This window comes from Neoarius graeffei, chromosome 7 (genome assembly GCF_027579695.1).
Source record: "Neoarius graeffei isolate fNeoGra1 chromosome 7, fNeoGra1.pri, whole genome shotgun sequence".
NCBI lineage: Eukaryota > Metazoa > Chordata > Actinopteri > Siluriformes > Ariidae > Neoarius > Neoarius graeffei.
The window spans coordinates 88,929,083-89,217,440 of NC_083575.1; the positions used below are offsets into that span (position 1 = coordinate 88,929,083).

Here is a 288,358-nt window from a genome sequence, read left to right on the forward strand (position 1 = left end):
TGTGTGTGTGTGTGTGTTGGGGGGGACTGTGAGGATGACATGTCAGATGCTGAAGGGTGGTGTGCGAGCAGAATCTGTGGCAGGGGGCAGAGGAGGGAGGAGGGGCAGAACAGGGAGGGAGTTGAGCCTCCTGACTGCCTGGTGAAAGAAACTGTCCTCCTGTGAATCACTGAAAACAGCTGGGTTTTGGTGTGCATTCAGTTGTCTGGGAAGTGTGCCAAGGACTGCATTGTAGGTGGCTGATAAATGATGTCTTAGACCCCCACCTCTGTTCAGTGATGGCCGTTCCAGGTTGACAAAAATGGCTTCTTTAACTCCTCACTCATACCAACGATCCTCTCTGGCTAAAATGTGTACATTGCCATCCTGAAATGAGTGTCCTTTGTTGTTAAGATGAAGGTAGACAGCAGAGTCCTGGCCTGAGGAACTGGCTCTCCTGTGTTGAGCCATATGCCTGTGAAGCGGTTGTTTGGTTTCCCCAATATACGAGTCCGTGCATTCCTCACTGGAATGAATTGCATACACTACATTGCCCTGTTTGTGTCTGGCTATTCTGTCCTTAGGGTGGACCAGTTTCTGCTTCAGGGTGTTACTGGGTCTGAAATGTACCGAAATGTTGTGCTTGTAGAAGATCCTCCTGAGTTTCTCAGATAGACCAGAAATGTAGGGAATGACAATGTTCTTGCATTTGTTCCTGTTATCCTCCTTGTCCGTTATGTTCCTTTTTCTGCTCTTGAAGAAAGACCAGTTGGGATACCCGCAGTTCTGAAGTGCTTTCTTGATGTGATTCTGCTCCTTCTCTTTTCCCTCTATCGTTGTAGGGATGTTCTGAGCCTTGTGTTGCAAGGTCCTAATGACCCCCAATTTGTGTTCCAGTGGGTGGTGAGAGTCGAAGAGTAGGTACTGGTCTGTGTGTGTGGGTTTCCGGTAGACCTCGATGCTAAGGCTTCTGTCTTGTCTAATGTGTACATCACAATCCAAGAAGGCTAGATTATTCCCACTGACATCCTCCCGAGTGAAATTGATGTTGATATCCACTGCATTGATGTGCTTAGAGAAGGCTTCCACTTCATGGGTTTTGATTTTAACCCAGGTGTCATCCACATATCTGAACCAGTGGCTGGGAGCAACTCCTGAAAAAGTGGTCAAAGCTTTATGTTCCACTTCTTCTATGTAAAGATTGGCCACAATAGGGGACACCGGTGAGCCCATGGCGCATCCATGCTTCTGTCTGTAGAAACTTTCATTAAACTGGAAATAAGTGGTAGTCAGGCAGAGGTCAAGCAAGGTGCAAATCTGGTCCGTGGTGAGGTTCGTTCTATCTAGTAAGGTGTTGTCTTGAAGGAGTCATTTTCCAACAGATTCGACTGCTTCTATGGTGGGAATGCAGGTGAAAAGAGAAGTGACATCGTAAGAAACCATGGTTTCATCTAAGTCTAGTTTGAGGTCTGCAACTTTAGTAGCAAAATCTTGGGAGTTTTTGATGTGATCACCCTAACGACTCTTGAGGCCATTCACATCCAGCCCCCAATGACCCAGACCAACAGGATGACTCAATGACACCTTAGGATTGCTTTTCATCCATGAGAGGATAAATACCTGATACTCCCTACTAGTCAGACAGAACTGAAGAAGCCTTTCGGATGAGAGGTGAAACGTCTTCTAGAATCTTCAAGCAAGTCCAGTTGCTCTCTTTTACCACCCACAGTTACTATGACCTGGATGACTGAGAATCTTCACAGACATGCTCCAGCTTACCTGCAACCGTGTAGAACAGGATAAAGCAGCTACAGATAAAGGATGGATGGATAGTCTTATGCCTATGAGCTTGTCCTCCTATAGTCCTGCTTTACTTCATAATATTTGAGACAGCTGTATTATATTCTAATGGCCATGGCCAAGCAAGGGAGCAGAATATTTTAGTGTAACTCTTACACATTTTGAGTTACTTAGAAGATACATAGTTTTTTGGGTTTTCCCTACCCTGATAGGGGAGCAATCCATCCAGTCAAAGACTTTGCATATTCTTTATTGACCAAATGGTTTTAGATGTCCAGCCAGCACACCCCAGACTCAGATAATGGGGTGAGAATAGTTGGATGATGACTGTTGATTGCTGTGTTGTTACACTATCCTATGTCTTTGTCCTCTGGTATATTTAAAGAAGGCATCCTGCAATTTGAGCTGAGTCACTTGAAGAGAAGACTGCTGTGAACAAACTGGGATTGCAAACAAGACATCAGCTCACTTCAGGTAAGTAATGGCCCTTTTCCACTACCCTTTTCAGCTCACTTCAGCTCGCTTCAGCTCACTTCAGCCCGACACGGCTCGCGTTTTGACTACCAAAAACCAGCACGACTCGGCTCGCTTCAGCCCTGCTTAGCCCCTAAAACTCGCACCGTTTTGGAGTGGGGCTGAAGCGAGCCAAACCGAGCTGAGTGGGGCTAGGGGCGTGAGCAGACACTCCCCTGTGCACTGATTGGTGAGGAGGAGTGTCCTCACATGCCCACACACGCCCCGCGAGCGCGCTGGGATCTGTAAACACCGTAAACCCGGAAGAAGGAGAATTACGAATTACGAGAATTTCTGAAGCCTTATGCACCTCGCCTCATCTATACGCTCTTGCCAGTATCTGTTGGCATTGTCGGTGACAACAAGCCACAGCACCAAGACCAGCAACACTAACGACTCCATGTCCTCCATGTTTATTGTTTACTATTCAGGTCGTGAGACTACCACTTAAAAGCTCACTGATGTCACTGTTTGCGTTGCTTAACGACATCACCTGACGTCCACCCACTTTCGCTAACTCCACCCAATGTGTCCACCCACTTCCAGCCAGCACGGTTCAGCGCGGTTGTAGTCGAAATGCAACTCCAACAGCCCCGCTCAGCTCGACTCAGCACGGCACGACTCAGCCCGACTCAGCTGCGTTTGTAGTGGAAAAGCGGCATATGCTTTCTTTCTTTCTTTCTTTCTTTCTTTCTTTCTTTCTTTCAATAAATATATACATTTAAAATTATTTCGATTACATTCATTGTCTTATATTAAATATAGTTAGTTTTTTTTTCTTTTTTATCAGACATCTAGTTTTTGGGTTTGTTTACCTGACATGTTTCGACGTACGACTGTCGTCTTCCTCAGAGTGTCACCGGATGTTATTGGTGAAGCATCTTTTATCAGCTGATGTTTCTGAAGGCGTGGCCTTCCTGTCTGGTTTGACAGGTCGGTCACGCCTTCTACTGTCTGTTCGTCCCCTGCAAGATGGCACTCCAGGTGTGGGAGAGCATGTATGCTCCCTCATCCCAGTTGATGGTCCTCGGGCTTCGCTTACGGATCTCCATGGCCTCCCTGATCCAGCGCTGATGTTTGTTATCTTCTGTGCGGATGACTCTGGCATTCCCCCAGTCCATAATATGATTTCCCCTTTTGCAGTGATCTGTTATAGCTGACTTATAATTTTCCTGTTGTGCCTTTTCTTTTATTGTTTGGGTTTGTCTTGTAGCTGTCTCCTTTTCGCACTCTTTCTTATGTTCATTTTTTCTTGTGTTGAAACTCCTTCCTGTCTCCCCAATGTAAGTTTTATTGCATAATTGACATGGAATCTCATATATGGTGTTGCATCTGTTGTCCGGATGTATTCTGTCTTTGGGATGAACCAGGATCTGACGGAGTGTTGTGTATGGTTTGACAGGTGTGTTAATGTTGTGTTTCCTCATTGCTCTTTGAATGCGTTCAGTTATTCCCCTAATGTATGGTAATATAACTACTCCCCTGTGTTCTTGTTTGTTGGTTTGTTTTTTCTCTTTCTTCTGTGTTTTGTTGTTCTTAACCTGTTCCACCCCTTTGGATATTGCCCATTGTGGATATTGACATGTATGGTGGCTTCCGTGGGTGTTCTGGTGAACAGAGATATGATGTCGTGTGATATGAAAACTTCGTCTTGCTGCAATTTTATGTTTTTTAGTTCTTCTGCCAGTTGTTTTGAGTTTTTGCAGTGTTGGTCTGTGAGTCCTAGTAATGGTTTAATTATTTTGGTGAGTGCTTTTCACATACAACTTATCAAAAGCACTCACCAAAATAATTAAACCATTACTAGGACTCACAGACCAACACTGCAAAAACTCAAAACAACTGGCAGAAGAACTAAAAAACATAAAAATGCAGCAAGACGAAGTTTTCATATCACACGACGTCATATCTCTGTTCACCAGAACACCCACGGAAGCCACCATACAGATAGTACAAGAAAAATTAAAAACAGACAGGACGCTCAAGAAACGCACAAACCTCACTGTACAAGACATCACTCAGCTCCTTCAATTCATCGCCACATCCACATACTTTCAGTTCAGGAATACAATTTACAGACAGAAGGAAGGTTTTGCCATGGGAGACCCACTATCAGCCATCATGTGCGGCTTTTTCATGGAAGACCTGGAGCAGAAAGCACTCACTACAGTACCAGCAGAATACAGGCCAACACTCTGGAAACGTTACGTGGATGACATACTAGAAAAAGTGAAGAGGGGACACACTCAACAACTCACCGACCATCTCAACACCATAGACAATACTGGCAATATAAAATTCACACATGAAGAAGAAACGGAGCAGTCAATAGCATTTTTGGACTTAAAAATACATCACACAGAAGATGGGGACATCAAAATAAAAGTACACAGAAAACCCACACACACCGACCAATATTTAAACTGGACTTCCGAACACCCCATAATGCACAAAATATCAGTAGTCAGAACATTACATGAATGCACAACAATAATTACAGATCCACAGGACAAAGAACAGGAGGAACAACATATACAACATGCACTGAAGGCATGTCAATATCCACAATGGGCAATATCCAAAGGGGTGGAACAGGTTAAGAACAACAAAACACAGAAGAAAGAGAAAAAACAAACCAACAAACAAGAACACAGGGGAGTAGTGACATTACCATACATTAGGGGAATAACTGAACGCATTCAAAGAGCAATGAGGAAATACAACATTAACACACCTGTCAAACCATACACAACACTCCGTCAGATCCTGGTTCATCCCAAAGACAGAATACATCCAGACAACAGATGCAACACCATATATGAGATTCCATGTCAATTATGCAATAAAACTTACATTGGGGAGACAGGAAGGAGTTTCAACACAAGAAAAAATGAACATAAGAAAGAGTGCGAAAAGGAGACAGCTACAAGACAAACCCGAACAATAAAAGAAAAGGCACAACAGGAAAATTATAAGTCAGCTATAACAGATCACTGCAAAAGGGGAAATCATATTATGGACTGGGGGAATGCCAGAGTCATCCGCACAGAAGATAACAAACATCAGCGCTGGATCAGGGAGGCCATGGAGATCCGTAAGCGAAGCCCGAGGACCATCAACTGGGATGAGGGAGCATACATGCTCTCCCACACCTGGAGTGCCATCTTGCAGGGGACGAATAGACAGTAGAAGGCGTGACCGACCTGTCAAACCAGACAGGAAGGCCACGCCTTCAGAAACATCAGCTGATAAAAGATGCGTCACCAATAACATCCGGTGACACTCTGAGGAAGACGACAGTCGTACGTCGAAACATGTCAGGTAAACAAACCCAAAAACTAGATGTCTGATAAAAAAGAAAAAAAAAAACTAACTATACATTTAAAAGTTATTTCATAAATAAATATGAAATTTATCTTCGCAATTGACAAAATGTTTCATGGTATAATAATTATATTGTGCCTGATTCTTTGTTATAAATGTATTTAATGTAGTTAATATAGATAAAATACTTGAAATATATTTTAAATGTGTCAAAGGCTTCATTTTAAAATGAGCATAGAATAAAATATTAAAGATTAACTGTACAATGGAGGTAGATGTGGGAATTAGATGGTACTGTTATACAACCCCGATTCCAAAAAAGTTGGGACAAAGTACAAATTGTAAATAAAAATGGAATGCAATAATTTACAAATCTCAAAAACTGATATTTTATTCACAGTAGAACATAGACAACGTATGAAATGTCGAAAGTCAGACATTTTGAAATTTCATGCCAAATATTGGCTCATTTGAAATTTCATGACAGCAACAAATCTCAAAAAAGTTGGGACGGGGCAATAAGAGGCTGGAAAAGTTAAAGGTACAAAAAAGGAACAGCTGGAGGACCAAATTGCAACTCATTAGGTCAACTGGCAATAGGTCATTAACATGACTGGGTATAAAAAGAGCATCTTGGAGTGGCAGCGGCTCTCAGAAGTAAAGATGGGAAGAGGATCACCAATCCCCCTAATTCTCAGGGATGAGAGTGGCTTGTGATGAAAAAATCTGAAAAATTAGCCGGGGGTCTGGGGGCCGCAGGCCCCCAGAGGGGTCCGGGGCGAAGCCCCGGTGGGGGCCCAGGGGGCGAGGCCCCCGTGAGCTCATGGATTTTAGAGATTTTTTACCCTAAAAACCATTTATTTTATCATCAATTTTTTACAAATGTTGTTGAAATACCATACCCTGTTTGCTTACAAAATTGACACTCATACAAAAGTAGAACTCTCTTTCAAGTACATGCATTACTTAAACTTTCATTTGATAAAGATCAACTACACCTATGTAAAGGAAACATTGACATAGGCCTTTTGTGATAAATTTTGCATATACATTCCTGGTGAGCACCAACATGATACTTCAAATTTGCTGCTCTAAATCCAAACTAAGGTAACACATTCACTGCTATATTAAATAATGGTTTATATGATTTATGAATACATTTTTCCTTTGGTTCTATAAAGTGTTTGTCTATTTACAATATATACAACTATTTACAGTTTCATGGTGCAGAAAATTTATTTCTTCTTTATTTTGAGCTTTTTAGCAAGAGCTAAAAGCTTGTTGGTCCTCTCCCTCTTTTTAGCCAACGATTCAGCAGTGAAAAAGTCGGCATCTGCGCCTTTAGTTTGTGTGGAGAGATATGATCTGCAATAACATGCATTGTTGGCTACAGACCGAAACATACTTTCAGAATGCACTGGCCAAGGCAGGACTAAACTCCATGTGCCTTCTAATAATAATTTTAAAAAAAAACAGAATAGTAATTTGTAAGCTAAAAAGCCTGTGTCTACACTTTTTTCTTTCGCCGAGTGGCAGCTGTGTTCAACTGGGGCGGGACATGACTGAATGGGTGTTTCTGATTTGTTAGCTGTCTTTAACTGGGGTGGGAGGGCGGGACATGATGGAATGGGTGTTTCTGATTTGTTAGCTGTCTTTAACTGGGGTGGGAGGGCGGGACATGACTGAATGGGTGTTTCTGATTCGTCAGCTGTCGTCCTTACACCGCATGGCATGCCCAAAGCATTTGCAACACAGAATTCCAAGTCCTCCGCTCCAAAATCGGCAGCTTCAAAACGATTGATTTTTTTTTTTTTTAACCGACAACCAAAAAAAAAATTAACCGGTTGACGTTGATTCGGTCAACCATTGGTCAAACGGTCATCGGTTAACATCCCTATACCCTACCCCCCTAAAATTTTCTCAACGGATTTGCAACAATATAAAAAAGGTCCATTTTGACTGAAAAAAAGCTGAATTCCGCCAAAAAGCAGAAAACTCTCATCCCTGAATTCTGCACCGACAAATAGTGGAGCAATATCAGAAAGGAGTTCGACAGTGTAAAATTGCAAAGAGTTTGAACATATCATCATCTTCAGTGCATAATATCATCAAAAGATTCAGAGAATCTGGAAGAATCTCTGTGCGTAAGGGTCAAGGCCGGAAAACCATACTGGGTGCCCGTGATCTTTGGGCCGTTAGACGGCACTGCATCACATACAGGCATGCTTCTGTATTGGAAATCACAAAATGGGCTCAGGAATATTTCCAGAAAACATCATCTGTGAACACAATTCACCGTGCCATTCGCCGTTGCCAGCTAAAACTCTATAGTTCAAAGAAGAAGCCGTATCTAAACATGATCCAGAAGCGCAGACGTCTTCTCTGGGCCAAGGCTCATTTAAAATGGACTGTGGCAAAGTGGAAAACTGTTCTGTGGTCAGACGAATCAAAATTTGAAGTTCTTTATGGAAATCAGGGACGCCGTGTCATTCGGACTAAAGAGGAGAAGGACGACCCAAGTTGTTATCAGCACTCAGTTCAGAAGCCTGCATCTCTGATGGTATGGGGTTGCATTAGTGCATGTTGCATGGGCAGCTTACACATCTGGAAAGACACCATCAATGCTGAAAGGTATATCCAGGTTCTAGAGCAACATATGCTCCCATCCAGACGACATCTCTTTCAGGGAAGACCTTGCATTTTCCAACATGACAATGCCAAACCACATACTGCATCAATTACAGCATCATGGCTGCGTAGAAGAAGGGTCTGGGTACTAAACTGGCCAGCCTGCATCTTTCACCCATAGAAAACATTTGGCGCATCATAAAACGGAAGATACGACAAAAAAGACCTAAGACAGTTGAGCAACTAGAATCCTACATTAGACAAGAATGGGTTAACATTCCTATCACTAAACTTGAGCAACTTGTCTCCTCAGTCCCCAGATGTTTACAGACTGTTGTAAAGAGAAAAGGGGATGTCTCACAGTGGTAAACATGGCCTTGTCCCAACTTTGAGATGTGTTGTTGTCATGAAATTTAAAATCACCTAATTTTTCTCTTTAAATGATACATTTTCTCAGTTTAAACATTTGATATGTCATCTATGTTCTATTCTGAATAAAATATGGAATTTTGAAACTTCCACATCATTGCATTCTGTTTTTATTTACAATTTGTACTTTGTCCCAACTTTTTTGGAATCGGGGTTGTAGGAAAAGTTATGATCCATTGCAAAAGGTAGTTTTATTCCTGCTGTTGTGTTCATAAAAACCATGCAACAATTTAATAACCAGGCATGAGCTTAACACTGTTGTCAATACTTGTTGTTTTAACCTAGTTGTAGATGAGAAAAGCTGAAAAAGTCTTCTCTACAGCATAACAAGTCATGTAAAGTCATGTGAGAAATTCATACAAAGCAAATACAAGGATTCACCATTAAGAAGATGAAACTTAGAGATGTGTGTGTGTGTGTGTGTGTGTGTGTGTGTGTGTGTGTGTGTGTGTGTGTGTGTGTGTGAGAGAACTGTATGTAGTGATGAAAGTGGTCTCTTCAAATTGTGTTTTACTTTATTGATTTATGATAAATTTTATTTTTGATTTCTGTTTTTGTGATGGATGAAACAAGCACATGATGTGTATTTCCCTGAAAAAAATCAGCTTATGGTTTATTGAGGAAACAGTGTATGATGGCTTTAAAGTAAGTAAAGAAAGATTTAATAAATAGCCTGATCTTACCTGTGATGAAGTGGGCGCTGCGAACCCGCGCATTTTTGATAGTGCTTTCATCCCAGTCTACACGTTTGATGGCTTGTAGTCATAGACGTCGGCGATTTTTTTGGAATGGGTGAGATCCTGCTGGAATTCTGAACATTTTAACCCCATCACTGCTACGATTCTGACACCTGAAAACACAACAACTAGGCATTTCTTCCAAATATTTCTTCTCGTCTCTACCGTCGCTGAGTCTTTTTTGGGTCCAGGCTGCACGCGCAATTTCCTCTTACGTATGAATTAGAGCCCTGCACTCCCGCGGGAGTCCCGCGGGACTCGCGGGACCCGCCGCAAAGCAGTGCGGCGCGGGACAAATTTTGAAAGCTCATTGCGGGCGCGGGCAGGACCGGGAGTGCACATATGCGGGCGCGGGCGGGAGCAGGAGTGCACATATGCGGGCAGGAGCAGTGATAAGCTGCAGTCCCGCTAACTAAAAACATGTTTAAAATAAAATTTATAAATTATTAATTTATGTCTATCATATATAATTTGTGCTGGATATTTTTTTTGGCATTAATAAAAACATTTTAAGATGCCTAAATTTGCAGAGAGAGTCAGATTGCCAGATTGAGTGAGGAATGGCATCTTAAATTTGCCATTGATCACCCTAACGGGCAATCCTTTGATCACTCTAATGACTCGCCGTTCACACCCAGCCTCCAGTGACCCACACTAACATGATGCCTTAATGACACCTTAGATGAGCTGGTCATCAGAATTCTGATTCTGATCCAGGAGAGGATAAATAACTCTTGTACGTTTCCGATTCCTTTCCTCTTCCGTGTTTGAGATCTCCGATCATGGCAGAAGAGCAGAGCTCCTTTACTGAAGCTCACAGTGCTTCAAAAGTAAGTGCTGCTTACTTTTATGCTGCTTAATTTTTTTATCGCGAGATTAATGCTCTGTGACATGATGTAGGTTTTTCATAAGCTTTTGAAACTGCCAGGAACTTGGAACAGAGACTTTGCTTAGAAAAACGATAGCAGCTAGACTGTAAAGAGTGCGATCCATCTCTCCTTTCACACTAATTATTCATAGGAGACGCACCATGGGAGAGTGCATACTTAAATGATTAGCCTACTTAAATAATTATTATTAGGTCTACATGCTGCCATTTCAACATTCCAAATTCAGAAACAAGGTAAATAATAACAAACGTGAACGTGAGCTGTAGATATTTATGCTCAAATCCACTCAAAGTAGGGGGCGGGGCACCATCACGCTGTGTCAAGACAAGAACTTTCCTGAGAAATAACGTGAACGTCTGCATCATGCGGGATTTGCGGGCGGGAGCGGGACAAAATATGGCAGGCGCAGGCGGGAGCGGGACTGAAAATCATAATTCTTTGTGGGCGCGTGCGGGAGCGGGACTGAAAATCATAATTCTTTGCGGGCGCGGGCGGGAGCGGGACTGCACAATGCGGGCGTGGGCGGGAGCGGGACTGAAAAATCCGACCCGCGCAGACCTCTAGTATGAATGACATTTACTGCGAAGGGGTCTATACGTAAGAGGAAATTGTGCACGCAGCCTGGACTCAAAAAAGACTCAGCAACGGTCAGACTGACTGTTGTCGGGTGTCAGAATCGTAGCAGTGATGGGGTTAAAATGTAGCAGGATCTCACCCATTCCAAAAAAAATCGCCGACATCTATGACTATAAGCCATCAAACGTGTAGACCGGGATGAAAGCACCATCAAAAATGCGCGGGTTTGCAGCGCCCACTTCATCACAGGTAAGATCAGGCTATTTATTAAATCTTTCTTTTTTATTCTTTCTAGTCTTCGTTTATTGATGTAGCAAAATACTTTGATAACGTTTGTCTGATTAGCTGGGTCATAGTTACACAATGTAATGAATATTGTTAGCGTGTTAACTTAGCTTTGCATGCAATTTTGTTTGTAGGAGAGGTCTCGCTTGACTCAAGCAGTCCAGATTTTGTGCCATCATTATTTGTGTATGCCGAAAATCACAATTTTAAAGCAAGGATGGAAAGGATGCTCTAACCTAGCTCCCGCCCCGTTCAGTTTCATTTCTGGTCTCTGCCTCTCGCTTTTTACGCAGCTCTGATTTCTCTTAGCTGCACTCTTTACACTATCATTCCTTTCATGCCATTACCTCCTGCAAATTGCTGTTTAGTGTTGGTATTTGCTGTTGTAGCTAAAGCCACATTGCCATCACATCACTGGCATAATTTGATTAAAACAAAATGAATATGAATGTCCCATTGTTAATCAAGTTGTAGTCTCGCTGTAACCAGAATGTTGATGGCAGGCTACTTTTGTAAATATATATATATTTTTTTTGAGTTTGACATTTTTTGTAAATACTATGACTTGTAGGCACGAAGTTTTTCGTGGGTGTACACTGAAGTCTTGTCAATAAGGTACGAGTATATATCTGGCCATTGTATACCAGGGAACTTACTAACATCGTCCGTCCACTCTTTAATTAAATACGGATCTGGTAGGCAATGTCCACTTGTTAGAGTTAACTTATTTATGTAGCATTCTCGATCTTGTAACGACAATTGTTTGGCATAATCTGACAGCTCATAATGCTGGTCTATGGGCAGCGCCATTGTTTCTGAGTCCAGGCTGCGTGCGCATCCTAGCAACGGTCGGTTTGTTTACAAACATGCGAAGGGGCCTATAGACCCTTTTCACGTGACGTCACGACAAATGCGGCCGCCATTTTGGACATGAACTGCCAGTAGTCTACCACAGCCAACAATGAGGAACGACGGCGAAGCATCGAAAGGAATATAGCCATCAAAGAAAGTTTTTACTTTCAGCAAGACTTCCATCATGCCATTATATTGTTGTGCACCTGGATGTAGTAACCATCAACACACAAGGCAAGATTTATCATTTTATCGGATCCTGACAGATGCTGACCGATGGAGAAGATGGATGGTCTCTAAAATATTGGCAAAATGATGTTTATTGACATAGCAATCGTGTGTAACGGGAAGCATTTGCATATCCGAAGTGTTGTGTTTACATCAAAGATAAAATAAACCGATATGACAACGACTGCTGCTGCCAGGTTGGGGACACAAACTAGTAGAAAGGAAGTTTGCCAACAGTGCCAACACACTTCCTTTGTGGTCGATTCTGCTTTAAGGTAAGATGCATTTAATTATTCGTCTGCTGTGGGTTTGGAATCGGTAGCCTGAGCGATTCGTTCATGTTTGTGGTGCCATTTGTTTGTTGACGCGTGTTGAAATGGAAGATTGGTTGTTGACATGATTTCCAGTGATGCTTTGGTGCTGCTGTGGATCAGATGTGTTGAGTAGCCTGACTGTTTTTTTTTTCTTGCGTGTGGTATCATTGTTGACGCGAGGTTGTTTTTTGAACATGCCAATGCGGACATGATTTCCCCTGATGAGTTATGACTTCAGACGCGATGCGTGTGTGGAGGTGTGGAGTCCGCGTGATATGTGCATAAGATAGGCTTCTCATGTGTTTGGAGATCCGCGCTCTGAGACAAGCGCAAGCACCCCCCACACACACACCAAGGCAAGAAAAGGGACCCCCCCGAAAATATCGGCATAGTTCGAACACTGGGTTGGAGAAAGTAATGGCAAATAGTGAGTGCACAAACCATAGAAGGTAAACTGTACACAGCGCCAGGGCAGTGTGATGGTATGTCTACTTTTAGATTGTGTTAGCTTATCAATGAACACACTCGTCACTCGACGAGTTTCACGTCTTTACGACGGATACTTAAATGTGTGTTAGGTATTATTGTTGCAGTCTAAGCAGTCATTGTAGCAGCTAGATGAGCGAGAACCGAAAGGGTCTGTGCCATAAACTGTTATTTCTTCATGTCCAAAATGGTGGTCGCGTTTACGAAGGTCACTTGAGTGAAAAGGGTCTATAGTCAAGAACTTATTGGAGAGGTAAGTGAGGATGAGTTCTAGACAAATAAAAAGTAAGATATGTTTGGCTATCAATCTCAGCTGACACATTGTTACCAAGTTCTCTAAAATGCATTGCTATGGGGCAAAACTTGTTAATGTTGTTGCTTTTGTCTACAGGTCTGCTACAGATTAAAATGTCATCATCTGATTCTATTCACACTCCAAAACATCTCAGAGGGAGTAATGCAGCAACAGGAAAGAAGAAATTTCACTGCTTAGTGTGTGGGAAGAGTTTTGCCTACCAGCATCATCTGAAAGAGCACCAGCGCATTCACACTGGAGAGAAACCTTATTATTGCTCACTGTGTGGGAATAGTTTTGCAAGACAGCGCCATCTCCAAAGACATCAGCTCATTCACACAGGAGAGAAGCTGTATCACTGCTTATACTGTGAGAAGAGTTTTAGTACCAATGGTAGTCTCAAAGTACATGAACGCACTCACACAGGAGAGAAGCCGTATCACTGCTTACACTGTGAGAAGAGTTTTGCACAACTGAGCCATCTCCAAGCACACCAGATCATTCACACAGGGGAAAAGCCATATTGCTGCTTCTACTGTGAAAAGTGTTTTACTACCAAAAGTAGTCTCAATATACATGAACGTACTCACACAGGAGAAAAGCCATATCACTGCTTACACTGTGAGAAGTGTTTTACCACGAGTTTTCGTCTCCGAGTACATGAACGCACTCACAGAGGAGAGAAGCTGTATTGTTGCTCACACTGTGAGAAGAGTTTTGCACAAGTGAGCAATCTCAAAACACACCAGATCATTCACACAGGGGAAAAGCCATATTGCTGCTTACACTGTGAGAAGAGTTTTGCCACCAATATTTATCTCAAAAGACATGAACGCACTCACACAGGAGAGAAGCCGTACAACTGCTTACTGTGTGGGAAGGGTTTTACTCAAAGCAATAATCTTAAAAGACATCAGATCATTCACACCAGAAAAAGCCCATCTCACTGCTTATAGTGCAGGTCAAGTTTAAATGTTGGATGTGATCTCAAAAATCATCAGTATGTTCACAAATGGCTTTCCTTTGCCTGATGAGCAATAGTCAAGTCAAGTCAAATTTATTTGTATAGCGCTTTTAACAATAAACATTCCGTGCGTTTACATGCACATAGAGAAAATCGAATTTCTGCCATAGCTCAACTGAAATCGAAGTTCTAAATGCCATGGAAACACCTTAGCTCGGCTGAAATCGAACCGAACTGGATTTCTCGTAATCGAGCTACGCGACCTAGATTATGCGATTGTAGCTGAGCTACTTAGTGCATGTAAACCCTATCGAGCTACGTAGTCGAGCTATTTACTTCAGCACTGCCCCTTCCGGAAGTGACGAGTGACGAGACCACAAGCGGGAAACACAACAGCCTCGGTCGGCATGACAACAGGTAGTAGCGAGCAGCAGAAGAGGTCAGGAGGAACAAGGAGAACGAACGAACACGGAACTGATAACTTTGTTTATACGCTTGAATAGTTCTTCTTCATGACGACAACTGGAAGTGTACCAACACGATGGGGCGTGTAGCGCCACCTGTGGCTCGGGTGCACAATGTACCTCACACAATAGCTCGATTTCCTTGTTTGCATGTAGGATTGGATTTCTCTGGCACCCCTGCTGGGACCCTTAGCTCGATTACTGACAGTAGCTCGATTTGGATGTGCATGTAAACACACTGATTGTCACAAAGCAGCTTTACAGAATTTGAACGACTTAAAATTTTATCCCTAATCTATCCCCAATGACCAAGCCTGTGGAGACTGTGGCAAGAAAAACTCCCTCAGACAACATGAGGAAGAAACCTCGAGAGGAACCAGAGTCAAAAGGGAACCCATCCTCATTTGAGCAACAACAGACAACATGACTATAACATTAACAGTCCTAACATAAAGTCAGCCTCGTTGATGCTATAAACCTCCCACTGATGGAAACCCGAGCGCAAAACCGTTCATGACAACCGCAGTCCCAAAGTCAGCAAGTCAACTGCAGTCCCCAGCCACAAAAGCACCACTGCAAGATTCCAGAGCGTCCTCCAGGCGCGACCCCCAACTGTCCACATGGGGCCGCCTTCCACAGGAGCGATGCGATGAGACTCCAACCAGACACAGGGCAATAGTCACACATAGCAGAGGCACAAGAAAACTGAATTACTCACTCTGATTTGATTCGCTACAGTTATTACACTCTTTATGTGGATATTTTTGAATAATGCATACAATTTCCTGTTTTAATAGATAAAATATGATGTAACAGTCATACTTTAAGTCATTCAACTTTGGTGATAAACCAACAACTTCTTCAAACATTAATTCCCTTAAAATGTACACCTCATTTAAACTGCCGACGAAGGGGACATGATGAGCCTGGTTTGCCCAGACTACTATTTGATACTTGTTTATAAAACCACTTGCAGCAAAATTGATGTGCATATATACAGTAGTTTCTCTTTTCTATGGTAAATAAACATGAACCAAATGATTATTTGCATCACATTGCTTTACTTTTAGAAATGCTGTAGTGCTTTAATTTAGAGCAAAAATCCTTTACACCATACATGTATACTATGCACTATGCTTGTATTAATTATCCTGTGTATTTAACAGATATGTGATGGTTATGGGTCATATACTGAGTCAAATTATTAAAATTGATTTCACTGGAGAATGTGCCTATCCTGATCCATTGCATCATGTCCTTTGTTGGCTTTCCAACTGAAAGTAAGGGTCTAATTTTTCATAATCACAAGAGATTGGCACGCGCTGAGATTTTCTGAGATTTTTTTTTCCAGATTATCTGAACATTGCTGAGCATTTTATCTTATATTTCTTCTTGATGCTGTTCTGTATTTTCACAAACAATGAATATATTCACAGATTTTTCCGTGTTTGACAGTGTGTACAGTAATTATCTCAAAGTTTGCTTATTTTTATTTCCACGAAACCTGACAGTATTCTGCCTGTATTATGGTAGCGTATTAAGTATTATGGAGAGGTCCGAGTGAATGACCTTGACGTCCATAACGTCACAGCAAGTAGTCTATCGGTCTCATTGCCATTTCCGTGATACTAAAACACAGAGCTAACTGCAACTCCAATCCTCCATTTTGAGCCAATTTATCGCCATGCCACATAGATGTGTTGCTGGCTGGTTAAGCAACAGAACAGAAGGTGGATTTATGTTGCATTCATGGCCCAAGAATGTTCAAACTGCAAAGATTTGGATGCATTTTGTGAGAAGTTCACGGGTACATTGGGCGCCTACGAAGTAGTCTGTCCTCTGCTCTGCACATTTTACTGAAGACTCGTACAAGACCTCTGATCTGTTGAGGGGCATTGGCTATAAGCCCGTATTGAAAGAGGGTGCAGTACCAACAATTAAAGAAAAATAAATCAAGAAAAGGAAATAATTCATTTTATTTTTTTTTTAAAGGAAAGTGAGTTCAGTTGCACCAGTTTTCCTGGAGTGAGCTAAGGGTTGTTGGTAAAATCCAGGATGGAACAAGACAAATTGCTTGGGCAGTGACCTCCCTGTGGTTGTTGCTAAAACCGATGACATCCCGTTCCATCCTGGGTTTTAGTAATTACCTGAGCCAAGCAGTAATGGCGGAGTACTCAGTAATGGAGAAAATGGAGAATGAGTGGAGCAGCCATCTTATTTCCACGCTGGATATTGCTGCCATCTCGCCCTTACACGGAAGAAGCGAATGAACGGAGAACTGAACGAACAACTGAAAGTCAGACTGTTTCAAAACAATCGGCCACAAGGTCGGCCTTCAAGAAGCGAGAACACAGACGGGTAAGCTCCGACTCTCATTTGGATATAAAACAACAAAAACACATTTACCTGCATTTAGATTAACACATGTAACTTGTATTGTGTGTTTAAGTTACCAGTATAAGATTATTTAATTTGCTCTTTTTTTGCTCCTCCTACTCAAGCGAGTAGGACGCTTCTTTGCTTTGCTCCTGTTTTCTTAATCTTTATTTCTATACCTTACTTTCTCATTGAATTTCCACTTTTTTTTCTCTCTCTCTTCTCTTTTCTTCATCTTTATAAGCTTTTAAATTTAATTTTAATTTCCACTTTTTTTTTTTTTTTTTAAAATGCCAGGAAGCAAAAAATCCTGCAGAAAATGCATGGAATTAGAACAGAGGATTTCTATTCTGGAATCAAAGATTAATGCTCTGCCAAAAACGGACGAATTAAAAGCGATATCTCAGGAAAGGAGTACAGAAACAGTGGCTGAGAATGCAGAGATTGCGCTCCGACAGACTGAGGACATTGCAGACCAAGTGGAAGAATTCATAACTCAAGCTGTACAAAATGTGAGTACTGAAAACTGGCAAATGATGGGTGCTAAGCCTAAAAACAAAAACAGAAGAGTAATTACTTCAACACCAGCTCGTTCTACAAATTACAATAGGATCTACAATCCTATGGAAAATCCACAGCCCATAAAGCTTCAGAACAAATTTGAATGCCTCAGGGATGTGGAAGAGGATTTGTCAAGTGGACAAACACATAGTAAAAAGAGATCGCACCAAGATCGAAGAGCTGTGAGAAGAGGCAAAAAGCAGCTCGTAACACCACCTGATCCCACAACCCTTGTTCTTGGTGATTCCACTGTAAGACAATTAAAAGGTTATGAGATGATTATTTGTTGTCTTCCAAATGCATCCATCTCTGACACCAAAGACAGCATTTTGAAACTCATGTCCGAGCATAAAACGATTAAGCGTATCGTTGTACATGTGGGAGCAAACGATGTTTTCAGAGAACAGCTGTTTGTCCAAGATGATTTCAGAAAACTTTTTTCTGAGCTCTACAAGACTGGAATTCAATCTTTTATCAGTGGCCCACTCCCAGCGAGAGGAAGTTTTGCTTTTTCTCGACTCTTCAGTCTTAACACCTGGCTTGGAAAAACTTGTTCTTCATTTGGTATGAATTTCATAGACAATTTTAATCTTTTTTGGAATCGCAAAGAATTCTACAAGCCAAATAGCACTGAACTCAGCTGGATTGGAGCCAAAGTCTTAGCAGACCACTACAAACTTGCAATCTTTTCTCAGCCAGCACCGAGGAAAACAGTTGATAAGATGTCGCAGACTGACATAGTTACAAAGCCTAAACAATCATCTTTGCAAGTCGTCATCAAGGACACACAAACATCTGACTTGCAGGCCTCCCAACATTCAAGGACAGACGACTCCACTTCTCCTCGGATGGATTTCCCAAATAGCATGAAAAAACTGTTTCCTATGGCTACGCTCTCTTTTTCTAGTCCAAATTTGTCGCGACAAGCAGTGTACCCAGTTCATCAAAATTGTGTTCGTCCAGGACTTTCAGCTGGCTACAAATCTTTTTCACCATCCAAAAGATACATGTCATCTCCAGTCCTTTCACCCTCAAACCAAATGGAACATTTGGAAAGTCTTGTTTGATGTACTCTGGGTCCCTGCAAATGGATGTAGAAAAAAGCAGGGATCCGATGTTGACACTATTCCTGTGTTGATAAGAAACAGAAAACATAGAGCACATTTAACCCTGGGGGTGAACCAATCTAATCTCCTTCCTGTTTTAAAACAGCATCAGAGTGCACAATCAAATATTACTGTAAAACTAGCCCTTCTGAATATTAGATCACTTTTAAACAAGTCATTTTTAATTAATGATCTTATTTGTAAACACAATCTTGATTTTTTGCTTCTAACTGAAACCTGGCTGGATCAAGCAAATAGTGCTACCACCCTTATCGAAGCAGCTCCCCCAAATTTTAATTTTTTGAATGTTACCCGACAAGGGAAAGGTGGAGGGATCGCAAATATTTTCAAAGTCTCTTTTCAATGTAAACAATCCTCACTTGGTGATTTTATGTCCTTTGAACACTTATGTGCACTTGTTACATGCTCTCCTAACATATTATTATTAACTATTTACAGGCCTCCGAGACATTCAGCCAAAGTCTTTCTTGAAGAGTTTGGTGAATTGTTATCAGTCATTTGCTTAGAGTTTGATTGTCTTATTATATCTGGGGATTTTAACTTACATGTAGATAATACTGATAACATTTATGCCAAAGAACTATTTGCAATTATTGATAACTTTAACCTAGTACAACATGTACAGGGACCGACCCACTCTCGTGGTCATACTCTTGACCTCGTCATCACAAAGGGTCTTACTGTTTCTTATACTGTTGTTGACCTGGCCTTATCTGACCATTTCTGTGTTTTCTTTGAAGTTTCTATGTCTCCTCACATTCAGAATAGCTCAACGACTATAGGCAGGAGAGTCATAAACGACAACACATGTGCTCTTTTTAAGCAAGCTCTCTCTCAGGCTACGTTTACACTAGACCGTATCTGTCTCGTTTTCTTCGCGGATGCACTGTCCGTTTACATTAACCCCCCTGAAAAAGCGGGGAAACGGGAATCCGCCAGCGTCCACGTATTCAATCTAGATCGTATCAGCTCCGGTGCTGTGTAAACATTGAGAATACGCGAATACGCTGTGCTGAGCTCTAGCTGGCGTCTCATTGGACAACGTCACTGTGACATCCACCTTCCTGATTCGCTGGCGTTGGTCATGTGACGCGACTGCTGAAAAACGGCGCAGACTTCCGCCTTGTATCACCTTTCATTAAAGAGTATAAAAGTATGAAAATACTGCAAATACTGATGCAAATACTGCCCATTGTGTAGTTATGATTGTCTTTAGGCTTGCCATCCTTCCACTTGCAAGTAATAAGTGATATGCGCTGGGATCTCACACACAGCGGCTCAGTCCCGAATCGTGGCTTGTTCACTTCACTCGCGCGCTCTGTGAGCTGCGCAGGGCCGGAGTGCGCACCCTCCAGAGGGCACTCGCTGTTCAGGGCGGAGTGATTTGGAGCGCAGGATGCCTGCGGAGCCGAGCGTATCCGCGTATTGGTGTTGCTGTGTGCACGGCTAACGGTTTTATGTAAACGCGAATCGTTTTAAGAACGTTAATCTGATGATCCGCTGATTCGACGTAATGTAAACGTAGCCTCAGAACTCAACCAAAATGTCAGACTCTGTAGATGATTTACTGGAATTTTTTAATTTAAATATGACCCAAATTATGGATGATATTGCTCCATTCAAAATCAAAAGAGTCAATGATAAGCAGAAAGCACCATGGAAGCAGTACCCGGCTGTTAAACTGCTAAAGAGAGAATGTAGAAAGACTGAAAGAAAATGGCGCAAATCTAAACTTCACATCCATTATCAAATCCATAAAGAGATGCTTTGTAATTATAATTATGAAATTCGTAAAGCAAGACAGTCTTTCTTCTCCAATATCATCAGCAGGAATATGAACAATGCCCGTGTGCTATTTTCAACAGTAGAGAAGCTAACTAATCCCCCACCACAATTAGCACCTGAACTTCTCTCAGTTAATAAATGCAATGAGTTTGCATCCTTCTTCAAAGGTAAAATTGATAAAATACGGCAGAATATTTCTCATAATATATCTCAGTTGCAAAAAATTGAAAAACTGCAATCACCAATGACACAGATAGATAACTTTAACACAATGTCAGAATTTTGTTTAATTGATTATGAGACTCTTGAAAAAACTGTACAAAATCTCAGTTCCTCAACATCTGAACTGGACATTCTGCCCACCAACTTTTTTAAGTCTGTTCTTCATCTTATAATTACAGATGTGCTTCAAATTATAAATACATCCTTGGAGACTGGTGTTGTTCCTGTGTCCCTAAAAAAAGCTGTTGTAAAGCCCCTTCTTAAAAAAATAATCTGGATCCTTCAGTGTTAAATAATTACAGGCCAATATCAAATCTACCATTTATCGGGAAAATCCTGGAAAAAATTGTCTTCCATCAATTAACTGCCTTCTTGATATCAAACAGCCGTTTTGATAATTTTCAGTCAGGATTTCGTGCCAATCATAGCACTGAAACAGCGCTGATTAAAGTTATAAATGACATACGTCTTAATACTGATGCAGGCAAAACATCGGTCCTGGTATTACTGGACCTCAGTGCAGCTTTTGATACTGTTGATCACAACATACTGCTATATCGACTTGAACACTGGGTTGGATTGACTGGTAAAGTTATCAATTGGTTAAAATCATACTTAAAAGATAGAAGCTTCTTTGTTACCCTGGGAAATTGTTCCTCAACGTCAATGCCCTTGACCTGTGGTGTCCCCCAGGGGTCGATTCTTGGACCATTACTTTTCAACCTTTATATGCTCCCACTTGGGCAAATTATCAATAAAAATTCAATTTTGTATCACTGCTATGCAGATGATACCCAAATTTATTTTGCTCTATCACCAAATGATTATGCCCCCCTTGAATGTCTCTACCAGTGTATCGATCAAATCAATAGCTGGATGTCACAAAATTTTCTTCAGCTGAACACAGATAAAACAGAAATAATTCTATTTGGAAAAAAAGATGAAAGACTCAGGATTACCACTATTCTTGACACAAAAGGGATTAAAACTAAAGAAATGGTTAAAAATCTTGGTGTTTTCATTGACAGCGAGCTAAACTTTGACAGTCACATGAAAGCAATCACTAAAACGGCATTTTATCACCTAAAAAACATTTCCAAACTAAGAGGACTTATGTCAAAACATGATCTGGAAAAACTAATACATGCCTTCATCTCTAGTAGGGTTGATTACTGCAATGGCCTTTTCACAGGCCTGCCAAAAAAGACCATTAAACGACTTCAGCTGGTTCAAAATGCAGCGGCGAGGGTTCTCACACGAACAAAAAGAACAGAGCACATTACTCCAATTCTAAGGTCCCTTCACTGGCTTCCAGTAAGCTACAGAATTGACTTTAAAGCATTGCTGCTGGTGTACAAATCTCTAAATGGTACAGGGCCCAATTACCTCTCTGATATGTTGCAGCGGCCTAACCCAATCAGATCTACCAGATCGCAACAGAAAAATTTACTATTAAAACCAGTTGTTAAAACAAAGTGTGGTGAAGCAGCTTTTAGCTACTATGCAGTGCAGCTATGGAACCAACTGCCAGAGGACATTAAAAATGCTCCTGCTGTTGGCAGCTTCAAATCTAGGTTAAAGACCAAGCTGTTTTCAGATGCTTTCTGTTAAATAATTAATATTTTACATTTTTTATAATCTTTTTCTCTGCATGTTTTAAATTTATTTTAACTTTATTCTATTTTATTCTGCTAGTTTTTTTTCTCTTTCTCTTTCTCCTTTTTCTTTTTGGCATTTTAATATTTTATTTCTACTATTGTTTAATTCTTATTATTTTCTTTTAATTCTTTTAATTAATTATTTTAGAATAAAGATAAAATTATTTTATGTAATTTTATTTCTCTATTGTTTACTGTTTTTGTTTTTACTTCTGTAAAGCACATTGAACTGCCATTGTGTATGAAATGTGCTATATAAATAAACTTGCCTTGCCTTGCCTTGCCTTCAGAATGTGATTGTCTCGGTTCATCTGATTATTTAATTAGCCTTTTACCTTTTATCAGTGAAAATGCATGCATGTACATGTATGCTGCATAAGTTATAACACCTATCGAGTCAACCCACAATCAATGAAATCAAATCAGTCTTAGTTGAGCAAGTCGGTAACGGTATTTCTTACTTTCACCATAAATTTTTATTTACATGACTTTGGTCTATAGCTGTCAAAGGCCTCGGCCTTAAAACCAGTTACCGCTGTGACATCACGCACTCAGGGCTGGCTGGCTCAGTGGGGCAGCTCCAATGAGCCAGCCAGCCCTGAGTGCGTGATGTCACAGATACTATCTACTATGGATGGAGATACTATCCACTCAGAAATTTATTTAAAAATAAAGGCCCTGGGTATCTGCTTTAATGAAGGCATTCTGAAGTTAGAGCTCAGCCATTTGGAGAGAAGACTGCTCTGAACAAATTGGATTGTTTTGTTTTTTTCAAAGCGCTCAGCTCACTTCAGCTTTGTAAGTTTTTTTTCTTCCTTCCTTTCTTTCTTTGAATAAATATATACATTTAAACTTTCTTTATAAAATAAAGACTACATTTATTTTCACAACTGACAAAATGTGTTAAAGTGGGGGCTAAACCACCGTACAACAGAGCTTTTTTAAAGAAAAGTTTGAACTTGAGGTTGTTGACTGGATATTTCATCTGATTTATGTAAACTAACTTAAAGTAAATGAAGAAACTTTGACGAACTAGCTGAATAAAATCAAGGGTTTGCATATTTAAATCAATGCTAGCTCAACAGAGCAGTTTCAAAGGACATTCTAAAAATGCAATTGTTGTTCTAAGAAACATATTATGGTTCACACCTGAAGATGGGGTTAATACACTGGGGGCTAAACCACCGTAAACCTTCAGCAACTAGTGTTGTGGCTAATAGTCAGGAAAAGTGTTTGTTGAAATAAGTGAAGATGAGTTCTAGGCATATAATAAGTAAGATGTGTTTGGCTATTAATCTCAGCTGACCCATGGTCACCAAGACACATTGTTACCAGTTATCTAAAATGCATTGCAATGGGGCAAAACTTTTTAAGACTGTTGCTTTTGTCTTCAGGTCTGCTGCAGATTAAAATGTCATCATCTGATTCTGTTCACGCTCCAAAACATTGCAGTGGGAGTAATGCTAGCACAGGCAAGAAGAAATATCACTGCTTAGCGTGTGGGAAGAGTTTCGCCCACCAGTATCATCTCAAAGAGCATCAGCGCATTCACACTGGAGGGAAACCATATTACTGATAACCAGTGATGCCACTAACGCGCTACTTATGCTGCGTTCATGTGCTATGGGAAGATGATATTTTCCAGTTGGGAAGTGGTATTTACCAGTGTGTTGTGTTCACATGCTTTTGTTGTTGTTGACAAATTAAAGATGGTGGACCAGATTCAGAATCAGGCCTGTTATTTGGCTAAAACAATTATAGATTGCCTTGTTCATCAGCTGCAGCAGGAATATGAGTTATCAAAAGTCAAAAGGTAAATAATGCTGAATATTTCCTGATCATGACAAGTAGAGATTTTCTTAACACATTGAATGCCACGCAGTTTTTGGAAATTTGGCTGTAGCCACAATGAGTGTAGCCAGTATCTAGATCATTGTTGGCATTCTTTGGACAGCCACAGAATATTTTGTATTAGGATATAATATACATATTATAATAATATAATACACATAACATGACTCGTTTAAAAGGTGAGAGTCAGCTTTCCGTAGGTGAAAACCACTTCTTTCTTGGTTCATAAGCTGTCTTGTACCGCTCGCCGCCATGTTGAAAAGGTTAAAGTTCATCTCATCTCGGCAACTCGTGTATCAAAATTTTCTACGAGTTGCCCAGTGGAAAATACCACAAGAGGAGGCGTTCATGTGTGCTTTCCATGTCGGCGTTTGGTATTTACCATAATTCCCATAGCACATGAACGCACCATTAGTAACGCGTTACTGTAGTCGGACTACTTTTTTTCAGTAACGAGTAGTCTAACACAGTGCTATTTCCAAACCAGTAGTCAGATTTAAGTTACTTATCTAATACACTGTGCGTTACTATTTTTGCGTTTCGGGGCGACGTAGATTATTTATTTATTTATTTTTTTTTTTTTATTTTTTTTTTTTGGTGACCTGGGTTATGTGACACGTTTCCTATGAGGTTACGTCATCTCCTCTCCGCGCATGAGACAGATGTAAACAATGGAGGGAGAGAGGTAAGCCTTTTGCACCTGGAAATACAGACATTATTTTGATTTTATTTCAGCTAAGGATGGCAACATAAAGGTTCGTTGTACACTCTGTGCTGGCGACAAAGTCTTGTCTGCCTTCAAGAATACAACATCAAACCTAAAGAAACATCTAGAGACACAGCATGGCACAACTACGTTAACAGAGCAGGTCCCGCCCGGTGCGAAGAAAACAAATGAAGGAGGTCCCACACCCTGCAAACAAAGAAAGTTGGACTTCGGTTCAAAACCAGTAAGTGGGGCAGAGTTAAGTAGATTGGTTGGGCAGTATGTGGTTGAAGAAATGCTGCCCGTGAACACCGTTGACTCGCCCTCGTTTCGTGCCATTATATCCAAGATCCCTACCAGTAACTAATAAAGTAACTTGTAATCTAACTTAGTTACTTTTGAAAGTCAGTAACTTAACTAAGTTTCTTTTTAAAGAAGTAGTCAGTAGTCAGATTACTGTTTCAAAGTAACTATGGCAACACTGCTGATAACTGTGTGGGAATAGTTTTGCAAGGCAGAGCCAACTCAAAACACATCAGGTCATTCACACAGGAGAGAAGCCATATCACTGCTTATACTGTGAGAAGCGTTTTAGTACCAATGGTAGTCTCAAACTACATGAACGCACTCACACAGGAGAGGAGCCGTCTCAGTGCTTATACTGTGAGAAGAGTTTTGCACAACAGAGCCATCACCAAACACACCAGACTATTCACACAGGGGAAAAGCCATATTTCTGCTTACACGATAAATAGTAGTCTCAAACTACATGAACGGACTCGCACAGGAGAGAAGCCTTATCAGTGCTTACATTGTGAGAAGTGCTTTACTCAGTTTTCATCTCAAAGTACATGAACACACTCACACGGGAGAAAAGCCATACTGCTGCTCACACTGTGAGAAGAGTTTTACGACAAATAGTGGTTTCAAACTACATGAACGCACTCACACAGGAGAGAAGACTTATCAGTGCTTACATTGTGAGCAGTGTTTTAGTAAGAGTTTTCATCTCAAAGTACATGAACGCAGTCACACAGGAGAGAAGCTATACAACTGCTCAGTGTGTGGGAAGAGTTTTACTAAAGCCTCGGTCACAACCGGCCGTACGTGCTCCTACGGCCGGTCTACGTGCAAAAAACGCAAGAAATACACGGAGGGCGCGCGTGAAATGCACGGAGGGCGCGCGTGTGACTTGCTGATTTTCAAGCCGTAGACTGGCTGCAGACCGGCCGCAGAGGTTCTTTGTCATGTCAAACAAACTCTACGGGCGCTTACGTTTTTTTCAGGTTGCAAGACAAATTTACGGCCAACGTGCGTCTTTCTCCACGAACAAAAAAACGCAGTGATTTGGGAAACGCCAAAAATCGCACGGCCAAAAAATCGTACGTCTGGTTGTGGCCTAGGCTTAAGAGCAGGTATCTTAAAAGACATCAGATCATTCACACAGGAAAAAGGCCATCTCACTGTTCAGAGTATCGGTCAAGTTTAAATGTTGGATGTGATCTCAAAAATCATCAGTATGTTCACAAATGGCTTTCCTTTGCCCAATGAGCAATAGCCACACATGGCAGAGGCACATGAATTAGTGACTGATTTGATTCGCTACAGAAGTTTCACTGTTTATATGGATATATTTCAATAGTACATGCAATTTTCTGTATTAAGAGATATGATGTAAAAAAATTGTTCTTTAAGTCATTCAACTTTGGCACTGAGCGAAAAATTTCTTCAAATGTTTATCCCCTCAAAAATGTACACCTCATTTAAGCTGGGGACAAAGGGGACATGATGAGCCTGGTTTTCCAAACACTGCTATTTGATGCTTATGTAATCGTTTGCAGAAAAAGTTGATGTGTATATATACACAGCTGTTTCTTTTTTCTATGATAAATAAACATGAACCAAATGATTGTCTGATTATTTTTTTTTCAAATTTAGATTATTTCCGTAACATTGCTTTACTTTTAGAAATACTGGAATGCTTTACTTTAGAGCAAGAATTCTTTATACTATTACACCATGCATGTATTCTATGCACTATGCTTGTATTAATTAATTATCCTAATTTAGTATTTCATAGATTTGTAATGCTGATGTCGAATTACTGAAATGTATTCGATCTGAGAATGTATCTGTGCTGATCCATAAAACAATGTCATTTTTTGGCTTTCTAACTTAAAGCAAGAGTCTATTTTTTTTGGTAATGACAAGACTATTTTACACAATTCCCACTCAATGCTCCCACACAATTACTACACAATTCCCACTTGTCATTTGGCATGAACCAAAAATTTGCTGAAGTGCTTTCTTTGAGAGTGGTGAGATACTGAAGCACTAGGAGAGGCAGGTTAGTTGCATTGGCAATTTTATTCAAGCTTTTCAGCTTTGTTTCACACATACATATGCATACACATGATTCTGCACCACAAAGAGTTTCCCTCCTCTCTGCTTCCAACCTCCTTATTAGCACTGAGCTGTCACTGCAAGCCACACACACACACACACCATTAACTAGACTCAGGTGTAATCATTTTGCCACTCACTTTCCAACAGCCTCACCCTCTATTCACAAACTAGTGCTCAACCCCACCCCTTCTGCCACATACCCTTACCACCCAACTCGACTCAGGCTAGGGAGCTGTCCAGACTGCAGCTACCCCCCAGGTGGGAGAGTTAATTCGTCACCATCATCTGCACCCACAGCCTGTGGACCACCTCAAAATTAAAGGGCTGCAGAGCTAGATACCAGCGGGTGGTCCGCACGTTGGCATCATTCATGCAGTGGATCCACTGGAGCGGGGCAAGGTCCGAACAGAGGGTGAAAGAGCACCCCAGCAGGTAATACTGGAGGGTTAGGACTGCCCACATAATAGCCACATACTCCTTCACTGTACTTTCTCTCTTGGACCAAGAGTTTGTGGCTAATGTACAGCACCGGGCGCTCTTCCCCTCTGTTATCTGGGACAAAACAGCCCCTAGCCCTTTGTCCAACATGTCATTCTGCAAAATAAAAGGGGAGAGAGAAGTCAGGGGAGTGTAATATTGGCCCATCACACAATGCAGCCTTTACCTGGGTGAAAGCCCCTTGGCATAACTCCAAGCAATCTGGGGACATCTGAATCATTAGACACAAACCTATGATAATAGTGAGCCAGTCCCAGGAACTGTCTCACCCCCAATTTGGTCTTAGGCCTCGGTCAGGTTGCAAATGCTGCGGTCTTGTCAACTTGGAGACATACCTGCCGATGACCCAAGTGGAAGCCTAGATACCTTACTTCCACCCACCCAAACACACACTTCTTTGGGTTACCTGTGAGTGCAGTGCACCTCAATGATTCCAGAAAAGCCCTAAGGTGTTTTGCATGCTGTGGTCAATCATGGCTATATATCATGATGTTGTTGAGGTAGGCTGTAGCATAGGCAGCATGTGGGCAAAGAATTTTGTTCATGAGATGCTGGAACTTAGTTGGGGCCCCAAATAACCTGAACAGAAAGGTGACAAACTGGTGTACCCCAAATGTGGTCGAAAAGGCCATTTTTTTCCACAGGATAAGAGTCAAAAGGATCTGCCGATATCCCTTTGTTAAATCCAGTATCAAATAAAAATGAGCTGCACCTAACCCATCAAGCAACTCGTCAATGTGAGGCATCAGGTACGCATTGAATTTAAACACCGCATTGACCTTTCTGTTATCCACACAGAACCAGGCTGACTCATCGGCCATGGGGACCAATACCACTGGGCTGCTCCAGTCACTGCAACTCTTCCCATTTTGAGCATGGCCTTGAGTTCATCCTGAACTCCAGTTTTCTTGTGGTCAAGTAAGCAGTATGGGCAGCTGCACACCACCAACCCTGGGGGTGTTTCAGTGTGGTGTTCTCTGATATGGCTGCGACCAGGAATAGGTGAGAACATGTCAGAAAACTCTGCTTGCAACTTGGCAACCAATGTGAGTTGAGATGGTGAGGGGTGGTCTCCACAGGGGATGGGTTGAGCGGCTACATTTGTTTTTACATCTGGCCCTAGCTCCTCCCTTTCCAGAACTGCTGTCGCCAATGCTATGGGAACCCCCTTGTTCTATAGTTTAAGCAGATTGAAGTGATATATCTGCAGTGCTCTGCCCCATCCATTTGCTTCACCTCATATTCAATGTCCCAAATTTACTGTGTGACCCCAAAGAGCCCTTGCCACTTTGCAAACAATTTAAAGCTTAATGTGTGTAATAACATGAGTACTTTATCACCCAGTTTGAACTCTTGCAGGTGCAAACCCCTGTTTTACAGCCTGGACTGATGTTCCTGCACCTGCTGCAAATTCTCTTGGGCTAGGTGACAGAGTGTGTGGAGTTTCGCACACAGGTTGAGAACATATTGAATTTTGTTTTTACTAGTAGGAGGTCTCTCCTTCCAATTTTCCTGTATGACGTTTAGGACATCACAAGGCTTATGCCCTTGCAACATTTCAAACAGGGAAAACCCCATAGAGGCTTGTTGAACCTCTCATACTGCGAATAATATGGGCTTGTGCCATTTATCCCAATTATGTGTCTTAACGCACAAATTTATGAATTAAGTTTTTGAACGTTTGGTTAACTTGCTCGACCAAGCTGTCTTTCTGTGGGTGATAAGCGCTTGTGTGGACTGATTTCACCCCAGCAACTTGTAGAGTTCGTGAAGGGTGCATGACATAAATGTAGTGCCCTGATCAGTTAAGATTTCTTTTACAATCCCGGCTTGTGAGATCATTTTAAATACTGCCTCTCCAATATTATGTCAAGAAATGTTAAGCAGCAGTACTGCTTCTGGGTATCGTATTGCATATTCCACAAGGACTAAAATAAAGCAATGCCCTTGTGCAGAGCAATCTAACAGCATGACAAGAGCCATCCAGATTCATCAAAGGAGGTCTTGATTAGGGGACAAGGGTGCAATGACACTTTTGGGGTGGTTGCTGGTTTCACCAATTGGCATTCTCAACATGCTGCACACCACCTGCGGACATACCCATGAATCCCTGGCCAGTAGGACTGGGCCGTGCAATGGGTCAGTGTTTTATCCTGCCCTAGGTGTTCTACCATAGGGTTATAATGAGCTGCATAGAATACAAGTTCCCTGTAGCTCTTTGGGATGAACAACTGTGTCACTTTTTTCTGATCTGAGTGTCCTGCATAACTCGATACAACCTATCCTTAATTACTGAAAAGTATGAGCAGGCAAGTTCAACACTGGGCTGAAGGTTTTGATCATAAATTGATCTCATTTTGTCAAAAACATGTAGCAGATTCTCATCCTGCACCTGATTGAGAGGGAAATCCTCTTGGGAATCCCCAAGAGAGCAAGGAGGAATGGGGCGCCCACCTCTCTCTGTGTCGTTATGATGTGGAGCTGACGTAGATGGCTCTGAGACAGCCTCTCCAGCCAATGTTATGCAAGGATCCTCCAGTGACATGTTACTGCAGGACCCACAAACCACTACTCTCTCCATTTAATACTTCAACCCCAGGCAATCTGTTCCCAGGATGAATGGGTGGGTGACACACGGACAAACCACTGCCTCCACATGATGATGTTTCCCCAGAAATTTGATTCAGACAGACACCAGCAGGTATTCATGAACATACCTGTGCCCATATAGAACCTTCACCAAACATGCTTTACTCAGTGCCTCACCTTGAAAGAAGCTTTAGTGAATGGAGGTCTGATTACAACCTGAATCCACCAACACATGGTAGGCACCTCATTGGATAGGCACCAGTACGCAGTAAGCTCCAGCTCGATTGGGAGCAGTCTCTGGTGCATTGGGGATCAAGACCACTGCCCCTACATTGCCAGCCCATCAGCCCTGGCCTCACCTCTGCACCAGTGGCTCAGAGATCATTCCACCCTCAGCCACCACCAGCAAGCATTCTGGAGCTGCTGGCCAAACATGAATGCCCAGCCAACCTCCTCCAGTGTCAGCTCATTGAAGGGCTGATGATGTTGCTCAGGGGTGTGGCCAATGCATTGCAGTATGGCTTGCTTCAAGGCCAAGTACTTCAGCCTGTTGTCTGGGGGTAGTTGTTGCATGGTGCACTGTGCTTTTCCAGTCAGGAGTGGCAATATGCATGCCATTCACTGCTTGACCAGCCACCCCCAGACTTCTTTGGGAGTCATGGGACACTGAAGCACTAGAACAGGCAGGTTAGTTGCTTGGGCAATTTTATTTGAGCTTTTCAGCTTTGTTTCACATACATACAGACACACACAATTCTGCCCCACAAAGAAGCATTCTTCCTCTCTGCTTCCTCCTTCAACAAAAGCCCTCAGCTGTCATTCCAAGACACATCTATGTACCATGAATTCAGCATAGGTGTGATCGTTTTGCTACTCAACTTCCTCAGTCTCACCCACCATTCACAAACTGGAGCTCAACCACACTCCCGCTGCCACATACCCCCACTGTCTGACTCAGGCCGGTGAGCTGTCCAGCCTGCAACTGATACCCCCCCTCCAGCAGGAGAAGTAATCCACCACCACCCTCTGCGTCCCCAGTCTGTGGACCACCTTGAACTTAAAGGGCTGCAGAGCTAGATACCGCATCCTTCATGCAGTGGAGCCCCTGGAGCAGGGCATGGTCCAAACAGAGGGTGAAAGAGAGCCCCAGCAAGTTGTACTGGAGGGTGAGGACCACTCACTTGATGCCCAGGCACTCCTTCTCAATGGTGCTGTACTTAGTCTCTCAGCACCGGGCACTCCTCCTGCTCCACCATCTGGGACAAAATGGCCCCCATCCTTCTGTCCAATGTATCAATTTGCAAAATAAAGGGCAGAGAGAAGTCAGGGAGTGTCATAACAGCCTCCCACACAGTGCAGCCTTTACCCTTATGAAAGCCCACTGACACAGCTCCATCCACTGGACCGGATCTGTTGCCCCCTTTTTAGTGAGATCAGTCAGCACGCTGGTAACATCTCAATAGTTAGGCACAAACTTATGATAATAGCCAGCCAGCCCCAGGAACTGTCTCACCCCCCTTTATAGTGGTGATAGCTCCCTTTATACTGGGCACACCTCAGCAGATGTGACCAATTAACTAATAATTCTTCCCTGCTGCCATCACAGTCTCTGCCCTGACTAAAGAACTATGATAGGACTGACTACAGGACTCTCTGCTTCCCTAGAAAGGCACTCTCATGGAGACCTTAAATAAAGCACAAAAAGACCTCCTGTAACCACTCCAGTCATGGAGTCAGACTCACATGCACACATGGAGACAATGTACAACCCCGATTCCAAAAAAGTTGGGACAAAGTACAAATTGTAAATAAAAACGGAATGCAATGATGTGGAAGTTTCAGAATTCCATATTTTATTCAGAATAGAACATAGATGACATATCAAATGTTTAAACTGAGAAAATGTATCATTTAAAGAGAAAAATTAGGTGATTTTAAATTTCATGACAACAACACATCTCAAAAAAGTTGGGACAAGGCCATGTTTACCACTGTGAGACATCCCCTTTTCTCTTTACAACAGTCTGTAAACGTCTGGGGACTGAGGAGACAAGTTGCTCAAGTTTAGGGATAGGAATGTTAACCCATTCTTGTCGAATGTAGGATTCTAGTTGCTGAACTGTCTTAGGTCTTTTTTGTCGTATCTTCCATTTTATGATGCGCCAAATCTTTTCTATGGGTGAAAGATCTGGACTGCAGGCTGGCCAGTTCAGTACCCGGACCCTTCTTCTATGCAGCCATGATGCTGTAATTGATGCAGTATGTGGTTTGGCATTGTCATGTTGGAAAATGCAAGGTCTTCCCTGAAAGAGACGTCGTCTGGATGGGAGCATATGTTGCTCTAGAACCTAGATATACCTTTCAGCATTGATGGTGTCTTTCCAGATGTGTAAGCTGCCCATTCCACACGCACTAATGCAACCCCATACCATCAGAGATGCAGGCTTCTGAACTGAGCGCTGATAACAACTTGGGTCGTCCTTCTCCTCTTTAGTCCGAATGACACGGCGTCCCTGATTTCCATAAAGAACTTCAAATTTTGATGCGTCTGACCACAGAACAGTTTTCCACTTTGCCACAGTCCATTTTAAATGAGCCTTGGCCCAGAGAAGACGTCTGCACTTCTGGATCATGTTTAGATACGGCTTCTTCTTTGAACTATAGAGTTTTAGCTGGCAACAGCGGATGGCACGGTGAATTGTGTTCACAGATAATGTTCTCTGGAAATATTCCTGAACCCATTTTGTGATTTCCAATACAGAAGCCTGCCTGTATGTGATGCAGTGCCGTCTAAGGGCCTGAAGATCACGGGCACCCAGTATGGTTTTCCGGCCTTGACCCTTATGCACAGAGATTCTTCCAGATTCTCTGAATCTTTTGATGATGATATGCACTGTAGATGATGATATGTTCAAACTCTTTGCAATTTTACACTGTCGAACTCCTTTCTGATATTGCTCCACTATTTGTCAGTGCAGAATTAGGGGGATTGGTGATCCTCTTCCCATCTTTACTTCTGAGAGCTGCTGCCACTCCAAGATGCTCTTTTTATACCCAGTCATGTTAATGACCTATTGCCAATTGACCTAATGAGTTGTAATTTGGTCCTCCAGCTGTTCCTTTTTTGTACCTTTAACTTTTCCAGCCTCTTATTGCCCCTGTCCCAACTTTTTTGAGATGTGTTGCTGTCATGAAATTTCAAATGAGCCAATATTTGGCATGAAATTTCAAAATGTCTCACTTTCGACATTTGATATGTTGCCTATGTTCTATTGTGAATAAAATATAAGTTTTTTTAGATTTATAAATTATTGCATTCCATTTTTATTTACAATTTGTACTTTGTCCCAACTTTTTTGGAATCGGGGTTATATCATATTTGGCATTTGGAGCCTTGGAGAATCTAAGAAATAGAAACACAATCGACAACATTCTGTACTATGGGTGTCTCAGCCAAAAGAGTAGAATCATACTACCATTGGAACAACAGCACACATCTCTTCATCCTGTATACCTGCATATACCCATCTCAGTTGTTGAAGAATTGCGGCTCTGTCACTTTAACCTGGGAGAACAAATGAAGATAATGAATGAAATGCAATGACTATTTGTTGTCTCAAGGTAGCCTTTCTCTCCATGTATGATTTTCACCACAAATTAACTGGCAGAAACACATTCTCATTTTTCCTCATATTTTGTCAAAACAAAGCAAGATAACCAGCTCACATCAGGTTTGCCAAATATAGTCACATTAATTTTACTCAAGTGTTCTCACATGATAGGATCGCAGCAAACTGTAATCATTAACCCACTGATAACTAGAACACATTAACATGTTATGTTACTCTTAGGTAATACTCTCATCACAGAATTGTAAGTTACCTTTGCTAAGGGCACTGACACAACCCCATACCATGACAGACCCTGGCTTTTGGACTTGTTACTGGTAATAGTCTGTCTGGTCCTTTTGGGGTTGTAGAATTTTTGCTTTCCAATTTACCCACTTGCAAATAAATATAGGCTACTTTTTTTGTATCTCAGGTTAGGAAATTTTCTTGTATCTTTTATATTTAGTATTATAAGTTTAACAATTAGTATTTAGGATTTTTACTGTGAGTTGGCCTAGTGGTTAGCGTGTCCGCCTCTCGATCGGGAAAGCACAAGTTCTACTCGCAGTCGGGTCATACCAAAGACCATCATAAAAATGGTACCTACTACCATTTGGCAAGGCATGCTGCAATATAGATGTGAGTGGGGAAGTCAAACTCTCACAGTTACCAGAGGACTAGCCCCCCACTGTAACCCTAGCTGTATAGGCAAGTGGCCAAGGGCTATCAAAATGGAGATTGGTGCCGCGCCCATACCCCTCAAAGAGCTGGTTAGTACTGGGGCAGGAGACTGCCTGGGAAGACCAGATTCTGGCATGAGAGGGACTTTGACTTGACTTGATTTAGGATTTTTAGTATTAGTAGAGTATGTATATTTAGTTTTTATATCAGGTGAAGAGCCATATTTGTGGAAACTGTGATATTATTATTATTATTATTATTATTATTATTATTATTATTATTATTATTATTATTATTATTAAAATAGTTAGCAGAAAGGAAAATAATAATCCATCCAGCCACCAATTATCTATATCTCTTATCCATCAGGGTCACAGCTGAACTGGAGCCAAGCCCAGCCAAGCCCTGCAATAAACTGGTTTAGCCCATCTCTCGCCCAATGTCAGCTGGGATTGGTTCCAGCTCACCTGTAACCCACAATAGTCAAGCAGTATAAAAATGAATAAATTAATTATCCTGCTAAAACATCTACTTCAGCCACTTCAAATATTTCTTCACTGATTTCTGCAGTCTTGCATCCCAAATGAGTCCTGTGATGACCTGGCGACTTGTCCAGGGTGTACCCCGCCTTTCGCCCGTAGTCAGCTGGGATGGGCTCCGGCTTGTCTGCGACCCTGTGGGACAGGATAAAGCGGCTAGAGATAATGAGATGAGAACATGCACAGCAAGACAGCAGCTTCTTGAGAACTGTTTTATTTTCAGATGGAGCCAAATTTAACCTGGATGGATCTGATGGTAGAAGGTTTATATGAAGAAAGCTTACTTGCTTAAGCCTGTAGTTTCAAAGAGGAACATAGGCCACTGACAAGCTTCCTCCACTTTGTCATGTTCTGTGTTTTTTTCTCTAACTGCTTCCAGGTATAGCCAGCTGTCTGGATCTCTGCTGTTGTGTTGCATCTCCAGCCACCTCCATGCTTGACAGTACTCTAGTGCAGTTTAGTTCAAATTCTTCTCTTGCCTTTCTCCATGTACAAGCCAGAATGGGAAAAACCAGGACTGCCTTTGTAATGCTGGGTAACATCTAGAAGGTATGTATGTAAAGGAACAGTAAAGTGATATTATAGTGCAATCACTGCACTATAATATCACTTTACTGTTATGTGCTAATGTATTTCCTGTTGTCCGTGAGTAATATTTAAGAATGTTTGCACTGTGTCCTGTGTGAGTAGTCATTAGATTATATTATGTTTTATTATGTTATATTTATGTTATTAGATTATATTATATTATGTTTGCATTGTAAACTGTCATGTGGTAGCTCTCATTGGGTTTTTGTATGACTCTGTTTTGTTTTTGTTTGTGTAAGTGTGCACTGTAGGATCACTATAAAGTGGCTATTCCTTCTACGGTTGGAGCACTATTCCTTGTATGCTGAGGCATATTTGATCAATAAAGCTGATTCTGATTCTTTGTACACTTTTCCAGGCCCGTTTCAAGCTATTTGGGGGCCCTAGGCAAAGGGGGATCTGGGGCCCATAATTATCCCCCCCTTGACGAAAGGCCTTATGGCCGCCTACCCACTGAAGACTTAATAAATAAACATCACACATATTGTAATCATTCTTATGATTTTTACTTAATAAATGAACTCTTTACATTATTATAAATAATTATCAAACCCAATTAAACACAAGAATAGACAAAATATACACACACACACACACACACACACACACACAAATATATATATATATACATTACGTTCACGTTCCAGTTCAGTCATGATGCATGGAATTCTTGCAGAGGTTACTAGAATCAGAGAAAATGGCAAGGGCTGTCCTTCCTTCCCATGGAAGCAAAAACAATACAGAGACACAAGTGAAGCAAACTTGCCATGTCGTAGCCATTAGCCGTGCTGATCGCAGCAGGGCTTCCTTGCAGAAAGTTCGGGTTTCTTAGCTGAATTACTGCATTAATATCCGACCAAGGTCACAAACGTAGCATATTTATGTAAAAAAGACCTTTCTTGTGAGCCATCCCCTGTCCTACTCCATTCATGCTCACGACACACTAGCTACTTCTGATGAAAGCCATGCAGCTCGCTGAAACTAACTCTGACTATGACATTTTGATAAACACAATAAGTTAATCTGGGAGAAGTTGACAGTCTTTCACCTATTTGTGTGGCACATATTAGAATTTTTAGCCAGTCCTTGCAAGTTTGTAAGCCTGTTGTGCATGACAACGTTTACATCACTGTTATAAACACTGTCTACAAGATAACTACCATTAACGTAAGCTAGCTACCAAATTTGCTTGTCGACCCGCTTGGTATTAATAAGTGTGTACATTCTCACTTACCAGTGTCTTGTTTTTTTTCTGTCTTCCTCTTCCCTTTTCTTCTTTCTCTTCTGGCTCCCTGAGGGGTAATTTCGCTTCATATTTGATTTTGTTTTGTTTTTTTGCCGCGGAGCTCTGCAACCACTTGACTGGACGGAGATGGGCATTGAGGGGTTGACAACAGACTGTCATTGCACTTTTCGGCCAAAGCATGTAGGGAGGCGCTGTTGTGCATTAGGGGGCCCCCCCTTGGAACTAGGGTATTTCAACAAGTGTCATTAGGCGCTGCGCTGCTGCGCTCAAAAAGTTGTCATTGCTATTGAATACATAACCAGTTGTTCGGCAGCGGGGGCCCTTCGAGGGCTGGGGCCCTAGGCAATTGCCAAGTCTGCCTACCTTGTTGCAACGGGTCAGCACTTTTCAGTTTGTGATGCCATAAATGAATACCAGCTTACCAACACTGCTGTCAGAAAAACAACCTCAGCCACCTCCATGCTTGACAGTACTCTAAGTGCAGTTTAGTTCAAATTCTTCTCCTGCCTTTCTCCATGTACAAGCCAGAATGGGAAAAAAACAGGACCGCCTTTGTAATGCTGGGTAACATCTAGAAGGTATGCAACATCTCAACCTCTGCAAAACTGCAGATCTTCAACTCAAACATGAAATCAGTCTTGTTGTATGAGTCAAAAACTTGGCGAACAACAAAAACACTCCTAAAGAAGATCCAAGCTTTTGTCAACAGATTCCTACAGTCATGGTGGCCAGAAAAGATTAGCAATGAAGAGTTACTTACAAAGACAAAAGAAACACCCATAGTAACCCAAATACAGCAAAGAAAATGGGGGTGGATTGGCCATACCCTACAGAAACCTAGGAACATCACAAGACAGGCATTACAGTGGAACCCCCAGGGGAAAAGAAAGAGAGGTCGCCCCCCCCCCCCCCCCCCCCAAATACCTGGAGATGCAGCACAACAGCAGAGATCCAGACAGCTGGCTACACCTGGAAGCAGTTGGAGAAAAAAAACACAGAACATGACAAAGTGGAAGAAGATTGTCAGTGGCCTATGTTCCTCTTTGGAACCACAGGCTTAAGCAAGTAAGCTTTCTCCATATAAACCTTCTACCATCAGATCCATCCAGGTTAAATTTGGCTCCATCTGAAAATAAAACAGTTCTCAAGAAGCTGCTGTCTTGCTGTGCATGTTCTTTTGCAAATTTCATCTTTGCTTTCCTATTTGTGTGGCTGATGAATGGTTTCCACCATGTTGCCCTCCCTCTGTACTCATGCCTGTTGATACTGCTTTAAGTAGTTTGTGCACTGTTTATCTGGTAATTCTCACTGATGTCTGAAGCATCCATGCAATGTTTTTTTGCCATTTTCCCCCTTAATTTTACTGAATTATGTCTATCTGTTTTCATTTACAAGTCCTTCATCTGTACAACACAACATCCAGTTGTGGAGAAAGGAGGATTTTTTTGTGATAGGGTGAATAGAGTGACATTCTTTCTGCAAACAGATAATGTAAGACAGTTTCTCAAAACTTACTCCCTCCTTCTTAATCATTTTGCAATAACTTTTAACCAACTGCTCCCAATATAATTCAAAGTGGATGTACATTATATGGCCAAAAGTTTGTGGACACGTCACCATCACATCCATATGTGCTTGTTGAATATTCCATTACAGATTTCGTCTCCCTTTCCTGTAAGCTACGAGTGGGTGATATAGCTGAAAAACTGATCAGGATAAAATGTTTCATTTCATTCAATATCAATAATTAATTATTGATAATTTTAATTACCTATTTTTAATAATTACCAGGGAAAAAAGGTTGAATTTAGCCAATTTATTTTGCATTTAAAAACTTTACTTTCATCAACAAATTTCCTCTGAAAAGTGTATCCCACACACAGACTGTACTTAGGCAGGTCACCCAGGAATATTAATGACTGACAAAGTATATTCAGTGGCCCATTTCAGGAAATAATTCTGAAGAACAAGAATGTTCTGGGGGCGGCACGGTGGTGTAGTGGTTAGCGCTGTCGCCTCACAGCAAGAAGGTCTGGGTTCGAGCCCCGTGGCCGGCGAGGGCCTTTCTGTGTGGAGTTTGCATGTTCTCCCCGTGTCCGTGTGGGTTTCCTCCGGGTGCTCCGGTTTCCCCCACAGTCCAAAGACATGCAGGTTAGGTTAACTGGTGACTCTAAATTGACCGTAGGTGTGAATGTGAGTGTGAATGGTTGTCTGTGTCTATGTGTCAGCCCTGTGATGACCTGGTGACTTGTCCAGGGTGTACCCCGCCTTTCGCCCGTAGTCAGCTGGGATAGGCTCCAGCTTGCCTGCAACCCTGTAGAAGGATAAAGCGGCTAGAGATAATGAGATGAGATGAGAAGAATGTTCTGTGAGTGATAAATACAACCCCAATTCCAAAAAAGTTGGTACATGGGGTAAACTGTAAATAAAAACAGAATGGCAGGAATGGCTAGGTACTGACATGCAAGTTGAGCCAACTGGTTCTGGTTTTCCTTCCAGCACAGAAGAGGATCAGACTCCTCAGTATGGCATGGTAGGCTTAGGTAACTTGGTACCTCGTCCAATGCTGATAACTGTGTACAACCCCAATTCCAAAAGACTTGGGAAGCTGTGTAAAATGTAAATAAAAAGAACATGTGATGATCTGCAAATTATAGAAACCCTATTTTTCATTAAAAATAGTACAAAGACAACTTATCAAATGTTGAAACTGAGAAATTTTCTTGTTTTTTGAAAAATATATGCTCATTTTGAATTTGATGTCAGCAACATGTTTCAGAAAAGTTGGGACACGGGAAACAAAAGACTGAAAAAGTTGTGTAATGCTAAAAAAAAATAATAATTTGGTTGATTGGCAACAGGTCAGTAACATGATTGGGTATAAAAAAGGGCAACCCAGAGAGACAAAGTCTCTCAGAAGTAACGATGGTAAGGGGTTCATCACTCTGTGAAAGACTGTGTGGGCAAACAATGTAACGATTTAAGAATAACGTTCCTCAATGTAAAATTGCAAAGAATTTGTGGATCACATCATCTATGGTACATAATATCATTAAAAGATTCAGAGACTCTGGAGAAATCTCTGTATGCAAGAGACAAGGCTGAAAACTGACACTGGATGCCATGTGAACTTCAGGCCTTAAAGCATATATGCAGATCCATGGCCTCACTTTCGTTTATAAATGCCTTGAGACCTCAAGAATGGCACAAGAATAGTTTTAAGCATTAACAATAAATCTAATATAGTAATTTTTACAATTAAAGTGATTCATATAGGTAGCGGTCTGAGTGAATGACCTTGACATCCGTAATGTCACAGCAGGAAGTCTATCGGTCTCATCGCCATTTCCACTATACTAAAACACAGAGCTGACTGCCAGTGGCGTAGCCAGGATTTTTTACATGGGGTGGCCAAAGGGGGGCCAAGTATATACAAGGGGTGGCCATGCTGTGACTAAATAAAAAGGGGGGGGGGGGGGGGGTCCTCCCCCGGGAAATTTTGAATTAGCTAGATTTGATTTCTTGTATTCTGATGTATCTGGTGGCATATCTGGTGCCTAACTCATGAACAAAACCCATGTGAACCAAGAGGTCAGAAATTAATCTCATCTCATTATCTCTAGCCGCTTTATCCTTCTACAGGGTCGCAGGCAAGCTGGAGCCTATCCCAGCTGACTATGGGCGAAAGGTGGGGTACACCCTGGACAAGTCGCCAGGTCATCACAGGGCTGACACATAGACACAGACAACCATTCACACTCACATTTACACCTACGGTCAATTTAGAGTCACCAGTTAACCTAACCTGCATGTCTTTGGACTGTGGGGGAAACCGGAGCACCCGGAGGAAACCCACGTGGACACGGGGAGAACATGCAAACTCCACACAGAAAGGCCCTCGCCGGCCCCGGGGCTCGAACCCAGGACCTTCTTGCTGTGAGGCGACAGTGCTAACCACTACACCACCGTGCCGCCGTCAGAAATTAATGTATTAATTTATTTATGTGGGCGGCGCGGTGGTGTCATGGTTAGCGCTGTCACCTCACAGCAAGAAGGTCCGGGTTCGAGCCCCGTGGCCGGCGAGGGCCTTTCTGTGTGGAGTTTGCATGTTCTCCCCGCGTTTGCGTGGGTTTCCTCCGGGTGCTCCGGTTTCCCCCACAGTCCAAAGACATGCAGGTTAGGTTAACTGGTGACTCTAAATTGAGCGTAGGTGTGAATGTGAGTGTGAATGGTTGTCTGTGTCTATGTGTCAGCCCTGTGATGACCTGGCGACTTGTCCAGGGTGTACCCCGCCTTTCACCCGTAGTCAGCTGGGATAGGCTCCGGCTTGCCTGCGACCCTGTAGAAGGATAAAGCGGCTAGAGATAATGAGATGAGATGAGATTTATTTATGTAACATAAAGCATCTGCAAAACAAAGAAACCATCCAACTTGTTTACTCTAGTTAAGCATCAGGATTTTAACGATCACTACTAAAATGCAAAAGTAAAAACTAAAAGATCACCTGTCCCAGGCACCTGGGAAGTAGTAAGGATATTAGTCAGGCTTGAATAAAGAGTGCTTTGCTCAGGAAAAGGAAAATACTTGTATACTTAACTCATACATACAACATATGTAAACACTTACAACATGTTGTGATATTGTCCATTGTAAGTACTGTACAAACTAAATGTGTTGAGTTACAAAATGTGTGTGTGTGTGTGTGTGTGTGAGTGAGTGTTACACTGATGTAACACATGGCATAGATGAGGTGTAGTGCATGAGTGGTGTGTGTGTGTGAGAGAGAGGGGGAAAGTATGTGCACTGCATGTAGATATAGACGAGCTGTAGTATACGAATTGTGTGTGTGTGTGTGTGTGTGTGTGTGTGTGTGTGTGTGTGTGTGTGTGTGAGAAGATATGTTACATGTAAATACAAAAATGAAGTGCATAAGTTGTGTGACAGAGAAAGTGTATGTATGTTCAGAGTGCATGAGTGTTGTGTGTGATATGCGAATATAGAAATGTAGTGCATGGGTGGTGTGTGGGTGTGTGTTCAGAGTGCATGAGTGGTGTGTGTGTTGAGAGTGCACGAGTGTTGTGTATACCAGTGAGTGTGTTACATGTAAATATAGAACTGTAGGGCATCATGCATGAGTGGTGTGTGTGTGTAAGAGAGGGTGTGTGTTGAGAGTGCATGAGTTGTATCTTATAGTGAGTGAGAGAAAGACATAGTGTGTGTTAAGAGAGTGAAGTACAGTGGTGCTTGAAAGTTTGTGAACCCTTTAGAATTTTCTATATTTCTGCATAAATATGACCTAAAACATCATCAGATTTTCACACAAGTCCTAAAAGTAGATAAAGAGAACCCAGTTAAACAAATGAGACAAAAATATTGTACTTGATCATTTATTTATTGAGGAAAATGATCCAATATTACATATCTGTGAGTGGCAAAAGTATGTGAACCTTTGCTTTCAGTATCTGGTGGGACCCCTTTGTGCAGCAATAACTGCAACTAAATGTTTCCGGTAACTGTTGATCAGTCCTGCACACCGGCTTGGAGGAATTTTAGCCCATTCCTCTGTACAGAACAGCTTCAACTCTGGGATGTTGGTGGGTTTCCTCACATGAACTGCTCACTTCAGGTCCTTCCACAACATTTCCATTGGATTAAGGTCAGGACTTTGACTTGGCCATTCCAAAACATTAACTTTATTCTTCTTTAACCATTCTTTGTTAGAACGACTTGTGTGCTTAGGGTTGTTGTCTTGCTGCACGACCCACCTTCTCTTGAGATTCAGTTCATGGACAGATGTCCTGATATTTTCTTTAGAATTCACTGGTATAATTCAGAATTCATTGTTCCATCAATGATGGCAAGCCATCCTGGCCCAGATGCAGCAAAACAGGCCCAAACCATGATACTACCACCACCATGTTTCACAGATGAGATAAGGTTCTTATGCTGGAATGCAGTGTTTTCTTTTCTCCAAACGTAACACTTCTCATTTAAACCAAAAAGTTATATTTTGGTCTCATCCATCCACAAAACATTTTTCCAATAGCCTTCTGGCTTGTCCACATGATCTTTAGCAAACTGCAGACGAGCAGCAATGTTGATTTTGGACAGCTGTGGCTTTCTTCTTGCAACCCTGCCATGCACACCATTGTTGTTCAGTGTTCTCCTGATGGTGGACTCATGAACATTAACATTAGACAATGTGAGAGAGGCCTTCAGTCGCTTAGAAGTTACCCTGGGGTCCTTTGTGACCTCGCCGACTATTACACACCTTGCTCTTGGAGTGATCTTTGTTGGTCGACCACTCCTGGGGAGGGTAACAATGGTCTTGAATTTCCTCCATTTGTAGACAATCTGTCTGACTGTGGATTGGTGGAGTCCAAACTCTTTAGAGATGGTTTTGTAACCTTTTCCAGCCTGATGAGCATCAACAACGCTTTTTCTGAGGTCCTCAGAAATCTCCTTTGTTCGTGCCATGATACACTTCCACAAATGTGTTGTGAAGATCAGACTTTGATAGATCCCTGTTCTTTAAATAAAACAGGGTGCCCACTCACTCCTGATTGTCATCCCACTGATTGAAAACACCTGACTCTAATTTCACCTTCAAATGAACTGCTAATCCTAGAGGTTCACATACTTTTGCCACTCACACATATGTAATATTGGATCATTTTCCTCAATAAATAAATGACCAAGTATAATATTTTGTCTCATTTGTTTAACTGGGTTCTCTTTATCTACTTTTAGGACTTGTGTGAAAATCTGATGATGTTTTAGATCATATTTATGCAGAAATATAGAAAATTCTAAAGGGTTCACAAACTTTCAAGCACCACTGTATGTGTTCATATATGAGTGAGAGAGAGAGAGAATTAAGACAGTGCATGAGTGTGACATTTAAATATAAAAGTTTAGTGCATGAGTTGTGTCTGTGTTGAGAGTGTATGAATGTTACATGTAAATATAGAAATGTAGTGCACAAATTGTGTGAGAGTGAGATAGACAGTGTGTTAAGAGAGTGCATAAGTGTGCATGAGTGAGTGTGTTACATGTAAATATAGAAATGTGGTGCATGAGTGGTGTGTGTGTAAGAGAGAGAGGGGTAGGAGGAGAGTGTGTGTTGAGAGAATGCATGAGTGTTGTGTATGTATGAGTGTGACAATTATTAATCAATGTGTACTCCCACCACACACAACATTTCCATATTTTCATGTAACAGACAAACATTAACTTTAAAAGTTGTATTCTGCAGTTAGAGTGAGCAAAGTGATTCACAGACAGCTAACTTGCCGACGTAATTTTCTCTTTTGAGTCGTACAATCGAAAACCACAGATGTTTTGCTTTCTATCTATCTATGTGTGCACACAGCACAAATCCCACTATAGCCGGATATCTATATGTTAGGGTTTTGCTGGGATTCAAACCCAGGTCGCTGGTGTGATAATCCAGCAAACCCCTACTAAGCCACCAGGGGAATGATTCAAGTGCAGAGGCGTGAGGCAGAAGTAGAAAGTAGCAAAAAACAGTTTATTTACAAAATACACACCATTAACAATCCAGGGCAAAAAAAAAAAAATCCAAAAGTTCAAAGACCAAATAAGAAAAAGGCAAAAATGTAAACGCTCAGAAGATACCAAAGGTTAAGTGAAAAATCCAACAAGAAAACAAAAGGCCAAAAGCAAGGGCACGGGACAGAGGTTCTAACAAAAAGCATTACAGCACAAAGACTCCATGACTAGGGACCAAACTGAAGAGGTATTTATACACAAACTAAAATAGGACACAGGTGACACTAATGAGGACTAGGCGGGGCACAAGACACATGGAAAACAACAAACATAAAACACAGACACAGTGGCGGCCTCTAGAGGCCAAAACAAACATGACAAGAAAAGCAATAACAGCGGCCTCTAGAGGCCAAGACAGTCCCCAGTCCTAACACTATAAAGATGCATATTTAACTATACGGTTGCATTTACATGTAAACGAAGGTTTCAGTCACTGAAAACGGATACTTTCGAAAACCCCGGGCAAAGTGGAGATTTCTGGAAACTCGGGAGATTTCTGGAAACTCTGAATTGTCTGAGGACAGAATTGTAACTGTATGTCTACAAAGTGAGAAAACTTAAAGAGAGTATAAGAGATGAATAACTTACATCCCAAATTAATCACACGTTCACGTAGTTCATAGGTTGTTGTGTTGTCGGACTAGAGCATGACTATCTGTTACCGCCTGCTGCTTGAACACACGAAATGTTTATGTGCTATGGTAATAGGCATCCCCGCAGAAACCAAATAGGCAGAACAAAAATCCAGCGGGCAGAACTAACATTTCGTGGGACATATCGGTTTTATAAATTTTATTGTCCGGCCCTGGGGTGGCCAGGGCGGGGCCAAGGCATGCCCTGGGGTGGCCATGCCCCCCCAGCCACCCCTTAGCGCCGCCCCTGCTGACTGCAACTCTGATCCTCCATTTTGAGCTAATTTATCGCCATGCCACGTAGATGTGTTGCTGGCCGGTGCAGCAACATGACAGAAGGTGGATTTATGTTGCATTCATGGCCCAAGAATGTTCAAACTGCAAAGATTTGGATGCATTTTGCGAGAAGTTCACGGGCATGTTGGGCGCCTACGAAGTGGTCTCTCCTCTGCTCTGCACATTTTACTGAAGACTTGTACGAGACCTGTGATCTGTTGAGGAGTGTTGGCTATAAGCCCGTATTGAAAGAGGGTGCAGTACCAACAATTAAAGAAAAGAAAACAAGAAAAGGAAAGTATTTATTTATTTATTTATTTTTAAAAGGAAAGTGAGTTCAGTTGCACCAGTTCTCCCCGAGTGAGCTGAGGGTTGTTGGTAAAACCCGGGATGGAATGGGACGGGACATATTGCTCAGGCAGTGACCTCCCCGCGGTTGTTGCTAAAACTGATGACATCCCATTCCGTCCTGGGTTTTAGTAATTGCCTGAGCCAAGCAGTAATGGTGGAGTACTCAGTAATGGAGAAAATGGAGAATGAGTGGAGCAGGTGTCTTATTTCTAAACTGGATATTGCTGCCATCTCGCCCTTACATGGAAGAAGCAAATGAACGGAGAACTGAACAAACAACTGAAAGTCAGATTGTTTCAAAACAATCAGCCATAAGATCGGCCTTCAAGAAGCAAGAACTCAGATGGGTACGCTCCGACTCTTATTTGGATACAAAACAACAAAAACGACACACGTTGTTTACCTGCATTTAGATTAATGCATGTAACTTGTATTGTGTGTTTAAGTTACCAGTATAAGATTATTTATTTTTCTTCAGAATGTGATTGTCTCAGTTCATCTGATTATTTAATTAGCCTTTTACATTTTATCAGTGAAAATGCATGTATGTACATACATTTCATCACAACACTTGGTAACGCCGTGGATTATTTTATGCCACTAAAAACAAAGAAGGTATATAGCAATGACAAACCATGGATCACTCAGAAGATAAAATGCTTGGTTAAAAAAAGACAAAAATACTTTATCCGAGAAGGTAAAGACTCGCCCATGTTTCATCTGTGGTGCAATAAGGTCCAGCGAGTTATCAAGGACTGTAAGAAGGCATTTTACAAGGCAAAGGTGAAGAACTTGAGGGATACAGCTATAGGGAAGTGGTGGAAAGAGGTTAAAAGCCTTTTGGGTGCGTCTTATCATGAGCGTAAGTGGTACAATCAGCTGGTTGACGATGCTGATGATTCTCTGGACTGTTTGTGCAACAAAATCAATAACTTCTTCGTAGGATTAACAGCTGACTTCCCGCCCCTGCAACTGTCGGATGTTGACAACGTCATTGCGGACGCCCCACCTGAGAGTCTTTTGGTTTCTGAGTTCGAGGCACAGGGGTGCTGATCCAATGTCAGGATTGGGGGGGACACAAAAGTGATTTTTTTTTTTGCCTGTATGCAACTCATACCATGCAGAGATGGAATGCAGAGTCAGAAATATATTTGTCAAACATTATTTGTTCCACCATTTCTATCTAAAATGTGAAAAATGTGAAGTCTGAAAATACATTTGTTTGTACAATTTTGAATAATTTAGGGGATTTTTATTGGGGGTGACAATTCATGTTTTTCAGAAATTGGGGGGGGCATGTCCCCCCTGTCCCCCCCGGGATCTGCACCCATGTCGAGGTGTATGTTGCGTTGCACAAGAGCCACGTAAAAAAGGCACCAGGTCCTGACGGTATTCCAAATATTGTTTTCAAAACATTTGTGTTTGAACTCGCCCCAATTATTTCAAACATCTACAATTCTTCTCTCAGGGATGGTTTTGTCCCACCTCTCCTGAAGTGCGCTGCTGTCTGCCCTATACCTAAGCAGAGACCACCTAAGGCAATCGAGAATGACATTAGACCTATATCTCTTACTTCACAATTAGCTAAAGTGGTGGAAAGTTTTACTTTAGTTCGACTCCTTCCTAAAATTTTCAATAATTTAGATAACCAACAATTCGCTGTTTCTGGTAGGTCAACTGAGCAAGCAATGGTTTACTTGTTGCACCTAACATTAGAAGCGCTTGATAAAGGTAACTCTAGCATTAGGTATTTTTTTTGCAGATTTTAAAAAGGGCTTTGACCTTATAAACCACCATATTCTACTTGAGAAGCTAGCAACCTTTGATATTCATTCCAGTTTATTACAGTGGGTAGCAGCCTTTTTGCAGGGCAGATCCCAATTTGTGCATATCGGTAACAGTGTATTTTCTACCAAATACCCTCACAGAGGAATTCCTCAAGGTACAAAATTGGGACCACTGCTTTTTGCGGTTATGGTCAATAGTCTAGTTTCTCAGTGGCCACTCCGCATAAAGTTTGTTGATGATTTATCTATCATTGAGGTAGTTCCAAGAAATTCTCCATCCCTGACTAACTTTATTGTAAGGGACATTCAAGATTTTGCTGAGCTTAACGACATGAAATTAAATCCTTCTAAGTGTAAGGAAATGGTTGTTGACTTTCTTCAATACAACAGCTGCATTTGGCGCCCGATTGCCATCGGCTGTACTACTGTGGAACGCGTTAAGTCATTTAAACTACATCTCTCATGACTTGACATGGGATGTCCATGTAGACTATGTATTGAAGAAAGCCAACAAGCAGCTTTATGTAATAAGGAATCTAAAACGTTCTGGCTTTCAGGTAACTGATATTGTTACCATATATTGCTCTCTCATAAGATCTGTATTAGAATATGCATCCGTCGTTTATTCCGCTCTTCCTAATTTTCTCTCCAAGGCACTAGAAGATGTCCAAAAACGTGCGTTGGCAATAATTCTACCGGGTGTACATTATAGCAATGCTTTATCACAAACCGGTCTATCTACACTTGTGGACCGTCACACTGAATCTTGCAAACGTTTTATGAAAAAGATACAACCCGGAAATCCCCTTTTTTCTCTGATACAAAGCAGAATTGTAGAATGTGATATAAGGTATAATCTAAGATCAGCTAGGACTGCTATACAGTCTGTATGCAATACTGAACGGCTGAAGAATTTTGTAAATGTCAAGTATTTAGATTATTGTTATGCTTAATTGTTTATTGTTATGATTAATTGCGCAATATCCTGTAATTCAGCCATCATGGCTGTGATTGGAGTTAATAAACGAATATGTTACAATATGTATGTTGCATAAGTTATAACAACTATCCTGTTTTAATGGGAGTCAACCCACAATCAATGAAGTCAAATCGGTCTTAGTTGAGCAAGTCGGTAACAGTATTTCTTACTTTCACCATAAATTTTTATTTACATGACTTTGGTCGGGCGGCACGGTGGTGTAGTGGTTAGCGCTGTCGCCTCACAGCAAGAAGGTCCTGGGTTCGAGCCCTGGGGCCGGCGAGGGCCTTTCTGTGCGGAGTTTGCATGTTCTCCCCGTGTCCGCGTGGGTTTCCTCCGGGTGCTCCGGTTTCCCCCACAGTCCAAAGACATGCAGGTTAGGTTAACTGGTGACTCTAAATTGACCGTAGGTATGAATGTGAGTGTGAATGGTTGTCTGTGTCTATGTGTCAGCCCTGTGATGACCTGGCGACTTGTCCAGGGTGTACCCCGCCTTTCGCCCGTAGTCAGCTGGGATAGGCTCCAGCTTGCCTGCGACCCTGTAGAAGGATAAAGCGGCTAGAGATAATGAGATGAGATGAGATGAGATGACTTTGGTCTATAGCTGTCAAAGGCCTCGGCCTTAAAACCGGTTACTGCTGTGACATCACGCACTCAGGGCTGGCTGGCTCAGCATGGTAGCTCGAATGCTAACTTTGTGGTCGATTTTAACTCTCAAAAATATATATTTTTTAATTCCCATTTATGCAGCATGTAAGAGTCAAGGATGGAGATTTTATCCACTGAGAAATTTATTTAAAAATAAAGGCTCTGCGTATCTGCTTTAAGGAGACACTGCATTAAAAGTAGACACATGTATGTAGTGGAAATCACTGTATGGGCTCAGGAACACTTCAAAAAAACATTGTCTATGAAAACACTTCATTACTGCATCCACAAATACAAGTTAAAACCAGATATAAACAATATCCAGAAACACCACAACCTTCTTTGGGCCCGAGCTCTTTTACAATGGACTGAGGCAAAGTGGAAAATTGTCCCACGGTCTGACAAATCAAAAGTAGAAATTATTTTTAGAAATCATGGACACCACATCCTCCAGGCTAAAGAGGAGAGGGACCAGCCAGCTCGTTATCAGTGCACAGTTCAAAAGTCAGCATCTCTGATGGTATGAGGGGCAATAGTGCACATGGCATGGGTAGCTTGTACATCTGGGAAGGCATCATTAATGCTGAATGATATCTACACATTTCAGAGAAATATGCTGCCATCCAGACAAAATCTTTTTCAAGGAAGGTCCTTCTTCTTTCAGCAAGGCAATGCCAAACCGTTTTCTGCACATATTAAAACTGCATGGCTCCATAGTAAAAGAGTCTGGGTGCTAAACTGGCCTGCCAAGCAGTCCAGACTCCTATTGAAAACATTTTTTGCATTATGAAGCACAAAATATGACAAAGGAGACCCCGAACTGTTGAGCAACTGAAATTGTATTTCAACCAAGAATGGGACAACATTTCTCTTTCAAAACTACAGCAATTGGTCTCCTCAGTTCCCAAACATTTACAGTGTTGTTAAAAGTAGAGGTGATGCAGCACAGTAGTAAACACGACCCAACTTTCTAGAAACGTGTTGCTGACATCAAATTCAAAAAGAGCATGTTTTTCAATAAATAAATAAATAAACATTCTCAGTTTCAAAATCTAATATGTTGTCTTTGTACTATTTTCAATGAAATATAGGGCTGTTTTTATTTACAGTTTACACAGCGTCCCAACTTTTTTGGAAGTGGGGTTGAGTGTAGTCAGCGCATATTAAAAAGACCTTAATCCCTGAAGGTGGAGTCAATTCCAATTTGAAATCATGTTTGTGCCAGCAGGTAATGTTGGGCCTTTCCGCCCTGTGGAAATCACTGTTCATTTTCCCATTCCTCGCTGTTTCTGTTATTATGTCACATATCGAAGGTGCAACTGAACAATACACCTGTTAAACATGTGGCTGTTTGCATGTCAATTGTAGCATGTACCATTACCAAGAGATATGATAGGCTGTTTATCAGTCAGGGACGGAGCACTTGGGGGTTGTTCATGCAACATTTTGTGGATTTGTTATATGCTTTTCTGGTGGTTTTCATTTAATATATTTAACTAATGAACGTTCTATCAAACAATTTTTTTACCGCTATTGATGAAGTGTCTATCGATGGTACATATTGCTATTTAGAGGCAGAAATTTCTAAATTCATATGTTTAAAATTTATATCCAGAGTTTATATATTTCTGTAAAGCTGCTTTGTGACAATGTCTACTGTTAAAATTGACTTGACTATCGTTTTATCGCCCAGGCCTATAATAACTTCCACTATTCTGGGAAGGCTTTTCACTAGATTTTGGAGTGTGGCTGTGGCGATTTGTGATCATCCAGCCAAAAGAGCATTGGTGAGGTCGGGCAGTGATGTTGGGCAAGGAGGCCTATGGTGCAGTTAATATTCCATTTCATTCCAAAGGTGTTCAGTGGGGTTGAGGTCAGGGCTCTGTGCAGGACACCTGAGTTCCTCCACCCCAACCTTGGCACAACATGTCTTCATGGAGCTCACTTTTTGCACAGGGGATTTGAGAAATGGTGCCATCCCGTGGCAACATGCTATGAGTTGCTCTCTCACTACTTCTCTGGTTTATCACATCTTTTTATGAGGTGCAAGTTGTTTTTCATGTATGACCATCAGACTCTGATGACCATAAGAAATAATATTCCAAAGACTGTCAACTGGAATTCAACAACAACTCCAGGACTGAATTGGAATTGATTTTGGAGTTCCAGGAAGTTGGAAATTCAATTTCATAAAATTCTGTATAATTCCCTTTTTTTCAATATACATTGTTTCTGAGAATTTATTTGAGATTACATGTAGTGTCATACATTTGAACCTTTCAATATTTATAGTACCTTATCTATGCCAAGTGGTGTATGAAAAATAGTTGAAATGTAAATTAAATAAAAATGAGAATGTTAAATTAACAGTTGATGAAAGATGGATGAGCAGTATATAACTGACACTGGTGCAATGATGAGAATTTGAACATACTGTTTGTTATTATACGATTACCAATTTGATTTGATAAATGCAACCACTAGATATATGATGTCTCTAGCCACAAAATGAGTCATGTTCACTCATGTATTTTATCCATATATAAAATCTCATCTAAATATCTTGCCAGTTATATTGAAAACACACTCCACAGGAGCAGATGAGGCAGGAATGACTAAGTACTGCCATGTGAGTTGAGCCAACTGGTTCCAGGTTCTGGTTTTCCTTCCAATACAGAAGAGGATCAGACTCTTCATTATGGCATGATAGGCTTAGGTAACATGGTACAGCCCTGTGATGACCTGGTGGCTTGTCCAGGGTGTACCCCACCTCTCTCCCATAGTCAGCTGGGATAGGGTCTAGCTTGCCTGTGACACTGTACAAGATGAGCAGTTATGGATAATGGATGGAGTTTTAACCCTTTGGTGACTGACCCCTTGAAAATGGTTCCTCCAGGAACCATGACGTTTCAGTTGTCAAGACAACGGAAAAACTAAAATACAAATACAAGAGCATTTTGTTTTGTGCACAAGAGCATTGTGACGTATCTTTCTGTTTTTGTATTTTAGTTTTTCCGTTGTCTTGACAACTGAAACGTCATCGTTCCTGGAGGAACCATTTTCAAGGGGTCAGTTAACCTTTGATATGTTGTCTTTGTATTATTTTCGATGAAATATATGGTTTCCATGATTTGCAAATGATTGCATTCTGTTTTTATGTATGTTTTACACAGCATCCCAATTCTTTTGGAATTGGGGTTTGTGGTAGTGGGGGCATGATTGACCGTTGGCTGTGGGTGGTGAGGAGTCAAGTAGAACCAGCAGATTACATGTGAGGCATTTCACCAGTATTTGATTACTGGCAATTTATTTCTGTGTGTCTCTTGTGTTTTTGCAGAGGGAAAGCAGCCAATATACCAGAGAGAGAGAGAGAGACCTAAGCAACCCAGCTCAATGTGTGTGTGTGTGTATGTGTGCCCATCTAGTTGAGTCACTTAAAAAGAGGAAGTAAACAGTGAATAAATGCACCTTGTTTTGTTGCAAGCCTGTCTCCCAATTCTTTATTTCCAATGAGCCTTGAGAGTGTTATACTGATGCCAAAACCCAAGAAAATTAAGGAGAAATGCTGTCATGGAGTCCATGCTAGTCATTGAGACCCTCCAGACCAGGGCTTTACATTAGCACCTGCCCACCCGCCAAATGCGGGTAAAATCCGGCTTTGGCAGGTAATGACTTTAGTCTCACTAGCCACTTTGGCGGGTGGTTTATTCTGTGGTATGACAATATATTTTAATTGTAGTTTTCTCTGAAGGCATCTGATATTATAAACGCATTGCAATGTAATATTACGCGCCTACAACTCCCATGAGCACCTGCATAAACATTCTGACAACATGTTAGAATTGTTTAGAACGTTCGTTAATGTCTCAGATAAAATCAGTGATACAGTAACCTGCGGTTAATGAACGAAGCAACAAAGTTGCTGATGACTGACAAGAGCACTATGTGGCGGCATATAGCTGGAGTTTCAAACCCTGCTGCTCAGGAAAAAGGTGCAGAAATGAGCTGGGCCGGAGGCAGCATTTTAAAATCACCGAGGTCCGTGATGCGCAAAGCGCGTGCCGAAAAATGTTCAACATATTTAAATGAGAGGGGTGAATTACACATCACACAAGAGATCTATTCCTGAAATTACTTTTAATGGTGTTTGAACTCAATATCATCAGTTTTGAAAAAAAAAATCATGTATGTGGCAAGAGTAAGAATAATTTAAGCTTGTTTAATGGTTTGATCTGGCCCAAGCAATGAGGACAAAAGATACCCTAACCATGTAGCCTATAGAGCCCTGTGATGACCTGGCGACTTGTCCAGGGTGTACCCTGCCTTTCGCCCGTAGTCAGCTGGGATAGGCTCCAGCTTGCCTGTGACCCTGTAGAACAGGATAAAGCGGCTAGAGATGATGAGATGAGATGAGATGAGATGAGATGAGATGAGATGAGATGAGATGAGATGTAGCCTATGGAACTAAGATACATTAACAATCTGGCATCCGTTACACCTACACAAAAATAAATTCTGGGAAAAAAAATCAGTATACACCATCATGTTTTAGGCAAAGTTATCCAAGGCAAACACAAGTTGAAATTTTCCACTCTATTGCTTTGGCTTATTGAATGATTTATTTTTAAAATCACAAACAAGGCAGGCTACAACTGCACTGCTTCGAAAATGTAAATTGAACAGCTTGATGAAAGTGCGCTGATGGTTACCATGGAAACCCCGTGTCTCCTGCACTGCGTTCCTCCGCCGAGTCGCGTGCTCATTTGCTTTTGTGCTCTTGGTCTCAGAGCCACGCGCACAAAACAGACACAGAAGACAGAATCAACATTTAACATCATTAACAATGCACTTTTTACAGAGACGTTTTAATGTTATTCTTTATTTTTTATCCAGTTGAATATTTAGCCTACAAATGTATTTTCAGCTCTTAAAAATGACCGAGGTCCAGACCTTGGTGGCCTCAGAGCTGGCTGTGGCCATGGAGATGAACAAGACACTAATAGGAAGATAAGACAGTTCAATGACAAATGGAAGTTAGGGCGAGATTGGCTAGTTCATAGCAAAACCGAAAATACCCTGTACTGCGAAGACTGTAGAAAGGCCGGCAAAGACAGGCACCAGTAATTTTAAACTCAAAACTATAAAGTACCACACATCGGTACTATAACATCAAAACCGGCGAAGACAGCTGGTTCACTACAGGACAGCATTGCTTTCAGTCCCTGGCTGTCATGAAGTTGGCTGAGCTGGAGAGGATGGAGCTGCTGTTTAGAAATGTTCACGCGATTGGAAAGAAGTTGATCTCATCCCAGCTATCAACTTATGGCATGCTGGAAGCCTCAGGTCACGAAGACCATTTTTCATGGACCATTCAGACTCATCTGATGATGAATGTAATGAGGACATTTAATGTCTCTCTCTACAAATGTTCACACACACACACACACACACACACACACTATTAATAGATAATACATAATATACATAATAATACTTGATAATACACATAATACTTGCATATCAAAACATCAAATGTTTTTCAATGATAAATGTTTTGAATTGGACTTTTAATATTAGAATCAGTTCAGTTGTACTGAATGTTATTTTTCATATTATACGATATTTCATATTGTAAGGGGCTTGAATTTGAGTTCAATAAACAGAATACTCTGTTTATATTTTTGTCTGAATTGGTCACGTTTTCATATAGGGAGCTACCTTAACAGCACTGAATACTTGAGTGCTACTGTAGAGATACATTATACGCTGCCATTCATAATTAAATCTAGATCTTCCGAACTTTAACATATCATGGTGAAGAAAAAACTGCGATTTCCTGGCAACAAAATTGTGGCTAGTGAAAAGGCTGAATGGCTAGTGACTCAGGAAAACTAGTAGCCACAGTGGCCAGTGAGCCAAAAAGTTAATGTAAAGCCCTGCTCCAGACCCTCATCAACATTCACCAAAGCCAACAACAGATTATCATTTCTCACTGTGTGCACAGCAGGAGCAGTGCTTCTGGGCTCTGCTTCAGGTCCAGGCAGAGGACTAGCAGGTGATCAGGAGCCTGATCCAGCCAGCAGGGTACTCCAGCAGCCATTCCCACAGTTGCTGCAGACAAACCACATGGTCTACTGCTAAAGATGGGGCTGCATGATGACCAATAGGCTTTTGTGTAGCTATTTGATTGTGTTGCTGAAGCGTGCTCATGGCAAGCATCACAGACTCCGTGATCCAACCAGACAGGCTGGTCACCTTCTCAGCTAAAAGAAATGTTTCTTTGTTGGGTAAGATGTGCAGCAGCTTGTGTGTTTACATCAGTAACAACTGGTGTATGAATGCAGTGATTGTCTCTATGCACTGTTTGACACTCATGGAGGTTTTAGCAGTTAGATGCAGACCTTTTTATATTGCCAGAGAGTTCATTACAGTTATTGTCATTGCTGCTTACATTGCACTAAGTGCTAATGCTAAAGGTAGCAGTGCCCTGAGTGAACTCTATGGGATAATCAGCAAGCATCACCCAGGTCAGTTCTACCCACATTTCATCAAAGTATTGACTTTGCTATATGAGGGGATACCATGCTCGATCTTGTATACACAAACATTCAGAACACATGCAAGGCTCCACCCCTCTCCCACCTTGGACAATCTGAAAATATCTCCATACTTCTCACCCCTGCCTACAGACCCATTCACAAATGAGTCAGAACAGCCATGAGAGAGGTGAGAACTTTGCCACAAGGTGTCATGTCTGTCCTACAAGACTGTTTTGACTATACTGACTGGAACATGGTCAGGGAAGTTGCTACCTATGACCATTCAGTGGACCAAGAGGAGTATACTGCCTCAGTGACTGGCTACATCAGCAAATGCATTGAGGATACCACTCTCTCCAAAACTGTTATCACCCATGCAAACCACAAACCTTGCTTCTCTGCAGAGCTATGAACCCTGGTGAAAATCAGGGATTCTGCCTTCAAGTCCAAGGACAGAGAGGCTTACACTACAGCTAGGGCCAAACTGTTACAGGCCATCAAAAAGGCAAAGTGTGCATATGCAGAGAAGATCAACAGTCAATTCATGAACTCAAAGGACACTTGGCACATGTGTCAGGGTATTCAAACCATCACAGACTACAAGCCAACACATCAGGCTCGCAGCAGTGAGCCCTCCCTGACAAATGTACCGAATGACTTCTCTGCATGTTTTGAGACACAGACCAAGGAACCAGCAAAGAAGGTGACCCCTCCTCCAATGACCAGGTACTCTGTCTTTCTGCTGCTGATGTCAGGAATACTCTTTGCAGAGTGAATCCACAAAAAGCAGTGGGCCCTAACAACATACCTGGCCAGGTGCTCAGGGAATGTGGTGATCAGCTTGCATACATCTTCACAGATATCTTCAACTGAGCCCAGCTGTGGTACCTGCATGCCTAAAAAACACCAAAATCATCCCAGTGCCAAAGAAGTCGACCATGCCCTGTCTCACTGACTACTGGCCTGTAGCATTCATGCCCATCATCATGAAGTGCTTCAAGAGGCAGGTATTGAGGCACATGAAAACACAACAGCCACAGAAATTAGACCCTTTACAGTGTGCTTACCACTGAAATCACACCACAGATTACACCATTTTAACTGCCCTCCACCTGACCCTCTTACACCTGGACAAAAAGGGCAGTTACATTAGAATGCTGTTGATTGACTTCAGCATTTAACATAATCATCTCATAGAAGCTGGTACAGAATTTGGACCTGCTGGACATGAACACTTCTCTCTGTAATTGGATCCTAGACTTCCTGACTGACAGAACCCAATTGTTCTCAATCGGTCACTACATCTCTAGGGTTCTCAGACAGGCATCCCCCCCAAGGCTGTGTGCTCAGTCCACTGCTGTTTACTCTGTGATACATGACTGTGCTGCCCAACACAGCACAAATTACATCATCAAGTTTGCAGACAACACAACAGTAGTGGGTCTCATCAGTAACAATGATGAGTCTGCATACAGAGTAGAGCTTAAACACCTGGTAGAATGGTGTCAGGGCAACAACCTGACAAAAATACAGAGAAATTATTTAATATTTTAGATATCACCAGACAAAGAAAGCATACCCCAATCAGTTTGACAGAATGGATAGTTTCAGTGGAACAGCTAGACTCGACCTCAAGGAAAATGCAATTCTGTTGACTGACTCACCATGATAATTCAGTGTACATATCAAAGACAAGCTCCAGAAAGGTGCAGCAACATTAAATCATGCCATTGTTTGCCACTGTGTATGGGATTCAGCATTACCATATGCGGTAAGTCATTTTTGTAACAACTGACCACAAACAACTGTTCACCATATGTGCAATACAGCTTCATGCTGCACCACCACAGCTTCAGCATATTGATAAAGACACAGGGGTAGAATGAACCTTGCATGTTGAAGATATTCTTAGTAGGCTGCCAAACCTTGAAAACCATGGTGACATTGAGCTGGATGAGGACATTGATGGAGTAGATGCAGAAATCTAAGACCCAAAGCACTTGCACTGTTCCAATAATCAACTTTTATTGGATGTAAACAGGACACTCTTTGGACAGAAACTGCAAAATTTACCAGACTCTCATCACTGAAGGAATTGATGCACCATGGATGGCCAGAAAAGATCAGAGATCTGCCAAAAATGTAAGCAGAGGTATAAAGCAAAAAAAAAAAAAAAAACAGAGGTTTGAATCATATTCAAAGGCAGACAAGTTCTCACCAAGTTACACCAATATACAAATTATAAAGAGCATCTGAGACCTAAAACACTTTGTAAAGCTTCGCAACTCATAGCCTCTGACCTAACTAACATACTTACACATACCAAAAAATAGACCCTTGATTTAATTTGGAAAGGAAAAAAAAAAGGACATGATGTAATTGATCAGGATATAACATACACTACCGTTCAAAAGTTTGGGGTCGCTTTGAAATTTCCTTATTTTTGAAAGAAAAGCACTGTTCTTTTCAATGAAGATCACTTTAAACTAATCAGAAATACACTCTATACATTGCTAATGTGGTAAATGATTATTCTAGCTGCAAATGTCTGGTTTTTGGTGCAATATCTCAATAGGTGTATAGAGGCCCATTTCCAGCAACTATCACTCCAGTGTTCTAATGGTACAATGTGTTTGCTCATTGCCTCAGAAGGCTAATGGATGATTAGAAAACCCTTGTACAATCATGTTAGCACAGCTGAAAACAGTTTAGTTCTTTAGAGAAGCTATAAAACTGACCTTCCTTTGAGCAGATTGAGTTTCTGGAGCATCACATTTGTGGGGTTGATTAAATGCTCAAAATGGCCAGAAAAATGTCTTGACTATATTTTCTATTCATTTTCCAACTTATGGTGGTAAATAAAAGTGTAACTTTTCATGGAAAACACAAAATTGTCTGGGTGACCCCAAACTTTTGAACGGTAGTGTAAATATGAAATACAATAATAGGATAATGAATACAAACATAGTGCATAGAAACCATAAAAAGGATTCTTGCTCTAATATAAAGCATTCCAGTATTTCTAAAAGTAAAGCAATATTATAGGAATTATATAATCAAAAGTTTAAAAAAAAAAATCATCATTTGGTTCATGTGTATTTCCCATAGAAAAGAGAAACTTCTGTCTGTGTGTGTATATATATATATATATATATATATATATATATATATATATATATATATATATATATAATCAACTTCGAACAAGTATCAAATAGTAGTGTGGGCAAACCAGGCTAATCAGGTCCCTTTTGTCCCCAACTTAAATGAGGTGTACATTCCAATGGCATAAACATTTGAAGAAGTTGTTGGTTCATCACCGACGTTGGATAACTGAAAATACACTTTTTACGTCATGTCTATTAATACAGGAAATTGTATGTATTATTCAAATATATCCACATAAACAGTGTAAGTACTGTAGCGAATCAAATCAGCGTCACAAATTCAGTTTTCTTGTGCCTCTGCCACGTGTGACCATTACTCATCAAGCAAAGGAAAGCCATTTGTGAACATACTGATGATTTTTGAGATCACAGCCAACATTTAAGCTTGACCTACACTATGAACAGTGAGATGGCCTTTTTCCTGTGTGAACGATCTGATGTCTTTTTAGATACCTGCTCTGAGTAAAACCCTTCCCACACAGTGAGCAGTTGTATGGCTTCTCTCCTGGGTGATTGCGTTCATGTCCTCTGAGATGAAAATTTTGAGTAAAACACCTCACAGTGTGAGCACTGATAAGGCTTCTCTCCTGTGTGAGTGCGTTCATGTAGTTTGAGACTATCATTGCTACCAAAACTCTGCTCACAGTATAAACAGTGATATGGCTTCTCTCCTGTGTGAGTGTGTTCATGTACTTTCCGATGACTACTGTTATGAAAACTCTTCTCACAGTATAAGCACTGATACGGCTTCTCTCCTGTGTAAGTGCGTTCATGTAGTTTGAGGCTACCCTTGGTACTACAACTCTGCTCACAGTATAAGCAGTGATTATGGCTTCTCTCCTGTGTGAGTGCGTTCATGTACTTTCTGATTAGTAATGTTATGAAAACTCTTCTTACAGTATAAGCAGTGATATGGCTTCTCACTTGTGTGAATGAGCTGATGTCTTTTGAGATGGCTCTGTTTTGCAAAGCTATACCCACACAGTGAGCAGTCATATGGTTTCTCTCCAGTGTCAGTATGCTGGTGCTCTTTGACAGTATACTGGTGGGCGAAACTCTTCCCACACACTAAGCAGTGAAATTTCTTCTTGCCTGTTGCAGGATTACTGCCAATGTGATGGTTTGAAGTGTGAACAGAATCAGATGATGGCATTTTAATCTGGAGCAGACTTGTAACCAAAAGCAACAGTATTAAAAGTTTTGCCCCATAGAAATGCATTTCAGAGAACTTGGTAACAATGGGTCGGCTGAGATTGACAGCCAAACATGTCTTATTTATTATACGTATGTCTCAAATTCATCTTCACTTACCTCTACAATCACATTTCCTGACTATCAGCCACAACACTAGTTGCCTAAGGTTTACGGTGGTTTAGACCCCTGGTGGTTTAGCCCCCAGTGTACAGTGGTGCTTGAAAGTTTGTGAACCCTTTAGAATTTTCTATATTTCTGCATAAATATGACCTAAAACTTCATCAGATTTTCACACAAGTCCTAAAAGTAGATAAAGAGAAACCAGTTAAACAAATGATACAAAAATATTATACTTGCCCATTTATTTATTGAGGAAAATGATCCAATATTACATATCTGTGAGTGGTAAAAGTATGTGAACCTCTAGGATTAGCAGTTAATTTGAAGGTGAGATTTGAGTCAGGTGTTTTCAATCAATGGGATGACAATCAGGTTTGAGTGGGCACCCTGTTTTATTTAAAGAACAGGGATCTATCAAAGTCTGATCTTCACAACGTGTTTGTGGAAGTGTATCATTGCATGAACAAAGGAGATTTCTGAGGACCTCAGAAAAAGCATTGTTGATGCTCATCAGGCTGGAAAAGGTTACAAAACCATCTCTAAAGAGTTTGGACTCCACCAATCCACAGTCAGACAGATTGTGTAGAAATGGAGGAAATTCAAGACCATTGTTACCCTCCCCAGGAGTGGTTGACCAACAAAGATCACTCCAAGAGCAAGGCGTGTAATAGTCGACGAGGTCACAAAGGACCCCAGGGTAACTTCTAAGCAACTGAAGGCCTCTCTCACATTGGCTAATGTTAATGTTCATGAGTCCACCATCAGGAGAACACTGAAAAACAATGGTGTGTATGGCAGGGTTGCAAGGAGAAAGCCACTGCTCTCTTAAAAGAACATTGCTGCTCATCTGCCGTTTGCTAAAGATCATGTGGAGAAGTCAGAAGGTTATTGGAAAAATGTTTTGTGGACAGATGAGACCAAAATAGAACTTTTTGGTTTAAATGAGAAGCGTTATGTTTGGAGAAAGTAAAACACTACATTCCAGGATAAGAACCTTATCCCATCTGTGAAACATGGTGGTGGTAGTATCATGGTTTGGGCCTGTTTGGCTGCATCTGGGCCAGGATGGTTTGCCATCATTGATGGAACAATGAATTCTGAATTATACCAGCGAATTCTAAAGGAAAATGTCAGGACATCTGTCCATGAACTGAATCTCAACAGCAGGTGGGTCATGCAGCAAGACAATGACCCTAAGCACACAAGTCTTTCTACCAAAGAATGGTTAAAGAAGAATAAAGTTAATGTTTAGGAATGGCCAAGTTAAAGTCCTGACCGTAATCCAATTGAAATGTTGTGGAAGGACCTGAAGCGAGCAGTTCATGTGAGGAAACCCACCAACATCCCAGAGTTGAAGCTGTTCTGTATGGAGGAATGGGCTAAAATTCCTCCAGGCCGGTGTGCAGGACTGATTAAAAGTTACCAGAAACATTTAGTTGCAGTTATTGCTGCACAAGGGGGTCACACCAGATACCGAAAGCAAAGGTTCACATACTTTTGCCACTCACAGAGATGTAATATTGGATCATTTTCCTCAATAAATAAATGACCAAGTATAATATTTTTGTCTCATTTGTTTAACTGGGTTCTCTTTATCTACTTTTAGGACTTGTGTAAAACTCTGATGATGTTTTAGGTTATATTTATGCAGAAATATAGAAAATTCTAAAGGGTTCACAAACTTTCAAGCACCACTGTATATAGCCCGCAGCCATATATTGATTGATGGTCTTTAATTACCAGCAATTATTCACGCCAAAAGGTACTAAAGATGAGAATTTGACATCACATCAAATTATTACCGGCAAACCATAATATGTTTCTGAGAATGACCATTGGGTTTTAAAAATGTCATTTGAAACTGCTCTGTTGAGCTAGCATAGATTTAAACATGCAAACCCTTGATTTAATTCAGCTACCTTGTTAGAGTTTCTTCAACTACTTTAAGTGAGATTACAGAAGTCAGATAAAATATCCAGTCAGAAGTTTCAAGTTTTCAAATAAGTTTTCAAAGCTCTGTTGTATGGTGGTTTAGCCCCACTTTATTTGCATATAAACATGGGGCTAAAACACTTGAAGATGGGGCTAATACACTAGGGCCTAAACCACCGGACACTGTTGCCTAATATCAAAACTGAATCATAATCAAGCACAATATAATTAACATACAACAAAACGCATTTTGTCAATTGTGAACACAAATATAGTATTATTTCATTAAAGAAAGTTTAAATGTATATATTTATTTAAAGACATAAAGGAATGAAGGAACAAAACTTACGAAGCTGAAGTGAGTTGAGCTCTTTGAAAAAAAATCCCAGTTTGTTCACAGCAGTCTTCTCTCCAAGTGACTGAGCTCTAACTTCAGAATGCCTTCTTTAAATACACCAGAGGACAAAGACACAGGATAGTGTAACAACAGGACAAATTACAGGCATTATCGAACTATTCTCACCCCATTATCCGAGTCGGGGTGCGGTAGGTGGATATCTAGAACCATCTCATCTCATCTCATTATCTCTAGCTGCTTTATCCTGTTCTACAGGGTCACAGGCAAGCTGGAGCCTATCCCAGCTGACTACGGGCGAGAGGCGGGGTACACCCTGGACAAGTCGCCAGGTCATCACAGGGCTATCTAGAACCATTTGATTAATAATCAATATGAAAAGTCATCCGTGATGGGTAGACTGCTCCCCGATTAGGATAGGGGAACACCACCACCACCCAAAAAAATAAATAAATAAATAAATAAAATAAAATCTAGCTTTCCAATAGGTAACTTAAAATGTTTAAGATATCCACTCAAACTTCTGCTCCCTTGTTTGGCCATGGCCATTAGAATATAATACAGCTGTCTCAAATATTATGAAATGTAGCAGGACTATTGAAGGACAAGTTCATAAGCAGCAGGCACAGCATATTTTAATGGCATAATACAGCCAAAATACTGTCAGGTTTAGTGGAAATAAAAAGGAGCAAACTTTGAGATAATTACTGTACACATATCCAAACAGGAAAATCTACTAATACATTCAATTTTTTTTTAAATACAGAACATCACCAAGAAGGAATGTAAGATAAATCTAAATAATTATAAGAAAACATGTGTATAAATCAATAAAAATAAAATTTTGATATATATGAATCAAAAATAATATTTGAAAATATTAAAGTATTGATGAAACCTGGGGGCGGCATGGTGGTGTAGTGGTTAGCACTGTCGCCTCACAGCAAGAAGGTCCTGGGTTTGAACCCAGTGGCCGACGAGGGCCTTTCTGTGTGGAGTTTGCATGTTCTCCCCGTGTCTGTGTAGGTTTCCTCTGGGTGCTCCAGTTTCCCCCACAGTCCAAAGACATGCAGGTTAGGTTGACTGGTGACTCTAAGGTGGGGTTTACATTAGACCGTATCAGCGGATCATCAGATTAACGTTTTTAAAACGATTAGCGTGCACACAGCAACGCCAATACACGATTCGCGTGCACACAGCAACGCCAATACACGGATACGCTCGGCTCCGCAGGCATCCTGCGCTCCAAATCACTCCGCCCTGAACAGCGAGTGCCCTCTGGAGGGTGCACACTCCGGCCCTGCGCAGCTCACAGAGCGCGCGAGTGAAGCGCACGAGCAGTGATTCGGGACTGAGCCGCTGTGTGTGTGATCCCAGTGCATATCGGGCATGCGCGTCACTCACCACTTGCAAGTGGAAGGATGGCAAGCCTAAAGACAATCATAACTACACAATGGGCAGTATTTGCATCAGTATTTGCAGTATTTTCATACTTTTATACTCTTTAATGAAAGGTGATACAAGGCGGAAGTCCGCGCCGTTTTTCAGCAATCGCGTCACATGACCAACGCCAGCGAATCAGGAAGGTGGATGTCACAGTGACGTTGTCCAATGACGATGCCAGCTAGAGCTCAGCACAGCGTATCCGCGTATTCTCAATGTTTACACAGCACCGGACCAGACATGATCTGGATTGAATACGTGGACCCTGGCGGATTCCCGTTTCCCGGCGTTTCCAGGCGTTTTAATGTAAACGGACAGTGCATCTGCGAAGAAAACGAGACAGATATGGTCTAATGTAAACTTGGCCTAAATTGACCATAGGTGTGAATGTGAGTGTGAATGGTTGTCTGTGTCTATGTGTCAGCCCTGTGATGACCTGGCAACTTGTCCAGGGTGTACCCCACCTTTCACCCGTAGTCAGCTGGGATAGGCTCCAGCTTGCCTGCGACCCTGTAGGACAGGATAAAGCGGCTAGAGATAATGGATGGATGGATGATTAAACCTGGAGTCTTAAATTTACCAGAGAGTTTCAAATTTCTTTGAAAGTTTTATTCTTTTTTAATTTGCCTTTTTTTAATAAACACTCTACATTTTTACGACCTCTCCGAAAACAACCTGGTGTGCTTAAATACCACTTTCCAGAAACGACCCGGTCAACAATGGACACACGCAGCACCAAATGGAAACAAGGCACAAATAGATTATGTCATCATAAACAGAAAATGGAAGAACAGTGCCAAAAACTGCAGAGCCTTCAACTCGTTTGCCAGTGTGGCATCCGACCACTGCATCGTCTCTGCCAAACTCCGCCTCAGCCTCCGGGCTACCAAGAAGAAATCCAGGAATACAGCACCCTATGACTGGTCTATCTTGAGGACCAACACCGATACCGGCAGGACTTTCACCATCCGTCTAAACAATAGATTTGCTGCTCTCCAGGCCTCCGACTCATCAACCTAGTCAACAATACCTATAAGAACTTTGAAACAGCATGCAGGGAAACAGCCGCTGAAACCATCCCCATAAAACCAAAAGTAAAGAAACGCAAGCCTTGGGAAAAAGAAGCGATCTGCCAAAGACGTGAAGACCTTCACAAAGCTATGCAACTCCAAAACTCTGACCCATCACCAGAAAACCTCAACCAGCTCGCAGAAGCCCGAGAAGCTCTGAAAAGTGCATACAAAGCAGACAAAATAGAATACCTGGAAAGTAAGATCAACCACATCAGTAAAGCAGTCAGCAACAAAAAAGCAGCCGAAGCCTGGAAGACTGTCAGTGAAATAAATGGCAGAAAAAGCACCAATAAAGGCAAGTTGACAGCATCCAGTCAAGAAGAGCGAATACTATTGTGGCGGCAGCACTTTCAGAACCTACTTGGTAAGCCACCTGAGATTTCCGATAAGACCATTACACCGATACTCACCAGAGAACTGCAGATAAAGAAGGGCCCCTTCTCGATGGAAGAACTCAGAAAGGCAGTTGGCTCTATCCAAAACGGGAAGGCTTGCGGACCTGATGAGATACCAGCTGAAGTGTGGAAGATAGAAGATTTCTATGAAATCCTTCTTGACATGTGCAATGGAGTTTACAATCAAGACCCTATTGACAGATGGTCTGATGGGTGCCTACTCCCCTTCCCCAAAAAGGGCAATCTTGGAGACGCCAAAAACTATCGTGGCATCACGTTAACAGCAATCGCAGCCAAGATCTATAATTTAATGCTGCTAAACAGAGTTAGACCGGAAGTCGATCCAATATTAAGAAGAACCAAAATGGCTTTAGAACCAATAGGTCAATATCTGGACAGATACTTACTGTCAGGCGCATTTTAGAGGGAGCAAATGCAAAGAACCTACCAGCAACCCTCCTATTCATCGACTTCGCCAAAGCCTTTGATTCCATCCACCGGGGAAAAATGAAGGAGATCTTGCTGGCTTATGGTCTACCAAACGAAACTGTGGATGCCATCATGATGCTCTACAATAACAGCCGATCAATGGTACGCTCCCCTGATGGCGATACTGACTTCTTTGATATCACCTCCGGGGTCTTGCAAGGAGACACCTTGGCACCATATCTCTTCATCATTTGCCTCGACTACGTGCTTAGAATAGCTCTGGATGAAAATATGGATCGCGGCTTTACCCTTTCAGAACGGAGAAGCAGATGCCATCCAGCTCGCAAGATCACCGACATCGACTACGCCGATGACCTAGCAGTCGTGGCTGACCGACTGGAGGACGCAATGTTTCTACTACATAGCATTGAGAAAGAAGCCAACGTAATAGGACTACATGTCAATCCAGAGAAAACTGAATTCATATCCCTAAACCAGAATGCATCTGACGGTATGAAAAGCCTAAATGGCCACTTGGTTAAACGGGTGGATGATTTCAAGTATCTCGGTAGTCATATTGCATTGACCGAACAGGATGTGAACATCAGACTTGGGAAAGCCTGGGGTGCCCTAAATGGTATGGACCAAATCTGGAAATCAAATCTCCCTGACTATCTAAAGAGGAATTTCTTTCGAGCTACTGTGGAAACTGTCCTCTTATATGGCTCTACTTCCTGGACCCTGACATCAAAACTAGAAAGAAAGATCGACGGTGCCTATACCCGCATGCTCCGCGCCGCTCTCAATCGATCCTGGAAAGATCATCCCACCAATAAAGAGCTATATGGCAACATACCACCCATTACTACATCTATCCGGCAGCAGCGGCTACGCTTCGCCGGACACTGCTGGCGCAGCAAAAATGAATTGGCTGCTGAAGTCATCCTGTGGAGACCAACCCACGGAAGAAGAACACGTGGTCGACCCAAAAAGACCTACATCGACCAACTGGTTGATGACACGGGCTGCCAGGCAGACGAACTGGTAACTGCCATGAGCGACAGAGAGAGTTGGGCTGAGCGTGTCATGGAAAGCCGAGCTAGCTCGACCTGACCATGACTACATTTTTACGACTCTAGAGTTTGTTCTGGTTCAACAGAGACAATATGAAGGATACTGTGGTCATTGTTTGAGCAGCCAATGGTTATCACTATTTTTCACATCACCTTTTATGTTCCAGCTCGGATCCTTAATGGTTCATTTGATAATTATGGGATATTTAGCTTCAAAAAAAGCCAAATTAGAAAAACATTTTTGTAACACTTAATATCGTTCCTCAGAGGGACATTGTAGCAGAACATACTGTATGAACGATGCACATGATGATGGGTAATTTGCCAAGCAAAAATGTTCAAAAAGGATTCCAGGACAAGAACTCAAATGACTGATACACAATAACAAATAAAGCATAATTGCTGTGATATACTTTGAAGGTTGTCAGATGGTTTGTATGTAAAACATACTTATGCATGAATTTATATTTCAATATGTACATACGAGTCTGCACTTCAGTGAAGCAAAATGCAATAACTCTACTGAAAAAAATACTTTCTCTCATATCACTTCATGGTGAGAGAATAAATTATTCACACAAAATGAGAGACAAATTTTTTTCTGCATGGAAATGCCATATGTGAGGTGATTATTTGCAGTTACATCAGTGAGACAAATGCTCACAAAACAATGGAATTGTGGTGAAAAAGCATAGTTCATGCAATACAAGCCAAAAAGCACAATTTTTGCAAAGCAGATAACTTCTAAGGATAAGTCATTATTCATTATTAATCAAGAACTATAGTACCATTCATTGCTGAAAACTAGTGAGGGCTAATACATTTCAGAATTTCTTAAACTTGAAGTTCCATGTAGTTCTGATCTGGACCTGAGCAAGGCAATGTCTTGATTCAAACATGACATGATGATGTATCTGGAGGCAGAAAAAAATTCTGATGCATACATTTAATTGAGCTTCTCAGTGCTGTCAGGCTGCTGAGATGGTGAGGATTGCAGAGAGTGTGTTTATTTAAAACAACTTGCAAACATGAGTCAAAAGCAAAGGAAGACAGCAAAAGAAAACCCTCCTTCTTCTGAGTAACAGTGAATGGTTGGATTATAAATAATTCCATTTTACATTTGTAGAACAGTTAAAAGGATGTTCGGCATGATCATATAGTGAACCAGAGTCCCAGCAAAAGCACATCACAATATTGACGACGACACCAAAAGTCATGAGAGGACACAAAGCCAGTGTCAGATTATCCACTGAAACATCAATAATGTTGTGGTCATATCACCATGAGTGAGCCAAATCAAATCATCTCATCTCATTATCTCTCGCCGCTTTATCCTGTTCTACAGGGTCGCAGGCAAGCTGGAGCCTATCCCAGCTGACTATGGGCGAAAGGTGGGGTACACCCTGGACAAGTCGCCAGGTCATCACAGGGCTGACACATAGACACAGACAACCATTCACACTCACATTCACACCTACGGTCAATTTAGAGTCACCAGTTAACCTAACCTGCATGTCTTTGGACTGTGGGGGAAACCGGAGCACCCGGAGGAAACCCACGCGGACACGGGGAGAACATGCAAACTCCGCACAGAAAGGCCCTCGCCGGCCACGGGGCTCGAACCCGGACCTTCTTGCTGTGAGGCGACAGCGCTAACCACTACACCACTGTGCCGCCCAAATCAAATCATCAGCATCATTAAAAAAAAAATCATTTGAAAATAATTTGGGTCAGATTTATGTACATTTTTTAAGTCTCTCCCCATGCAAGCAGTGAAGACTTCTTTCTAAGTCTTTGAATCTATTTCTTCTCCAAGCTATTATATCAAGAAGTATCAAATATTAGTGTGGACAAACCAGGCCCATCATGGTCCCTCTGTATCCTCATCTTTAAGCATATACGCAGAGCCATGGCCTCACTTTCATTTATAAATGCCTTGAGACCTCAACAATGGCACAGGAATAGTTTTAAGCATTAACAATAAATCTAATATTGTAATTTTTATGATTAAAGTGATTCATATAGGTAGCTGTCTGAGTGAATGACCTGGACATCTGTAATGGCACAGTCTATCGGTCTCATCGCCATTTCCGCTATACTAAAACACAGAGCTGACTGCAACTCCGATCCTCCATTTTGAGCTAATTTATCGCCATGCCATGTAGATGTGTTGCTGGCGGGTGCAGCAACATGACAGAAGGTGGATTTATGTTGCATTCATGGCCCAAGACTGTTCAAACTGCAAAGATTTGGATGCATTTTGCGAGAAGTTCACGGACACATTGGGCGCCTACAAAGTGGTCTCTCCTCTGCTCTGCACATTTTACTGAAGACTCATACGAGACCTGTGATCTGTTGAGGAACGTTGGCGAAAAGCCTGTATTGAAAGAGGGTGCAGTACCAACAATTAAATAAAACTACAAGAAAAGGAAAGCATTTATTTTATTTATTTAAAAGGAAAGTAAGTTCAGTTGCACCAGTTCTCCCGGATTGAGCCGAGGGTTGTTGCTAAAACCCGGGACGGAATGGGATGGGACATATCGCTCGAGCAATGACCTCTCCGCAGTTGGTGCTAAAACCGGTGACATCCCGTTCTGTGTTTTAGTAATTGCCTGAGCCCAGCAGTAACGGCGGACTATACAGTATGAAGAAAAGTGAATGAGTGGAGCAGCCGTCTTATTTCTAAACTGGATATTGCTTCCATCTTGCCCTTACGTGGAAGAAGTGAATGAACGGAGAACTGAACAAACAACTGAAAGTCAGATTGTTTCAAAACAATCGGCCACAATGTCAGCCTTCAAGAAGTGAGAACACAGACGGGTTAGCTGCAATTCTCATTCGCATCTAAAACAACGCGTTGTTTACCTGCATTTAGATTAATACATGTAACTTGTATTGTGTTTAAGCAGAGGTGGAAAAACCCGGGTGCAGAAAGTAAAAACCCTGCCACATTTTTGTTCCAGCCAATTCAGTGAACCAGCTGATCCTAATTACCACATCCCCTAAGCCAGGTTGATGAGCTAATTGGTGAAATCACCTGTGTTGAGAGCACAGGCAGAAGGAAAACCTAAGCAGGACTTTTACTTTGTCAATCCGGTTTTTCCACCTCTGTGTTTAAGTTAGCGGTATAAGATTATTTAATTTGCTTCAGAATGTGATTGTCTCAGTTCATCTGATTATTTAATTAGCCTTTTATGTTTTATCAGTGAAAATGCATGTATGTACACGTATGTTGCATAAGTTATAACACCCATCCTGTTTTAATGAGAGTCAACCCACAATCAATGAAGTCAAATCAGTCTTAGTTGAGCAAGTCGGTAACGGTATTTCTTACTTTCACCATAAATTTTTATTTACATGACTTTGGTCTATAGCTGTCAAAGGCCTCTGCCTTAAAATCGGTTACCGCTGTGAAGTCATGCACTCAGGGCTGGCTGGCTCAGCAGGGTAGCTCGAATGCCAACTTTGTGGTCGATTTTAACTCTCAAAAATATATTTTTTAAATTCCCATTTATGCAGCATACAAGAGTCAAGGATGGAGATCCTATCCACTCAGAAATTTATTTAAAAATAAAGGTTCTGCATATCTCCTTTAAATTTTTAAGTGAATAGACATTTGAAAAATTTGTTGTTTCATCATCAAAATTAATGACATATAAAACATTAAATCTTATCATTTAATACAGTTAATTACATGTATTATTCAAGTGCATCTGCATAACAGTGTAACTAGTTGTGAATCAAATCAGAGTCACTAATTCAGTTTTCTTGTGCTTTTTGCTCATCAGGAAAAAGAAAGTCTTTACCAGCATGTGTTAAAATCATCACTGCAGATTTAACACCTGAATAATGGATCTGTCAGAAATGGCGAGCTGAGGGTGAAGTGAGGACCCAAGAGCAGACTCAAGACAGGCAGTGTACAGAGAAAAGCTTCTTTAATGAAGTAGAGGGCAGAGGTACAGCAGGGCTCAGGCAAAAATCAATGGTCAAAAAACGGGCAGGAGGTCAAAAACACAGAGGAGCAGGTAGGCACGGTCAGGGACAAAAACAGGACAGCAAAATCTTAACAAAAATCGAAGAACACAGGGACAAGAGAAATCCAGGCAGAGGAAGCAAAAACACAATCCAAAGGAACAAGCAAGTAAAACGGGCAAAAAACTGGACAGAAGACTAGACAAAAAACAAGGAACAATTCAGACAGGGGGAATCAAGAAGACACAATACCAAAGGGTTGTAGCGAAGCGAGGAAAGTCTACGAGAGACAGTCTGGCAACTGGAGTCTTGACTTGAGCTTCTTTTAGGGACGCTCCCACTCAAAGTGATTTGGCATCCTATAAGTATTGGAACTGCTAGTTCTCATATTGTGACCAAGCATACACATTAAATACGAGTTTCTTTTTTCCAAAAATAAATTTTTATTTATTTTCCAATAATAAACCTATAAATGTCTTCATAAAATTCTTTATGGAGCAGTACATTTTTAATATTCATTTCTAATTGTTTATTTCTCATTTTTTGAATAATTTTATCATGAAAGTTTGGATATTTGATACAATCTAGAAGCAAGTGTTTGACATTTTCTTTTACACCACAAGTTGTGCATTGATTGGAGTTTTTTTTTTTTTTAAAGGTCTCATTGCATCGTTTTTTCATTAATTGTGCGGTGGTCTCTAGTATGAATGAATGCCCTGTGAGCCGGTTTTGGTGAAAAAAATGCTGTGGTTCTCCTGTTTCAGGCTGTTCTAGTTTGGTGGAGGAGTGGGTCTCGGGAGAACGACAGGATTTCAGCTTTTACTCATTAATATTCATGACATGTAAATGTGTTACCTCTGATTGGCTAACAGCACTGTGATGCTACCTCCAGTGGGTCAGAACAAGCGGATGTGGGTGTCTTTGTAAAAACTGTTTTGATTGGCTATTATGGCCTCGACATCGATCTTTTGACCAATAACAATTTAGATAACACGAATTTTACATCACATTCAATGAGATTTAAATGAGACTAAAGATGGCGACTTACAAATAATGTGTAAACATTGTTGGAGTTAATAAAGTTTGAACAGCATGAAGGAACATACCTCAGCCCCCCGAAATTAATAAAAAAAATTCTCAACGGATTTGGCATAATATAAAAAGGTCGTTTTTTACTCAGAAAAAGCAGAAATCCGCCGAAAAGCGGAAAACTCTCATCCCTGCCTAGCTTGTGACCATGTCATGCATGCTAATGTAGAGAATATGAACATGCTATTTTGTAACAAAAACCTTCGAACAAAAAGTTCATGTTTTACTTACAGCTTGTGAGCTGGTGGTCGATCGTCTTGACGGTACAGATCCAGGTATTAAAAACAACCTCGAAGCAAAACCACTACTGAAGGCACCGAAGTTTGAAAAGTCACTGTGGTTGAAATGATCAGTACTAATGTTGTATTATACTTCGCTGGTGGTGTTCCAAAGATAAATTCCAACCATTTCTTCTTCAGCTCTTCTATCTTGCAACATTGCTCCGCTTAGGTTTCGTTTCTGTCGGCGGCTCCAACCCGACTTTAGACGCTCATAACTCGCGCAGGGGAGGTCCCAGCCTCCCCAAACTTGGCAGCCAGCGACCTCTGCCCTGTCCCCAATGAACCAGCACTGCCAGGGCGGGCTAGCCCTTTTGGTGGAGAGAGTGGAGACCTCGACTGGCTATCATAGCCTGCAGGGAATCGGCCATCAGACATTCTGTCGCATGTCCCAGACCCGGTGAAATGTAACTGAATTGTCTTGGCCAGCCCTAAGGGTCCCATCTGCATCTCATCATTGCTGAGGAGTGTGCTCCCATCACCCAATCAAGCATCCAGCCAGAGCAGGTCATGATATTTTTTAACCATATTAACATGCCATTGTTGTGTATTATGCCTGAAGTCTCTGCGAGCCTACCACACAGATTTAATATTTGTATCATTTTTAGGGCATACCTAACAACCTGTGTTTTCTCTCCCCCCCCCCCCAATCTGTCCCTCTGAGTTACATGTTGGTCCTGGGATTGAGATGCTGGCCTCTTCTGCCCCTCGGACCTGCTTGATCCATCCTGGTGCCCTGTGTCTGGTCGGAGTTTTATCGCATCGCTCCTGTGGAGGATGGCCCCATGAGGACAGTTGAGGGTTATACCTGGAGGACACTCTGGACTCTTACAGTAATGCTTTTATGGCTGAGGACTACAGTTGACTTGCTAACTTTAGGACTGCAGTTGTCATGAACAGTTTTGCACTCAAGTTTCCATCAGTGAAGAGTTACAACATCAACGAAACTGTCTTTATGTTAAAACTGTTAATGTTATAGTCATGCTGTCTGTTGTTGCCCAAATGAGGATGGGTTCCCTTTTGAGTCTAGTTCCACTCGAGGTTTCTTCCTCATGTCGTCTGAGGGAGTTTTTCCTTGCCACCGTCGTCACAGGCTTGCTCATTGGGGATAGATTAGGGACAAAATTAGCTCATGTTTTAAGTCGTTCAAATTCTATAAAGCTGCTTTGTGACAATGTTTATTGTTAAAAGCGCTATATAAATAAACTTGACTTGACTTGACTAGCTCCGTGCCTCGGGACGTAATTCACCCTGAGTCGAGCCATGGCGTTCCGCTTAGGTTTTGTTTCTGTCGGCGGCTCCAGCCCGACTTTGAACGCTCGTAACTCGTGCAGGGGAGGTCCCAGCCTCCCCAAACATGCAACATTGATGTGTTACTGCCACAAATAACACACGCATGAACTTGTTCAGACATGTCTTCAGCTTGCTGTTAGGTCCTCTTCGTTAGCTACTGATGAGATGGGCTCTGCTATCTCTCCTCGCGCTTAAATCCGAACTTTCTTCCCATGGGCGGTTGCAAGCCAAGGTGGGCGAGGCCATGAATACTAATTTTCGAAGTGACGTAAGTTCGTAGGGCTTTTTCAGATTTGCTCGTTTTTCCATATATTTTCTTTCACAAGTGTAACCAGTGGCAGATACAATAGTTTTCTGACTACGCCACTTGGGGGCGCTACCCCAAGACTAGAACACTGACCCAAGAAGTTCACAGATACGTATGTGCAAGAATACTCTAGAATAATGAAAGACATAAACAGGAAAATACCAATACAAAATATCTTTATTTATTCACAGAGTAATTATAAATGGAGGCACAAGGCAAACGCACAACCTACACTGCAAATAGAAAAGGGAAAGCACGTTAAAAGACAATAACACTACAAAATTAGGATTCTACACACTACAATAAAGAAAATCAAATACACACAGAAGGGGAAAAGAAAGGTTTACGTCTGCACTCTATAAGCCTAATCACTCCACATGGGAGCCAGGTGGAGGAGAGCTAGAGGAAGGGGAAGGACAGTCCCACATTACACTATTAGAGTAGCTAGATTGCTTGCTGAAAAGAACCCAAAATAAGCATGAACATACAGGACAAAATAAACTTACACGGACAATGGTGAAGATGCAAAGCAAGACACACAAAACAAAACAAACAAACATTCAAGCAACGCGAAATAAGACAGCACTATGCAACAAGCACATAGGACTAAAGCAAACAAAAACACAAACTCAAGACAACACAAAACAACGGTTACACATACACACACATTCACACAGGTTTCAGCTCCACGGTAGCACAGGTCTCTCACACCAAACTGGGAGCTGTGACGAACAAGAAGTGACAAGGGACCACGGCACGGCAAACAAACAGTAACTGCAATCACTCACTCCAGGCAAAACGGCAGTGGTTGTTGGGATTAGACCTCTGAAAACAAACACGATGTGTTGATGGCATGTATCAAAGACACTTGATAAATGTGAACATGGCATACAAACTTACCTGGTTGGAGCTGGTCATGCTGCTTGCCAATTAAATATTGGATGCACCGCATTTCACAATCTCTTACATGGCTACACACCACGTTTCCGAATTTTCACAAGACAATGGCGTGGCAGGAGTAAATAGCTGCACACACGGCAAGCGAAACGACAGTACTGCCTCCACATTCACAATGATCAGCGGGACTTACGCAATGCCCGAGTCTATTGTAACTGCATGAAGCGCATGAAGTCCACCACGGCAACCATAACGGAGCAGCTCAGCTCACAACGAGCTTAAACGGACAGCATGAAGGCACAGCCAACTATTCACAGCTCTCCAGATCCACAACCACCGACTACAGCCCTGGAGACGCCATAAGTCCGGTGCTTAAATAGAACCGGGAGAACGCTTCACCACTCACCATGGTTCCGTCCCCATCCGCGCTCTCCCAGTTACAATCTGTCCCCCGCTTTTGTGTTGTCCGGGCGACGACATGCCAAGAAAAAATAAATAAATAAATAAATAAATAAAAAGAAAGAAAGAACTACCGAAGGACTGTACCCGCTTCCTAATAAAGCTCTGAGGGTTTGTGGATTTGGCCAGGGGGTATTGCTGGCCGGGAAGGTGGTGGATGTTTGTATGCTTCCCTGCTGTCTCCCGATTACTGCGGCGCACCCCCTCGGCCAGCTGGGGTCCATCCAAAGAGGAAACCTGCTGGCCAGAATCACCTAGAGCAACCACCTCTGGGGCACTAGGTACTGAGACCACGTCATCACTGTCCACCCCCCCAGGGGGCAGTGGTTCGGGTAGAACCTCAATCCCTGTCGGATGCGATGGGACACCCTCACTAGGAAGCCACAATGCCACCCAATGCCCCGATTCCTCCTCTGAGGCCTCCGGTTGAAGCCCTCCCTGAATGGGCGGGGCAGGTGCTAGTGGCTCCGCCGTAGCTGGAGGCCACACTGCCTTCAACATGGACCTATGGACATGCCTGATGTCATCCGGCTGGTCCTGTGGGGCAACAGAATAAACGCACCCCCCTGGGGCCGGCGCCTTCAGCACGACATACTTAGTGGGACTCCATGCATCCTGTATTCTATTCCTACTGCGTACACTGGTGTTGCGCAAGTAGATCACCTGGCCCTCCTCGAGCGGGTGATCAGAGATCTTCTGATCATGTCTCTCCTTACGAAGACGTGCAGCCAGTTCAATGTGGTCCCGGGCCCCATCAAAGGCCACCTGTAGGTGCCCTCTGTGTTCTAGAACCCAATCGCTAACTGTCCCTGCAGTCTGAGCAGAGACCCTCCCCAACAGGAAGTCAACCGGCAGATTGAGCTCCTGTCCGAACATCAGTAAGTAGGGGGACTCTCCTGTAGTCTGATGTACAGTTGCATTATAACAGAAGAGAATTTGTGGTAGATAACGAGGCCACTCTGCTTTACTCGATGCAGGCAGTGCGCAAAGAAGACTGTGTAGGGTTCTACTAAAATGCTCACATTGGGCGTTCCCTTGGGGGTGATATGGCGTGGTATGGGTTTTAGTTATTCCGTACAGTTGGCACAATTGGTGCACCAGCGCACTCTCGAAATTCCTCCCCTGGTCCGAATGTATACGGGCCGGGATGCCAAATTTATAAAACCACTCACGCACCAAAATACCAGCAACAGTGGAGGCTCTCTGGTCGGACGTGGGCACTGCTTGAGTGAACTTCAAGAACACGTCCGTCATAACCAACACGTGTTCCTTCCCATCGCGAGCCATCTCCAGCAAGGTGAAGTCTTTTGCCAAAACCTGGTTAGGTTTGGCGGCCACCAGGTGGCCCATGGGTGCCTTCCCCGATGCATCGGACCTCGCCAGGGTACAGCGCTCACACCGCCGACACCACTCTTTGATGTCCTCATACATCCTCGGCCAATAACACCGGGCCCGAACCAGCTCCGTGGTCCTCTCTACCCCCTGCTGTCCGTGACCTTGGTGCAACTGTTGCAAGATTTCATCACGCAAAGTGGCTGGGAGGAGCACCTGCCAAATGTCCTCACCCCCATCGGATCGACAAACCCGACGATGCAGGACAGAATCGCGTTCCACTATTCTCTCCCACTGACGCAACAATTCGAGGACAGATCTAGACAGTGCTTTATGTTCCTGGCCGCTAGGTCGCCTCCCAAGCCTCCAAAAGGAGGCAAAAGTGCTGATAACCGGATCAGCATTCTGGAGGGCAGTTAGATCAAGGCCAGAGGGGACCGGCAAGGTGGAGACAGTATTCTGCAACACAGGGGCAGGGCATCCCAGTCCGATGGACTGTTGCAACGCTACCAGGAGTAAGGTGCCAGCGCCAGTGACAGGAGCCGGAGAAGAGCCAGGAGGATGTTGCCGGGACAGGGCATCAGTGTTCCTATTAATCTGCCCAGACCGATACTTGATTGAAAAGTCAAACACCTCTAACTGAGCAGCCCAACGCTGCTCAGTGGCACCCAGTTTAGCTGTTCGAAGGTGACTGAGGGGATTATTATCGGTCCACACAACACACTTGTGCCCCAAGAGGTATTCCCTAAACTTGTCTGCCATAGCCCATTTAAGGGCCAGGAATTCCAACTTCATAGAGCTGTAGTTGGGCATCTTCCGTTCCGAGCGACTAAGTGCTTGGCTGGCATATGCAATGGGCCTCACTTGACCATCCTTCTCCTGGGACAGTACTGCCCCCAAGCCACTATAGCTTGCGTCCACCTCCAGGATGAAGGGGCGTGAGAAATCCGCATATGCCAGAATGGGTGCACTCACCAGGCGGCTTTTCAGTTCTTCAAAGCTTTGGGAACATAACTCAGACCAGGCACCTTGTAGTGGGGTGCGACGGCCCTGACTGCCCTTACCTACTTCTGCCACAAGTCGATGAAGGGGTGCAGCCACCTTAGCAAACCCCTTTACAAAGCGGCGATAGTAGCTGGAAAAGCCTAAGAAGGATCTCAACTCTGCTACACTTTGGGGAGGCGCCCAAGTGGCCACCGCAACCACTTTATCAGGGTCGGTGGATACACCATCCTTGGAGATGACATGTCCAAGGTAGCACACTTCTGCCTGAAAAAAACAACATTTCTCAAGCTTCACCTTGAGGCCTTCTCGATGAAGACGTGTAAGCACAGAGTCTAACCATTCCAGATGTTGGTCCACGGATGCGGAAAACATAACGATGTCATCAAGGTAAAACAAGAGGGTCTCAAAATGTTGAGCTCTGAACATGCGCTCCATGAGTCGCTGAAAAGTGCTCAGGGCATTACACAAACCAAAAGGCATTCGATCGAATTCAAAGAGGCCAAATGGAGTGCAAAAAGCTGTTTTCATACGGTCTGGTTCGGCGACGGGAACCTGATTGTACCCGCTGGCTAGATCCATAGTTGAGAACCAGCAGGCCCCACAAAGTGCATCCAGCGATTCTTCAATTCGAGGCAGAGGAAAGGAGTCACGACGAGTCTTGCTATTAAGCTGACGATAGTCCACACAAAGCCTTAAACTGCCGTCCTTCTTCCTTACTAACACTATCGGTGAGGCATAGGGACTACAGCTCTCCCTTATCACACGAGCCTCCAAAAGTTGGTGAATATGAGATTTCACAGCCTCATAGTCGGATGGTGGAATCCTGCGATAGCGCTGGCGAATGGGGCATTGTCAAGGAGAGGGATTTCATGTGGGATCAGATCAGTGCAGCTTAAGGGCCTCTGCATGCTCTTGCGACAAGGCTTTCGCAGATAGCTTTTCGCAGACAGTTGTAATTTATCGTTGAGCGGGGAGTAATAGGCGTGAGTGATGTTATTCACCACCACAACGCAAGGGGGCGCGAAGTCGCGAAATCGCTAGGAGTAGTTGGTGGGTGTGGTTAGTGGAGTGTTTATCCTCTGGTTACTTATAATGACTAGAACTGGAGTCGTATAGATGTACGTACTTCCTCACTTCTTCGATCAACTGCTCTTCGTGCTGCTCCATCTTCGCTCGTGTTTTTAAAAATGGCGGTCGTGAAAACAAACCAAACCGGGAAAGTAAGGAAGCGGAAGTGCGTGTACAGCGGATGTAGAGTGGACCAATCAGAGCCCTCTTGTCTGCGACGCTGTCTGCGAGGCTTCTGCGGTGGTCACAATTTTTGGGAGGTGCACGCAGAGCGTCTGCGAAGGTGGGGGGGCTACGCAGACACCATCTGCGAGGACTGCGTTGTCAGCATAAATTGGCCTTAAGTCACCCTCATGAGTGGAGAAAACAGACTTATGCTTCTGCAATAATGCCCGCACTTTCCCTTGTTCTGACTCCAAAAGGGCTGATAAATCCATCGCCTGGATCAAGGCCTCAATCTTATATGGCTGTTGTTCCTGGGCATGAACAACCGCAACGATCGTGGCAGGCCCAGCTGCCGGCTCAACCACTTCATGAATCTCAGGGGGTAGACTAACCACCTGGGCGGCACTCAAACAGCCTAGTACAGACCTAGGGTACAATTTGGCAGTCTGAGTGCCAACGTTGGCCACGGTAATATAGGCTGTACCCCTGATGACCTTCACTACAGTGGGTGGTACTACCACATCAACGCGTTGGGCATCTAGCCTATTAGATGGCTCGAAGAGTACCGTGCAGGGTTGGATCGAGAACTGCTGAGCACAAGTAGCTGGCACTAAATGCACTGTGCCCCCAGGTATGTAGATAGGATATCTTCCTCTGACCTTCACTACACCTGCCCGACGTTCTTCTGGTGGCGAGGTATGGCAAGCTTGAAAAGCTTGCCACCACACCTCAGCCACAGGTGGACTTCCTGAGGCACCGAACAAAGCAGAGCCATGTTGTTTAAACAGTTCCTCGTAGCACTGGGTGATAATATTCATCCCCAAAACACCGTGCACACCAGGACACAGAATGGCAGTCGGGCTGTCCTTCACCACCAATATGCCTCGCCTAGGAATGACCTTACCGAAAACAGAAACATCAAACTCGGCATAGCCGAGGTAGGGAATGTCAAATCCATTAGCCGCCTTCAACTGCAACCAATTACAGGTCTGAAGCTGCTCCTTGAAATTTTGAAAGAAAAAGGACTCCGGCATAGTAGAAACCATAGAGCCGGTGTCCAATAAGCACTGCAATTCAACGCCACCGATGCACACAGGGACATAGGGACAAGCCCCCACGACCTGGGATACGGTGGACTGGTTAGCCCCAGCGCCAGTCGAGCCCAACTTAACCCCATCTGAAATGTGGCTCTGCACTCCAGAGGGTGCTAGGTTTTCTGACAGCCGGCTAGAGTTAGGTAGCCTAGATGGCGGATGAGCCTGAAAAGTTTGGGGAGCGCGTTCATTATCACAGTGGCTAGCATAATGACCGGGCTGGTTACAGCGCCTACAAATCACGGGGTCATTGCGACTTCTCGAATGCGGCCGAGTGGCGTTCTGGATCTGCATGACCTGTTGAGAGAGTTGATTAAGCTGCTCTTGCTGTCGCTTTAGCATTTGTTTAATCTCGGAAATCTTGGAAAATGGCTCCTCGCGGGCCTCAACGGAGGTGGAAGTAGCGGGGGGTGCCCTAGACGCAACTGCAGCACAAAGGGAAGGCACAGAATAACTCCTTGGCCTACCTTTGGTCACTCTCCCCTCTTGCTCCCACCTTAAGGCCTCGTCGCGAACCTCCAGCAAAGTCAGCAAAGGGTTGGCATGGACACTGTTTCAGGGTTCTGCGGAGAGAAGGATCGAGCACATTCTCAATAAATCGGTCCCTTAACAAGACATCTGAATTTGGAACCCTGTCAGGAGCACTAGTTACTACTTGATCCATAAGGCAAAACAGAGCGTGCGAGTATTCCTGCAGGGATTCTCCTTCACCTTGCCGGCGAGAAAAGAAAGCCTCCTGCAATGAGCCATAAGACTGGGAACAACCATATAGGTCTTTAAGAATGGACAGAATTTTCTCTGGGTTTTCACGATCAGAGTCAGGCCTAAATTTGATTTCGTTCTTGGCCTCACCTTCCAAATGATCGTAAATGAAATCGGCTTGGTCTACCGAGTTCAGATGTCTGGCACGGATACTGGCATGTACCTCTTCGATCCACTCGGCCACCCCCATGCCACCAGGGCCACGGAACTTGGGGCACTTCCGTTCTCTGGGTATATAAAGCAAACAATCATATGAAGCAGCTGACTGAGGGGCAGAGGAAGAAGAAGCAGAACGATTATTCCCACTACCACCCGACACACCTGTCGGGTTAGACAGTGCAGCCTGAGCTTCTGCCTGTTCCCGACGCATGCGCTCATTGTCCAGTTTTAATTGCTGGACCAGCTCCTTAAGTTCCTGTAACTCTGACACCATGTTAATAGAAAAAGCCAAACCACTTACTTGTATGGAGACCAACTGCTGAGGTTTTCCAACCTGGTTACGCCACTGCCGTTTTGCCTTTAAAAGATAAGCAGAACAAACCCACACACAAAGACACTGCACGCACACAATACAATAATAACCAAAGCAAGCAATCCAGCAAATAAACGGGGAGGGGAAAACACAAAACACTTGCAAGCAAACCAAACAATAAACAGTATAGACAGAGGCAAAATCAAGGGAAAAAAAATAGCAAGCAAACCAACTAACAGCCTTGTGAAAACTCCATTTTGCACAATCCTGCTGACTATGCCAAATTGTAACCAGTGGCAGATACAATAGTTTTCCGACTATGCCACTTGGGGGCGCTACCCCAAGACTAGAACACTGACCCAAGAAGTTCACAGATTCGTATGTGCAAGAATACTCTAGAATAATGAAAGACATAAACAGGAAAATACCAATACAAAATATCTTTATTTATTCACAGAGTAATTATAAATGGAGGCACAAGGCAAACGCACAAACTGAAAAAAACTATAAATAATTAACCATGAATTCATTAAAATCAGGCACCAAATGGCAATTTGATTAAAAAGGGGGACGTCCCTTACCTCCCTCACACTCACCCACCACCCTTACTATAAACCTAGAGAAGAAGAAGCTATATAGGCAGACTAGACAGGAAACCACCACCAGTACACAACACACCAGTGTTTCCCCCAGCACTTTCCAGGCAAGGCGGCCGCCCTGGGTAACTCGACCGCCCGCCCTAGCAAGGTTCCAAGAAAAAAAAAAAATGCGTCCAAAAAAAAAAAAAAAAACCGAAGTGGTAATGCATTTCAGCGCAGGGACTGACAGCTAGACTAAACTGCGGCACCTAGTGGTTGGATATATTACTACGCCATATGTCCTCGAGGCCATATTTACAAACATTTTAATTTTAAATTCAACGGTTCAGCGGGAAAGTCGAGACGTTGCCATTATCGTCGGTGGAATAAGAAGGTAAGTTGTATTTGTAACTGCTCATCTAAACGGTGCATTTGCACTGTTACAGTGAAATTTAATTTTCATGTACTAATATAAGTAAGATAATATAATAATATAATTATATAGCCTAATGCTATATAATGTTCATGTGCTAATATAAGTAGGCCTAATATAAATGTATTAAGGTAGGCAATATAAATTATATAAATGGCCCACCAGTCGGGCAGTTCAATTACAGCAGAGCACTGGAGCTGTTTTTTGAAAAACCCAGAAGGATGGCCTGCAAGGACAAGACTTGCAAGATGTGCCATAAGTAGCCTAGTAAATGTTGCACTATATGTTGTTTCTAACCGTTTTTCCCTTATGTAAATGACCTGCACTTTTTGTTACTTTTTTCTTGCTGCTGTACTGAGAGCACTTTTATTGGCCAGGAAACCATTTTACCTCAGTTTTTGTAAGTAGTTGTGACATTTAATTTCAATAAATACCTATTTTACAGTTCTACACAGCTTTGTTATTATTGTAGTACTACTACCCCCCCCTCGGACTATCTGTGCAACGTGTGACGCGTTACGGCCCGACAACCCCCCCCCCCCGGACCACTATCCGTGCCGCGCGTGATGCCCACCGAAGACTCACCACCTTGACTAAGCAATTTTCTGCGGGAAACACTGCACACTGAAATTCACCGCAACCTACACTGCAAATAGAAAAGGGAAAGCACGTTAAAGACAATAACACTACAAAATTAGGATTCTATACACTACAATAAAGAAAATCAAATACACACAGAAGGGGAAAAGAAAGGTTTACGTCTGCACTCTATAAGCCTAATCACTCCACATGGGAGCCAGGTGGAGGAGAGCTAGAGGAAGGGGAAGGACAGTCCCACGTTACACTACTAGAGTAGCTAGATTGCTTGCTGAAAAGAACCCAAAATAAGCATGAACATACAGGACAAAATAAACTTACACGGACAATGGTGAAGATGCAAAGCAAGACACACAAAACAAAAAAACAAAACAAACAAACATTCAAGCAATGCGAAATAAGACAGCACTATACAACAAGCACATAGGACTAAAGCAAACAAAAACACAAACTCAAGACAACACAAAACAACGGTTACACATACACATACATTCACACAGGTTTCAGCTCCATGGTAGCACAGGTCTCTCACACCAAACTGGGAGCTGTGACGAACAAGAAATGACAAGGGACCACGGCAAACAAACAGTAACTGCAATCACTCACTCCAGGCAAAACGGCAGTGGTTGTTGGGATTAGACCTCTGAAAACAAACACGATGTGTTAATGGCATGTATCAAAGACACTTGATAATGTGAACATGGCATACAAACTTACCTGGTTGGAGCTGGTCATGCTGCTTGCCAATTAAATATTGGATGCACCGCATTTCACAATCTCTTACATGGCTACACACCACGTTTCCGAATTTCCACAAGACAATGGCGTGGCAGGAGTAAATAGCTGCACACACGGCAAGCGAAACGACAGCACTGCCTCCACATTCACAATGATCAGCGGGACTTATGCAATGCCTGAGTCTATTGTAACCGCATGAAGTCCACCACGGCAACCATAACGGAGCAGCGCAGCTCACAACAAGCTTAAACGGACAGCATGAAGGCACAGCCAACTATTCACAGCTCTCCAGATCCACAACCACTGACTACAGCCCTGGAGACACCATAAGTCCAGTGCTTAAATAGGACCAGGAGAACGCTTCACCACTCACCATGGTTCCGTCCCCATCCGCGCTCTCCCGGTTACATAAGTTAATACAGGGAATGGGAGTAGAATTAAATTTTCACATGCAGCATGCATATGCAAATTTATCAGCCATTTCATTTCCTATAATACCCACATGAGCTGGAATCCAACAAAAAACAACCTCACCATTCATATGTTTAAACTGATACATAAGATATCGGAAATCTAATAATTCGATAACATTATCTTCCTTTTGAATTTTTTGAAGGACAGACAAGGAGTCAGAAAATATTACACTTTGAGGGAGGCAACTGGAGTAGCTCCAAACAGCTCTTAAGAAGGCCCTGGCTGATGGGAGAGGAGTGGTAGCAGGTGTGGGAGTGCCGCTTCAGGGAAAATGGCCTTCAGCAGGGCAGGACTGAATTCCTTGTCCTGGATCCGGCCTGGAGCCGGCCTGAATTCCTGTCCCAGATCCAGCCTGGAGCCGGCATGGAAGTCCCACAAACTCAGACATGGATGGACCGGACCGGACTGTGACAGGATATGCTGGTGCATTTTATAACTCCATTGTTGTGTAAAACTTCCAGCACTGTCAGCAGCAATATAGTTTCTCTCACTTGTGAATATGCTGATGATTTTTAGATCACGTCCAACATTAAAACTTGACCTACACTATGAGCAGTGATGTGGCCTTTTTCGTGTGTGAATGATCTGATGTCTTTTAAGAACATTGTTTTGACTAAAACTCTTCCTACATTGTGAATGATAATATGGCTTTTCTCCTGTGTGAATGCATTGTTGTATTTTTAAAATGTTTAATTCTGAAAAACGTATTCCACACTGTGAACAGTAATGTGGCTTCTGACCTTTTTGAATGAGCTGGTGTTTTTTCAAACTCTTGTTGTAAAAAAAAAACCTCTTCCCACAGTGTGACCAGGAATACTTTTCTCCTGTGTGAATGAGCTCGTGATCTTCTGGTGGGTGAAGCTCTTCCTACACAGGAAGCAATAAAATTTCTTTTTGCCTGTTGGTACATTACTCCGTCTGTGATTCTTTTTAGCATGGAAAGAATCAGTTGATGACGTTAATCTGTGGCAGACCTGCAGACGAAAGCAAAAATCTTAAAAAAAAAAAAAAAAATTGGCCCAGAGGCAATGCATTTTAGATAACTTAGTCACACTGTGTCTTGGTAAAAATGGGTCAGCCAAACACATCTTACTTTCTATTTGTCTAGAACCCATCTTCACTTATCTTTACAATCACATTTCCTGACTATTAGCCACAACACAAGTTGACTCATATCATATCTCCATCCATTATCTGTAGCCACTTATCCTGTGCAGGGTCGCAGGCAAGCTGGAGCCTATCCCAGCTGACTATGGGCGAGAGGCGGGGTACACCCTGGACAAGTCACCAGATCATCGCAGGGCTGACACATAGAGACAAACAACCATTCACACCTATGGTCAATTTAGAGCCACCAATTAGCCTAACCTGCATGTCCTTGGACTGTGGGGGAAACCGGAGCACCCGGAGGAAACCCACGCGGACACGCGGAGAACATGCAAACTCCACACAGAAAGGCCCTCGTTGGCTGCTGGGCTCGAACCCAGGACCTTCTTGCTGTGAGGCGACAGTACTAACCACTACACCACCGTGCCATCCCATATCAGCTCTCAAATGACAAAATGTATATATTGAGCCATCATACAATGTTTCCTGAATAAACCACTAGGTGCTTTTTCTCATCTCATCTCATTATCTCTAGCCGCTTTATCCTGTTCTACAGGGTCGCAGGCAAGCTGGAGCCTATCATAATTTTTCATGACTTGTTAACCTGTTCAGCTTTTATCATCCATAACTCAGTTAAAACTGCTCCAAGTAATGACAACAGTTTTCAGTTCATGTCTGGTTCTTAATTTGTTACTTGACAGACAGACAGACAGACAGACAGGCAGGTAAAGAATGCAAATGCAGCTAAGTTTATTGAATAAATCAAGCAGACAAGTTCAACTAATAATACGAACCCTAATTATGCCTGAAGGCAGTGTTCAGGCAATCCACACACAGGTTAAACCAGGCAAAGCAATAATCAGGATCCAGAAAGCAGAGCTTGAATTGAAACCAGAAAAACATAATGATGATGCACAGGCTAGGCAAAACAGACTGAGAAATACCAAGTGAAAATAACTAGCTTGATGAGCATAAGAGCACTAAATATACCAAACTAGCTTGGCAAGGTCAGACTGGCAATACTGATTCAATTGTCTCAAAAAGCATGAGTGCAGCTGAGTCTTTTAAAGTCCTTGGCCAGACTCCCAACAAGCTGCAGATGTGTGTGATAAGTAGAATAATGTATTAGACCAGCAGGAAGAACAGTTTTTATAAGAGTTATTTATCCAGAGTGACGTACAACATACCCAGAGCAGTCTGCAGAGCAGTCGGGGGCTTCGGTGTCTTGCTCAAAGGCACTTCAGCCAGTCCTGCGGTTTTGGTCCAAGGAATCAAACCAGCAACCTTTTGGCCCCCAAGCTGTTTCTCTTTCTGCCTTCAAGACGACATCTTTTCCAGGGATATTTCAAGAAGACAATGCAAGACCACATTCTGCACACATTACAAAGGCATGGCAATGGAAGGAGAGGGTGTCTATCCCCAATAGAGAATGTGTGGTGAATTTTCTCTCATCTCATCTCATTATCTCTAGCCGCTTTATCCTGTTCTACAGGGTCGCAGGCAAGCTGGAGCCTATCCCAGCTGACTACGGGCGAAAGGCGGGGTACACCCTGGACAAGTCGCCAGGTCATCACAGGGCTGACACATAGACACAGACAACCATTCACACTCACATTCACACCTACGCTCAATTTAGAGTCACCAGTTAACCTAACCTGCATGTCTTTGGACTGTGGGGGAAACCGGAGCACCCGGAGGAAACCCACGCGGACACGGGGAGAACATGCAAACTCCGCACAGAAGGGCCCTCGCAGGCCACGGGGCTCGAACCCGGACCTTCTTGCTGTGAGGCGACAGCGCTAACTACTACACCACCGTGCCGCCCCTGTGGTGAATTTTGGAATGAAAAATATGACAACGACGACTCCATAGGGGACAGCAGGGAGACCTGGGACAAGTTTTCAGCTTTTGTAGATTGTTTGAAATTCTTTGCAGGTAGCGTCACATTCATATTGTATTAGAGAGTATTTACTATACCCTTTTACCACAACATTAGTTTCTCAGCTTGTTTATCCAAAACCTGACACGACAAAACAGTTCCATTCTCAAGAAGGAATGAAATAAGTTTAATCATCATGCAGGGACACACCCACATTTTTAACAAATATTTTTAAACAGTTTTATATTTATCAACCAGAAAAAAAAAAACTGTAAAATGATGAACTGTCCCAACTCTCCCCATCTGGCCATTTTGAAAAAAAAAATCCCTTCAATGTTTTTTTTTCTTCCCCATTAGAATTTAAGTTTAATAAATAATACTATATCTGGTAACTCTCGGCTACATACTTTCATTCCGAACAAATCCAAAATTCTCCAGCATACATTACACCATAGAATAGTGGTGGAGGCAAGGTACTTGTATTTTTACAAGTTTTGGTTGATGAAATATTGAACTGCACAAACTTTACTCCAGTGACCAGAAACATCTAACTTCTGATGGAATCTAAAACCTGATTGGTTGAAATTAATTTATGGGAATACAAACTGTCCCAAGTCTTCCATGTCCCAAGTCTTCCTGATCTCCTCTACTATTGCATACCTTAAAACCTGTTTGCAGGAAGAATGGGACAAAATAACACTTTAAACGGTTCATCACTTGGTGTCTTCAGTCCCTCAACATCTTTGAAGTGTTGTGAGAAGGAATGAAAATATTATAAAGTGGTAAATGCTTTCCTCATCTCATCTCATTATCTCTAGCCGCTTTATCCTGTTCTACAGGGTCGCAGGCAAGCTGGAGCCTATCCCAGCTGACTACGGGCGAAAGGCGGGGTACACCCTGGACAAGTCGCCAGGTCATCACAGGGCCGACACATAGACACAGACAACCATTCACACTCACATTCACACCTACGGTCAATTTAGAGTCACCAGTTAACCTAACCTGCATGTCTTTGGACTGTGGGGGAAACCGGAGCACCCGGAGGAAACCCACACGGACACGGGGAGAACATGCAAACTCCGCACAGAAAGGCCCTCGCCGGCCACGGGGCTCGAACCCCGACCTTCTTGCCGTGAGGCGACAGTGCTAACCACTACACCACCGTGCCGCCCAATGCTTTCCTGTCCTAACTTATTTTAAATGTGTTGCAAGAATCAAAATTGAAATATTGTATTTATTTTGAAAAAGAAAAAAATAATGATGAGGAAAAATATCAAATAATGTGCTACAAATCATTTGGAAATCATTGTTTTCAGTTTTTATTTTAATTTCAATTAAAATTAAAGCTTGAGGTTTAAAGGTTGAGTTGGGTTTGGAGAGATGGAAGTATGCATTGGAACGAAGAGGAATGAAGGTGAGCAGGAGCAAAACAGAATACATGTGCATCAATGAGAATGGGGATGAGAGTGGTGAAGATGCAAGGAGTAGACGGAAAGAAAGTTGGTGAATTCAAGTACCTGGGGTCAACTGTGCAGGAAAATGGGGGCTGCGATAGTGAGGTGAGAAAGAGAGCACAGGCAGGGTGGAGCAGTTGGAGAAGGATTTCGGGAGTCATTTGTGATCGGAAAGTCCCAGCAAAAGTGAAAGGTAAGATGTATAAGACAGTAGTGAAACCAGCTGTGATGTATAGATTGGAAACCGTACCCTTAACGAAGAAACAGGAGTAGGGTGACCATATTTTGATTTCCAAAAAAGAGGACACTCGGCCCGGCCTCGAGACACAAATTCAGACAGGCTTTTCAGAGGTTAATGAACATGCTTTATTATGCCTCAATGGTACAAAAATAACTTCTGTAATAAAATAAAAATAAAATCTGTAACAACCTGTAACAAAATGATAGCTCTCTTTTCAAATAAATAAATAAATAAATAAATAAATATGAAATAATGTTCTAAATATGACCTCTTCTGTGTTAGAAAATCCAGCTTCAACAAAATCTCTCTTAATACCTTTTCAATGTAATAAGATAAATAATAAAACAGTCTCATAAAGATACTAACTCAACAAACAAAAAGGATCTATACTTTTAATCTTTAGTTAAAAGTCTTCTTCATCATGCTTTTCTTCTTCATCCTCCTTGTCTGCCCATCCATATTTTGCTGTCGAGCTGATCTTTCCCAGCAGTTTTCGGTTGCTCAACAAATAAGCATAAAAGTCTTTGCAAGAAGTGTCTTTGAAATTGTATTGCACTAATAGAATCCCCTTCAGTGACTCAACAGACAGCTGGTTCCTCTCCTTGGTCCACTGGCTCTGCATCAGTGAGAAAACCTTCTCAGCATTTGCATTGTGAGAGGGAAGTGCAAAGACAAACTGTGCAATCTTCAGTAGCTCTGAGTAACATGCAATGCTTTTTGCCTTCTCAAAATATTTGGTCCACTTCTGGTGCACCTGCAGGCCACTGAACTCCTCATCACTGTTGCACCTTTCTGTGAATTTCTTCAGATTGGTGACCTGGTCAAAACACTTGACATCATCAACTGGCACCCCCTTCTCTCCGAGGTACTTGATGCAGGCCTCCACATCATTCCAGTTTGGTGGCTCACTCAGATCCATCCACATGAATGTTGAGAACTCTTCCATGGGAGTCATCCTCTTCTCCAGATACTGAAACATATGTGCCAGCTTTGCACACGGTGCACTCAGCCTCCCACTTGTCCCAACCGGGACGGTACGTGGGAAATTTTTTTTGCAGTTCATCTGTGAAGCTGCACTTTCGCTTTGGCATTTTGTGTGCAATGCTGCTCCGCTGTCTGCTCTGCTCCCTCTGTGTGTGTGCATTGCAGAGCCGCCCACAAGGCAGCCTCTCAGAAATTACATCACGCAACAAAGTACTGTAGTATTCTGTGCAAAGCACCAGCCAATTTATGTACACGCTTAATGGTCCCATGAAAAACAGTGAAAACTGGACATTTTCATGAATTTATAAACACACACACACACACACACACACACACACACACACACACACCCCAGACAGGACATAAAAAGTGGACATGTCTGGGCAAAAGAGGCCGTTTGGTCACCCTGGACAGGAGGCAAAGTTGGAGGTGGCAGAGTTGAGGGTGTTAAGGTTTACAATGGGAGTGACAAGGTTGGACAGGATAAGGAACGAGCACATCAGAGGGACAGCACATGTGGAGAGCTTGGGAATTAAGCTAAGAGAGATGAGAATGACATGGTATGGGCACATCCTGAGAAGAGATGCAGAGCATGTTGGAAGGAGAATGTTGAGGATGGAGCTGCCGGGTACACAAAAACGAGGAAGGCCAAAGAGGAGATACATGGATGTGGTGAAAGAGGACATGAAAGTGGCACATGGGCGTTGCCACCATTGAATGTGAAGGGGACGTGTCCCCTTCACATTTCATAATTCTTCGTTTGGACCCCCCCACACATTTTACATAAAATATTAGTTCATCCAGCGCCGTTTCTATTGCTTCGTGAAAGAATCCATTCCACTTGATCGATAAGAGAATACACATACCACTGAAAATCCACTCTGGGTTTTCCGGGCGTTCCCGACAACAACTCACCACACGCAAGTGAAGTGAATCTCAGTGCAAGCAGAGAAATGTTGGTGCAAGGTGCAGGCTGCTCGAAAGTGAAGGAGGTAACGTCAGCCCCATTGCCAACTCACAATGTCTGGCTTTTGCTAAAACCTTATTCTTTTGTTATATGCCCTCAAAATTAACCCCAGGCCACGTTAAATTAATGTTCAACTCAACAATGAAATAAGCTTAGCCTAATGGGGTATTCTTGGTTGATGATGAATTGTTTGCAATATTTGCTCCCTCCCCAGACACAATGGACATCAGGACATTCTTTACAAAGAAGCGGAAAGTCAGTCAGAATTTCCCCACAGGACAGGGATTTTTTGTCTCAATGGAAATGTTCGTGCAGTTAGCTGGCTAGTCAATGTTAGGAGATGTATCAGCTAGCTTAATGTTAGCTATCATTTAATTCAAACCCAGTAGGCCGACCTTATTGTAATGCCAAGAATGAGGTCAAGTCTGCTCTGATGATATTTATTGATTCCTTGTTTTGTCTGGTCTTTGCCAGTGTTCTGGAAAGTAACATGGGAAATCCGTGTATGGGGAAGGAATAGTAGAAAGGAAAGCAATGGAGAGAGATGGATGTTATTCCAGGTGGATTGTGAAGGAAAGGGGGATAAAAGTTATGAAGTGGTAGAAATTGTGGTGGCACCAATGTAAGACGTCAGTTATAGCTATAAATCTATTTGTTGTACTAATCTGTAAATGTTACTGTAGTACCACCATTGCATGTAGATTGACAAAACTGCACTTGTTCATTGTGTGAAGTTCTCTTTTATGTGTCATTGCTTGACACAGTGTAATTTTGTGCTATGAAGACTGCATGATGCCATGTCATTTTTGTTATGAGTATCGCTAAATCGGAAGAATGTAAAATGCACCCACTAAAGTCACTGCTGGTGGTGAACAAAATTGCACCTGTTCATTGTGTGAAGTTATTTTTTGTGTGTCGCCGTTGCTTGACACAGTGTGATTGTGTGTTATGAAGTTTGCATGATGCCACGTCATACCTGTTCATTGTGTGAAATTATGAATATTCTTATTTTAAAACATACAGTTGAGTGTCACTATTGCTTGGCACAGTGGCATGTTGTGTTACATCTAAAACTAAATAAAAAAGGAAACACAAAATAAAAAGTAAAATGCACCCATAAAGTCATTGTTGGTGATAAATTGTGTCATGTTCATCTCATTATCTTAGGCAGAGCAGTGGGTTTAAAAACAGGCTGATGAATATATGGACTAGTTGAATGAGGACTTATTGTTGAGTCTCTAAAATAGTCATTGAATTAAGTGACTTTTGTAAGTAAAATTAGGTGTTTAACAACCTGTTAAAAATACACCAGAATGCAGGAAATGGCATCTAATTAATTAAAACTTTTATGGGGGAGGACCCCCAGACCCCCCACCAGTGTGTGTCCCCCACATTAAAAATGCTTCTGACACCCCTGAAGTGGTAGGTGTAGTAGAGAAGGATGTGGAAGACAGGGAGCAATGGAGACGAAAGATCTGCTGTGGCGACCCCTGATCAGGAGCAGCCAAAAGAAGAACAAGTCAAGTCAAGTTGATTTGTATAGCGCTTTTAACAATAAACATTGTCGCAAAGCAGCTTTACAGAATTTGAACGACTTAAAATATGAGCTAATTTTATCCCTAATCTATCCCCAATGAGCAAGCCTGTGGCAACGGTGGCAAGGAAAACTCCCTCAGACGACATGAGGAAGAAACCTCGAGAGGAACCAGACTCAAAAGGGAACCCATCCTCAAGAAGAGATTTTAATTTCAATAAATCTATACTTGCCAACCCTCCCGATTTCAGTGGGATGCTCCCGATTTTAGCCTCCGTCTCCCGCCTCCGGATCATTTTTGTTAAAAACTGGATAATCTCCCGGGTTTTGGGAAATCCCTACCGCCAAGTTAAAAATACTCCCAATTATGTCCAATCAGAATCATATGAGAAACACTGCTGACGTCAACTGATTTTTAACCAATCAACGAACAGAACGACAGACAGTCACTTCCGTAATGTAGGATTCACCCAGGCTGTCCGACATTTTTTACAAGCAGTCATTCATCATGGCCACTAAACCCAATACCAAACGGCAAAAATATGAATGCAAATACCAGGTCGCATGGCAGAATGAATTTCCATGGATAAGCAAATGTTCGACCAGCCAGTTACACATTTTAAGGTAAAGATACCTTAAATCAGAATATAATGGACATTTGAGTGTGAAATTAAACTGGTCTTCCATACCATTTCAGAAACAAACTGTATAACTTCTAAAGTGTTTAGTGAAATTTTGCATGACAGAGAATGTGTTTGGTGAGTGTATTTGAATAGTGTGGGAGTGTCTTCGTGCTATTTTGAATTTATGTTTGAAAGTTTTAAGCGAAAGTTTACAAGTGAATTATCTGGAAAGTGATGGATTTTGATCGAGTTTTGAGGTTTTAAGTGAATGATTACTAGTGAATGTATTTTGGTAGTACTAAAATTTTGCATTTAAGTGAATTTCTTTGTGAAGTATATTTTTGATAGTATGGTAGTATTTATAGTGCCATTTTTACATTTTGTTTGAAAACTTTCAAAGTTTGCAAATGAGCAAATTCCTTTGCTGCATTCCGATCGGATTTTGATAGGATTTCTAGTGTTTTTTAAAAATTCTGTTGGAAAGTGTTTCGTGAGAGAGATGCATTTTAGTAGTACTAAGACAGTGCAGTATTTATTTAATTGAGTTGTTACTATTTTGGTTAAATCTTATTACAATTTTATTTAATTTATATATGATATTATAGTTCTCTGTATTTTTACATGAGCTTACAGAAGGAAACCACATTTGATGCAATCCAGTAATACTTTCATTCACTGTGATTATTTTAAGAAATGATACACATTCTTCTACAGCATCACTTGTGTTATTTTCTGTGGGTCTCTGTATGTATACAATATTCAGGCATGAGATTTTTCAGCTAAAAATCTGATTTAAGACTTCCCTTTCGTTGTTATTATATTAAAATTCAAGACGAGTATTATTTCAGATTTTTCACTCTGAGCTCTCTCATGATACATGAATCCCATAACCTATAGTAATTGATAGAACAAAATCAATAATTCAAAAACTCTTTAATTGTATAAATTTCAAATGGTTTGCAATTAATTGGGATCCACTGTTTTTATCGTTTCAACTGCGCATCATACCCTCGTCCAATTGAAAAGGTCGTTCACGCACTTTTCTCCCCCATGAGAATTTTGAAAAGTTGGCAAGTGTGCCATAAAGTCATTGTTGGTGATAAATTTTGTCACGTTCATCTCATTATCTTAGGCAGAACAGTGGGTTTAAAAACAGGCTGATGAATATATGGACTAGTTGAATGAGGACTTATTGTTGAGTCTCTAAAATAGCCATTGAATTAAGTGACTTTTGTAGGTAAAATTAGGTGTTTAACAACCTGTTAAAAATACACCAGAATGCAGGAAATGGCATCTAATTAATTAAAAATTTTATGGGGGAGAACCCCCACCAGTGTGTCCCCCCCACATTAAAAATGCTTCTGACAGCCCTGAAGTGGTAGGTGTGGTAGAGAAGGATGTGGAAGACAGGGAGCAATGGAGACGAAAGATCCGCTGTGGTGATCCCTGATCAGGAGCAGCCAAAAGTAAAACAAGTCAAGTTTATTTGTTTAGCGCTTTTAACAATAAACATCGTCGCAAAAGCAGCTTTATAGAATTTGAACGACTTAAAATATGAGCTAATTTTATCCCTAATCTATCCCCAATGAGCAAGCCTGTGGCGACGGTGGCAAGGAAAAACTCCCTCACGACAACATCCATCTGCCAGATACTGCTGAAGTTTTCCAGCCCAAAATATGTTCAAAACCCACCAAAATGCACTTGAAACCGCTCAACTGGGCGGGAAACCTCCCAATCTGGCAACACTGTGTAGGCACTGCTGATGGTAGTAACACACGTTTGTGCTGAACTGAACACCCACGAGATTCTTTTAAGCTGGGAAGGGTGTCAAAACAATCCAAATCGAAGTGTTCAGAGCACAGGACGGATGTTGGTGAGGGCTCCCACTTGTCACAAGTGCGCCTGACTTGCTTCACCCACTTCGCATGCAGCTCGGGATCTCTGGGAAACTTGAATAAACTTACCCCATCCTTGTAGGTTTTGGAGCAAAAGCCGGCAACACAACGCGAAGGCATAATAACTAATATATATATAATATAATAATGTATAATAATAATACTAATAATGACAAACTGAACACCTGTCGCATCAACAACAAACTGGTAAGTTAGGAGGAAAGTTCTTTCGCTGATGTCATATAGCTCCTCCTCCTCTTTCGTCTCCTGGGTGCTGCAGCCCCGTCAAATTTGCCCAAATAGAGATCTTGCAGTCACGTGACCGGAAAGTACACAACCGCCATCTTGTCGGTCAAAAACACCGCTGAATACTGCTGCACTCGTGTACAGAATGGATCAATTTCAACCGACGGACTACACGGCTCATTTTTCTAATGAACAGATAACTAGATATATGTCTAAAATAAACGATCTACAGATTAGTGACCCTTATGGCTTACCGGACTGAGTTTTCACGACTGGATTTTGAACTGCCAGCGGAATACCCAGACGTGTATAATTACCTCATTAACTTTCTCTCGATGTTCAGTGGTGAAGCACTGCGTGGCTATAAATCTCTGGACAGTTATCTTTACAGAAATTCAGGATTTGTCAGCGACTCAGATGTGGCATCTTGTAAACAAGAATCCTCATTGGATGGGTAAGTCACTTAAGTATTGAGTATAGCACTGACCAGCCGATTATAGAATAGAATAAGGTAATTCCAGCTGTAATTCCAAATCGTCCGTCTTGTTTACATGGATCTGGCGTTGGAGAGGTAGAGGCTTGGCAGTGGAGGTTTGAGTGGCTGTTTTCTGAGCTTAGTCAACAGGCCGGCTCTACAGCCTCGCTTTTGCTTCCGCTCCCGGCGCCGCCTCCTTCGCTTTGCTTCCGATAACAATCCACGGAGACCCTGCTGGTCTCGCTATCTCGTCCGGAATGTTGTGCATGCGATGGAAATCGCTACAAACCGTCATTTTCTGCTGGAAACCAATGTCCAGTAAGTCCATACGGTTGTAGTGGATATTGAAGTCCAGTACAGACGAACAACACGCAAAAATACACACAAAAAACATAAAAAACGTGCACAGGTAGGGAGAGCTTGTAGCCGCAGCCGTTGTAGTAGAATTGTATATAGTAGGGTTTTCCAGAAGAAAAGGTAGAAGTAAAAGCAGAAGTAGAACCAGAAGTAGAAGTAGAAGGCGGAATATGGCGTTTGACCGACAAGATGGCGTCTGTCACAATCTGGATCGGCTGTGACGTCACATGCAAGTGCTCCATAGCCGCGTTTTTTATCATAACTTGTAAAATAGGTGCCTTCGTGAATTAATATATGGATCATCGGGAATTACTTTTTATGTTATAAAACATCGCCAAAGATGTCAAAAACGTGTCATCAGCACTTTAAATTGTAGCACATGGAGGTTATAAACAGGTTCAGCATGGTCAAAAACCAACCCAAGCTTGGGAAGGTGGTTTTATCCCAGCGCGAGAGCACTGAGCTCAGAATCTCGCGAGAGGCGGCGAGATTCAACATGGCGGCGCCCTGCTTCGAAAACTTTACTGATTAATAACAAACAAAAACGCTCCGAATCTCATACAACTGAAGCCACCTTATACGTTCTTTGGACAGTTGCTTTGCGGAAAATATAATGACAGACATTTGCAAGTTCGTAGATTCTATTAAACCTGAGAAACGAGATGAAGACTCTTCTCCAGACCCTGAGGATGTGAATACAGGCTTGGTCCAAGTGAGTCTATTTCAGTCCAAATTAAAATCCGAATTAACTGTGTATATCTCGGTATTTTTATGTGTAGTCTTGAGGAAAGACACGGAAATAGGGCTTTTATTGTACATATGTGCACATGACAAACTGTTCTCAGGCCTAGAAATTCATATGTTTTTTTCACCAGCCAGCCGGACTAGTTCCCTTCCACAGTAACTCGCCAAACAGAAAATCAACTCGCCAAAATTTGTTCATGTATGAATTTTACTTCTGTCAAAAGGCAGATTCTACCATAACAGAGGCCAGTTAAGTCCCATCTCCTTAAATTGCTGAATTGATTATTTTGATCATTCTGTTAAGTTTTTCTAGTAGCATTTGGGGTCTTGGACATTGACAGTAAATTTTAGGACAGTAGTCCTGGTAACTAATTAATAAAAGCCTGGCATGACAGACATGCTAAATGACAATAGAAACACATCGGTTTCTATCATCAAAATCTGACAGACAAACTAACGTCTACCGTCATATTCTGACAGACACTCTAGATCAGGGGTGGGCAATTATTTTTTCCATGGGGCCACATGAAAAACAGAAAATTTAGTGGAGGGCCGGACCAAAAGGCTGAACTAAATTCTGCATAATATTAATTGTATTTCTTTATATAAAGCAGTAAATAACATTGTTTTTACAAGCTGCTAAGACTGGTAAGAGTATGGAAAAAATGACAAAAAATGTCATTTATTCAATCAAATTTCCCAAAACAATGGTTAACAAAATGTGAATGTTTGTACCATATTTTTCAGTCACATTCACACCAAAACACAATAAAGACATCACAATATTGTCTTTCTACTCCAAATATCAAGCAAGATACATGATATTATAATAATGATGCCCACATTTGTAGTCTAATCACCTCATTTGGTGTTTTTCAGTTTTTCGGATCTGCCCTCCGCAAACTAAACACACGGCTTTATCTCTGACTTCAGTAAATAAATACTTAGCAGTCCATGTTTTGTTGAAAGCCCTGCATTCGGCATCTACCTTTCTTCTTTTTGCGGACATTTTGGGGGCTAAAGTCTTCTTGTGATCTGCTCGCAACAACGTTGATTCGGTGTAGGTATCAGATCTACAGATTGGCTCGGGCTCCGGCGCCTGCTGGTGACGTCACACTATGTGATTGGCTGGACCGTTTGAAGGATGACGTGCAAGTTTGTGGTTGGTCTGGACAAATTACGGAAGTAGTTATTGCGGGATTAGGTTTTGTGGGATTTCATATCATGCTCATGTCGTGCGCGTTGCGTTTTTGTTGAACACAACTTCAAAATAAAAGCAATCCACTTTCAGTCCATGCATGAGGTAAAATTAGAAAATACGTTTATTTTGTAATTTCTAATTAACCTTACGCGGGCCAGTCAGAATGAACCAAAGGGCCGGATGAGGCCCGCGGGCCGTAAAATGCCCAGGTCTGCTCTAGATGACAATAGCAACAAAACTGTTTCTTACATTATTAATCTGACAAATTTAGTAATAATATTAAATACCTCATCACTAGAACCAAATAATAAAATAAAATATTGAAATAAAAAAGAAATTTATTTTCAAAATTGAAATATCAACAATAATTGTCAGAACAGTGACGATAGACACGACTATGTCGCTTTCGCGGGGAAATAACACATTGAAATGGCCTGTCGGCTGAAAGGGTCGCAAGTGGCTCTGATTTATCTCAACTTACGATAGTTTTCCTCCAGAAAAATTTAAATATGAATGCACAAATATATTCTCAATGTTTCTATCGTCAGGATAGCTGACAGAAAATCTTACCTTGATTTATTTGATGAAATCTAGCTGTCAGAACTCCAAGTCTTGCCCGGAAGTAAATGTCTGCTGTCACAAAAATCATGCGCAGTAGAATTTCCTCTTTGCGTCAGTCAACATGTGCGTGGCGAGGGCTTGAATTTTGCTGTCGTCAGGTGCATTTGACTGACAGACTGACGATAGCATTTTTTAAAAATAACTGTGGGCTTCTCTCGTGAACGAAATAGTTTTTTCGCTGTTAATCTATTTCAACTCTACCTGTTGACACCCAAAAATGATAAAGCCTGCTTCCACACGATAACTACCAAAGATCCATAACGGCCGAGTCTATCGTCAGGTCATCTGACAGAAATTCACTGACGATAGCAACAGGGATAATGAAAGGGATTTTTAAAATGGGAGTTATGTCTGTCAGATATGTCAAAGAAATAGAACTTTATTCTTTAAAAATCTTTTATTGATGTACTCAGTGTATTTTTAAATGACGTGCTGTTTTAGACGACCAAATACCGTATTTTCAATCTTGAAAATATTACCTCACTGAAAAAAGGACAAGAAAAATTTCTTATTTTGTGGGCAAGTGGTTAATGGATCTAGTTACAGTAGAATCTGCCAAAAATAACGCAAAAGAGCAGGCCTAGATATTAAGCATTTACCACTGGTGGCCCACTGGGCCAGTGGAATTGAAGTTACTGGCCCAAATGGAAAATGTGGTGCCCCGAAAGCGTGCGGTACCCAAACCACGGCTGCCGCTGCAAGCACCACAGGTGCTTGCACAAAGAGGGGGGTCCGGGGGCCCTCCCCCGGAAAATTTTGATTTTTCAATTCATATTCGTGCATTCTGGTGCATTTTAAGGTGAAATTAATGAAAATAAGATTATTCATATTTTGTTAACATTATTATATCTTTCTTTGTTCACATTGATATTTTATTGTTTGCATTTCTTGTTCTATCAATTTCTTAGTTACATTTAAAAATTCCCTTTGTTCTTGTTCTCTGTTCGTTTAACACATGCTGTTGATTACTGTTTTACATTAACAATTGTTTTGTATAAGTTTTAGAATAAGCTAAGTTTTGCCTCACCATGCAACTAGCTTGTTTATAGAATAAGCTTTGCCTGTAACCCACCCTGTGTGATGTAGACATATTTTCCTTTTTTTGTCATGGTTTCAACTTTGGCTCATATATTCTCAACATTGTAGATATTGAATTCTCACCACTGTAGATATTCTTAACCTGTGTTCACATATATACCGGTACGATAGTGGTATAACTGTATCGATACAAAGTATACCGGTACAGTTTAGTGCGTCTGTCCACACTAGCGAGAAATGTTTGCGGTTTTCTTTCATGGTCGCTGAAATGCGCGTGCGCGAAAAATGTTTCCGTGGTTACCGAGTAACTTCCTTCCGAGAATATGGCGGATGAAGCAACGTGTGTGCGCTTTTTGCTGTCAATGTACAGTCTGTATTTCTGGTGGTCATTTATTCAGTGGAATGGTATAAAACACGCGAGGCAGTTGAGAAAGAAACAAAGAAAACGAATCTCCGTTCTTCACTATTTTATTCAGCGAAGACAGCGAAGAAGTAGGAATGGTTCATTGCGCATGCGCATTATATTTGTATCGATACAGAACCGCTTCATCTGTCCACGCTTTATAACCCTAATTACCTGTTAATCAGCTAATTAACAGGTATGCTTAGGTTAGCCAAGAAGGGGTGAAATGTTGTATTTTTTTAATAAGACAAGCTATAAACACCAAACTTTCAGGATATGCCCTTGGGGGAACTAGTAGTAAATTTTTTGCAAATTCAGCTCATTTGCATAAACTGTTGCTATGGCAACAGCAGATACCCAAGCAACTGGGAGTATACTGGGTTTAGCATGGTCTGGTTGTACCAGAGAGGGTCAGAATAGTTATTATTTGTTGTAATGAACTAATGTAGCCCTATTTTGGCTATTTTGATAGATTTCATCATCTTTGGATATTTGAATAATATAATATATGGGATCAGATCTAATTTACCACATTATTTTATTTGTTCTTCTATTTCAGTCATAGCAACCAACATTTATACTTTATTCTTTAATCACTAAAAGTTGATACATGTGTAGCCATATTTCTTGGCAGTGTATCCTGAAATTTTGATATTAATATACAAAGTCTGAACGATTTTACACCGTCTGAAGCTAAAGCACGTGTGTTTAAATGCTGTTTTAGGATTTGGCGCCATATTTGGCAAGTTGTAAACCGAGCGTGACGTCGCGCGCTCTGATTGGCTGCTGAGTTCAAAATGAAGCCGTTCGTTAACACCCGATAGTTAATTTATGCGTGATCTTATTTAAACTGTTTACCTGGCCTTTGGCCAGGTTGGGGAGCATGGAGTTTAAACATATTTCTATTTGAATTTCACCATTCTGATGGTCTCCTTGCTGCAACCGTCTTCGTCTACAAGATGCTATTTTCCTGCCAAAATGACGCTTCCGAACAGCGCTTCCGAACAGCGCTTCCGAACAGCGCTTCCGAACAGCGCTTCCGAACAGCGCTTCCGAACAGCGCTTCCGAACAGCGCTTCCGAACAGCGCTTCCGAACAGCGCTTCCGAACAGCGCTTCCGAACAGCGCTTCCGAACAGCGCTTCCGAACAGCGCTTCCGAACAGCGCTTCCGAACAGCGCTTCCGAACAGCGCTTCCGAACAGCGCTGAACATCTCCGAAGATGCACGAAGACGACACACTCCTGCCACGGAGCGGAGTGGAGCGTGACGAAAACAAAGATGACAGACCTCGTATCGAAAAGATGCATTTTACGAACAATTTCTTCACAATTCTGGGTAAAATATGAGTAATAAAATGTTAATTTGTATCGAAAACGTACTGGCCCGCCCGGGCCACTGTTTGGCCAAATTTAGTGGCCCGAACTGGCCCGAAAGACGTAAAAAAACACCGCCGGGCCATCGGGCAAGTGCTAATGTCAAGCCCTGAAAGAGAGTAGTTACCATTGTTCATGACTAATGCGCATTTATTTCAAGACCCGAGTATTTTGATATTTTTGTTAAATACATAAATGAGAACAACACAGAGCACCATAATATAATATCAACAAATAATAATATATTGGAAAACTCAACTTGGTGTATGAGTATTGAAAACAAATATACTTACTATCATGACTATAGCACCCAAAATATGTCCAACGTGCTTTCTGTATTTAACCATTTATGAGAGAAAAAGCATTCGGAGCTCCATATTGACTAGGAATCAACTTGAAAAAAATTTATTATTCCATAAAAATCGTATCGCAGTCAAGGCCTACCCTGCTCCCACGTTTGCTTATAAGTCCTTTGTCGTTTCTCCTTCTCGTACGCTTTATCATGGAGACTTACGCCCCCTTGAACCATATGTCAAAGACACTGTAAAAAACCTTGGTGTAACTTTAGACTGTAATTTTAAATTGGAGAAACAAATAAATACAGTTGTAAAATCTAGTTTTTTTTTTCCAGTTAAGGCTTTTATCCAAGGTTAAGCCCTTCTTATCCCTCAAAAACTTTGAGATGGCTATTCAGGCCTTTGTCTCTTCCCGCCTAGACTACTGCAATGCCCTATACAGTTAGGTCCATAAATATTTGGACAGAAACAACATTTCTCATTTTGATTCTGTACATAACCACAATGAATTTTGAACAAAACAATTCAGATGCAGTTGAAGTTCAGACTTTCAGCTTTAATTCAGTGGGTTGAACAAAATGATTGCATAAAAATGTGAGGAACTAAAGCATTTTTAAACACAATCCCTTCATTTCAGGGGCTCAAAAGTAATTGGACAAATTAAATAATTGTAAATAAAATGTTCATTTCTAATACTTGGTTGAAAACCCTTTGTTGGCAATGACTGCCTGAAGCCTTGAACTCATGGACATCACCAGACGCTGTTTCCTCCTTTTTAATGCTCTGCCAGGCCTTTACTGCAGCGGTTTTCAGTTGCTGTTTGTTTGTGGGCCTTTCTGTCTGAAGTTTAGTCTTTAACAAGTGAAATGCATGCTCAATTGGGTTGAGATCAGGTGACTGACTTGGCCATTCAAGAATATTCCACTTCTTTGCTTTTATAAACTCCCGGGTTGCTTTGGCTTTGTTTTGGGTCATTGTCCATCTGTATTATGAAACGCCAACCAATCAGTTTGGCTGCATTTGGCTGGATTTGAGCCTCCACCGTGTTTTACAGATGATGTGGTATGCTTTGGATCATGAGCTGTACCACGCCTTTACCAGACTTTTTTCTTTCCATCATTCTGGTAGAGGTTGATCTTGGTTTCATCTGTCCAAAGAATGTTCTTCCAGAACTGTGCTGGCTTTTTTAGATGTTTTTTAGCAAAGTCCAATCTAGCCTTTTTATTCTTGAGGCTTATGAGTGGCTTGCACCGTGCAGTGAACCCTCTGTATTTACTTTCATACAGTCTTCTCTTTATGGTAGATTTGGATATTGATGGGCCTACCTCCTGGAGAGTGTTGTTCACTTGGTTGGCTGTTGTGAAGGGGTTTCTCTTCACCATGGAAATTATTCTGCAATCATCCACCACTGTTGTCTTCAATGGGCGTCCAGGTCTTTTTGCATTGATGAGTTCATCAGTGCTTTCTTTCTTTCTCAGGATGTACCAAACTGTAGATTTTGCTACTCCTAATATTGTAGCAATTTCTCGGATGGGTTTTTTCTGTTTTCGCAGCTTAAGGATGGCTTGTTTCACCTGCACGGAGAGCTCCTTTGACCGCATGTTTTCTTCACAGCAGAATCTTCCAAATGCAAGTACCACACCTCAAATCAACTCCAGGCCTTTTATCTACTTAATTGAGAATGACATAACGAAGGAATTGCTCACACCTGCCCATGAAATAGCCTTTGAGTCAACTGTCCAATTACTTTTGGTCCCTCTAAAAACAGGGTGGCACATGTTGAGGAGCTGAAACTCCTAAACCCTTCATCCAATTTTAATGTGGATAACCTCAAATGAAAGCTGAAAATCTGGACTTTATGTCCATGTCCATTATATAATGGGCGTTTGTACTTCCTCTGCAAACTGAGGAGAGCAATAGCCCCGGCCCCCATCATGCACACTTTCTACAGAGGCACCATCGAGAACATTCTGAGCAGCTGCATCACCGTGTGGTACGGCGCCTGCACCGTGTCCTGCTGCAAGTCTGTGCAGCACATCGTGAGAGCAGCTGAGAGGATCATTGGTGTCTCTCTCCCTTCTCTAATGGATATTTATAACTCCCGCCTCACCCACAAAGCCATCAGGATTGCAGGTGACCCCACCCACCCATCTCACAGCCTCTTCAGCCTGCTGCCATCGGGGAGGAGACTGCGGAGTCTCCGGGCCAAAACCAGCAGGCTCAAGAACAGTTTCTTTCACCAGGCGGTCAGGAGGCTCAACTCCCTCCCTGTTCTGCCCCTCCTCCCCCCTCTGCCCCCTGCCACAGATTCTGCTCGCACACCCCCCTGCCCCCCCTTCAGCATCTGACATGTCACCCTCACAGTCCCCCCCCCCCCCCCCCCCCCAAACACACACACACACACACATACATACATACATCTCATCGTTCATTAACACACTGAACTCAGGGACCGCACATCTCACTTTACCTCGCTCATTTGCACTATTCTGCACTACCTCACCTTAACAGCTGGGGACTGAGGAGACAAGTTGCTCAAGTTTAGGGATAGGAATGTTAACCCATTCTTGTCTAATGTGCGATTCTAGTTGCTCAACTGTCTTAGGTCTTTTTTGTCGTATCTTCCGTTTTATGATGCGCCAAATGTTTTCTATGGGTGAAAGATCTGGACTGCAGGCTGGCCAGTTCAGTACCCGGACCCTTCTTCTACGCAGACATGATGCTGTAAGTGATGCAGTATGTGGTTTGTCATTGTCATGTTGGAAAATGCAAGGTCTTCCCTGAAAGAGACGTCGTCTGGATGGGAGCATATGTTGCTCTAGAACCTGGATATACCTTTCAGCATTGATGGTGTCTTTCCAGATGTGTAAGCTGCCCATGCCACATGCACTAATGCAACCCCATACCATCAGAGATGCAGGCTTCTGAACTGAGCGCTGATAACAACTTGGGTCGTCCTTCTCCTCTTTAGTCCGAATGACACGGCGTCCCTGATTTCCAGAAAGAACTTCAAATTTTGATTCGTCTGACCACAGAACAGTTTTCCACTTTGCCACAGTCCATTTTAAATGAGCCTTGGCCCAGAGAAGACGTCTGCGCTTCTGGATCATGTTTAGATACGGCTTCTTCTTTGAACTATAGAGTTTTAGCTGGCAACGGCGGATGGCACGGTGAATTGTGTTCACAGATAATGTTCTCTGGAAATATTCCTGAGCCCATTTTGTGATTTCCAACACAGAAGCATGCCTGTATGTGATGCAGTGCCGTCTAAGGGCCCGAAGATCACGGGCACCCAGTATGGTTTTCCGGCCTTAACCCTTACGCACAGAGATTCTTCCAGATTGTCTGAATCTTTTGATGATATTATGCACTGTAGATGATGATATGTTCAAACACTTTGCAATTTTACACTGTCGAGCTCCTTTCTGATATTGCTCCACTATTTGTCGGCGCAGAATTAGGGGGATTGGTGATCCTCTTCCCATCTTTACTTCTGAGAGCTGCTGCCACTCCAAGATGCTCTTTTTATACCCAGTCATGTTAATGACCTATTGCCAATTGACCTAATGAGTTGCAATTTGGTCCTCCAGCTGTTCCTTTTTTGTACCTTTAACTTTTCCAGCCTCTTATTGCCCCTGTCCCAACTTTTTTGAGATGTGTTGCTGTCATGAAATTTCAAATGAGCCAATATTCGGCATGAAATTTCAAAATGTCTCACTTTCGACATTTGACATTGATGTTCTATTGTGAATACAATATCAGTTTTTGAGATTTGTAAATTATTGCATTCCGTTTTTATTTACAATTTGTACTTTGTCCCAACTTTTTTGGAATCGGGGTTGTATCATGGATAAAAACAATTAAATGTTTGGACTGCAGAAGTTCATAATTAAAATACCTTTCCTGCATTTATATGTTTATTAATGATATGGAAAATATAACCTCCGTGAATAAAAGATCCGTACTTTTGTATTATATTTTTCATTTTCCGTGAATCTGCCATATTTTGTACATGGTGGCATTATGGCAAATGGACTTGTCATAAGAAAAGGCAATCAAAAATCTAATCTGTGGGGTGACCTGAAGAGGGCTGTGTACAGGAAATGCCCAGCCAGTTTGACAGAGTTGGACTGATTTTGCAAGGAAGAATGGCAAAATACTGCTTAGTTAAAAGAACGTCTGCTGTGATGTAATCTAAAGGTGCCTCAACTAAATATTATTTTAGATGTGTGCACACTTTTATGCAACCAGTTTATTGTACTTTTATTTATTTATTTATTTATTTTTGGCTAAAATGCTTCTTATTATTTTTCACTTGAATTTATAGGATGCGATTTCTTATAGATTTATCTTGGCTTATTATATCGCCATTTTATTGCGGTTGTTTAGACTTTTTATATCAACTGTATGTAGTCTGTGCAATTTAGGAAGGCTTTTTTTTTTTTTTGCCTCTCTTACCAGCTTGTTTTTGTTTGTCATTCATGAATAAAGCAGAGGAAATACTGTATGTTTAGCTGAGCAACAGCTATCCAAACGCTTCGAAGAGCGCAAAAAGCTTTCAGTGACCAATCTCAGCATCGAATGGTTTAATCAGGAAGCGTCCAATGGGTCAATCTACACTTTATATACAGGTTAATAGTGCTGGTCACTAAATTGGGATCACGGGAGGTCAGTGAAGAGGGATTCAAGATGCATGAAAAGGAAGGATGAGAACAGCTATCTCGGCTTACCACACGTTAAAGGCAAACAAAACACAAAAAATAAACGGCGCTTCCCGATCATGGCAAGTGCCCTGATGTGCTCCGCGCACATTTAAATGAAAAATAATAAAACTTTATAACAACAGTTTGTCAAGTCAAGTTTATTTGTATCGCGCTTTTAACAATAAACATTGTCGCCAAGCAGCTTTACAGAATTTGAATGACTTAAAACATGAGCTAATTTTATCCCTAATCTATCCCCAATGAGCAAGCCTGTGGCGACGGTGGCAAGGAAAAACTCCCTCAGACGACATGAGGAAGAAACCTCGAGAGGAACCAGACTCAAAAGGGAACCCATCCTCATTTGGGCAACAACAGACAGCATGACTATAATATTAACAGTTTTAACATGAAGACAGTTTCGTTGATGATGTAACTCTTTATTGATGGAAACTTGAGTGCAAAACTGTTCATGACAACTGCAGTCCTAAAGTTAGCAAGTCAACTGTAGTCCTCAGCCATAAAAGCATTACTGTAAGAGTCCAGAGTAATTAACCGGTTGACGTTGATTCGGTCAACCATCGGTCAAACGGTCATCGGTTAACATCCCCACTCCCCATCCAACCTGATGGAGCTTGCAAGGATATGCCAAGAGGAACGGGCAAAAATGTCCAGCAACAAGTGTGCCAAACTCGTAGCTTCTTTCCCAAGATGCCTTGGAGCTGTAATTGCTGTCAAAGGTGCATTAACCAAGTATTAGGCTAAGGGTGTGTACAGATCTGTAACCCCTAAATAACCTATTTTTGTCATTAAAATAAAATTGCATGTTTTCTAAAAAAAAGTTTTTACTTCATAATAACTGATGATCGTATGTAGATGTTTGAGGCAAAAAATGAACTCAATCTATTGTAGAATAAGTCTGTAACGTAATAAAACGTGGAGAAGGTGAAAGGGGTGTGCAGACTTTCTGGCTTGATTGTACTTGATTGTACTCGTAAACAATGACTGTTATCATACAACCCCGATTCCAAAAAAGTTGGGACAAAGTACAAATTGTAAATAAAAACGGAATGCAATAATTTACAAATCTCAAAAACTGATATTGTATTCACAATAGAACATAGACAACATACCAAATGTCAAAAGTGAGACATTTTGAAATTTCATGCCAAATATTGGCTCATTTGAAATTTCGTGACAGCAACACATCTCAAAAAAGTTGGGACGGGGCAATAAGAGGCTGGAAAAGTTAAAGGTACAAAAAAGGAACAGCTGGAGGACCAAATTGCAACTCATTAGGTCAGTTGGCAATAGGTCATTAACATGACTGGGTATAAAAAGAGCATCTTGGAGTGGCAGCGGCTCTCAGAAGTAAAGATGGGAAGAGGATCACCAATCCCCCTAATTCTGCGCCGACAAATAGTGGAGCAATATCAGAAAGGAGTTCGACAGTGTAAAATTGCCAAGAGTTTGAACATATCATCATCTACAGTGCATAATATCATCAAAAGATTCAGAGAATCTGGAAGAATCTCTGTGCGTAAGGGTCAAGGCCGGAAAACCATACTGGGTGCCCGTGATCTTCGGGCCCTTAGACGGCACTGCATCACATACAGGCATGCTTCTGTATTGGAAATCAGAAAATGGGCTCAGGAATATTTCCAGAGAACATTATCTGTGAACACAATTCACCGTGCCATCCGCCGTTGCCAGCTAAAACACTATAGTTCAAAGAAGAAGCCGCATCTAAACATGATCCAGAAGCGCAGACGTCTTCTCTGGGCCAAGGCTCATTTAAAATGGACTGTGGCAAAGTGGAAAACTGTTCTGTGGTCAGATGAATCAAAATTTGAAGTTCTTTGTGGAAATCAGGGACGCCGTGTCATTCGGACTAAAGAGGAGAAGGATGACCCGAGTTGTTATTGGCGCTCAGTTCAGAAGCCTGCATATCTGATGGTATGGGGTTGGATTAGTGCATGTGGCATGGGCAGCTTACACATCTGGAAAGACACCATCAATGCTGAAAGGTATATCCAGGTTCTAGAGCAACATATGCTCCCATCCAGACAACGACGTCTCTTTCAGGGAAGACCTTGCATTTTCCAACATGACAATGCCAAACCACATACTGCATCAATTACAGCATCATGGCTGCGTAGAAGAAGGGTCCGGGTACTGAACTGGCCAGCCTGCAGTCCAGATCTTTCACCCATAGAAAACATTTGGCGCATCATAAAACGGAAGATACAACAAAAAAGACCTAAGACAGTTAAGCAACTAGAATCGCACATTAGACAAGAATGGGTTAACATTCCTATCCCTAAACTTGAGCAACTTGTCTCCTCAGTCCCCAGACGTTTACAGACTGTTGTAAAGAGAAAAGGGGATGTCTCACAGTGGTAAACATGGCCTTGTCCCAACTTTTTTGAGATGTGTTGTTGTCATGAAATTTAAAATCACCTAATTTTTCTCTTTAAATGATACATTTTCTCAGTTTAAACATTTGATATGTCATCTATGTTCTATTCTGAATAAAATATGGAATTTTGAAACTTCCACATCATTGCATTCTGTTTTTATTTACAATTTGTACTTTGTCCCAACTTTTTTGGAATCGGGGTTGTAGCAATATGCTTCTTGCCGTCTAAAAAGATCACTTTTCTCAGTGAATAAGAACAAACAAAAGTATGCCGTGTAAAAATACACAGAAAAATTTAACTTAAAAATACCGTGAGTAGCCGGCGATGGAGCATTTATAGGCAGCTAAAGGCTCCCAAAGCCTGGGTGTGAGCGTGCTCACTGTTTACGTGTGTGTTCACTGCTGCAGTGATCGGGCTTATTTTTTAAAGCCCAGCGCTTGACACCCAGACATCTTTAGGATTGTTTACAACAATTTAGAAGTGATGTATCCACTAGATCTCAGCCTCGGTGAGTCATGTAGTAAGTAAGTGACGTCACAATCTCAGATTTTCTCACGTCATTTGTACTCCGAGAACAATATTTTAACCTCGGAGAGAGTAAGATGGTCGCACCCAAGAACATTTTATTTTAAAAGGGGAAAAAAAATGAACAAGTGCACACTCGAACAGGTCTCGTACGGATATTATCTGTCCACGTAAAGGAGTTTATTTTTTGGATTTTGTTTGCCTTTAACACCAGGTGTAATCAGGACCTAATACTGTCTCACATGTTTTCTGTCTCTTGTTCTGCTGCAGAGTGAAGCATCATCACCTGGTTATCATCACACTAAAAGCTCGGAGATGCAAAAGGACAGAATTTACTCCTGCTCGCTGTGCGGAAAGAGCTTTACTCGAAAGCGTCGTCTTGAACAACACCATCTAATCCACACAGGAGAAAAGCCCCATCAGTGCTCGCAGTGCGGGAAGACCTTTTCCCAGCAGTGTCATCTTAAAACCCACCAGCGCATTCACACAGGAGAGAAACCGTATCAGTGCGCGCAGTGTGGGAAGAGTTTTTCATATGACAGTACGTTTAAAAACCACCAGCGCGTTCACACAGGAGAGAAACCGTATCAGTGCTCGCAGTGCGGGAAGAGTTTTACACAACAGAGCACCTTTAACAAGCACCAGAGCGTTCACTCTGAAGAGAAGCTGTATCACTGTTCACAGTGTGGGAAGAGTTTTACACGAAACAGTACTTTTAAAAACCACCAGCGCGTCCACACTGGAGAGAAACCGTATCACTGCTCGGAGTGTGGGAAGACTTTTACACAGCAGAGTTCTTTAAACAGCCATCAGCATGTTCACTCCAGAGAGAAGCCGTATTACTGCTCACAGTGTGGGATGAGTTTTACACGACACAATACTTTTAAAAGCCACCAGCGCATTCACACAGGAGAGAAACCGTATCGCTGCTCGGAGTGTGGCAAGAGTTTTACACAGTACAGTACTTTGAAAGGACATGAGCGCATTCACACCGGAGAGAAACCATATCACTGCTCGCAGTGTGGGAAGAGTTTTACACGAAACGGTACTTTTATAAACCACCGGCGCATTCACACCGGAGAGAAACCGTATCACTGCTCGGAGTGCGGAAAGCGTTTTTCCGTACAGACTAATTTAAAAAAACACCAGAGGATTCACACAGGAGAGAAACCATATTACTGCTCACAGTGTGGGATGAGTTTTACACAACAGAATAATTTAAAAAAGCACCAGCGCATTCATACAGGAGAGAAGCCATATCAGTGTTCGCAGTGCGGGAAGAGTTTTGCACGAAAAAGTACTTTTAAAAGACACGGGTACACTCACACGAGCAAAGCCGTGCCAGTTTATACCGTGAGGGAACGTTCACTGACAGGAGTGATTAAAAAAAAAATAAGGGAAATAAACCTCATTACTGATCAGTGTTGATGGAATTGAAAAAATAATCGACTCATTCATGTTGAATATACTCAACACACACTGTTTCCTCTGGCACTCCTTGTAAAGGTTAACTTCATTTCTAGAAATGAAGACTGAGCCTTTGGTGCTGCTTCTTTTATACCCAGTCATGTTGCCAATGTTGTTTATCCCGTGCGGGGTCGTGGAGGGCAAGCTGGAGCCTATCCCAGCTGACCATGGGCGAGAGGCCAAGTCACCAGATCATCGCAGGGCTGACACATAGAGACACAACCAACCATTCACGGTCAATTTAGACCCACCAATTAACCTAACCTGCATATGGACTGTGGGAGGAAACCCACGGGGAGAACATGCAAACTCCACACAGAAAGGCCCTCGTCGGCCGCTAGGTTCAAACCCAGAACCTTCTTGCTGCGAGGCGACAGCGCTGACCACTACACCACCGTGCCGCCATGTCACCAATTAACCTGCTTATTGTGGAATCTTCCAAAATGGTGTTCCTTGAAGACCCAATATACTTCTCAGTCTTATTTTGCCACTGTCCCAACTTTTTTTGAGTGTGTTGTAGGCATCAAATTCTAACTTCATTTATATTTACAAAATACAATTAAGTTGGTCATGAAAACTATTGAAAATCTTTTCTTTGTAATGCGATATATCGAATATACTCGATATATCTCCGAAAATTCTGTGTGAGGTACATAAAATTATTATATCGTAACTATAGAGTATTTTATGGTCATCTTCTGATTTGCGTTTGTTTCGTGTTTGTTGCGTTTGTTTAAAACCTTTTCCGGTGGTTTTCTCCCTGTCCCTGAGGCAGTAACGGGAGAGGCTGCCTAAGGTTAAAAAAAACAATAACGTCACGCACTCGGCAACCAATCCTGGGCGCCATCTCGGTGCTGAAAGGAACTTGCGGGAAGATTTCCTAGTTTCGGTTGTGCTGCCAGATTGGGCGCTTTCCTGCCCAATTTGGCGGTTTTAAGTGCGTGTTGGCGGGTTTTGAACATATTTTGGGCTGGAAACCGTCAGCAGTATCTGGCAACACTGCCAGCGGGAAGATTTCCTAGTTTCGGTTTACAGCGTTGACTCAGTTCGTGCAATCGCTGGTGCTGTATAGGCTACCGTGTAAGCTCTGTCAATTTCAGCGACAAATTTAAAATGGAAGCGGACGAATTGGTTCCTAAAAGAACTAGTAAGGGGTCAGTCATCTGGCATTTTTTGGATATCGCGAGGAGGACGTGGAACAGCAAATGCCAATTTGTAAAGTGTGCAAAAAAACCTGTCATCACGAAAGGCAGCAGCACTACAAATATATTCCATCACCTGAAAACTCACGCGGTACAGTATGAAGAGTCTCTTAAACTCCGAACTACTTGCCCACAAGCTAACCCCCCCCCACACACACACACACACACACAAGCTAAACAAATGACCATAGCAGCCTCGTTCTCCAAAGCCACCCCATATGAGAAAACGAGTCAGAGATTGAGAGCTATAACGGATGCAATCACGAACGTCATTGCCAAAGACATGATCCCAATTAGTATAGTGGAAAAACCAGGCTTCTAAAAATTACTAAACACACTCGATCCCAAATATGAGTTGCCTGGTCGCAGACATTTTACAGAGAAGGCAATACCGGAATTATACACATCTGAGAGGCAGAGCCAGAAAACATTCAGTTCAAAAGTGTGCAAAGAGAAAAATTATGTTTTGCAGATCTCTCTCTTCTCTCCCTCAATCTCTCTCTCTATTGTGGATGTTCCAGTGGTTCTCAGTAGTCAGGTTAATAGCTTGGAGATCTATTTTTTTTTAAATAATTTAATGAATGAGCACTTTTCTTATTTAGGCTAAATGTCTTTCTCAGTGTTGAGCTTGCACTTTATTGGTTTGAGCTCTGAGCAGCTCTGTATTGTGTTGCCCCTTTGTTGCAATTTTCAAGATTGTTTTTGCAGTTTGTGCCGCATCTTTGTTGAATAAAAATAGTCTTATTTCAATTCAATTGTGATTAATCACGAACACGAACATGAAAATTTAAAATGTGTTGTTGAAAACCACCTGTAAAGTTAACCAAGAATGTTATTTAATCTGCAGGGATTGTAGTGAAAACAGTAAAGAGTAAAAGTTAGATTTCATGGGGTCCTTTAGAGGAGATTTAAATACCACCCCGATTCCAAAAAAGTTGGGACAAAGTACAAATTGTAAATAAAAACGGAATGCAATAATTTACAAATCTCAAAAACTGATATTGTATTCACAATAGAACATAGACAACATATCAAATGTCGAAAGTGAGACATTTTGAAATTTCACGCCAAATATTGGCTCATTTGAAATTTCATAACAGCAACACATCTCAAAAAAGTTGGGACAGGGGCAATAAGAGGCTGGAAAAGTTAAAAGGTACAAAAAAGGAACAGCTGGAGGAACAAATTGCAACTCATTAGGTCAATTGGCAATAGGTCATTAACATGACTGGGTATAAAAAGAGCATCTTGGAGTGGCAGCGGCTCTCAGAAGTAAAGATGGGAAGAGGATCACCAATCCCCCTAATTCTGCGCCGACAAATAGTGGAGCAATATCAGAAAGCAGTTCGACAGTGTAAAATTGCAAAGAGTTTGAACATATCATCATCTACAGTGCAGAATATCATCAAAAGATTCAGAGAATCTGGAAGAATCTCTGTGCGTAAGGGTCAAGGCCGGAAAACCATACTGGGTGCCCGTGATCTTCGGGCCCTTAGACGGCACTGCATCACATACAGGCATGCTTCTGTATTGGAAATCACAAAATGGGCTCAGGAATATTTCCAGAGAACATTATCTGTGAACACAATTCACTGTGCCATCCGCCGTTGCCAGCTAAAACTCTATAGTTCAAAGAAGAAGCCGTATCTACGTAAACATGATCCAGAAGCGCAGACGTCTTCTCTGGGCCAAGGCTCATTTAAAATGGACTGTGGCAAAGTGGAAAACTGTTCTGTGGTCAGACGAATCAAAATTTGAAGTTCTTTATGGAAATCAGGGACGCCGTGTCATTCGGACTAAAGAGGAGAAGGACGACCCGAGTTGTTATCGGCGCTCAGTTCAGAAGCCTGCATCTCTGATGGTATGGGGTTGCATTAGTGCGTGTGGCATGGGCAGCTTACACATCTGGAAGGACACCATCAATGCTGAAAGGTATATCCAGGTTCTAGAGCAACATATGCTCCCATCCAGACGACGTCTCTTTCAGGGAAGACCTTGCATTTTCCAACATGACAATGCCAAACCACATACTGCATCAATTACAGCATCATGGCTGCATAGAAGAAGGGTCCGGGTACTGAACTGGCCAGTCTGCAGTCCAGATCTTTCACCCATAGAAAACATCTGGCACATCATAAAACGGAAGATATGACAAAAAAGACCTAAGACAATTGAGCAACTAGAATCCTACATTACACAAGAATGGGTTAACATTCCTATCCCTAAACTTGAGCAACTCGTCTCCTCAGTCCCCAGATGTTTACAGACTGTTGTAAAGAGAAAAGGGGATGTCTCACAGTGGCAAACATGGCCTTGTCCCAACTTTTTTGAGATGTGTTGTTGTCATGAAATTTAAAATCACCTAATTTTTCTCTTTAAATTATACATTTTCTCAGTTTAAACATTTGATATGTCATTTATGTTTTATTCTGAATAAAATATGGAATTTTGAAACTTCCACATCATTGCATTCTGTTTTTATTTACAATTTGTACTTTGTCCCAACTTTTTTGGAATCGGGGTTGTAAGAACATGTCTTTTATTATTCCAATAATAATAATAATAATAATAATTATTATTATTATTATTATAGCATTTTTCACAAATTACTACTGCCATTTCATCAGTTTGTTTACATTCTAAGTGGAGAATATTTTGTCGGAAGTTTTATATAATGTTTTTATCAAATTTGCAAAAAATAAAAATGCTCCATTTCTCAAAATCCAATGAATGTGGATAGAATAAAACAGTCATTTCACTCAATCTTGTCATACATGGTGTATAGCCAACTCTGCACTACGCGCCTCATTGGCTATCAGCTCATGTACAACTCGTATCGCTCTATCGCACCATTCTATTGGTTCTTGTCATGGTTCATAGCAATTGGCAATGAGCTCACATACTACAACAAATTGTGCCAGTGTTTGGAAAAACCAAACACACTCTGGTGATCACAAACAATGAAAACTCTGAAAAAAAAAAGATTTGTGATGACAAGAAGTTCAAGGCGACTTGATCATCCAGCATCAAAGCATCGAGGCGAGGTGAGAAGCATACATTTTGTGAAGTACGTCGGTCCGAATTCTCAATCAATTTCTTCCCATATGACACTCGGAATACAGGAGAATGTACCATTTTACTTTTTTTCACAATTTTCCAGTGGAGCATGCCCCAAGACCCCCCTAGAAGGGCGCAACTGTGTCAGACAACCTCAACTGCCGCTTTTAATTCTCTGGGGGTTGGCAAGTATACATACATGAGCTCACAGACGCCCATGATCAGACACGGTGCTCCTGTGATTGAGTAATAGTGATCAAGGTCAATTTTGCTCTCTTGGGACTCCTGGCCATGGATCACTGTAACCATTCCGGAACTGGTTTTGATCACAGTTATTAGTATCAGCAATGCAAAAGTGCTGTTGCTGGATCAGAGTTACAGAAAGATCTGAAAGGTTGATTCTCAGAAAAAAGACAACCCCAATTCTCATGGGGTTGGAAGGTATAAAAATGTACAGTCAAAATTTGATGCTACCCTCAAGTTACAGTGGTGCTTGAAAGTTTGTGAACCCTTTAGAATTTTCTATATTTCTGCATAAATATGACCTAAAACATCATCAGATTTTCACACAAGTCCTAAAAGTAGATAAAGAGAACCCAGTTAAACAAATGAGACAAAAATATTATACTTGGTCATTTATTTACTGAGGAAATTGATCCAGTATTACATATCTGTGAGTGGTAAAAGTATCTGGTGTGACCCCCTTGTGCAGCAATAACTGCAACTAAATGTTTCCGGTAACTGTTGATCAGTCCTGCACACCAGCTTGGAGGAATTTTAGCCCATTCTTCCATACAGAACAGTTTCAACTCTGGGATGTTGGTGGGTTTCCTCACATGAACTGCTCGCTTCAGGTCCTTCCACAACATTTCCATTGGATTAAGGTCAGGACTTTGACTTGGCCATTCCAAAACATTAACTTTATTCTTCATTAACCATTCTTTGGTAGAATGACTTGTGTGCTTAGGGTCGTTGTCTTGCTGCATGACCCACCTTCTCTTGAGATTCAGTTCATGGACAGATGTCCTGATATTTTCCTTTAGAATTCACTGGTATAATTCAGAATTCATTGTTCCATCAATGATGGCAAGCCGTCCTGGCCCAGATGCAGCAAAACAGGCCCAAACCATGATACTACCAGCACCATGTTTCACAGATGGGATAAGGTTTTTATGCTGGAATGCAGTGTTTTCCTGTCTCCAAACATAATGCTTCACATTTAAACCAAAAAGTTCTATTTTGGTCTCATCCGTCCACAAAACATTTTGTCCAATAGCCTTCTGGCTTATCCATGTAATCTTTAGCAAACTGCAGACGAGCAGCAATGTTCTTTTTGGAGAGCAGTGGCTTTCTCCTTGCAACCCTGCCATGCACACCATTGTTGTTCAGTGTTCTCCTGATGGTGGACTCATGAACATTAACATTAGCCAATGTGAGAGAGGCCTTCAGTTGCTTTGAAGTTATCCTGGGTTCCTTTGTGACCTCACCGACTATTACACCCCTTGCTCTTGGAGTGATCTTTGTTGGTTGACCACTCCTGGGGAGGGGAACAATGGTCTTGAATTTCCTCCATTTGTACACAATCTGTCTGACTGTGGATTGGTGGAGTCCAAACTCTTTAGAAATGGTTTTGCAACCTTTTCCAGCCTGATGAGCATCAACAACACTTTTTCTGAGGTCCTCAGAAATCTCCTTTGTTTGTACCATGATACACTTCCACAAACATGTGTTGTGAAGATCAGACTTTGATAGATCCCTGTTCTTTAAATAAAACAGGGCGCCCACTCACACCTGATTGTCATCCCATTGATTGAAAACACTTGACTCTAATTTCACCTTCAAATCAACTGCTAATCCTAGAGGTTCACATACTTTTGCCACTCACAGATATGTAATATTGGATCATTTTCCTCAATAAATAAATGACCGAGTATAATATTTTTGTCTCATTTGTTTAACTGGGTTCTCTTTATCTACTTTTAGGACTTGTGTGAAAATCTGATGATGTTTTAGGTCATATTTATGCAGAAATATAGAAAATTCTAAAGGGTTCACAAACTTTCAAGCACCACTGTAGGCTTTAACATGTTTTAATAATAAAGAGAAAACCTCCAGAAAATCATCCGATGGAGTCACTGTTATAGCTTCATCAGTGTATTTTACTTAACGTCAGAAAGTTTTTTATTTTTTATTTAACCAAAACAGAAATTATTTGAAGAAACTTGTGACAAAATCTTATGTGTGATTGAAATGTGGTCAGGAGATCCTTACAAAGATCCATATCAGATCGCTGCAGTAGGGACCACCTTTACAGTATATGTTAGTTTTCAATAGTAATCAAACCATACAGTTCCTTGCAAAAGTATTCATCCCCCTTGGTGTTTGTCCTGTTTTGTTGCATTACAAGCTGGAATTAAAATGGATTTTGGGGGGTTAGTGCCATTTGATTTACACAACATGCCTACAACTTTAAAGGTGCACATAGGTTTGGGGTTTTTTTAATTGTGACACAAGCAATAATTAAGATGAAAAAAAAATTCTGGAGTGTGCATAAGTATCCCCCCCACCACACACATATGAAAGTCAATACTTTGTATTGCCACCTTTTGCTACAATTACAGCTGCAAGTCTCTTGGGGTATGTCTCTATTAGCTTAGCACATCTAGCCACTGGGATTTTTGCCCATTCCTCAAGGTTAAACTGCTCCAACTCCTTCAAGTTAGATGGGTTACGTTGGTGTTCAGCAATCTTCAAGTTATGCCACAGATTCTCAATTGGACTGAGGTCTGGGCTTTGACTAGGCCATTCCAAGACATTTAAATGTTTCCATTTAAAGCACTCCAGTGTCGCTTTAGCAGTATGTTTAGGGTCATTATTCTGCAGGAATGTGAACCTTCATCCAGGTCTCAAACCTCTGGCTGACTCAAACAAGTTTTTCAACAGAATTGCCCTGTATTTAGTGCCATCCATCTTTCCTTCAGTCCTGACCAGTTTTCCTGTCCCTGCAGATGAAAAACATCCCCACAGCATGATGCTGCCACCACCATGCTTCACTGTAGGAATGGTGTTCTCAGGGTGTTGGGTTTGTGCCACACATGGCATTTCCCATGATGGCCAAAAAGTTCCATTTTTGTCTCATTTGACCAGAGAATCTTCTCCCATGTGTTTGGGGAGTCTGCCACATGCTGTTGGGCAAACTCCAAACATGTTTTCTTATTTATTTATTTTTCTTTAAGCAGTGGCCTTTTTCTGGTCACTCTTCCATAAAGCCCCACTCTGTGGAGTGTACGGCTTAAAGTGGTCCTATGTACAGATACTCCCATCTCCACTGTGGATCTTTGCAGCTCCTTCAGTGTTCTCTTTGGTGTCTTTGTTGCATCTCTGATTAATGCCCTCCTTGCCCAATCTGTGAGTTTTGGTGCAGTGCAAAAAAAAAAAGTTGGGTGAACTGGAAATTTCAAGGCAACAAACTTCAGTAAAATTTTAAGTTGGGCAAGTACACTAAATATTTTAAGTTTTGCTTTTGAGTTTGCTCAACTCTGAATTCTGATTTTTGTCTACTCAACCGTAAGCTGTACTAACTTATAATTTTACATTGTAATAACTGAATTTTTACACAGAATCCACTTTAATTTGGTTAAGTTAGCATAGCAGAATAATTTAAAAGGAATTAAAAATTGCACACTGCAATAGTTAATGTAACTTAACTTTATTATTTAGAGCCAATAACTTCTAATCAAATGTATAAATAATTACAGATGCAACATACACATTCAAAACATTTGTTTTATTTAAACTGTACCAGCATCAAATCCCTTCTAACAGGGCCAAGTAAATGCAAACTAATGAGACCCAATTGTCCCAGTCCTAGCACTCAACTTATGCTATATTGTATACTTGTAGACTTTGACAATTGAGTATAATTTTGATACTGTTGATCACAACATACTGCTATATCGACTTGAACACCGGGTTGGATTGACTGGTAAAGTTATCAATTGGTTAAATTCATACTTAAAAGATAGAAGCTTTTTTTGTTACCATGGGAAATTGTTCCTCAACGTCAATGTCCTTGACCTGTGGTGTCCCCCAGGGGTCGATTCTTGGACCATTACTTTTCAACCTTTATATGCTCCCACTTGGGCAAATTATCAATAACAATTCAATTTTGTATCACTGCTATGCAGATGACACCCAAATTTATTTTATCACCTAATGATTATGCCCCCCTTGAATGTCTTTACCAGTGTATCGATCAAATTAAAAACTGGATGTCACAAAATTTTCTTCAGCTGAAGTCAGATAAAATAGAAGTAATTCTATTTGGGTAAAAAAAGATGAAAGACTCAGGATTACCACTATTCTTGACACAAAAGGGATTAAAACTAAAGAAATGGTTAAAAATCTTGGTGTTTTCATTGAGAGCGAGCTAAACTTTGACAGTCACATGAAAGCAATCACTAAAACGGCATTCTATCACCTAAAAAACATTTCCAAACTAAGAGGACTTATGTCAAAAAATGATCTGGAAAAACTGATACATGCCTTCATCTCTAGTAGGGTTGATTACTGCAATGGCCTTTTCACAGGCCTGCCAAAAAAGACCATCAAACGATTTCAGCTGGTGCAAAATGCAGCGGTTAGGGTTCTCACAGGAACAAAAAGAACAGAGCACATTACTCCAATTCTAAGGTCTCTTCACTGGCTTCCAGTAAGCTACAGAATTGACTTTAAAGCATTGCTGCTGGTGTACAAATCTCTAAATGGTACAGGGCCCAATTACCTCTCTGATATGTTGCAGCGGCCTAACCCAATCAGATCTACCAGATCGCAGCAGCAAAATTTACTATTAAAACCTGTTGTTCAAACAAAGTGTGGTGAAGCAGCTTTGAGCTATTATGCAGTACAGCTATGGAACCAACTCCCAGAGGACATCAAAAATGCTCCTGCTGTTGGCAGCTTCAAATCTAGGTTAAAGACTAAGCTGTTTTCAGATGCTTTCTGTTAAATAATAATATTGTCTTCCTTACATGTTTTTATAATCTGTACTTGTACAGTTTTTGCATGTTTCAAATTTTACTTAACTTTTATTCTATTTTATTCTGCTGTTTTTTTTCTCCCCCTATTTGAACTTCTACTTAATTTTATTTTTTTTAATTTCTACTATTGTTTAATTCTTATATTTTTCCCATTTATTTTATGTAATTTTATTCTCTATTGTTTACTGTTTTGCTTTTACTTCTGTAAAGCACATTGAACTGCCACTGTGTATGAAATGTGCTATATAAATAAACTTGCCTTGCCTTGCCTATACAGTAAATCTACCCCAAGATAAAAGAACATGTCTCATCAAACATGAGTCATGTATACAAGACCATACAGAACAAGTATGATACACAATTATTAATCTGATAAATCTGTTAACAAGGTTACTGAGCGCCATAACTTCCGGTCTCAAAATAATCAGCAAATGCTTTTGTAACACTGCTCAGTATGTGACAATTTACAAATACTGAATCTTAACATGCAACATGTTAAAGAAAAACCCAATAAAGTGCAAAGTTCAAGGTACATAAGAGTTGAGAATGAGTAACAGGAAGAGTAAATTAACATGGCGTTGGCTGGACAGAAGGGAACTTTTCGAGGTCAACAATTCCAGATCCAACATTATCAGTTAACTTGTGGATTCTCTGAAGGAGTTTGTTTTTGAGGGATCTGACCCTTACAGAGAGGTCTGTACCAAGTTCCATGAAAACCTTCTGAACAGTTTCAAATGTGTACCTGAGATCTTTTGGGTACTTAAGGTTTAAAGCATAGATCAGTCCAAAGAGGTATGCAGAAGCAGTTGGCAGGTCAGGGAGATCTTGAAGGACAATTTCTTCTTCCACTACAACAACACTCATGACACTTTGAGGAGCTGCGGTGCCGTCATCATCCTCCAACACAGTGAGGATACCCACAGTGAGGCCCTTCGTCTGCTCTTCTTCTGGATCAGTGTCCTTGTGTTGACAGACAGGGAAACACATGAATTGCAAATCAAACTACAAGACATTAGTCACTAAAATACTGTGAATCAGAATAAGCGATTACTCTAAAATAATTCCAAATTATTGGATAAACATTTTTTCCAAATAGAATTAATTATGAGTTTGACATATTAACCATTTCCATCCCATACCCCACAACCAAAAACTGAACACCATATACACATTAAAGTGCATATCACAGGTAAATTCAGGAGCAAGATCAATGTAATTCTCCTATTTTATATTAAACTAGGGTCAAATATCTGTCACATTTAGCATTTTGGGCAATTTTTTTTTACCTTGCGCAATCCCAGAAAAATTCAGTTGAAATCAAGCCATTTGAGGCGAATTGGTCCGCCTCTGAAAAAACTTGCCATTTGGATTTCCTGGGAAACATTGATTTTCGTGACGTCGCATGCGGGACACCTCCCTCTGAATCCTACATCAGCGCTGGTTTGTTTATGAGAAAATGACCTGGTGGTTTTCTGCAAATTTCTTCAACATTATCATGTAATTATTAAAATGGTTAACAGATGTATCATAGGAGGGTGTAGCAACACCAATCTTGATGGGATTAGTACTCATCGTTTCCCACATTGCGCTCAGGTGACAATTCCATATTTCAATGCAAAATCACTAGCTGCTAAACTTGGTCTACACAGGCTGTGCACTGAAACTGTGCAAAGCTCGCACAGCCTGCTGACGCTTCCGCAGGTGACGTCACGAATCTGGCTCCAGACTCCCTTAGGATTTTTCCAGACGCATTTTGTTATTTTATTTTTTTCTGCTGTAGACAGATGGCCTTGTGCAAAATTACCCTTCTGGATGAGTGTGTAAAGGGACATACTTTCATATACAACCCCGATTCCAAAAAAGTTGGGACAAAGTACAAATTGTAAATAAAAAAGGAATGCAATAATTTGCAAATCTCAAAAACTGATATTGTATTCACAATAGAACATAGACAACATATCACATGTCGAAAGTGAGACATTTTGAAATTTCATGCCAAATATTGGCTCATTTGAAATTTCATAACAGCAACACATCTCAAAAAAGTTGGGACAGGGGCAACAGAGGCTGGAAAAGTTAAAGGTACAAAAAAGGAACAGCTGGAGGACCAAATTGCAACTCATTAGGTCAACTGGCAATAGATCATTAACATGACTGGGTATAAAAAGAGCATCTTGGAGTGGCAGCGGCTCTCAGAAGTAAAGATGGGAAGAGGATCACCAATACCCCTAATTCTGCACCGACAAATAGTGGAGCAATATCAGAAAGGAGTTCGACAGTGTAAAATTGCAAAGAGATTGAACATATCATCATCTACAGTGCATGATATCATCAAAAGATTCAGAGAATCTGGAAGAATCTCTGTGCGTAAGGGTCAAGGCCGGAAAACCATACTGGGTGCCTGTGATCTTCGGGCCCTTAGACGGCACTGCATCACATACAGGCATGCTTCTGTATTGGAAATCACAAAATGGGCTCAGGAATATTTCCAGAGAACATTATCTGTGAACACAATTCACTGTGCCATCCGCCGTTGCCAGCTAAAACTCTATAGTTCAAAGAAGAAGCCGTATCTAAACATGATCCAGAAGCACAGACGTCTTCTCTGGGCCAAGGCTCATTTAAAATGGACTGTGGCAAAGTGGAAAACTGTTCTGTGGTCAGACGAATCAAAATTTGAAGTTCTTTCTGGAAATCAGGGACGCCGTGTCATTCGGACTAAAGAGGAGAAGGACGACCCAAGTTGTTATCAGCGCTCAGTTCAGAAGCCTGCATCTCTGATGGTATGGGATTGCATTAGTGCATGTGGCATGGGCAGCTTACACATCTGGAAGGACACCATCAATGCTGAAAGGTATATCCAGGTTCTAGAGCAACATATGCTCCCATCCAGACGACGTCTCTTTCAGGGAAGACCTTGCATTTTCCAACATGACAATGCCAAACCACATACTGCATCAATTACAGCATCATGGCTGTGTAGAAGAAGGGTCCGGGTACTGAACTGGCCAGCCTGCAGTCCAGATCTTTCACCCATAGAAAACATTTGGCGCATCATAAAACGGAAGATACGACAAAAAAGACCTAAGACAGTTGAGCAACTAGAATCCTACATTAGACAAGAATGGGTTAACATTCCTATCCCTAAACTTGAGCAACTTGTCTCCTCAGTCCCCAGACGTTTACAGACTGTTGTAAAGAGAAAAGGGGATGTCTCACAGTGGGAAACATGGCCTTGTCCCAACTTTTTTGAGATGTGTTGTTGTCATGAAATTTAAAATCACCTAATTTTTCTCTTTAAATGATACCTTTTCTCAGTTTCAACATTTGATATGTCATCTATGTTCTATTCTGAATAAAATATGGAATTTTGAAACTTCCACATCATTGCATTCCATTTTTATTTATAATTTGTACTTTGTCCCAACTTTTTTGGAATCGGGGTTGTAAAAAAAAAGAATTTGGTCCAGGATATGCACTTTAACTGACATCATTTAGGCTAAATCAAGTCTTAGCCAGGACAGTAAAACTATTGAAGACACTCTGGACATTTGGACTGACACTATAATATTCTGTCCCCTTTTTAACTTTTAAAACACTTTGCTGCAGTAAAGATGAATTACAATTGATGTATATTAATTAAGGACACTACTCAACAAACCAACACCTACATCAGTCTAGGTTAAAAAAGTCAGCAGTCAATACGGCAGTATTGCACAACAGTTTGCACATTTACATGACACTTAAAAAAAAAAAACTAATTATGACCTTAATCTGTCTATAACCGATTCAGTTATGGTGATGCCGATTCAGTGCATTTCACACAGTGCAACCAGCAAGATGTCTCATCTCTCATCTCATTATCTGTAGCCGCTTTATCCTGTTCTACAGGGTCGCAGGCAAGCTGGAGCCTATCCCAGCTGACTATGGGCGAAAGGCGGGGTACACCCTGGACAAGTCGCCAGGTCATCACAGGGCTGACACATAGACACAGACAACCATTCACACTCACACCTACGGTCAATTTAGAGCCACCAGTTAACCTAACCTGCATGTCTTTGGACTGTGGGGGAAACCGGAGCACCCAGAGGAAACCCACGTGGACACGGGGAGAACATGCAAACTCCGCACAGAAAGGCCCTCGCCGGCTACGGGGCTCGAACCCGGACCTTCTTGCTGTGAGGCGACAGCGCTAACCACTACACCACCGTGCCGCCCACCAGCAAGATGTGTTTTATAAAAAAAAAAGGAAGCCCGAAGTCAGACCCGACCCGAGTCATATATAGTGGCATGCAAAGGTTTGGGCACCCTTACTGAAAATGTCTGTTACTGTGAATAGTTAAGTGAGCAGAAGATGAACTGATCACCAAAAGGCATAAAGGTAAAGATGAGACATTTCTTTTCAGCATTTTCTGCAAGATTTGTGCATTATTTTTGTTTTGTCCAACTGGAGAGTGAAAAAAGAAAAGGAACACCATGCGAAAGTTTGGGCACCCTAATACATTTGAGTTCCAGGTAACTTTTACCAAGCTTCCAGACCTTTATTAGCTTATTGAGCTGTGGCTTGTTCAAATTCTTCGTTAGGAAAGGTCAGATGATGCAGATTTCAAAGCTGTATAAATTCTCTGACTCCTCAAACTTGTCAACCTTTGCATAATTAGCAAAACCTTTTTGGCAGTGGGTATTAACCTTTTCTTTGACCACAACTGGAGTCTCATTCACAATTTTACATATTTGTATAATAACTCTACTATCAGCAAACTTATCATCTGTTCTGTCTATCAATAGGTTTTGATGGCCTCTTGTGTTGTACCCATGTACACTACCGTTCAAAAGTTTGGGGTCGCCCAGGCAATTTTGTGTTTTCCATTAAAAGTCACACTTTTATTTACCACCATAAGTTGTAAAATGAATAGAAAATATAGTGAAGACATTTTTCTGGCCATTTTGAGCATTTAATCGACCCCACAAATGTGATGCTCCAGAAACTCAATCTGCTCAAAGGAAGGTCAGTTTTATAGCTTCTCTAAAGAGCTAAACTGTTTTCAGCTGTGCTAACATGATTGTACAAGGGTTTTCTAATCATCCATTAGCCTTCTGAGGCAATGAGCAAACACATTGTACCATTAGAACACTGGAGTGATCTCATCTCATCTCATTATCTCTAGCCGCTTTATCCTTCTACAGGGTCGCAGGCAAGCTGGAGCCTATCCCAGCTGACTACGGGCGAAAGGCGGGGTACACCCTGGACAAGTCGCCAGGTCATCACAGGGCTGACACATAGACACAGACAACCATTCACACCTACGGTCAATTTAGAGTCACCAGTTAACCTAACCTGCATGTCTTTGGACTGTGGGGGAAACCGGAGCACCCGGAGGAAACCCACGCGGACACGGGGAGAACATGCAAACTCCACACAGAAAGGCCCTCGCCGGCCCCGGGGCTCGAACCCAGGACCTTCTTGCTGTGAGGCGACAGCGCTAACCACTACACCACCGTGCCGCCACCTATGGAGATATTGCACCAAAAACCAGACATTTGCAGCTAGAATAGTCATTTACCACATTAGCAATGTATAGAGTGGATTTCTGATTAGTTTAAAGTGATCTTCATTGAAAAGAACAGTGCTTTTCTTTCAAAAATAAGGACATTTCAAAGTGACCCCAAACTTTTGAACGGTAGTGTACCTCATTATTGAGCCTTAAAGGCATAGCCTGCAGATATGTCAAACTATTATGAGCATGTTTGACATATAATTTGAGGATATGAACTCTGAACAGATCTTGAACTTTTAATACCTTTAATCTCTTGAAGAGCAGTTCTGTATGAGCATTATATTTACTCTTAGTGATTAAGCATATTGCTTTCTTTTGCAATTTGAAAATCCTATTGATATTAAAGCCCCAGCTCAGATGTCCATACATTGTGTGGCTGAACAAGAGCATTATAGATAGTAAATAATGTTTCCTCAGGCAGCACTGCTTTTAACCTGCTTAGTACACCAATGGCTCTGGAAATTTTATTTGACACTTTGTGTACATTCCATTTCATACATCTGTCTAAAGTCACGCCCCAAAAATTGAAGCTTTCAACACATTCTATAACTGTGCCATATAAAGCAATATTAGGAACATGAACTATACGCTGGCATGAGTGAAACAACATCAATTTTGTTTTACCTATATTTAAAGACAGCTTAATGACCTCCATTTATTTTATGCAATTCTTTATTAATGCGTGCCTCCGCTGGGAACTGACTAAAGTGTACTTAATAGGGTTATATCATCAGCATATAAAATAACGATGATAGGGCGGCGTGATGGTGTAGTGGTTAGCACTGTCGCCTCACAGCAAGAAGGTCCTGGGTTCGAGCCCAGCGGCCGGTGAGGGCCTTTCTGTGTGGAGTTTGCATGCTCTCCCCATGTCCATGTGGGTTTCCTCCGGGGTGCTCCGGTTTCTACCACAGTCCAAAGGCTAATTGGTGGCTCTAAATTGACCGTAGGTGTGAATGTGAGCGTGAATGGTTGTCTGTGTCTATGTGTCAGCCCTGTGATGACCTGGCAACTTGTCCAGGGTGTACCCCGCCTTTCGCCTGTAGTCAGCTGGGATAGGGTCGCAGGCAAGCTGGAGCAAGCTGATATAACTACCCCAGTAGTTATATCAGCCATGCATGATTTACAATTATCAAAATCAACAAATTGTTTCCTGTTTGTACAACCCTAATTCCAAGAGTTGGGATGCTGTGTAAAATGTAAATAAAAACAGAATGCAATGATTTGCAAATCTCATCAACCCATATATTTTTCACAATAGAACATCTCATTATCTCTAGCCGCTTTATCCTGTTCTACCGTACAGGGTCGCAGGCAAGCTGGAGCCTATCCCAGCTGACTACGGGCGAAAGGCAGGGTACACCCTGGACAAGTCGCCAGGTCATCACAGGGTTGACACATAGACACAGACAACCATTCACACTCACATTCACACCTACGGTCAATTTAGAGTCACCAGTTAACCTAACCTGCATGTCTTTGGACTGTGGGGGAAACCAGAGCACCCGGAGGAAACCCACGTGGACACGGGGAGAACATGCAAACTCCGCACAGAAAGGCCCTTGTCGGCCACGGGGTTCAAACCCAGACCTTCTTGCTGTGAGGTGACAGCGCTAACCACTACACCACTGTGCTGCACAATAGAACATAGACAACATATCACATGTTTAAACTGAGAAAATGTACCGTTTTAAGAAAGAAATGAGGTCATTTTAAATTTCATGGCAGCAACACGTCTCAAAAAAGTTGGGATGGGGCATGTTTACCATTGTGTAGCATCTCCTCTTCTTTTAACAATAGTCCATAAACATCTGGCAACTGAGGAGACCAATTGCTGTAATTTTGAAAGAGAAATGTTGTCCCATTCTTACCTGATATACAATTTCAGTTGCTCAACTGATTGGGGTCTCCTTTGTCAAATTTTTGCTTCATAATGCACCAAATGTTTTAAATAGGAGACAGGTCTGAACTGCAGGCAGGCCAGTTTAGCACCCAGACTCTTTTACTATGGAGCCATAAGGTTTTAATATGTGCAGAAAGCGGTTTGGCATTGTCTTGCTGAAAGAAGGAAGGCCTTTCCTATAAAAAGATTTTGTCTGGATGGCAGCATGTTGCTCTGAAACGTGTATCTATCATTCAGCAATAATGATGCCTTCCCAAATGTATAAGCTACTCATGTCATGTGCACTAATGCACCCTCATACCATCACAGATGCTGGCTTTTGAACTGTGCACTGATAACAAGCTGGATGGTCTCCTCTCCTCTTTAGGCCGGTGGAAGTGGCGTCCATGGTTTCCAAAACGAATTTCAAATTTTGATTTGTCTGACCACAGAACGGTTTTCCACTTTGCCTCAGTCCATTTTAAATGAGTTTTGGCCCAGAGAAGACGGCGGTGTTTCTGGATCACGTTCACATATAGCTTCTTCTTTGCATACTAGCGCTAGAACCTGCATTTGTGGATGGCACGGTGATTTCTGGAAATGTTCTTGAGCCCATTCAGTGATTTCCATTACAGAATCATGTCTACTTTTAATGCAGTGCTGCCTGAGGGCCCAAAGATCACGGGCATCCAGTACTGATTTTTGGCCTTGTCCCTTGTGCACAGAGATTTAGTCAGATTCTCAGAATCTTTTGATTATATTATATGCTGTAGATAATGAGATATTGGAAGTCTTCACAATTTCACATTGAGAAACATTATTCTGAAATTGTTCCACAATTTGTAGACACAGTCTTTCACAGACTGGTGAACTTCTGCCCATCTTTACTTCTGAGAGACTCAGCCTCTCTAAGATGCTCTTTTTATACCTAGTCATGTTACTGACCTGTTGTCAGTTAACCTAATTAGTTGCAAAATGTTCCTCCAGCTGTTTCTTTTTAGTACCACTCACTTTTCCAGCTTTTTGTTGCCCCCTGTCCCAACTTTTTTGAGATGTGTTGCTGCCATCAAATTCAAAATGAGCGTATATTTTTCATGAAATAGTAAAATGTCTCAGTTTAAACATTTCATATGTTGTCTATGTTCTATTGTGAAAAAAAAAATATGGGTTTATGAGATTTGCAAATCATTGCATTCTGTTTTTATTTACATTTTACACAGTGTCCCAACTTTTTTGGAATTGGGGTTGTAAGATAACTTCTTATCAGATCATTTGCAGTCCCTGTAACACCACAGAAAGAAATTTTTTCTAAAAGAATAGTATGATCAAGAGTGTCAAAGGCCTTGGATAAGTCCAAAAAGATGGCTATGGGGATCTCTCCCTTATCCATATTATATAGAATCCTATCATTTATTTCTAGTGATGCCATTTCTGTAAAATATTCATCACGAAATCCGTATTGGCCTTCATACAGTAGAAAAGCAGTTTTGATTTGAAATAATTGTACATTTGGTTAAACATTACCTTCTCAAAAACTTTTGAAATAGCAGGTAGAAGGGAGATGGGTCTATAATTATCTGCAACTGTACTGTCACCATTTTTGAAGAGAGCTGTTACTCTAGCTATTTTCAATAGGTCAGGAAATATACCATTGTTGATTGATTGGTTTATGATAAGTGCTGTTGGGTCTATAATGATTTCAGAAATATACTTTAAGGTTTTTTACAGAAACTTCATCATAACCGAAGCTGGTTTTGGAATGTTGATCTTTGATTATTTTGTGGATCTCAGAACTGGTAACATTAGAGAATTCAAACTGATGGGTAATCCATCCATCCATCCATTATCTCTAGCCGCTTTATCCTGTTCTACAGGGTTGCAGGCAAGCTGGAGCCTATCCCAGCTGACTACGGGCGAAAGGCGGGGTACACCCTGGACAAGTCGCCAGGTCATCACAGGGCTGGCACATAGACACAGACAACCATTCACACTCACATTCACACCTACGCTCAATTTAGAGTCACCAGTTAACCTAACCTGCATGTCTTTGGACTGTGGGGGAAACCGGAGCACCCAGAGGAAACCCATGCAGACATGGGGAGAACATGCAAACTCTACATAGAAAGGCCTTCGTCAGCTGTTGGGCTCGAACCCAGGACCTTCTTGCTGTGAGGCGACACTACACCACCGTGCCATCCCCTGATGGGTAATCTTGTTTTTCAAATAAGAAGAGAAATGTATTCCACCAGGGGCGGCATGGTGGCGTAGTGGTTAGCGCTGTCGCCTCACAGCAAGAAGGTCCGGGTTCGAGCCCCGTGGCCGGCGAGGGCCTTTCTGTGTGGAGTTTGCATGTTCTCCCCGTGTCCGCGTGGGTTTCCTCCGGGTGCTCCGGTTTCCCCCACAGTCCAAAGACATGCAGGTTAGGTTAACTGGTGACTCTAAATTGACTGTAGGTGTGAATGTGAAGGTGTGTGAATGGTTGTCTGTGTCTATGTGTCAGCCCTGTGATGACCTGGCGACTTGTCCAGGGTGTACCCCGCCTTTCGCCCGTAGTCAGCTGGGATAGGCTCCAGCTTGCCTGCGACCCTGTAGAACAGGATAAAGCGACTAGAGATAATGAGATGAAGTTGATCACAGATTTTGAAATGAGAATTGGAAAATAAAAATTCTAAAATTGAACTAAACTCATGATTCTAACAATACTAAGAATTCCAAGCCATAAACAAATATGATTAAAATACTGGGCTTTAAAAAATGTCAGGAAGGTGTTATATCAGCCTTCATTTGTGTGACTAGCTGAGTTGTTTTTTATCCCAACATACAGTGCGCCAAAGCGTTGAACTCATAATCTCGCGAGATGCGGCGAGATTCAACATGGCGGCGCCCTGCTGCTAAAAATCTTATTGTTTACTCGTGAAAATTTTGCTGATTAAAAACAAACAAAACTATGCCAAGCTCGGACAAGTGAAGGAACTGATAGTGTTTTTGTGGAATATATAATGACGGACACTTATAAATGCGTAGATTTTATTAAACCTGAGAAACGAGATGAAGACTCTTCTACAGACCCTGAGGATGTGAATACAAGCTCGGTCCACGTGAGTTTATTTCAGTCTAAATTAACTGTACATGTCAGTATTTTTATGTGTAGTCTTGAGAAACGACATGCAACTAAGTCTTTCATTGTACATCTGTGCACATGACAATAAAAGGACTGTACACTGTGATGTTAAAAGATGAAAGAACAATCCAGAGCATTTTTATTGTCTCCTATGAACTTGTGCACTCTGTCAATGTCATGCAGATGGATCTGTCAATAACCTTGAAAGTAAACATTGCATGCAATTTCTTCTTCAATATAAGAGACCATAACTTCACCAAATACTCGCTGCTCCCCACAAACATTGCTCTGATTCTGAAGTTGTCTTCTTCTTCTTTTGGCTGCTCCCGATTAGGGGTCGCCACAGCAGATCTTTCGTCTCCATTGCTCCCTGTCTTCAGCATCCTTCTCTACCACACCTGCCACTTTCATAGCCTCTCTCACCACATCCATCCTCGTTTTCATGTGCCCGGCAGCTCCATCCTCAACATTCTCCTTCCAACATGCTCTGCATCTCTTCTCAGGATGTGCCCATACCATCTCAGTCTCATCCCTCTTAGCTTAATTCCCAAGCTCTCCACATGCGCTGTCCCTCTGATGTGCTCGTTCCTTATCCTGTCCAACCTCCCATCGCAACTCCGTCACCTCCAACTTTGCCTCCTGTCTCTTTGTTAAAGGAACAGTCCACCGTATTTCCATAATGAAATATGCTCTTACCTGAATTGAGACGAGCTGCTCCGTACCTATCCGAGCTTTGCGCGACCTCCCAGTCAGTCAGACGCAGTCCGACGCGCTGTCACTCCTGTTAGCAATGTAGCTAGGCTCAGTATGGCCAACGGTATTTTTTGGGGCTGTAGTTAGATGCGACCAAACTCTTCCGCGTTTTTCCTGTTTACATAGGTTTATATGACCAGTGATATGAAACAAGTTCAGTTACACAAATTGAAACGTAGCTATTTTCTATGCTATGGAAAGTCGGCACTATAATGACAGGCGTACTAACACCTTCTGCGCGCTTCGACAGCGCATTGATATCTGAGCTCCGTATCAATGCGCTGCCGAAGCGCGCAGAAGGTGTTAGTACGCCTGTCATTATAGTGCGGACTTTCCATAGCATAGAAAATCGCTACGTTTCAATTTTTTTAACTGAACTTGTTTCATATCACTGGTCATATAAACCTATGTAAACAGGAAAAACGCGGAAGAGTTTGGTCACATCTAACTACAGCCCCAAAAAATACCGTTGGCCATACTGAGCCTAGCTACATTGCTAACAGGAGTGACAGCGCGTCTGACTGCGTCTGACTAACTGGGAGGTCGCGCAAAGCTCGGATAGGTACGGAGCAGCTCGTCTCAATTCAGGTAAGAGCATATTTCATTATGGAAATACGGTGGACTGTTCCTTTAAGGGTACAGTCTCCAATCCATACATCACAGCCAGGGCCATATCCAGCATTTTAAAATCACCGAGGTCCGCGATGCGTAAAGTGCGCCCTGAAAAATTTTCGACATGTGTAATTCACCCTTTTCATTTAAATGTCACACACGAGATCTATTCCTGAAATAACTTTTAATGGTGTTTGAACCGAATATCATCAGTTTTGGGGAAAAAAAATTTATGTGGCAAGAATAAGAATAATTTAAGCTTTGATCTGGCCCAAGCAATGAGGAGTCACCACAGCAAAATCAAGTCAGAACCCTTCTTACAAATATTACTTTGACTTACCGAATGATTTATTAAAGTTCACAAACAAAGCTGTACTGCTTCGAAAACCTGTAGGCTAAATTTTAACAGCTTTATGGAAGTGCGCTGATGGTTACCATGCACACGCTCTAGAATGAGCGCTCACAGTGTCTCCAACTGTGTTCTTTTGGGGGTCGCACACACTCATAGCCTGCCCTATCTTGTTTTTTTTTCTGTTCTTGCTCTCCCACACACGCAAGATACAGACGCAGAGGACCCAGTCCTGCCAAGATCCTCTTACCCTCTCTAATATCACAAGGCAAAGTTATCCAAGGCAAACATAAGTTGAAACTTTCCACTCTATTGCTTTGGCTTATCGAATGTTTTATTTTTAAAATCACAAACAAGGTAGGCTACAACTGCGCTGCTTTGAAAATGTAAATTTAACAGCTTCATGAAAGTGTGCTGATGGTTACCATGAAAAAAACCTGTCTACTGCACTGCGTTCCTCCCCCGAGTCGCGCCCTCATTCGCTTTTGTGTTCTTGGTCTCCGAGCCACACGCATGAAACAGACACAGAAGACAGAATCAACGTTTAACATAATTAACAATGCACTTTTTACGGAGATGTTTTAATGTTGTTCTTTTTTTATCCAGTTGAATATTTAGCCTACAAATGTATTTTCAGCTCTTAAAAATGACCGAGGTCCGGACCTCGGTGGCCTCATAGCTGGCTACGGCCATGATCATAGCTGGTCTCACTACTGTCTTTATACATCTTACCTTTCACTTTTGCTGGGACTTTCCTATCACAAATGACTCCCGAAATCCTTCTCCAACTGCTCCACCCTGCCTGCGCTCTCTTTCTCACCTCACTATCACAGCCCCCATTTTCCTGCACAGTCGACCCCAGGTACTTGAATTCACCAACTTTCTTTACGTCTACTCTGATTCTGAAGTATTCGATTAAAATTCAGCTCTGTTCTCTTTGTCATACCTTTAAACAATGGACATTGTCCCAAAGCAGCTTTGCAGAAATCTGGACATAGTTATGGATTGAGATTTCTCCCTAATGAGGAAGACAAAGGTGATGGTGGTGTGGAAAAACTCCAAACTCCCTGAGATAACATGAGCAAGAAACCTTGAGAAGAACCAGACCTCTTTTGCTCCCTGTGTTATCTGGCTTTCAGTATATTCGACGTATAACATGCCAAGAGCAGCCTGAGGAGCAGTTGGGGATTACAGTGGTGCTTGAAAGTTTGTGAACCCTTTAGAATTTTCTATATTTCTGCATAAATACGACCGAAAACATCATCAGATTTTCGCACAAGTCCTTAAAGTAGACACAGAGAACACAGTTAAACAAATGAGACAAAAATATTATACTTGGTCATTTATTTCATCTCATCTCATTATCTCTAGCCGCTTTATCCTGTTCTACAGGGTCGCAGGCAAGCTGGAGCCTATCCCAGCTGACTACGGGCGAAAGGCGGGGTACACCCTGGACAAGTCGCCAGGTCATCACAGGGCTGACACATAGACACAGACAACCATTCACATTCACACCTACAGTCAATTTAGAGTCACCAGTTAACCTAATGAAAATGATCCAATATTACATATTTATGAGTGGCAAAAGTATGTGAACCTCTCGGATTAGCAGTTAATTTGAAGGTGAAATTAGAGTCAGATGTTTTCAATCAATGGGATGACAATCAGGTGTGAGTGGGCACCCTGTTTTATTTAAAGAACAGGGATCTATCAAAGTCTGATCTTCACAACACATTTGTGGAAGTGTATCATGGCACGAACAAAGGAGATTTCTGAGGACCTCAGAAAAAGCGTTGTTGATGCTCATCAGGCTGGAAAAGGTTACAAAACCATCTCTAAAGAGTTTGGACTCCACCAATCCACAGTCAGACAGATTGTGTACAAATGGAGGAAATTCAAGACCATTTCCTTTCCACTTTCCACTCCTTTCCAGGAGTGGTCGACCAACAAAGATCACTCCAAGAGCAAGGCATGTAATCGTCAGAGAGGTCACAAAGGACCCCAGGGTAACTTCTAAGCAACTGAAGGCCTCTCTCGCATTGGCTAATGTTAATGTTCATGAGTCCACCATCAGGAGAACACTGAACAACAATGGTGTGCATGGCAGGGTTGCAAGGAGAAAGCTACTGCTCTCCAAAAAGAACATTGCTGCTCATCTGCAGTTTGCTAAAGATCACGTGGACAAGCCAGACGGCTATTGGAAAAATGTTTTGTGGAGAGACGAGACCGAAATAGAACTTTTTGGTTTAAATGAGAAGCATTATGTTTGGAGAAAGGAAAACACTGCATTCCAGCATAAGAACCTTATCCCATCTGTGAAACATGGTGGTGGTAGTATCATGGTTTGGGCCTGTTTTGCTGCATCTGGGCCAGGACAGCTTACCATCATTGATGGAACAATGAATTCTTAATTATACCAGTGAATTCTAAAGGAAAATGTCAGGACATCTGTCCATGAACTGAATCTCAAGAGAAGGTGGGTCATGCAGCAAGACAACGACCCTAAGCACACAAGTCGTTCTACCAAAGAATGGTTAAAGAAGAATAAAGGTAATGTTTTGGAATGGCCAAGTCAAAGTCCTGACCTTAATCCAATGGAAATGTTGTGGAAGGACCTGAAGCGAGCAGCTCATGTGAGGAAACCCACCAACATCCCAGACTTGAAGCTGTTCTGTACGGAGGAATGGGCTAAAATTCCTCCAAGCCGGTGTGCACGACTGATCAACAGTTACCGGAAATGTTTAGCTGCAGTTATTGCTGCACAAGGGGGTCACACCAGATACTGAAAGCAAAGGTTCACATACTTTTGCCACTCACAGAGATGTAATAGTGGATCATTTTCCTCAATAAATAAATGACCAAGTATAATATTTTTGTCTCATTTGTTGAACTGGGTTCTCTTTATCTACTTTTAGGACTTGTGTGAAAATCTGATGATGTTTTAGGTCGTATTTATGCAGAAATGTATAGAAAATCCTAAAGGGTTCACAAACTTTCAAGCACCACTGTACTGCTAAGTAGTCTGTGCAACTTAGGATTTTATTTTTATTTTTTTACTCGCCTCTCTTAAGTTGCTATTGTTTGTCATTCATAAATAAAGCACAAGAAGTATGTTCATGTGAGCGAAAGCTATTAATAGAGAACTCTCCCTTATCATACTCCAGCTACCAACCAGGAAAGGCGAAGGCTGGTGTGGCTAGTGTTGCTGTAATTGACGGAGGAGAAAGAGCATAGCCCAATTTTTCTCTCTTGTGCTCTCTGCCACAGATGGATATGTCAGTCCATCCGATTTTCATACCAGATGCTAAGATTATGGTTTTTGAGTTATACAGTACCTGCTGCATTAAACTACCAAGCCTCTGTATGTAGGAAATATAAACCAAAGTGAAATTGGACCGAGGGAGGTTACTATCAGTCTCACATGAAATCGTGTGCAAAATGGTCCATTTTCCAGGCACTGACTACAGATGATACAAAAGCTTGTGAATCCATCAGGAGACAATCTTAAATGTAGATTATTGGCGAATTTCCCAGATTTGTTGAGACCACAAAATGCTGCTTGGTAGGTCAAGAAAACACAAGGTGAACTGTTTGTGCTGCCAAGTGAATGTTGCCTGAAAACTGCGCTCATCTCATCTCATTATCTGTAGCCGCTTTATCCTGTTCTACAGGGTCGCAGGCAAGCTGGAGCCTATCCCAGCTGACTACGGGCGAAAGGCGGGGTTCACCCTAGACAAGTCGCCAGGTCATCACAGGGCTGACACATAGACACAGACAACCATTCACACTCACATTCACACCTACGGTCAATTTAGAGTCACCAGTTAACCTAACCCGCATGTCTTTGGACTGTGGGGGAAACCGGAGCACCCGGAGGAAACCCATGCGGACACGGGGAGAACATACAAACTCCACACAGAAAGGCCCTCGCCGGCCACGGGGCTCGAACCCGGACCTTCTTGCTGTGAGGTGACAGCGCTAACCACTACACCACTGTGCCGCCCCATATCGTGACTCGTATTGGCATATTATATTATGCTTTTCGGTCTTTAGCCATGTTGAATGTAGTTCATTTGGTCCACGGCAGGCGTCGCTTATCTGCGCGATCTTCACGAGACTTGTGCGAGACTTCAAACGTAAAGTGTCAGCGCCGCCATTTTGAAAACTGTTTGCACAGCGGCCAGATCGCCATATCATTCCAATTTAGATTAATTTCAAGATTTGCCAGCTTCATTAGTGATGGAGATTATTCCATACGATTTTGAACCATTGGTTAAATGAAAAAAAAAAAAAAACACTTTCGGACATTCGTCCGTCATGCTGGTATTTACGTCATTACTGTCGCACAATTAAAACGTGCCGGATCAGTTGGCTGGTGGGTTTCAAAATAATAAATACGTGCGTGTGTTTTTGCGATGAATCCATATTTCCTGAGCACATTTCCGACATGAATCAATACAAAGTCCCTGCATCTTTCAGTTCTTTTAAATCAAGGCTGAATCCTTTCTTTCTTCTTTGCCGCTGCCTTTTATTAAATCAAATTTGAGACTTTTAATTTGATTTCTTTCAGCGCGACCGCAATGCATGATGGGATATATTGCTTTGGTTAGTGACCATCGTTGTACACTGCTTTTCGTGATGCATTGTGGGATACTTTGAGTGCACTGTATAGGGTGTAAATAATCCTCGCTAAGGTTTCGGACAGCACTACAAAATGGCGTCCTCGCTATGTAGTGAGTAGGGAGCGATTTCGGACACGGAGATCTTCCGGCGTGATTACGTCAGCATTCAAAAGAGGGCGTGTGCGTCTTTTGACATCATTGGCAGATGTCGGTGACTTTGAGTTCCGCTGTACGTTTTACTTCTGTCCTACGATGTCTTGCACAGGTCTCAATGAATCTCGTTTACGGCCATCGCTTTGACATATGGACTGATATATATTACAGAGCATATTTCAAACACTCATAACTTGCTACAGCAGCGACAAAATAGCCATCAAACATGCATTCCGATATTTAATAAAATGAGAGAAACAGAATTTTGATGATAATAAATTTGCCTTCAGTTCTCCTTTAAAAGTGGCAAATGTATCCCGTAGGAGTGCTATTGAGGTGATTATTTGTTGATAGTTGCTGGATCAGCCAGCGAAAACGGTGCAAACGCTGTTTCTACATGTTCTGTAAACAGAGCATCTGGTACAAAAATCCCGTGGCGTGACGCATATGGTTATTTGATCTCACTTTTCTCTTGCGCAACCCGGGAGCCGAGAGCTTACCACATGTTAATACAAGGTGGAATCAGGACCTGATACTGTTGAACCCAGGGCTTTTCAAAGTGTGGGGCGCGCCTCCCCTAGGGGGCGCCAGAGTTCTTCAGGGGGGGCGCAACTCGAGGAAAAATAAACCAGAATAAGTTACTATTGCGGACATTTAGCGAACTTCAGCTAGCCTTTGCCAGAGACAAAATGGGTCGATTTTTAGTACCGAAAGCTACAGTGAGTGAGGAGACAGAGTCTGGGCCAAGCAAAAAAAGGAAGGAAGTATGACCACGATTATTTAAAGTTTGGATTTTCATGGACTGGATCTGAAGATGCTCCACTGCCACAGTGTGTTGTCTGCCAAGAGGTGCTAGCTAACGATGCTATGAGATGTTTAAAATGTGTAAAAAAAAAAAAAAAAAGAAGAGGTTTTAAAAAAGCACAGATGTTTAAAATGTGTAAAAAAGAGATTTTAAAAAAGCACAGATGTTTAAAATGTGTAAAAAAAAGAGATTTTAAAAAAGCACAGGTGTTTAAAATGTCAAAAAGAGGTTTTAAAAAGCACAGATGTTTAAAATGTGTAAAAAAGAGGTTTTAAAAAAGCACAGATGTTTAAAATGTCAAAAAGAGGGTTTAAAAAGCACAGATGTTTAAAATGTGTCAAAAAGAGGGTTTAAAAAGCACAGATGTTTAAAATGTGTCAGAGGTTTTAAAAAGCACAGATGTTTAAAATGTGTCAAAAAGAGGTTTTAAAAAGCACAGATGTTTAAAATGTGTCAAAAAGAGGTTTTAAAAGCACAGTCCACCGTACTGCCATAATGAAATATGCTCTTATCTGAATTGAGACGAGCTGATCCGTACCTCTCCGAGCTTTGCGCGACCTCCCAGTCAGTCAGACGCGCTGTCACTCCTGTTAGCAATGTAGCTAGGCTCAGCATGGCCAATGGTATTTTTTGGGGCTGTAGTTAGATGCGACCAAACTCTTCCACGTTTTTCCTGTTTACATAGGTTTATATGACCAGTGACATGAAACAAAGTTCAGTTACACAAATCGAAACGTAGCGATTTTCTATGCTATGGAAAGTCCGCACTATAATGACAGGCGTACTAACGCCTTCTGCGCGCTTCGACAGCGCATTGATACCTTCACTCGGAGTTGTACCATTTTTTTTTTTTAGACAGGGTGGACGGACCAGGGCATTCGCCCGCCTGGCCGTGCCCGACGAGGAGCGCTCTCGGCCAGCTTGGGAGGCAGACGGCAGCCCCTCCTGGAAGTGTGGTTTTACCATGGGCCTCATGCGGAAAAATGACAAAGTCCCAATTTTACCATGGGGCTCGAGTTGTACCATTTTTTTAGACAGGGCGGACGGACCAGGGCATTTGCCCGCCTGGCCCTGCCCGAAGAGGAGTGAAGGTATCAATGCGCTGTCGAAGCGCGCAGAAGGTGTTAGTACGCCTGTCATTATAGTGCGGACTTTCCATAGCATAGAAAATCGCTACATTTCGATTTGTGTAACTGAACTTTGTTTCATGTCACTGGTCATATAAACCTATGTAAACAGGAAAAACGTAGAAGAGTTTGGTCGCATCTAACTACAGCCCCAAAAAATACCATTGGCCATGCTGAGCCTAGCTACATTGCTAACAGGAGTGACAGCACGTCTGGCTGACTGGGAGGTTGCGCAAAGCTCGGAGAGGTACGGATCAGCTCGTCTCAATTCAGAGAAGAACATATTTCATTATGGAAGTACGGTGGACTGTTCCTTTAAAAAAGCTCATATGTTTAAAATAAAAAAAAAAGTGTACAACAACCATTTTTTTAAATACGAATGGAACATTAAGTATAGCAACAATAAAAATTGTAAGGGGGGGCGCTGTTGTTTATTTGCTCTCTGAGGGGGGGCGGACTCTCCCACACTTTGAAAACCTATTATCTAACCTATTATCTAACCTATTATCTCTGTCTCTTTTTTTCTACTGCAGAGTGAAATATCATCATCATCATCATCATGTGAGTTCCATCAGGCTAAAAACCATCACGGTGGGATTCATTCAGAAACTGGCAAGGAGAGAATTTACTCCTGCTCGCTGTGTGGAAAGCGCTTCACTCGAAAAGGTCATCTTAAACAGCACCATCTCATCCACACAGGAGAAAAGCCCCATCAGTGCTCACAGTGCGGGAAGACCTTTTCCCAGCAAAGTAATCTTAAAAACCACCAACGCATTCACACTAGAGAGAAACCGTTTGAATGCTCAGACTGTGGGAAGAGTTTTACCCTGCAGAGTACTTTTAAAAACCACCAGCGCATTCACACCGGAGAGAAACCGTATCAGTGCTCGCAGTGCGGGAAGAGTTTTACGCTCCAGAGCACTTTTAACAACCACCAACGCGTTCACTCTGGAGAGAAGCCATATTACTGCTCCCAGTGCGGGAAGAGTTTTACACGACACAGTACTTTTAAAAACCACCAGCGCGTTCACACCGGAGAGAAACCGTATCACTGCTCCGAATCGGAGTGCGGGAAGAGTTTTACACTCCGAAGTAGTTTAAAAAACCACCAGCACGTTCATACCGGGAAGCTGCATCCATGTTCACAGTGTGGAAAGAGTTTTTCACAGCATAGTACTTTAAAAAACCACCAGCTTATCCATACAGGAAAGAAGCCACATTACTGCTCACAGTGTGGGATGAGTTTCAGAGAGTTAAGTCGTTTAAAAACACACCAGCGCATTCATACAGGGGAGAAGAAGCCACATCAGTGCTCGCAGTGCGGGAAGAGTTTTAGAAAATTAAGTCATTTAAAGACACACCAGCGCATTCACACAGGAGAGAAGAAGCCACATTACTGCTTACAGTGTGGGATGAGTTTTACAGAATACAGATCTTTTAAAAGCCATCAGCGCATTCACACAGATCAGAAGCACTATCACTGCTCGCTCTGTGGGACGAGTTTTACACAACATCCAGGAGCGAAACCTCACTACTGCTCGGAGTGTGTGAAACGTTTTTGTGTCGGTGTAATAAAAAAATAGTCATTTCAATCATGCAGAAGTATGGTGTGTTGTAATCTCATCTCATTATCTCATCTCATTATCTCGAGCCGCTTTATCCTGTTCTACAGGGTCGCAGGCAAGCTGGAGCCTATCCCAGCTGACTACGGGCGAAAGGCGGGGTACACCCTGGACAAGTCGCCAGGTCATCACAGGGCTGACACATAGACACAGACAACCATTCACACTCACATTCACACCTACGGTCAATTTAGAGTCACCAGTTAACCTAACCTGCATGTCTTTGGACTGTGGGGGAAACCGGAGCACCCAGAGGAAACCCACGCAGACACGGGGAGAACATGCAAACTCCACACAGAAAGGCCCTCGTCGGCCACGGGGCTCGAACCCAGGACCTTCTTGCTGTGAGGCAACAGCGCTAACCACTACACCACCGTGCCGCCCAAATCAAATCATCAGCATCATTAAAAAAAAATCATTTGAAAATAATTTGGGTCAGATTTATGTACATTTTTTAAGTCTCTCCCCATGCAAACAGTGAAGACTTCTTTCTAAGTCTTTGAATCTATTTCTTCTCCAAGCTATTATATCAAGAAGTATCAAATATTAGTGTGGACAAACCAGGCCCATCATGGTCCCTCTGTATCCTCATCTTTAAGCATATACGCAGAGCCATGGCCTCACTTTCATTTATAAATGCCTTGAGACCTCAACAATGGCACAGGAATAGTTTTAAGCATTAACAATAAATCTAATATTGTAATTTTTATGATTAAAGTGATTCAGATAGGTAGCTGTCTGAGTGAATGACCTGGACATCTGTAATGGCACAGTCTATCGGTCTCATCGCCATTTCCGCTATACTAAAACACAGAGCTGACTGCAAGTTTATGTCTGTCCTTTATATCTCATCTCATTATCTCTAGCCGCTTTATCCTGTGCTACAGGGTCGCAGGCAAGCTGGAGCCTATCCCAGCTGACTACGGGCGAAAGGCGGGGTACACCCTGGACAAGTCGCCAGGTCATCACAGGGCTGACACATATACCCTGTCCACACTAGGGATTTTGTACCGATATGAAACTACTTTCGTACCGCAACACCTGTCCACACTAGCAACTATACCGGTACTGTAGCGGTATAACTGCATCGGTACGAAACCCACAAATGTATGGGTTTTGTACCAGTACAGTATCGGTACTGTAGCGCTTCGCTGTAGTGTGGACAGATGAAGTGGCTCTGTATCGATACAAATATAATGCGCATGCGCAATGAACCATTCCTACGTAATCCGGATTATTCATACAATACAATACGCACGTGCTTTCCAGCTGTAAATAAAACGTCAAAATGGCTCAAAACGACCGTGGAGCTACATGGAGCAAAGAAAGGGGGAGGGAGGGAGAGGGGAAGAGAAGGGAAGAGGGAGAGAGGGGGAAGAAAGGGAGATTTGTTTTCTTTGTTTCTTTCTCAACTGCCTGGCGCGTTTTATAGCCCAAGAGCATTAGCTCAAAATTGAGTCCAACCCAGAACAAATTAGTAACAAGCTGAATTTTTCAGAATATGTTCAGAATACCCTTAGGAATAACATACTAAAAGTCCCCGGGAATCCACCTTGTGCTCTCTGAGAAATTCAAGATGGCGTCCAAAATGGCCGCCGATTGGAGATTTTTCAATATCTCAGGGATAAAACATAATATAAATGCAATTAAAATGTTAAATTATATGTTCTCTCATACAAGCAATGCAAACTCACCATTGTCACACTGTTAAAATTAAAATTAACCAAGATTACAAGGTCATTAATGTGGAAATTACATGGAATTTGATGGTTGACATGATTGACAGATTAGCTTAGTAGGCTACCTACATACATGAACATAATGTAAGACAACAATTAGACATCAATTTCCTTAATATTTAGTGCATCTTTAAGCTTTGATAAAATATTAAAGGGAAATTAAATTTGAGAACTCTATCTTCTAAAACTACAATGGCAAGCCGTTTCAGTACACTTCTTCAACATTCCGGCGACTTTCATGACAAAAAGGTCTGCCTCGATAAAAGCTCTTTCTTATAAACAATGAGTAGACTTAAACACTTCTCAGTGCCTCAGTTGTAATGCTTGGACCTTTGTTGTACCATCAATGAAGTAGGGAATTTATTCAAGCTTGTTTAAGGGTGGAAAAAAATTAATCTTTGAGTTTCTAGCGCCAGTCTTTACTACTAGCAATGCCAGTGTGTTCGGACAAAAAATGACTAAACTCAGCATGACCTTTTAAAAATGACTGAACTCAGCATGACCTTTTAACATGCCATTTTTCATTTTACACCACCAATTTACTTTAATTAATATTAATGAAAATAAGTGGTCCAACCCCTAGTAATTGTGTTTGTTGTTTTGTGAACAGAATAGGATGATACGGAGTGAACGAGTAACCAATGGATCCACACTGTATAATCGGTAGTGTACATTAAATAGCACATGTATAGATTTACAATTATAAGTCTGTAATTATTATTGATTGTTGAAGTTGAAAGTTATAGAACAATGACCAGTTGTCTTCTTGTAAATAGGTTCATTATTTGAGGAACACTCAGTCGCCATGATTTATTGTGTTGGATTAGCTTCTTGTTATAATGAACAATATATGTAAATAAATTGTTATAATGGATTGAAGGTAATGTTTTGGAGTTCATAATGTTTTTGGTTTTAGTGAAACTCCCAGTGCCAAAAATATGACAATCTAACCAGACATGGCAAGCGAACACATTATACACAAATATACTGTTATAATAATGTGTACATTGTTATTATATAATGTTAATACACAATGTAATTAATACACACATGTTGGAATTTACTCTTCTACCCTACAAAACATATATTCTGACCTTTTAATTGCATTAATATTTTGTTTTGGGCCTGAGATATGGGCAGATCTCCATTTGGTGGCCATTTTGGACGCCATCTTGAATTTCTCAGAGAGCACAAGGGGGATTTCCGGGGACTTTTAGTATGTTATTCCTAAAGGTATTCTGAACATATTCTGAAATTTTCAGCTTGTTACTAATTTGTTCCGGGTATAACCCTATTACTCCTGGGCTATTATACAATTCAACTGAATAAATGACCACCAGAAATACAGACTGTACATTGACAACAAAAAGCACACACACGTTGTTTCATCCGCCATATTCTCGGAAGGAAGTTACTCGGTAATCACGGAAACATTTCGCGCGCACACATTTCAACTACCGTGAAAGAAAACTGCAAACATTTCTCGGTAGTGTGGACAGATGCACTAAACTGTACCGGTATACTTTCTATCGATACAGTTACCGTATTTTCTGGACTATAAGCCGCTACTTTTTTCCTAGGTTTTGAATCATGCGGCTTATACAAAGGTGCGGCTATTCTGTGGATTTTTCTTCCACCGCTAGGGGCGCTCTAACCGGAAGTAGAATCAAAAATAAGATAGACGAAAAATCAATGCAAAGAAGAATTAGCAGATCTTTAGCAGATAGAACACGCACGACAAATTACTAACTGGTAATTATTTTCAAATCCAGCAAAGATGATTAAAGTGACTTGTGGTTTCAAACACAGGAGAAATGAAGGTAAATAAATACCGGTTATTTTCTCTTGGTTCTGTTCCGTTTTAATCAGCAAAGTTGCTGCCGTGTTAAAAGACACTGTTCGGAAAGAATCTGTTCAGGTACATACATGTACATTTACAGTACAAAATCGTTCTGTACATGCAGTAAATATCTAATTTTTCAACATAGATATCTGCGGCTTATAGCCCGGTGCGGCTTGTATATCTTTTTTTAAAATTTTTTTTTAAAATAGAGCGGATGCGGCTTATATACAGGTGCGCTCTATAGTCCAGAAAATACGGTATACCACTTTCGTACCGGTATAAGTGTGAACACAGCAATAGACACAGACAACCATTCACACTCACGGTCAATTTAGAGTCACCAGTTAACCTAACCTGCATGTCTTTGGACTGTGGGGGAAACCGGAGCACCTGGAGGAAACCCACGCGGACACGGGGAGAACATGCAAACTCCACACAGAAAGGCCCTCGCCGGCCACGGGGCTCGAACCCAGGACCTTCTTGCTGTGAGGCGACAGCGCTAACCACTACACCACCGTGCCGCCCATAACTATACAGTACCTGCTTTTTGATAAACTTTTGTTCATCACTTTCCTTTCATTGAACTAGTAAATATATAGGAATAAAAAGGTTATGGTCAGGACAAGTGAAAAATCTTGCTGCTTGTCCGACTGGATAAGTGGATGAAAGAGTTAATGTCGAGCCCTGTACATGGCAACAGGAAACACTTTATCCAGCTGTGTTTTCTTTGGAACTATTTTCGTGGTTGGAGCAAAATAAACAATATTTGACTGCATCATGTCGGGAATCTCAGTTGTTCAGTATGAAATTCTTATTTATAGAACTGTTCTAGAAGAGCAGTATCAGACTCGGAATCATACCGCACTCTTGCTCAATCCATAACGCTAAAATTCAGACAAAATCTGCTGTAATGAAACTCCTTTAATTCTTTCAACTCGTATAAAAGAGGCCTCTTGTTTTTCCAACCAGCAATGATTCAGCCCTGGCACCACTGTTATGTTGGATGCCATCTGCAACTCTTAACTGATTTTTGTTATGTTGTCACAGTGACACATGCATCTCCTAAAGCAGGGGTTTTCAAAGTGTGGGAGAGTCAGCCCCCCCCTCAGAGAGCAAATAAACAACAGTGCCCCCCCCCCTTACAATTTTTGTTGTTGCTATACTTAATGTTCCATTCGTATTTTTAAAAAATGGTTGTTGTACACATTTTTTTTCTTTTTCACATTTAAACATCTGTGCTTTTTAAAACATCTTGTTTAACACATTTTAAACATCTCATAGCATCGTTAGCTAGCACCTCTTGGCAGACAACACACTGTGGCAGTGGAGCATCTTCAGATCCAGTCCATGAAAATCCAAACTTTAAATAATCGTGGTCATACTTCCTTCTTTTTTCAGTCCCCCCAGGATTCCGCGGGCCTTTTTTGTGATTGTTGCGGGCTAAAATGTCTGATGTTGCAGGGGGTTTTTCCAAAAAATTGCGATGAAAGTTGCGGTGTTTTTTAGGTTTTTGTTGCGATTACATTGCGGGAGGAAGTGAAAGTTGCGAGAAATTGTTGCAATTTTCTCTTTTTGTGATTAAAATTGAGTGATATGTTAAATATTAAGTTATTACTGAAAAACTATTGATTAAAACAAACAAAGACACTGAGAAATGGTCCTATAAACAACTTTACCAATATAAAAGATTACCAGGACTACAAAAATGCAGAAAAATAGGCTTTACTTATCCAAATGCACCTGTTGGTTCAAAAGTTAAAGTGCAGAGAACCACACAGCACAACATGAAGTTACCTTAAAATATAATATAAATGCCTCAGCTTTCATGTAAGAAAAAAAAAAACTATTAAAACTAGTACTGTGTGCAGGCAGTCTCTCCTGAAGACTAAATTAAACAATAATTATAAACTAATAAAATAAATGGCTCAGGCTTCATAAAAGAAAAAAAACAATTTGAACAGAACCTCACAGTATGATGCTGAAGCTGCCTAAACAATGGAAAATAAAATACCATTTTGGCAAAAATGTTGGCAGCCATTAATTTCTTGTATTAAGTAAAAAAATAATGTAAAGTGCGCACAGTCCTTCACTGTGAACATAACACACTTTCAGTAACAGAATTTAAGCCTACATAAACACTGACTCGCACATGCTGCTTCTCTTGAACGTATACACGGAAGTATGCAGTGTTGCCAGATACTGCTGACGCTTTCCAGTCCAAAATATGTTCAAAACCCGCCAAAATGCACTTGAAACCGCCCAATCTGGCAACACTGCGCGCATGCTGCTTCTCTTGAACGTATACACGGAAGTAAGGCGGAAGGTAGTTTGTCGACGTCACCTCAAGACGACGCCAACGATTGGTCAAATTTGCGGGAAAGTTGCGGTGATTGGATATAATTGCAACACTGCCCTGAATTCGCAGGGATTGGTTGAATTTGCGTTGAAGTTGCAAATCGCAACATTCTGGAGGCTCTGTTTTTTTTTTGCTTGGCCCAGACTCTGTCTCCTCACTCACTGTAGCTTTAGGTACTAAAAATCGATCCATTTGTCTCTGGTAAAGGCTAGCTGAAGTTCGCTAAATGTCCGCAATAGTAACTTATCCTGGTTTATTTTTCCTCACGTTGCGCCCCCCCGAAGAACTCTGGGACCCCCCAGGGGAGGCGCGCCCCACACTTTGAAAAGCCCTGTCCTAAAGTAATTTAACATCATTGGAATTATTACTAGTAATAGCAGTAGAAGTAATATTAATACAAGCTACTCATAATCTAAAATATCTCACCTGTGTGTATACAGTGGTGCTTGAAAGTTTGTGAACCCTTTACAATTTTCTATATTTCTGCATAAATATGACCTAAAACATCATCAGATTTTCACACAAGTCCTAAAAGTAGATAAAGAGAACCCAGTTAAATAAATGAGACAAAAATATTATACTTGGCCATTTATTTATTGAGGAAAATGATCCAATATTATATATCTGTGAGTGGAAAAAGTATGTGAACCTTTGCTTTCAGTATCTGGCGTGACCCCCATGTGCAGCAATAACTGCAACTAAACATTTCCGGTAACTGTTGATCAGTCCTGCACACCAGCTTGGAGGAATTTTAGCCCATTCCTTCATACAGAACAGCTTCAGCTCTGGGATGTTGGTGGGTTTCCTCATATGAACTGCTCGCTTCAGGTCCTTCCACAACATTTCCATTGGATTAAGGTCAGGACTTTGACTTGGCCATTCCAAAACATTACCTTTATTCTTCTTTAACCATTCTTTGGTAGAACGACTTGTGTGCTTAGGGTCGTTGTCTTGCTGCATGACCCACCTTCTCTTGAGATTCAGTTCACGGACAGATGTCCTGACATTTTCCTTTAGAATTTGCTGGTATAATTCAGAATTCATTGTTCCATCAATGATGGCAAGCTGTCCTGGCCCAGATGCAGCAAAACAGGCCCAAACCATGAAACTACCACCACCATGTTTCACAGATGGGATAAGGTTCTTATGCTGGAATGCAGTGTTTTCCTTTCTCCAAACATAACGTTTCTCATTTAAACCAAAAAGTTCTATTTTGGTCTCATCCATCCACAAAACATTTTTCCAATAGCCTTCTGGCTTGCGCACATGATCTTTAGCAAACTGAAGACGAGCAGCAATGTTCTTTTTGGAGAGCAGTGGCTTTCTCCTTGCAACCCTGCCATGCACACCATTGTTGTTCAGTGTTCTCCTGATGGTGGACTCATGAACATTAACATTAGCCAATGTGAGAGATGGCTTCAGTTGCTTAGAAGTTACCCTGGGGTCCTTTGTGACCTCGTCGACTATTACACGCCTTGCTCTTGAAGTGATCTTTGTTGGTTGACCACTCCTGGGGAGGGTAACAATGGTCTTGAATTTCCTCTATTTGTATACAGTCTGTCTGACTGTGGATTGGTGGAGTCCAAACTCTTTAGAGATGGTTTTGTAACCTTTTCCAGCCTGATGAGCATCAACAATGCTTTTTCTGAGATCCTCAGAAATCACCTTTGTTCCTGCCATGATACACTTCCACAAACATGTGTTGTGAAGCTCAGACTTTGATAGATCCCTGTTCTTTAAATAAAACAGGGTGCCCACTCGCACCTGATTGTCATCCCATTGATTGAAAACACCTGACTCTGATTTCACCTTCAAATTAACTGCTAATCCTAGAGGTTCACATACTTTTACCACTCACAGATATGTAATATTGGATCATTTTCCTCAATAAATAAATGACCAAGTAGAATATTTCTGTTTCATTTGTTTAACTGGGTTCTCTTTATCTACTTTTAGGACTTGTGTGAAAAACTGATGATGTTTTATGTCTCATTTATGCAGAAATATAGAAAATTCTAAAGGGTTCACAAACTTTCAAGCACCACTGTATATAAAGTACTGTGCAAAAGTCTTGGGCACCCTATTTTTTTATTTCTTTTTTTCATACAAACTTTGTTATACATTTGTTTTATGACTTCTACATTATCGAGTCAGTACAAAAACATTTGGAACTCTAAAATGTTCGTTTTCCAGCACAAAATTAAATGTTACAGTTAAAAAGAAAAAAAGAAAGTTTGTATCTGAGCAGCATATAACATAAGAGAACACTTTTCAGATTAAAAAAGAAAACATAATGAAGGTTACTGGGTTTTGATGCAAAATGAAGACGTGAGTGTGACGAAGTGTCCAGAAGAACTGTGGCTGGTTCTGGAAGATGCTCAGTAAAACCTCCAGCTCATTTCCACATAAAACTGCACTCATTGTACCTGACACTGCTATTATTTTTAAAGCTAAGGGTCGACTCACACCAAATACTGACTTTGTTTCATTTATAATGACTTACTGATTACTGTTTATAGTATTTTTTTAATGTTTTTTTAATGACTCCAAATTACTTTAATACATTGATGTGGATATTTCTTTTTCAGGGTGGCACGGTGGTGTAGTGGTTAGCGCTGTCGCCTCACAGCAAGAAGGTCCGGGTTCGAGCCCTGTGGCTGGCGAGGGCCTTTCTGTGCGGAGTTTGCATGTTCTCCCCATGTCCGCGTGGGTTTCCTCTGGGTGCTCCGGTTTCCCCCACAGTCCAAAGACATGCAGGTTAGGTTAACTGGTGACTCTAAATTGACCGTAGGTGTGAATGTGAGTGTGAATGGTTGTCTGTGTCTGTGTCAGCCCTGTGATGACCTGGCGACTTGTCCAGGGTGTACCCCGCCTTTCACCCGTAGTCAGCTGGGATAGGCTCCAGCTTGCCTGCGACCCTGTAGAATAGGATAAAATGGCTAGAGATAATGAGATGAGATTTCTTTTTCAAATACATCATCTCATCTCATTATCTCTAGCCGCTTTATCCTTCTACAGGGTCGCAGGCAAGCTGGAGCCTATCCCAGCTGACTACGGGCGAAAGGCGGGGTACACCCTGGACAAGTCGCCAGGTCATCACAGGGCTGACACATAGACACAGACAACCATTCACACTCACATTCGCACCTACTGTCAATTTAGAGTCACCAGTTAACCTAACCTGCATGTCTTTGGACTGTGGGGGAAACCGGAGCACCCGGAGGAAACCCACGCGGACACGGGGAGAACATGCAAACTCCACACAGAAAGGCCCTCGCCGGCCCCGGGGCTCGAACCCAGGACCTTCTTGCTGTGAGGTGACAGCGCTAACCACTACACCACTTTGCCGCCCTCAAATACATCAATTATTTAAAATGCTTCACTTTTAAATACATACTGCAATTTCCCATCCATTATCCCTAGTTGCTTATCCTGTACAGGGTCGCAGGCAAGCTGGAGCCTATCCCAGCTGACTACGGGCGAAAGGCGGGGTACACCCTGGACAAGCACCAGGTCATTGCAGAGCTGACACATAGACACAGACAACCATTCACACTCACGGTCAATTTAGAGCCACCAGTTAACTTAACCTGCATGTCTTTGGGGGAAACCGGAGCACCTGGGGGAAACATGCAAACTCCACACAGAAAGACCACTGTCGGCCACTGGGCTCGAACCCAGGACCTTCTTGCTCTGAGACGACAGTGCTAACCACTACACCACCGTGCCACCCCATACTGCAATAATTGACTTGAAATATTGAAGAGTGTGTATGTTGCAATTTGTTGGCCATACTGTAACTAATAGGTGTGGGACAGTGGTGCTTGAAAGTTTGTGAACCCTTTAGAATTTTCTATATTTCTGCATAAATATGACCTGAAACAACATCAGCTTTTCATTCAAGTCCTAAAAGTAGATAAAGAGAACCCAGTTAAACAAATGAGACAAAAATATTATACTTGGTCATTTATTTATTGAGGAAAATGATCCAATATTACATGTCTGTGAGTGGCAAAAGTATGTGAACCTCTAGGATTAGCAGTTAATTTGAAGGTGAAATTAGAGTCAGGTGTTCTGAATCAATGGGATGACAATCAGGTGTGAGTGGGCACCCTGTTTTATTTAAAGAACAGGGATCTATCAAAGTCTGATCTTCACAACACGTTTGTGGAAGCATATCATGACACGAACAAAGGAGACTTCTGAGGACCTCAGAAAAAGCGTTGTTGATGCTCATCAGGCTGGAAAAGGTTACAAAACCATCTCTAAAGAGTTTGGACTCCACCAATCCACAGTCAGACAGATTGTGTAGAAATGGAGGAAATTCAAGACCATTGTAACTCTCCCCAGGAGTGGTCGACCAGCAAAGATCACTCCAAGAGCAAGGCGTGTAATAGTCGGCGAGGTCACAAAGAACCCCAGGGTAACTTCTAAGCAACTGAAGGCCTCGCTCACATTGGCTAATGTTAATGTTCATGAGTCCACCATCAGGAGAACACTGAACAACAATGGTGTGCATGGCAGGGTTGCAAGGAGAAAGCCACTGCTCTCCAAAAAGAACATTGCTGCTCATCTGCATTTTGCTAAAGATCACGTGGACAAGCCAGAAGGCTATTGGAAAAATGTTTTGTGGACGGATGAGACCAAAATAGAACTTTTTGGTTTAAATGAGAAGCGTTATGTTTGGAGAAAGGAAAACACTGCATTCCAGCATAAGAACCTTATCCCATCTGTGAAACATGGTGGTGGTAGTATCATGGTTTGGGCCTGTTTTGCTGCATCTGGGCCAGGACGGCTTGCCATCATTGACGGAACAATGAATTCTGAATTATACCAGCGAATTCTAAAGGAAAATGTCAGGACATCTGTCCATGAACTGAATCTCAAGAGAAGGTGGGTCATGCAGCAAGACAATGACCTTAAGCACACAAGTCGTTCTACCAAAGAATGGTTAAAGAAGAATAAAGTTAATGTTTTGGAATGGCCAAGTCAAAGTCCTGACCTTAATTCAATCAAAATGTTGTGGAAGGACCTGAAGCGAGCAGTTCATGTGAGGAAACCCACCAACATCCCAGAGTTGAAGCTGTTCTGTACGGAGGAACGGGCTAAAATTCCTCCAAGCCGGTGTGCAGGACTGATCAACAGTTACCGCAGACGTTTAGTTGCAGTTATTGCTGCACAAGGGGGTCACACCAGATACTGAAAGCAAAGGTTCACATACTTTTACCATTCACAGATATGTAATATTGGCTCATTTTCCTCAATAAATAAATGACCAAGTATAATATTTTTGTCTCATTTGTTGAACTGGGTTCTCTTTATCTACTTTTAGGACTTGTGTCATAAAAAAAAAAAACATCTGATGATGTTTTTGGTCATATTGATGCAGAAATATAGAAAATTCTAAAGGGTTCACAAACTTTCAAGCACCACTGCATGTGGGTGTGATATCTACAGTTTTTCTTCTGGTGTGGTTCGAAAACATCTTCGGGATTACAGAACTGTATGATGTATTAGATATCAAAATAAGTCTGAGAAATAATAATAATAAAAAAAAGTCTCAGATTACCCGAATTAACTCAATCAAACATTTTAAAGGATTAATTTTCCTCCACAGCAGCAGCCTGTTGGAGGATTGTGCAGCTTTGAATCCTGAAATCTCGCGAGAGGAGGCGAGATTCAACATGGCGGCGCCCTGATCCAGAAACACTTTCTTGCTCCTGAAAACTGCACTTATTTCAAACAAACGCACTTAATATCGCTGAATTTATTATAATTAAAGAAACCCAGGCAGTTTGTAGACAGTTCTTTTGAAGAATATATAATGGCGGAGATTCGCAAACACCAGGATTCATCTAAACCCGAGAAACGAGAAAAAGGCGAGTCTGTCAACACAAGCTCGGTCCAGGTGAGTTTATTATAATCCAAATTAAAATCCGGAATAAATGAGGTTAAGTGTAGACACACACAGAGAGAGGCGTAATCGGGGGGAAGAAGCCAAGCAGAAACTGATGGCATGTAATCATATTGTCTATATGGAGACTCGAGTAAACAGTTTCCGGAAGACAGGACACACTCATTAAAGACAATATTAAACGGGGTTTTTGTTTGTTTTTTATTTATATTTGAGAACATAGTAACATATCTCCTCCCACTTTGAAACGCGATTCTTTGAAAACTGTTTGTCTGGTGGACATTATTGTGAAATCACTGACAGGCTGAGGCGGTTTGGTTTAGTGTAGTTTATTGAGTTTGTATTTACATAGAATACAAAGAAAAATAATTATTAAATAAATAACTAAATAAATAAATAAAACTAGAGCGGCGGCTACAATTATCGACAGTCCGTAATTATCGACACCTTTTCAGCTTTACTAATAAAAAACAGTTTTACAAAGGTGAGTTTCAGTCCCAACAGTTATTGGTTAAAGATTCAAATATTTTTTGTCAATTCACTATATATCCAGGACATATCGGAGAATCGAAATGCCATTTCTCTCTCACCTTACTTGTAAAAAAAACAGATAAAATTAAGAAAAACAATATTTTATTGTGGCGGCACGGTGGTGTAGTGGTTAGCGCTGTCGCCTCACAGCAAGAAGGTCCGGGTTCGAGCCCCGGGGCCGGCGAGGGCCTTTCTGTGTGGAGTTTGCATGTTCTCCCCGTGTCTGCGTGGGTTTCCTCCGGGTGCTCCGGTTTCCCCCACAGTCCAAAGACATGCAGGTTAGGTTAACTGGTGACTCTAAATTGACCGTAGGTGTGAATGTGAGTGTGAATGGTTGTCTGTGTCTGTGTGTCAGCCCTGTGATGACCTGGCGACTTGTCCAGGGTGTACCCCGCCTTTCGCCCGTAGTCAGCTGGGATAGGCTCCAGCTTGCCTGCGACCCTGTAGAACAGGATAAAGCGGCTAGAGATAATGAGATGAGAGATTTTATTGTTATTTACCAGCTTAAGTTCGGTCCGTATGGTGAAATACCGTGACCGAGGTCTTGAAAGTACTGAGCGAGGCCCTCTGGGCCGAGGTCACGGTATTTCACCATACGGACCGACCTTAAGCTGGTAAATAATATATTTATTTTTTTTCTTTACCAAATTCTAACAGAAAACGAAAGCACCCGAAAGGGAAAACCGAGCCGAGCCGCCATTTTGAATCCTCATTCACGGCTGTAATGCAAATGGCTTCCTCCTCGGTATACAAGTGCACTTCCATGGCAGGAAGAAAACTATATTTTGCCGCCTATGTAGTCCCCTATTTATACAAAATTGAGTCATTCAGGATTCAGCCATGTTTTTGCTCGGCGTTAGCAACAGTTAGAGGTTTTTAGCTTTCTCCTGAAATGTTTTCTTTTATTTCTTCTTCCTCAGGGTAGTAAAACTCACTTTCGCTGTGAACACTGTCGTTATCGCTATCCATGCTGTAAAATTAATGCTATTCTCCTGAGAAATGCTGGCAAAAATGTATAAGATTTTTGATAATCTTATAAATAAATCTTATTTAAAAAAGATAAATGTTGACAAATTCTACTATGTTTGTTTTTGTTGTGAATGAGCGAGTCGCCAGAGGTCCGTAACCGAGGTCCGTACTGTAGGATACGGACCCGCTCGTCAGCCAATCGGAGCGCAGGATTTGGACTGCGAAAAAAAATATAGATAAAAGTACACTCTAAAATCAAACAATGTACAAAATGGCAGTAGCGCAATACAGTACAATAATGGAGAAGGTGCTAGAAGAGCAGCTTATGAGGTGTTTATTAGGGATCGACCGATATGTTTTTTTCAGGGCCGATACCGATTATTATGGAATTGGGATGCCGATAACCGATAAATGTAAACATTATAATTCACATGAAATTAAACATAGCACACACTGACACAGACCTTCATATCCATGAAATGTATGTTTAATTGTAAAATTGAACATGAAATTTTGTGCAGGGAGATGCCAGCAGCATTTGTACAATAAAGTCAAACATTAGTTAGAATAAAATGAGAAATAAAATAATAAAATATTCACCAATAAAAAAATAAATCACTCCCTACTATATTACAGCTCACCATTTTCAGTGGAAAATAAATGAAAATACACTCTGGATTCTTTTACACTAAGAACTAAGTAAGACTTACCAACTTTAAGTAGTTTTTAAATAACAAACCAAGTGTAGGGAGCTGCCTGCAGCATTTTTTAAAAAGTAAAATCAAACATCAAGTCGGCTATCACTCCCTATTATGTAACAACTTAACAAGTAACCATCTACATTCTAATGCTTTTAATGCCCAAGCCTAATATTCCCAATTTAGGAGGATTATATTGTAGTGAAGGAAGCATTACATGTAGTTTCAGCGAGACTAGTTGGTTGTAGGCTAATTAGGGTTGCAAAGGGGCGGAAAATTTGCGGTATATTTCTGGTAAATTTCCAGAAACTTTCCATGGAAACTTTAGTTAGGGAATTTTGGGAATTTTGCTTCCACACACTGGATGGCGTATGTGGCGTTTTTCTGTTAAATAAGATGACAAAAAATGCAAATATGTAGATAGCAAGCTGAACTAATGGAAAGGTCTTCAAAACATTTAAAATTGATGAAATCTTGTGTAGTTACATAAAACCATCTAGCAGGAGGCAGAAGAAACAGCATCACATTTTGCGGTAGCTAGCACCATGATAAGCTAACTTCTTTAATTAAATGGTGCTAGCTAGCTTACATTTAGCACATCTGGTTTACCAGTAAGCTAGCAATAGATTTTGATTTTGCTAGTTAAACTTTAACACCATAGATCAAATATCATCTACCTCATATCATTCAAAACGTACTTGACTGTATGTAGTCCTTTGGCTCAAATGGTTCAATAGTCTGTATCTGTGTTGTGGGCTCAAAAAAGTTACTTTAGTAGTTCAGAATTCTAGAAATCATTGTGCATGTGATGGAGGAATGCACAATGCATGTAGGGGGTGTGGCCTCAATAGCTCTACAGGAAGTAGTGTGCTATGTCCCTGTGATTGAGGAATAGCAAATTATACTCAACTGTACTCACATCAAATCTGATAGTTTTAGCCAAGATTATGCTACAATATTTTTTTCTACCAACTATATGTTCCCAACCTTCAACTTTTGATAATTCCCAGTTTATTCCCAATAATTCCTGTTCATTCCCATAAATTCCCGTTGATTCCCATGGAAAGTTTCCAACTTTGAAAATTCCTGGAATTTTGCAACCCTAAGGCTAATTCAAGTGCTTCCTTCCATAAGCTAAGTTTGCCTGGCTACACAGATGCAAATGGATAATTTTAACGAGTAGTAGATGAAGAGTGTAAACATATAATGATGCTGTGCTTTTGCAACTTGTGTGTTTGTGACTTATTGCGGCAAAAGCAGCGTGTCCTTACCTTGAAGTTGGATCTGCTTCTGCCCGAGTGCCCATACGGCCGCCTTGAAACAGTTCACAGCGTTTAGCTACGTGTGTTGATTGGCTGTATCCCTTGTGCCGCTTCTGCCCGAGTGCCCGTACGGCCGCCTTGAAACCGTTCACAGCGTTTAGCTACGCGTGTTGATTGGCTATATCTCTTGTGCCAAACAAATCAGATGTTGTGGTGGGCGGGACCGTGTTCTTGAACTCAGAGAGGCGAGTGCAGGAAAGGATGTGCAGTGACAGTCACGTTAGGAATGAAATGGCTGCAAAAAGGTATGTTATCGGCATATTGGTGGAAATTATGGCCTATACCGATAACCCTAAAAATGCAGAATATCGGCCCGATATATCGGCCAGGCCGATTATCGGTCGACCCCTAGTGTATATGACAGTAGTGCAAATGAGCAATAGCAGCAGATACAGCAGTGATGCTAATGCTTGTGGTGTGATGTGCAAACGGATGAGGTAGGTTTCTTGTGTGAATGAATGTGTTACAGACCAGGGGTAGGGGGTAGGTAGTGGACAGAGTTCAGCGTCCTGACAGCCTGGTGGATGAAGCTGTTTAGCAGTTTTGTGGAGCGGGCCCGGAGGCTCCAGTACCTTTTCCCTGAGGGCAGGAGGCTGAAGAGTGAGTGTGAAGGATGGGAGGTGTCACCAGCGATGCTGATGACTCTGTGGGTGAGACTGGAGTGGTAGATGTCCTTAAGGGAGGGCTGAGGGGTACCGATGATCTTGCTGGCCGTGTTCACTATGCGTTGCAGAGTCTTCCGGCAGGAGGCACTGCAGCCTCCGTACCACAGATACCCCCTTTCCACCAAATCAGTTCCAGGGCTGGTTCGGGGCTGGTGCTGGTTCACAACTCGTTCAACTTGTGAGCCAGCTGAGAACCAGTTTGCTTTTCCATAGCTTGTGGTGCTAAGGGGAGCCACGTCAGTTACGTCGCTGTATACATCAGTTACGTCGCTGTATACGTCAGTTACGTCGCTGCGTTTGCATAAACCTTGGCGTGAATATCGAAGCGACAACAACACGGAGAAGAAGAAACAGCAACAACAATAATGAATGACTTCGCGTTTGTACAGCTACTGCTTCTCGTTGCTTAAAAATGGTGACCTTTCGCGGTCTTGCGATTGTTGTTGGTCTTAACAACTCCGCCGCCCCGCTGACGTAAGCGGTTCTTTCCTCTGGCCCAGCAAAGAGTTGGTGCTAGCCTGGAACCGTTTTTTCTGGCCCCAGAGCCAATTCTTTGTCAGTGGAAACCGAAAACCCGGTTCCAAACTAAGCACTGGCCCCGAACCAACCCTGGAACTGATTTGGTGGAAAAGGGGCAATAGTGATGCAGCCAGTGAGGACACTCTCAATGGTGCCCCTGTAGAATGAGCGCATGATGGGGGGTGGGACTCGTGCACTCCTCAGTTTGTGGAGGAAGTAGAGGCGAGTTTGAGCCTTCTTGGCCAGTGATGCAGTGTTGTTGGACCAGGAGAAGTCCTCAGCGATGTGTACCCCTAGGAATTTGGTTCTGCTCACCCTCTCCACTGCAGCACCATCGATGGTCAGAGGGGGTTAATTAATCAACTGGAAGACCCGCCCCCTCACCGTTTGATTTTGATTGATTGCTTTATTCCGAACAGTAAAGAAGAAAGAAAAAATAAATAAATGTAAATAAAATGCAGTAATCAAAACATCGTCATGAACAAACAGAATAGTGTAGCCACAAGGCACTAACGTAATAATGTTTGGAAAGGATTAGGAAGAAGTAAATAACTTATCAAATCCTAACCCTCTATACCACCCCGAATCAAACGTCACTTTCCACCATAATAATAAAAAAAAAAGTTTATATATATATATATATACACTACCGTTCAAAAGTTTGGGGTCGCCCAGACAATTTTGTGTTTTCCATGAAAAGTCACACTTTTATTTCCCACCATAAGTTGTAAAATGAATAGAAAATATAGTCAAGACATTTTTCTGGCCATTTTGAGCATTTAATCGACCCCACAAATGTGATGCTCCAGAAACTCAATCTGCTCAAAGGAAGGTCAGTTTTATAGCTTCTCTAAGGTGGGGTTTACATTAGACCGTATCAGCGGATCATCAGATTAACGTTTTTAAAAACGATTAGCGTGCACACAGCAATGCCAATACACGGATATGCTAATCACATGACTAATTAGACGGCACGTAAGTTGAAATGTGTAATGTGTAAATTTCTCCTCAGCGGCTCGGCTCCGCAGGCATCCTGAGCTCCAAATCACTCCGCCCTGAACAGCGAGTGCCCTCTGGAGGGTGCGCACTCCGGCCCTGCGCAGCTCACAGAGCGCGCGAGTGAAGCGCACGAGCAGTGATTCGGGACTGAGCCGCTGTGTGTGTGATCCCAGTGCATATCGGGCATGCGCAAGTCACTCACCACTTGCAAGTGGAAGGATGGCAAGCCTAAAGACAATCATAACTACACAATGGGCAGTATTTGCATCAGTATTTGCAGTATTTTCATACTGTTATACTCTTTAATGAAAGGTGATACAAGGCGGAAGTCCGCGCCGTTTTTCAGCAGTCGCGTCACATGACCAACTCCAGCGAATCAGGAAGGTGGATGTCACAGTGACGTCGTCCAATGACGACGTCAGCTAGAGCTCAGCACAGCGTATCCGCGTATCCTCAATGTTTACACAGCACCGGACCAGACACGAACTGGGTTGAATACGTGGACGCTGGCAGATTCCCGTTTCCCGGCGTTTTATTGTGAACGGACAGTGCATCCGCGAAGAAAACGAGACAGATACGGTCTAATGTAAACTTGGCCTAAAGAGCTCAACTGTTTTCAGCTGTGCTAACATGATTGTACAAGGGTTTTCTAATCCTCCATTAGCCTTCTGAGGCAATGAGCAAACACATTGTACCATTAGAACACTGGAGTGAGAGTTGCTGGAAATGGGCCTCTATATACCTATGGAGATATTGCACCAAAAACCAGACATTTGCAGCTAGAATAGTCATTTAGCACATTAGCAATGTATAGAGTGGATTTCTGATTAGTTTAAAGTGATCTTCATTGAAAAGAACAGTGCTTTTCTTTCAAAAATAAGGACATTTCAAAGTGACCCCAAACTTTTGAACGGTAGTGTATGTATGTGTGTATATATATATATATATATATATATATATATATGTGTATGTATATATATATGTGTATGTATGTATATGTGTGTGTGTATATATATATATATATATATATATATATATATATATATATATATATAAAAAATAAAAGAAAACAACAAACAAATTTTGTCGTCTGATGATGCAGCTCGTTACCTGCGATGGAATATTTTTTTTTTTTTTCTGCACGATCAGCAATTTTTCAGAAAACCCGGACGTTATGATCGCAGATAAGCATGGTGGAAAGATAAGCACGGACATGTTTTTACTGATCGAATTCACCAATATTTCATGATCTCCTTGTCGAAACTTATTTTGTTTCTTACCCTTTCATTTGACAGCCGCCATTTTGTATCGAAACGCGCGTCTGAGAGTCACGTGAGGTGTCAATAATAGTGATCGCTTTCACCGGTGTCCACCATTATCAACACCCTGTGGAATTAAGGGACTTTTACAACGGTGTCTCCCATAACCCGGAACGGAACGTATGAACCGGAACGGGATGGAACGTTACAATAACCTTATGTTTTCTAAATATTCAGGGGTTTCATACTTAACATCTTGTATTCACATGCATCACTGTCATGTATTCTTTGATTATCCAGTATTATTAAATCCTGTCACCTTGTATTAACGTTATATTCATGATATTTTCAATCGAAATTGATCTAAAAGCCAGGAGCTCCAATTACGGGAATATATCTTGGTGTGACGTCACACATACCCCTTGTCCACCAAATCAGTTCCAGGGCTGGTTCGGGGCCAGTGCTTAGTTTGGAACTGGGTTTTCTGTTTCCACTGACAAAGAACTGTCTCTGGGCCAGAAAAAACGGTTCCAGGCTAGCACCAACTATCTGCTGGGCTAGAGGAAAGAACTGCTTACGTCAGCGGGGGGCGGGCGGGTGGGCGGGCGGAGTTATTAAGACCAACAACAATAGCAAGACCGCGAGAGGGCGCCATTTTTAAATAAAGCCTTGGTCACAACCGGCCGTACGTGTTCCTACGGCCGGTCTACGTGCAAAAAACGCAAGAAATGCACGGAGGGCGCACGTGAAACGCACGAGAGCGCGCGTGTGACGTGCTGATTTTCGAGCCGTAGACTGGCGGCAGAGGTTCTTTGTCGTGTCAAACAAACTCTACGGGCGCTTACATTTTTTTTTCAGGTTGCAAGACAAACTTATGGCCAACGCGCGTCTTTCTCCATGAACAAAAAAAAAAACGCAGCGATTTGGGAAACGCCAAAAATCGCACGGCCAAAAAATTGTACGTCCGGTTGTGACCAAGGCTTAAGCGACAAGATATCATGGATGCAGCAAAGCAGCAGTCATCCATTATTGTTGTTGTTGTTGTTGCTGCTTCTTCTTCTTCTCCATGTTGTTGTTGCTTCGATGTTCGCGCCAAGGTTTATGCAGACGTAACTGACGTATACAGTGACGTAATGACGTGGCTCCCCTTAGCACCCAGAGCTATGGAAAAGCAGACTGGTTCTCAGCTGGTTCGCAAGTTGAACGAGTTGTGAACCAGCACCAGCACTGGCCCCGAACCAGCCCTGGAACCGATTTGGTGGAAAAGGGGTAAAAGAAATCCCGCGTGGCGGACCGAGCGCCATCCTGTTGGGATGGGTTCTCACTGGATAGTTGTCTCCACTTTTAACTGTCATGATGGAGATGTTGATGTGTTGGACAGTGGAGGAGGCGACTATTTCAGAAGTGTGGCTCAGTTTGCAAGACCAGTATCGTCAGTGTCACTAGTTTTGAAATTTGTAGATGTTCAATCCCAACTTGATGCTAATTCCTGTGGTGTATTTGTCATAGCAGACCGTGTCAGTATTTTACACGGCAGTGACCCGTGTACTGTCAAGTATGATGTCAGGGTCATGAGAGAGCACTTGCATGCAAAACAAACTCTACCATGTTCCCACATAAAATTGCTGAGAAAACTGATAGATATCGAACCATTCATGTAGAAAGGCTTTACTGTCGTCGTAAGTTACCAGAAGATTCAGATTTGTATTTTATGTACAATGAATGTAAAATATGATTTCACACTGATTGTGAAAACGTGGGCCATAAAACAGAAGCACAGATCAAAAAAGAGAAGAACTTGAAATGTATACAGTGTCACCTGAAGAACAGGCAAGAAATTGTAAAATAGATGAATAAATAGTTGTGTTATGTTTTGACAATAAAACAACTAAATATATTTTCTAACTTTATTTATCATACGGGACGGGTTCATCATGTATAAAGACAGGATGACTAAGGCCATTATTAAAAAATGTTCTGTTTCCGGTCCACCTGCCGGGTGAGTGCCGTTTGTGCGGTTGAAATTTTTTTTTTTTTAAACGCCGGTTTTTCGACATTTTTTTTCGGGTTCGTAAATCTAAAATCGAACTTGACATTTACGCATTCCTAGAGCTTTCCGCTAAGGCTCATACTAGCCAGCCATGACAAATAAGTAGCCAGCCGGGGGGAGTAAACACAAAATAAACTCCTGTGCACGCAGTTCCCAGGATTAAGTGTATTTTCCACAGACCATTTATTTATTCACTTTACTCAAATGCAAAGTAAAATGGCAGTAAATCTTCTTTCTTTTCTTGCGTATTGCATCATGAGGCGTTCCTGGCTTGTAATTCTCTTATTTTCGGTGCATGACACATTCACGCAGCTGAGCATGCTATGAATTAACAGCGACAACGGTCTGCAGTGGCGGCTACACAATTACACACTCGGCGAACATTTCTCCATTTGTGTATGAAAATACACTCCAACCACTCAGTTTGGGTTCATTTACAACCAACGGTGTCTTTTGATGCTAGCACGTAATTGAACGAGAGAAGACTGGTTTACCGGAGACAAAATAAGCGTCATCTCTGCTTCTGTTTCGTCCGATGTCACCTCCGACACACTACTGCCTCCACCGAGTGCGCGTGCACACACACCGCATGTCGGGGCCGCGGATGAGTTACTCTCCCTCAATCAACGAAGTCTGCGGGGAATTTGTGGTTATTATCGGTACAAACAGCACGAATCACCGCTTAAATGAGTGCGGTTCAGTTTGACATTATTGTCAGTTCGTTAGATAAATATTCAATTTTATTAAAATCGAAAATTAATATTTAGAGCCTGTGGGCTACAAAAATAATAGTCATTAAAGTAGCCGGCTGGACTTAATTGTGTAGTCGGCTATATGGCCGGCAGCCGGCGCTTCCACGCAGAATATAGAATCGAATCAGCTCTGCGCATGCACCGTGCGGCACAAAAGAATGGCAGCCACCATGAAGGAAGGAGATCCGGAGTTTTCAAACGTTTGCTTAAGTGTGAAATCGCAAAATGGTATTCTAGCGAACAACAAAATAGTAAAGATTCAGAAAAACAAATCATTCAGTGATCATTTTAATAGTGTAATTTCATCCGAACTAGGCCTAACGCTCGATTTAGAACTACAAAAAGTCCATGTGTCGGACATTTTAAGTACCTTTGTAAAAGTTTTGCAAATGTTGCAGTCAGCATTTAAAATGCTAACTTAGTTTTTGTACAAGTTTCAGTTGATTAAACTGTCATTTTATTAAATGTGTCTGCTTTTGTAATAAAGTATTGAAAGAAAAAGCAACACAGCATTGCGATTTCTTATCCATCCATATAGTAAAAAAAAAAAAAAAATCCCTCCCTCCCGACTGAATTTTTTTGCTCACCCGGTGGACAGGAAACGGATTTTTTTTTTAAGGATGGCCTAATGTAAGTACCGATTGATAAAATGGCGGACGTGACGGATGTCTCTGTGAAACTGGAACAAAAAAGGCAAGATGATACATTATGTACATACAGCGCCCTCCACAATTATTGGCACCCCTCGTTAAGATAATTGATAGTTTAATTGATAAATATCAAGAACACGAGATTTAAGCACAGCTAATCAGTCGAGGGATTTAATATAAGCCGGTAAAGTGTTCTGGGTAGTTCTTCGGTAAGGCCAAACAAAATATGTGTTTCTTGGGTTTTCAAAATAGGGTAGGTAGGTAGGGAAAAAAAAAATTGTTTATCCCAAAAGTTTACGACAAATTTTCTAGGGTAGGTAGGAAAAAGTGAGAAGTTTCCTTTGAAAACTTTTTTTTGCAAAATACTCGTTAAACGTTTGCAACTGATCCCAGAATGTCAGAACTGTGTGATTTGTTGTAGGAAACAATGTTGTAGTTACTCTATAGCTCTTCATTTGGAAATATTTTTAATTGTTGTGAATATCTTTTGCATTGCAGTAGGCTGATTTGATAAGCAAACATTTCTGTCCACTGTGTCGCTTTTTGTTCCGAGGCGAACCTCTGTTTTATAGGCACCCGGAAGAATCGATGAAATATACTGCGCATGTGCAAGCAGTCATTTACATCCGACCCTTCGAGGCATGAACACAAGGGTGGCCAGTTTTTCTACTTAAAAATCTATGATAATCATCATTGTAACACTAGCAAGAATACGCAGCATTGTTCAGCTATGTATTCGATTGCATCTAACGGTGACCCCTGTCTAGAAATGCCTACGAAATTTGGCTTTGCTGCGACCTTCGGTGTCCGAGTTATAAACGTTTAAAGGTGGGCTGGAGCCATGGATCAAATCAAAACTTAAGTCGCTGAGCAGCGCTTGCACGGTGGCGAATGACTGGCCGAGGCACCGTCCTACCAGGCCGTGCCCGTGCTGGTTTGAAAGGGCTGGGGTAGAGGGAGGTGCATGTTGGTTGTCAATTTACTCCTGACGGGCCTCGTGTCTTTCGGCAAATACCGAGTGGTTTATATGACGCACCCTAGCGGTTCTCGTTTGACTCGCCAGGTGGCTGCCAAGTAGGGCTGGGTATCACCAGATACCTCACGATACGATACTATGGCGATATTTTGCCCACGATAACGATATCACGGTACAGCGATTCTGCGATAATCGATATATTGCAAGAAATTTCAACCACATCACGATATCTGTGTCACTGAAGAAAATCAGAATTTATTGACCAGTGTAAAATTACATTTCACATACATAACTACACACTCTTGCCAGACATATATTTGTCTCTATTCCACTGCTGGCAAAACCAAGAGTTGCTTCACTACAACATACAGAAAATTCCCATTTCTGTGCTAGTATTCTCAACTTTTCTGTAAGCATGGACACATCAGTGCTGCTTAACAAGCAGAATCAAATTGTTTTATGAAAACTTGCACTGCAGACTGCACATACATTTCAGTGCTAACACTAATATCAATTTGTTCTTTGTAAACTTGAGAACATGTACCGGAGAACATTTAACTTGTGCTTATTTTGCAGGAACAACACTGTCTGAAACACATTGAAAAGTGCAGTGGGCATTAGGGTTGGGCGGTATTACGGTAAGAAGGTATCCCGAGGTATCCAAAAGTACCAACGGTATCGGTCTCATTACCGTCATTTTAAAAAAATATATAATATCTAAATAAATATGGAGTACATGAGGTCATAATATAAAATAATAAATTGAAGATCATCCCGAATAACTGTGTGATCGTATTTTCACTAATTCTATCAATTTCCTAAAGAAGTTTTCATCGCGTGCAGGGTTGTTTGTCGTTACCATGGCAACCCTGCGTGACTGTTGGTAACTCGCCAGCGCCCCCTATAACGATCCCACAATTTCCTTGCGCGCTCCACCCGGATGTGACGTAAAGTGGAACTGCTTTAACTGTATCGAGAGCGCCTCGATTCGCTCTCTCATGTTCTGACTACTGGAGTGGTCGGACGGACTGTAGGCACGCTCGCCTACAGTGTTGAGACTAACCGCTATTGTCTGAGAACAGCCTGTTCAAATTAGTTTCGGCCGAACTTTTGAACGACCCGCTAAGTTTCAGCGATATAGTGGTTTTGATTCTAAACCTTTGCAAAGTTTAACTACAGTTAAGTAGTTTTCCACGCTAAGAGGCATTTGCGGACAGCTTCGCTCCTCTCAGCCTTTTCCTCGTCGACGCATCACCGGAGGTTTCTCCTGAAGCACCGTGGGCCAGCTAGGCCTTCATCTCCCTGCTTCGTTAGCCGCGGTTGGACGCAACGCGCCGCTAACCTCCTCTCCTCGGACTGCGACCCTCAGCGCGGACATCGGAGAAAGAACTTCCATCGCATTGAGTAGGCACTTGGGCAAATTTTTAATTTGTAGCTTATTCAGATGGTTGTTAGGGTCATGTTTAAGCTTTGAGCTATTTAGCATACCCGCTCAGACACGGAAGGTGTTTGTTTGTTTTTATTGTTTGTTTTGGTTCTGTTTTTTTTTTTTTTCTTTGAACTTGTTAGACAGGGTATCTTGCATGATATCTTTCCTTAACTCCATTGCTAGCTTCCCTATCTGATTAGCAGCGCAGCGACAAGTTTGTTATTTTAAGCTCCGAGGCTAGACCGCTACAAGGCCTAGTTCTCTCCATCCAACACATATACACACTCTCTCACACTCTCTCTCTCTCTCGCGTTGAGTTCTTTGCCTAGATAGTCTGTTGGAAATTGTTAAGTGCAGTGTTTGGATCCAGCTGTAGCGTGGTCAGATTCTCCTTAGCAACTTATTGCTAGCTACCTCAGGGTGATACGCTAGCTGGTAGGCTTGTGTTCTCGACTAGGCCTGCAGGCGCCATCTTTCCGACGCCATTTTGATACCTTCCTCATTGAGTTACCTGTGATACGACACCTAGGCACTGACCGCCATTTTGTTTAAGCATTGCCAGAGTGGCTAGTCATTAGCATCTGCCCACAGATACCTACACAAAGCACACATTAGCCACAGAGCTAATCCTTTGTTCTATTTAGCTAACATTCCTTTGTTTTAGCTAACATTCCTTTGTTTTAGCTAACGACAAGCTAGGTCACACACACACACCCACCTCCACACACACGCACACAAGGGATTCTTTTCTTTTTTCTTCTATCTCTTTCTCTCTCTCTTTCCCTCAAATTTATAGTCCAGGTGTAATTGTTCCATTGTTTTGTCTTGTTATTACCTTTGCTGACATTGAATGTATTTTGAGTTTATTATTATTAGTGAGTAGTAGACAAATAAAAGCTAATTAAAATTAATTGCATTTTACTTGTTCCTGTTGTTTATTCACAAGGTCAACTATTTAGAACTCCTTTTTCCTTCAGAATTTAGCTTTTGTATACAACTGGGTTTCCCATCTAATACAGAGCTACCATTAATCTTGAGTGTAACCATTCACGGTGAGTATTAAGATTAATAATTTAAGATTTTATGAGACTGATCTTTATTTATAAATTGATTAATTTAATTATCAATTATCACATAATTTATAATTTAATTAATCCCAATTCAACCTACATTAAAGTGGTGCCTCGTGTGAGGAATAGTTTAATGACCTTGTGAATTTCTCAACAATAACTTGTAAACTGCTGTATACCCAAAATCAACTGCCAAGGTATAACACAGATGACTTTAATGGTGAATCATTAACAGTGTGTTAATCACAGAACTGAAATTCAGCTGCCAACCACAGTTAGCTGATAAACTGGTTTAATTGATTAGTACCTTAGAGTAATATCTAATCCAAGTACTTAAGTAATATTAATAATCATTATTATTAACTAATTATTAATTAAGCTAATTAATACAAGTGAAACATTAGTGAAAACAAAGTAGCTAAGAAACCACATCAATTATTTAGCAACTTGGATTAAATTAAATTCTAACCTAATCAACACCTAGTATTAATTTCCTTTAAGTTAATTAATACATTTCGAACAAAATGTCGCGTTCCCCATCAAGGGAGTCAGAAGGGCCCCTCCTCTCTCTCTTCGACGTTGTAGGCGATTTAGGCCAAGTCCCGGAGGATAGGAGAAATTACTTCTGTGATCTGGACCAAAAGGCTCGCTTTGATGAAATACACATAGCCGTTAGGGAACTTAAGGAGCGTACTATGACTCTCCCAGAAGGGCTACCCAAATTGTTCATGATCTACTATAAGGAAATGGAACATGTGTGTATGACCCTCGAACAAGAGAAAAGAACACTAAAACGACAACTGGCCGAAGCTCAAAGGAGAGCAGAAAGCGCGGAGAGTAGCCTCGTGGGCCTGAGAGCCACACAAGATGAACTAAAGCGCGAAATAGAATACCTCAGAGAAGAAGTGACGCAAGCACGTCGCTCAGATGAGGGATCGGCCAAACCCTCCCAAGAACAGAGTTCCGCTCTGGAGGAGGAAGAACCTGAGCTTAGAACGGTAGATCAGACACCGCACTCAAGCTCAACTCGCGTGAAAGTCGCGCGATCGCCACCTCGTGGCGCTGGGAGTTTTTACTTTACTCCCCACTACACCCCCTCGCGCTTCAATATCGCTGCAGCCTCTAGCCCGCAGAAAACGCCGCGCTACGTACCCTCAGACTCCTCTGACGGAGAGGCCGCCTACAAGCCGAAACGCAGACATAGGCGATATGAGAGCAGCTCAAATAGCGAAGACAGCGAGGACCCCTACGGGTCAAAATCAAAACGCCTCGTCGCAGAACGCAAAACTAGGATCCGCCAAATCGACGTCCTTGCGAAAGACATAGAGCGTTTTGAGCCGGAAAATCATAGACACCGAAGCGTTAATGATTATTTCCGGGAAATCGAGCGTAGCCTCCTGGACCTGCCAGAGGCTACGTCGCATGAAAAGGCCAGACTAGTCTGGAAAACTTTAGGTAGTGGCGTACGAGCATTCGTTGAGACCTTACCGCAGTCAGTCCTCGACAACTACAAGAAGATACGCAAGTACTTGAAAGAGGAATACTCGTTGTACGAGGACGAGACTGCTGCGACGATGGGTGCCATTCTGATCAGACAGAAACGAAGCGAACACCCTCGCGAGTACTACCGTCGGCTCCGTGCAGCGTACTTTCAGGGCAGAAGCGAGCCCGGGCTAGAGGAAGATCGCAACTTCAAGTCCCTCTTCCTCCATAACCTTCACCCGTGCATCCGTAACCAAGTAACACTCGCGTGTCGCCAGCGCCCCCATACTATGAGAGAAATGCGTCGCACCGCACAACTAACGTGGGAGACGTTCGTCCGACCCACAGACCGCCACGAGGACGATCCCAGAGTCCTCAGCCTATATGAGCAGGAAGATCAGTCCTTAGGCCTAGAAGGGGGTGAAGCCCCAAACCGCGGGCCCCCTTGGGCGAACCCAAACCCCGGCCACCAGACGTCGAGTCAACCCAAAGGTAACTGGAAAGTTCGACAAGCTGGAGCCAAGGGGGAACAGGGCCCCAACGCCAAAGGGCAAGGTAACCGCAAACCTGGCAGTCACGGCCCTAAATCTCAGAATAGCGGACAGTCAAGGCCCCATCGCAACTCCTCTCGAAGGGAGCGGAGCCCTAAGCTAGCTACCGCTAAACAAGCCAACCAAGAGCCACTTGGGATGGCAGAACTGAGGGCTGAATTAGCACGGATTAAACAAGCCAACCAAGAGCCGCTTGGGATGGCAGAATTGAGGACCGAATTAGCACGGGTTAAACAACTGCTGAGCAATAAGAACAGGAAGGGTAAGCCGAGCAAGGACAGGGACGAACCGTCAGCATGACTAGGCCGGGACCCATCCCCACCACCGCGTGTCTACCTCGTGGGGTGGGGAAAGGACCCCTGCCCAATAGGCAGCGATGAGTTGAAACCACCCCCTCCGTTAGTGAAGCCTGACCCGCAGGATGCACCCCTGACGCAGTTTCTTGGAGATTTGGTTAGGAAAGGCAACGCCAAGCGTATCTATACCCCAGTGGTGGTAGAAGGCAACGTTTCCCTCCAAGCTCTCTTGGATACCGGGTCAGAAATCACCCTGATGTGTTCCAAAGTCTTCGCAGAGGTTTCTGATGCGCGGCGCGCGCAAGGTAGACCCATCAGAACCGAACGTTGTGACGTCAACTTGGTTAGCTTCACCCAGAATCAAGCCCCAGTAACAACCATTGCATGGTTAGAACTCACCTTCCAGGGCATGTCCATCACTCACCCCACTTACATCTGCTCTGTTGGTGTAGAACCGTTCCTCATTGGCCAAGACCTACTAGATAGGCTAGCGCCCCTCATTGACTGTCGTCGTGGGCAACTGTGGGCCCAGGTCGCGTCCCCACAGACCCCAGATCCTCGTCGTCACGATCGAGCCTGTTGCGATGAAGTTAGGGTGGAGGCTACTCCACCGATAGCTGAGTCAGGGCAGGTCCCCGAGAACCTCGAGACCACTCCGCTCCACCCTGAGCCGAGTCAAGACGCACCAAACTCAACCGACACTCCTCTCAACCGCAACGCGCTTGATGGCCACCCGTCTTTCCTTTGCTTTCTTGGCGAATCTGCCCCAACCAGGTACTACCCCTGGATATCTGGCAACATTATTGTCAACGGCGTCACGGCACCTGGCGTCAGGTTAGCGCTTTGGTCAGAGAAGTCAGCCATCAGCCAAACGTGGTTCGACATAGTGCGTCAGAGCACTCCTTCCCCTGTCTTTGTGCAGAAGAGCCACCGGCTACTGTCAGCCGAACAACCCCAGAGCCCCATCAAAGCCACAGGCGTCTGCGCCGTGTCGCTCGCCATCGGTCAGAGAGAATTCCTTCATTTCTTGAGTGTCGTCCCCGGACTTCCTGACCCACTGGTCATTGGGGCAGACATCTTGGTCAGACTGGGAGCCCAACTGGACCTAGTCAACCGGGTCATCTGGACCCAAGCCGACGCTGCTAAGCACCCGTTCCAAGCTGACCCGGAACAAATGCGGTCAGGACAAACGATTCCCCAAGCCTGCCATGTCGCTAGCGAATTTGACATTGTCATTCCCGCTAGGACTGCTGGTTCCCCTCTTAAGCTGGTCATCATGAAAGACCAACAGTTTCGTAGCTCCCAGGCGTTCTTCCAGCCTCTCAGATTCTTCATGGAGCTCGATTTAGCCGTGTGTGGGACTCCGCTGCTTGAAGTGAGTCATCGTTCCGCTTACCTCCTGGTTCAAAACTCCACGCGGGACGCCATCACGATCCCCGCCCGTCGGCCTTTAGGCCTTCTGATAGACCAGGCATTCCATGACTTTGAACTCACCATTCCAGTCATCGGTGAGCTGCCAACGCCGGACACTCATTCCGATCCAGTGGAACCTCCCTGGATCACTCTTCCTTTCCACATGATCCACGTCGAACCTCACGACATGCTTCGCGACGAGCGCATAGTCATGACCAGAACTGACACCCCGAAACACATGCTGGTGTATGCTCTTGCCACGCAATCGAGCAACGACACCCCTGCAACTGAGGTCGTTGATTCAGCTCTAGGTGAACCATACCCAGGCTTTGAACGAGAAGTTCAACAACAGCTGGTGAAAGCTGACAGCCTGACCACGGACGCCCAGAGACGACAGCTCCGTGAACTGTTCTACGACTTCAAGGCGATCTGGGCGCGAGATTCCAATGACTGCGGAGTCACGGACATCCACACCGTCCGAATCCCAACAGATCCGAACGCTCCACCGACGTTCGTGCGGCAATACAAAATCCCGTTAGCCGCATACGACTCAATACAAGAAACACTGGACACTCTGCTGGAAAAGCAGATCATTCGTGAGTGTAACTCGACTTACAACTCCCCCTTGTGGCCGGTGCTGAAACCGAACGGCAAGTGGCGTCTCACCATTGACTATAGGCAGCTGAACAAGCAAGTGCCCTTGTCAAGATGGCCCATGATCCATCTGGATCAAGAACTTGCCAAGGTGAAGGGTGCAAAGTTCTTCTCCACCGCCGACGTGGCGAGTGGATTCTGGACCATGCGCGTGGATCCAGCTGACCAGCACAAGCTGGCCTTTTCCTTTGGGAACCGCCAGCTAACTTTCAACCGATGTCCGTTCGGCTACGCGAACTCCCCCGCTGAATTCAACATCTTCTTGCATAAGGCAATGAGCGATGCCGCAGCTCGTGGCAACTTGATCTATGTCGATGACATCCTCATTAGGTCACAGACTTTTGATGCACACCTCGAAGAGATACGCCATGTTCTGTCTCAGCTGTCCAGAGCAGGAGCGAAGCTCTCTGTCACCAAAGGGCAGTGGTGTCGCACCAAAGTTGAATACGTTGGACTGTGCGTCGGGCCAGATGGCATTGAACCCCAGTCAGGGAGGGTGCGGGCTATCCAAGACATCAAAGCCCCATCCAACGTACCCGAACTCAGGAGCTTCTTAGGGGTCTGCAACTACTCCCGACAGTTCATTGAGGACTACGCGGACATAGCACGACCGCTCACCGAGCTCCTCCGGAAGGATAAACCCTTCCAGTGGAGTGACCCTCAAGAACTCGCGTTCAAGAGCATGAAGCAGAAGCTCTGCTCCGCTCCCTGCCTCGCGTATCCCGACAAAGACAAACCGTTCTTCTTGGAGGCTAGTTTCTCCACCCACTGCCTGAGCGCTGCACTGTCACAGCAGCATGACAAAGATCGCCGTGTCGTAGCATACGCCAGTCGGCCCCTCAGTGCTGTGGAGTTTAAATTTTCAGACTGCGAAAAAGCCCTGCTGGCCACGGTCTGGGCCGTTGAACACTTTCGCAGTTACATTGGTGGCCAGAAGGCGGTGATAGAGACCAATCATCAACCGGTCTCGTTCTTGAACAGCCAGAGGCTGAGAGAGGGAAGAGTTTCGAACAGTCGCATCGCAGCTTGGATGATGGCACTACAGGGCTACGACGTCGAGGTGAAGTACGCCCAGAACCACAAGATGGCGCTTGGCCGAGGCCTGGCGGAATGCCAGCATTGCGACTGCGAGAATAGTCCGGATCAAACCGAACTAACAACCGTACCTGCTCTCCCCTCCGACCACCACTACTATGACGAGAACGTCTGCAAAGACCTCCCCACCGCTTACATAGATGGATGCTCATTCCATCATGAACGCAAAGTCCAAGCCGGTGTCGGTATCGTATGGGCGAACGGCCCTATACAAGGGAAATACCAACATCGACTCGGGGCTAAGACTAGCCAATATGCGGAGGTAGCAGCCGTGCTCATCGTCCTGCAACAAGCTGCCCGTGAGAACATCAAGCGGTTAGTCCTCTGCTCTGATTCAAATTATGCCAGGCATAGCTTCGTCTCACACTTTCCCTCGTGGAAGGTGCGGGACATGAAAAACGCAAGGGGCAAGGAAGTGAAACACTCCGAACTCTTCCTAGCATGCGATCGACTCGTAACCGAACAGGGAATGTGCGTCTATTGGAAGAAGGTGAAGGGACATTCTCAAGTCCCAGGACCTGACAAAGTCGGTAACGATGAGGCAGATGGCCTCGCCAAAGCGGGAGCCGTGGACGGCCCCCTTTGGGAATTCCAGCCGTCATGGCTTCCCGAGACGCCACGCCATAACGTAACCGCGATTACTCGCCGACAGGCTAGAGCAGGTCAAACTGACGCAGTACCCCAAGCAGGAACCGTGCAACTCGGCCGACTGCCCCAGGACGCCGACCTGGTGTCTATGCAGGAAAGGGATCCCGTGATCCACCAAATCCGTAAGTTCCTTGCGGACCCCGTGGCGTCCCCAATTTCCCCACAAGAGTTGCAACAGTCCCGAGACTTAAACCACCTTCACAATCTCAAAAACGGCTTAAAACTCGAGAAAGGACTCCTGGTGTACACACCACGCAACCAGGGACCTCCCCGGTGGGTCGTGCCCACAGATCATAGGGGGGTCATGTTGCAGTACGCTCACGACAGCCCGTGCGGGGGCCATAGGAACGCTCAGGCGACCTACCAGACACTCCAACAGATTGTCTATTGGCCCTTCATGATTCAGGACGTTACCGAGTATGTTAAAGGGTGCTTGATTTGCTGCCAATTCCGACCAGCCCAACCGTTGAACCGCGCCCCACTGCAAAGCAAAGGCATCTCATTCCCCTGGTCTAATCTCCAGATAGACTGGGTCGGACCGGTGCCGAAATCAGCTCGAGGTAATAAGTACCTCCTGACCGTCACTTGCGCGTTCACGAAGTGGGTGGAATGCTTGCCCGCCCCAAACGAAACCGCAGAGACCACCGCTCTCCTTCTTATGAACCATGTGTTCAGCCGTTGGGGCTTGCCCCTATCCATTGATTCCGACCGAGGTACTCATTTCACCGCAGAGGTCATGAGAGTGTTGTGGGAGATGCTCGGAGTCGAGGCAAAATTCCACATCGCGTATCATCCTCAGTCTTCCGGTCAGGTCGAACGCGCCAACCAAACCATCGTGAGCATGCTTCGCAAGTATGTGAGTCACCATGGCAAAGATTGGGACATCAAACTCCCTCTGGTGCTGATGGCCATTCGGTCCACTCCTCACCGCACCACCGGAGTCACCCCGTTCGAAATGATGACTGGCCGTGAAATGGTTCTTCCCTTACACCTCCTCTACCGACCAGAGGACCTAAGCGTTGCCACTGCGTACACCGCACACCAGTACGTCACCGACTTGCAACGCCACTTGCAGGCCACGTTTGCGTGGGCCCAGGAACACCTCGAAAAGAGTGCGAAAGGACAGAAAGCTTACTACGACAGAAAGGCGACACACCGTGAGTACGAAGTAGGCGACAGAGTCCTATACTTCAATTTCACCAAACCGGTAGGAGTAGCCAGAAAATTCTTACCCCGTTGGTCCGGCCCTTTCGAAATCGTCGGTAAACTGTCCCCCGTCGCCTACCGCATCAAAACTTCGAAGCCCAGCCAGGCGCCTTCGTATAGATGGGTCCATAGCAACCAAATAAAGCTTTTTGAGCAGTCCACACTCCATAGGGGGGTGGACAAACAATAAGTTATAGCCTGCCCAACTTAGTTGCATGCCTCTCAATCCATAAGCGTGCATCTATAAGTAACCACCCTCGTTACCACTCAAATCGGAATAACAAACTCCTGTATGTTGCAGAATGGCCCCTCTCTGGATCCTCGGCATCTTCCTAGTCCTGCAGACCACATTGGCCGGTAACATAGTGGAACCAGGTCCGCCGAGTGGCATTGTTCTCCAAGATGCCCCAGGACTGCTCCTCACCAATTGCCGCGTCCATACCCAGCGCGTGTACACCCGCCTCGATCCTTGGGACGTGTACCGTAAGCATTTTAGATCGCCCACACAAACAAACCTCGAAACCGGGCCTGACTCCGAGATTGGGTCCAACATCGAACACGCCAAGCGTACCACAGTTCACATGCTCGAACAGTTACAGAAGTTCATAGTCACTGAGGAGGAACTCAGCGGCAAAACACGCCCTAAACGGTTCCTCGGAGGACTACTTACTGCTGCATCCGCCATTGGCTCTCTGTTCTCAATGGGCCTCTCTGCCGTTAACACCGTTAGCCTAACCGCGGTCAAACGAGAAATGAACATTCTTAAGGAAGAAATGCCAGAAATCCAGGGTAGACTACTAACTCAACAGGAGGAGCTGCAGGGCCTAGGCAAAACCCTGCAGGGAACCATACTAACCGTTAACATGCATTCTACATTAATCAAGAACACCGTACATGCCGTAGACAGGCTAGCGACAATCATGAGAAGCGAGGTCAAGTACGTCCGAGTAATCCGAGACCTAATGCAGGACCTGATGAGAGAAGTAAGTAGCTCTCTCAGCACCCTGAGTGGAGGTAAAATCCCACCATATTTGATACCCCTCAGCATGGTTGACAGCATACTCCGATCTACTACCACGACTAACGTTTACTCATCACAGATTCATCTGGCTTATAGTCTTGGCAGTGCTATCCCCATTTTTGTGAACCCTCAAAACCTAGAAATAGGCTTCATCCTCAATCTCCCTGTTATTGAACGGCAAAACATATACAGAATCAAATCTGTCCTTAATGTAGGTTTCTGGAACAACGACGTACACGTATGTTTGCAGACACCTTCCACCATAGCCTATCACGATGACAACCCCTCTATCTACCTCGTCCCTAACTTAGACATGTGCACCTCTACCAAAGATATCCACTGGGTCTGCCCCAGCAATCCCTTTATCCGAGACACCACAGACCGTCTCTGTGGATTGATAAAAGTCCCCGATCAGAAGTGTGCAGGCAAATTGTCTATTAAAGATGAAGGAATAGGAACTAGAGTAGAAAGAGCTGGTAATCGGTGGCTAATCAACACTCCCCAAACTGAGATTCTGGTATCATATGATCAACATAACACTGCCACTAGAATGAAGATCCCTAACGAAACCTCTCTCCTAAGTGTCCCACTAGGAGCCACTGTTCACGTGGGTGACATCACCCTCCATCACCTTAGCGCGGACCAGTATGAGACCGAGATAGAAATGCCCGATGCCTTCCCAGGTCACGAACTTGAGATAAACTCCACCCTCCAAGCACAACTACTGCTGGAAGGGACCAAAACCGTGCAATTCGATCTTAAGCCCACTGGCATCGCTACCACTTTCTTGAATAACCGCGCAAACCCTTCGTCCGATCAAGGATCTTTAATAAGCCGAATTGCGCTGGGATTTCTAGCTGGCGGTTGGGTTATCACAGTCTTCATAGCCATCACTCTACATAGGTACATACTGACACTACACCGCAAACTGGACAAAACGATCTACGCACCTGAGAAATTAGATCGTGGCATTGTCCGATTCTCCATCAGGCCTAAGGCCTCCACTAACTTTCTTGAAGAGTAGGCTTGCTAACATGCTAACTAACCCCTCTTTTCCATTTTCTTTTATGGAGTTTTGATTTTTTTTTGTTTGCTGTGTGAAATGTTGTATGTAGAAGGTAGTTAAGTAGCCATAGTGTAATTGTTTTCATGTCCAAGTGCCTATGCTTTCATGCCCAAGTGCCTATGCATCTTATGGACTGTATGAAATGAATTGAACTGTTGAACTGTGTCTGAAAGACTTTTCACAGAAAGGACCCTTGGAACTACCTCATTGTGGAACTACCTCATTGTGGATTACTAGGGACCGTGGGTCGCAGACTAAACACCATGTGCCCATAGGGTATCACTCCTTTCAGCGCCTATGGCCAAGGGGGGAATGTTGGTAACTCGCCAGCGCCCCCTATAACGATCCCACAATTTCCTTGCGCGCTCCACCCGGATGTGACGTAAAGTGGAACTGCTTTAACTGTATCGAGAGCGCCTCGATTCGCTCTCTCATGTTCTGACTACTGGAGTGGTCGGACGGACTGTAGGCACGCTCGCCTACAGTGTTGAGACTAACCGCTATTGTCTGAGAACAGCCTGTTCAAATTAGTTTCGGCCGAACTTTTGAACGACCCGCTAAGTTTCAGCGATATAGTGGTTTTGATTCTAAACCTTTGCAAAGTTTAACTACAGTTAAGTAGTTTTCCACGCTAAGAGGCATTTGCGGACAGCTTCGCTCCTCTCAGCCTTTTCCTCGTCGACGCATCACCGGAGGTTTCTCCTGAAGCACCGTGGGCCAGCTAGGCCTTCATCTCCCTGCTTCGTTAGCCGCGGTTGGACGCAACGCGCCGCTAACCTCCTCTCCTCGGACTGCGACCCTCAGCGCGGACATCGGAGAAAGAACTTCCATCGCATTGAGTAGGCACTTGGGCAAATTTTTAATTTGTAGCTTATTCAGATGGTTGTTAGGGTCATGTTTAAGCTTTGAGCTATTTAGCATACCCGCTCAGACACGGAAGGTGTTTGTTTGTTTTTATTGTTTGTTTTGGTTCTGTTTTTTTTTTTTTTTCTTTGAACTTGTTAGACAGGGTATCTTGCATGATATCTTTCCTTAACTCCATTGCTAGCTTCCCTATCTGATTAGCAGCGCAGCGACAAGTTTGTTATTTTAAGCTCCGAGGCTAGACCGCTACAAGGCCTAGTTCTCTCCATCCAACACATATACACACTCTCTCACACTCTCTCTCTCTCTCGCGTTGAGTTCTTTGCCTAGATAGTCTGTTGGAAATTGTTAAGTGCAGTGTTTGGATCCAGCTGTAGCGTGGTCAGATTCTCCTTAGCAACTTATTGCTAGCTACCTCAGGGTGATACGCTAGCTGGTAGGCTTGTGTTCTCGACTAGGCCTGCAGGCGCCATCTTTCCGACGCCATTTTGATACCTTCCTCATTGAGTTACCTGTGATACGACACCTAGGCACTGACCGCCATTTTGTTTAAGCATTGCCAGAGTGGCTAGTCATTAGCATCTGCCCACAGATACCTACACAAAGCACACATTAGCCACAGAGCTAATCCTTTGTTCTATTTAGCTAACATTCCTTTGTTTTAGCTAACATTCCTTTGTTTTAGCTAACGACAAGCTAGGTCACACACACACACCCACCTCCACACACACGCACACAAGGGATTCTTTTCTTTTTTCTTCTATCTCTTTCTCTCTCTCTTTCCCTCAAATTTATAGTCCAGGTGTAATTGTTCCATTGTTTTGTCTTGTTATTACCTTTGCTGACATTGAATGTATTTTGAGTTTATTATTATTAGTGAGTAGTAGACAAATAAAAGCTAATTAAAATTAATTGCATTTTACTTGTTCCTGTTGTTTATTCACAAGGTCAACTATTTAGAACTCCTTTTTCCTTCAGAATTTAGCTTTTGTATACAACTGGGTTTCCCATCTAATACAGAGCTACCATTAATCTTGAGTGTAACCATTCACGGTGAGTATTAAGATTAATAATTTAAGATTTTATGAGACTGATCTTTATTTATAAATTGATTAATTTAATTATCAATTATCACATAATTTATAATTTAATTAATCCCAATTCAACCTACAGTGACATTTTGGAGTCTGACAGAAAGCTTTGCAAGAGACTGAGCCCGGGGGTGTCATGGCTCAGATGGCTAAGGCACCGTACCATAAATCCGGGGACCCGGGTAAGATTCCGACCCGAGGTTATTTCCCGATCCCGTCTCTCTCTCCCCCGCTCATTTCCTGTCTCTCTATACTGTCCTATCTAAAAAAAAAAAAAAAGAGACTGAGACCGCGGTTGAAAGATGGCAAGTCAAGATAACGAGTTAGTGGCAAAAAAAAAAAAATACAACAATCGGCAGTGTGGCAGCATTTTGGTTTCAAACCAAACGAAAAATCTAATATGTCCCCTAAGGCACACCATAGCCTGGGGTACTCCACTTCCACAAGATCTCTCCAATGAGTTGTGTTTTGAGTAGGTTACATGAGTAACAACAAGGTAAAATAATATAACGTATGACATTTGGGATGTGGGTAATAAACATTTGAAATGTCATCTACTGAAGAAACGGAAGAAAACATCGTAGCGTAAACTGTTCGGTTTCTGGTGGGAATTAGCAATGCGCTTGCTATCTTTGTTGGGTGTGTTAAACCGTATGGATTTAAGTGGAATAATTGTAAGGAGTTATGTGATCAAGACAACGTTTTAAGCAAGGTAAGGCCATTTGATGATTAATTTCCCCGCCATGGCATGACGTGGGCCCATATGATTTTGCCTTGTGCAGCTATCACGCATTTGAATTAGGTTCGCCTCATTTGCGCTGAAGAATATGGTTTATCGCGCAGTCTAAACGGACTTGGGTGTTGGTTGATTCTTTTTCTTTTTTTTATTTCCCATGCTTGAAAGGGTATGATCCTGCTCATCGTGTACTTTTTTTTGATGGAGTAGGTGAAATAGTGCTGCAAATGGCGTTTCAACGCAGACGTGTGTAAACGACAGTTGAATGCTATTTTCAAGATGAAGGAAGAGTTGCGTGATGCTTTGAAACATCTCTTAATCCATTCATCAATGCACAAAATTCGCTTTGCTGCTTAATCCATACCACAATGCACACAATTCGCTATGCTGCTTTTAAATAGTACATTTGAGGCATAGGCGCACGTTACACAGTAGGCCGAAACAAAATATTTTTTTCTCGGTAATACCGTATACCCCGGGAAAACACAGAGACGGTTTAAAGGTATCAAAATTTGGATACCGACCAACATCTTAGTCTCCCTGAGCACAATTATGAAACAAAGTGCAGTGTGGGTCAGTGTCCACACACTGAAACTGAACTGAAACCTCAGTGAATCATGTTTCTTCTGAACTTTGAGTAAATACTCAAAATAAAATGCAGTGTCTCACACACACTAAAATTGAAAATGCAAAATAAAGTGCAGCTTCTTGCCTTTGGTCTTAAATGACAAAATGAAGTTCACAGTTACAGTAAGTCACACATCACTGAAGTAGACGGGAGGACTTTGGCGCTGTCCAGTGTAGTTTGCTTCGGGTCCGGTTTCGGCGGCTCTGGCTGAGCTAATATGTCGGGGTGGTGTCGTGCTAAGTAAGTTCGCAAGTTTGTTGTGTTACCTGAATATCTAATTGGAGCGAAACGGATTTTGCAAAGTGCGTACTTTGTCCGGCTAACTTTTTTTTTTTTTTTTTCTCCTTTCCTTTGGAATCCAAAGTGCCTCCAAACATCTGCCTTAAAGTTCGGCGGCGTCTCTAGGTTTACGTTAACAGCCATGCTTGCTTGTTTTTTTTCCTCACTGCAACCGCCGGGGGAAAAAAGAGAAGATGAAGAGTGCCTTGCAGTGAGGGAGCGGCACAGCGACACCTCGCGGAGCGGAGGTGCGGAAGTCGTACTGGATTTACAACCCGTCTGAAACATGATTTATTGTTTGAAAAAATATCGATATTCAAATTTTGAGTATCGATATTGAATCGGAAGACAAAGTATCACGATGTATCGATATTTTTGCACACCCCTACTGCCAAGCAGGTAGGGTCGGGCGCGAGAAATAGTTTGTTTATCGTGGTCATAAACAGTTGAAGGGTCGCAGTGTTTTTACAGGGTCAGTCGGGTAACCGGAAACACATATATTATTTTGTTTGGCCTAACCGAATTACATTAACAGCAAAATGTGGTAACTTTTTTTTTTTTTAGTTGCCGTACTCAAGATAATGGGATTAAATACAAATTTCACACTGTATGGGGCATCTTTTGACCCTAAAACAAGCATAGAAAAATTGGCTATGTTTAACTCTGAAAACAAAATCTTTTATAAGGAAAGAAAAGTCAGTAATGGAATTACATCAGAAAAAAACTGAACTTTCATTTCTGAAAATTCAAACCAAGGTTTCTCTGAAATGACATTGCTATCATCGGGCTGATGATTTTTAAATATGGTTTTTCAGTACATTTTGCCTTGGATTCCATACTTTTAGCAAGATCACTGAGCTGGCAAGTTAAGGCAGTCTTCATAATTTCATAATTTTAGCCTCTGCTGATGAATTGCCCTTCCACAGTTCTTCAGACCTAATAAAGTATGATTTTCTTGTATAATCCTGTTTGTTCATAAGGAAGGTTGTAGTTGTTGGGATCAGAGTTCCGTGTATGATAACAGGTTTCAAACATGCGCAGGTATTTTCCGACATCAATCATGATCGCTAGAAGACCATTTTCTAGATTTAAAGAAAAGTAGGTGGAGTTCTGGAGGGGTTTATTTCACAATAATGACCAGCACATTGTACATTATCCTGCTTATTACATGGCTCCTTACGAAATGGATCAGTAATTTGACACACGCTTAGATTTTTAAAATGATTTTATTGATTTAAAATGAGTTTATTGCTTCCGTTAATGACGTGGTCTGTGGCGACGATCTGTTACGCAGAAATTATAGACTACAGTGGTGCTTGAAAGTTTGTGAACCCTTTAGAATTTTCTGTATTTCTGCATAAATATGACCTAAAACATCAGATTTTCACACAAGTCCTAAAAGTAGATTAAGAGAACCCAGTTAAGCAAATGAGACAAAAATATTATACTTGGTCATTTATTTATTGAGGAAAATGATCCAATATTACATAACTGTGAGTGACAAAAGTATGTGAACCTTTGCTTTCAGTATCTGGTGTGACCCCCTTGTGCAGCAATAACTGCAACTAAACGTTTGCGGTAACTGTTGGTCAGTCCTGCACACCGGCTTGGAGGAATTTTAGCCCGTTCCTCCGTACAGAACAGCTTCAACTCTGGGATGTTGGTGGGTTTCCTCACATGAACTGCTCGCTTCAGGTCCTTCCACAACATTTCCATTGGATTAAGGTCAGGACTTTGACTTGGCCATTCCAAAACATTAACTTTATTCTTCTTTAACCATTCTTTGGTAGAATGACTTGTGTGCTTAGGGTCGTTGTCTTGCTGCATGACCCACCTTCTCTTGAGATTCAGTTCATGGACAGATGTCCTGACATTTTCCTTTAGAATTCACTGGTATAATTCAGAATTCATTGTTCCGTCAATGATGGCAAGCCGTCCTGGCCCAGATGCAGCAAAACAGGCCCAAACCATGATACTACCACCACCATGTTTCACAGATGGGATAAGGTTCTTATGCTGGAATGCAGTGTTTTCCTTTCTCCAAACATAACGCTTCTCATTTAAACTAAGAAGTTCTATTTTGGTCTCATCCATCCACAAAGCATTTTCCAATAACCTTCTGGCTTGTCCACGTGATCTTTAGCAAACTGCAGACGAGCAGCAATGTTCTTTTTGGAGAGCAGTGGCTTTCTCCTTACAACCCTGCCATGCACACCATTGTTGTTCAGTGTTCTCCTGATGGTGGACTCATGAACATTAACATTAGCCAATGTGAGAGAGGCCTTCAGTTGCTTAGAAGTTACCCTGGGGTCCTTTGTGACCTCGCCGACTATTACACGCCTTGCTGTTTGAGAGATCTTTGTTGGTCAACCACTCCTGGGGAGAGTTACAATGGTCTTGAATTTCCTCCATTTCTACACAATCTGTCTGACTGTAGATTGGTGGAGTCCAAACTCTTTAGAGATGGTTTTGCAACCTTTTCCAGCCTGACGAGCATCAGAAATGCTTTTTCTGAGGTCCTCAGAAATCTCCTTTGTTTGTGCCATGATACACTTCCACAAACATGTGTTGTGAAGATCAGACTTTGATAGATCCCTGTTCTTTAAATAAAACAGGGTGCCCACTCACACCTGATTGTCATCCCATTGATTGAAAACACCTGACTCTAATTTCACCTTCAGATTAACTGCTAATCCTAGAGGTTCACATACTTTTGCCACTCGCAGATATGTAATATTGGATCATTTTCCTCAATAAATAAATGACCAAGTATAATACTTTTGTCTCATTTGTTTAACTGGGTTCTCTTTATCTACTTTTAGGACTTGTGTGAAAATCCGATGATGTTTGAGGTCATATTTATGCAGAAATATAGAAAATTCTAAAGGTTTCACAAACTTTCAAGCACCACTGTATAACTTTATAACGTAAAATGTTTCACCGTATAACAAGATGATTTATATTGTAAGGATGTAACATGATCTATAACTCGTGTCTGAAGAAGGAAACGGTGTGCAGAGAACGGATAACCTGAGGAATACGGCTCATTTACACGATTTGATTAAGTTCTGCTTCGTGCTTGGGTTGAGACCTGGCAAAATTCTGCCGTTATTGAGCACTGGGGATGAGCTATTGTTACAACAAGAAAAGTTTCTTGTTATAACGTGATGTTTGGCTGGAATAATCCTTCTTATTCTTCTTTTGGCTGTTCCCGTTAGGGGTCACCACAATGGATAATGTCCCTCCATCTCCTCCGGTTCTCTGTATCTTCCTTTTTTTTCTGTCTCACCAACCATCCTCATGTCCTCCTTCACCACATCCATAAATCTCATCTTTGGTCTTCCTCATTTCCTTTCACCTGGCAACTCCATCTCCTGCGTTCTTTTCCCATTTGTATGGAATAATAACGTGAAAATATCTTGTTACACCATGAAGGCCATCTTATCACCGTATTAGGCTCCGTATTTGTGTGTATCAAAGTTTTGTGAATAAAAGATTGAAGTAATAATCCCTGCGAGTCTCGCGCTCAGCAATCAGTTTCCTCACAGGTCTGGGAGTGACATCACTGAAGACAGTGAGCAGGTTCGGAAGTGTTTTTCGTTATTTAGCACAACTCCAAAGCCTTTTAGCACAAGTTCTAAAGTCTCTTAGCACAACTCGAAGTTCTTTAGCATAAGATCCAAGAACACTTAGGGCCTCTGCATGCTCTTGCAACAAGGCTTTTGCAGATAGCTTTTCGCAGACAGTTGTAATTTATCGTTGAGCGGGGAGTAATAGGCGTGCGCGATGTTATTCACCGCCACAACGCAAGGGGGCGCGAAGTCGCGAAATCGCTAGGAGTAGTTGGTGGGTGTGGTTAGTGGAGTGTTTATCCTCCGGTTACTTATAATGACTAGAACTGGAGTCGTATAGATGTACGTACTTCCTCGATCAACCGCTCCTCGTGCTGCTCCATCTTCGCTCGTGTTTTTAAAAATGGCGGTCGTGAAAACAAACCAAACCGGGAAAGTAGGGAAGCGGAAGTGCGTGTACAGCGGATGTAGAGTGGACCAATCGGAGCCCTCTTGTCTGCGAGGCTTCTGCGGTGGTCACAATTTTTGGGAGGTGCGAAGGGGGGGCTACGCAGACGCCATCTGCGACATCATCTGCGAGGACTGCATTGTCAGCATAAATTGGCCTTTATTCTTCATTATGAATACTTACTGATTATGTTTAAAGCTGTTTGACGGATTTCAAAAAAAAAAAAAATTTTATGAAAGTTGCCGAGATTCTGATCGAAAACGAGCGATTGTATTTCCCCGCTCCGCCGTCTTGAAACCTTAACTACAAATATCCAAAGATGCCGAAGATTCGGATTTTCAGTCCACGTTTCAGGGCTTCCAGTCCCTAAGCAATCCTAATAAACCCCTTCCTGTATCACGATTCGTGTTTTTATTTATTTTTTTTTATTATTGTGACCATAATCCAGAATAGTGCAAAAGAACATAGAGTTGTGCTAAGAGACTTTTGTGCTAAATAACCGGATACCTTCGGAAACGTGTTTGTTTATATGGGGTGTGGTGAGACAAACATGATTGGTCAATTCAAAACAAAGAAATGCATATATTTCTCTCTGATGAAAATGTGGCGGCAGATAAATGACCCGCGTAGTGTCACAGGTAGAAGTTCAGAGTGCTACCAAATAAGTGTTTGACCCTGAGAAGAGAAGAATAGACAGTTACAGTTTTGGAGCATCCTGTATGTTATGAGAAGTGAAGAAACGGGTACGCCCCAAATATTAATTTTATCACGCAATGAACTTTTCACATTATAAGGCGATATTGATGTTTTTCATTTGACGTGGTATCAATATGCTGCCGTACAGCAAAAAAACGGCTGAGAAGACCTGAACTGACATTTTAGCAAGTGATTTGCTGTGGTTACTTATTATTTCCTATAAAAAGTCACAGCAAGTTACCAAAATATTGAAAGCCACTGTTCTTTCGAAGTGAACGAATTTATTTTGCACTTCACAGAATAGATTTAAGGTGTTTGGAAGTCCACTTTAAGCTTGTTCAGGTGAGCAATAAAACCGTAATGTATTTCTAACAGGTAAGCTGTATGTGGTTCTGAATTAGACACAACAATGGTCTGAATTTTTTATCAGCTTAATATTAACTTTTATTCTATCCACATTCACTGGGTATGAGCAATCGCGTGCTCTGATTGGCTACTCTACTACACGGATATCAGCTCATGTACCATGAGTAGAGAAAAAGAAAATGGCGGAGCGTGTTACTGAACCAACCGAGGACGAAATAAAAACTCGACTTGAAAACAAAACCCCCCAAAATACAAAAAACAAAAAAAAAATATGGAATAAAAGTATTTGATGGTAAGAACGCCGCCCCCTAAGGTATTAGGCAGAGACCCGTCCACCCGTAAATTTGACGGGCGATTGCCGATTTCAACGGGCAAGTATACACACAGACGGATACTGAAACGGACGATAATGCCGAAAATTTTCGCACATGAATACTCCCACATGTCATCCGATAAATCCAGTTATGTTCCGCCCACACACGGACTGGCCATCGGGAGTAGCGGGAGTTTTCCCGGTGGGCTGGTGGTTCAGCGTGGGCCGGCGGAGAAAAAAAAAAAAAAAACAGTTGCGCGCTGGCCTTTAATATGATAAGCAATGTTAACAGTTTCTTTAACAAACTGTTGACATTGCTTATTACAGTTGCGCGCTGGCCTTTAATATGATAAGCAATGTTAACAGTTTGTTAAAGAAACTGTTAACATTGCTTATCATATTAAAGGCCAGCGCGCAACTGTTTTTTTTTTTTTTCTCCGCTGGCCCACACTGAACCACCGGCCCACTGGGAAAACTCCCGCTACTCCCGATGGCCAGTCCGTGTGTGGTTCCGCCATCATTTACAAATCGTAAGAAACACAGTTTAATACGAAAAATACTGAAAACTTGAAATGAAAAATCAGAATATTTCATCGTTTCCGCCATTTTGGCCCGCACTGAATCTTGTAACATGCGGACTGAATAAATCGCGAATTCTGATTGGTCGAAAATTGCCAAACACCCTGCGTTGTAGTTTCCTCTTTCTTGGCGGGAGAACCGCATTTTTTTTTGCTGACTCACTCTTCTGGATCAAGATGAATCCCAACAAACGCCCCAAATTGAATGTGACAAAAACTGATTCGTTTTTCCACAAAAAGACAGAAAAGGTATGTGTGATACATTGATTAACAAGGGGGGTTCATTGGGGTATGGTAAAATAGAATACTGTTGGGTTTTTTTTTTTTTATTAAATACTGTAACTAGATCAAAAGATTATATACAATTCATTGTTGTTTATTTTCTTTTCACTTTTGTTACCAAATCAAACACCATACATACATCTGATACATTCAGGAGTGAAACTGAAAAAAATACAAAGTAAAAATATGCAATATTTCTGATCAAAAATTACACGCCATTTCACCCTGAAAATGTCCTAGAATGCAGGAAATGAAGTCTAAATTTCAAAAATTTTCTGGGGGGGCATGCCCCCAGACCCCCCTAGAGGGACTTCGCGCCTGCGGCGCTCGTCTTCGCACCTGCGGCGCTTATCAGGATTATATAAAATATTATTTTTGACTGGTAAATTTCTTTTTCTGCCTAATACCCTACCGCCCCCCCCGAAGAATTCTCATCTCATATTATCTCTAGCCGCTTTATCCTTCTACAGGGTCGCAGGCAAGCTGGAGCCTATCCCAGCTGACTACGGGCGAAAGGCGGGGTACACCCTGGACAAGTCGCCAGGTCATCACAGGGCCGACACATAGACACAGACAACCATTCACACCTACGGTCAATTTAGAGTCACCAGTTAACCTAACCTGCATGCCTTTGGACTGTGGGGGAAACCGGAGCACCTGGAGGAAACCCACGCGGACACGGGGAGAACATGCAAACTCCACACAGAAAGGCCCTCGCCGGCCCCGGGGCTCGAACCCAGGACCTTCTTGCTGTGAGGCGACAGCGCTAACCACTACACCACCGTGCCGCCCCCCGAAGAATTATGATAGCATTTTTCACAAATTGCTCTTGTCATCAGGGTTCTTCCCCCTGAGAGGGAATGAAATTCCATGACTTTTCCAGGTTACAATCTTATCTTTCCAGGACCTCAGCCAAGAAAAACATATGCACAGAAATGTTTCTATTTTCTTTATCAGCAACAATAATGTGTATCAACAATAATTATCATTCAAAATGCATTTAAAACTTTGAATTATGGAAATTAAACATTCATACTATTTCTTTTTCTTGTTAAAATACATATTTTATCAAATTTAGGACATGTATACCTCTCCATCTGTGTGTGAGCCAAGAATCTGTATATCATGTACTACAAATAAGATTTGTAAATAAAAAAAATCATAAGTTATCAAATGATAAAAATATAAATTGTAAAGTTGTACATCTGCATAAACATTATCAAACTAAATAAACAATAAAACATAAAAATAATCTACTGTAATTAAGGAATATGAATCATTGAACAAACAAAATAAAATATGTGCAACAACCCACTGTCTACTGGAAAATGAAAACATATCAAGCAATATTATTATACAATAATTATGAACACTTAATCTTCTGTATTTATAGCTTATGACATTGATAAATGCCAGACTATGCAGTGTTTCCCACAGACCAGGTAGCAGTTTGTGGTGCTCCACTGTGCCGATGAGGGAATCGTGCGTGGTGGTGTCGTGGCGGTCGGTGGAGTCGGTCATTGGTGTGTATGCAAAGTGTTTACAGCGGGCGGTGTTCAAACACACAGTATTTTTCTTTAGAGTCACCTGCTGGGACTATTTTAAAGCTACAAGAAGCATTTGAGATTATTCAGTTCAATCTAAATTCTTTTAAGTTCTTTAAGAGAAGACAGCTAAAACAATTTTTACCAGAACCCTGCCTGGTTTCATTCCTCGACCCAACTTTACATTACAGGGCAGGCCATTAGTTTGCTGGGCTTGATGTTGGTGGAAAACCTGTCTTTTAAATGTATGAAAATTACTCACCAAAATTGAAGTTAAAGTTTAGTTTTGACCTTAGTTGTTTGCCTTTTTGGTGGCAATCTTTCAATCATTCTTTAGTTGACATTCAAGGAATAAATTGCAAAAAACAAGCTGGAGGTTTTTATTTTAAATATTGAACTTAACACTTACCTCAACCAATACTAAAATGAAATAAATAGTATAATGTAACAAAATAATAATAAAATAAAATATCATAATTAGATGTAAGAAACCACTTAAGGTAACACCAAGGCAACTAACAATAATGAAAAAGCATTACCCTAATTGGTGCAAAGCCTGCATGCCCTATCAGAACATTTAATTCAGCTGCCAGTGTGTGTGCGCGTATCAGTGATGCAGTGATGGTTTATCTACTTCACCAGTAAAGCTAATAAATATGTTTCTTAAAATATTCAGATTAGAGATGCACCGATTGCAATTTTTTGGGCCAATTTCCGATTTTCCATGGAGTGTGACCTGCCGATTCCGATTTCATTTTTTCAAACCACTTCACAGCACACACGCAGACTATATTTTCTTTTTATCTTTTCTTTAATAGAACATTCTGCCAGATTTTCAGTAATAAATTTTCAACACCTCAAAGGTTGAAAACAAACAAAAAGGCATTGTTCTTTGTAAAATCTTTCTTCATGTTTGGTATTAACATATTAATTCCTGAAATAGGAAATTCACACAAACATTTTTTTCTTTTCCCATCCAATATCTGGCACAAAATCAACTTCCCGCTCATGTATTATTTGCCTACTGCTATGGAACACACTTTCATAAGCCTGTTTAGATCTGAAAACTTCTGCCTTATAGAACAACCCGTTTCTTCATTCAGTATCAAAATACAAAAATAATTTCCAGTCATACTTATACCATAGCCATTCTATCATCTTTGTTAAATGTGTATTTGTAGAGTAATTTCCAATGGAATCAAGTGCAACCAAGGTTGTAAAACAAACAAAAAGACATTTTTTTTTTCTCTGTCTCTTTGTACAAATCTAATAGGCTAACGTATTAATTCCATAATGGGAAATTCACACAACCACAAACATATTTTCTTCTTTTCACATCCAATATCTGGCACAAAAAAAAATCACTATATTTGGATATCCAAATATAGTGAATTTTTTTTGTTGTTGTTAACGGCGCGCGTGCCGGAGCTCGTTAGGCGCGCAGGACTGACACTGTTCTGCGCAAGCGCAACACAATCGCACTAGAAAGCATGTTCAAGCTGCCAGTGTAGCTGCAGTCTTTTTAGTTGCGAATTGTGAGTATTTCCACTTTCATCTCTCTGTGATACACAAGTTTTGATCAGCAGAAAATCGGCATATTTTAATTTTGACCGGCCGGTCGCCGGTCATGGCCGATCACGTGAAAATTGGCCGATTCCGATCGGCAGCCGGTCAATCGGTGCATCTCTGATTCAGATTTTATGCTTCATATAGCATCAACTAGGCATCCCGCGAGTATAACACTTTATTTAGGCTAGTGGGAAATCCTTATTTATTGTGAATGTCAAGCCATTATTAATAACTTAAGCGGGATAACCGGGATAATGCAATAAGGCCGATTCCTCGCGTGAAGCTGCTACTGTATGCATCAAAATTGGTTTATAGCCTGACTCAGGGATGTCCGTTTTCTGTTAGCCAAGAAGGCTATGATAAAGCTCATCACGAGCACGACGTAGGCTACTTTTTAAAATAAGGGGTCGGAAGACGAATCGGGAAGGCTGCGTTATTTTTAATAAGCCTAACGGGCAACGGCAGGCCTGTGTACACGCCACTCCGTCTCTCTCTCTCTGTCTGTGCATGTGCGTGAACGAGAAGAAAGAACACTAATGCCGCTTTTCCACTACCAACGCGGCTGAGTCGGGCTGAGCCGTGCCGTGCTGAGTTGGGCTGAGTTGAGCTGAGTGGGGCTGTTGGAGTTGCATTTCGACTACAACCGCGCTGAACCGTGCTGGCTGGAAGTGGGTGGACACATTGGGTGGAGTTAGCGAAAGTGGGTGGACGTCACGTGATGTCGTTAAGCGGCGCAAACAGTGACATCAGTGATCTTTTAAGCGGTAGTCTCACGACCCGGATAGTAAACAATAAACATGGAGGACATGGAGTCGTTAGTGCTGCTGGTCTTGGTGCTGTGGCTTGTTGTCACCGACAACGCCAACAGATACTGGCAAGAGCGTATAGATGAGGCGAGGCGCATAAGGCTTCAGAAATTCTCGTAATTCTTCTTCCGGGTTTGCGGTGTTTACAGATCCCAGCGTGCTCGCGGGGCATGTGTGGGCATGTGAGGACACTCCTCCTCACCAATCAGTGCACAGGGGAGTGTCTCCTCAAAAATATAGCTATATAACTAAAAAAAAAAAACTACACTAAAACTACCGAAAGCTGATCGCTTATGAGCTAACGCATGATGTTTGCGGGTGGCGCCATTTTGTACAGACCTATAACGCATGCGTCAAATCACAGCATTGCATCTTATTATTTTACCAACAGATGGCGCTCGCGTCGCTATAAACATTGAATACCAATGGTTGATCGTCGCTATGATTTTTCTATGAAAACGCGTACGCGCGCACGTACAGAAACTTTAGATATAACCTACAATAAGGGCATTTTATCATTTTATTTGTTTAAGACCAATTTTCCAGGATTTTCAAGGACTCGAAATGAATTTCAAGCACTTTTCTAGGCCTTTAGGGCATATTTTGAAATTCCAGGTTTTTCCAGGCCGTACGAACCCTGTCATTTTGTTGGACGTTTTGTATGAACAGTGGCGTGCACAGACACGAGGTGGTGCTCAAGCACCTGCCCCTCTGCCTTCTGTCCAAAAAAGTGCCCTTTTGAATGTTTTACAGTTTACTGAGGCCAATGTCGACATGATCTTTTAGAAAAGCCGCGGCATTAAAAGCGTGTGTGAAAATAATGTCCCGATGTGTGCCCCCTCCGCGCACACACCGGACCTCTGTCTCTCTTGCTCTGTCACGTGAACAAGCGTGCAGTGCATTCAATGTGAGGTTGCAGCAGCATAGCGTCCTGGAAGCCACGGCCTTGTCGTAGCGCAGACAACACATCGGGCAGTCAGTCAGCTCTTCCCCTGCCCCACCAGCCAGGTAACACATGAATCGAGTGAAAATGTATTGTTTGCCCTCTAAGCCCAAGCTGTAATTATTTTGTCGTGAAGTAGCCCGTCACATACAGAAACAACTGCACATAAGTATTATATTTTTTGCTAGACCATTTTCAGATTTAGGAAAACAAAAATTTCTTTTTCTGTTTTGTTCAACTAGAGATTCCTGGCAAAGTCAAAAAGCCTCGATGTAGTAAATTAAGTGGTTGTTTTACACCTTGAAAAACTAAAACGTGTCAGTGGCGACCCGAACACAAGAGGAGGGTTAAATCTCAGACTTTTCTAATAAGGTGTTCCACATGCGCAAAAAAGTGCCCTTTTTCCCCCCAGGGTACTTGCCCCTCAAAATGTCTGTGCACGCCACTGTGTATGAAGTTTTTATTTATCGAATTTGCAAAAAATAAAAATGCTCTGTTTCTCAAAATCCAGTGAATGTGGATAGAATAAAACAGTTATTCCACTCAGTCTCGTCGTACCTGGCTTATAACCAACTCGACCTCTGCACCTCATCGGCTGTCGGCTCACGTACGACTCAATTTCATGGAATAACTGTAAAATATCATCTGGACATGAGTGTTTTACTGGGAAAGACACCACTCGTATTTTTCATACGAGCTACATCTAGGTCATGGAGAACCAAAACCATGACCCAAATCTATATGTCACTCATGAGGAAATCGGTAAATTTGTTTCGCAAGCAATTATTTGCCTCTCCCTTTGGCATCGGCAAATAATTGCTGCTTGCTCACCATTAATACATCACGGTATCTTGTTCAGCCTCATCCAATAATTACTTAATATCAGACAGCAGTCGTCAAGACAAATCCATTATTTTTTTTAATTTAGAAAATTGGTCAAGGGGTAATGGATTTATGGGCAAATAATTATCATTAACTATGGCCAAAATTATTTTTGGCTGGAATGGAAAATTGATTAGAAACTTGGACTGTGGTTGAAGCAAATCTAATGATAAGGTTTATAATTGTATGTGCAATGGTGGAAATGTTGCTTAAAAACTGCTGCAGCTCCAAGAATGAAAATTGGCATACTGGGCTTTTTTTTTTTTAATCCGCACCCAGTAGCGTAATTACTTACTTCTTAAAGCCAATTTATGCTGACAACCCAGTCCTCGCAGATAGCGTCGCAGACAGTGTCTGCGTAGCCCCCTCACCTTCGCAGACGCTCTGTGCGCACCTCCCAAAAATTGTGACCACCGCAGAAGCCTCACAGACAGCGTCGCAGACAAGAGGGCTCTGATTGGTCCACTCTACATCCGCTGTACACGCACTTCCGCTTCCCTACTTTCCCGGTTTGGTTTGTTTTCACGACCGCCATTTTTAAAAACACGAGCGAAGATGGAGCAGCACGAAGAGCGGTTGATCGAGGAAGTGAGGAAGTACGTACATCTATACGACTCCAGTTCTAGTCATTATAAGTAACCGGAGGATAAACACTCCACTAACCACACCCACCAACTACTCCTAGCGATTTCGCGACTTCGCACCCCCTTGCGTTGTGGCGGTGAATAGCATTGCGCACGCCTATTACTCCCCGCTCAACGATAAATTACAACTGTCTGTGAAAAGCTATCTGCGAAAGCCTTGTCGCAAGAGCATGCAGAGGCCTTCAGGCCCATAGCCCCTAGTGGGGCAAAGGCCATCAACGACCACTCTCCATTTGTCCTGGTCTTGGGTGGTGATCTCCAGTTCCCTCCAGCTGTGCCCTGTTTGTCACCTCTGTCTCTAGGTCCCTGTGCCAGCTGTTCTGTGGTCTTTCTCGTTTCTTCTTTCACTGGGGAATAGGGCTGAACGATTTTAAGAAAAAATTGACTTGCGATTTTTCTGGCAGACATTGCGATTTCGATTTCAACCACGATTTTTTTTTTTCTTTAAATCGAGTTTCAGTGCAAATTAATTAATACAATGAATTCCATAAAGCTACATTGAGTGCCTGAGGAACAAGTTATAATAAAATAAAAATAAAAAGAGAGCCATCTTTCTTAAGTAAACTTTTGCTTCTTTTACTTTTCCCATCTACAACATATGTGTCAGATAACGGAATCCAGGGACACATGTCGGCCCGGGGGCATTTTGAGTTATTGACAGATTCAGAAAGTACAGTTTCTAAGCTTTCCAATGATGCCGTCCATGTGGAGATCTGACAATATTTGAAGAATGTGTGGCCTTTTGAAAGTGTATACTTCTTAAAACAGGAAAGGGAGAAAATCGCCCTCAAAGTTTTCCATCTCAGCTACTCTGGGTGTAGGGCGGGCACATAATGGTGCTCATTTGCATGACATTAAGGAAAGCCCTACCCCCTATGAGCTAGCACGATACTACTTTCATGTAAACAAAGATCACCACGTCAATTTTCCTTCCATGCAAAGTATGCCCAACACAATTATGAAGTACAAAAATAAGTCCTAAAGTATACTTTAACGTTTTGTGGTTGAAAAATTACTTGCACCGTTAGAAAGAGAGCACGATGATGACACAGCTAACACAACGCTAGTTTCATGTAACCAAACCACAACACTCTCCGTTACATGCAAAAATAACCACACAGCCTTAGATTAATAAACTCACCCCATCAGAAAGAGAAATGTCGCCTTGCACACACCAATGCCTCCGATGGAATGTAGTCCTAGAACACTTCCTTTTGGTTGCGTTTTTTTTTTGCTAGAAATGGTTATCTCCGATGTAAATACCGTGTGTCTGTTTGCTTCGCGGTGTTTCAGCTCCTCTGCGCTCTGTTTAACTTGCTCATTCCATAGTGAAATTACACGCCTGTATGCAGCTTAAGTAGCCACGAGCTCAGCTCGTATCATACAGCTGATTCACGAAAAAAAAAAGACTTAAATCATCATGTGAATGGCCCATATGGTAATTTACCCACACCCCCCAGCAGGCTACAGTCCTGACAAAAACGAGACAATTTGCAACAAAAAATGTATGCTTTTCCAACAAAACAATCTATTATCTGAAATACTGATTGCATTCTTCAAGATCTCAACTTGCACATGATGGAAAAAAAAACGAAAATCACAAATTTCGGGAAAAAAAATGCTTCTTTTGCAATTATCTCGGATTCGTTTCGGCCGACATGCGTCCCTGGATTCGGTGAGGCGTCACATATCAGAAAAAAAAAATGCCACTGCATCTCTCTGCCCCTAGGCGTTCCACAGTTAAACACAAGCGGTATTGGGAGACTGCAAAGTTTACCCATGAAAGGGTTAATTTTTCTAGTCTTCTCACAACCCGTCTTAAAATGCAGATGATCCACGAGTTACACATTTTGTATATTGAAAACCTGTGTTCTTGAAGCATTTTGCAGTAAACTTGCGTGAAATGAATGCAAAAATATTGAATATAAAGCTGCTAATGACGATAGACAGCCTTTCTATGGCGTTTGTATTGTTAAAGTAGCAGGGATGAGAGTTTTCCGCTTTTCGGCGGATTTCCGCTTTTTCTGAGCAAAAATCGATATTATGCCAAATCCGTTGAGATGTTTTTTTCATTGAGGGGGGTTGGGGTATGTTCCTTCGTGATACTCAAGCGTACGACGATGTTACATGTTTACATTTTCGCCATCTTTAGTCTCGCTAAGTCTCGCGGTAGAATACGTGTTATCTACAATGTAATTGGCCAAAACATCGCTGGCGAGAGCATGATAGCCAATCATAACAGTTCTTACAAGAGTGTGGGAGAGAACAAAAGCCAATCATAACAGTTCTTACAAAAGTACCCGCATCTGTTCTATTTTATCGAAACTTGCACATGTTCATCGTCCATGGATTAAAGTTTTCCGTCGTGTGACGGATTTCCGTCAACTGAACTCTCCCAAGGCCAAACGTGAGGTCGGTGCTGATCCGAGGAGAATTAAAATGACGGGTGGTTGGGTAGAGATTGGGTTATAACACTGATGTGTTGCAACACCATCAACTATCAGCAGGGTTTATTTAACTTTTTTGTTTTTGAGCCATGCTTTGTGTCGTTCATTTCCTATGTTTGATCATGTTTAAACGTTCGCTGTCTACGGTGCGGCATTAAAAAAAACGTGTGCTGTCAAAATTGGTAAAATACATTCCCATGTGCTTGGCGTGCTTGTGTCTGACCATTTCTGTTTTGTATTAAATTAAATCTTGCCAAAATGACTTGGTTCAAACCTGGACATATAGAAATAGAGCATGTTAAAAAAAAAAACGAAACAATAAACCCCGGAAAGCCCGCCCCTCTGCTTCAGCCAGACTTGAAGACCCGACGGTGCAATGCTTGCAGACTGTCAGAAGTAATTAGACCTAAATTTATAGCTAACAAATCAGCAGACGCCCCAACAGTTATTATTTTCGTTAGGCCAGTGTGTAAGGTATGTTAGAACCGTGCCTTATAGCCTACGGTACGTTATATTACAATTTAAAGGACGTTTGAGGAGTTGGAGGCTGCGAGCGCAGTGATGTTCTGACATGTGCTAAACTTCATTCCCTGAAAATCATACACCAGTGTTCAATGCCCCAAACAGTCAAAATGTCTAGAAGACTACGGTTAAATAATAATCGTAGCCTACTAAGTTAAATTACGTCAAAACATCTGTTTCTGGCCTATGAAATGATGGAGGAAAATGAGAACGAACGCAAAGTAGATAGCAGCCAACTTCACGCGATCTTTTAGGTAACTTAACACTCGTGTTGGCCACAATATTTCTCTTAATAAAATCTTGAATTGTTTTTGAAGTCGTATTCAACACAAAGTAAGGTCAAATTATAATTTTAATTTAAGCGAAGATCCAAACTTTTTTCTATATTGATGTCGAGCAGAGGAGCATGTCATTCTGCTTTCGGTTTCGGCAGCATGGATGCGCTTTACATGGAAGAAGGCAGTGATGTGTCTGCCATCGATAAAGGTGTGAAACAAGTGGAGGTGGGCTTGGCTGTACGAAATAGGTGAAAACGGAAAGCCATTTAGTTCATGGTGCAAAAAACTAAACGTTCCAGGCGCTTGCATTTGTGTGGTTTGCCACAAAAAATAATCTACGGAAGCAATGGAAAGAAAGTGCAATAAATTTAATATACTAATCCATTAATTAATTGATAATAAAGTTATCGGTTCTAAGTTAACCATTCTCAGAATTTCATCGAAATCCACCCATAACACCCCCCCCCCCCCCCATAAATTTTCAGTCAAATAAATTTTTTTTTGCTTTAATCCATGTCATCGTCGCTGCACTTCAAAAATACGTTTCTCTTTCGTATCGGCTTTTTTACTCAAAATGCCGAATACAATTGACAAGCGAGACGAAGCGAAGGTACGTGAAATCGATGCTGGTATAAAAAACAGAGAGAGGACTGACGAGCTCTTGTCTTTGGCCAAAAGGCTGAAGAAGTCGTCGAAATGATTAAATGAAAATGAGAAGTGACCGTGAACTATAAATAATTGTATAAAGTGTACATAGACATTATCCCATAAACTTAGCATTCGTTTGATTTAATACATTGAACATGTATATGATGGTCAGTAAATCTGAATTAATGCTGACAGTTTTGAAAACTTAAATATTTCAAAAGACTTTGAAATCATATGCAACTAATGAGGACATAGGGCGACTGACCTTTTCTCCCTAATAAATTTAATTTAATATATGAACATTTTGAAAATTAATAAAACTTGCGTTTAATGTGAATTTAGTTTGTCATTTTTGCTGATAATAAATTATAACCATACCCTTGAATGTCGAATGTGATTTTATTTTGAATTCAAACAATACTCCTATTGATTTGAAACACATTTTCATGCTACTACAGCTCAGATTGTAGGAAAAGTGGTTTGTAAGGCCTTATTTTTCAAAATTTTCCTGGGGGGGGTATCCCTCCCAGACCTCTGGCTTCGGGCGCCATCTTGTTTTCTGCTTTTTTGGTGACCACCCACTCTCATCCCTGAGTAGCCTTGCGCTAACAGTTTGTCAGCTAATGACAGCTTGACAGCAAACTTGTCAGCGTTTTCGTTTTTTCCCCTCCCAAACTGTATTTCAGTGTTCCGAAGCAAAGTCAAGACCTATTTCAGGCAAACGAATTATGACTGTTACCGGTAAACTGACTTTAAGGGACAGAGAGGGCAGAGTAATATAGCAGAGACTAGAGGGACTCTGCGAAGATAATACACACTCTTAATTACAAACATACCTACACACTCGCACAAACACAGGTTCCTGTACTTACCAATTGCAAGATGCAGTCTGTGTCCGAAACACTGCAGTCTGGTCCATTGGTTAAGTTCCATTGCTTTTATCATATTTGTAGTGTTGTCTGTTGTTATGCACGTCTGGGCCGCCTCTTTTAGACCCCAGCTTGACAAACACTCTTTCAGCCCCATGGCAATATTCTCTCTGGTGTGGTCAGTGGGGAAGTATGCGGTCTGCAGGCAGCGACTTCTCAACTTGAAGTTGGCATTGACGAAATGCACCGTCAGACTCATATGGCTCGGTCGTCCCAAATGGCCGACGTGCTGTTTTTCTTTGGGATCAAATCCCCTGACTCCACTTCAGCCATGTCTGAAATTGAATGACCAGCTACACCAGACCTGGGCATTTTATGGCCCGCGGGCCGCATCCGGCCCTTTGGTTCATTCTGACCGGCCCGCGTAAGGTTAATTAGAAATTACAAAATAAACATATCTAATTTTACCTCATGCATAGACTGAAAGTGCATTGCTTTTATTTTGAAGTTGTGTTCAACAAAAACGCAATGCGCGCAACATGAACATGACATGAAATCCCCCGAAACCTAATCCCATGATAACTACTTCCGTAATTTGTCCAGACCAACCACAAACTTGTACGTCATCCTTCAAACGGTCCAGCCAATCACGTAGTGTGACATCACCAGCAGGTGCCGGAGCCCGAGCTGATCTGTAGATCTGATACCTACACCGAATCGACATTGTTGCGAGCAGGTTACAGGAAGACTTTAGCCCCCAAAATGTCCGCAAAAAGAAGAAAGGTAGATGCCGAATGCAGGGCTTTCAACAAAACATGGACTGCTAAGTATTTACAACCCCGATTCCAAAAAAGTTGGGACAAATTGTAAATAAAAATGGAATGCAATAATTTACAAATCTCAAAAACTGATATTGTATTCACAATAGAACATAGACAACATATCAAATGTCGAAAGTGAGACAGTTTGAAATTTCATGCCAAATATTGGCTCATTTGAAATTTCATGACAGCAGCACATCTCAAAAAAGTTGGGACAGGGGCAATAAGAGGCTGGAAAAGTTAAAGGTACAAAAAAGGAACAGCTGGAGGACCAAATTGCAACTCATTAGGTCAATTGGCAATAGGTCATTAACATGACTGGGTATAAAAAGAGCATCTTGGAGTGGCAGCGGCTCTCAGAAGTAAAGATGGGAAGAGGATCACCAATCCCCCTAATTCTGCACCGACAAATAGTGGAACAATATCAGAAAGGAGTTCGACAGTGTAAAATTGCAAAGAGTTTGAACATATCATCATCTACAGTGCATAATATCATCAAAAGATTCAGAGAATCTGGAAGAATCTCTGTGCATAAGGGTCAAGGCCGGAAAACCATACTGGGTGCCCGTGATCTTCGGGCCCTTAGACGGCACTGCATCACATACAGGCATGCTTCTGTATTGGAAATCACAAAATGGGCTCAGGAATATTTCTAGAGAACATTATCTGTGAACACAATTCACCGTGCCATCCGCCGTTGCCAGCTAAAACTCTATAGTTCAAAGAAGAAGCCGTATCTAAACATGATCCAGAAGCGCAGACGTCTTCTCTGGGCCAAGGCTCATTTAAAATGGACTGTGGCAAAGTGGAAAACTGTTCTGTGTTCAGACGAATCAAAATTTGAAGTTCTTTATGGAAATCAGGGACGCCGTGTCATTCGGACTAAAGAGGAGAAGGACGACCCAAGTTGTTATCAGCGCTCAGTTCAGAAGCCTACATCTCTGATGGTATGGGGTTGCATTAGTGCGTGTGGCATGGGCAGCTTACACATCTGGAAAGACACCATCAATGCTGAAAGGTATATCCAGGTTCTAGAGCAACATATGCTCCCATCCAGACGACGTCTCTTTCAGGGAAGACCTTGCATTTTCCAACATGACAATGCCAAACCACATACTGCGTCAATTACAGCATCATGGCTGCGTAGAAGAAGGGTCCGGGTACTGAACTGGCCAGCCTGCAGTCCAGATCTTTCACCCATAGAAAACATTTGGCGCATCATAAAACGGAAGATGCGACAAAAAAGACCTAAGACAGTTGAGCAACTAGAATCCTACATTAGACAAGAATGGGTTAACATTCCTATCCCTAAACTTGAGCAACTTGTCTCCTCAGTCCCCAGACGTTTACAGACTGTTGTAAAGAGAAAAGGGGATGTCTCACAGTGGTAAACATGGCCTTGTCCCAACTTTTTTGAGATGTGTTGTTGTCATGAAATTTAAAATCACCTAATTTTTCTCTTTAAATGATACATTTTCTCAGTTTAAACATTTGATATGTCATCTATGTTCTATTCTGAATAAAATATGGAATTTTGAAACTTCCACATCATTGCATTCCGTTTTTATTTACAATTTGTACTTTGTCCCAACTTTTTTGGAATCGGGGTTGTATTTACTGAAGTCAGAGATAAAGCCGTGTGTTTAGTTTGCGGAGAGCAGATCCGAAAAACACCAAATGAGGTGATTAGACTAGACTACAAATGTGGGCATCATTATAATCTGATGTATCTTGCTTGATATTTGGAGCAGAAAGACAATATTGTGATGTCTTTATTGTGTTTTGGGGTGAATGTGACTGTACCATTTTTTTTTTTTCAAACATTCATATTTTGTTAACCATTGTTTTGGGAAATTTGATTGAATAAATGACATTTTTTGTAAGGCAACCTCGTTTTTTCCATACTCTTACCAGTCTTAGCAGCTTGTAAAAACAATGTTATTTACTGCTGTATATAAAGAAATACAATTAATATTATGCAGAATTTAGTTCAGCCTTTTGGTCCGGCCCACCACAGAATTTTCTGTTTCTCATGTGGCCCCATGGAAAAAAATAATTGCCCACCCCTGAGCTACACTGATTTGGAGTGGATAACACGACCTGTCCACGCGCAGCATGCAGCTTCTCGATTGGTAGCTGACACAGAGTGTTTTTACGCCATGCTGGGGCAATACGCAGAGCATACATGTGTGAAATTATTGACGAAACAAAACATGGGTCAGTTTAGGAGCACTGAGAAAAACCGCGGCTTTGACGATCCCAAAATCGTGTTGTCTGAGATCGCGATTTTCGGTCGAAAACGATAGATCATTCAGCCCTACTGGGGAATCCATGTCGGGGCCCTCCTGGTGGTGGTGTTTGGAGGCTTCCTTCAGGTTGTCCCAGCCATTTCCTTTGCCGGCTGTATCTCTCCACTGGTTCTTGTCCTGTCATCTCCTCTTTCCATGGCAACTGGACGTGCGCACTCAGCCCCACCCTAATGCGTAGCTGGACACACAATCGTATCATTTCCACACCATCTAATATATCAAATTAAAGGTCTTTTCAGACTGATTCTGAGCATGACTGATTCAAAACAAAGTTGGGAAGTCCTATGAAGGCTGCTACTTTGGAAATTTGCTCAGTGTAACCATGGTGACCAGATCGTCCAATGCCCTGTGCAGATTTTCTCTGAACCCCAACCTGTAGTATATCAAATTAAAGGTTATTTTATGGAGATAAATACAGTGCCAAGAAGAGAACAGTTGGAGTAACATGGAAATAGTAGTTAGCATGGATTTTCTAACTGGTATCAGGGTTTTTTCTAGAAAAATTTAGTATGAGGGCGCTCACCATGGCGGGGGGGGGGAGATGGTGCCGGTTATCCCCCCCCCCTCCGTGCAAAGCCTTTGAAAAATGCTCCAATGGGACATTCTGAGGCTATCTGAGAAGGAAATTGTAACAAATTGTCTGTCTGTCAACATTGAAAAAGAAAGAAGTAATCATCTTCTGCCCCGGACAGTCTTTGGCTTTCTTCCGCTTCGTGCCGCGGGATGACATCTTTAAATGCCCAAGTGTCAACAAAAACAACTCGCGAACTACTACTGTCAAAAGCTCCCGTGCCGGTGGGTGAAAGGTCATTCAGTCTCGAGAAATCTCGCTCTACAAGTCAGCTGACCTTGTATGTACCCCATGTCAAATCTCGCGAGAGCAGCCGCGACAAGTAAACAACTAAACAACATGGCGCCTCAGTCTGGAAAACGCCAATTCGGATTGTTTTTGCACCGTCTGGCGGTGTATCTACTATGATTCGAATATTTTTGGAGCAATTATAACGCATTTGATGATCAGACACATTGTCACGTAGTGTTGCTAGGATGTTTTCACGGAGTCAGTAAGGGGGCGCACGCCGAGAGTAAGAGGGCGCAGCGCCCCTGTTCCCCCGTTTAGACGAAAGCCTGGGTATTATTTAGTTAGTAAAATGGTCACCGAAAAATGCCAATCCAACATTGAATGTTTACACACAATATACGTTCCAAAATTAATCCTCAATCACTGAAGTACGTTAAACTGATACATGTATAAGGTAAGATAAGCTTTCAGTCACTGACTGACATCCTAGTAGTAGAGTAGCCAATCAGAGTGCCCAATTGCTTATATCCAGTGAACGTGGATAGAAATGTGTATATACATATATACAGTGCCTTGCAAAAGTATTTATCCCCCTTGGTGTTTGTCCTGTTTTGTTGCATTACAAGCTGGAATAAAAATAGATTTTTGGGGGCTTAGCACCATTTGATTTATACAACATGCCTACCACTTTAAAGGTGCATTTTTATTTATTTTTAAATTGTGACACAAACAATAATTAAGATGAAAAAACAGAAATCTGGAGTGTGCATAAGTATTCACCCCCTTTCGTATGAAGCCCCTAAATAAAAGCTGGTCCAACCAATTCACTTCATAAGTCTCACACACTACCGTTCAAAAGTTTGGGGTCACCCAGACAATTTTGTGTTTTCCATGTAAAGTCACACTTTTAATTTCCCACCATAAGTTGTAAAATGAATAGAAAATATAGTCAAGACATTTTTCTGGCCATTTTGAGCATTTAATCGACCCCACAAATGTGATGCTCCAGAAACTCAATCTGCTCAAAGGAAGGTCAGTTTTATAGCTTCTCTAAAGAGCTCAACTGTTTTCAGCTGTGCTAACATGATTGTACAAGGGTTTTCTAATCCTCCATTAGCCTTCTGAGGTGGTGTTTACATTAGACCGTATCAGCGGATCATCAGATTAACGTTTTTAAAACGATTCGCGTGCATACAGCAACACCAATACACGATTCGTGTGCACACAGCAACGCCAATACACGGATACGCTAATCACATGACTAATTCGGCACGTAAGTTGAAATGTGTCAGTGCGGCTCAGCGCTTCCTCCTCAGCGACTGCGCTCCAAATCACTCCGCCCTGAACAGCGAGTGCCCTCTGGAGGGTGCGCACTCCGGCCCTGCGCAGCTCACAGAGCGCGCGAGTGAAGCGCACGAGTAGTGATTCGGGACTGAGCCGCTGTGTGTGTGATCCCAGTGCATATCGGGCATGCGCAAGTCACTCACCACTTGCAAGTGGAAGGATGACAAGCCTAAAGACAATCATAACTACACAATGGGCAGTATTTGCATCTTACCATGAACAACATTGACAAAGCAAAGCATTATATTCATACTTTTATACTCTTTAAGGAAAAACAAAAAGGTGATACAAGGCGGAAACAATAGCAGGAAGTGAAGTCCGCGCCATTTTTCAGCAGTCGCGTCACATGACCAACGTGGCATGAACAACGCCAGCGAATCAGGAAGGTGGATGTCACAGTGACGTTGTCCAATGACGACGTCAGCTAGAGCTCAGCACTGCGTTTCCTCGTATCTCAATGTTTACACAGCACCAGATCAGATATGAACTGGATTGAATACGTGGGCCCTGGCGGATTCAAGTTGTTCCGCCTGTGGAGTCGTTTCCCGGCGTTTTAATGTGAACGGACAGTGCATCCGCGACGAAAACGAGACGGATACGGTCTAATGTAAACACCACCTGAGGCAATGAGCAAACACATTTGTACCATTAGAACACTGGAGTGAGAGTTGCTGGAAATGGGCCTCTATACACCTATGGAGATATTGCACCAAAAACCAGACATTTGCAGCTAGAATAGTCATTTAGCACATTAGCAATGTATAGAGTGTACACGGAGTGCAGAATTATTAGGCAAGTTGTATTTTTGAGGATTAGTTTTATTATTGAACAACAACTATGTTCTCAATCAAACAAAAAGACTCATAAATATCAAAGCTGAATATGTATGGAAGTTAGAGTGGGGTGTTTTTAGTTTTGGCCATTTTAGGAGAATATGTATGTGTTCAGGTAACTTTCACTGTGCAGAATTATTAGGCAACTTAATAAAAACCAAATATGTATCCATTTCACTTATTTATTTTCACCAGGTACACTGATATGACAACTCCAGATTTGCAAATAAACATATCTGACATTCAAATAAAAAAACAAAAACAAATCAGTGACCAATATAGCCACCCTTCTTCATGAGGACACTCAAAAGCCTTCCATCCATAGATTCTGTCAATTTCTTTATCTGTTCACGACCAACATTGTGTGCAGCAGCAACCACGGCCTCCCAGACGCTGTTCAGAGAGGTGTACTGTTTTCCCTCTTTGTAGACCTCACGTTTTATAATGGACCACAGGTTCTCTATGGGGTTTAGGTCAGGTGAACAAGGGGGCCATGTCATTATTTTTTTCACCTTTCAGACCTTTACTGGCTAGCCACGCAGTGGAGTATTTGGACGCATGAGATGGAGCGTTATCCTGCATGAAAATCATGTTCTTCTTGAAAGATGCTGACTTTTTCCTATACCACTGCTTGAAGAAGGTTTCTTCCAGGAACTGGCAGTAGGTCTGGGAGTTGAGTTTGAGTCCATCCTCAACTCGAAAAGGTCCAACAAGCTCGTCTTTGATGATACCAGCCCATAGCAGTACTCCACCTCCACCTTGCTGGCGTCCGAGTCGGAGTGGAGCTCTGTGCCCATTACTGATCCAGCCACAGGCCCATCCATCTGGCCCATCAAGAGTCACTCTCATCTCATCAGACCACAGCACCTTAGAAAAATCAGTCTTAAGATATTTCTTGGCCCAGTCTTGACGTTTTATCTTGTGTGCCTTACTCAGTGGTGGTCGTTTTTCAGCCTTCCTTACCTTGGCCATGTCCCTCAGTATTGCACACCTTGTACTCTTTGACACTCCAGGAATGTTGCAACTCTGGAATATGGCAGAACCGGATGCTAATGGCTGCTTGTTAGCTTCACGCTTGATTTTCCACAGATCATGTGCACTTATTTTGCGCCTTTTTTTTCCCCACACGCTTCTTTCGACCCTGTTGACTATTTGCAATGAAACGCTTGATTGTTCGGTGATCACGTTTCAACATCTTCGCAATTTCAAGAGTGCTGCATCCGTCTGCAAGACATCTCACAATTTTATACTTTTCAAAGTCTGTCGGATCTCTCTTCTGACCCATTTTGCCAGAGGAAAAGAGGTTGCCTAATAATTATGCACACCTGATATAGGGTGTTGATGTCATTAGACCACACCCCCTCTCATTACACAGATGCACAGCACCTGATATACTTAATTGGTAGTAGGCTTTCAAGCCTAAACAGCTTGGAGTGGGACAACATGCATTAAAAGGATGTTGTGGTCAAAATACTCACTTGCCTAATAATTCTGCACTCAGTGTATTTCTGATTAGTTTAAAGTGATCTTCATTGAAAAGAACAGTGCTTTTCTTTCAAAAATAAGGACATTTCAAAGTGACCCCAAACTTTTGAACGGTAGTGTATGTTTAAATGCTATTAAGAGTGCATGTAAAGCTTTCAGTGACCAACCTGAGCATTTAATGGTTTAATCAGGAAACATTGTATGGTGAGTCAATATACACCCTTTACATACAGGCTCGTAGTGCTGATCACAAATTGGGGTCACAAAAGATCAGTGAAGGATCCAAGGTGCATGAAAGGCCAGATGTTAGCGGCTGTCCATTTCAGCTTACCACCTGTTAATACCAGGTGTGATCAACGCCTAATTCTGATGTTTTTTTTTTTTTTTTTGCAGAGCGAAATGTCATCGTCTGGTTATCATCACGCTAAAAACCATGACAAGGGGATTGATGCAGAAATGGGCAAGGATATAATTTACTACTGCTCGCTGTGTGGAAAGCGCTTTACTCGAAAGGGTCATCTTAAACAGCACCATCTCATCCACACAGGAGAAAAGCCCCATCAGTGCTCACAGTGCGGGAAGACCTTTATACAAAAAAGCAATCTCAAAAAGCACCAGCGCGTTCATACCGGAGAGAAGCCGTACGAATGCTCCGACTGTGGGAAGAGTTTTACACGACACAGTCCTTTTAAAAACCACCAGCGCAGTCACACAGGAGAGAAGCCGTACCACTGCTCACCGTGTGGGAAGAGTTTTACGCTACAAAGCTCTTTTAAAAGACACCAGCTCATTCACAATGGAGAAAAACCGTATTACTGCTCCCAATGTGGGAAGAGTTTTACACGATATAGTAATTTAAAAAGCCACCACCGCGTTCACACGGGAGACCAGCTGTATTGCTGCTTCCATTGTGGGAAGCGTTTTCGAGAATTGCCTACTTTAAAAAACCACCAGCTCATTCACACAGGAGAGAAACCTCATTACTGTTCACAGTGCGGGATGAGTTTTCGGGAGTTAAGTCACTTAAAAACACACCAGCGCATTCACACGAGAGAGAAGCCGCTTTACTGCTCACAGTGCGGGATGAGTTTTCGGGAGTTAAGTCACTTAAAAACACACCAGCGCATTCACACAGGAGAGAAGCCGCATTTCTGCTCGCAGTGCGGGATGAGTTTCCGAGAGTTAAGTCACTTAAAAACGCACCAGCGCATTCACATGAGAGAGAAGCCATATTACTGCTCGCAGTGCGGGATGAGTTTCCGAGAGTTGAGTCATTTAAAAACTCATCAGCGCATTCACACGAGAGATAAGTCGCATTACTGCTCGCAGTGCGGGATGAGTTTCCGAGAGTTAAGTCATTTAAAAACGCACCAGCGCATTCACACAGGAGAGAGGCCATATCACTGCTCGCAGTGCGGGAAGAATTTTAAACAGCGTGGATCGTTTAAGGCACACCAGCGCATTCACGCAGGAGAGAAGCAGTAACGCTGCTCACGGTGGGGGATGAGTTTTACGCAACCCACAGGAGCGAATCCTCATTACAGCTCACAGTACGTGAAATGTTTTCGTGTTGGTGTGATAAGAAAATAATCAGCTCGTTCACACACAACAGAAGCCGTACACCTCTTCTTCTACATTATTCACGAGGTGAAAAGGAAATGATGATGATCTCAAGCTAAATGTATACCACAGCTTTCTGCCTAATGAAGAGCGGTAAGACCTCGCAGCGGCAGAAGGCTAACCTTGTAACGGAACAGCTGCAGTTACAAAGCAAAAATATGTTTATGGTTTAATGATCGTTTATATGTGAAGAAATTACGAGTCATTGTTCTAAGAGGCACCAGTTAGTGTCGCGCTTTTCAGTGGCTGGATTTTAAATGTTGTACAGGGTATATAGTGCATCACAATGTAACTCTTCATTTATAGTTTATTCTAAATAGCCAGTTTTATTGTCATTGATTATTAGAACAAATTTAATTCTTGATCCTGATTTGATTAGCTATATTAGATATTCAGTTCATTCCGACTGTTTAGAATAAAACATGCACCCCAATTCCAAAAAAGTTGGGATACTGTGTAAACTGTAAATAAAAGCAATGCGATAATTTTTGCAAATCATGGAAACCCAGTATTTCATTGAAAATAGACTCCACCTCTCCGAGGTGCATTTTTTATATATATATATATATATATATATATATATATATATATATATATATATATACACACCCAGTCATGTTACTGACCTGTTGCCGCTTAACAAAATTAGGTTTTTCGTTTTTTTGTTTTTTTTTAGCATGACACAACTTTTTCAGTCTTTTGTTACCCCTGTCCCAACTTTTCTGAAACATGTTGCTGACCCCAAATTCAAAATGAGCGCATATTTAAAAAAAAAAACAATTTCAACATTTGATATGTTGTCTTTACACTTTTAAAAAAAAAGATATTTTTGGGGGGCTTTTTTCACCTTTATTGGATAGGACAGTGTAGAGACAGGAAATGAGCGGGAGAGAGAGACAGGGAGGGATCGGGAAATGACCTCGGGTCGGAATCAAACCCGGGTCCCTGGATTTATGGTATGGTGCCTTATCCACCTGAGCCATGACGCCCCATCTTTGTACTATTTTTAATGAAATATAGGGTTTCCTATCGCATTGTTTTTATTTACAGTTTACACAGCGTCCCAAGTTTTTGGAATTGGGGTTGTACAATGATCTCTAGTTACAGAAAATATTTCTGTAATAAAACAGTGGATGTTTGAACTATATAACAATATAGTTGTATAGTTTTTTTTTTTCCCCCCTTTATCATGGTTCACAGAAGAAACCGGTCGAAATGCCTTTTAAAAATGTTTGCATAGGCTAAAACGAACATAGAATTTCTCTAGGATACTCATAAACATGTATTTATTGATAAATAGCAATCACCCATAAAATATTGGGCATGTGGAAGGCATATCTGATTTGTGTGCCAACAAAACTCCATAAAAGGCAAAGTTCATGGAGCGGAAAAACACGAAACGACTACCAAATGGCCCAAAAGAATTTCCCAGAGGAGTGAGAAGTGGAAATACTTAGATTCACGTCTCCAGGAAGAAAAATATATTATTTCGTGTTGTAACCATGTACAGTACCTAGAATGGCCATAATATGGAGAGAAACCGAGTGTCTTCACTTCTTGCTGTCTTGGAAAAACGGGACACTAAGACTACGTTCAGACTGCACCCTGAAACGACCCATATCCGATTTTTTTTGCCCATATGCGACCTGTATCCGATTTATTGACAATCTGAATGACACAGATCCGATTTTTTTCACATGCGACCCAGGCCGCTTGGATATGTGGTCCTAATTCCAATGCATATCCGATATTTTCACATTCGACTGCAGTCTGACCGGACAGGTCGCATTCATGCGACCTACAGTACACGTCATCAACAAGAGACAAACGTCACTATTCTGCGTTGGCTAATCCCGCCTCTTTGGTGGAAAACGACATTTGTACAGTTTTCAGAATTTAAATAGACTTTTATAGAATTGATCAAGCTAATGGTGGATTTGGTAGGGACCTGGATGTTGATCTGTTAGCCTGATTAAATAAAACAGTTTCTATAACTGATTTATAACTTAAACCATCCTGTATTACAAGATTATAAGATTGTTCTGGAAATTTCCAGTAATTTGACACCTTCGGTCTCATTAGTCTGCTGCCCACATTAATCAGATTATTGTGTGAGTTCCGCCGCCGCCACAAAAACCACATCGCCAGGTCTCGCCTCATCTCCATGCTTTACTTGCAAACTTGAAGAGTGTGCTTTTTTTTTTTTTTTGTTTACGTATTACGTAGATGTGCTTATTATGTGTCAATTTGCGCATGCGGGACACTTTTGGGTCGTTTTCCGTTCATATTGGAGATCGCATACAAGTCTCATATATAATTGGTAATGTGAACGGCCTAACAAAAAAATCGGATTTCACAACAAATCGGATATGGGTCGTTTCAGGTTGCAGTCTGAACGTAGTGTATGTCTAGAGCGCTGGAGGACAATGTAGCAACTCCTAAGAGATGTGAGTTCAAGTATTAAACAGATGTCTGAATTCTGCATCAGGTTAGGGCTGAAGGAGGAATGTGTTCTGAAACAAGCTGGATTATGAGCCACAGAACACAAGGAAGTATACGGCAAATTGTAGGTTGCGATATATTAGATCAGTCACTTTTTTTAACCGGGAGCAAGAAATCCAATCATGGACAAATCTTACCAGTCACAGGAATGGTACACAATCCTTTTGTCTGTCAAAAATAGTGCTGGACCAAAGTGTTGCACAGCATTAAAAGCGGATGCCGTGGCAAAAGGAACTGAATTATAAAGCCAGCCTAAAAGAAGCAACATCCTGATCTTGAAACATCCTTTCCCCCGTACTTTTTAAAAATATTTTTCAAATATCAGTTGTTTCAAAAAGTTCACCTTCCTACACAAGTGGGAAATATTTGAAAAACTATGTAGCCCTAGAAGGGACATGGAGGAGTTTTTAAAAAAAAAAAAAAAAAACCAATTCCCCCCAGCGTTTCATTTAGATCAATGTATTTCCGGAATCAATTTTGTGCCAAAATGTTCATAGAATACTTTTGAAATATCAAACAAAAACGACAAATCAAAATACAAAAAAAGAAAAAAAAAAAGTAATTTTTTTTAGACTGGCAAACAAATTATTCGTGTAATCGTGCAAAATATCAGTCTATTACTCTTCAGAAACCTTTTATTTTTGTTCCGCGACTTTCTCAGTTTTGCTTGCCGTAATTTATTTTGGTTGCGATTCCAGCTTTCTCGTTTGCGCTCCCTGACTTTTTGCTTGCAGTTTTGGCACAAACTTCACGTGTGGGTGGGCTGTCCAGGAACGCATTCCCATTGGCTAACTTGTGTTTGACTGACAGCTACGCTCAGCGATTCCCCCGGAGGCTGTTGCGGCCATTTCCTACTCGGATTCTGGCGGACTGTTTGACGAGTGACCGATCCATTGACGGTAAACAAGGATGGAGTGGACTTCAGTGGCGACTATGATACTGAATTAATTCAACAAAGTGTAAATTCAATATCATAGTCGCCACTGAAGTCCACTCCATCCTTGTTTACCGTCAATGGATCGGTCACTCGTCAAACAGTCCGCCAGAATCCGAGTAGGGAATGGCTGAGCGTAGCTGTCAGTCAAACACAAGTTAGCCAATGGGAATGCGTTCCTGGACAGCCCACCCACACGTCAAGTTTGTGCCAAAACTTCAAGCAAAAAGTCAGGGAGCGCAAACGAGAAAGCTGGAATCGCAACCAAAATAAATTACGTCAAACAAAACTGAGAAAGACGCGGAACAAAAATAAAAGGTTTCTGAAGAGTAATAGACTGATATTTTGCACGATTACACGAATAATTTGTTTGCCAGTCTAAAAAAAATTGACTTTTTTTCTTTTTTTGTATTTTGATTTGTCGTTTTTGTTTGATATTTCAAAAGTATTGTATGAACATTTTGGCACAAAATTGATTCCATACTGCCAAGCACTGATTTAATATATTTATATTTGAGGCCAATCTCAAAATTCTATGAAAGTTATATGAGATCTTGCAGAGTGTATTTTTATTTTTTTTCCCCCTTCAGTGGTCCGTGTACTTCTAGATCAGTTCGGTAACATGGAAACGGGGCTATAATGAGGGTTAAATGCACACAGTGTTTACCCACCTCCTGCGTTTCTTAAATGGTGTGCATGCACCTCGAAATAGAGTTGATGCAACTTTAAAATTTGCTAGTGTTAGAGTTTTCTTTTGGTTTACCAGTGCAAGCTGTAGTATATTCAAAATTGTGTTGCAATATCAGCATTTTATGGCATCTTGACTCTGTTACCAATCACATCATGCTTGTGATTGCGAATGCCACGAAAACCTAAATGGAAAAACTCTGTGAGATCTCACAGAAGTTTGCAAGTTCTCGAAAAGGTTTTGCAGGGTATCACCAAGTTTTTGCTAGATCTTGCAAAAGTGTATATATATTTTTCTTTTTTTTTCATGTCCCTTCCAGGGCTGCTGCACTAATTAGAAATGTTGAACATGTACAAAAACTTTCATTCTTGCATTCGTACTAATCTAAATAAATGGACCTTTTAAAAGTGCTAAAAAAAAAAAGAAAAAGAAAATTTTAAGTTTCAGAAAGGTTTTTTGTTTTGTTTTAAACTGACAAATGTTACACACTCATCTGTAATGTTTTCTTCTCATTATTTAGCTTCTCTGTTGTACAAGTAAAATCCTCCATCTGGCACAATCAGTATCAGATCAAATTGCTTTGTATTTACTCTGCTTGCTTTTTTGTTAGTTTTTGTTTTAACATTTGATGGTCAGATTTGCACTTGAGGCCTGTGTATTTTCAAGAATTATTAAAGTATTGACAAACGTGGCAATGTTTCAATGTGTGGTAGTCATTTTGCGACAATTTATTTTCACAAAAGCATTATACAGTGGGGCAAAAAAAAGTATTTAGTCAGTCACCAATTGTGCAAGTTCTCCCACTTAAAAAGATGAGAGAAGCCTGTAATTTTCATCATAGGTACACAAACGCTACGTTCACACTGCAAGGCTTAATGCTCAATTCCGATTTTTTTGTGAAATCCGATTTTTTTGTGAGGTCGTTCACATTAACAAATATATGCGACTTGTATGTGATCCTCAGTATGAACAAAAAGCGACCTAAGTGTTCCGCATGCGCACTGCAGGATACGACGACGTCACACGCAGTGAGCATGGCCAGTGTTTACGGAAGTAAAACCGCCCGGTTGCGGTATGACTCATCCAATCTAGCTTGAATAGCTGCATCCCCCCAAATGGAAATCAGCTCCCTAACCTCTGCGTCCTTCCATTGAGAAGATTCAGAACCTTCACAGCCCGAAGCGTCCCTCGCATTGATGTCATGCGCAGGGGCGCAGATACGTTTTTTGAACTGGGGGGGACAAAAAACTGGGGGGGACAAAGCTGCCAGCAAACCAACCCCAACCCCGATATGCCTGTCAAACTTGTTGTTAGTAACCATAGCAACCAAGCTCGAGCTCGCAACCTGTGCAGTCCGCGCAGCTCAACCAACCGAATATCAGTCTTTGTTTTGTTTTATGTGAATTGTTGCAACTATATGTATACACTGCTGTGCACCTCAATAAACCGAATGGTAATTAGTCTTTTGATTTTTCCGTGAGGTTTGCCTTATGCAAAGAAAGACAGCATAGACGTTTTTTCCTCCCTATAAGTAGGGGGGACCGAACGAGGTGAATTTAAATATGACTCGTCCCACCCTCTATCTGCGCCCGTGATTATGCGCCATGTTGTTGTAACTTTTTTTGAGAGACCCGCCGCCTACTTCAGCGCAGAATAGTGACGTTTGTGGCTTGTTGATGACGTGTAAGTCGGATGAATGCGACCTGGCGGTTCAGACTGAAGTCGCATATGAAAAGAGCGGATAGGAATCGGAATTAGCACCACATATCCAAACGGCCTGGGTCAGATTTGAAAAAATCGGATCTGTGTCGTTCATATTGTCAATAAAAGATCGGATACAGGTCACATATGGGCGAAAAGATCGGATTTGAGTCACTTCAGCCTGCAGTGTGAACGTAGCCTTCAACTATGAGAGACAGAATGAGAAAAAAAAAAAACTCCAGAAAATCACATTCTGATTTTTAAAGAATTTATTTGAAAATTATGGTGAAAAATAAGTATTTGGTCAATAACAAAAGTTCATCTCAATACTTTATATACCCTTTGTTGGCAATGACAGAGGTCAAACGTTTTCTGTAAGTCTTCACAAGGTTTTCACACACTGTTGCTGGTATTTTGGCCCATTCCTCCATGCAGATCTCCTCTAGAGCAGTGATGTTTTGGGGCTGTTGCTGGGCAACACGGACTTTCAACTCCCTCCAAAGATTTTCTATGGGGTTGAGATCTGGAGACTGGCTAGGCCACTCCAGGACCTTGAAATGCTTCTTACCAAGCCACTCCTTCGTTGCCCGGGCGGTGTGTTTGGGATCATTGTCATGCTGAAAGACCCAGCCACGTTTCATCTTCAATGCCCTTGCTGACGGAAGGTGGTTTTCACTCAAAATCTCACGATACATGGCCCCATTCATTCTTTCCTTTACACGGATCAGTCGTCCTGGTCCCTTTGCAGAAAAACGGCTCCAAAGCATGATGTTTCCACCCCCATGCTTCACAGTAGGTATGGTGTTCTTTGGATGCAACTCAGCATTCTTTCTCCTCCAAACACGACAAGTTGAGTTTTTACCAAAAAGTTCTATTTTGGTTTCATCTGACCATATGACATTCTCCCAATCCTCTTCTGGATCGTCCAAATGCTCTCTAGCAAACTTCAGACGGGCCTGGACATGTACTGGCTTAAGCAGGGGGACACGTCTGGCACTGCAGGATTTGAGTCCCTGGCGGCGTAGTGTGTTACTGATGGTAGCCTTTGTTACTTTGGTCCCAGCTCTCTGCAGGTCATTCACTAGGTCCCCCTGTGTGGTTCTGGGATTTTTGCTCACCGTTCTTGTGATCATTTTGACCCCACAGGGTGAGATCTTGCATGGAGCCCCAGATCGAGGGAGATTATCAGTGGCCTTGTATGTCTTCCATTTTCTAATAATTGCTCCCACAGTTGATTTCTTCTCACCAAGCTGCTTACCTATTGCAGATTCAGTCTTCCCAGCCTGGTGCAGGTCTACAATTTTGTTTCTGGTGTCCTTTGACAGCTCTTTGGTCTTGGCCATAGTGGAGTTTGGAGTGTGACTGTTTGAGGTTGTGGACAGGTGTCTTTTATACTGATAACGAGTTCAAACAGGTGTCATTAATACAGGTAACGAGTGGAGGACAGAGGAGCCTCTTAAAGAAGTTGTTACAGGTCTGTGAGAGCCAGAAATCTTGCTTGTTTGTAGGTGACCAAATACTTATTTTACCGAGGAATTTACCAAATAATTCATTAAAAATCCTACAATGTGATTTCCTGGATTCTTTCCCCCCATTCTGTCTCTCATAGTTGAGGTATACCTATGATGAAAATTACAGGCCTCTCTCATCTTTTTAAGTGGGAGAACTTGCACAATTGGTGGCTGACTAAATACTTTTTTGCCCCACTGTATATAATATTTATATTATATAAATGCTGCCTTTGAAACAAATGTTCTGTCTCATATGCCTATTAATTTGTCCTTGTTCCATTTGATAAAATATAAGATGCATTTGTTATAATCTAAAGACTTGAGTTGATGATACATGGGGCAACTTTTTGGGTAGTGTTGCTGGGCAGTTGCACTTCGACACTTTTTCCAATTGAGATTGGGCAATATAATTTCAATCTGAACGATTTTGATCATTTTGGGCAACTTTTTAAGATCAGCCAATCAGAGTGCTAGCAGCAAATCACATGACCACCTGAGAGTTTCTGAAATTTTCAACAAAGATGGCGGTGTCTCAATGGCAGTGGAGCGAAGAAAAAGAGAGACAACTTTATCTTTTTATACCGGCAAGTTATGTGTAAACCTAAAGTGGTGAATTTCCCTCATGCTTAGAAAACCAACAGACATCTATTTTTATGTGCTCAGGTTGTAATTAAGACATTGATTTTTTTTTTTTTCAGCTAAGTGTAAACCGCCGTTAGCTAACCACCGCGCCATAGAGATTGAACAGGATTTAGCTAACTAGCGGTGGTTTTTGCTAACATAGATGAGTTATCACTAGATCTCATCTCATTATCTTTAGCCGCTTTATCCTGTTCTACAGGGTTGCAGGCAAGCTGGAGCCTATCCCAGCTGACTACGGGCGAAAGGCGGGGTACACCCTGGACAAGTCGCCAGGTCATCACAGGGCTCAGACACAGACAACCATTCACACTCACATTCACACCTACGGTCAATTTATGCCGCTTTTCCACTACAAACGCGGCTGAGTTGGGCTGAGCCGTGCCGTGCTGAGTCGAGCTGAGCGGGGCTGTTGGAGTTGCATTTCGACTACAACCGCGCTGAACCGTGCTGGCTGGAAGTGGGTGGACACATTGGGTGGAGTTAGCGAAAGTGGGTGGACGTCACGTGATGTTGTTAAGCAGCGCAAACAGTGACATCAGTGAGCTTTTAAGCGGTAGTCTCACGACCCGAATAGTAAACAATAAACATGGAGGACATGGAGTCGTTAGTGTTGCTGGTCTTGGTGCTGTGGCTTGTTGTCACCGACAATGCGGACAGATACTGGCAAGAGCGTATAGATGAGGTGAGGCGCATAAGGCTTCAGAAATTCTCGTAATTCGTAATTATTCTCCTTCCGGGTTTGCGGTGTTTACAGATCCCAGCGTGCTCGCGGGGCGTGTGTGGGCATGTGAGGACACTCCTCCTCACCAATCAGTGCACAGGGGAGTGTCTGCTCACGCCCCCAGCCTCACTAGGCTCGCTTTGGCTCGCTTCAGCCCCACTCCAAAACCGTGCGAGTTTTAGGGGCTAAGCAGGGCTGAAGCGAGCTGAGTCGTGCTGGTTTTTGGTAGTCGAAACGCGAGCCGTGTCGGGCTGAAGTGAGCTGAAAAAGGGTAGTGGAAAAGGGCCATTAGAGTCACCAGTTAACCTAACCTGTATGTCTTTGGACTGTGGGGGAAACCGGAGCACCTGGAGGAAACCCACGCGGACACGGGGAGAACATGCAAACTCTGCACAGAAAGGCCCTCGCCGGCCACGGGGCTCAAACCCGGACCTTCTTGCTGTGAGGCGACAGCGCTAACCACTACACCACCGTGCCGCCCGTTATCACTAGATATGTAGGGAAAATGTTACCTCTTTTGTGTCAAGTTAAAAGTAATGGGCAGCTCTCTTTTTTGTGAGTTGTAATAGAGATTGTCTAACTTATCATCTGATCTAAAAGTCTCATCTCATTATCTCTAGCTGCTTTATCCTGTTCTACAGGGTCGCAGGCAAGCTGGAGCCTATCCCAGCTGACTACGGGCAAAAGGCTGATCTAAAAGTGACAACTGCAAATGTTTCAGTGTCCATCTTTGCGGTGTCTGTCTCCCTGGCAATAGATTTGCTCTTATCTGCTTGGTTATTGCCAATTGTCTGTTGCTGTAATTAGTTGCTCTGTGTCTCACCTTGTTGCCCGTTTCCAGCAACATTGTCCAGCAGACTGCCCAAAAATTTGCCCCATATACGATCCTCTTTAAGGATGATTGGCCACCATCATGTGAACGTAGCAATCAGATGTCTATAGAGTTGGCGGTCATGAGACAAGGGCTTCCTGGGGGGCGATGCCAGTCCTCGGAAGGTGGATGGGGTACTACAGCCAGCACTTGCTTCACCAGTTCATCGCCAAGTCGCGCAACATGGCTCCAGTGCTGCAGTCTGCCCCTCTTTATGGTAATGGATAGGGTCACTCACTCTTGAATAGACCATGTCACTTGTGATATGGTGGTACAAGTGAATGCCAAGGAGGTAGTGTAGGCAGATTCAGTGGTAGACGTCGAGGCAGTGACTGGTTGTGGTTGAGATGGTCCATGTTTTGCAGCCATAGAGAAGGACTCAGATATCAGAAATGTGGATTTTGGTGGCTATTTATATCTTGCCACACTTGGACAAGTTGACTGAAGGTTCTACAGGCCAATTGTCGGTGCCAGTCGGTCTCAGGGTCTGATGAGCAGTCACTGGTGATCTTAGAGCTGAGCGAGATGAATTCACAGACTACTTCAGCCACCTCTCTGTTGATGTTGATCACCTGTGGTGGTGGAAGGAAGTCAGACAGGGACCGAGGTTTTGTTTCTAGCATGTGAGGGTGATTGGATTATGGCAGCTGTCATAGAAGTCTGAACCTCAAAAGTAGCCAAAAATATGCTTGCATGAAAGAAGTTACCTTGAAACACCTTTATTGTATAAAACAACACAAGCACTGAATGATACCCAGGACTGAGGTCTAAGTTTCTTCCATTACTTTGTAAGTTGTGTCCCGCTGTGGGAGACCCACCCTAGGACCACCCCAAAACAAAATGCCTTCTAAGTATAATATCAGAAATTCCTGCTAAATAATACAATAATTTCACCACAATCTCAGAAAAAAAATGTAGCAAGTAATTCAGGTGTGTGTGTGTCAAGCCCATAAAATATTGACTTTAGAGAGTAGTCTTTCTAAACTAGTTAACAAAGGGAACACTTCACAACCTGACCTAAAAAAAAAAGGTAGATTCCACAGTCTGGCCTTTGTCAACCGGAGCCTCGTCATCAAGATAAGATGATGACCGTAGCCACAGAGACAGGAATCCGATCACATTTTGATGCTCCAAACAGCAAGTTTGAGGTACAAAATCTCACACAGTGCAAGTGGGAGATTGTGGAGACCCCTTGCTTGCAGGTCTGGGGAAAGCCCGTCATTACAGCCACCTGTGTGCTGTCGGGTGAGTAAAGGGTGTTGCTGGGCCTGTAGGCCCCAGGTCTTTTGTCGTCTGGCCTGGCAAAAACCTTTACCCACTCAGCGATACACAGTTGGTCATAATGACGGGCTTCCCCAAGACTGTTTTCAGACCAGATGACATTACTTGGCCCCTATAGGCCCAGCAACAGCCAGCCTGTTGTCACAACTGTCTGTGTGCTGCCGGGTGGGTGAAGGTTGTTGCCAGACCTGAGAGGCCATGTCTTAATCTAAAGGCACTGAAGTAGCATTTTTGAATACGAATCCTGTACATTTATAATTACACAATACATGTCTAATTTTTGTGTTCTATCTACCCCTTATAGACTTTTGTATATCTTTAATTGACCAAATGGTTCAAAGATGTCCATCTCTCACACCCCAGACTCAGACAATGAGTGCTTATAGATGTTTCATAGCTGTCCAACATTGTTGGACTACCCTGCGAGTTTGTTCTGATGTATTTAAAGAAAGCACTTTCGGTTGAGTATAATGAATAGAAAACTGCTGTGAATGTTTTTCCGATTTAACACAGTCACTTCAGATCGGCGCTGAATTCCAGGAACTGCTGACTGGTGCACAGAGAAACAACCCCTCTAACAAGCAATAAAACGAAGCAAGTTTTCTTTCATTCAATTACACTGGGTGTAGTACCCCTAAAATTTTGATCTAGATTAGAACTTGTAATAAATAAAGCATGCATTTACACTGACTGCACAATTTGCTACCATATACAAATTAACTCCCCTTGCAACTACAGTACCAGTCAAAAGTTTTGGCACAACTTCTTTCATACGGTAGGTTTTTCTGTATTTTGACTCTTTCCTAAATTGTAGAACAATACTGAAGACATTTAAAACTATGAAATAACACATGGAAATAATAGCCCTCTTCCACAACTGTAGTAATCCATATGTCAAGAACTACTCGACTAAGGCTACATCCACATGACAACGGCAACGAGATTTTTTTTTTAAATATCGCGTCCACATGGGCAACGGATCAGTAAAATATCAGGTTCATATGGCAACGCAACGCTTGCTGAAAACGATGCAATACACATGCCACACCTCTACGTGCGCTGTAAGACGGTCCCATCGGAGACACCAGAACAATAGAAGTAGACGCATGCGCATAACTGCGCATGCGCACAGTGACTATCCCTGTCAGTGTCACATGCGCACTTTCTCACTCCCTATCCTATGGATATAGTCCCTTTAAATCACGTGCTCGTTTTTTGAATGGAGACGCGGAAAGAGGAATGAACGGGGGTAGATGGAAGCCGGTTTGCCAACATTCTGATATCCTCCAGAATTCTTTAATGGTCCGGAATAAATTGAATGCTACACGTTGATGGATTACTTTGTTCTTCTACGCCCTTTTTGAGGAATGTATTGTCGGACTTAAACCAACATTTGAAGAGGTGAGATCGCTCCTTTTTTTTCCCTATTTTTGCTGGCGGGTTTGACTCTGCTCTAAGGGTTATTTTCTCTCTCTCTCTCTCTCTCTCTCTCTCTCTCACTTTGCACCATTACACAAATATTCACAGTGGAAAATATTTTGTAAGCGTGTTTCATGAACCAAGTTATAGGATTTGTTGACAACTCTCATCGAGTTCGTTACACTTCTACCCGGCGTGAAGCACATGTGGTTGTGACGTCATTGTAAACAAATCCGTTCTACTCATCCAGACGACTTCGCAACGGCGCCGTTGCCAGATTTTTCCACTCTGGAACCCGTTCTCAAAAGATTTCGTTTTGGGGCACCCAAAACACCGGTGCCGTGTGGACGCCAGGCCGAAACGATAAACAATTTTATCAGATTCACCTGAATCCGTTGCCGTGTGGACAGGGCCTAAGTAAAGAGAAACAACGGTCCATCATTACCTTTGAACAAAACAAAGAAAGAAAGACCATTGCATTAGAAGGTGTGTTCAAACATTTGATTCTTACCGTATATGTACCAATAGTATAAACCCCCATTTCGGGAAAAGTTGGATATTTTCTAAAATGCTATAAAAGCTAAAAATGAAACCAAAAATCTCCAGAGTAATGCTTACAAAATCTTGTGGAATCATTGCCACCAAGAATTGAGGCTGTTCTGAAAGTAAAAAGGGGTACTCACCGTTTGATCTTGAGATCACTTTGCATGGATCACATTGCCCTATAATGGGCTAGGAAAACTGCCTTTTCTTCACATTCTACATTTTATCCTATCTGCATTTCACTACTTTTGATAGACCCACAGGGGATATAAAATGTCTTTACACCCTTGTTAAAATTGCAGCTTTTTGTGATGTTAAAAAAAAATCAATCAATCTAAATAATTTCAGATCTTTTTCCACCTTTAATGTGATATCAAAGTCCCTTCCACGCCAGGATCTAGTCTTCCCAGGCAGTCTCCTGTCCTACTACTAACCAGCTCTTTGAGGCGCATGGGTGCAGCGCTGATCTCCGTTTCGATAGCCCTTGGCCTCTCGCCTATATGACTTGGGTTACAGTGGGGGCCTGGTAACCGTGAGAGTTTGACTTTCCTACTCGCATCTCTAAACATATTGCTCAAAAACAACAATATTGTGCACCTTCTCTGTAATATACTGCCCCCTTTTCACTTTGAGGAATTTAGCTATTATTTTGCATTTTTGGAACACTAATTCTCACTCAGTGCGTTTACATGCACATCCAAATCGAGCTACTGTCGGTAATTGAGCTAAGGGTCCCAGCAGGGGTGCCAGAGAAATCCAATCCTACATGCACACAAGGAAATCGAGCTATTGTGTGAGGTACATTGTGCACCCGAGCCACAGGTGGCGCTACACGCCCCATCGTGTTGGTACACTTCCGGTTGTCGTCATGAAGAAGAGCTATTCAAGAGTTTAAACAAAGTTATCAGCAGTGTTGCCAGATACTGCTGACGTTTTCCAGCCCAAAACATGTTCAAATCCGCCAAAACGCACTTAAAACCGCCCAATCTGGCAACACTGGCAGTTCTGTGTTCACAAGTTCCGTGTTCAAGCTGTTAGGCTTGCTCTAACAGACTGTATGGCTACAAACTGTCCTGCGCAGACCACTGTTTTGTAAGACAACTTATTTTGCACAATTGTATATTTTTCTAAAGTCCATTTTTTGCTTACACAAATTTTTTTTTTTTTTGCTTACAAAAAATATTTTTCTAAAGTCCATTTTTTGCTTACAATTTAACTTGTGTCTTAATAAACACACAAAGTTCAATTGTTTTGTTTTTATTGACATTCTTCAGATGTTGGACATCTCTCTCTCTCTCTCTCTCTCTCTCTCTCTCTCTCTCTATATATATATATATATATATATATATATATATATATATATATATATATATATATACACACACACAAATACAGTGACTTGTTTATGTACACAATTCACAGCTATGCAACAGCTGTACAGATGTATTTAGTGATGCAGTAAGTGAGCTAAATTTTAACAGTGCAAACAATGCCACAAAAAAGATTCATGCCGTTGTCATGCCGACCGAGGCTGTTGTGTTTCCCGCTTGTGGTCTCGTCACTCATCGCTTCCGGAAGGGGCAGTGCTGAAGTAAGTAGCTCGACTACGTAGCTCGATAGGGTTTACATGCACTAAGTAGCTCGGCAGAAATCGCATAAACTAGGTCGTGTAGCTCGATTCCGAGAAATCAAGTTCGGTTCAATTTCAGCCGAATTAAGGTGTATACATGGCATTTTGAACTTCGATTTCAGTCGAGCAACGGCAGAAATTCGATTCTCTCTATGTGCATGTAAATGCACTGACTGTTCAGTAGCTATTGAACTCTATTGTATACTTTTATGCATTTAGATTGACCATTTAGAAGCTTCCACCCCTCAATAAAAGTTATTTAAACTTTGTGTTGACAGCTTAATTGTTCCTAAACAGTGTTGATTTGATTATGTATTAGGGTGCATCAGTTGCCCCCTAAAAATGAAAAGTTCCTCCGATCATGATGCATTTTTGTTTTTATGTTCCTTGTGGTAAGAAAACACACTGGGTGAAATATTTTGACAAAATTCAAAAGTTTAATGGTGGCACCAGGAGCTCAAAGTGATGGAAAAAGCTGCTATTTTATGACTTCTATGACAAAATTTCGATCACTTTTCATGAAACATTATGGCACCTTATAGAGTATACCAAATATCTTATATCCACATTTTTAGTACATATTCTAAATATATTATCAAGCACAGTTTGAGTTTTAGCTGTTCATTGAATCATCGTTCAACTACTTTTAAACAATACAAATGTATTATGAATCACATTAATGCTTCTCAATCCCTTGCAAAGGTTCTTAACATGATCTCTGGCTCACAAGAAATCAATAAATGGAGTCCAACATCGTGATTCAAACCTTACGTGAAAACATAAAATAAGCATTTTTTGGCAAAAAATGAACCTCATGATGCCACCATTACACTTTTGAACAGTGGCGGCCGGTAGTCTTTCAAACGGGGAGGCTGGTCGGTTACGATATTTCCAGATTTTAAAAGAAAAAACACATCAGTTTTGCCCATACTCTTGCCTCTGATCTGGCTGATTGTTGGCAGCGTCACAAATTGTGAAATAACAGGTTCTTTTGGCCCATTAGCCTACTGTCCAATATACATGATGGTGGTGTTGCGGGGGAGGGGTATATTTTAACATTTTATATTTTAAAATTATGGCATGTTGTTTAAAAATTGATCATTATTGAAAGCAGCTCTTTGTCAGGAACCTCAGCAGTAGAGCTGGGTGCCACACATTTCATTCAATACTTTCCCTATATTTTACTTATTTTGACTGAGAAATGTTTTATTGACAATTTTGATAACCCTTCACTTTTAATCCAGGTCTGTAGTGTGAAATGTTCTCGGCTGTGTTTTTGTTTAAAAATGTTTTCCAAATTGTAGCTGTGTTTAATTCATATTCAGAGAAATATATATTCCAATATAATATACTCAGCATAAACATTTTAAATAGATTCTATATGTATTTTTGGTCCATCCATGACATATTACTAAAGTAGCCTATTTACTGTTGTTGATGTGGGTCACTTGCTGTTAGCCAATTCACTTTCTCGTACCAGGAGAGCTGAAAGGAACGAGTATTATTCCCTACCTTTTTCACCAAGTCAATTTGAGGCGTTGGTCTACCCTGCTCTTTAATTTTAATTTTTTCCTCGAAAGGAAGACTGGCAAATGGCTTCGCCAAAATTAAATCGGCAATGCTTGGCATCCGTGCGCAGCTTTCTTGCTAGCTGACTAGCCCCCTCAAGTTCAAGTTCAGTCACTCAAACGAAATTTCTGGAACTAAGATAGCAAACTTGACAACACTATATTTACATTTTATTTACAATGAAAATATATACAAACTAAAAAAGCTGGTAGAAACCGTATGTAATGAATGAAATCGAAATGTAAGCTGATCTCTTACAATACACCACAGCACTTGCGAATCCGCATGGGACTGAACTGAGATTCACCGCTGCCTGTCTATATTTGAAACGAGCTGTCAATCAAAGAAAATATCCGGCCGCTTTCACCAATCACCAGTCTCCTCGCGGAAACTGCCATGTCCCTCCCACTGTGAGGCTGGGAGTCCGTAGGCGGGCATTTTCGCAGTATTTGTCCAATAACCGTCTTGCATTTTGAGATTGAAAAGCGCATAGCTCCCAAATGCCATTGAAGTCCACTGAGGCTGGGAGTCCGTGAGACTCCGTGGGTGGGCGTTTTCGCAGTATTTGTCCAATAATCGTCTTGCATTTTGAGATTGAAAAGCGCAGAGCTCCCAAATGCCATTGAAATGCACTGAGGCTGGGCTGCATCGCGCTGTCACGAGGGGGAAAAACTCACGCACACATTAAAGTTATAACGGAATGATTTCGCACTGTAGTTGGGTTGAGCACATATATTTCTATGATTCTGGATCTGAAATAGCAATGTTATAAGGTCGGCTATAACATAAGCCTAGCGCAATTCATCCTACACGCTGTTCGTCGGTTTTAGAGGAGGCCGAGCCTCCCTCGTGGTCTTAGAGCAATCGCCCATGCTTTTGAATATGGTCAAAAAATTTTACAGGATGTCTTTATTGGTGAAAAGGAACACCCAAACAAAAATGCATCAGATTTTATGAAAGTAAGGGCAACTGATGCACCCTATTATGTACTGTATGTACCACCTCGAGCATATGGAATTTGATTCAAGATATGATTTCTCTATAAAATTATTCACTATAAAACTATGAAATATGATTTCACAATAAAAAAAAAAAATCTGCATATGATAACCCATTTTGTTTGCTTACATTATTTGCAAATGGGGAAGCCATGGCCTAATTGTTCGAGAAGCAGTTTTGGGACCAAAAGTTTGATTCCCTGGACCAGCAGAAATGGCTGAATGCCCTTGAGCAAGGCACCTAACCCCCAACTGCTCCCCAGGCTGCTCTGGGTATGTTGTATGTCACTCTGGATAAGAGTGTCTGCTAAATGCCATGAATGTAATGTAAAAGCAATTTCCTGTGTTTTATCTACAGTACCAGTGAACGTTTTGGACGCATTTGCTCATTACTAATTTTCCGACTGTCCATGCAGCAGCATGCACTAAGCAGAACTGAGTGAGGTATAGGAGGCTCCAAGCTAGGGTCGCCACCCGTCCCGTAAAATACGGAATCGTCCTTTATTTGGCAATTAAATCTTGTGTCCCGTATTGAACCGATATGGGACGCGATTTATTCCGTATTTTCATAAATGTCCAATACATATGTCTGTCTCACACATATCAACACTAAATCTAACAATAATGAACAAAATAAAACGGAAATACTCCGTTGCGGGATCTCCTTAGGACGCAAACCCCTCCCCTCTGTGTCACGCTCTGTGCGTCTGTGCCTGCGTCACTGCGTGTGGCGCTGTCACGGTTGCCTAGAGACAGACAACACACACCGGCGCTGCTCAAAAAACCCGAGTTTTACAACAGCGCTTTGAAAGACAAAGAGTTACTCAGTGCAGCAAGGAGTCACAAGAAGTACACTTGGAAAAAGAAGTGAGGGAAATCTGCTGACTGTTTAAATCTGGTCTACTCCACAGACAAGAGAAACACAACAGTTCCTGATGAACTCAGGACCGTTGAGGGAAGGAGTAATGGTTTGCACTTTCTTGTTTTCTGCATTCTTGAATAAGCAGACATACATGTTTGTTGTGTTTTTTTTTTTTTTGTTGTTGTTTTTTGTTCTCTTTTTTCCTCTCCAAGTAAAAATGTCCCCAAGGTTCACAAAGAGAGTCCCTACACCAGTGGCGGCTGGTAGTCTTTCAAACGGGAGGCTGGTCGGTTACGATATTTCCAGATTTTAAAAGAAAAAACATCAGTTTTGCCCATACTCTTGCCTCTGATCTGGCTGATTGTTGGCAGCATCACAAACTGTGAAATAACAGGTTCTTTTGGCCCATTAGCCTACTGTCCAATATACATGATGGTGGTGTTGGGGGGGGGGGGGGGGGAGGGGTATATTTTAACATTTTATATTTTAAAATTGTGGCACGTTGTTTAAAAATTGATCATTATTGAAAGCAGCTCTTTGTCAGGAACCTCAGCAGTAGAGCTGGGTGCCACACATTTCATTCAATGACACTTTCCCTATATTTTACTTATTTTGACTGAGAAATGTTTTATTGACAGTTTTGATAACCCTTCACTTTTAATCCAGGTCTGTAGTGTGAAATTTTCTCGGCTGTGTTTTTGTTTAAAAATGTTTTCCAAATTGTAGCTGTGTTTAATTCATATTCAGAGAAATATATATTCCAATATAATATACTCAGCATAAACATTTTAAATAGATTCTATATGTATTTTTGGTCCATTCATGACATATTACTAAAGTAGCCTATTTACTGTTGTTGATGTGGGTCACTTGCTGTTAGCCAATTCACTTTCTCGTACCAGGAGAGCTGAAAGGAACGAGTATTATTCCCTACCTTTTTCACCAAGTCAATTTGAGGCGTTGGTCTACCCTGCTCTTTAATTTTAATTTTTTCCTCGAAAGGAAGACTGGCAAATGGCTTCGCCAAAATTAAATCGGCAATGCTTGGCATCCGTGCGCAGCTTTCTTGCTAGCTGACTAGCCCCCTCAAGTTCAAGTTCAGTCACTCAAACGAAATTTCTGGAACTAAGATAGCAAACTTGACAACACTATATTTACATTTTATTTACAATGAAAATATATACAAACTAAAAAAGCTGGTAGAAACCATATGTAATGAATGAAATCGAAATGTAAGCTGATCTCTTACAATACACCACAGCACTTGCGAATCCGCATGGGACTGAACTGAGATTCACCGCTGCCTGTCTATATTTGAAACGAGCTGTCAATCAAAGAAAATATCCGGCCGCTTTCACCAATCACCAGTGTCCTCGCGGAAACTGCCATGTCCCTCCCACTGTGAGGCTGGGAGTCCGTAGGCGGGCATTTTCGCAGTATTTGTCCAATAACCGTCTTGCATTTTGAGATTGAAAAGCGCATAGCTCCCAAATGCCATTGAAGTCCACTGAGGCTGGGAGTCCGTGAGACTCCGTGGGCGGGCGTTTTCGCAGTATTTGTCCAATAATCGTCTTGCATTTTGAGATTGAAAAGCGCGGAGCTCCCAAATGCCATTGAAGTCCACTGAGGCTGGGCTGCATCGCGCTGTCACGAGGGGGAAAAACTCACGCGCACACTAAAGTTATAACGGAATGATTTCGCACTGTAGTTGGGTTGAGCACATATATTTCTATGATTCTGGATCTGAAATAGCAATGTTATAAGGTCGGCTATAACATAAGCCTAGCGCAATTCATCCTACACGATGTTCATCATTTTTAGTGGAGGCTGAGCCTCCCTCGTTGTCTTAGAGCAATCGCCCGTGCCCTACACCAAGAACAGTTATGCACTTACATTTACAGTGATATTAAGTTCTCAATATATTTAGATTATATTTTAAAAGTTCATTGTTGCCCACTTGTACATTATACATTTTTACAGCATTGGCAATAAAGCATTTCAAGCTTTAAGTATGAGTAACTGCTTTCTTGATCACCCCTTTACTAAAAACACCGACAAAATAAAACATACCACTGCTGCAGGCATCCCGCCCCATAGGAGTCGAGCCCGTGGTGGTCATGGCCCCAAGGAGCCGTGGTGGGCGTCCCTTATTTTCATTTCTGAATGGTGGCAACCCTACTCCAAGCAAAAGGAGAGCATCAGGATAGATCAGGCAGGACCAGAGGGCAGATGGAGTCAGGATTATCAACATTAACTTACATTACAGGCATTTAGCAGAGGCTCTTATCCAGAGCGACGTACAACACACCCAGAGCAGCCTGGGGAGAAGTTGGGGGTTAAGTGCCTTGCTCAAGGGCAGTTCAGCCATTCCTGCTGGTCCAGGGAATTGAACCGGCGACCAAAGCTGCTTCTCTAACCATTAGGTCATGGCTTCCCCTTGGAAGTCATGGGAACATTTCACCAGGAACATCTCCTCAAGCAGCAGGAGCAACATGCAGCTCAAAAAAGAGAGAAGGGTAGAGAGAAATGCAGATTATTAGTTATACGCTTGTCCTGTTGTGATTCGAGAACAAGTACAATACCATTCAGAAGTTTGGAATCATTCAAAAAACTTTTCATTTTTCATGAAATTCATGCTTCTATTCATCAAATAGGTTGCAAAATGAATAGAAAATACAGTCAAACCATTGACTAGGTCAGAAATACTGTTTAGTGCTTTATATAAATAACAATTTACAGTAGTGTTTCAAACTTTGCTTTTATCAAAGAATCCTGCTGTTACACTTTAATGGAAATGAGGAAACTGGAGACAGGCCTGCAACAACTCGAAGGTGTGTTTAATTTCGCTTTTCAGTGTTGCATTTAATTGCAGGCCTCACACTGAGACACAGCTCTGGTTCTCTCTGCTCACGGGCTTCTCTCTGAAATAACATAAAAAGGTATACAACAAGTAAATTGCCAGTGATTAGCTGTTTAGCAGGTGAGCCTCATCACCACAGCTGATGCTCGACCACACCCCCGCTGCCACATCTCTATCTGGATCAATTTCACTCCATGTTTCCTGAAGCATCTTCCACAAGTTGGGTTGGTTTAATGGGCACTTTTTTTTCATACCATCTGGTCAAGCTGCTCCCAAACCAGCATGAGATCTGATGATTGTGCTGGCTAGCCTATTACAAACAAAATTCCAGCTGAGTGCTTCTTCCCTAAATAGGTTTTGCATAATTTGACAGTGTTTTTTGGGTCTTTGTCCTGTTGTTGGATGAAACTAGCTCCGATCAAGTGTTGTCCACAGGTATGGCATACTTTGTGCAAAATTGAGCGATAACCTTCCTTGTTCAATATTCTTATTTCCCAGTACAAATGTCCCACTTTACCAGCACCAACACACTCCCAGACCATCACATTTTCTCCACCATGCTTGACAGATGGCATCAAGCCCTCCTCCAGCATGCAATCCTGCATGGATTTTAGCATGAGATTCTTGTACTTAGTAGGCAGCACAAGCTGGTAAATCTCAGACTCGGACTGCCTCTTACTGACTCTATGGAGAAGCCCTTCTTTAAACACCATCCTCCCTTTTTGGCACTTTCATAGGCCCTCAATCCCCCTTTTAATATCAAGCCAGTGTCCATCTTCCATTGACTGAAATGCTTTTATCTTTTGTTCTTTCAAATCTCTTGGTGAGGATTTTCACAGTGTCCACAAAAAAATGTCATCCCTCCTGTTTGTACTGCATGAACATCTGAAGTTGGGGAGTGGGGATATGTTGAACTATCAATAGTGCACGTCGAAATTTTTACAGCACCACTTCTGTCTAATTTCGGTCAGGGAGCCAAGTAAGCAGGGGAGTACTGTATAGTGAAATCATAAATGGCTCGAACAACAAGGCCCCGATGACTGACTGATATTTAGTTTGGCTGACATCAGCACATAGGTGAGTGGGTTATAATTTATAAGGATAGAAAATTTGGTCCTGAGCTAACTGTCCACAATGGCCCTGGTTGGTGGATTGGGTAGTTCTGCTCAGAAAACACTCAGCTTCCTGCTAGCAAATCCAAGCAGACACAAAAAAGATTTAGGCACCCAGTCCTCTCAAGCTGGCACTCGCATGTTGTATGTATGGTTTGTTATGGCCAGCAAATGCCAACACAATAGCATGTGCCAAACAATGGAAGATGTACTGGAAGGCATTGGTGCCTGACTGGTTGTCATAGGCATGCTGGGTTGGAATATACTTTTGTAAATTCTGTCAAAGGCCAGAGAATTGAAGAGCATTTGGTTGTAAACTTGTAAGCGATACTAAATCCTAGAAACTGTTATGGTTTTCAGATTGGTAAACTGAGGTCAGGAAGAGACTGCCTTAATATTAGCCAAGGATAGTAGCAATAACTTTCGCTGAGACAATGCGCCCCACATACTCCACCTTTGGTTGGCAAAAATTGCATGTGTCTGATGGGACTCCTACCTACTCTAGTCTATCTAGTACATTTAAAAGCCTTTCTTCTTGCTCTTCCAGCAAACTTCCAAAATCTATTAGGTTGTCAAGTGAGACTATAGCATGTAACACAGCCCGTAGTTGGCTCATGGGAGGACTGCATGCTAGCATGTTCTCTGTGTGCCACAGAGATTCCCTGCTTTGCTTTGCAACAAAAATACACAAATTTGCGTTAAGAAGAGATTTGAGGGGGAGGTTATCTATCCATCCATTATCCATAGCTACTTATCCTGTGCAAGGTCACAGGCAAGCTGGAACCTATCCCAGATTACTATGGGCGAGAGGTGGGGTAAACCCTGGACAAGTCACCAGATCATCACACGGCTGACACAAACAACCATTCACAGTCAATTTAGAGCCACCAATTAACCTAACCTACATGTCTTCAGACTGTAGGGGAAACTGGAGCACCCAGAGGAAACCCACGCAGACACAGGGAGAACATACAACCTCTACAAAGAAAGGCCCCTGTCAGCCACTGGGCTCAAACCCAGGACCTTCTTGCTGTGAGGAGACCGTGCTAACCACTACACCACCGTGCCACCGAGGGGGAGATTAGACATATTATATTACAGGCATTTAGCAGACGGTCTTATCCACTTCAGCCATTCCTTCTGGTCCAGGGAATCAAATTTGCAACCTTTTGGTCCTGAAGCTGCTTCTCTAACCTTTAGGCCATGGCTTCCTTTCTACTTTATGGCATAGACCGAGAGTGATCCTTAACATTCCACTGAATGTATGAAATAAACCAAGCATACCCTGTTTGATTAGGGCTCCTGAAAGGTTTTGTAGCCAGGCCTGGGAGTGATGTCTGAAGGTGAGCAGGTGGTTACCAGGTTACCTATGTAGCCTGGCCAGGCTCAGCAATTCCCATTGTACACCAGGCATGTGATGGACAGACTGAAATGGACTAGAAATTTGGAAACGCGGAGTGCCTTGATGCTGGTGGTGAGAGAGCCTGAGGAGAAAAGACAAAGTTTTGGACTAGATGTAGTTTGTGTATACACAGTGCAGGCTCCAGTATTTCTCTAAATTTCCTGATTATTAAATGGTCTCTACATTAGATGGGTGTCTTATAAGCTGGTAAAGTCTCATCTCATCTCATTATCTCTAGCCGCTTTATCCTTCTACAGGGTCGCAGGCAAGCTGGAGCCTATCCCAGCTGACTATGGGCGAAAGGCGGGGTACACCCTGGACAAGTTGCCAGGTCATCACAGGGCTGACACATAGACACAGACAACCATTCACACTCACATTCACACCTACGGTCAATTTAGAGTCACCAGTTAACCTAACCTGCATGTCTTTGGACTGTGGGGGAAACCGGAGCACCCGGAGGAAACCCACGCGGACACGGGGTGAACATACAAACTCCGCACAGAAAGGCCCTCGCCGGCCCCGGGGCTCGAACCCAGGACCTTCTTGCTGTGAGGTGACAGCGCTAACCACTACACCACCGTGCCACCCCAAGCTGGTAAAGTGTCTCATTAATATATTATAAACTGGCAAAGTCTTGTTTGAACTTTGTTGGGCACAACCATCATTTCTTTTGGTGTAAATAAAAAAAAAGGGGGGGGGGAGGGACCCATTGGTAGTTGTACATGTGTTATGATTTAACAAACCAAATTCTTATTAGCTGTAATGCAGATGAGCTCCAGTATATGTGACAATTCATTGAGCTTTAATTACAAGTCAGATCTTACATCAAATATATGATCCAAGTTTCAGCCTAAGAATTTCCCTCAAACATGCTTAAGAGCCATATAAAGGGCTTTGTTTTTTCTCTTATTGGAAAAATGAGATCTAATCTCCTCAACCTTTCTTGCAGCTAGCTTGTGTTTACTCCAAAATTGCTAAATATTTCTCTCCTGAAGGGTGACACGGTGGTGTAGTGGTTAGCACTGTCGCCTCACAGCAAGAAGGTTCCGGGTTCGAGCCCAGTGGCTGATGGGAGTTGAAGCTGTTCTGTACGTTTGTCATATTGCACGGTCTCCGTTTGGCGCTGCCATTGAGTCAGGCTTTACCACATGGGATGATTGGAAAATAAAACAATGGACAAACCTCCAAAAAGCACCACTATTTTAGCGTGTTTTAACAAAGCAAGTTTATTTTATTTATTTATCTCAGACATGCAGACAACGTACAGTCCATAATATTATAAAATGTATAAAATTGCATAAAAATATATAAAATCTGTAAAATAGAAATAAAAACAGAACACATGAATTGCACCATGATAGGCCATTGACGAGCATCTGTAATAAAAAAAAAACAGTATAAAAATCACAGCAGAATAGTTAAGACATGTGATGACCAGCATACAACAGGTTTTTCTATTTTGTGACTAATTTTGACTCGCGACAAATATCAGAATGAATGATGCTATGAATAAAAAAAGTTCTCAGAATATTCAAGCCATTTTTTTAAGACTACAGATAACAGTTCTTAGTAATTCCTGATAAGACTTAATGCCATTACTAACAAACAGCTCACTAGCACTGCTTCTGCGGTTATAATTCAGTAGGCCCCTAAGGACATTATTGAAGGCAACACATACAATATTTCTGTAATTAACACGATAATTTACCCATAGAGTACATAAGTAAATGTTACAATATGATGAGAATAACTTGACCTGGCGGCACGGTGGTGTAGTGGTTAGCGCTGTCGCCTCACAGCAAGAAGGTCCGGGTTCGAGCCCAGTGGCCGGCGAGGGCCTTTCTGTGCGGAGTTTGCATGGTGTCCGCGTGGGTTTCCTCCGGGTGCTCCGGTTTCCCCCACAGTCCAAAGACATGCAGGTTAGCTTAACTGGTGACTCTAAATTGACCGTAGGTGTGAGTGTGAATGGTTGTCTGTGTCTATGTGTCAGCCCTGTGATGACCTGGCGACTTGTCCAGGGTGTACCCTGCCTTTCGCCCGTAGTCAGCTGGGATAGGCTCCAGCTCGCCTGAGACCCTGTAGAACAGGATAAAGCGGCTAGAGATAATGAGATGAGATGAGAGAACTTGACCTTAACAGCATTTGAACAAAAGTAAGATTTTCTGGCAAGTAAATTACCTCGACCGTATAAAGCTCTCTGTTTACTTTTCATATCCTCTTCATCATTAAGATGACTATCAATGATATGACCAAGATATTTATATCGATTAATATAATCTAGGACTGAATTAGCTAAAGTTATGTTGGGTTTGACTTCAAGATGTTTCTAATCAAACAACATCAGCTGAGACTTGGTACAATTATATATCACATCGTGGTGCTGACCATATTCAGTACAAACATTCATCAATCTCTGCAGACCTTTGGCAGAGGGTGCAAATACTACTAAATCATCAGCGTACATTAGATGGTTGATTGTGGTACCAGCACAACAACAACCAATGGAAATCTTATTCAAGGCATTACTTAGATCGTTCATATAAACATTAAAGAGAAGAGGGGACAAAGCGCCGCCTTGTCTTACACCATTACTTGTGTAAAAACCATCACTGATAACCTGTCCCCATCTAATATGATACATTTGATGACAATAAGCAATAAGCCTGATGATATACATAGGGGCGGCACGGTGGTGTAGTGGTTAGCGCTGTCGCCTCACAGCAAGAAGGTCCGGGTTCGAGCCCCGTGGCCGGCGAGGGCCTTTCTGTGTGGAGTTTGCATGTTCTCCCTGTGTCCGCATGGGTTTCCTCCGGGTGGTTTCCCCCACAGTCCAAAGACATGCAGGTTAGGTTAACTGGTGACTCTAAATTGACCGCAGGTGTGAATGTGAGTGTGAATGGTTGTCTGTGTCTATGTGTCAGCCCTGTGATGACCTGGCGACTTGTCCAGGGTGTACCCCGCCTTTCGCCCGTAGTCAGCTGGGATAGGCTCCAGCTTGCCTGCGACCCTGTAGAACAGGATAAAGCAGCTAGAGATAATGAGATGAGATATACATAGGTACACCTTTAGTTTAGATAACAAAGTGGTGTGGTTCAAACGATCAAATGCACGAGAGGCATCCAAAAAGGACACAAACATCAGAGAGCCATGATTAGTATAGTATCTGATGAGTTCTTTGAGAACAAACACACACATTTCTGTTCCATGTTTAGATTTAAAACCGAACTGATTATTTGTTGTAACTAAATAAGTATCCATTCGTTTCATTATTACTAATTCAATTATTTTAGTACAAATATTAGACAAACCAATAGGTCTGTAGTTATTTTTATCAGAGATCCTTTTATTTTTATTCTTTATAATTGGAACTATAACTGACTGAATCAACATTTCAGGAAGATACCCATGTACAAAGTCATGTGAATGTCAAACAACGTCAAATAATGGCACCAATTAACACGTTATTACCAATTGCATTTGATTTTGATTTTTTTTTTTTAATCAAATGGACGTGGCTCTAGCAAGGCTAACACTGATGCCCATTCCTGTGATGTGATGTGTCTGTTATACGTATGTCATCAATAGGCATGTTACAGACTCAGTTGTGGTTGTAATAAATGTGAATGAAGTGCACGTTTTTTAAAAAAAAATTATTTGCAGCAGTATGTATCTACAATATGCAGATATTATATACAAAACCTGACATCCCTGCTCATAGAACAAAGATCAAGTTCAGTAAAATGATACTAATGGGAGATGCACTATTCAGTTTTTGTTCAACCTAAACATTGCCTTAATGAGCCTCAAAGTAAAAACACGTCTACTAGGGGTGGGCAAAAATATCGATACGGCGATATATCGCGATACTTTGTCTTCCGATTCAATATCGATACTCGAAATTTGAATATCGATATTTTTTCAAATAATAAATCATGTTTCAGACGGGTTTGTAAATCCAGTACGACTTCCGCACCTCCGCTCCGCGAGGTGTCGCTGTGCCGCTACCTCACTGCAAGGCACACTTCGTCTTCTCTTTTTTTCCCGGCGGTTGCAGTGAGGAAAAAAACAAGCAAGCATGGCTGTTAACGTAAACCTAGAGACGCCGCCGAACTTTAAGGCAGATGTTTGGAGGCACTTTGGATTCCAAAGGAAAGGAGAAAAAAAAAACCAGTGAGCTGGACAAAGAGTACGCACTCTGCAAAACCTGTTTCGCTCCAATTAGATATTCAATTTCTACTGCAGGTGACATAATCAGCTCTCAGAGGAGCCGTCTCACCTCTGAGCATGCTGACCAGTTGCTCTTCCTGAAGAAGAACATGCAGTTTTGAAATGTGTGCTCACAGTACAGGTTTGGATTAAACTTTACACAAGTACTAAGCAGAAGTTAAATGTTCTCAGGTATATGCTCTCAAGTTTACAAAGAACAAATTGATATTAGTGTTAGCACTGAAATGTATGTGCAGTCTGCAGTGCAAGTTTTCATAAAACAATTTGATTCTGCTTGTTAAGCAGCACTGATGTGTCCATGCTTACAGAAAAGTTGAGAATACTAGCACAGAAATGGGAATTTTCTGTATGTTGTAGTGAAGCAACTCTTGGTTTTGCCAGCAGTGGAATAGAGACAAATATATGTCTGGCAAGAGTGTGTAGTTATGTATGTGAAATGTAATTTTACAATGGTCAATAAATTCTGATTTTCTTCAGTGACACAGATATCATGATGTGGTTGAAATTTCTTACAATATATCGATAATCGCTGTACCGTGATATCATTATCGTGGGCAAAATATCGCCATAGTATCGTATCGTGAGGTATCTGGTGATACCCAGCCCTAACGTCTACCATATTTGTGCATAAACAAAAGTACAAAAAGTATGCGTTTGTACTTAGAGCTGCACAAGAGAACACGTGACTTTGTAATGTTCTCAAAACGTTATTTAATTAATTAAAGTCAAATTCGACAATTTGATTATCTTTTCTGATGTCCCAGTATACCTGAATTCAACCTTTTACTCAAGGTTATATCCTGCACGGCATCGGAGGGGATTGTGCCTACCCGATTCACACCTTCTGTCCGATTTGCATCACACGTGCGCGCTATTGGTGCACATGAGCACATTTATAGATATATTTATTATATAATTATGTTGTTTTAAGTACGGGCTAAACAAAAATTAACATGACCCTATTCTGTCCCTTGTTCGGATTGACTCGAGTCGTAAAACGTTAACACATGCATCAGGCATGATCTACCTGATCTGCATCATTTTGCAAATCGGGCAGTGTGCACGGAATCTTGCAAGAGGTGAGATTCAATATTGCGGCGCCCTGCTGCTGAAACTCTGTTGGTCTGCCACTGATAATTCTGCTTAATGAAAACACGCAAACAGAAATATTTTACAATCTCTTAAAATTAGAGGAATTTCTGCAGGTGCTTTACTGAATATTAAATGGTAGAGGCACGCAGTTCTGAAGATTCAGCTCACCCTGAGAGACGAGAGAAATACTGTACATGGATGATCTGAATACAAGCCTTATCCAGGTGAGTTCAGTACAATCCATCCACAGCACATTAAACTTTAATTTATGCATGGAGTTGTAAGAATTGCTAAAGAACAATCCTAGTGCTAAGGTTATATTAAACAACTAAAGTTATATTACATGGACTGAAAATGCAACATTACGCTCCCACTGTAAGGCAAGGCAAGTTTATTTATATAGCACATTTCATACACAGTGGCAGTTCAATGTGCTTTACAGAGGTAAAAGCAAAACAGTAAACAATAGAAAATAAAATTACATAAAATAAAGGGGGAAGAAGAGAGAAAAAAATAATAAGAATTAAACAATAGTAGAAATAAAATAATAAAATGAAGTAAAAGTTCAGTAAAAAACAGCAGAATAAAATAGAATAAAAGTTAAGTAAAGTTTAAAACATGCAGAGACTGTAAAAGTTAAGTAAAGTTTAAAATATGTAAAGATAATGACATTTAAAGTGCCATTCCACCATTGGATGTATTCTTTTGCATAAAATACAATATATTTTGACAACATATATAAATGGTATCACTAGATAGAGAAATCTTTTAGCTTCAAAATGATATATCAAACATAATTTTTTGACAACAAGTATATTAATTTTGCGACCAAAGTCACCTACCCTTTTAATTTCCGCGTGTGATGTCATCGGCAGGTTCCCCTTCTTGTGTACCACGTGACGTGTGACGTGGCACATATTATCAGCAATGGCGGATAGAACGCGATAAAAATAATACCAATAAATCTAGCTAATACCAATAAATCTAGCTAACTGAAAGATTAACTCAAAATTTTTCGCAATTTTTTTGGCCCCCATATAGGAGGAGAAATGACTCTCTCACTTTGGGGGTTTCCTGGTCTAAAAATAGACCGACACGTGGTACACAAGAAGGGGAACCTGCCGATGACATCACGTTTCACTACCACGCGGAAATTAAAAGGGTAGGTGACTTTGGTCGCAAAATTAATATACTTGTCGTTGTCAAAAAATTATGTTTGATATATCATTTTGAAGCTAAAAGATTTCTCTGTCTAGTCATGTTGTCATAAAATATATTGTAATTTATGCCAAAGAATACATCCAATGGTGGAATGGCACTTTAAGACGTATGTCATTTATAACTTTAATCAGCGCTGTTTCAGTGCTATGATTGCACGAAATCCTGACTGAAAGTTATCAAAACAGCTGTTTGATATCAAGAAGGCAGTTAATTGATTGAAGACAATTTTTTCAAGGATTTTCTCGATGAAAGGTAGATTTGATATTGGCCTGTAGTTGTTCAGTACTGAAGCATCCATATTATTCTTTTTAAGTAGGGGCTTTACAATGGCTTTTTTCAGGGACACAGGTACAGTGCCAGTCTCTAGGGATGTATTTATGATCTGAAGCACATCTGTAATTATGAGGTGAAGAACAGACTTAAAAAAGTTGGTGGGCAGAATGTCCAATTGAGATGTTGAGAAACTGAGATTTTGTACAGTTTTTTTCAAGAGTCTCGTAATCAATCAAACAAAATTCTGACATTGTGTTGAAATTGTCTGTCTGTGTCACTGGTGATTGCAGCTTTTCAGTTATTTGCAACTGAGATATATTATGAGCAATATTCTGCCGTATTTTATCAATTTTACCTTTGAAGAAGGATGCAAACTCATTGCATTTATTAACTGAGAGAAGTTCAGGTGCTAATTGTGGTGGGGGATTAGTTAGCTTCTCTACTGTTGAAAATAGCACACGGGCATTGTTCATATTCCTGTTGATGATGTTGGAGAAGAAAGACTGTCTTGCTTTACCAATTTCATAATTATATTTACAAAGCATCTCTTTATGGATTTGATAATGGACAAGAAGGTATACACTCAGCAGCCACTTTAATAGGAACTTGTTCTTGATTCTAAGACTCCTGTTCTTGGCTGCAGGACTGGAACCCAATGTGTTCTTCTGCTGTTGCATGCTGAGATGCTTTTCTGCTCACCATGGTTGTAAAGAGTTGCTATATCCTTCCTGGCAAAAAAGCTCGAACCACTAATCTGTCCATTTTCCTCTGACCTCTCTTATCAACAAGGCGTTTGTTTCCACCCACAGAACTGTCGCTCACTCAAGTCAATGTTTTTTGTTTTTCACACCATTCTGTCTGTGTAAACTCTAGAGACTGTTGTGTGTGAAAACCCCAGGAGATCAGCAGTTTCTGAAATACTCAAACCAGTCCACCTGGCTGAAGCCAACACCCGTGCGACAGTGAAAGAAAGTCACACTTTGAGATCACAATTTTTCCCATTCTGATTTTTGACGTGGACGTTAATGAACTGATTTGTATCTGCATGATTTTATGCATCGTGCTGCTGTCGAGGGATCGGCTGATTACGCCGGTAACTACATAAAACAGCAGGTGGATGGGTGTTCCTAATAAAGTGGCCAGTGAGTGTGCAAAAAAAAAAAAAAAGGTCAAAGTCCTTCCCGTGCCAGGACCTGGTCTTCCTAGGCAATCTCCCGTCCCAGTACTAACCAGGCCCTTAGGCGCACTGGGCGCTGCCGATCTCTGCTTCTATAGCCCTCAGCCTCGGTGAGCGTGCACTCAAAGAAAATAATTTTTCAAGCTTCAGGTCAGAAAATGAATGCTGATAAATGAAACTGTCTGAATTTACTTGCCAGATAGATAAAATCTGATGTGTGCATGTGTGTCAGTGTTTTGATAGATAAAATTATTGTATCATTATTATTATTATTGATATTACTTAATGTCCTGTGTTATTTTGTATTACGTGTGTTGTATATTTACATCTGAGGCCCAGCTAGATTACATTTCATTTTATTGTACGTCCCCGTATATGTATAATGACAATAAATCTTCACTGAATAAATCATGAGGCTGTTGTCAATATATATATATATATATATACACTGTTCAAAAGTTTGGGGTCACCCAGACAATTTTGTGTTTTCCATGAAAAGTTGAAAAGTCACACTTTTATTTCCCACCATAAGTTGTAAAATGAATAGAAAATATAGTCGAGACATTTTTCTGGCCATTTTGAGCATTTAATCGACCCCACAAATGTGATGCTCCAGAAACTCAATCTGCTCAAAGGAAGGTCAGTTTTATAGCTTCTCTAAAGAGCTCAACTGTTTTCAGCTGTGCTAACATGATTGTACAAGGGTTTTCTAATCATCCATTAGCCTTCTGAGGCAATGAGCAAACACATTGTACCATTAGAACACTGGAGTGAGAGTTGCTGGAAATGGGCCTCTATACACCTATGGAGATATTGCACCAAAAACCAGACATTTGCAGCTAGAATAGTCATTTACCACATTAGCAATGTATAGAGTGGATTTCTGATTAGTTTAAAGTGATCTTCATTGAAAAGAACAGTGCTTTTCTTTCAAAAGTAAGGACATTTCAAAGTGACCCCAAACTTTTGAACGGTAGTGTATGTATATAGTTTATTTCAGTTATTCTGTTTTTCTTTATTGCATTGCCTGTTTGCACCGTGGGTCAGAGAGGACTGAAATTTCATCTGTGCTGTATGTCGAGCGTGTATAGCATATTTGACAGTAAACTTGACTTGACTTGACTATATATGTGTGGACGTCACAACAGTGATTCAAAAGTGAAGCCAAAATAGCTCTGAGGCCCAGTGGCTGGCTACAATACAATTTTAAACCCCACCCATTCTCATGTTAGTGAATGGGACGGGACCCAAAATGATGTTTTAAATTACATTCCTTTGAATTATTGTACACTGTAAAAAAAAAAAAAAATCCATTGTTTTTACGGAAAAATACTGGCAGCTGTGGTTGCCAGAATAATCCTGTTAGAAATACAGTGAAATGTAAACAACATTACAGAATAACTTGTGCATTTCACTGGGATTCCATGTAAAATTAATGATAACTAAATGTAAATTTTACAGGTATTCAATGTACAATAATCAATACATAACTGTTAATTTTACGGATATTCATTGTACAATAAAAAAGCATCTAGGAATGAATTGCGAGTGTTCTCGATTATTGGTTTTTGTGGCTCCAAAATGATGGTTACAAGCAATGATCTACTAGACAGATATTTTATTTGATTTAGAGTTTTACGAAATGTGCCAGAGAGCCTCTACTGACATTTTTAATTTTTTTAACAGGGCAATGATGTAATTTTAACTATCACATTCTGTTTTAGTATTACAGTTTGTCTGTGTTTAAACTACAACAATTTGTAAATTCTACAAAAAAAAAAGATCAATTCAACATATTCATACTGTTAAATTAACAGTGGTATTTGGTTAGGAGTTTTACAGTATATTGATGTAAATTACACACTGCTTCATTGTTTTTGTATTTACATTTTTTTATGTCATAATTTTACATAAATTCACTGTTAATTCTACGGACATTTTTTACAGTGTAGGAAGTCACGTTCTGTCGTTTTTACAATTTCTGTTGACCTTTATCTCCCTTGATCATTTTCCTTAAGAAAAATACATTTTATAGTCGTTATTTGGTGATAGATAAAAGGATGTGGTCGATTTAAGTGATTAACAGCACACACTTTCCAACAACTTCCGGCCACATCTCACAGCGTTTGTGCTTCTGTGGAGTCAGATTAGTTTCTTAATTTACAAATAAATGATGTGTATTTAAAAGCATTCACAATTTTCATTCAGAGAAATATTTTGATGTTATATTTATTGACAGAATGATGAATCTGCGTTTTACAGACTGTTCCCCATTTGTGAAATCCCTGCAATTGTGTGTGGATTTTTGAGATTTTCCTGATGAAGCTTGATTCACAAATGCATCATGTTTTTTCCCCAAAAGGTAATTTTCTGCAGCCTATCAGATGTCTCTTACAATTTTCACCAAACGCGTGAAGAGAAAACCATGGCTCAGGGGTGTCTGATAGCTGCCCACTAAGTAAAAGGGAGTATGATGTGTTTAGCCAGGAAATTATGGGGTTATGAAATTAATTACACATTAATACAAGATGTTCTAGACCAGGAGTTCTCAAACATTTGCGATCTGGGCCCCCCCTGACTGTAGCAAGTGTACTTTGAGGGCCCCCCTGAAAAAAGATAGATAAGCTATTATTATTATTATTATTATTATTGGGCTGGTTTGTATTGTTTTGTATTATTATAATGTTAGACAACACAGTCCGAGACTGAAAATGTTCAATTTTGCCCTATATCCTTTTAAAAATTTCTGGATCCAGATGCAGATCTGGATCACCTTCAAATTTAAGTTCTTCATTGGGCCAAGACACACATTCATTATCTCTAGCTGCTTTATCCTGTTCTACAGGGTCGCAGGCAAGCTGGAGCCTATCCCAGCTGACTACGGGCGAAAGGCGGGGTACACCCTGGACAAGTCGCCAGGTCATCACAGGGCTGACACGTAGACACACAACCATTCACACTCACATTCACACCTACGGTCAATTTAGAGTCACCAGTTAACCTAACCTGCATGTCTTTGGACTGTGGGGGAAACCGGAGCACCCGGAGGAAACCCACATGGACACGGGAAGAACATGCAAACTCCACACAGAAAGGCCCTCGCCGGCCACGGGGCTCGAACCCGGACCTTCTTGCTGTGAGGCGACAGCGCTAACCACTACACCACCGTGCCGCCCCATCTCGTAAAATTTTCATGAAAATCCATCTGTACATTTTTTTCTGCAAAGTTGCTAACAAACAAACACATGAACGAACAAACAAACTCTACCGGAGTGCCAGAGGTAGTCTTAATGAATGTCTCAGTGTGACAAATGAGCCTGCTTTGTTTGTCAAAGTTCTCGAATTCTCGGCTCAATTTTAGTTAAACACAGCCTCAGGTCATCCTGAATCTGTGCGCGATTGCGGTACTTAGTTTTGAGCGTGGTCGGTTTTGAAAAGCCTGCCTCACACAAGTATGTTGACGTGAAAGGTAGGAGAATTTTTAAGGCAGCGTCACAGAGCTGGGGGTCCTCCTGCATCAGTGTTACCCAGAAGGATGTCAGAGAACAGGTGCTGAAAAGGTGCTTCAGCCTGCTGTCACTCTTCAGCTCAATAAGCTGCTCTTGCATTTGCAGTGACAAATTGTTTGCGGTGCAAACAAACAGGTCCCGAACCCATGAAATGACCGGTAGTGCGCCTTGAAATAAGAAACTAACTGCTGCTTAAGTCCAGACAGGTGATCTGCAGCTGATTGAAAAATAGATGAGAAATCACTGCCGCGTGCCTCAGTGAAGTCTGCGAGGCTGGGGAACATGTCACAATTTCTGACAATTATGTGGTCTTGCCAGAGGACAAGTTTTTGGATGAAAGCATCCACTCTGTCAGCAAGGACCAACACATTGGAATCTCTGCCTTGCAACGACAGATTCAAACTATTCAGTCTGTCAAATATGTCGATCAAATACGACAAGGAAGCTAGCCACAGGGAATCATGGAGGTGCTTGGCCAGTTCCAAATTGCTTGCGGTCAAAAACAACTTCACCTCTTCTTGCAGCTTATACAAGTGCTGTAACACTCCCCCTCTGGAAAGCCAGCAAACCTCTGTGTGCACGAGCAGCTGTTCATGCCCAGAACCCATTTCCCGACAGAGGACCCCGAATAACCGTGAGTTATTATCTGAACTGCCTGTTGAAGCACAGACTGGAAGAGCATCGGCATTTTTTTAGCTGCAAGTGCCTCGCGATGGATATGAAAGCTGCAATGGTACGAGCTCGACTCGATTGCACAGTGGTGTGTTTCCGATGTCTGTGATCTCTCATGTACTTGAGATGTGTCTATAAAAATTCATTGCTGAGACTTCAAATAATAACCCTCCGTTTTCATTGACTGGACTGAAGATGAAGACGTTCATTATTTGTTGGTGCAACTGTAAACCAGCCCCTTGCATTTGTCACTGAGCGGTCAGTGCCCCCCAGTTTGAGAACCACTGTTCTAGACGAAACAATTAAGCGGACTTTAGCTTAGAAAACATGCTAAAGTTGTAACATCAGTCCGTTGGGCCATTTCCCCGGGTGCAGCCATACTGGATTAGCCAGATACATGGATGTATTGGGAGATGAAAATGAGGGTAGCGTTGCGTGATGTAGGATTCTGCACGTCTTTCTCATTCCGTCCTGGAGCCAAGACGTTTGGCCGAATGGCTTCATCAAGTAAAGCGAGAAAACTTTACTCCTGGAAAAAGCATTTTACAGAAGATTGTGGATTTGTGGAGGACTTGTATGAAAAAATCACTGGGAAGGAGAGAGACACGAGACAGAAACGACAGCTGAAGCCAGACGCGGTCCCGACTTTGTTTCACCACAAAACACAGACAGCATGACAGCAGACTGTGTCACGCAATCAAACGGATGGGAGATAAGCAGGTAAATATATATATATTTAAAATAAACAGGCAATAAACTAGCCACTACTTTATTTTGATTCCTTTTCTAGTCCTGCTTTGCCATAATTTTTGTGGAGATATGCAAACAAATTGACCAAGAAGTCACGCTAGATCATAATATTATACTATAATCTAGTATAGCATGCATTTATACACCTCCACTGTGTTCGCGGAAAATGACATCACACATGATGGAGTTATGGCGGCCTCGCTGTCATGCTAGATCATAATATTATACTATAATCTAGTATAGCATGCATTTGTACACCTACACTGTGGAGGTTTCATCACTTTACTGGTTATATTGTTAAAGGAGAACTGAAGGCACATTTTTTATTATCAAAATTCTATTTATCTCATTTTATTAAATATCGGAATGCATTTTTGACGGCTATTTTGTCGCTGCTGTAGCAAGTTATGAGTGTTTGAAATACGCTCTGTAATATATCAGTCCATATGTCAAAGCGACGGCCGTAAACGAGATTCGTCGAGACCTGTGCGAGACATCTTAGGACAGAAGTAAAACATACAGTGGAAATCAAACTGACCGACATCTGCCAATGTTGTCAAAAGCCGCGCGCGCCCTCTTTCGAATGCTGGCGTAATCAAGCCGGAAGTTTTGTTTGTTTTGATAGCGATCAGGAAAGTTTGAAAAAAGTAGGCAGTAATCGTCATTTAAACTCGTTTTTGTGCAATATTTCGTTTGGAAAACAGTTTTCAAAATGGCGGCACTGACATCTGGCTGACACTTCTTCACGTTTCGAAGTCTCGCACAAGTCTCGTGAAGATCGCGCGGATAAGCGACGCCTGCCATGGACCAAACGAACTAAATTCAACACGGCTTTCCTGGACACAGCAGACCTAGTTAGCATAGAAGTTATGGTCTTGAAGGCTCAACTCCAGCTGGACTGGTCACGTCATTCGCATGGAGCCTTACAGACTGCCTCGCCACCTACTTTATGGAGAGCTGAGGCAGGGCCACAGACTCAGGGGCCGACCGAGAAAACGGTACAAAGACTGCATTAAAGACAGCCTGAAACATGTCGGCATCCCTGCAAAAGACCTTGAGGCTTGTGCACAAGACAGACCAGCATGGCGTAGTCAAATTCGGCAGGCCCAGGACAACTTTGAAAGCAGTCGCCATGACCACATCACCCAAGCAAGAGAAAGAAGAAAGGCCTCAACATCCTCCCTTCCTGCAGCAGCCACGTTCCAATGCCCTTACTGCCCACGAGCGTGTGCCTCCAGAATTGGTCTCTTCAGCCACACCTGCGCCCACGAAAGGAGGCCCACTGCACATTGACATTGTCGGATCGACGGTCTACCAAAGAACAAACCGAATAGGCCGATAAGTATAATATTCAGTTGCAATTAGTTGCCAATATGAGTCACGATATAAGGTTACTAAAACCGAAAACGTCATTGAATAACACGTTAATTAAGAAATAAAGCAAGTTTAAAAATGACTTCAGTTCTCCTTCAAGAACAAATTCAACTTGCAGCTTTTTATATACACTAAGTAACTTTAAAAACGCACATTGATAAAACTTGCTGAATTCGTGCTGAGTTTATCTCAAGAAGAAAAGAAATATATCACAATGGAAAAATAACTTCGTTCCGCCCGAATAAGTTCCAAATCTGTGCTCAAATCAGAATTTAAGGGAGTTGTACTCAATAACGTACAATATGACTCGGGTAGTCAATGACATGGACAGGCTTTAATTTTCAAACAAATTTTGCATACACTGTACACACACAATCTTGCCTATAAATACCCGGGGGAAATGATGGGAAAATTGTCATTATTGAAGATGCCACGCCTAAGCCAAAATCAACGTGAACAGGCCATCGGGATGTTGCGTGCCGGAAGTACACAGACAGAGGTCGCCCGGCACTTTGGTGTTCATCATTCGACCGTTTCCCGTTTGAGTCAGCGTTACAGACAGACAGGGAGCACCAGGGATCGTCCACGCCCTGGTCAGCCTCGAGTCACGACGCCAGTTCAGGATCAGCACATCAGGCTAGCTCACCTCCGTGACAGATTCCTGACACCCTCAGTCACTGCTGCTGAGACCCCTGGATATGACAGACCCAGAATCTCCAGCATGACGGTCCGAACATGGACCAGCTATCACTTTGAATTTTTTTATTGTGAATTAATTCTTGAGTTTGACAATAAATGTCCTTTATCGATGTTTCAAGATGTGCGTGCATTACATACAATATCATAAATTTCAAATATATGCATGGATCTAAAGTGACATCGTGTTGAATTCCATTGTGCGTTTTTAAAGTTACTTAGTGTATATATATATAAAGGACAGGGTGGCACGGTGGTATAGTGGTTAGCACTGTTGCCTCACAGCAAGAAGGTCCGGGTTCGAGCCCCGTGGCCAGCGAGGGCCTTTCTGTGCGGAGTTTGCATGTTCTCCCCGTGTCCGCGTGGGTTTCCTCCGGGTGCTCCGGTTTCCCCCACAGTCCAAAGACATGCAGGTTAGGTTAACTGGTGACTCTAAATTGACCGTAGGTGTGAATGTGAGTGTGAATGGTTGTCTGTGTCTATGTGTCAGCCCTGTGATGACCTGGCGACTTGTCCAGGGTGTACCCCGCCTTTCGCCCGTAGTCAGCTGGGATAGGCTCCAGCTTGCCTGCGACCCTGTAGAACAGGATAAAGCGGCTAGAGATAATGAGATGAGATGAGATATAAAGGACAGACATAAACTTTTAGCTCAATTTGTTTATTTGTGAGATACTTTATTTAAGGTTCAACCCGAGAGGAGTGAAAGTGGAACTCTGGGGTGGAGTTTTTCACGTGTCATTGGCTGAAATAGTAAGAGACATCTGATAGACTGCAGAGAATGCCCTTGTGAGGGGAAAAAATGCATTTAAGTTGTTTAAGTGATGAAAATGTAAATACTTGACAAAATAAAATTCAAAGCTTTACATAGATTGCATTTACATTACCTGTGCAGGAACTGGACAAAATTTCAAAGGATCTATTTTCCTACAGAGTTAATAAAATATTACTCACTGAAAAAAAAGCAGGTAAAACAGTTTGTTTTTAATAATAATAATAATAATAATAATAATTTGACCTTTTTAAATGACAATATATCCTAATAAGTGTTCCTAATGACACTCATGAATGGACGGGGGGACGTGAACCCTACCCTAGATTAGGGTTACCGAGGATCACCTCTGGAGTCAAGGCTGGGAGGTGTCCACAGATGAGCATCTGGTGATGAGGCTCAGCCCAGAAGAGCCTGAAGCAATCCTGTGGTCTCAGTACTTGCAAGATGAAAGATGAGTAAGGTGACAGGCATAAGACAGACAGTCTGAGCTGAAGGAGACCCTGAGGATGGAAACCGTCTCTGGGAAGGTGGGAATGTGGACCATCAGTTTACTGATGGGGAAAGAACCTGAGTTAATAAGTGATATATAGAAATATAAGGACCTATCTAGATAATATATAAATGAAAAGGTGAAGTAAAAATGTTTCTGAGGCCCTCTAGTGGCTGGCTGCAGTACAGTTTTTTATCCATGTTGGTGAAAGGAAAAGCTAAATTTACATTTTAAGTTAGATCTCGACAACTCTCATTCATCTCATTATCTCTAGCCACTTTATCCTTCTACAGGGTCGCAGGCAAGCTGGAGCCTATCCCAGCTGACTACGGGCGAAAGGCAGGGTACACCCTGGACAAGTCGCCAGGTCATCACAGGGCTGACACATAGACACAGGCAACCATTCACACTCACATTCACACCTACGGTCAATTTAGAGTCACCAGTTAACCTAACTTGCATGTCTTTGGACTGTGGGGGAAACCGGAGCACCCGGAGGAAACCCATGCGGACACGGGGAGAACATGCAAACTCCGCACAGAAAGGCCCTCGCCGGCCACGGGGCTCGAACCCAGACCTTCTTGCTGTGAGGTGACGGCGCTAACCACTACACCACCGTGCCGCCCATCTCGACAAATTATTTTCAGAAATATTGTTCATTTGTTCCTCCATATTTTTTCTTTTACAATTGATGTATTTTACAGGAGTTATTTAATGATAATCAATAGGCTGTGGTTGATTCGGTGATTGACAGTTTTGGACATAACTCAGTGCTAAAATCTTTTCCTGATAATTGTAGAATCAGTATATTTGCACAAATCATACGACAGGTTTGTAGTTTGCATATTAATAAATTAATAACACTCTCCTTACCACATTTGAGAAGCATTTTATGTATCATCTTAAATTGTACTTTAGGTAATATCCTTTTATATGTACGCTCCTGGGCGGCACGGTGGTGTAGTGGTTAGCGCTGTTGCCTCACAGCAAGAAGGTCCGAGTTCGAGCCCCGGGGCCGGCGAGGGCCTTTCTGTGCGGAGTTTGCATGTTCTCCCCGTGTCCGTGTGGGTTTCCTCCGGGTGCTCCGGTTTCCCCCACAGTCCAAAGACATGCAGGTTAGGTTAACTGGTGACTCTAAATTGAGCGTAGGTGTGAATGTGAGTGTGAATGGTTGTCTGTGTCTATGTGTCAGCCCTGTGATGACCTGGCGACTTGTCCAGGGTGTACCCCGCCTCTCGCCCGTAGTCAGCTGGGATAGGCTCCAGCTTGCCTGCGACCCTGTAGAAGGATAAAGTGGCTAGAGATAATGAGATGAGATGTACACTTGTGAAATTCCTCTCTGCATTTAACCCATCTGAAACAGTGAACACACACACATATTCAGAGCAGTTGGGGCTTAGGTGCCTCGCTCAAGGGCACCTCAGTCCAACGCTGCCCCATGTGCATGTCTTTGGACTGTGGGGGGAAACCGGAGCACCCGGAGGAAACCCATGCAGACACGGGGAGAACATGCAAACTCCAGATAGAAAGGCCCCCGTCGGCTGCTGAGCTCGAACCTAGAACCTTCTTGCTGTGAAGCAACAGTGCTAACCACTATACCACCATCCCGTCCCGGAAGGAGGGGTGTGTCCATGACTAGTATGGGTGGGAAAATGGAGGAGGAGGGTTATATCCACTGTGCATGTTCTGGCTCCAATTTTGACTGACAGTGCAGTGAAAAATGGTAATATAATTCAATTTGAGCAAAAAAGGCTTCAATATTGCACAGTGGTAATAAATGGTGCCATGCTGTCCACTCATTTATACAGTCATTGGTATGAACTAGAAAGTAATACAATAAGGGCTCTGGTCCCAAACTTTTTGATCAGGACAGGGTTCGACATTAATGGTAGTCCGACTGTCCGGGACGACCAAATATTTGGTCCAGACAAGACAAGTCAAATCTGCATCTGCCTGTCTGACGGGACGTGTTGAATATTTGTTGAAAATCACCATTTTTTTTTTAGCAATTATTCAAGAGTTACATCAATAAAGTTCCATCAAAATGAGTTCAATTCCCTTAGTGATCCGGCTGTGTTACTGTTTACGAAATTCTGGGGAAGCCAAGTCCAGCAGATGCGTGTGTAAAAATAACCATGCTGTCGTACTTAATTATAGATTATTAGACTCATCAAAATCATAGAAATGGCGATCAAATACCTCAATAAAATAAATATCTGTGGCGAATCTTCATTTCATTTGGACTTTTTATTGTATTTCTCTTTTGTATGGTCCACATTAACCATCATAAATGTTGTAAAATATTTCGGGGGAATTTTATGACCGTGCCGAACTCACTTAAGGCCCGGTCCCACAATACCAATAACTATAACTCCAACTATAATGATAACTATAAATAAATGGGTCTCCTGCAGTTTATGTGGTTGGTGGTCACACCAGACCGATAATGATCCCTACAGCCCAGGCCTGGGTTTATCCGTATTGGTGAGATTGTTTCTGGAGCCATTTTTCCAGGCCTGGACCTGATCCAATAAAACATCTGACCAATCAGGTAATTGTTTTTTATATGTGACATTGTCTGAGCACGTGCTATTTTCCCCAGGGCATCTCTGTACATCCTTGTTGCATCATGAAGTCACAGAATACGGATTAATGGAAAATAAAAAATATAACACAAAGCACGGATCTTTTATTCATGGATATGTGATTATTTTCCGTGAAATGTCAATAGTAAATTAATAAAGTAAACATATAAATGCAGGTGAGATATTTTAATTATGAACTTCAGCAGTCCAAACACTTAATTGTTTTAGATTTCTTAATGTTTTATCTGTGATGCATCATCCGTATGAAATCAGGAACCAATCTAATATACTGAAACGGCTGTGACCGAGCCGTAAATTATTAGCATCCGTGATGCGGCCGTATTAAAATCCGTAACCACTCTGTATTTTGTATCCTTTTTTATTATATTTCTGTAATCTGTGACCTATCTGTATTTTGTCAACCACCGGAGTGTGTGCATGGGTTGTTTTGAAGTCCAAGCTGTACAGTATGACCAGGAATAATGTGCTACTACTTGGAAAAAACTTCCATGACTATTCCTAAAGGCCCAGTCACACAGCCAAAACTTACGATTTACGCATGAATTGCGCATAAATTTCGAGTCGTGCGCGATTCATCAGTGCTGTGCGTAATTCATAAGTTTTTTTGACGTGGAGCATCAGTAGTTGTCAGTGGATGTTCGACGAATCGGGTTTGTGCGCGATTCCAGGTTTTGAGCTGCTCAAAAATATTGATCACGCACAAGTATGCGCGATTGTGCGCCGTTTAACGTAATTCGTGCGTCCTTTGCCGTAGTTCTGACGCGGACAATGCGCGACATATGCGTGGACTGTTAGTGGTTGATCGCAAGAAATTTACCGCTACCACGCACGTCGATGACTTTTCACTGACGGATAACGCACATATCACGCATGTCTCGCTGTAGTAACACGTACATTTCACTGATATCCACTGACAATCACTGACAAAAAAGTATTAACGCATAAAACACTTATATAACACTTACAAAAACGCATAAAAAACTTATGAAAAACTTATGAATCACTTATGTATCACTAACAACTCACGTATGATTTTTGCCGTATAAAAGCAACCATTTCTTGAACTTTTGCCAGTCTTGTCCTTGCTGCCAAGGGGTACACATCCAGCATGAACCCTCAGAGAAGAGATGTCCCGTAACTGCAGGCTATTTATTGTGCGCGGAGCGGATGCGATAGTGACGCCCGCTGTTCGCTAGCCATCAGTGAATCATAAGTGATCCATGCGCGCTCTATGCGTCGTTCATCAGTGCTAGTGTGCGGTTCATGCGTGCTTATACGTGGTTCATACGCAGTTTATGCGTGGAGTGTTCGTCAATAAAAACCAGAAATTGTCCCTCTTTTGACCCTATGCGCTGATGTGCGTGATTTGTAAGTGATTGTAAGTGATTTGTACGTAGTTCATGCGCAATTAATCGGTGATTTTCGACCACGCACACACCCAAAAAATGGTCAATTTCTCCACTGACAATCACGCACAAGCCAACTTTATACGTGATTTATGCGTGATCGGCTGTGTGACTGGGCCTTAAGTTGCATACATTTATTTCCCAAGTGTCAGGACCAAGCGATATTACAGTTGTGGTGTTTCTGCTCCAGACAGGGACTAAATGCAGGCAGAGGGACAGTCAGAGTTGGAGTTACAGGTATAGTTATAGTTATCGGTGTTGTTGGACCGGGCCCTTATGTTTTTTTCATTCACAAAGTGGTTCTGCCACTCTTATCATGTCCAACTTGTTTGCTTTTGGTTTCACTTCTTCAAAAGAAAGTGAAAAGCATGACGTTTCCAACTCTTAAAATTACAGAGCAGATAATGGGTTATAACGACACATGTACCACGATGGGGCATTGGATAGTTTTTGTTTATTGTTACAGTTAAAGTTTGAGTTTTATTGAAAAATTATAAATTATTAGAGGGGAACGGCAGTCATTTTTAAACTTGCTTTATTTCTTAATCAACGTGTTATTCAATTACGTTTTCGGTTTTAGTAACCATATATCGTGACTCGTATTGGCAACTAATTGCAATTAAATATTATACTTATCGGCCTATTCGGTTTTTAGCCGTGTTGAATTTAGTTCGTTTGGTCCACGGCAGGCGTCGCTTATCTGCGGGATCTTCACGAGACTTCTGTGAGACTTTGAAACGTGAAGAAGTGTCAGCCAGGTGTCAGTGCCGCCATTTTGAAAACTGTTTTCCAAACGAAATATTGCACAAAAACGAGTTTAAATGACGATTACTGCCTACTTTTTTCAAACTTTCCTAATTGCTCTCAAAACAAACAAAACTTCCGGCTTGATTACATCAGCATTTGAAAGAGGGCGCGCGCGTCTTTTGACAACGTTGGCAGATGTTGCCCTGTGTCCGAAATCGCTCCCTGCTCACTATACAGGGCACTATATAGGGGGGACGCCATATTGTAGCACTGTCTGAAACCTTAGTGAGGATTATTTACACCCTATATACAGTAGTGCACTTAAAGTATCCCACGATGCATCACGAAAAGTAGTGTACAACGATGGTCACTAACCAAAGCGATATATCCCATCATGCATTGTGGTCGTGCTGAAAGAAATCAAATTAAAAGTCTCAAATTTGATTTAATAAAAGGCAGCAGCAAAGAAGAAAGTATTCAGCCTTGATTTAAAAAGAACTGAAAGACGCAGGGACTCTGTATTGATTGTTGGAAATGCGCTCAGTATAATATGGATTTATCACAAAAATACATGCATGCATTTATTTTGAAAACCCACCAGCCGACTGATCTGGCACGTTTTAATTGTGTGACAGGAATGATGTAAATACCAGCGTGACTGAGTAGTGTCCGAAAGCATTTATTCATTTTAATGATGGACTCACTATATAGTCCTCTATATAGTAATTCCCTATACAGGGAGTAGTGAACGAGTGAGTGATTTCGGACCCAGGGTTGATCACTTTGATTTCCGCTGTACGTTTTACTTCCATCCTATGATGTCTCGAACAGGTCTCAACGAATCTCGTTTATGGCCATTGCTTTGACATATGGACTGATATATTACAGAGCATATTTCAAACACTCATAACTTGCTATAGCAGCGACAAAATAGCAATCAAAAATGCATTCCGATATTTAATAAAATGAGATAAATAGAATTTTGATGATATAAAAATTTGCCTTCAGTTCCCCTTTAAAGCATAATGATAATCTTTGTTAAAGGATATGGGACATGGATTTTTACCTGGGCATAATTATGTATAAAGGACATAAGAAATGCCATCTAAATCACTGCAGGGTGTCAAAAATGTGAAAATCATCACATTATTCAAGTTTTTTTATACATCAGCGTAAAACAAGGATTTGTTAATGAGCTAGGTGGTCACGTGACCCGTGACGTCACAAAAACTTTCCAAGGAGCCAGCGCTTGGGTATCTAATGTAAACAGGTTACCGAAATGGACACCATCGACAGTGACATTCCCGATGTTTCACAGAGATGTGAAGTTAGACCCTATCAATTCGAACCGATAGCTGGAAATTCACATGAACATGGATCTTGTCTTTACTCTGACGGGTCAGATGATTCTGAGAGTGAGAGTTCATTCAATCCCCATGAAACTGAAAGCGGTCGGCTCGATAACACTTCCTGGTAAGTTAAAAACAATTCTGCTCAAAGGCTAATGATCTGTTGAAAGAAGTATTATTTTTGTATCATACACTGAAAGTTCATCATAGATCTAGCTAAAGTCCGTTGCAAGCTAGATTTTTTTTTGCTGATATTTTTCGAGATTGATTGAGATACAATGCTTCCAGAGTCCGAGATGAAAACATTCAAAATGGCGAAACGAGTCAGAATTATGATAATCAATAATTGATACACCCAAAATTATAATACTAATCCTTACCTCGGCTTTCAGTCGCTTAGCGCAGAGGTCTTCAACAGGGGGGTCGCGAAATCGCACCGGATCACTCATATCAACAAAAATATTCCTGCCCTGTCCCCTGGCCTCCGTGCAGGGATGCAAACAGCGCGCCTTTCGGCGGATGCCGCCTTTTTCACGGCTGAATCGCGCAGATCCGATTTAAAAAAAAAATAGCGATATTAATTCATGAAACATGAAGTATAAGGATGAGAAAAAACAGTTTAAATCGGGAAGCTGCGCACATTTGTGCAGCCTGGCGCAAATGTGCGCAGCTTCCCGATTTAAACTGTTTTTTTTTTCTCATCCTTATACTTCCTGTTTCATGTTTCATGAATTAATATCGCTTAGTACCTGAGTATTAATGTTGAAAGAATCCTCAGTGAAATGGTCCGAACACAGTTTGTGGGAAACAGTAGGTGCAAAGTTTTTTCAACAGGTGTTCTGTAAAGTTATCCTACCTCTTGGATTTGTCCTACCAAGCCTACTGCGCATGCGCGAAGCCTACTGCGCATGCGCAGGTGAGCCCACACTTTCCTCAGCTTCGGGTCCTTGGGGAATGCAAAAAAACTTACTCCAGGGCATTTCTCATTGGAATTATTGCAACCATAAGCAGCACAATACACCATGATGTCCAATGTATGATGTCCAATGTACTTTAAAGACTATAAAAACAATTTTCTTGTCATCCACTTCTCCATTCATCTACCCGCTTGTGCTGTGCCCGAAAGTTTTTGTGACGTATGATCACGTGACAGCGGCTCTTCCGGTTGCAAACAGGAAGTCGAGCAGAAATGCCATATAATCATCATGAATATAACGATTTTGCTGAATTTAATAGATGATTTTGTATTTGTTGATGCAATTAATTCATATTTTTAATGGAAAGAAACTGATATAGCATGCTTTTATGTTTCATGTCCCATATCCTTTAATCAGTTTCCTTTCATTGAGCTTGGAAATACATAGTAATAAAAAAGGTTGTGGTCAGGACAAGTGAGAAACCTCTAACTGGACAACTGGATTAAAGAGTTAATGTTGGTCTCTTTCTTATGTTTGAGCACTGTAGACAGGCCTCAGATAGTTGTGGATATACTTCCCATTTAATTCAGCTTGATGAAGCAGAGTGAATTAAAGCAAACTGAATTAAATCACTCCTTAATCCACCCCCTGGCAGTTTAAACCAAGTGTTGTGATCAGAAGATGTCCGTGAAGATGGATTCAAGACATCCAAAAGGCCACGCTGAAATTGCTATCTGTGTCTGTGGACTGCTTCGTGATCCAGTCACTCAAGACGCATTGTGAATACCAGGTGTAATTGAGTCGTAAACGTTTCCAACATTACTGTTTCTGTCTCTTTTTCTGCTATGGAGTGAAGTTTCATTGTATTGGTGTCTTGGTTCGAAAGACCATCAAAAACACATTGTGCAGTAATGAGAAAGGAGAGACTTCACTACTGCTCAGTGTGTGGAAGGAGTTCTGCTAAAAAGAGTCATCTTCAAGAACACCATCTAATCCAGTGATTCTCAAACTGTGGTATGCGTACCACTAGTGGTATGCCAAAGAATCACTTAATTAAATATAAATAAATTTAAAAAAATAAAATAAAACGTGAAATACTACCCATAATATCCGAATGGATGAAAATATCAACCGATGACAAGAAAATGAAAGGAGATACAAATTAAGTTAATAATTTTAAAAAGTTTGCAAGTGCTTCTGGGTAGCCATACGTAGCATACGTACGCATTCCCGCCGGTTCCGCTGACAGACGGTTATCCGCCATTGGTAGACTAGGCTGTGCTGGGAAAAGGTGGAGGTGGCTTTGCTAATTATGATGAGTACGACAAAATTACTGTCGTGGCTTAAATCCGCAAATGGGAGCGTGGATCAGGAGAGAGGGAGAACTGAAGAGGACGTGTGTGAGCCGAGCGCAGATGCTAACGACAGTGGCAAAACCAGCCCCAGAACTGCTAGCAAACGGCAGAAACCAGTGAGGAGGAAGTATGACGAAAAATACATAAAACTGGGATTCATTTGGAGCGGGACAGAGGAGCTGCCCAGGCCGCAGTGTGTTGCATGCGGGGACGTTCTGAGCAATGAGTCCATGAAACCATCGCATCTCAAACGGCATCTTACAACCAAACACACAGCACTAAAGGACAAACCAATGGATTTTTTTTACGAAAACATGATGAACTGAAGCAGTCCAAGTCCACCATTCTGTCCTATGGTACACCCGTAGCCAAAGCACAGGAAGCTTCATATCGTGCCAGCCTCCTGATCGCCAGAGCCGGTAAGCCGCACACAATCGGGGAACTGCTGTGTTTACCATTAGCCAAAGAGATGACACGTATCATGTGTGGAGAGAAAGCTGCCAGAGAGTTAAACTTGGTGCCGCTTTCAAATGACACCGTGTCAAGGAGAATAAACGACATGGCTGACGATGTTAAAAAGACACTGATTGAGCGCATTAAGAACAGTAGATATTTTACCATACAGCTTGATGAGACTACAGATGTTGCAGATTTGGCCAATTTATTTGATTCATTATTTAAGAACAGTGTTTTATTTTCCTATATTTAAACACAGTGTTACTGTTCAAAGTACTGTGTGTAATGTTACAGTGGCCAACAATATTAAATATACTTGTTAAATAAAACCTCCGCCTTGTTTTTAATGAATGCTTAGGCCTACTACGCTACTGTATTTTAATGTTGGTCATTATGGTGGTACTTGGAGAGCCAAGTATTTTCTGAGGTGGTACTTGGTGAAAAAAGTTTGAGAACCACTGATCTAATCCATACAGCCATACAGCCATCAAGCCTTTTGTTAATGGTGTTTATGAGGTAAAGGAGTAGATCTGGAGGGTCCTCAGACATAGAGTGTTTTGGTAAACTGGGATGTATGGATGCTGTCAGTCCCCACTCGCTTGCTCACTCGAGTTTGTTGACGGTGTAGTGGCTGCTGCTTTATGTCCCGGGGCTCCCTCATGCCTGTGTTACCTTCTGGCTCTCTCCTTTTAGTTATGCTGTCATAGTTAGTTGCCAGAGTCCCTGCTTGTACTCGGTGCAATATGTATACTGTTCCTACTTATTCAGGTGACATTGGGCATACCTAACCACCTGTGTTTTCTTTCTCTCCCCCCCACCCCAAATCTGTCCCTCTGAGTTACATGGAGTCAACAGGAAATCTTTTGGTGGAGAGGGTGGAGACCTCGACTGGCTATCGTAGCCTGCAGGGAATCGGCCGTCAGACATTCTGTCGCATGTCCCAGACCCGGTGAAATGTAACTGAATTGTCTTGGCCAGGCCTAAGGGTCCCATCTGCATCTCATCATTGCTGAGGAGTGTGCTCCCATCACCCAATCAAGCATCCAGCCAGAGCAGGTCATGATATATTTTTTACCATATTAACATGCCATTGTGTGTTATGCCTGATGTAAAGACTCTCGTCTCTGCGAGCCTACCACACAGATTTAATACTTGTCATTTTTAGGGCATACCTAACAACGTGTTTTCTTTCTCTCTCTCTCTCTCTCTCTCTCTCTCTCTCTCTCTCTCCCCCCCCATCTGTCCCTCTGAGTTACATGTTGATCCTGGGATTGAGATGCTGGCCTCTTCTGCCCCTCAGACCTGCTTGATCCATCCTGGTGCCCTGTGTCTGGTCGGAGTTTTATCGCCCCACTCCTGTGAAGGACGGCCCCATGAGGACAGTTGAGGGTTATACCTGTTAAAACTGTTAATATTATAGTCAGGCTGTCTGTTGTTGCCCGAATGAGGATGGGTTCCCTTTTGAGTCTGGTTCCTCTCGAGGTTTCTTCCTCATGTCGTCTGAGGGAGTTTTTCCTTGCCACCGTCGCCACAGGCTTGCTCATTGGGGATAGATTAGGGATAAAATTAGCTCATGTTTTAAGTCGTTCAAATTCTGTAAAGCTGCTTTGCGACAATGTTTATTGTTAAAAGCGCTGTACAAATAAACTTGATTTGATTTGATTTGATACAGGAGAGAAGCCGTATCACTGCTCACAGTGTGGGAGGAGTTTTGCACACCAGCCCACTCTCAAAACACACAAGCTTATTCACACAGGACAGAAACCGTATTACTGCTCACAGTGTGGAAAGAGTTTTGCAAGAAAACGTCATCTTTAACAACGCCATCAAATCCATACTGGTGAAAAGCCACATCACTGCTCACACTGTGGGAGGAGTTTTGCACAGCAAAGTGCACTGAAAACACATCAGCATATTCACACAGGTGAGAAGCTGTATCAGTGCATGCAGTGTGAGAAAACTTTTACAAACAGTCGTCATCTCAAAATCCACAAGAACATTCATACAGAGGAGACGCCATATTGCTGTTCACAGTGTGGGGAGAGTTTTAAAGGATTAGGCACTTTAAAAAGACCTCAGAGCATTCACACCAGAGAGTGTTTTAGTGCTGGATATGATCTCAGAAAACACAAGTTCATTCACATGGCATAAAAGCGGTTTAATCACAGTGTGGCGAATATTTCCATTATTTGTGTCTTGAATACTGAATAATGCTTATTGCTGCTTTAAGACGATCTGGCAGGGGTACAAGCCATCTTAAAAGAAGGACCCTCCTTGTAAGATGAAACAAAAAGATGGGTATTTGAATGTTTCAGTAATTACATGTACTGCAGTGGTGCTTGAAAGTTTATGAACCCTTTAGAATTTTCTATATTTCTGCATAAATACGACCTAAAACATCATCAGATTTTCACACAAGTCCTAAAAGTAGATAAAGAGAGCCCAGTTAAACAAATGAGACAAAAATATTATACTTGGTCATTTATTTATTGAGGAAAATGATCCAATATTACATATCAGTGAGTGGCAAAAGCATGTGAACCTCTAGGATGAGCAGTTAATTTGAAGGTGAAATTAGAGTCAGGTGTTTTCAATCAATGGGATGACAATCAGGTGTGAGTGGGCAGCCTGTTTTATTTAAAGAACAGGGATCTATCAAAGTCTGATCTTCACAACACATGTTTGTGGAAGTGTATCATGGAACGAACAAAGGAGATTTCTGAGGACCTCAGAAAAAGCGTTGTTGATGCTCATCAGGCTGGAAAAGGTTGCAAAACCATCTCTAAAGGGTTTGGATTCCACCAATCCACAGTCAGACAGATTGTGTAGAAATGGAGGAAATTCAAGACCCTTGAATTGAACTCCCCAGGAGTGGTCGACCAACAAAGATCACTCAAAGAGCAAGGTGTGTATTGGTCGGCGAGGTTACAAAGGACCCCAGGGTAACTTCTCAGCAACTGAAGGCCTCTCTCACATTGGCTAATGTTAATGTTCATGAGTCCACCATCAGGAGAACACTGAACAACAATGGTGTGCATAGCAGGGTTGCAAGGAGAAAGCCACTGCTCTCCAAAAAGAACATTGCTGCTCGTCCTTCCAAGTAGTGTTCGGGAATCAGACACAGTCTCAGTGTTTAAGTCTAGGCTGAAAACATATCTGTTTAGTCAAGCCTTTTGTTAATGGTGTTTATGAGGTAAATGTGTAGATCTGGAGGGTCCTCAGACATAGTGTTTTGGTAAACTGGGATGTATGGATGCTGTCAGTCCCCACTCGCTTGCTCACTCGAGTTTGTTGACGGTGTAGTGGCTGGCTGCTTTATGTCCCGGGGCTCCCTCATGCCTGTGTTACCTTCTGGCTCTCCCCTTTTAGTTATGCTGTCATAGTTAGTTGCCGGAGTCCCTGCTTGTACTCAGTGCAATATGTATACTGTTCCTACTTATTCAGGTGACATTGGGCATACCTAACAACCTGTGTTTTCTCTTCCCCTCTCTCTCCCCCTCCCCCCCAAATCTGTCCCTCTGAGTTACATGCTGGTCCTGGGATCGAGATGCTGACCTCTTCTGCTCCTCGGACCTGCCTGATCCATCCTGGTGCCCTGTGTCTGGTTGGAGTCTCATTGCATCGCTCCTGTGTAGGATGGCCCCATGAGGACAGTTGAAAGTCACAGTTGGAGGATGCTCTGGACTCTTACAGTAATGCTTTTATGGCTGAGGACTACAGTTGACTTACTAACTTTAGGACTGCAGTTGTCATGAACAGTTTTGCACTCAAGTTCCCATCAATGAAGAGTTACAACATCAACGAAATTGACTTCTTGTTAAAACTGTTAATATTGGTCATGCTGTCTGTTGTTGCCCAAATGAGGATGGGTTCCCTTTTGAGTCTGGTTCCTCTTGAGGTTTCTTCCTCATGTCATCTGAGGGAGTTTTTCCTTGCCACCGTTGCCACAGGCTTGCTCATTGGGGATAGATTAGGGATAAAATTAGCTCATGTTTTAAGTCGTTCAAATTGTATAAAGCTGGTTTGCGACAATGTTTATTGTTAAAAGCGCTATACAAATAAACTTGACTTGACTCGTCTGCAGTTTGCTAAAGATCATGTGGACAAGCCAGAAGGCTATTGAAAAAATGTTTTTTGGATGGATGAGACCAAGATAGAACTTTTGGGTTTAAATGAGAAGTGTTATGTTTGGAGAAAGGAAAACACTGCATTCCAGCATAAGAACCTTATCCCATCTGTGATACATGGTGGTGGTAGTATCATGGTTTGGGCCTGTTTTGCTGCATCTGGGCCAGGACAGCTTGCCATCATTGATGGAACAATGAATTCTGTATTATACCAGCGAATTCTAAAGGAAAATGTCAGGACATCTGTCCATGAACTGAATCTCAAGAGAAGGTGGGTCATGCAGCAAGACAACGACCCTCAGTGCACAAGTCGTTCTACCAAAGAATGGTGAAAGAAGAATAAAGTTAATGTTTTGGAATGGCCAAGTCAAAGTCTTGACCTTAATCCAATCGAAATGTTGTGGAAGGACCTGAAGCGAGCAGTTCATGTGAGGAAACCCACCAACATCCCAGAGTTGAAGCTGTTCTGTACGGAGGAACGGGCTAAAATTCCTCCAAGCCGGTGTGCAGGACTGATCAACAGTTACCGCAAACGTTTAGTTGCAGTTATTGCTGCACAAGGGGGTCACACCAGATACTGAAATCAAGGGTTCACATACTTTTACCACTCACAGATATGTAATATTGGAACATTTTCCTCAATAAATAAATGATCAAGTATAATATTTTTGTCTCATTTGTTTAACTGGGTTCTCTTTATCTACTTTTATTTGCAGAAATATAGAAAATTCTAAAGGGTTCACAAACTTTCAAGCACCACTGTAACTGTGGTTTTATGTTTGTAAATTATTGTTATTTTGAGTGTTTCTTAGAATAAAAGTCTCATTGATCTTACTCAACCACATGCATTACGGACAAATCAAAATCTATCATCCCTTTTCTGTTGCTACAGGTATTTATAATAAATAGTGCAAATTTTTATCCGACTGATTAAATTAGAATGTTGTATTTGTTTCATGATCTATTTGACTCTGTGGTAGCGGCGGTGTGGTCAAACATCAGCTGTGGATGTCGAGGAGGTAGGTAGAACCAGCAGGTAACACATGATGAGTCTCACCTGTGTCAGATTGCTGGCAGTTTATTGATGTGTGTCCTTTGAGTTTGAAGCCAGAAACCAGAGAGAGAGAGAGATGAACAGTCCAGCACCATACATGTAGAGAATACCAAGTGAAATAAAATCACTAAAAAGTGAAAGTAAGAGGAAAATAAAATGCACCTTGTGCTGTCACCGGCTTGTGTCCCCTTTCCTTATTTACCCCAAACTGTGAGAGTGCTACAGACTCATACATACATATAGCACATTTGGAAATTTGATCCCATTACTATTTAAGATACCGTAGGTACATGCTAAAAACTGGAACTGGCATAATAAAGATTTTAGTACTTGTACTTTGTTTGCATACACAATATGTTCATAGCTGTTCTGTACGGAGGAACGGGCTAAAATTCCTCCAAGCCGGTGTGCAGGACTGATCAACAGTTACTGGAAACGTTTAGTTGCAGTTATTGCTACACAAGGGGGTCACACCAGATACTGAAAGCAAAGGGTCACATACTTTTGCCACTCACAGATATGTAATATTGGATCATTTTCCTCAATAAATAAATGACCAAGTATAATATTTTTGTCTCATTTGTTTCACTGGGTTCTCTTGATCTACTTTTATCATATTTATGCAGAAATATAGAAAATTCTAACGGGTTCACAAACTTTCAAGCACCACTGTCTATGCTCAACAAAAAAGTGTTAAAAACAACCCAAAATGTTTCATATTTTCGATTTTTCAGAGTATCCAGCGTTTACCTTGATGACACTTTGCACACTATTGGCATTATCTTAACCAGCTTCATGAGGTAGTCACCTGGAATGCTTTTCAATTAACAGGTGTGTCTCGCCAAACGTTAATTAGTGCATGAGTTTCTTGCTTTCTTAATGTGCTTGAGATCAAATAGTCTATAGTAAATAATAAAAAATACAGCAAAAAGCCCTATTCCACACCACAACTGTAGTAATCCATATTATGTCAAGAACCGCTTGACTAAGTAAAGAGAAATGACATCCATCATTCCTTTAAGAAATGAAGTGACTTTTAATTAATAATAATAAAACATCATTGAATTAGAAGGTGTGTCCAAACTTTTAACTGGTACTGTATATTGAATTCAATTTTATTTTTATCGCACTTTTAACAGTGGACATTATCATGAAGCAGTTTTACAGAAATCTGGATATGGAATGATATCCTTAAGCCAGAAGTAAAGGTAGCAAGGAAAAACTCCCTGAGAGCACATGGGGAGAAACCTTGTAAGGGAACCATACTCAAAAGCGTGATGGACTTACGGTACTCTTCTGGGTGACACTCATCCTGGGTCATTACTCATCCACAAATGTACATTGTATATGTAAAGTCAAGCAGTTTTCATTTACCCCTTTTCCACCAAATCAGTTCCAGGGCTGATTCGGAGCCGGTGCTGGTTCACAACTCGTTCAACTTGCGAGCCAGCTGAGAACCAGTTTGCTTTTCCATAGCTCGCGGTGTTAAGCGGAGCCACGTCATTACGTCGCTGTATACATCAGTTATGGCGCTACGTTTACATAAACCTTGGCGCGAATATCAAAGCAAAAACAACACGGAAGAAGCAGCAGCGGCAACAACAACAATAATAATGGATGACTTCGCGTTTGTACAGCTGCTGCTTCTCTTCGCTTAAAAATGTCGATCTTTCATGGTCTTGTTATTGTTGTTGGTCTTAACAACTCCGCCCCCCCCGGCTGACGTAAGCGGTTCTTTCCTCTGGCCCAGCAGAGTTGGTGCTAGCCTGGAACCGTTTTTTCTGGCCCCAGAGCCAGTTCTTTGTCAGTGGAAACAGAAAACCCGGTTCCAAACTAAGCACTGGCCCCAAACCAGCCCTGGAACTGCTTTGGTGGAAAAGGGGCAATTGTGGTGAAAGGATCTTCAGTCATTTATTTCATTATTTTTTTTTTACTTTAAATCTTTACTTATATAATAAAGTTTTCCTCTGTATAGTGAATGAGACTTGAACATAAACTGTTTTAAGTATGTGGTATCTTTAGGGTACACAATGAGACTATCCATAACCATCTTTAGGGTATCTGTCTGGTATCATCCACAGCAATTTCATGGCAACCTTTAGGCTATTCATGTGGGGCCACCCTCAGCAAGTCGAGCATTAGGATGAATCAGGCAGGACCAGAGGGCAGATAGAACCCAGATCATCAAAATCTCATCAGGCAACAGGAGTATCATGTAGCTGGAGAGAGAGAGAGAGAGAGAGAGAGAGAGCGCACAGATTACGAGGTATACTTTTGACCTGTTGTGGTTTAACAAGACATACATTGTGCATGATTAACAAAAGGCTTGACTAAACAAATAGGTTTTCAGCCTCAACTTTAAGATTAAAACTGCATCCTAAATTATCACTAATTGACAAGCAATTCCTGCATAACTGTGGGGCTATGTAAGAAAAAAGCTCTTCATTATTCTCGATACTAAGGTATGGTACCAGTGTGAAACCATTCAGTGCTTTATAGGTCATTGCTAATATCTTATAATCACAATCGGTGATTAATTTGATTGAGATCCAATGCAGTGTGGATAACGTAGTGGTAATGTTATCAAAGCTACCATATTCTGGACTTAATGAAACTTGTTTATGCACCTACTTTAACCTCCAGACAACAATATGTTACAGTAATCTAATCAAGGTTTCCGTTTCCGGTTGAGAGTACGTCGTGCACATTCTGGCTGCTGCTTCTCACCGGAGCTTTGTATTTTTATTTTTATTTTATTTTATCATTTGTTTTATTTTTTGTGTTTGTGTAGTTTGATGTTTGTTTTTGTTTGAGTGTTTTTGTCTGCCGGTTGTAGTGTAGCTCCGGACCCAGTTTTGGGCGTCGGTTCCCTCCAGGCCTTGGTTCGTCTTGGGTGATACCTGTGCTCCTAGCTATGGACTGCAGTGAGCTCATTGCTCATTTTAACATTGTGGTTGTCCAGCGCTCTGTGCAGTGGTGCTTTAGTGCTTGGCGTGATGTTCCGAGCGATGTTGCTCGTGGCATCGCGGTGGCTGTGCAGGCGGTTTGGGACGTACCAGTGCTCTGTGTGGCGGTGCTTCTGTGCTCACTTTGTGGATCCATGGCGTGGTGTTCTGGGTGGTGTTACCCGGTGCCGTCGCGGTGGCTGTACTGGGGGTGTGGGACTTGTTTTCGTGCGCCTTTTGGTGGGACTGTGGCTGCTACACCATTGGAATGACATCTTGACCTTGGGGGACTTTTTTTTTCCTCCCCCCCTCCCCCATAATTGTAAAATGACCTTGGGTTTTGAGAAAGGCACTATATAAATTTAACTTATTATTATTAAGGTAACAAAAGCTTGAACTAATTTTTTTTGCATGATGTAGCGACAGTACATTTCTTATCTTAAAAATATTTCTAATATGGAAAAAAAGGCTATCCCAGTAATATTATCTATATGCACTTCAGATGAGATACTAATCAATAAATCACACCAAGGTCTTTCCCAGATGCACATGGTGTAAGCGAAAGGCCATCCAGGGTTTCGGCATAATCAGAAAGCTTATGTCTAGCTGCCAGTGGTCCTTGTGGAAATATTTCTGTCTTGTCAGAACTGAGTAGGAGGAACTTTCCAATGTTTTGGAATAATTGTACCTAGAGGTAGCACATATAGAGAAAAGAGCAATGGGTCTTGTGGAACACACCACTTTACTCAACATTTACATCTGCAAACAGAACATGATCATTCAAATAAGACCTGAGGCAAGAAAGAGCCATTCCCTTAACTGCAGCATCAGTTTCTAGTCTATCTAAAGAATATTATGATCTAAGGCCTCGAACCCCAAATGACGGCCCGTGGGCAAGGTCCGGCTTGCAAGATCCAAATGTCTTGGGACTAACCTGACCCGTTGGCATGAACGCACCTGTCATAACATGTTAAATAAAGTATGCAACATGTGAAATAAAGTGTGTTCTGCTTCACTTTATTTTGACCTCATCCCACACCATGCACTTGACCTCTGACTTGCGCCATAAAGTTTGTCGATATCAGAAAACAGACACGCTCTCTACTGTCCTTGATTTGCTCTCTAAACCTGTCTGTCATATCCACCTGTTATTACCAGTAAGTAAGAGATAATCATTAACTGTCCTAAACCAAGAACACCGGGGTGTTTGTAGAGATGCTGCTGAAAGCTGTCTATGTGGAAAGCTGTTTGGATATTTTGCAGATGTCATATCTTTGTCGAAAAGTTTACACAGTTATCTTTGTCTCAGGATACTCAGTCCTTTTCCTCTGTTTGTCACTTGCTGTAGTGCTGTTGTTAGTCATTGTTTTTTTGCTATTAGAGGCACAATAAATAAAATGATTTTGGTTTGAGTCAGATATAAAAAGGTGCCAGGATGTTTATTTTTCAGTGTTGGTGGGTGTGTGAGTTTAACCCTGGACATTTTTGGCCCTTGGCTTGGCATGCTTGGCATAATTTGGGCATTGAGGAAAACTAATCGGGGAACCCTGATCTCAGGTGTCAAAAGCTGCACTAAGGTCAAGCAATACAAGCAAGGAGACACAACCCCAACTGGAAGCCAATAGTAGGTCATTTACCACTTTAACCAGTGCTGTCTCAATACTGTGATAAAACATAAAACCTGGCTGAAAGATTCCATGAATGTTATACCTATGCAAGTATGAGGTTAACTGTTGTGCAAACTTTTGTTGGATCTTGGAGATAAAATGGAGGTTTGATATTTCTTGTTTTGTTCCTAGTTAACTTTGCTACTGTAGTAAATAAGAATATATGATTATTTATATAATCTTCTATTAAAGTGGAGAAATCTGCTGATCTAGTGGAACTAAGAGGCTTTCTATAGCTTAGAAGGCTCCTTCCATGCAATCTGGAATACTACCATCTAATACAATCTAATTCCTGATTATAATGTGATTTGTTACAGTAGTTATACTAGTCATTCTGATAGTTTTGAATAAAAAATTACCTTTTAGCTTATGTAATATGGTTTCTGTAAGATGATAATAATATCAACATTTAGCATTTAAAGTGATTTCTGTCTATGAATTTAATTCTTCACATCTTTATTCTCATCAAATGTAGGTGAAATTTAAACTGAGGACATCATAAACCCACTTTCATCTGCACCATTTTTTGATGCTCTTTTACGTAACTTTTGACAGAAACTGATCCAGTGCTTTCTAAAAATAACTATTGTATTTTAAAAATCAAAACTCTTCTCTGCAAAATTATTGGATGCTGATAGATGTAAATTAACATAGCCAAAGAGAGAGAGAGAGTTTCTCGTCGATTTGCATTCCTATGAACTGGGCCATTTGCATCACGTGATGATATGATCACATTATTGTTTCATCTTTACTTTGGTAGATAACCTCACTTGGATATCTCATCTCATCTCATTATCTCTAGGTGCTTTATCCTGTTCTACAGGGTCGCAGGCAAGCTGGAGCCTATCCCAGCTGACTACGGGCGAAAGGCGGGGTACACCCTGGACAAGTCGCCAGGTCATCACAGGGCTGACATATAGACACAGACAACCATTCACACTCACACCTACGGTCAATTTAGAGTCACCAGTTAACCTAACCTGCATGTCTTTGGACTGTGGGGGAAACCGGAGCACCCGGAGGAAACCCACGCGGACACGGGGAGAACATGCAAACTCCACACAGAAAGGCCCTCGCCGGCCACGGGGCTCGAACCCGGACCTTCTTGCTGTGAGGCGACAGCGCTAACCACTACACCACCGTGCCGCCCTCACTTGGATATAATCTGAAAATACTATTTCTTTAGTTATGTTTGCTTTTGATTATGTTCTCAGTTTTGTTGATCATTTCCAGAAGTCTGTTCATTTATGTATGCACAACATCAGAAGTAAACAAAGTAGAATCTTATCTTCTTTAAATATGTTATGCTGTATATACAAGTATTTGTCTTAGCTCAGTCAACATGCAGACATAGTTATTTGTGAAATCTATAACAAGTCAATATATAATTGATTATACAGTTGACTGTTTTGAGCACGTAAGTATACATTACAGTTAGCTGCATGGGCGATTGCTCTAAGACAACGAGGGAGGCTCAGCCTCCTCTAAAAATAACGAACATTGTGTAGGATGAATTGCGCTAGGCTTATGTTATAGCCGACCTTATAACGTTGCTATTTCAGATCCAGAATCATAGAAATATATGTGCTCAACCCAACTACAGTGCGAAATCATTCCGTTATAACTTTCCCCAGTTTGCCTAATGTGTGTGTGAGTTTTTCCCCCTCGTGACAGCGCAATGCAGCCCAGCCTCAGTGGACTTCAATGGCATTTGGGAGCTCTGCGCTTTTCAGTATCAAAATGCAAGACGATTTTTGGACAAATACTGCGAAAACGCCCGCCCACGGAGTCTCACGGACTCCCAGCCTCAGTGGACTTCAATGGCATTTGGGAGCTATGCGGTTTTCAATCTCAAAATGCAAGATGATTATTGGACAAATACTGCGAAAATGCCCGCCCAGGGAGTCCCACGGACTCCCAGCCTCAGTGGACTTCAATGGCATTTGGGAGCTATGCGCTTTTCAATATCAAAATGCAAGACAGTTATTGGACAAATACTGCGAAAACGCCCGCTCCACGGACTCCCAGCCTCACAGTGGGAGGGACATGGCAAAGCTTTCCGCGAGGAGACTGGTGATTGGTGAAAGCGGCCAGATATTTTCTTTGATTGACAGCTCGTTTCAAATATAGACAGGCAGCGGTGAATCTCAGTTCAGTCCCATGCGGATTCGCAAGTGCTGTGGTGTATTGTAAGAGATCAGCTTACATTTCGATTTCATTCATTACATATGGTTTCTACCAGCTTTTTTAGTTTGTATATATTTTCATTGTAAATAAAGTGTAAATATAGTGTTGTCAAGTTTGCTATCTTAGTTCCAGAAATTTTGTTTGAGTGACTGAACTTGAACTTGAGGGGGCTAGTCAGCTAGCAAGAAAGCTGCGCACGGATGCCAAGCATTGCTGATTTAATTTTGGCGAAGCCATTTGCCAGTCTTCCTTTCGAGGAAAAAAATTAAAATTAAAGAGCAGGGTAGACCAACGCCTCAAATTGACTTGGTGAAAAAGGTAGGGAATAATACTCGTTCCTTTCAGCTCTCCTGGTACGAGAAAGTGAATTGGCTAACAGCAAGTGACCCACATCAACAACAGTAAATAGGCTACTTTAGTAATATGTCATGGATGGACCAAAAATATAGAATCTATTTAAAATGTTTATGCTGAGTATATTATATTGGAATATATATTTTTCTGGATATGAATTAAACACAGCTACAATTTGGAAAACATTTTTAAACAAAAACACAGCTGAGAACATTTCACACTACAGACCTGGATTAAAAGTGAAGGGTTATCAAAATTGCCAATAAAACATTTCTCAGTCAAAATAAGTAAAATATAGGGAAAGTGTCTCATCTCATCTCATTATCTCTAGCCGCTTTATCCTTCTACAGGGTCGCAGGCAAGCTGGAGCCTATCCCAGCTGACTACGGGCGAAAGGCGGGGTACACCCTGGACAAGTCGCCAGGTCATCACAGGGCTGACACATAGACACAGACAACCATTCACACTCACATTCACACCTACGGTCAATTTAGAGTCACCAGTTAACCTAACCTGCATGTCTTTGGACTGTGGGGGAAACCGGAGCACCCGGAGGAAACCCATGCGGACACGGGGAGAACATGCAAACTCCACACAGAAAGGCCCTCGCCGGCCCCGGGGCTCGAACCCAGGACCTTCTTGCTGTGAGGCGACAGCGCTAACCACTACACCACCGTGCCGCCTAGGGAAAGTGTCATTGAATGAAATGTGTGGCACCCAGCTCTATGTTTGGCTCCCCAAGGTCAGTGCTTGTGCCTATTCCAGAACACTCTGCTGTTACTGCTGAGGTTCCTGACAAAGAGCTGCTTTCAATAATGATCAATTTTTAAACAACATGCCACAATTTTAAAATATAAAATGTTAAAATATACCCCCCCCCCCCCAACACCACCATCATGTATATTGGACAGTAGGCTAATGGGCCAAAAGAACCTGTTATTTCACAGTTTGTGACGCTGCCAACAATCAGCCAGATCAGAGGCAAGAGTATGGGCAAAATTGATGTGTTTTTTCTTTTTTCTTTTAAAATCTGGAAATATCGTAACCGACCAGCCTCCCCTGTTTGAAAGGCTACCAGCTGCCACCGGTTAGCTGGCTTGATTGTTGCTAACAAGAAATGAACATGGAGCTGTCCGTGTATTTCTCCCACTTTGTACCTCGAATGCACAGAGATTACGTCATTCTAAACTCAGACTTCCCATTCCCTGGGTATGTTGAATGCAGCTTAAGAGATTTAGTTGGCAATAGGCAGTCCTTTTTTTAACTCCACCCTCTTTCACCCCTCCACTTCCATAGACTTTCTTTGTGTTTTTCCATCTTCACTCTCTATAAACATCAGGAGTCTGAAAATCTACACCTGATCCATTTTCTGACAATGTGGTGCCAGAGATGACCCGAACACCTCTCTGGTTAACTGTGGTGTTATTTATCAACTAAGTGAAAAGTTAGCTGGGTTTCTTTCCTTGTCAGATAGGAAAGACATACTCGGTTTAAGGATCATGCTGCATGCTCAGCTTTGTACTAGCTTCATGGCAAGGCAAGCTAACTGTACTATCTCAGTATATTCACCAGAGGTAGCATCAATCTCTGCTATTTACTTCTAAGCTTCATTTTCCAAGATACTTTCAAGATGATGGCATGCTAGACCACACCGTGAGAGATGAGGGACTGCTGCATTTTCACTTTGACAGGAACATGGCTTAACAACTGCATCCCTGATGTGCCCATTCAGCTACCTGCACCGAATAAAATGCTAAGCGATGAAGTGTAAACAATAAATTTTCCCTCATCGCATCCAGAACTTTCTTTTATAGATCAGCTTGTTGTCTGAAACTGCTTTCTGAAACTAACAGATGAAAAACGATCTGCCAAAACCTCATTTTAAACACTCAGTTTCTCAGACTGAAGTCTTTTAATAAAAAAAAAATATCTCCCCATGATAAACCTTTTGTACTGAACATTGAATATAAATGAACAAAAACAATTTTTCCCTGTGTTGCATGTTTGCCCACATGATTGTGGAGTGGATTTATTTACTAAACACTTCAACATGTTCTCAACATCTTTGTGAGCCAAATAGTCATCCCACAGTGCTTTAAAGCTACCATTATCATACTTGTGTAACTAAAGGCCTCTGCATGCTCGTGCGACAAGGCTTTCGCAGACAGCTTTTCGCAGACAGTTGTAATTTATTGTTGAGCGGGGATAATAGGCATGCGCGATGTTATTCACCGGCACAACGCAAGGGGGCGCGAAGTCGCTAGGAGTAGTTGGTGGGTGTGGTTAGTGGAGTGTTTATCCTCCGGTTACTTATAATGACTAGAACTTTTTTTTTTATAATGACTAGAACTGGAGTTGTATAGATGTACGTACTTCCTCGATCAACCGCTCTTCATGCTGCTCCATCTTCGCTCGTGTTTTTAAAAATGCCGGTCGTGAAAACAAACCAAACCGGGAAAGTAGGGAAGCGGAAGTGCGTGTACAGCGGATGTAGAGTGGACCAATCAGAGCCCTCTTGTCTGTGAGGCTTCTGCGGTGGTCACAATTTTTGGGAGGTGCGCGCAGAGCGTCTGCGAAGGTGGGGGGGCTACGCAGACACTGTCTGCGACGCTATCTGCGAGGACTGGGTTGTCAGCATAAATTGGCCTTAATCCTTGACTTCCTCTCTAGGAGAGCCCAGTCAGTTCAGATCAGGATCAAGACCCCCAACACCATCACCCTAAGCACTGCTTCCCCCCAGGGCTGTGTGCTCAGCCCACTGCTGTTCATGCTGCTGACCCAAAACTACAATGCCAGATCCAGTTCATACCACATTGTTAAGTTCACTGACAACACCACAGTAGCTGACCTCATCAGTGACCATGATGAGACATCATTCAGAGAGTAGGCAGAAGGGCTAAAGGTCTGATCCAAGAAAAACTGTCTAAAAAGCCCTTTTTCCACAGATATTCTGTATTATCGGCATAAAGAATAATATTGGCATATTCCAGCTTTGGTTGTTTACACTGAACAAAATAAAGCTGCATCAGGGTGTGTTTTTACATTGCAGGTCATTGTTCTGCAACCAGAGGTGGGACATGTCACAATGGTGTGTCAGCATCTAGGGTGATGTTTTTAAGCGGTTCTAATTGAGTTGAAAGGATCTTCAGTAATTTATTTCATTAGTTTTTTTTTAAGCTTGAAATCTTTACTTATATAATAAAGTTATCAACTGAAATAGTGAATGAGGCTTGAACATAAACTGTTTTAAGTACGTGTATCTTTAGGGTATACAATGAGACTATCCACAGCCATCTTTAGGGTATCTGTCTGATACCATCCACAGCAATTTCATGACAATCTTTAGGCTATTCATGTGGGGCCACCCTCAGAAATTAGAACATTAGGATGACTCAAGTAGGACCAGTGGGCAGATAGAATCCAGATCATCAAAATCTCATCAGGCAACAGGAGTATCCTGTAGCTGGAGAGAGAGAGAGAGAGAGAGAGAGAGCACATATTACTCTGTATGCTCTTGACCTGCAGTAGTTTAGAAAGACATATACCAATCAGCCATAAAACTAAAAACACTGACAGGTGAAGTGAATAACATTGATTATCTCATTACACTGGCACCTGTCAAGGGGTGGGATATATTAGAATAGAATAGAATAGAATAGAATAGAATAGAATAGAATAGAATGCCTTTATTGTCACTATACCCATGTACAATGAGATTAAAAGCAACTCCAATAACAGTGCAAACAGTGTGTAGAAAAGAAGGGAAAAAAAGAAAAAAAAAAGGTGAGGGTGTAAGGTGCACAGTCCTGAGGTGTATGTGTTGTGTTTCACATTATGGAGTGAGATATTGCACATTATAAAGTATTGCACAGAAAGAGTCATATTATAAAGTATTGCACATTATAAATTATTGCACGAAGAGAGTCACATTATAAAATAAAGTATTGCACATTATTGCACAGGGGGATTAGACTATAAAGTCAGAGCATATTCGAGTTCAGGGTGGTTATGGCTTTTGGAAAGAAGCTGCTTTTGAATCTATTTGTTTTTGTCCTGATGCACCTGTAGCGCCTCCCTGAGGGCAACAGGTCAAACAGATCAAAGCCAGGGTGGGAGCTTTCCTTGATAATGTTCTTAGCTCTGCTAAGGCAACGGGAGGTGTAAATGTCCATCAGGGACGGGAGAGGGCAGCTGATGATCTTCTGTGCTGCCTTTCCTACTCTCTGGAGCCTCTCCCTGTCTGCAGCAGTGCAGCTGCCATACCATACTGTGATACAGTACGTCATCAGGCTCTCGATGGATGAGCGGTAGAAGGTCAGCAGCAGGTTGGAGTTCAGGTTGTGCTTCCTGAGGACTCTCAGGAAGTGTAGCCGCTGCTGAGCCTTCTTAATGACTGCTGTAATGTTCTCTGACTAGGAGATGTCGGCGGAGATGAGGACACCGAGAAACTGGAAGGTGTGGACCCTCTCCACATACTCGTTGTTTATGTAAAGGGGGGCGAGGTCAGTGCTGTGCTTCCTGAAGTCAACGATAAGCTCTTTGGTTTTCTTGGTGTTCAGAGCGAGGTTATTCTCTGAACACCAGGCTGCCAACTTCAGGACCTCCTCTCTGTAGGCTGCCTCGTCTCCTTTTGAGATGAGTCCGACCACTGTGGTGTCGTCAGCAAACTTGACGATAAGGTTGTTGTTGTGGGTCGAACTACAGTCATGGGTGTAGAGGCAGTACAGGAGGGGGCTCAGCACACAGCCCTGTGGAGAGCCGGTGCTCAACATGCGGGTGGAGGAGAAGTGGGGGCCAAGTCTCACAGTCTGGGGCCAGTTGGTAAGAAAGTCCTTTATCCAGGCATATGTGAGAGGGGGGAGGCCGAGAGTGTCCAGTTTACTGATAAGAATGTCCGGGATTATTGAGTTGAAAGCTGAACTGTAATCCACAAAGAGTATGTGGACGTACGTAGCTCTGCTGCTGCTCCAGGTGGTTCAGCACAGAGTGGGGAGCTATGGTGATAGCGTTCTCTGTGGATCTGTTCATGCGATATGCGAACTGGTAGGGGTCGAAGTCTGGGGGGAGGTGGTCCTTGATGTGCTGAAGAACTAGTCTCTTGAAGCACCTCATGATTACCAGGGTGAGGACCACAGGACGGTAATCACTCAAGCTGGTGACGGGAGACTTCTTCGGCACTGGGATTATTGTTGCTGATTTTAGGGAGGGCGGGATGACTGCCTGAGCCAGGGAGAGGTTAAAGATCCTGGTGAAGGTAGGGGTGAGCTGGTGGGCGCATGCTCTGAGCACCTTACCAGGTACACCATCTGGGTCGGTAGCTTTCTTGGGGTTCACTGCCAGGAGCACCCGTCTGACATCGTGCTCCTGTACAGTGAATGGAGTGGTGTAGGAACTATGTGGTGGTGGGGGCAGGGCTGGAGCAGATGAGTGCTGCTGAGATGTTTCAAAGTGAGCAAAGAAGCAATTTAGCTCCTCTGCCAGCGGCACACTCCAGTCTCCTGTTGACGCATCACAGTATCTGAAGTTTGTGATGTCTTGTATGCCCCGCCACACCTCCCGTGTGTTGTTGCTGGACAGGTGGGACTCTATACGCAGCGTATGGTCTGCCTTGGCTTCATTTATTTCTCTTTTCAGATCAGCTTGAGCGGCTCTGTACAGAGTTCTGTCACCTGACCCAGATGTTTTTGTCCACCGTCACATTCTCGATGCAGAACATGATATAGTCCAGCACCGTTCCTGTGAATGTCTCCAGCTCCTGGTGTTCAAATAAGTCCCAGTCTGTCTGATTGAAGCAGTCTTGTAGTTTGGAGAGTGCATTGTCAGGCCAGGTTGTAACATTCCTAATGGTGGGCCTGGCTCTGCGTCTGAGGGGGGTGCAGACTGGGGAAAGCAGGAGGGAAAGATGGTCTGACTGGCTGAGGTGGGGGAGGGGTATGGCTCTGTACGCGTGCTTGATGTTGGAGTAAACATGATCCAGAGTGTTCTCCCCTCTAGTGGAACACTTAACATGTTGGTAAAACTTCGGCAGTACAGTCTTTAAGTTGGCCTTATTAAAGTCTCCTGCAATTATGTGAACACTGTCGGGGTGGGCTCGCTGCTGTTTGTTTACGGTGTGCAGCAGGAGAGAGAGCACTGTGTTTACACAGGCATCTGGTGGAATATACACAGCTGTGACAATCACTACAGTTAGCTCTCTCGATAGAAAAAAAGGCCGGCATCTTACAAACATGTACTCAAGGTCTGGGGAACAGTGTTTGTCTATAATTGTTGCGTTGCTACACCAATTATCATGCATGTAAATACAGAGCCCCTCTCCTCTGCCCTTACCAGAGTCCTCAGTCCTGTCCCAGCAGAGCAGAGTGCGACCTGCTAGCTGCAAGCTAGCATCGGGTATTTCCGGATGAAGCCAGGTTTTGGTGATAATTAAAACACAGCAGTCACAAACATAGTGATTTCCAGCAAGTTGTAATTCCAAGTCATCCGTTTTATGCACCAGGGATCTGGCATTGGAGAGATACAGGCTCGGTAAAGGTGGCTTGTGTGGTTGTTTTTTTAGTCTTAGCATAGCACCGGACCTGCGGCCCCGCTTCTACTTCCTCTCCCTCCTCCGTCTGTGCCACCTCCTAGACCCGACAACAATCCACGGACAGCCCGGTGGTCTCGCTATGTCATCTGGGATGTTATGCGTGTAGTGAAAGTCATTCGAAAAAGATATCTGGTGTTGGTCACCGATGGCCAAAAGTGTCTGGCGGGTGTACTGGATGTTCGCAGAACCGATGGTCCACAAACAAGCAAGAAAGAAATACAAAAACAAACAAAAAAGAGCACTGAAAAGGAGAGCCGTGAGCCGCTGCAACCACGCATGCCGCCATCATTTAAAACAATTAGGCAGCAAGAGAGTCAGTTCTCGAAGTTGATGTGTTAGAAATAGGAAAAATGGGTAAGCGTAAGGATTTGAGTGACTTTGACAAGGGCCAAATTGTGATGGCGAGATGACTGGGTCTGAGCATCTCCAAAATGGTACATATTGTGGGGTGTTCCCAGTATGCAGTGGTTAGTACCTACCAAAAGTGCTCCAAGGAAAGACAACCAGTGAACAGGCGACAGGGTCATGGATGTCAAAGGCTCATTGACTCGCATGGGGCATGAAGGCTAGCCCATATGGTCCAATCCCACGGAAGAGCTACTGGTGCACAAACTGCTGAAAAAGTTAATGCTGACACCTTTCTGTTTTAGCCAGCATTAACTTTTCGATACTACATTGGCTCTCAGTAAAATGAAGCATTGATTATAAAATACTTGTCATGACCTATAATGCACTGAATCATTTCACGCTGGTAGCATACCTTGGCACATAGAATAATGAAGACTACAGCACAGGGCAGAACTGTTTTCTTACAAAGCCCCACAGTTATACAGGAATTGCTTACCAATTAGTGACAATTTAGGATACAGTCTTAATCTTAAAGTCTAGGCTGAAAACCTATTTGTTTAGTCAAGCCTTTTGTTAACAGTGCACGATATACACTGAACAACCATAAAATTAAAAACACTGACAGGTAAAGTGAATTATTCATGACTCATGAGACTCATGCAAAGAACATTTTGTATGATCAGAAATATGTTGGAGGAGAATGTGAATAGAAGAGGGAAGTGAATTTAGGCAGAAAGGTGAGCGGTCCTTAGATGCCGTAAATGGAGACATTTGAATTGCGCTGGTCTCAGAAAGAAGAATGTTAATGTCAAAAACATCATGCCCTAGTCCCACTATGCCAGCTGTCCCTTTTATAAAGGCATTGATTCCAACGCCATAGCTACCAATCATTATGGCTCAGAAGCAGAACAATAAAGAACCCCCATTCTGCATCCAGACATTTTATTCAGAATATGAGGTGGAATAATGCCGTAAGATTCCTGCCATGAACAGGCTTTTTAAAATGGGCTTAAATGTTGACAAAACAAAAGAGATGATTGTTGACATCAGGAGGTCCTGCACTGATCAGTCCTCCTGATAGAGTTTGATTTGTCTGTAATGAAGAAGGTTGAATTGAGTGATCTAGGAATATAAGTCGTCTGCCACCTAGGAGATTCTGCCTCACGGATCTGAGAGGGACAATCACTGGTGCAAGGCAGTTCAGAGATGTTTCTCAATGTATTGAAGGACAAACATGAGCATTAGAGTCAAAGTCCTTCCCATGCCAGGACTTGGTTTTCCCCCGGCAGTCTCCCATCCCAGTACTAACCAGGCCTTTAACATTAGGCACATTGGGCGGTGCCGATCTTCACTTCTATAACCCTTGGCCTCTCGTCTATACAGCTAGGGTTACAGTAGGGGGCTGGTCCTCTGGTAACTGTGAGAGTCTGACTCCCCACTCACATCTGTATTGCAGCATGTCTTGCCAGATGGCAGTAGGTACCATTTTTATGATGGTCTTTGGTATGACCCAACTGCAACTAGAACTTCCAGTTGAGAGGCAGACACGCTAACCACTAGGCCAGCTCACAGTCAAACATGAGCATATATCTATGTTAAAGAGTGTGGATTAGCAGTATGATTGGAAAATATCAGGAAGCAGAGTTAGCTGAGTCTGATAGGGTAGCTTCAACGGGTGATGGAAAATTACTGATCAGGATAGCCTTAGGAAAACAGAGAGCACATGTGCGAGCAAAGATAAGTTTCAAGGATTTAAATGAAACTAGCCAAAAACAAGTTGCAAGCATGCCAAACAAATATCTATCACCTCCCTATTCATACGCAACTTCACAGTGGAGAGAGTGATGAGCATCAAATTCCTTGGTATTCACAATATGGAAGACCTCACCAGGATAACCAATACCAGCTCCCTGGCCAAGAGAGCCCAGCATTGTCCATCCTTACCACAGGGCACCATAGAGAGCATCCTGCCCAGCCACATCACTGTCTGGTTTGGGAATTGCAACATCACTAATCACAAGACTCTACAGTGGATAGTGCAGACAGCTGAATGTGTTATCAGCATGCCTCTACTACCTGTTCAGGACATTTTCTACTTATGCAGTAATTTATTCTGTCATCAGTAAGAAGGTTCTGTCCTGCTGTTACTTACTGTTCATTTACTGCACTGACTTACTTTTTAGAGTGTACCCACCGATACTTTGTACTGTCTCAATTACAGTACTGTTTTGTTTCTTTAAACTGCATTTCTCTCAGGTTCACAACCATCACCACACTCCCTCTTTATAATTCATTTTATTTGAGTCATAGCTATGGACCTTGTGTTTACTGTAAGGACGTCATGTGAATAGGGCTGGGGGATGTTACAAAAAAGAAAACCTTGATTTTTTTTTTATTTATGAACAATTCTTGATTACCATTTAGATTTTTTTGTCCTTACATAATAGCAGTTAGGACTGGGTGATACTGCAAAAAATAAAATCTCAGGCAACAACAGCTGGTAAATCTCTGACTCAAATTGCCTCCTATTAACTCAAGCATCAGTTTCCCTTTTCACACAACAAACAGTGGCAGACCCTGGCATGAGCAAACTAGGCAGCCACCCAGGATGGCATCGTTTTGGTGGTGGGGAGGAAGGGTGGCATGGGGCACCCACACACTGTTGGATACTGACAGACATGAGGTCTCTCTTTTGTTGCTCACCTACACATCAATGATGTCATGTCACTAAATCACCAAATCTTCGTCATCTAACCTATTTGTACTGCATAGAAGTCCAAAGTGGGAGCAGGGGTACTGAGCAATTAAACTATTAATTGTACAGTGATCCTGTCTAATTTCAATCAGGACACCAAGTAAGCCAGAACTGCCACTGATAACAAGGAATTAATGTTTTACTTGCCATGGCAGTACTGATTACTGAAATCATAGGTGGCTAGGGCAGCAAGCCACCAATTACCTGTAGCATTCAGTGTCACATCACATAGGTGAGCAGGTTATTAACTCATCCGGCCCACAGGCGATGAGCTTATACCATCATGTGTTGTCTGTCATCCGTCTGTCGTCAGTTGTCTGTCATCCATTCGGCGTTGTCCACATTTCACAAAAAACACTTTTTCTCTCTCAGTTCTTCACCAATTTTTATTCTTTTTGGCAGGAAGGTAGGTCTGCCTGAGATGCATATAGCTTCTACCCAAATTTGCATAATTGCAATTAATAATGAAGATATGGCGTAATTAAGCCCTAATGAGCAGTTTCCACACAAATCGCTTCTTCTCCCTCAGTTCTTCACCGATTTAGATTCTTTCTGGCATGAAGATAAGGGTACCTAGGGTGCATATAACTTCTACCCAGATTTAGGCCGGAGTGAGCTATGCCATCATTGATGGTCTCATTATCTATACAGATGGTAAACTTGGTCCTTTAGAGGTAATTGTCGAACTTGTCCACAATGGCCCCAGCTTGTGGATTGGGTAATTAAGAATACACTCAGCTTTCTGCTAAACAAAATAGAAGAAAGAAGAACAATGCACAAAGATCCATTCTAGCTGGAAACCCCATGTAGTATGTATGCCTTATTATAGTCAGCAAATGCCAGCACAAGAGCATGTGTCAAACAATATATGATCTGCATTAGTGCATGGCAGGTCCCACTACTCAACAAAAGGCTCTGACTTTTTGTAGTAGGCATGCTGTGTTGACACATACCCTTTTGTGAGTTGTATCAAAGGCTAGACAATTAAAGAACAATCAGTTATAAACCTCCTGTAATCAATGCAAGAGCATAGAAAAGATCTTATGGTTTTCAGATTGGTAAGGTAATGCCTCAGATTGGTAAAGTGAGACTGCCTTAATCCTCACCAGATTAGAATAGCAGATCAGTTGCAATCACTTTTGCTGTGACAATGTGCCCTACATACCACTTGGGTTGGACAGGAAACTGGTTCTGGGAATGTGGCATGTTATTTACTGGTGGAGAAAGAACATGAATTAGTAAGTGAGATAGAAAGGTGTGGGCCAATGACTTTATCGGTTGACATCCTAATTGGTGAAAAAGTGAAGATAAAATGTCTCTGATGATGCAGTGGGGGGCTGCAGTCTTATATTGGTTTGCTTATAATGGTTGACAAACAGCAAAAGCAAATGCCAAAGGTGACCAAAATGAGTAAACCATTGTGTGAATGAAATAATTGCATAAACCAAGGCAGCTAACACACTAAATTTCATAAGAATTTGCTATTGACAGTATGACTTTAAGGAACACTCAAAGTAACTTGGTATGGTGAGCCAGTCACTTTTTTTTTTTTTAATCTTCAGTGACAGAACAAGCAGAGCTTAAAGAAAACATTTCAGAAGTGTAATTTACTGGAGGTGTAAGAGCTAGATGAAAATCACCGAACTGTTTTTTTCCCCCTCAAAAAAATGATTGTGTTGAGTGATTGTAAGCCCCAGCCAAGGGGGTAATGTTGAGTGATGGAGGTAGTCTGAGGAACTCCTTAACCAAGTAAGTGTACATGCCAAAAATCTGCCCATCTCTGTGGCTGAGATTACTCTGTCAGTTTGAAAGCTTCAAAGTGACTACAGGGATAGATGTGATTCAGCCATAGCATATGATCATGTCTTGACAGTGGTTACAGGAAGTACTGCAGGAGAATGGGGTATCTGGGATGCAGTTTTATGCTTGGATGAAAACAGGACTGCCAAGTTTGAGGCCAGGGTTCTTCTTCCTTCAAGTGAGAGGTGACACCTTGTCCCTGTATCTTATCTTATTCATGAGTGATGGAAAAAGAGAGCAAAAGAACATCTCCGAACGCACAACACATTGAACCTTGAGGCAGACTGACTATAAAGGCAGATGACAACATCAGGTTCCAGCCAACAGCAGGAATCTGCTGCTACATTGGACAGAGGTTCACTAAAGCTGGACAGTTTAAAGACCCACTGACAGTCATCTCGTATTAATTTTTAAACAAACAATATATGACTCCAAAGATAAATTCTGGTTTTAATTCTTGGTTTAATTGTCCGTTTTAAACATCAGAAGTAATTTTAAATTTCGCGCAGGGAGATTGACCTGGACATGAACTGGGCTCATTCAGAGATGCCGGAAGTGATGTCACATCAGTGTGTCGTTTTTGTTTACAAGTCACTATGTTGGTTCAGTTCTCACAAGTCTTGTGATATTGAGCTGTGGTTTTGTTGTGATTTCCTTGCGTGAAAAAGTTAAATGGCATCTAACCGAAAAGGGATTATATGTGTGGCTTACGGGTGTTCTAACACCACGTCGGAAGGAGTGAAACTCCATTCCTTTCCTTGGAAAAAACACCCTGAAATAGCAAAAGAGTGGGAAAGAAACGTTTCCAAAACACGTGCGAACTGGAAGTCAACAAAATGGTCACGTCTCTGTTCAGCACATTTCGAGGAGCACTGTTTCACTTTGTCGTCCAGAACTCGAAGAACGTTTGATCCAACTTATCCACTGGTGTTGGAGGAGTCAGCTGTGCTGACGTTGTTTGACAGGCCCGGGCCGAATCAATCTGTCAAAAGAGAAACAGATGACAGCAGACCCCCCGAAGGGGCGGTCAAAAAGCGAAAGTCCGGTGGTGCCTTTGCCAAAAGAGAACGAGCCAGGGTACGTGGCTATCTGTTGTTATTCAATACATGTATGTTATGTTGTTTAAAATTTGTTGTAACGTCACAAATGCGTCTTATACCATTGCATATTACTTATCAATAGGCCAAAGCAGCTAATACCAGTAATGTACAACAACTGAAAGGCCAATACCTTGTTTCATATAGGATAATATACATATATATGTGTGGAGTGATAGATATAAGATGTCATCCGGCATGTTTTGAAAGTTTGTGAACCCTTTAGAGTTTTTGATATTTCTGCATAAATATGACCTAAACTTCTGGTAGCTACTGTATCTAACATGATCTAACAGGAGCTTAGACATGATGTTTTTTGGAGTGGGACCAATAATGTGACGTGACCAGGACCATATGTTTAAGACATTATGCTGTTTAAACAGAATCTTTAATAGACGTGAGGGCAGACAATCTCGATAGCTTCCCTGCTTCATGTTTTGTTTTCATACAATCCAGAACGACATACACTGATGTGACGTCACTCGCCCTAGCAGCAAAAACGGGCAAATGGCTCATGGCGCTTGTAAAAGCCGGGGCAAAAAACACAAAACCGGCTCTGAAATTCTTGATTTTCTACAAAGACGACCCTTTATTCAAGTTGAGTTTTGGATATTTTATTTCACAATACAGCAATAAAACAATAAATACACATATTATGTGGTGTAAAAAGTTGTGTCAGTGGGTCTTTAAAAAAAATCACTCCAGTCATCAAGCACTTGTCCTGATTAGTGGATTGGATAATTGTTTGGATGTATACAGTGGATATAAAACGTCCACTTCCAATACCCAGCATGCATAAATGTGCACATTGTTTTATAATTGGGACTATGACAGTGTTCAGACTCAACCAATCACATTCAAACTCATGTTTAATACTAATAAACTAATATACACCTGCTATCAATTAAAGTGACTGATTAATCCCAAATAAAGGGCAGCATTTCCTATAGGGGTTTCATCTTGGTAACAACCAACTAGAAAAGCCATGGGGCACAAAAGTGCTTACCAAACAGGTACGGGATCTCAATGTTGAAAAATATCAATCAGAAGAGGGTTTCAAAAATATGACAAGACATTGGATAGACCACTATTGGATATACCACTGGATATAACACTGTAAAAGCAATCAGCAACAAGTGGAGAAAATATGGAACAACAGTGACATTACTGTGAACTATGGTCTTCTCCAAAATGAGAAGACCAGAAGAAAACTGGTCAGGGAGGCTGCCAAGAGGCTTACAGCAACATTAAAAGAATTGTAGTAATTTCTGGCAAGTACTGGTTGCTCCCTACATGTGACAAGAATCTCCAATACCCAGCATGTATACGTGTGCACACTATTTTATAATTGGGAATATGTCAGTGTTCATTCTCAACCAATCACATTCAAATTCATGTTTAATACTAATAAGTATAGGTTGTATTCAGTCACATGACTTTTGCTTGCAAGTTTATTTCTGGTGAATGAACTGGTGGTCAAGCATACCAATTTGGCTGCCATTCTGCAAAGAGCTAGTGAAACTGTTTCTGATGATCTCCACAGTTTAGAGGCCAATACAAGGTCAAGATATCAAAGAAGGATTTTTCCGATGAGCTGGAAAATTATCCATCCATTGAGTTCCCTGACATCTCAAACTACTTGGTGCTGCATTGTTCTACACGGACAAACAGATTAAAACCTGGGAGAGCATGGAGGCTTACAACTTTTTATATATGGGTGGGATAAAAATCTGGGGATCAGGACACTACAAGATAAATCCTGTACTGTTTTTGCCTGGGTAAGGAGGAATTCTACATCAAGAATACACAAAGTCACTGGGTGAAGCTATTAAGGATAATCCAAAATGCTTTTGGTCGTTTTTTCATAGCAAAACAAAGACTGACTCTATTCCAGCAAGAATCTTTTATAATAACAGTTCCTTCATATCTGATGCAGACAAGGCTGAGGCGTTCAACAAGTTCTTCTTCTCAGCGTTTATCAAAGATGACAAGGAGGTACAGTCATCATTACCAAACTGAGAGAATTCTTTCCTGTTGACCAGCATCATCCTCACAGAAACTGAGACATCAAAGGCGCTTAAACAGGTGAATCCTCATAAGGCTCCTGGACCAGACAAGTTCCCGTCATTTGTTCTCAAGAAATGTTCAGAAGAACTAATGCCATCATTATGTATGCTGTTCAACCTGTCTCTTTCTCTTGATGCTGTACCTAAAGAGTGGAAAACATCCCTTGTTGTTCCAGTGCATAAGAAAGGAAACAAGGAAGATGTAATAAATTATCGCCTGATTTCGTTGCGCTGTGTGATCTCTAAAGTTATGGAACGTTGTATATTTAACCTTGTAATAGACCATCTTTCTCGATCATTTACCATCAACATAGATTTTTAAAGGGTCATTCTACTATCTCACAGCTGCTCTCTTTCTACCATAATGTCAGTCAAAGCTTGGATAAAGGTTTGCAGACAGACATTATCTATTTAGACCTGGCCAAAGCTTTTGGTAGTGTATCCCACAAGAGACTGATTTTCAAACTGTCTCATTATGGCATCTCTGATTCAGTGCTGCGATGGTTTGAAAGCTACTTGAAAGACTGTAGATGGTGTATTGTTCAAGGAGTTACATCAAATAGTCTTCCAGTGCTTTCTGGTGTACCTCAGGGCAGCACTTTAGGCCCTCTCTTGTTTCTTCTTTATGTAAATGACCTACCCTCATTGGTTGATAACACCATAGTTCTTTTTGCTGATGATACTAAGTGCTCTAAAGCAATAATCAATACTGACGACTGCTCCTCCTTGCAAGAAGACTTGGATAACTTGAAAAGCTGGAGCCAAGACTGGAAGCTGAGATACAATACATCAAAATGTGAAGTATTATCTGTAACCAGGAAAAAGAACCCTATTGAACATGTGTATCAAATTGGAACTGACTCTTTAGCTTGTGTATCTTCGCAGAAGGACTTGGGTGTTATAATTTCTTGTGATTTAAAATGGGATGCGCATGTTATCTCATCTCATCTCATTATCTCTAGCCGCTTTATCCTGTTCTACAGGGTCGCAGGCAAGCTGGAGCCTATACCAGCTGACTACGGGCGAAAGGCGGGGTACACCCTGGACAAGTCGCCAGGTCATCACAGGGCTGACACACAGACACAGACAACCATTCACACTCACATTCACACCTACGGTTAATTTAGAGTCACCAGTTAACCTAACCTGCATGTCTTTGGACTGTGGGGGAAACCGGAGCACCCGGAGGAAACCCACACGGACACGGGGAGAACATGCAAACTCCACACAGAAAGGCCCTCACCGGCCACAGGGCTCGAACCCGGACCTTCTTGCTGTGAGGCGAGAGCGCTAACCACTACACCACCGTGCTGCCCCATGCGCATGTTATGTTATTTCTAAATGTTACTGCATGCTAGGTTTTCTACATATGCATAGCCCTTGTAGTTTCAATTGATCCACTAGAAGATTGTTATATCTAGCTTATGTAAGATCAAATATAGATTATGCTCGTGAAATATGGGCACCCCATTCTATAGGTGATGTCTCTAAACTTGAAAGTATACAGAGGAGGGCAACAAAGTTTATTTTAAAATTAAAATGGAGAGATACTATTAGTTATAAAGCCCGATTAGTTAAATTGAATTTACTGCCAATATCTTATCATCATGAAATCAGTGATTTGCTATTCTACTTTAAGTGTTGTTTAGGACTCTTAGACTTTCTGATTCATGAATTTATTAAACCTAGGGTGCCATTTCATACTACTCGTAACAGTTCTGATTTTAATTTGGTAATTCTGAAGTGCCAAACTAAACTCTTTCAGACTAGTTATTTTAATAGATTGCCTAAGCTTTGGAACACCCTGCGTATTTCTTTATGTTCTTGTAGATCTGTTAAGCAATTTAAATCTCAGTTAACTACTTACTATACTAATGCTTTTAACAATGCTTTTGACATTAATGCTTTTAATACTTGGAAATCCATTTGTCTTAAGTGCTGCTCTTCCTGAAATATTTTAACAACTAATGCTTGCTGTTATTGAGTAGATTTAGAGATTTTCAGTCAATTTTTAAGTATAAATAATATTTTAAACGATATTGGGCCATAGTTATTGGAATATTATAATTGTAAATTTTATATTCTTTTGTATGGCGGTATGGTGGTGTAGTGGTTAGCGCTGTCGCCTCACAGCAAGAAGATCCTGGGTTCGAGCCCCGGGGCCGGCGAGGGCCTTTCTGTGTGGGGTTTGCATGTTCTCCCCATGTCCGCGTGGGTTTCCTCCGGGTGCTCCGGTTTCCCCCACAGTCCAAAGACATGCAGGTTAGGTTAACTGGTGACTCTAAATTGACCGTAGGTGTGAGTGTGAATGGTTGCCTGTGTCTATGTGTCAGCCCTGTGACGACCTGGCGACTTGTCCAGTGTGTACCCCGCCTTTCGCCCGTAGTCAGCTGGGATAGGCTCCAGCTTGCCTGCGACCCTGTAGAAGGATAAAGCGGCTAGAGATGATGAGATGAGATATTCTTTTGTTATGAGATTTTTAGAATATATTTTAATTCGTGGTATCCACAAGTATGTTTCTGTGAGGTGAATATTTTTTAGGCTTCTGCTGAATGGGCTTTTGAATGTCAATTAAGGAAAGATTATTATTATTTAGTTTTATTTATATGTTTTTTTGTGATGTGATGATGTATTTATATTTATTATTTAGTTCTATTTATATGTATATCTTCGCCCTCCTTTTTATTTTAAATTTTTTATTATAGGCTTCACTGTTATTGGAGCCTAGCTCTGTTGTGTGACCCCCACCATTTTTTTAAAATGTGTTTATTTATTGTATCTGAGGTGGAAGCTTAATAAAATAAAAAAATTAAAAAATTAAAAAATAAAGAATTTTTAGGCTTTCTGTATGTGTCTTTGCGATGGTTGCTAGGACACTACAAGTTTTAGTATCGGGTGTAAACAAACCACAGCCGCTCGATTCTCAATCCTCCCTGCTCTTCTCTTCCAGGTAAATCATTCACAAAGAACCGCAGAAACCCCTTTAAAGACCTGGATATTGGTGAAACAGGATGGAGACGTTATCACGGCTCACTATAACTGCATGGCCAAGGAAGCAAATTTGCGCTGTTAACTCGTGAGCTCTGTTTTTGTGTTTATGTGGATCGTCTCAATGATGTTATCTATCTAGTTCAGTGCAGGAGCAAATTCTACATCATCATCCTTGTACAGATTGCTAGGACATCCCGATAAATAAAGTGAAAACATAGTTTACAATATGGCAACCACAATCAAACAGTGAACAAAAACACATCTGAGAGCTTAAGCATCTCCTGAACTTCAAAACATCATGAAATAATGGAAAATGGTGAGAAAAGTGATTTGCGAATCCAAACAAAATAAATCAGAGGAATTTACAAACCTTTCATGAAGTGATCACTGCAAACTTGAGCGTTCTTCGACTCAGCTTCCTTCCATCACAGTGAAAGGTTCAAGATCCACCTTTCTTGTTGTCTTTTGGTAAAATCCTTTACTCTTTCTCTTTTTTATCACTTCATGGGAAACCCGGAATAAACTTTTATCAGTTTCACAATTTGTTTGATTCGAACAGCTCAAAACAGCGCAAGCATATGGCATTTTAATGACTATCAAGGCACCCCAGTGATAGTAATGCTTTGTGAACAGTGAGCTTAGCTGACCACCACTTTATGTCTTGCATATCTAATGAGGCGGATGTGACGTCAGATGCAACCCACCTATACACCCACCATCGATTATAGTGACTGTTTATTCTTCATAAGTCTGGGCAGTGGGTTAGGGTGGCAAAATGGAAGCCTTTTTAACAACAACAACAATGAAAAGCAGCTAAGGTTTGCAATCAATCAATCAATCAATAAACAAAGAAAGAAAGAAAGAAAGAAAGAAAGTGTCCCAAAACCATATGGAACAATGTGTTATGGTCTGATGAGAGCAATGTTCAACTTTTGGCCATACTAGGAAAAGATATGTTTGGCACACAAAAACAACAACAACAAAAAAAACCTAAACAAAGCACATCACCAAAAGAACACCATCCTCATGGTGAAGCATGGAGCATCATCATCATGCTTCACTGCTTTCCTTCAGCTGAAACTGGGACTTTAATCAAAGTGGAGGGAATAAAAATAGCTCCCAAAACCAGTCAATTTTGACACAAAACCTTACGGCTTCTGCTAAAATACTGACGATAAAGAGAAATTTCACCTTTCAGTATAACATCAACCTGCACACCTCCGAGTCGACAAAGGAACGGCTTCGCCAAAACAAAACCCAGCCGGAGTCAGAATCCAATCAAAAATCTGTGGGGTGACTTGAAGACGGCTGTGCACAGGAGATGCCCAGCTAATTTGACAGCTGGTTTGACAGAGAATGCTTTTGCAAGGAAGAATGGAAAAATAATGTGAAAGCAAGATGTGCCAAACTGATTGACTCTTACCGAAAAAGACTGAATGTCGTGATAAAATTTAATGGTGCTTCAATGAAGTACAGGATTAGTTTCAGGGTGTGAATACTTATGCAACCTGTTATTGTATAGTTTTTACTTTTAATTTTTACCCCTAAATTGAGTCTTGTTTTTCACTTTAATTTATAGGTTGCACTTTCACAATGAGCCCTGTGATGACCTGGCGACTTGTCCAGGGTGTACCCTGCCTTTCGCCCGTAGTCAGCTGGGATAGGCTCCAGCTTGCCTGCGACCCTGTAGAACAGGATAAAGCGGCTAGAGATAATGAGATGAGATGAAATTGAATCCAATATGGAACACCAAAAAACCCTCTAAAGATACACACAAAAATAGATTCATGACACATTAAATGGCCAGGAGGGAACATCTATCATCTGACAACTTGTGTACCAATCATTCAAGACCTCATATTCATACCAGGTATAAACTGGGCTTAAGATTTTCTAATGATGTGCTGTAGTTTACATTACCGTTCAAAAGTTTGGGGTCACTTTGAAATGTCCTTATTTTTGAAAGAAAAGCACTGTTCTTTTCAATGAAGATCACTTTAAACTAATCAGAAATCCACTCTATACATTGCTAATGTGGTAAATGACTATTCTAGCTGCAAATGTCTGGTTTTTGGTGCAATATCTCCATAGGTGTATAGAGGCCCATTTCCAGCAACTCTCACTCCAGTGTTCTAATGGTACAATGTGTTTGCTCATTGCCTCAGAAGGCTAATGGATGATTAGAAAACCCTCGTACAATCATGTTAGCACAGCTGAAAACAGTTTAGCTCTTTAGAGAAGCTATAAAACTGACCTTCCTTTGAGCAGATTGAGTTTCTGGAGCATCACATTTGTGGGGTCGATTAAATGCTCAAAATGGCCAGAAAAATGTCTTGACTATATTTTCTATTCATTTTACAACTTATGGTGGTACAACCCCGATTCCAAAAAAGTTGGGACAAAGTACAAATTGTAAATAAAAACGGAATGCAATAATTTACAAATCTCAAAAACTGATATTGTATTCACAATAGAACATAGACAACATGTCAAATGTCGAAAGTGAGACATTTTGAAATGTCATGCCAAATATTGGCTCATTTGAAATTTCATGACAGCAACACATCTCAAAAAAGTTGGGACAGGGGCAATAAGAGGCTGGAAAAGTTAAAGGTACAAAAAAGGAACAGCTGGAGGACCAAATTGCAACTCATTAGGTCAATTGGCAATAGGTCATTAACATGACTGGGTATAAAAAGAGCATCTTGGAGTGGCAGCGGCTCTCAGAAGTAAAGATGGGAAGAGGATCACCAATCCCCCTAATTCTGCGCCGACAAATAGTGGAGCAATATCAGAAAGGAGTTCGACAGTGTAAAATTGCAAAGAGTTTGAACATATCATCATCTACAGTGCATAATATCATCAAAAGATTCAGAGAATCTGGAAGAATCTCTGTGCGTAAGGGTCAAGGCCAGAAAACCATACTGGGTGCCCGTGATCTTTGGGCCCTTAGACGTCACTGCATCACATACAGGCATGCTTCTGTATTGGAAATCACAAAATGGGCTCAGGAATATTTCCAGAGAACATTATCTGTGAACTCAATTCACCGTGCCATCTGCCGTTGCCAGCTAAAACTCTATAGTTCAAAGAAGAAGCCGTATCTAAACATGATCCAGAAGTGCAGACATCTTCTCTGGGCCAAGGCTCATTTAAAATGGACTGTGGCAAAGTGGAAAACTGTTCTGTGGTCAGACGAATCAAAATTTGAAGTTCTTTATGGAAATCAGGGACGCCGTGTCATTCGGACTAAAGAGGAGAAGGACGACCCAAGTTGTGATCAGCGCTCAGTTCAGAAGCCTGCATCTCCGATGGTATGGGTTTGCATTAGTGCGTGTGGCATGGGCAGCTTACACATCTGGAAAGACACCATCAATGCTGAAAGGTATATCCAGGTTCTAGAGCAACATATGTTCCCATCCAGATGACGTCTCTTTCAGGGAAGACCTTGCATTTTCCAACATGACAATGCCAAACCACATACTGCATCAATTACAGCATCATGGCTGGGTAGAAGAAGGGTCCGGGTACTGAACTGGCCAGCCTGCAGTCCAGATCTTTCACCCATAGAAAACATTTGGCGCATCATAAAATGGAAGATACGACAAAAAAGACCTAAGATAGTTGAGCAACTAGAATCCTACATTCGACAAGAATGGGTTAACATTCCTATCCCTAAACTTGAGCAACTTGTCTCCTCAGTCCCCCGACGTTTACAGACTGTTGTAAAGAGAAAAGGGGATGTCTTACAGTGGTAAACATGGCCTTGTCCCAACTTTTTTGAGATGTGTTGTTGTCATGAAATTTAAAATCACCTAATTTTTCTCTTTAAATGATACATTTTCTCAGTTTAAACATTTGATATGTCATCTATGTTCTATTCTGAATAAAATATGGAATTTTGAAACTTCCACATCATTGCATTCCGTTTTTATTTACAATTTGTATTTTGTCCCAACTTTTTTGGAAACGGGGTTGTAAATAAAAGTGTGACTTTTCATGGAAAACACAAAATTGT

General features: G+C 42.0%; 4 protein-coding genes and 1 pseudogene across 4 annotated transcripts; 4 read left to right on the plus strand and 1 right to left on the minus strand.

The window, feature by feature from the left end:
- The first annotated feature begins 2,080 nt into the window (after nt 1-2,080).
- LOC132888943 (gastrula zinc finger protein XlCGF71.1-like) lies at nt 2,081-14,292 on the plus strand. The gene is made up of 3 exons (XM_060925031.1): nt 2,081-2,085; nt 8,996-9,018; nt 13,505-14,292. Exons 1-3 carry the CDS (start codon nt 2,081-2,083, stop codon nt 14,290-14,292), a joined length of 816 nt encoding a protein of 271 aa, XP_060781014.1.
- A 10,723-nt stretch (nt 14,293-25,015) lies between these two features.
- On the plus strand, nt 25,016-35,756 carry LOC132888944 (zinc finger protein ZFP2-like). Its single transcript, XM_060925032.1, has 4 exons — nt 25,016-25,029; nt 25,556-25,804; nt 25,885-26,134; nt 35,751-35,756. The coding sequence occupies exons 1-4, from the start codon at nt 25,016-25,018 to the stop codon at nt 35,754-35,756; spliced, it is 519 nt and encodes a 172-aa protein (XP_060781015.1).
- Nucleotides 35,757-59,551: 23,795 nt separating this feature from the next.
- Nucleotides 59,552-60,309, minus strand: LOC132888945 (zinc finger protein 544-like; annotated as a pseudogene).
- Nucleotides 60,310-96,433: 36,124 nt separating this feature from the next.
- Nucleotides 96,434-140,737, plus strand: LOC132889752 (zinc finger protein 850-like). Its single transcript, XM_060926559.1, has 3 exons — nt 96,434-96,657; nt 109,538-110,564; nt 139,678-140,737. The coding sequence occupies exons 1-3, from the start codon at nt 96,559-96,561 to the stop codon at nt 140,592-140,594; spliced, it is 2,043 nt and encodes a 680-aa protein (XP_060782542.1). The 5' UTR covers nt 96,434-96,558; the 3' UTR covers nt 140,595-140,737.
- An 11,498-nt stretch (nt 140,738-152,235) lies between these two features.
- On the plus strand, nt 152,236-209,008 carry LOC132889751 (zinc finger protein 239-like). The gene is made up of 2 exons (XM_060926558.1): nt 152,236-152,479; nt 204,799-209,008. Exons 1-2 carry the CDS (start codon nt 152,396-152,398, stop codon nt 205,888-205,890), a joined length of 1,176 nt encoding a protein of 391 aa, XP_060782541.1. The 5' UTR covers nt 152,236-152,395; the 3' UTR covers nt 205,891-209,008.
- Nucleotides 209,009-288,358: the final 79,350 nt, after the last annotated feature.

Bases quoted from the DNA above. Each gene is read 5' to 3' on its own strand.
- LOC132888943 (XM_060925031.1), top strand. The intron at 9,019-13,504 runs GTGAGAAATTCA...GGAGTAATGCAG, and splicing joins AACAAGTCATGTAAAGTCAT to CAACAGGAAAGAAGAAATTT.
- LOC132888944 (XM_060925032.1), top strand. The intron at 25,805-25,884 runs GTAGTCTCAAAC...TGCTTTACTCAG, and splicing joins TTCTGCTTACACGATAAATA to TTTTCATCTCAAAGTACATG.
- LOC132889752 (XM_060926559.1), top strand. From the start codon at position 96,559: ATGACAGACATTTGCAAGTTCGTAGATTCTATTAAACCTGAGAAACGA. The intron at 96,658-109,537 runs GTGAGTCTATTT...GTTCTGCTGCAG, and splicing joins TGAATACAGGCTTGGTCCAA to AGTGAAGCATCATCACCTGG. The intron at 110,565-139,677 runs GTACTTTTAAAA...TCACTCGAAAAG, and splicing joins GAAGAGTTTTGCACGAAAAA to GTCATCTTAAACAGCACCAT.
- LOC132889751 (XM_060926558.1), top strand. From the start codon at position 152,396: ATGGCGGAGATTCGCAAACACCAGGATTCATCTAAACCCGAGAAACGA. The intron at 152,480-204,798 runs GTGAGTTTATTA...TTTTTTTTGCAG, and splicing joins TCAACACAAGCTCGGTCCAG to AGCGAAATGTCATCGTCTGG.